The sequence below is a fragment of the Elephas maximus genome, chromosome 6 (genome assembly GCF_024166365.1).
Source record: "Elephas maximus indicus isolate mEleMax1 chromosome 6, mEleMax1 primary haplotype, whole genome shotgun sequence".
NCBI lineage: Eukaryota > Metazoa > Chordata > Mammalia > Proboscidea > Elephantidae > Elephas > Elephas maximus.
Window position 1 is genome coordinate 20108081 of NC_064824.1, and position 210810 is coordinate 20318890.

Genomic DNA, 210810 nt, shown 5'->3' on the forward strand with positions numbered 1-210810 from the left:
GTAGCAGCATCCACAGCCTCCCTTAGCCTGACCCAGCCCCTGGTGACAGAGAGAGACAGAGGCAAATAACTCATCTCAGATGAATGTCTGGAGAGGCAGGGAGTTTCCAGTGCCACCAGGGCATGGCAGGGACAGAGGGGGGGATGGGATGGGAGGGTGGGGCGCCAGTGTTCAAACCTGAAACAACAGAGGGGAGTGGTGGGCTCCAGGACAGCCCTAAGGAGGGTCTCACAGGGAAAGAAGGACCTGGCCCCCATCTCTCTCCTCCCCTACACCCCTCCTTATCACTCCATCCCCTTTCCTTGCAACTGTCCTGCCTCAACCCACTCTTGTGACTCCGACTCAGTGACCCTATAGGGCAGAGTAGAACTGCACCATAGGGTTTCCTAGGCTGGAATCTTTATGGGAACAGATCACCAGATCTTTTTTTCCTGTGGCGCTGCTGGTGGGTTTGAAGTGCTGACCTTTTGGTTAGCAACCAAGCACTTAACCATTGCGACACCAGGGTTCCTTCAACCCCTTCTAGACCTCATCTTTTCCAATCTGAATGCCCATATAATAGCCTGGCTTCCCTGCCACCACTCCCACCCCCTGTGCTTTCATGCAGCTTCCTATCTACACCCTTTGCCAAAGCCCATGAGGCTGGCGCAATCTGGCCTCTGCCCACACCTCTGCCCCCATCTCCTGCCATGCAGTTCCTCACCCCTCGGCTCCAGCTACACTTACCTGCTCTCTGGCCCTGAACAGAAAGCACCGCTGGGTGACAGGGCCTTTGTGCTCCTGTTCTGTCTGTGTGGCAGGCCTTCCCCTGAATGTTGGCAGGGCAGGGCTGTCATCTCTTCAGGGGCCTCCCTTGACTCCCCCGGGGGCAGTAGCATATGCCTGTGTGTGTGTGTCTGCACACACACGCCACTCTGCATTACCTTGGCATTTTTCACTAGTTGAACTTTGCTCGTTTGTCTGTTGCCTTGTTTCTCTGTCGCCCTCTCTAAAATACCTTTCACTGCTGTATGCCCAGCCCCTAGAGTAGTAGCTGGTCAATAAGTTTGTCAACTAACTGATTGACCAGGCTTCAAGTGCATTCTGGACATCACTTCTCTAAGCTTCAGTTTTCTCATCGTCAAATGGGAAACATCTACTTCCGGGTGTTGTGAGAACCACACCAGGCAGCGTGTGTAAGTGCCCAGCCGAGCCTGGCACATGTAGGAGCTCAGTACCTTCTGATAATCTCAATCACCATGGTCCCAGGGGTTCTAAGCCCTATGGGCCTGACCCCGGGAACTCTTAGTCAGTGGGGTGAGTCCATCTCTGTGCTTAGAGAACGTTAGTCTGAGGAAGGAGACCCCCGGGCTGGAGTTTTCTCCTTTGGGGAGTTGAGAGGTGAATGTCCTGCCCCACCACAAGGGCCCTAGGTCTGACAGGCAGGCGGGCAGGTGTATTCCTGAGACAGCAGGGAGCCTGGCGTGCGAGTCCACCGGGCAGTTTTAAAGCTGCTTGGTGCCAGGATGGCTAACTCTCCTTGCCACCCGCTGCCTTGTACTTCTGACCTCTCCAGTTCTCACCCTGCTTGTGGTCTTGGAGAGCAAGCGGCATACTGCTGCCCAGCTGCTTCTCTCCTCTCCACCTTCCTGGCTGCCCTGCCTCTGCTCAGCCAAGCCCTCCTCCTCTCCCAGCCCCCTTCTCCCTGACTCCAGGCCATTCCCTCCACACCAGGGCTCCTCATGCCCTTTGCCTCCTCTGCCTGGAGCTCCAGCCCCACATTCCACCTCCTTGCAGGCGTCTGATTGCAACACAGACCGTGTTTACTGCGTTCTAGTGGGGCTTTCCCCACCATGCTCTGTGGCTTTCCTCCCCAGTGCGTCCCTCCTCCGTGAGACTGAGACGAGGTCACAGGTGTAATGTTTACTCTGTGTCTGCAGAAAGGGCCTGCTCCAGGAAGCCCAGTCTATCTGTATCCCAGCTTCTCCCAGCTGCATGACAGCAGTAGGAGGGGAGGGAGGGTGGCTGGCTGTGTCCGAAGCCGTGACTGGATGAGGCCAGTGTGGAAAACAGCTTGGTATTTCCTCAAAAAGTTGAACATAGAACTACCATATGAGCAAGAATTCCAATCTGAGGTATAGACCCAAAAGAAAAAGCAGGAACACAGAAATCTGTACACCAAGTGTTTATTGGAGCACTTTTCACAACAGCCAAAAGGTGGAAACAACCGAATGTCCATCAACAAATGAATAGATAAACACAATGGGATATGTAAACACAATGGAGTACTGCTCAGCTAGTAAGAGAAATGAGGTCCTGATGCACACCACAACATGGGTGAGCCTGAGGGAAGTAAGTCAGTCACGAAAGGCCAAGTACTGTATGATCTCACTTATATGAAACAGGCAAATGTATAGAGACCAGAAGTTATCAGTGGTTACCAGGGATGGGGGCGGGGGTGTTTGCTAAGGGGGCAATGAGTTTATGTGAATGGTGGTGGGATGATTTGCAAATGGGTCACAAGAACCGTGGGACGACTTGAAGAATATAACCAATGTCACTGAACTGTACATGTAGAAATTATTGAGATGGTATATGTTTCATTATGCATATTTTCACCACAATTAAAAAAAAAAAAGTCCCCCCACGTTTGCTGTTTTTTGAAGGTGCAATATAGAGGTGGCGTCAGAGAGGTGGGGTGATGGGGGAGGTGATGTGATTGGGACCTCCGCTAGTGGCCTTTCTCTGAGATCCCCACTGTCTTAGTTACCTGGTGCTGCTGTAACAGAAATACCACAAGCTTTAACAAACAGAAATTTAGTTTCTAACAGTTTAGGAGGCTAGAAGTCTGAATTCAGGGTGCTGGCTCTAGGGGAAGGCTTTCTCTCTCTGTTGGCTCTGGAGGAAGGTCCTTGTCTCTTCTTCTTGGTGATCTTCACATAGCACAGCATTTGTCTTCCCCCATCTCTACTTCCTTAATCTTATCCTTTTATATCTTGTAAGAGATTACTCAAAACACACCCTACGCTAATCCTGCTCATTACCATAACAAAGACAGTCCACTTCCAAATGGGATTATAACCGCAGACATAGAGGTTTGGAATTACAACACAATTCCGAGGGAGACACAATTTAATCCATAATACCTACTTTCCAAAGTAAAGTCCTCTTTTGAGCTGGGAGCCCTCTAGAACCCTGGGACCTCGCAGATTTGCAGGCCAACCTTGTCACCCCATGGCTGAAACGTCTTCTTCTTTGCAGACTTGGAAACAGAATTTGTCGGCACACACTGAGACATCCAGTCTCTTGGGGACAGTCCCCCACTAACCAGACACACTCAGGGTGGCTGTATAGACCACGCTGTCAGTTCATCCCTTCCCCAAAATGGGTTGGTACCCTTTAATAATCAGGGCTTCCCTACTGGAGCCAAAGTGCCCAGGATTAAAAATTGTTGTTGTTGTTAGCTGTCATCTCAGCTCCAACTCATGGTGACCTTATATATGCCAGAAAGAAATATTGCCTGGTCCTGTGCCATCAGATTGCTGTTGTTGTTGTGTGCCGTGGAGTCAGAGTAGAGCTGGCCCGTAGGGTTTCCCAGGCTATAATCTTTACAGGAGCAGATTGCCAAGTCTTTTCTCCCTCTGAGCCCCGAGTGGGTTTGAACCACTGACCTTTCAGTTAACAGCCAAGCGCTTAACCACTGTGCCACCAGGGCTCCTTGCTATTAAATTAAATTAAAACAAAACAAACCCATTGCCATCAAGTCGATTCCAACTCATAGCTACCCTATAGGACAGAGTAGAACTGTCCCATAGGGTTTTCCAAGGAGCAGCTGGTATATTAAAACTGCCAACAGCTTGGTTAGCAGCCAAACTCTTAACCACTGTGCCACCAGAGCCCCTGCCATCCAATTAGGCACCAGGATTGTTTGGTGTATGTGGAATGATGACAAGGCAAGTTAAACCGTTTAAGGCTTTATGTAAATACCCCACGACTAGTTTCGAAGATTTGATGTTTGCAAGGGAAGCAGGCTGGATCAAACAAGATTACTGGAAGGCTCTAGGAGGAGTCATAAGGGGAATAGGCTCTCTAGGGAGTTCACTGGGGCAGGGAGCCAGCTTCCCGAGGCCAGTGGGTGGGCGCCCACGGCCCTTGGCCTGTGGGCATGTTTTGTCCACAACGTGTTTTTAATTAAAAGAAAAATAGTTGTCAATACTCAAAAATGGGGCAATTTTACACTAAATTCTGAATTTCTGGCTTCTTGGGACTTTTCTGCATGGGAGCAGCGGCCACAGCTCCACAGGACTGCCCTCTGGATGACTTTGAGCCCACAGTCCTATCCCTGGCTCACCTGCATCTGTGTCACCTGCCTGGCCCCCGTAGGGCTTGTAAACCCAGCTTTGCGTTTTGGTTAGCAGAGTAACCCAGCTATACTTGGTGTGTGCACACCTTTCCATCCTCCCACCATCTGGTGTCTTGTGGCCACAGCCTCTGCTCTTCAGACCTCTGGCCTGCCCACCACTCACCCCGGCCTCATCTGCCCAGACCCGGCCTCAAGGCCTCCTGCCTGCAGCAACCATCAAGCAACTGATCTCTTACTTCAAGTTCAGATTGCTGAGAGACTCTTTCCAGCCCAATAGAGACAGTGCAGTTCAAAGGTAGCCAGACAGCCTGAAGACTCGTTACTCTGGGCCTAGGGGCCCCTGGCCAAAGAAGCTGTGGCCAAGGGCTGAGGGCAGGGTCACATGGTATAAAACCTGGCCTCCCAGACAGCTGGGAGTAAACTTTCTTCTGCAAGGTTCTTACAGTGACTTAGGTCCACCTCTCCTCCTAGAAGTCGGTTATATACAGCGGTGAGGCGAACAGGCTTGGCCCACTAAGGCTTTGTTATGGACCCTACCCTGCTCTCTTCTTTCCTGCTTCCTGGTGGCTTTCTCCCCCTAGACCAGTGGTCCTCAGCTTTGGCTGCTCAATGAAGTCCCCTGGGCCCCACCCCAGAGATTTGCGTTTAATGGGTCTGGAATGGCCTTTTGAGAACTACTATCCTAGACCTTGGTATTGAGGCTGGGGCATACCCCACCCAGCATTCTCCAACTTCCTTTCCCCAACCCATGGATTAAAAAATTCCTCCTTCATTGACCTTGAACTCAATTAGGTGAGAGGAACTAATTAACATTAAGTTGTAAATGGTCAATCCTCTTCCCCACCACTGGAAATAAACTTTAAACGTGAAGATACTGGTTAATATTGATAGACCTTTAATCTGGCAGTAGAAGTAGAGAGAGGTTAAGCACCAGGCCCAGGGACACAGTCAGTAATGGCAGTTCAGAAATTTAAATCCAAGTGCTCTGCCTGCAGGGCCTGCACGCTGAGCCATGACTCGGCACCCACACCCTGGTCGGATCACTGGCACCTTGGATGCTCTGTAGATCCCTGTCTTTGTTTAAAGAGAGGCCCATACATACCACAGATATTTTCTAGACATCTTCCAAAATGCACAGCTGTCTTAGTGAGCGGAGAACCAGGGAATTCTCTCGACGTAGGACTGGGCTGGGTAGGAGAACTGTGTGTGGGTCTGCGTATCTACAGCCCTCAGCTTGCCTGCTCCATATTCCTAGGCTGGGCTGGTTGGTGCTCAGGCAGAGCTGGCCTCAAGGGAGAGGTACTCAGCCACAGGTACTGATCTGCCCCATGCCACTCACCCCAGGTCACAGGTCTAGTCTGTGGCAGAGGAAAGCAGTCTCTGTCCTCCCAGGGAGAAGGCACAGCTCTACCGTTGGGGTGCAGGGCCCCCCATGCCCCTTAGGAGAGATTCAACTTCACATGTTGGCAACACAACACATGATGTTGTCCACGAAAGGGTGAAGTCAGGGGAGCTGGCCTCTGCCTGAGATTACAATCAAGGAATCAATGCTTTATTGCCCACCGAAGCCTGGCACTCCACTGCCTCCCACGAGTACACACCTGGTAGACATATGTGGTTTTGTGCCCCGGCACCGCAGCTCCACTTCACCTGGTAAAAGTGCCAGTTCTTTGGGGGAGATTGGTCCCCTCCCACCGCTCATGTCACTCAGTCCCAGTGGAGCCACAGTCTTAGAAACCCATCCCGCCTGGCATGGCTGGACACATACCCAGGGGTGGCAACGCAGAAGGGTCTGGACCCCATCCCTCCTGGCATGGCTGGGTAAGTACCCAGGGTGGCAATGGAAGGGGGTCTGGGGTGGCACATAACCCAAACAGCAAAGTCCTGGAGTGTGATGTATGTCCCTGTGAAGTCCCCTCTTTCCTTTGGGGCCTCCCTGGGTGGGTGGTCATGGCCCTCCTCCCTCCTTCCACGCCAGGAAGCCCATCCACAGCAGGAGGGAATACCGCCAAAGCACAGAGAGATCCAAGGCAGAGAGTGCAGGAGTTCCTAGATGCGGTCCGGTGGGCTGACGCTGACCAGTTCTTTCCTTGAGGGCAGCTTTTGCTGTGGGAATGAAACTTCAGTGGAGGAGATGGTCCCAAAATCGGAAGCTGGGCGCTCCTGAGAGGCTTTACCACCTTCACAACCTACGATGTGAATCTGGCTGCAAAACCGACCAGGTGTAACTGAAATACTGTCTTAGTTATCGAGTGGTGCTGTGACAGAAATACCACAAATGGGTGGTTTTAACAACCAGAAATTAATTTTCTCACAGTCTGATTTCAGGGCACCAGCTCTGGGGGAAGGTTTCCTCTCTCTGCCGGCTCTGGAGGAAGGTCCTTGTCTCTTCAGCTTCTGTTTCCTGGTTCCTTGGAGATCTCCATGTGGCTTGGCATCAATCTTCCCCCACCTTTGCTTGCTTAATCTGCTCTTTTTATATCTTGTAAGAGATTGACTCAAGACCTGCTCTATACTAATCCTGCTTATTAACATAACAAGGACAATCCGTTCCCAAGTGGGATTATAACCACAGGGATCCAAAAAACCAAACCCTTTGCCTTTGAGATTCCAACTCATAGTGACCCTATAGGACAGAGTAGAACTGCTCCATATGGTTTCCAAGGAGTGCCTGGTGGATTCCAACTGCCCACTTTTTGGTTAGCAGCCATAGCTCTTAATCACTACGCCACCAGGATTTCCACCACAGAGATTAAAAAAGAAAAAAAAAACTTTGCCGTTGAGTCAATTCCTACTCATAGTGACCCTATAAGACAGAGGAGAACTGCCCCATAGATTTTGAAAGGACTGCCTGCACCACCAGAGTTCCCACCACAGGGATAGAGGTTAGGCTTTACAACACATATTTTGGGGGGATGTAATTCAATCCATGACAAATCCGCTTGTCAGCGTGCACAGTATTCGTTAGCATTAATTGAATTTGTGTTTTTCAGCCACTCTCTGTGTATGTTCTTTTGTCCCCCCCCAGATATTGAACACCCTCCCTCCTGAGCAGCAATGCTTAGCTTTTACCCAGTGGTCCTGTGTTTTCTAAATTGGAAACACTTCAGACCAAGCCTCAGTTTACCCAGTGATGCAGCTAGGGTTCCTGCGGCCCCTCCACATCTCCCACACAGTCACTGGTTGCGAACCTCAGGAAGCAGGACATCAGGACGTCTCTTTCCCTTAGTGGAGTAACCAAGGGATAAAGGAAAATTATCTCTGGGAATGCCGAGGCTGAGCCAGTGATAAGCCACCAAACTCCTGTGCAGAATCAGCCTTTTTTTTCCTAACGTTCTTTGAAGAGGTTAGAAGAAAGATTGTTGGGGCAGGACCCAACAGGGGAGTACCCAAATGGAACGCCCTATTGGTGGGCCCAAAAGTAGGCTGCCTCCATGGGTGTTAGATTTGTGCAGTCACACAGGGCTCTGCTTTGTTTAATGTTCTGCTGATGCCATCTTGAAATTCTTAATAGTTTCTGAACAAGAGGCCCCACAGCTTATGTCACCTGTCCTGCTGGGGCGCATAGTGTTATGATAAAAGGACAGAAGAGTAGTCTTTCCACCCCTCACTGTATAGATGAAGAAACCCAGGCCTCTGCTGGGAAGAGACCTAAGTGAGCTCATGAAGCTGGTTAGCGGCAAAATCAAGACTACTGTGAGGACTCCCTGGCATGGAAAGGACTGGTCATGCCTTATAAACTTGTTCCCTCCCACTGGGGACAAGCCACAGCGTCTAGAGCCCTGGATTGCTGCTGGACCCACAGCATTTGGGTGGGACTTTTGTCATATCATTGTGTGTGTGTGTGTGGGATGAGTATATAACAAAACATTTGCCATTTCAACATTTTTACACGTGTGATTCATCGATATTATGTTCATCATGTTGCGCAACCATCACCATGATCCTTTCCAGGTTTTCCCATCACCCTTAGCAGAAGCTCACTGCCCCCTTGGGTGGGACTTTTGGACTCTCAGTGTCTGGGTTGGGGGCCTCCACCTTGGGGCAGCCCCGTTACTGCACAATATGGTCTATTTGCTTGTCCACCCTTCCTACCAACACCTCACATCCAGCTGCAGTAGTCTGACAGCCAGGACAAAGGCACAGACATCACAGGAAAGGGCCCTAGAGGCTCCTTGCTGAGATGCCATTGACTCTTTGTGACTGGACCTTGGGGAGGCTTGAGGTTCTTCAGGGGTGGGGTTGCATTAGTGTACGAGGGGAATAGAGGAACCTCCCCTTTACCAGCTAGTCCCAAAAGCAGCTGACATATCTGAGTTCTTGGCACAGGTGGTGGCATACAGTGGCACTCCGCAAATGCTTGATGAGTGAGTAAATGGAGAACGTGAACCACTGCCTGCATTGTGGCTCCTGACGGGAGGAAAAGAAGCTTGAAAACAATGCCCTAAGGCTATGTTCTTGGTTTGATCTGTATTTCAAATGTTGTTGTTAGGAGACCTCAAGTTGGCTGAGACTCACAGCAACCCTATGTACCACAGAACCAAACACTGCCTGGTCCTGCACCATGCTCACAATCATTGTTATGCTTGAGCCCATTGTTGCAGCCACTGTGTCAATCCATCTCATTGAGGGTCTTCCTCTTTTCTGCTGACCCTCTACTTTACCAAGCATGATGTCCTTCTCCAGGGACTGATCCCTCCTGACAACATGTCCAAAGTAGGTAAGATGCGATTTCGCCATCCTTGCTTCTAAGGAGCATTCTGGTTGTACTTCTTCCAAGACAGATTAGTTTGTTCTTTTGGCAGTCCATGGTATGTTCAATATTCTTCTCCAACACCACAATTCAAAGGCGTCAATTCTTCTTTAGTCTTCCTTATTCATTGCCCAGCTTTCGCATGCATATGATGTGATTGAAAATATCACGGGTGGGTCAGCCATACCTTAGTCTTCAAGGTGACATCTCTGCTTTTCAAAACTTTAAAGAGGTTCTTTGCAGCAGATTTGCCCAATGCAATGCGTCTTTTGATTTCTTGACTGCACCGCCAATCCTGATGTCATATAGTCTACCTTCCTGGGTTATTTGCTCAGCATACAGATTGAATAGGAATGGTGAAAGGATATAACCCTAACACATACCTTTCCTGACTTTAAACCACAAAGTATTCCCTTGTTTTGTCCGGACAACTGCCTCTGGATCTATGTACAGATTTTTCAAGAGCACAGTTAAGTCTTCTGGAATTCCCATTCTTTGCAATGTTATCTATAATTTCTTATGATCCACACAGTCGAATGCCTTTGAACGCTCAATAAAACACAGGTAAACATCTATCCGGTATTCTCTGCTTTTAGCCAAGGTCCATCTGACATCAGCAATGATACCCTTTGTTCCACGTCCTCTTTGGAATCCGGCCTGAATTTCTGGCAGTTCCCTGTTGATGTGTTGCTGCAGCTGCTTTTGAATGATCTTCAGCAAAATTTTACTTGCTTATGATATTAATGATGTTGTTTGATAATTTCCATATTCAGATGGATCACCTTTCTTGGGAATAGGCATAAATATAGATCTCTTCCTGTCAGTTGGCCAGGTAGCTGTCTTCCAAATTTCTTGGCATAGATGAGTGAGCACTTCCAGTGCTGCATCCATTTATTGAAACATCTCAATTGGTATTCCGTCAGTTCCTGGAGGCTTGTTTATCACTAATGCCGTCAGTGTAGCTTGGACTTCTTCCTTCAGTACCATCGGTTCCTGATCATATGCTACCTCCTGAAATGGTTGAACATTGACCAGTTCTTTTTGGTATAATGACTCTGTGTATTCCTTCCATCTTCTTTCAATGCTTCCTGTGTCCTTTAATATTTTCCCTGTAGAATCCTTCAATATTGCTAGTGGAGGTTTGAAATTTTTCTTCAGTTCTTTCAGCTTGAGAAATGCCAAGCATGTTTTTCCCTTTTTGTTTTCTATTTCCAGCTCATGTCATTATAATACTTTACTTTGTCTTCTCGAGCCGCCCTTTGAAATCTTCCATTTGGCTCTTTGACTTCATCATTTCTTCCTTTTGCTTTGGCTACTCAACATTCAAGGGCCACTTTCAGAGTCCCTTCTGACATCCATTTTGATCTTTTCTTTCTTTCCTGTCTTCTTAATGACCTCTTGCTTTCTTCATGTATGATGTCCTTGATGTCATTCCACAACTTGTCTGGTCTTTGGTCATTAGTGTTCAATGCATCAAATCTCTTCTTGAGCTGGTCTCTAAATTCAGGTTGGGCATACTCAAGGTTGTACTTTTGCTCTCGTGGACTTGTAATTTTCTTCAGTTTCAACTTGAACCTGCATATGAGCAATTGATGGTCTATTCTACGGTCAGCCCCTGGCCTTGTTCTGACTGATGATATCAAGCTTTTCCATTGTCTCTTTCCACAGATGTAGTTAATTTGATTCCTGTGCATTCCATCTGGCGAGGTCCACGTGTATAGTCACCGTTTATGTTGGTGAAAAAAGATATTTACAATGAAGAAGTTGTTGGTCTTGCAAAATTCTATCATGCGATCTTCAGCATCATGCCTATCACCAAGGCCATATTTTCCAAGTACCGATCATTCTTCTTTTCCAACTTGTGCATTCCAATCACCAGTAATTATCAATGCATCCTGGTTGCATGTTTGACCAATTTCAGACTGCAGAACCTGGTAAAAATCTTTAATTTCTTCATCTTTGGCCTTCATGGTTGGTGCATGAATTTGAATAATAGTCATATTGACTGGTCTTCCTTGTAGGCATGTGGATATTATCCTATGACTGACAGTGTTGTACTTCAGGATAGATATCGAAATATTCCTTTTGACAATGAATGCAATGCCATTCCTCTTCAAGTTGTCATTTCCGGCATAGTATACCATATGATTGTCGGATTAGAAATGGCCAATACCAGTCCATTTCAGCTCACTAATGCCTAGGATATCAATGTTTATGTGTCCCATGGCATAGCTTCCAGCATCACGGCAACACACAAGCCCCCACAGTACAACAAACTGACAGATGTGTCGGGGTCTCACAGTTTAGGAGGCTAGAAGTCTGAAGGTGAAGGCTCAGGGCACCACTTATCCAGCTTTGCCCTGCACTATGGGGGTTTCTCAGGATGCAGAGCTTCCACTGGTAACATCAGGAAAGTCCTAGACAAATCAGGACAAGTGGGTCGCCCTACAGAAGCTACTTACTTCCTCCAAGCCTTTATGTCCTCATCCACTGAGTGGGGATAATTAGGATCCTTGTGAGCATTGAAGGAGCATAGTGCCAGGTGACAGGCAGATGCTCAGTAGTGGTCACTGGGCTTAACTAGGCCAACACAGCATAAGTCTGGTCTTTCTGATACTTAAGAATTATCAGTGTTTGGTGTAGTTAAGGAGTGGCTGGGTTAAGTGTTGCCTTGTCCCACATTTCTCCTTTTGAAAATCAAATATTCCTGTTGTTGTTAGGTGCCATAAAGTTGGTTCTGACTCATAGTGACCCTGTGCACAACAGAACAAAACACTGCCTGGTCTTGTGCCATGTTCACAATTGTTGCTATGTTTGAGCCCATTGTTGCAGCCACTGTGTCAATCCATCTCATAAATTCATCTCTTTTTCACTGACCCTGTACTTTACCAAGTATGATGTCCTTCTCCAGGGACTGGTCCCTCCTGATAACGTGTCCAAAGTATGTGAGATGAAGTCTCGCCATCCTTGCTTCTAAGGAGTATTCTGTCTGTACTTCTTCCAAGACAGACTTGTTCTTTCTTCTGGCAGTTTATTCAGTGTCCTTTATCAACACCCTAATTCAAAGGCTTCAATTCTTCAGTCTTCCTTATTCATTGTTCAGCTTTCACATGCATATGAGCTGACAGAAGATATTATGGCTTGGGTCAGGCACACCTTAGATCTCAAAGTGACATCTTTGCTTTTCAACAATTGAAAAAAATTTTTTGCAGCAGCAGCTGCAGATTTGCCCAATGCAATAGTAAATACATTGTATGATTTCTTGACTGCTGCTTCCATGGGTGTTGATTGTGGATCCAAGTAAAATGAAATCCTTGACAACTTCAATCTTCTCTCTGTTTATCATGATTTTGCTCATGCGTACAAGTGTGAGGATTTTTGTTTTCTTTATGTTGAGGTGTAATCCATACTGAAGGCCCTAGTCTTTGATCTTCATTAGTAAGTACTTCAAGTCCTTTTTTGCTTTCAGCAAGCAAGGTTGTGTCATCTGCATATCACAGGTTGTTAATGAGTCTTCCTATGATCTTGATGCCGTGTTCTTCATATATTCCAGCTTCTTGGATTGTTTGCTAGAAATATTCCTAACCCAAAACTAACCAAACCTATTGACATTGAGTCAATTCCAACTCATAGCAACGCTATAGGACATAGTAGAACTGCCCTACATGGTTTCCAAGGATCAGCTGGTGGATTCAAACTGCTGACCCTTTGGTTAGCAGCTGAGCGCTTAACCATTGTACCTCCAGGGCTCCAGAAATGTTCCTAGAAGACATTAAATCTGAAGCATTTTTTGGGAAAGGCCGAATGAAGGTTGTCTTAGTTATCTAGTCCTGCTATAACAGAAATACCACAAGGATGGCTTCAATGAACAGAAGTTTATTCTCTCACAGTCTAATAGGCTAGAAGCCCAAATTCAGGGTGTCAGCTCTAGGGAAAGACTTTCTGTCTCTATTGGCTCTGGAGGAAGGTCCTTGTCATCAGTCTTCCCCTGGACTAGGAGCTTCTCCACATAGGAACCCTGGGTCCAAAGAATGTGCTCTGCTCCTGGCACTGCTTTCTTGGTGTTATGAGGTCCCCTTGTCTCTCTGCTGGCTTCTCTCTTTTACATCTCAAAAGAGATTGGCTTAAGACACTATCTAATCTTGTAGATCTCATCACTATAACTGCCACTAATCCATCTCATTAACATCATAGTGATAGGATTTACAGCACATACGGAAATCACATCAGATGACAAAATGGTGGACAATCACACAATACTGGGAATCATGGCCCAGCCAAACTGATACACATATTTTTGGGGGACACAACTCAATCCATGACAAAGGGGAAGAACCCTAAAAATGGAGAATTGAGAGGAGTGCCAGAAGATGCAAACCCAGCTCTTTTTGAATGTCCGTAGGGGCCTGTTCTATTCCCATGCTGGAAGGAGCAGCTCACAGGTTAGCTCCAGAAATGAATGGGCACAGTCCCAAAATGTTCTGGTGAAGAGCCACAGCTTGGGGGGGCCGACCTTGGAGAGTCATTCTCAAACGGGTGTGTATGTGTGTGTGATGAGGGGGAGATATGAAAATCTCCAGATGGGGTGGGCATACGCATATTTAGAAATCACATTCAAATGATAACAACTTATTTGGAAAACTGAAAAAAACTCTACCTCGTTGCAACACAGCCTACAAAAGTCTGACACAAAACATTGAATAGTAAATCTGTGATAAGGTTTCAAGAATGCAATAGGCTTTCTGGGGCGGAATCGACTCGACGGCAGCGGGTTTGGTTTTTTATGAAAATACCAGGCTGGCTTGGCGATGCAAGGCGTCAGCGCGCCCTCTAGAGGCCAAGGGCCCACAGTACAGCGCAGGCCCTCGCCACGACACCACCTCGGCCCTGGCTCGGTCCCTCCTGGAACCGGGCAACCTCACAAAGTAGTCAGTTCTGAGAGGGGAGGCAAGGCTTATACAAGAGTAAAGCGATGGGGCGGAGACGGAGTCTCTCTTTCAAGCCCTGGCTTAAATGTCCTGCCCCAAGTCAGTCTTCCTCAGCCTCTATACTCCTTGTCAAGGGAGTCAGCACCTGGGTTGCCTTCTGGGCACGGGGCACACCTAGATCCTGTAGCTGCCCCAGGCCTGGCCCTCTACTCTCTTTGGCAGGGACGCTCCAGGCTTTTCCAAGATCCAACTGAGTGCCTGGAAAACCTAGGGGTGGCGGTGGAGGTAGAGGTGCCACCTGTTTTGATCTCCCACCCCAACCCACCTGAGGATTTTTGCCCTTGTGCGACTTGTCTTAGCCTATACCTCCCCCATGTTCCACCCTGAGGCGGGGTGGAGAGAAGACACTCAGGGCTCACCTGCTGTCCTCTCCCTCCCCTGCCAGCTTTTGCCTCCCCCTGCACACACACAAACCTATTAGGAAGGCTTCACTTTGTCCCATGAGAATACCCCTTAGGTGGGATTCCTATCCTCTTTATACTGTAATTTAGATTAACAGTCCATTCTCAGACCTCCGCGCTTCACTTTTCATGAGTAATGGGAAGGTTTTAGGATCAAGAAAGACCTTTTCTCTTTCAATAAAGTCGAGCGTTCAAGATTGTCTCTCTAGGATTAAAAACAGTCCATTTGAAAGCTGAGCAGTGACACGTTCAAACAACAACCCGTGCCATCAAGTCAGTTCTGACTTGTAGTGACCTTTCTCAGCTCTGTGACTTCAAAAATGACTCAGTCAACACACGGGCCCATTTCTAAGTGCCCAGGTTTCATACTCTATTTGAAGACATGACTCCATGTCCCGGGAATAGAAAAGGTCAGCATGGGCCTGGAATATCCCGCTGTTGCCCCAAATGAGAAGGTTTCAAAGATGTTGGGGGGTGGGGGCTGAAAGGGGGGGTGGGCAGGACAAGTAGTGCTAATAGGCTGAAAGAACCTCTTGGCCAAATGAACAATTAGCAACAAAATATCACCATTTGAACACCAGAATTGAATGATAATTGTAGTTATTAAGAACAAGTTTAGTTTAAAAAGATAGGGAATATAAAAATATCTGGAAAGGGAAATGTTTATATAGAGTATACAAGAAGACAGTATTTTACATAATTTCAATAGCGATTTATCTTAGTTTCTGGGTGCTGCTGTAACAGAAATACCACAAGTGGGTGGCTTTAAAAGCACATTAATTTATTTTCTCACAGTTTAGAAGGCTAGTAGTCCGAATTCAGGGCACCGGCTCTCCGGGAAGGCTCTCTTTCTGTTGGCTCTGGGGGCAGATCCTTGCCTATTTCAGCTTCTTTAGCCCCAGCGTCCCTCCGTTCCTTGGTGATCTTTACGCGGCTTCTATCTTCAACATCTGCTCTTTTTATAACTCGGAAGTGATTAGGTTTAGGACACACCTGACACTGATACAATCTCATTGACATAACAAAGAAAACCCTACTTCCAAATAAGATTACCCCCACAGGGATAGGGGTCAGGACTACGATGTGCATTTTGGGGGGACACAATTCAATCCATACCACAAGGAGAGTGTTGATATGCACAGGTCTCTTTTTCGTAAGAATCTGTCTGTGTATAAAGCTATTTACAACATGTTCTCTAACTTGGTAAGCGGGGACGGAAGAATACAGGAAGGGTGAACAAGCCAGGAAAAGCGGGTGCTATACCAAATGCAGGAGGGTCTATCAGCATTGATCGGCACAGAACATCACAAGTGGAAAGAGGCCCGAGAGTCTGCTGCAAGATGATGGATTAGAAAAGTCTCCAAAAGAAGAAAACTAACTTCCTCGACTGCAAAAGAGGCTACACAGCCAGATCACAATGGTAGTTCACTCAGTCATAGTTCTTCCCTTGGCCTCCAGAGGGAGCTCTAACGTTTCCTAGAAAGGTTCATTCTTTCCGTATACACTTAATGAGTGTCTATTGTGTGCCTGTCACACATCCAGCAGGCAGAGGAGGCAACAGACATGTAAACAGATAATTTAAATTCCATGCATGTGATTAGTCCACCAAGCATCTATATGTTAGGGTATGACAAGAGCTCAAAGGAGGGGTCTGCTATATTCCCATAATAGGTAGGTCCTTCTTGTCCTCACCTTCTGGAATTGGTACACCAAGTCCTCATCCCCCCTCCCCTCTGCACCCATACAATAAAAAAAAAGTTACCGTGGGGTCAGCTCAGATTCCTGAACCCCCCACGTGTGTTGGAGTAGAATTGCGCTCCACAGGGTTTTCATTGGCTGATTTTTCAGCAGTAGATCACCAGGCCTTTCTTGATAGGTGCCTCTGGGCAGACTCAAGGCTCCAGTCTTTCAGTTAGCAGCTGAGCATGTTAACCATCTGCACCAGGGACTCCTACAGTAAAAATAACCCCCATTTACTGAGGAGACGCTGGTGCCAGGTCTTGGTACATCTAAACAAATTTGATCTCATTCAATTCTCATGATAGCCCCCTTTACAGATAAGTAGACTGAGTCTAATCAATTGCCATCCAACTCATGATGACCCCATGTGTGTCAAAGTAGAACTGCACTCCATTGGGTTTTCAAGGCTGTGACCTTTTGGAAGTAGATTGCCTGGTTTTCTTCTGAGGTGCAGCTGGGTGTGTTCAATTGCCAACCCTTTAGTTAGTAGATGAACCCTTCAACATTTGTACCACCCAGGGACTCCAAACTGAGTCTGAGATGTTAAGTAGTAACTGGCAGAGCCAGGATTTGAACCCAAGCCTGCTGGCACTGAAAAAAACCCATGCTTTAAGCACTCTGCCCTAGGACCCCCTGAATGGGAGACACAGACTTTGATCACCATGCCCCAGGCCCTTCCTTTCTCCATTCCACCCTAGGAACAATTTCGCCATCTCTTTGAATGCTCTTCTGAGAACCTTGTGCTTGGCTCTCTGGATGTCTCCAGCCCCACCCTGCCTTTCTTAAGCCCTGGTGGTATGGTGCCACTCTCTTTCCAGGGCCACCAGGAGGTCACCACAGCCCCAGCCATCTCCTACTGCAGTCATTGTATGGCCATGACTATTTCCACAGCTTTGGGCTTGGGATTTCTCCCACCTCCCATGCCTTCCTCTGCCCCTCGTATAAATTGTACTGCATGTGCGAGGCCGGCCTCAAATTTTGCCTTCACCAGGATGAAACTTCCTGGCCCACAAGGACCTCTCACTTTGAATTATCATGTGTTACTCGAAGTTGTCTGTCTTCCATGCAATTAAAGTACAACTTTATTTTTATCTTTAACTATCCTTTCTTGCTTTTTATTTTGTAAAAATTCACTTTATTGAAGTATAATTTAACACAATAAAATGTACCCACTTAAAATGTACATTTTGATGAGTTTTGACAAATGGATGTAACTGCATTGCTGCTGTTAGGTGCTGTTTAGTCGGTCCCAACAACAGAACGAAACACTGCCTGGTCCTGCACCATCTTAACAATCATTATTATGCCTGAGCCCATGGTTGTAGCCACTGTGTCAATCCATCTCGTTAAGGGTCTTCCTTTTTTTCACTGACCTTCTACTTTACCAAGCATGATGTCCTTCTCCAGGGACTGGTCTCTCTAAGACAGAAAACAGAGGGCCCCCCAAATCTGCAAACAAAGTACAGGAAACGGGCCAGGGTGCCAAAACAAAGCAATTCCCCAGGACAATGGGGCGGGGTATCAGAAAATAGCCCGTAAACTTCTTTAAAGTTGTCTTTCAGAAGCAGCTGGAGAAAACCAGCTGCACGGACATGCGCAGAACATCCACCTGTGACCACTGTGTGACCTTCCACCAGGGGCAGTGAGGGGCTGCAGCAGCCGGGAGACTGCACAGGCACAACACCCCATAATAAATCCTGCTATGAATCCCAGAGGCCCCTGGGACAGTAGCCATCTTGGAGAGCTGCTGCACAGGCACTGAAGTTAACATATCCCTGCCTATCCCCACCTGTGCCTGTGAATAAATGTGAATCTTTTCCTGCCCAAGAACTTTAAAAAACCCAGGCCTGTCTATCGTTCTGTGAGATGGGGGTATGTGTTGCTCAGGTCCTACTTGTATCCGCTTGCAAGCCTGTTCAATAAAGCTTTGCTCATGTGGAAAATTCTGCATGCCTTACCTGTTCATTCTTGACCAGTGAGAGGCAAGAGCCTTATTCTGGTAACAATTCTGGTGAGCCAGCCAGGAGGATCCAGGAGGCACAAGGGATCCTTTGTGTCCTGTTCTCGGACCCAGGGCAGTGTGGAGGGGAGAATTGCCTGACCCCAGAGGATGAACAAAGCAGCTGCCAAGACTGATTTCTTCTCCTGTTTCTCTGCTGGCTAAGGACTCCTCCCCGTTACTCCTCGTGGCCTGACCTTAGTTTCATTTTCCTCCTGAGCAAGCTTTCTGTTTTTCTGTCTGTTTTTCCTTGGAAACATGAAGAGCAATGACAAGAACTCAATAGAAATCCAAGTGGCGGATGGGTCGCTTGCCCAGGTAAGGCCACCCAGGAGTACCTGACGGATGGGTGTTTCGTACTGTGGAAGGCAGAGTCACTAATGATGGGTGAAGGGTCCCCAGTGTGATGGGTCTTTCAGACCCTACGGACCAAGGGACATCTTCTGAAGGGTCCCCAGTGCAATGGGTCTTTCTGACCCTAGGGACCAAGAGACGCCTTTCACGTAGGGTTCCCAGTGTGACGGGTTTTAGCTGACCCTAGGGACCAAAGGGTGCCTTCTTTTTGACCCCAGGGAGTACAGAATTTCTGATCTGCTGGTTGTGCACTCTTTGGCGGGGGCTAAAGCCACCCCCTTTCCTCCCCTTTCTTTTCCTGTCAAGCTGGCCTTTTGCCCAGCCACTTGTTTCAGCCGTCATTTTTGTGTGTCTGGATATTGTCCGTCTCTAGATGGTGCACCATATTTCTGGGGAATGGATGTAGAGGCCTCTGTTTAGATTGAGAGATTGAAGGCCCTCCATTCGGTATTGGAGAAAAGAGGTATCTGGGAGATCGAAGTGGAGATTCACATATTCCTAGTAATGTGTTAGACCTCACTAAGCCCTTTCCGACTTGTCTGGTCTGAGTGCTCTCTGTTTATTTGTCTTAAGTGTGACCGGGGCTGTCTGGGAGGTTGAGACTGCGAGATTATCTCAGTCGCCTCTGTCTGTGTGTTATGTGTAATTTGTGTGTTGCATAGAAATTAATTGGTGAAAAGAAATTCAGGTTAAATTAGAACATACTTATAGAGACTCCTGAAAATTTATTGATTGGGCTGAAGAAAAGGAAATAATTTTGTCTTAAAGAAAAAGTAGCAGTTCCAGAACAGCGAAAGAGAAAGAAATTGTTTTCAAAATGTCTGAAATTGGGATGACTCCCTCCAGCCTCCAGTCTCCCTAGCTAAGAATTGAAAGATTCATTTACGAATTTGCTAAAGGGCTTTGGTATTTACTGGGTGGTTAGTCTTTCAAAATGCCTCTGTATGTAAATAAATCAGAATGAGCTAATTTTGTTTTCTACCCTGAGTTAAAAGGTAAGTAACGGTGGGGTCAAATAGAAATCAGCCGCAAAAGTCAAATAGAAATCACGATGGGACATGCCTGAAATGGACTGGAGAAATGTTAATCAGTTGAACAGAGACTTTGTGATTTCCAAAGCCAGTTGATAAAATTAGATTGGAAAAATATGAGAAATAGTAAAAGTTGAGTAAAACTTTGGAATATTTAAAGAAACTTTATTTCAATCAGTTATGTGTTATGGTATACAGCCTTAAAATAATTTCTAAGACCTTTTAGGTAACTTACTGATTTAAAATTGAGTTAATAGATATTCATCATGACTTAAGCTTATATACTTTTTGCTTTTTATACCACAAGAGAAAGGATACATATATGTGTACATTTGAGTCAACTGATGAGTGAGTTCATTTTTGCCATTTTAAAGGGATGTACTATAAAAGGTATGCAACGAAGAATGTTTAAGACGTTTATTAAAAAATATTTTTATTTGATATGGTCAAAAGTTTCATCTGTCTGACTGAAGTTTAATGGTTTAATTTGTTAGATTGTCACCTACGAAGTTATTTTTGTTGCTGTTCAGGTATTTGGAGACTTGATGGTCTTCGTATATTCTTAATATATCCTGACTATATGGTATTACGTCTCAAGATTATTATGTGTTACATCTGAAGTTCTTTAAAATTATGGTTAATGGTTATTACTGAAAATACTTTTACCTAAAATTTTTTAACTGATTTTATTTGGCCTTTATGCTTGTAACTAATTTCTATCAGGTCTTTATAAATTAATTATGGCCATATTAAATTTTGTCATCTGCAGACAAGTTTTTACTTTGCTGATTTTCTGAAAACATTTTACCAGAATATCTCAACGAAAGAAGATGGACTATATTGGACTTATGAAAGGGACTGTAGCTAGATGTAATCAAGATTTCCAGAACTCTTATGCAGTTGCTGGTGGGTTCACAGACTACAGTTGATCCAGCATCACATGGAAAAGAAGTTAACTACATAAGGCTGAGTAAACGAAATTATACTATGGGTTTTATGTGGGAATACTGCTGATGTTTTAAGGTTTTTCTTTCTGGAAATAAGAAATGCTTTAAGGTCCTACTTTCTGGAGATAAGAAACCATATTCTTCTTTTCTCCTAAATGATCTAACTAGTGGGTTTAGATATTATACCTCTTGAATTAGAATTTCCTCTTGACAAACTTAAAGTTATAAATATAACCACAAAAGTGCCTGAAATTTGAGCTATGATTTTACAAATTAGAATAACATTAGATTTCCTATTAGTTCTCTCAACAGTTTTGTGCCTTAATAGATAAATGTTGGAATCAGGTTGGGCAGCATGTAGCTGCTGCTGAGGCACGTGAAAAGCTGTTACTGACGCTGTGTGTGCGAAAACAAACACCTCATGAGACTTGTTTCCTTGGTTCAAAGACCTTAGGGTCATGGTTTCATTCCTTATTTCAGAAAATTGGCCTAATATTATTGTTAGTGTTTTTATTTTACCTCCTGGTTTGCTGTATGGTGCCTGAGACCTTAAAAACAGATAGTGATTGAGCATTTTTGGTCAAAGATGCTATAACAAGATCATGATCCCCAGGAGGGAACCACGAGAGAGTGTATGTAATTCTCCAGGAATCCAGATTCCTAGCTTTCGTAAAGGTTGGGGCCACCTACATAGGTCATCACCTCTGGGTGTCCTTTTGAAGCCTGAGCCTTGAGAAAAAAACTGGTTCCTGAAAGCCACTTTGAGGCAAACAATTGTTAAGCTAGCAAGACTATTTTGCTCTAGGCATTGTGCCTTTTTCTCTTTTTTAAAAAAAGAATTCAGTCTATTCTGAGAAACTGACTCCAAATATCAGTAAACAGAGATATATTTAGGGTAAATTAGTAATTGTTTTAATCAGTCTTTTAGACAATGTTGCACGACATACCTGTCTAATGTTTGTAATCAAACTCTCATGCTCTTACTATAAAGAAACCAGGTTCTCAGAGGAGATGGACCTCATGGATCAGACTCCATTTTGTCTTAGATTCCACTTCTGCTTCTGAGTAAGTGATCCATGACTGTTAATAGGTAAACTAAGAGGAACGGCTTGCCCTCAGACAGAACACTTAGTATGTTTTAGATAGATTAACTGGAGACCTCCAACAAGAGAAGTCCATCCTGCACTATCTTCCTAATTGTGTATTCTTTAATGGAAACTTATTTGTCACATGTAAGTTTTTCTATATTTTCTGTTTTCTCTAAACAAACTTTGTGTGTTATGTGATATATCCACCTATACTAATTTAGATAACCCCTTTCCAACTGATAGTGACTTTACTTGGACAACTTCTTGTTTAAATTCCTGATAAATGTGTAGACAGTGCACTTTGAGAACTTCAGGATTATGTTTAGATATTCTTAGTAAATTTTAGAAAACCCAGTGCCATCAAGTCGATTCCGACTCATAGCGACTATAGTGTTAAATTTGTTACCCACTGTAAAACAAGAGTCAGAAGAAAGCCCATTAATCCAACACTCAGGGTATGGTTGGTAACTTAAATTATGGTATAGTTAAATTAGAAAAATCTTTGAGAAATTTGTCAATCACTGTGGGACTGGAGGCACAACCCGGGTTCACGTGCCATTTTCAGTCTCAGGCTTAATTTAAGCCAGTACAAAGAAAGTTAGGGAGTGTGTCGGAGGACCCTGAGAGGTTTAAAGATGAGTTCATGAAACACAGCTTAAATTTTAACTTGACCTGGGGAGATGTGGTGGTCATTTTGACTCACTGTTGTGGCACAAATGAGAAGACTGAGATCCTAGCTAAGTCTAGGGAACAGGCAGACAATGATGCTAACCACCCACAACTAACACATGCTATTTTCAGACCGGGAGGGGAAGCAGTCTCCGATGCGGAGCTGAACTGGAATTACAACGAGGATGGTAAAGAAAGAGTCAAACATTTAGTTGCATGTGTCATAGGTGAGAGTCAGAAGAGTGTAGCCAAGCCTGTTAATTAGGATAAGGTAAAAAGAAATTACCCAGACAGCAGAGGAGAATCCAGCAGTCTTCCTCACCAGGCTGACTGAGGCTTTTAGAAATATACTAACACTGACTCTGAGAGCCCGGAAGGAAAGACTGCTAACTATGCATTTTCTTACCCAGTCTACAGCAAATATTTAAAAAAAAAAGGAAGCTGAAAAATATAGAGGCAGAACCCCAGACTCCACTCTCATATCTGGTTGAGGAAGCCTTTAAAGTCTTTAACAACAGAAACCTGGCAACAGAGAATTAAAAAAAAAAAAGCCCAATTGTTGGCAGTAGCACTTCAGGCCCACCTCGAGGTAGTCCTACAGGATTCAGAAGACCAAGGCCTCCATGAGAATTTCCTCACTGGCCGGTGAATATCCAGTTACGCCAGCACCATTTGTTAAAAAGGCTATCTTTTCCCCAATTAACCGACACTGGGCCTTTGTCAAATATCAGCTGCTCATATGTGGATGGATTTATATCTGGATTCTCAATTCTGTTCCATTGGTCTATGTGCCTGTTGTTGTACCAGTACCAGGCTGTTTTGACTACTGTGGCTGTATAATAGGTTCTAAAATCAGGTAGAGTGAGGCCTCTCACTTTCTTCTTCTTTTTCAGTAATGCTTTACTTATCCGGGGCTTCTTTCCCTTCCATATGAAGTTGGTGATTTGTTTCTCCATCTCATTAGAAAATGTGGTTGGAATTTGGATCGGAAGTGCGTTGTATATATAGATTGCTTTTGGTAGAATAGACGTTTTTACAATGTTAAGTCTTCTTATCCATGAGCAAGGTATGTTTTTCCACTTATGTAGGTCCCTTTTGGTTTCTTGCAGTAGTACCTTGTAATTTTCTTTGTATAGGTCTTTTACATCTTTCGTAAGATTTATTCCTAAGTATTTTATCTTCTTGGGGGCTACTGTGAATGGTATTGATTTGGTGATTCCCTCTTCGATGTTCTTCTTGTTGATGTAGAGGAATCCAACTGATTTTTGTATATCTATCTTGTAACCTGATACTCTGCTGAACTCTTCTACTAGTTCAAGTAGTTTTCTCAAGGATTCTTTAGGATTTTCTGTGTACAAGATCATGTCATCTGCAAATAGAGACAATTTTACTTCTTCCTTGCCAACCTGGATGCCCTTTATTTCTTTGTCTAGCCTAATTGCTCTGACTAGAACTTCTAACACAATGTTGAATAAAAGTGGTGATAAAGGGCATCCTTGTCTGGTTCGGTTTCTTTTGTTTTTATTGAGTTGCAAGAGCTGTTTATATATTTCAGATACAAGTTCTTTGTCAGCTATATGTACTGAAAATATTTTCTCCCAGTCCAGGATTGCCCTTTCATTTTCCTTCTTTCTTTTTATTTTATTGTGGTGAAAGTATATACAACATACACCATCTCAACAATTTCTGCATGTACAGTCATGCAACCATTCTTGCTATCTTTTCCAAATCATTCTATCACCATGAACTCAATGCTCCTTAAGCAAAAACTCCTTTCCCCCTCCCCAGTAACCACTAGTAATCTTTGGTGTCCATACATTTGCCTGATCATACAAAGTAGATCATACAGTATTTGTCCTTTTGCAACTGACTTGCTTTGCTCAGCGTAATGGTTTCAAGGGTCATTCATGTTGTGGCATGTATCAGGGCTTCATTTCTTTTTATGGCTGAGTAATATTCCATTTTGTATATATACCACATTTTCTTTGTTCATTCATCTGTTGATGGGCATTTAGGTTGTTTCCATCTTTTGGCTATTGTGAAAAGTGCTGCCATTGGTGTACAGGTTTCTGTTTGCACTCTTGCTTTCACTTCTTCTGAAACATACCTAGGGTTGGGATTGCTGGTCATATGGTAGTTCTACGTCCAACTTTTTGAGGAATTGCCAAACTGTTTTTCACAGTGGCTACACCATTTTACATGTCCTTTCTTTTTCTTAATAGTGTCTTTCAAAGGGTAAAGTATTTAATAAAATAAATCTGATAAAATCCAATTTATCAATTTTTTTTTTCTTTTATGATTTGTGCTTTTTGTGCCCTAGGAAATCTTTGCTTATCCCAGAGTTACAAACATTTTCTGCTACGTTTTCTTCTAGTAGTTTTAGAGTTTTACCTTTTATATTTGGGTCTATGATCCATTCCGAGTTAATGTGTGTATACGTAGGATGAAATAAGAGTCGGATTTAATTTTTTTCCATAGGGCTATCTGATTGTTTCAGCTTTATTTGTTGAAAAGACTATCTATCCCCATTAAATTATTTTGGAACTGTTGTAAAAAATCAATTGACCATGTATGTATGGTTCAATTTCTGGACTCTGTTCTGTTCCATTGATCTGTATGTCTGTCCTTATGCCAATGGTACACTGTCTTGATTACTGTAGCTTTATGATTAGTCTTGAATTTAGGTGCATACGTCCTCTTTCTTCTTCTTTTTCAATATACAAATTTCCATATAAATTTTAGAAGCAGTTTATAAATTTCTATCAAAAAGCCCTTTGATGTTCATTTGATAGATCAGTTTAGAGAGAACTGACATCTTAACAATACTGAGTTTTCTGATCCATTAATATTGTATACCTCCTTATTTATGTAGATTTTCTTCAGTTTCTCTCTGTGATGTTTTATTGCTTTCATTGTACAGGTCTAGCAAATATTTGGTTGAATTTAACCCTCAGTATCTCATGTTTATGGGTAGTATTGTAATTGGTATTTGTAAAGGGTATTTTTTAATTTTAATTTTCAGGAGCTCATTACTAGTCTATGGAAATATAATTGACATTTGTATTTTGACCTTGTATCCTATGATATTACTAAAGTCAATTATTAATTCTTACAGCTTTTTTGTAGATCCCTTAGGTTTTTCTATGAGCACAGTCATGTCATCTGTGAATAAAGACAGTTTTACTGCTTTTTTTCAAATCTAGATGACTTTTATTTATTTTTCTTGACTCATCACCTTGCTAGGACACTGTTGTAGGAATGATGAGAGTGGCCATCTATACCTTGTTCCTAATATTAGGGCAAAAACATTCAGTCATTCACCAGCAAGTACAATGTTAGCTATAGTTTTATTTAGGGGGCAGTGGTGGTTCAGTGTTAGAATTCTTACCTTCCATGTGGGATGCCCAGGTGTGATTCCTGGCCAATGCACCTTAAGCACAGCCTCCACTGGTCTGTCAATGGAGGCTTGCATGTTGCTGTGATGCTAAACAGGTTTCAGTGGAGCTTCCAGATGAAGATAGACTAGAAAGAAAGGCTTGGTGATCTACTTCTGACAAAATCAGCCATATAAAATGCTATGGATCACGATGGTGAATTGGGGGGTTGATGGCAAACACCGTTACCACCCTCACACCACCACAACATAGTTTTATTGTTCGTGTCCTTTATCAGGTTGTAGATACTTCCTTCTCATCTTAGTTTGTCGAGATTTGTTATCATGAATGGGGGCTGAATTTTCTCAAGTGCTTTTTCTGTGTCTATTTAGGTGATAATATTTTTTTCCTTGTCTTTTAATATGGTGAATTAAAGTGATTAATTTCTGAATGTTAAACCAACCTTGTATTCCTAGAATAAATCCTACTTTATACTGTTTATATATTGCTGGATTTGATTCACTAATATTTTGTTAAGGATTTTTGCATCTATGTTACCTGTGATGATTAATGTTCTGTGTCAGTTTGGCTATGCTATGATTCTCAGTGGTTTGGCATATGGTCTTCCATAATGTAATCACCTTCCATTTTGTGATCTGAAGTGGCCAGTCAGTTGAAAAAGGAGTTTCCTTGGGGGTGTGGCCTGCCTCCAGTGTATAAATGGATGTTCTGGCAAAGCTCGATTTCTCTCTTGATCCTGCACTCTTCTCATCTTCTGACCTCTGGTTCTTGTAACACGATCCTGCAGAAAGAAGCCTTCAGCCTGTTGCCCAACCTGCGGATTTTGGATTCACCAGCCCCTGCAACCCCGTGAGCCAGAAGAGGCCTCTAGTCTGACACCTGACCTGCAGATTTTGTGTTCATCAGCCCCTGGAACCATGTGAGCCAGCAGAAATCTTCAGCCTGCTGCCTGACCCATGGATTTGGGACTTACCAGCCCCCACAATTGCATGAGCCATTTCCTCGAAGCAAATTTCTCTCTCTATATTTATATATATGCTTTACTGGTTTTGTACCTCCAGAGAACCCAGACTAAGACATTAACTTCTGTCTTTTTTTTTTTTTTCACTCAACATACTATTTGTGAGATTCATCCGTATTGTCGCATGAGGTTGTGGTTCATCCATTCATTACTGTATATTATTTCATTTTGTGAATATTTCGTATTACTTATTTATTCTCTTTTGATGGACATCTGGGTTTTTTATGAATAGTGCTGTTACGAACATTTTTGTGTAAGTCTTTCCATGAACATGTGTATGCATTTCTGTTCAGTATATACCTAGGAGCTGAATTGCTGAGGCATAGGGTATACGTATATTTAGCTTTAGTAGATACTACCAAACCATTGTACAAACTATTTGTATCAAAATATTTGTGCTCACAATAACAAAAAGATGGAACCAAACTAGATGCCCATCAACAGATGAATGGATAAAAAACTGTGGTACCTACACACAATGGAGTATTATGCAACAATAAAGAACAACGATGAATCTGTGAAGCATGTTATAACATGGATAAATCTTGAGGGCATTATGCTGAGTGAAATAAGTCGATCAAAAAAGGACAAATACTGTATGAGAGCACTACTATAAAAACTCATGAAAATGTTTACATACAAAAAGAAACAATCTTTGATGATTACAAGGAGAGGAGGGGTAGGGATGGAAAAACACTTGATAGATAATAGATAAACGGAAACTTTGGTGAAGGGTAAGACAGTACACAATACTGGGGAAGCCAGCACAACCTGTACAAGGCAAGGTCATGGTAGCTCCATAGACACATCCAAACTCCCTGGGGGACTGAATTTCTGGGCTGGGGGCTGTGGGGACCATGATCTCGGGGAATATCTAGCTCAACTGGCATAACAGTTCCTAAAGAATGTGTTCTACATCCTATTTTGGTGAGTAGTGTCTGGGGTCTTAAAAGCCTGTGAGCGGCCATCTAGGATACTCCAGTGGTCTCATCTCCTTGAGAGTAAGGAAGAAAGAAGAAAACTAAAGATAGAAGGGAAAGATTAGTCCAAAGGACTAATGGACCACATCTACCACAGCCTCCACCAGACTGAGTCCAGTAAAACGAGATGGTGCCCGGCTACCACCACTGGCTGCTCTGACAGGGATCACAATAGAGTGTCTAGGACAGAGCTGGAGAAAAGTGTAAAACAAAATTCTAACTCAAAAAGAAAGAACAGGCTTCCTGGTCTGATAGAGACTGGAGAAACCCTGAGAGTATGGCCCCCGACACCCTTTCAGCTCAGTAATGAAGTCACTCCTGAGGTTCACTCTTCAGCCAAGGATTGAAGAGACCCATGGAACAAAACAAGATGAAAGGGGCACACCAGCTCTGGGACAGGGACTGGAAGGCAGTAGGGAACAGGAAAGCTGGTAATAGGGAACCCAGGGTTGAGAAGGGAGAGTGTTGACATGTCGTGGGGTTGTTCACCAATGTCATACAACAATGTCTGTACTAACTGTCTGAGGATAAACAAGTTTGTTCTGTAAACCTCCATCTAAAGTACAATAAAAAAAAATTGTTTTCACAGCAGAGGATCCCTAACGGAGCAGGAGAAAAGTGGGATGCAGAACTCAGATTCTAGTAAAAAGGCCAGACTTAATGGTCTGACTGAGACTGGAGGGACCCCAGAGGACCTGGCCTCTGGATTCTCTGTTAGCCCAAAACTGAAACCATTCCCAAAGTCAACTCTTCAGACAAAGATTACACTGGACTATACGACATAAAATGATTTTGGTGAAGAGTGTGCTTCTTAGCTCAAGTAGACACATGAGACTATGTGGGCAGCTCCTGTCTAGAGGCAAGATGAGAAGGCAGAGAGGGCAGGAGCTGGTTGAATGGACACGGGGAGTCCAGGGTGGAGAGGAGGAGTGTGTTGTCACATTGTAGGGAGAGCAAGTAGGGTCATGTAACAATGCGTGTATAAGTTTTTGTATGAGAAGCTGACTGGAATTGTAAACTTTTACTTAAAGCACAATAAAAAAAAATTGTGCTGATAGATAATTAGCAGCGTATGAGAGACCTGGCTGCCCTACATTCTTGTCACCTCCTGGTATTTACTGTCTTTTCCATTTTCACTGTTCTGGTAGTTCTCTCACATTGAGACTTTCCCTGATGAATAATAAGGTTGGGCACCTTTTCATTTACTTATTTGACATTTGGGTAGTCTCTTTTGAGAAGTTTGAGTCTTTTGCTCATTTTTCTACCGGGTTATCTTTTTCTTGTTAGGTTATAGGAGTTCTTTATTCTGGATACAAGTGTTTTGTAGGATAGAAGCATTGCAAGCATATTTTCCACTGTGTGGCTTGTCTTTTCAGTGTTTTAATGTTGTTCCCATTGATTTTTAAAATTCTGTTTAATGGGAAAAGTTTTTCCCTTGTCCCTGGATGAAAACTGGGTCTCCTGCAGGCCCTATAGTTTGCCAGTTTCCTTCTACATAATCAAGTGTCCCTAGCTAGAGTAAAAGAAGTCTTACACAGAAAAATATGAATAGGTGATTTCATCTATATAAAACACTAGAACAGACAAAACGGATCTATGGTAGAAAAAAATCAGGACAGTGGTTACCTCTGGGATAGTGGTGACAGAGATTGGCTGGGAAGGCCATGAAGGAATTTTCCAGGTTGATAGTAACATTCTATATTTTGATAGGAATTTGGATTGTACCGGTGTATGCATTGGAAGCCCTGGTGGCGTAGTGGTTAAGTGCTATGGCTGCTAACCAAAAGGTTGGCAGTTGGAATCCACCAGGCATTCCTTGGAAACTCTATGGGGCAGTTCTATTCTGTCCTATAGGGTCGCTATGAGTTGGAACCAACTCGATGGCAATGGGTTTGTTTTTTTGTTTGCTTTGCTTTAGGTGTACGCATTTGTTAAAACTCATCAGATGGTACATTAAGATTTGCGCATTTGATTATATGTAAATTTTACACCAAAGGAATAAAAGAACTGTAAAAAAATGTGAAACTCTAGTTAATAAAATACATGCTTAAGAATGCAGGGAGCAGCATATTAATGTCTGCAACTTGCTTTGAAATACAACAAAAAAATAAGTTGGATTGATGGGCAGATAGAGGAATGGACGGTGGAGAGATACATGATAAAGAAAAGAGAGCAAAATGGTAATAGTACAACCTCTCTAGTGGATACATGGGTGTTCACTGTAAAATTCTTCCAATTCTCCTTTGAAATTTTTCATAATAGAATGGACAAAGATAAATAAATAAACAAAATGTTAAAGTCCTTCAAGTTCTTTAAAGTTAACCAAAAAAAACACCCACCAAACCTGTTGCCGTCAAGCTGATTCCAACCCATGGCTACAGAAACTGTTCCATAGACTTTTCTTGGCTGTAATCTTCATGGGAGCAGATCACCAGGCCTTTCTTCTGCAGTGCTACTGGGTAAATTCAAACCACCTACCTTTAGTGAGTGGGCAAGCACAAACTGTGCAAGGGTATGGCTAAAAGAATGGTCTCTGTTCTGCCCAGGTCAGATTTTCTTATTCCTCGTCTCCTGGCTTCTACAGCTCCTTCAACCTACTGTCTGTGCTCCCTGAGTTCTAGCCCCATGGCCGTCTGGGCTGCTTCCGCACCTCCCCCTTGAACACCACTTCCAGATAACTCACCATCTCTGCAGATGCAACATCTCCAAGTTCCTTTATAAACATTTGAGTCTTGATCATCTGAGTTGTCAAGGAGATACTTCCTCAAACACTGCCCACAGTGACACCAGAAAAGACTTGGTGTTGTCTCCTGTGTTGTGCAATTGGCCAGCCCTGTTCTCTGACCCGCTCTGCAGAAGTGAGGGCACCCGGCTTGCCTGGTGGCTCAGATCCATTCAACACTTTTCCTGCTCCAGAGGGTTACTGGTTAACCATCTAACACACACAGCCGTGGTTAATGGAAAACGTCTGACTTCTCCCAGGCACAGTCAGACTTTGGAGCGCAGAGCTGGAACGGAAAAAGAAAAAAGCCTGCAAGAAGAGCTCCAAAGCCCACAGGAAGGAGGGCAAATAATCAGAAACGGTATAAGACTGCCAGAACAAGAAATGCCGCCTCTGGAGAAACAGAGGCCCCTGAAGACCACCCTGAAAGAGGCAACCCTCAAACCTTCTTCACTTTCAAGGGGGCCTGATGCGGCAAGATACCGTTTCTTACCTACCAAATTACAAAAACCAAACAATTTTTAAAAAGACAGTTTTCAGTGCTGGCAAGGATGTGATGAAGGGGCACTTTTATACATTACTAATAAGACTGTGCTATGGAAGTAATCTGACAATACGTGTAAAAGGCTACACATCAACAAGTTATATCCAAGGTCCTATCTATCCTGAGGGTAAAAAATTAAAGGTTTTCAATGATCCACATATAAATAACAAGTTATTACAATAAATAGCAAAAATTGGATATTGCGCATCAAGTTACTAATAAAAGTATGGCTCATCTCTGTGATGAGAATGTTACGCAGGCATTAAAAAAGTTTTAAAGACATTTTACTGATGAGGGACATTTTTCATGACATACTTTCAGAGGAGAAAAATCAGGTTGTAGAACTTTATACAGTGTGCTTCTCACATGCTGAAAGACTATGAGAGATTATTTGTTCTCTTTTTTATAATCTTGCATTGCCCAAGTTTTCTACAACGCATTCACATCACTAATACAGCAATCTCTACCTGTAAATGCAATGACATTGATTACATTCATCCTGCTGTCCAAGCATTAATGCTATCCCTTTCCAAACCATTCCACCACCATTGATGTAAATGCAGTGTTTCCCTAAACAAGGCTTCCCCTCTCACCCTCCTTTCTACCCCTGATAATCACTAATAATTTTTGGTTTCTACATATTTGCAAATTTCATATAAATGAGATCAGGCAGTGCCTTCCCTTTTGTGACTGACTTATTTTGCTCAGCATGATGTTTTCAAGTTTTATCCGTGTTGTGGCAGGCATCAGGGCTTTCTTTCTCTTGATGGCTGATTAATATTCCATTTGTCATGGATTGAATTATGTCCCCCTAAAAATGTGTGTATCAGTTTGGCTGGGCCATGATTCCCAGTATTATGTGGTTGTCCCCCATTCTGTGATTGTAATTTTATGTTAAAGAGGATTAGGGTGGGATTGTAACACCCTTACTAAGGTCAGATCACTGATCCAATGTAAAGGGAGTTTCCCTGGGGTGTGGCCTGCACCACCTTTTATCTTACAAGAGATAAAAGGAAAGAGAAGTAAGCAGAGAGTTGGGGACTTCATACCACCAAGAAAGCAGCACCAGGAGCAGAGTGCATCCTTTAGACCTGAGGTTCCTGCGCTGAGATGCTCCCAGACCAAGGGAAGACTGATGACAAGGACCTTCCTCCACAGCTGACAGAGAAAGTTTTCCCTTGGAGCCGGCACCCTGAATTTGGACTTCTAGCCTACTGGACTATGCGAGAATAAACTTCCTTTTGTTAAAGGCATCCACCTGTGGTATTTCTGTTATAGTAGCACTGGATAACTAAGGCAGCATTGTATTTATGCATCATGTTTTGTTTAGCCATTCATCCGTTGCTGGGCATTTTGGTCGTTTGCACCTTCTGGCTATTGTGAATAGTGTTGCAGTGAACGTTGGTGTTCAAGCCTCCGTTTGTGTTCTTACTTTCATGTCTTCTGGGTATATACCCAGGATTGGGATGGCTGGGTCATACGGTACGCACATTGTTTTTCATATTAGAAAAATATTTTAAAAATGCAGCAGTCTGGAAATGGAATATGAAGGAAATGTTTACCTGGGCATTGGGATATAATGTATTTTAAGAAACTGAATCTTTAAAGGCTTATTTAAGAACTCTTAAAGACCAATTTGCAAAACCTTTTGCTTATAATGTGAAGAGCGCCCAGGTCCCAGCTTCAGCTCCTGTTAATGGAAACGTTCAGTGAGTGGGTGGGGGATCAAAGGCCATTGCCAGAGTGGAACTCTGTGTGAATTGGGCTGGAGCAGATGTATTACAAAACTTGCCTGCAGGCTGGGGCAAGAACAGTCCAGAGTGGTAAAAATTGTTGCTACTGCTGTCTTGCAACACAAATGGAATTAGGTGCAAATTTACATCATCCACAGGGAAAGGGCACTGGATGAGAAGGACTAGGGGGAAGGGAACTACCACTTATGGAGCCCCTACTGTTTGCAGTTGTGTTGTGAATTTTACGTAGGTTATCACTTGTCTAATCATCAGAGCAGCCCTGTGAGCTGTGCGTGATCGTGTTGTTACAGCCAGGAAGTCACAGAAATCCACCTCAAACCAGCATAAACAGAAAAAGAGACATAGTTTTGATCTAGTTATTTGGTGCCAACCAGAAACAACCATAACGGGTTTAAACCAGCCCCTGATGTTCCCACTTAAAATTATAAACCTTACTTAACTGGGACTTTTCAAACCCACATTCTCTCGAGACTTTCTCATAGTAAAGCCAGGAACTTTGCACCAATTAGACACAAAAAAAGGACACGTGGCCTAATCAGAAACTTGCCCTCCACCCCCTTGAGAGGACCCACCTTTGCTTAAATGACAACTTTCCAGAACCTATCCCCCTTTTCTCCAACTAGCTTCCTCAAAGGATCTTATAAAAAGAGACGGCGTCTTTCTCAAATAAAAGTCCTTGGTATCTCCTCTTGCGTGCCAGGCTTCCTTGTTGCAGCAACCATACAAAATCTTTGTTAAAAATCTTATAACTCAATTCTAGAATCTGTCATTTAGCACTGGGAAGGACAGGGAGGGGACTCAGGTAGAGCTTGACTGAGGCTTCTTGTGATAATGTCATGAATCTCTGGGAAATTTTATTTCCCAAAAATGACAGCTGTGTCTCCCATCCCACAGGCCTTTCCTTCAATGCGACTCTGACACTCCTCCCAGCAAATGACGGGATTTGGATGGGTTTATGACTGTGGCAGGATTCCCTCAACGGTGCAGTTTCTGCGCTCAGCTGCTAACTGAGATCTTGGAGGTTCAGGTCTACCCTAAGGTGCCTTGGAAGAAAGGTCTAGTAATCTACTTCTGAAAAACCAGCCATAGAAAACCCCATAGACTGCAGTTCTACTCTGACACACATGGGGTCGTCATGAGTCAGAATCAACTCAAAGGCAACTACAGCAGAATTGATGCTACGTGACTTGTGAGGCTAGGTCATAAAAGGCAATAGGGATTCTGGCTGGGTCTCTGGGCACATTTACTCTTGGAACTCTGCCACCATGTTGTGAGGAAGCCCAAGCCACATGGAGAGACCATGTGTAGGTGCTCGGTTGCCAGCCCCAGCTGAGGTGTCAGCCCAAAGCCAGCATCAGGCATCTGAGTGAGGAAGGTCTGAGATGACTCCAGCCTCAGCCATCTCCTAACTGCCACCACAATCACAATCCTGAGTAAGACCCACCTAGCTGAACCCAGTCAACCCCAAAACCATGAGAGAGGACGATAACATTACCACTGTTATTTTCAGCCACTAATTTTTGGAGTGATTTGATATACTGCGATGGATAGCTGGAACAGCCTCTAGCTCTTACATCTTCCTCTCTTTGTTGGTGAACTCATTCTTTTCTACTGCCAAGAGGTAGAGGGCATGGGCAGTGGCCGCAGTAAAGCTCCAGGCTTGTATCAGTCCACTTAGCAACAACTCCGTGAGAAAGAAGGAGCTTCTTTCTTCCAACATCCAAATAAAACCTCGGCTAAGAGATGGTCTGTGGAGCCACATGCCCACTCCTGGAAAATCACTGTGGAAGGACGGGGATCTGTGACCAAGGCTGCCATCTTCCTACTCCAACATACACTCTCCTCTTTCCCTGGAAATGATACTCCAATTTGATTTGGCTTGACAGGGTGCCCAGTTTCTCTTGTAGGTAGACATTGCTACCTGGCTAAATTCTGGCCGTTGAGATGTAAGCAGAGCTGTAGGTGTCCCTTTATGAAAGGAAGGATCCTGTATTAGCTTCTTTTTGCTGCTGTAATGAATTACCACAATTTAGTGGCTTAAAACAATGCACATTCACTATCTTATTGTTGTGGAGGTCAGAAGTCTGACATGGGCCTCACTAGGCTAAAGTCAGGGTGTCCACAGGGCTGCATTCCTTGTGGAGGCTGTAGGGGAAAATCTGTTTCCTTTCCTTTTCCAGCTTTTAGAGGTCACCTGCATTCCCTGGCTCATGGCCCCTCTTCCATCTCGGACTAGTCGTTTTCATATTGCATCATTGACACTGTTCTGTCTCTGTCTTCCACATTCAAGGACCCTCGCAATTATATTGGGCCCACCCAGATACCTCAGGATAATCTCCCCACTTTCAGTTCAGCTGATTAGCAAACTTGAATTTATCTGCAACCATAATTCTTTATTACTAGGCAACATAACATATTCACAGCTTACAGAGAGTAAGCCACGGACATCTTTGGTGGTGGTGGGGCAGGGGAAGTGCATTTTCTGCCTCCCATTAAAAAACAAAAAACAAAAAAACACCATTGCCATTGAGTCGATTCTGATTGATAGTAACCTTATAGGACAGAGTACAACTGCCCCATAGGGCTTCCAAGAAGCGGCTGGTGGATTTGATCTGCTGACCTTTTGCTTAGCAGCCAAGCTCTAGATCCTCAAAAGGGGAGGGGTGCCCTTTTATCTTTTCTTTCTTCTTCCTGCTTCCTTATATTTGTTCATGGCATGTCCACTTCTGGGATAAGGTAGTGTAATTTTTGTAGTTTCCCAAAAGAAAGAGGAATAGTTATCAGTAGGATTTGAGAAGGGATGCCAGACAGACAAAAACATCAGCTGTCCGCCACAGGTGTCTGCTACATAATGCCACATGGCCAACAAGCCCAGGACACAGTGACTTACAACAATACTCACTCACCTATTTCTAGCTCACAGGCCTGCAATGACAAGTGGCTCTGCCAGGTAAGTCTGGGGTCAGCTGGACTTCAGCCTGTGGGTTAGCTTCAGGTGTGCTCTACCTGTCACTTATCCACCTGGGACAGCTGCTCCCAGGCAGTGGTGTCACTAGGGTTGGTGTCACCCAGTGCAGTGGGTCATCATCCCCATGCTAATTACCACAATATTAAATCTAAAACACCAGAAAATTTGACAAAATCATCCATAAAAACACTGGCAGCAATGGACACAACAGTACGTGCTTCTAGCGCGTGCAGACGAAACCCCATGATTCAAAGTGTCACTGTAATTGGGTAAAAATGACAGCTCTGACTGGAGTGCATTAAAAGGTTCAAAAAAGTAAATTACCATAGAGTTTTAGCCTTCTAGGTGTGCCGATACATGTAAGCTGGGCTTACGAAAAGTATTTTTGTTGTTATAACTAACTAAGGGATATTTTTAGAAAAAGAAAACAATTTCTGCTGAAACATTGCACAAAAATTTATTTATAGACAGTCATTTTGGTGTTACCCCCTCTGACGGTGTCACCTGATGTGGTCTGTACCCCCTGCACCCCCCTAGTGACGTCACTGCTCCCAGGGCATATTCTTCTCCCAGCAGATGACAGGAGTAAAAGAGGGAAGGCCAAGCCTAGTAAGCGCATTTAAAACTCTGGCTTGCATCATGCATGATCATGAATCGTTGGACAAAGCAAGTCACATGACCAAGCCTTGAGTCAATGGAGTGGGCAAGAGCACTCTACTATTCTCATTCCAGCCTATATCTCTTCCTCCTTCCTCCCAATTTGGCTGCACTGAGGAAGACCTGGGGGCTGGTGGAGACTTCAGTGTGCAGTTACTTCCAACCTCTGTTGAGGACACTGCTGGCCTCAAGCTCTGAGGAAGGCGTGAATTATAATTCTATTACAGGGATGGTGTGGAGGGTTGAGAACAATCATCAAGCCAAGCCACTTCCCTCCTAGTGGGGGGCCTCCTCTAGGGATCTTTCCTCCTGCTCACTTGGCCCTTGACCTAGAGGAGTACTAAAATGATTTTCTCCCTGCCCCCAACTATTTTACAAAGTACTTAAAAACATATATAAAATTATAGAGACTAATAGTACATGGAATTATGTGTATTCACAATCTAAATTTAAGAAATTTTTCTAACTCAGAATAATCCCCTAGATTCATATCCTGGAGCATCAACTTTTGAGGGCCTCAAAAAAACCAAACCCATTGTCATCGAGTCAATTCTGACTCATAGTGACCCTATATTGAACAGAGTAGAACTACCCCATAGAGCTTCCAAGGAGCAGCTGGTGGATTTAAGCTGCTGACCTTTTGGTTAGCAACCGTAGCACTTAACCACTAAGCCACTGTGGTTTCCTTGAGGGCCCCAGGTAACTATAAATGCAGTAGCTTCTATTCCAGAATCCTGGGTCTGATACACTAGGATTTTACCATATTTACCTTATATAGGAGGTGGCCCTGGTGGTACAGTGGTTAAGCACTTGGCTGGTGACTGAAAGGTCTGTGGTTCAAACTGACCAGCAGCTCTTCAGGAGAAGAGATCTGCTTCTGTAAAGATTACGGTGTAGGAAACTCTATGGGGAAGATCTACTCTGAATCAGCTAGATGGCAACAGGACCTTATACAGGTAGAGTCCTAACCAAGCACAGTACCTGTATCACTTAATAATTGCATTTGGCTGCAAGTAACAGTGCTTGGGAAACATGGTTTTAAACACACAAGGGTCTATTCTTTAACAGAAGGAAGCCTTCAGGTAAGGAGTTCAGGGATAATTGAACAGGTCTTCAGAGTCATCAGGAATCAGGATCCTTCTCTCTTTTTGCTCCCTTCCTCAAGGCTGCCTCATGGGCGAATACGGCTGCTGGAGCTCTATCTAATGTCTGCTTGTGTGTCCTATTTCTTTCTCATTACCCGTGTGTCTTCTTTCTGAAATTAGGGACTTGGTTGGAAAGCATGCTTTCATGAACCAAGGAGGATGACCTTTTGTCAAGAGCATCAGCGATGGAGCTACGTTTGTGACCTAGAACTTCTCAGCTCCCAAGCCTATTCTCTTCTGCATCATTGTTCCCAATTTAGGCCTTTTCTCCTGATAAAAGAATTACATGTCTATGCCCTTTACCATGTAACTGTCTACCTGCCATCACACTCCATACTCCCATTGGAGTAGGTAGAGTGGACATCCCTGCCCTGTTGACTTTGGGCTTGGCCATGGGGCTTATTTTGATCAGTACAATGTGCGTAGATAGGACTCTGCACTTTCAACGTGCTTGCGTGGCTTGGTCTTTTGGACTCCCTACAATCTTCCAGAAGATCACGCCCCAGATAGCTCGTGATCGAAGAATGAGGAGATACGTGAAGCAGACCTGAACACAAACCTCAACCTGGAGTCAAACTTAGCTGATCTCAGAGAAGTCCATAAGGGCCACAGCCAAACTGCAGACCAGTGAATGAGAAATATATGCTTATTTGGTTAAGGCGTTGAGTTTTGGGGGTTATTTGTTACAGAGCATTATAATAGCAAAACAAACAAACAAACAAAATGAAAAAGAAAAAGAAGGAAAGAAAAACCCTGGTCAACTCAGAAACAGGAACTAAGAACACTGTTTTATACTCTTTCTGTTGAAAGTGACAAGAGGCCAACTCCCACCAGCATGAAAAGGGACTGTGTTGGCTCACATTGTGGAAAACCAGGGGTAGGTCTGGCTTCTTGTCTCCCTGAATCCAGAACCCAGATGATGCTGCAGGGCTCAGTTTTTGACAAAGTTTTTCCACCCTGCTGGGAAAGATGGCGGCAGCCAGCTGTAGCTTAGAGTATCCTCACAATGGAGATTCCTGAGGATGGGTGGGATTTTCATCTAGGCCTGGCCAATTAAGGTGCTCCACGCCTCTAGTCATTATGCCTCTAGTCATGACATTTGTCAGAGATGGTTAGGTAGGCCAAGCAATCAGCCTTCCTTGGGGTTTTTGTGCTGGGACCTCAGGAAAAATACACCAATACTCTAGGTTTCTGATGGATTGACTCCCAAGGAATAGGGGTGGGGGGGTGTAGGGTAATGCTATTCAGCTGTATGCATCCCCACCCTAATGGAGTCAGCTTTGCTCTTTCCTGAAGCATGCTGGGAATGAATTAGGGATGGACTTGGACTAAGGTACAAGGCCAGGAGGGGCATGACTGGGCCAGTGGCAAAGGCCAAAGAATGGCTTAGCAACAAGAAGGTAAACATCTGGGCCTGGACGTGAAGTCCCTGGGAACGCTGATTGCCCAAGAACGTGGGAGAAAACAATAAGCCTTGGTCCCAGCTGGAATGGTATATAAGCTTGGGTCCCTTGCTAGGTGGTTGCAGAAAATTCTCCAGCCGGCCACCACTGGAGAGCAGCTGCCTGCCTGTGTCAGTTTTTCCTGAACGTATGAATTTGGAAAGGGCTATGTGTCAGTTCTTCGGATTATCTGCCAGGACGCACAGCGAGGGTCTTCCCTTGCTGGGGCTGTTTCCCGACAAGTGGCGTAGTCAGCAGGATCTGAAGGGCACACCATGCCTTCCCAGATTCACGGGAAAAAGTGGGCTCCGCTGGGGGAAATCCCAGGGTAGCCAGGGACGCATGCCCTGGGACCACCAGCCCAGGCTGTTGATGCCTGGGGTCCTGTGCGTGAGTACGGAGACACCCCGAAAATGCCACAGGGATCGTTGCAGTTACTAGAGTCTTTACATGTTGAGAAAGAAAAGAAGGCTGTTCGTGTTTTGGTTGCGGGAGTTGCATGGCCGCTGCTGTGGGCATGGCGATATTCATGGGAGGCCTCAAAGCAAAAGCCAGACTGCCCTGCTGAGGCGGCTTGTGTGGGGTGGCTTCCACTGGCAGCACTGAGAGGGGCGTCCGATCCCGAGCCAGCTGCTAGGGCCCTAATCAGGCAGCTGGAAGCAGAGCGGCAGCTGGAGGATTTGCGCGCAGCATATTCCTCCTCCACTGAAACATTACTGCCCCGTTTGCGGAAGCAAGAGGCATCTTTGGGGGAAATCCCGGGGTGGCCAGCGACCTCTATTTGGGGAGGTCTGGCCCGTATGCTTTTCTGTGGGAGAAATCCCAGGGTGGCCAGCGAAGCCCGGCTAGCTCAGTTGGTAGAGCATGGGACTGGGGCTAGTTGGACGGGATAAACAGGGCCCTGGTGCTAAGAACACCCTGTAACACCCAGTGCAAAGCAAGAGTCAAAACAGCAGGGGAAAAAGGAAAAAAAAAAAAAAAAGGAGTAAAAAGCCCTTCAAGATAGTTTGTGTTGAGTGACCTTGAAGAGATCTCAGAATTCTCTGAGAGCTGCCCTGCCAAGATAACTGAACAGCAACCTAGCTGGAGCTGCAATGGTAAGGGGAAAACTAAAAGAGGGGGGCCCACTTCCAGGTTACCAGGCAACTGGGCTGGACCCATGCTTGTGCTTGGTATGGTGGAGGTGCGGCCCCACAAATGAGTGAGGGCTCTGCCAACTTTTCCCAGGTCTTTCAGAAATAATTAAGATTGAGGATTAAGCCTAATTTCTCTGTCACCAGCGAGGAGCAAAGGGCCTGTGTTACAATTAAAGTCATTCAGGCACTTGCCCCAGCCTGACTATGGATCTTACTGTACGTGTTGATGAAGTTGATGTATTAATGCACACCTTTGTAAACTTTTGCCTCCAAGTCCTGATGGGAATTGCTGCAGTTAGGGCCATTTTTAGAGGGGCACAAGGAAACTGTGACGTGTACAGCTAGCAGCCTGGCCATTCAATCTGGCCACTGACAACCATTGGACTGACATATAATGCAAGCCCCTACAGAGATGAGCCCCATCCGAACAAAAAAAAACAAAAAACAAAAAACAAAATCAGCTCTGCTCCTGAGAAGTTTTGTTACTTGTGTGGATAGTCATCAGAAAAACCCCTGTGCTGAGAGCGGAAAACAGCCAACGAGCAGACCTGTCTTACCAGCTGACCGCAGAGGCTGAAGCATTATCTGCTCCAGGGCAAAGAGATGTACCATCGACCACCTTCTGGATTTAAGAGAGGACTGTCCATGGAGATTCACATACCATCCTAGACTGGGCCTACACCCGTGGACTGCCACTGGCATCAGAAAACACTGGGAAGCACAGGAGAGCTGACCCAACTATGAGACCCTGGCCAAGGCTAAAACCTGTGCAGGGACAGATTACTGAGCCAGCAGACCAGGGTATTCTCAGCAGGTAAATCATATGTGAGCTTTTTATCCTATATAGAGGCTTCCACTGGATCTTGAATGAACTCTTCACACTCTTTATCACCCCAAGACATAGGGGCAATTGAACACTTCAACGGACAGGTTTAAATGGCTAATGGGAGGGCACAAGACAACCCCAGCCTGGACCATGCATCTCAGACAAGCAGTCTGGGGTCTCAATGCAGCAGAGTTCCCTGCAAGGGCATTTCTTATTTGTGCCATATGTTTGCTCAAACTGTCTATTCTATAAAATGTGTTTCTGTGGTATAGAATTGTTCCTGACAAAAGATCTGGGTTCCACAAAGGCACTGACTGGAGCCCATGAGAGGAGGCCAAGCCTAAGGCTCCCCCTGCCGAGGGGTGGAAGTCTCCCTCCCCCCTCAACTAGAGGTGTGGCCAAGGTGCACTGCGGGTGCAGGAAGCCCTCCGCTGGGTGACAGGGGACCTGAGGCCACACACTGAAATGATCATACACTGGACCCCCACTAACAGCTATTGATGGGTACAGGGGTGGGGCTGTCAGGGTGTACCAAATCAAACTAGTGCGGCAGACTAGAAGGCTACCCCCAAAGACCTACCAAGTATACCTAGCCCTGATATCGGAATACATTCTGGGCAGAGATATCTTGTTGGGGCTGGAGCTGCAGACTCTGGTGAGTTCCACCTGCAAGTGAGAGCTGTAAAAACTGTAGTACAAGGTAATGCTAAATGGTCTCCCATGCAGTTGCACTCCCCAGCTCAGGTCGTGGCCCTTAAGCAGTACCGCTTCCCTGGTGGGCACCAAGAACTCACTGAGGCTGTGCAGGAGCTACACCCAGTGGGTATTTTGAGACCTGCCAAGAGCTCCTTCAATAGTCCTGTCTGGCCAATGCTCAAGCCGGACGGCTCCTGGAGAATGATGGTAGACTGCTGGGAATTGAATAAGGTGACTCCCCTTGTTTGCAACTGTACCCAACATCGTGCAGATGATGGGGCAAATGGGGGAGGCATTGGGTACTTACCGCTTTGCGCTCGACTTGGCTAATGCTTTCTTTAGCACCTCTCTACACTCAGACAGCCAGGACCAGTTTGCCTTCAGCTGGAAAGCGAGGCAGTGGACTTTCACCGTACTCCCACAAGGGTACCTGCATACCCCCACCATATGCCATGGCATGGTTGCCACTGACCTCAAGCGGTGGATTCCCCCTGCTGAGGTGGCCGTACTCCACTATATTGATGATGTCATGCTGACCTCTGACTCGTTTGCTTCTTTGCAGACTGCAGCTGGTGAGGTAGTCAACGCACCTCCAGTCACGGGGATGGGCAGTGAATGAGGGAAAAACGCAGGGGCCTGGTTTGTCGGTCAAATACTTGGGTGTTATCTGGTTGGGTAAGACGCAAGTGATGCCTGAAGCGGTGATAGGTAAAGTCCAAACCTACCCCCAGGCAGAAACCGTGAAGCAACTACAGGCAGTTGTCGGGTTCCTGGGGTACTAGCACCCCTTCACACCCCATTTAGCCCAAACCCTATGGCCCCTATATAAGTTAGTGGAAAAAGAGGTGAGACTGAAGGAGAGAGAAACAAAAAGATTGGATGAGAAAGTGATATGGGGGGATAGAGGGGAAGAGAATGAGTGAGTGAGAAAGAGACAGGTGAAACTGGGGGCAATTCTAGAGAGTGATGGGTTGGGCCCCTGACAACAGTGTGGGAGAACCCTGTTAATTGTTGCCAATAGTTGGTTAGGGAAGCAAAAGCAAAGCCTATGGGCAGGGGCATACCCATTGCCCAAAGGGTGGCTTTGGACATGTGGCTTGCACGGGTAGCCGTACCTACCCTACAACTGGGTGGGGTGCTGCACCTGGGGGCGGCTGTACATAGCTGCTATTATTTACACCACCCTCCCCAGTGTTCCTAGCAATTAGCAGACTGTAACAGTCCAGCACAGATACCACTGCACATCACGGTGGTTTTGCCCCTTGTCCCTGTTCTCGCCCCAGGCCACCACTACAGATGTTGAGTGGCAGGTAGAGGTGCTAGCCAGACACACCACAGCTGCACTTAACGACACCATGTAGCCTATCACCCTTCTGAATGTGGAGACTCAACAAATACAGAAATTCGTCCTTCAGAGTAGGATGGCCCTTGACATCCTGATCGCCACCCAGGGTGGCACCTGTGCCTTGATAAAAACTGAATGTTGCATGTATAGCCCTGATGCCTCTAAAAATGTGTCTTTGGCTCTGCAGGGCTTGCAGCAACACATCACTGCTATCAAACATGACGCCACTGACCCCGTCTCCAGCTGGCTGCAACCCTTCCCGTCCGCTTGGCAGACAGGCTTCTGCGTGATATTGAGACTCTTATTACTATGTCTTTTCCTGTGTTGCTGGTTATACTGAGTATGTGGTCTGGTTCTGCAATGCTCCTCTGCACACCAAGTCCAAGGGCTATTGCTGAAGAGAGGGCGGTAAGATTGTAAGGACATTAGGAGGGTGTGCAGGCGTGGACTGTAGGGTAATGCTATTCAGCTGTATGCATCCCCTCCCTAATGGAGTCAGCTTTGCTCTTCCCTGAAGCATGCTGGGGGTGAATTTGGGATGGACTTGGGCTAAGGTACAAGGCCAGGAGGGGCATGACTGGGCCAGCAGCCAAGGCCAAAGAATGCTTTAGCAATAAGAAGGAAAACATCTGGGCCTGGATATGAAGTCCCTGGGAACACTGACTGCCCAAGGACGTGGGAGAAAAGGATGAGCCTTGGTCCCAGCTGGAATGGTATATAAGCTTGGGTCCCTTGCTAGGTGGTTGCTGAAAATTCCCCAGCCGGCCACGACTGGAGAGCAGCTGCCTGCCTGTGTCAGTAATTTTCCCTGAACGTATGAATCTGGAAAAGGCTAGGTGCCAGTTCTTCGGATTATCTGCCAGGACGCACAGCGAAGGTCTTCCCTTGCTGGGGCTGTCCCCCGACAGGGGGATTATTCCTCAAAGAAGGGATACTGGCCCAAATCCATATGCGCACAAAAGACATAGTCTAAGACTAGGGGAGAGTCTGAGCTACCGTCAGATCTTAAAACTGTAAAAAGATTAATTCATTCTTTGTTCACTAAAAATTTTGTTGACTAACAATAATTATAAACAAAAACAAAAAACAGTTGCTGTCAAGTCGATTTCAAATCATGGCGGCCCCATCTGTGTCAGAATAGAGTTGTACTCTACAGAGTTTTCAATGGCTTATTTTTTGGAAGTAGATCACCAAGCCTTTCTTCCAAGGCACAACTGGTGTAATGGATTGAACTGTGTCCCCCAAAAATACGTGTCAAGTTGGGTTAAGCCATGTTGACAGAGATTATGATTTAAAATACACAGGAAAATCACAAAATGGAAGACAACCACACTCTTGTAGGCTTGGCAATCCACTTTGGAAAGATCACAGCCATCAAAAACCTATGGAACACAGTTAAACTCTGTAGACTCTTGTAGAAGCCATGGGTGCAAGGACATTCCCCTGAGGGTGCTGGGGACTAGCTCTCAGTACACCACCCAAACAACATTCTGAGAAGCCAGTGCCTCCACCTTACATGAACAGGGAGGGCCCCTCACAAATGTGGCTGAGCCCTGGGTCACTCGTAGTGCTTAACAAGCACAGCTCAGCTGGGCCCACTCCAGCTCTGGAGATGGGCTTGCATTTCCAATCACTCCTTAGTGGGGGCAGGGGAACTTGGAAGGGTAGGTTAGGGGTGTTATGTCACCACGTTACAGCAGCCCAGTGAGGCTGTGGTCACTCTCATCGTCTGACTCACAGCCTAGATGCAGAGCCGGGTCAGCCAGGGTCACAAGAGGCAATGTGGTGGAAAGGGATACGTGGGCCCTCCTGGCCAGAGTCCTGGGTTTGGATCCACTTACATCACCTCTGAGCCTCAATTTCCTCATTTGAATAATGGCCACATTAATCCCCATTACACAGCGACGAGGTATACTCCTCACCTCAGTGTCGTGGGATGAAATGACTTAACTGAAGCAAAGAACTGGAGTCGGGGTCTGCCACTAGGTGGTCCTCAGTAAGCCAAGGCCATTGATTTGAGGTCACTCCAGTAGTGGCACTGATGGGCCTCAAACCCAAGCCTTTCACTCTCCCTTCGTGGTTCACTCCCATGCGAGGGACCACAAATATCAAGTCGTTACAATACAATCTTCGCACAGTTTAGCTGCAGAGGAGCAAACTGAAATCCTTCTTAGGGTTCCCTTAGGCAGAGGCCCATTCTGTTTCTGGCCAGCAGTGAGCAGACACAGGGCCTGACCCACAGCCAAGGGTGTGTGCACGTTTGCCTCGCCCTGTTGCCTTTCACAAGCTAGAAATAGGTCATAAGACTGGGCAGGTGCTTCTCTACCCACACCCTCTCCAGTGCCATACAAAAAAACCTGTTGCCATAGAGTCAATTCCAACTCACTTGATCCCATAGGACAGAGTAGAGCTGCCCCATAGGGTTTCCAAGGAGTGGCTGGTGGATTCAAACTGCCAGCCTTTTGGTTAGCAGCCAAGCTCTTAACCACTGCACCACCAGGGCTCCAGCATCATCCAAGTTGAGACAATTTTCTCATGGACTAGGTCCTTGGCTCAGATACTGCAAGGGAGGTTGCTAGGGACTTGAGTTGGCTGGAAAGCTGGTTGGGGCAAAATTCCCAATAAAGAGACACTCAGTGGGCACCCCCTCGATGCCAGAGCGTCTCACAATCCCACTGCTACCCTCTGGGTAAGCGCGTGAGGCCCAACCCAGGAGTCTGGTCTGGTTGGACAGGAATTCCACCTCCAACTCCATGTAAGGTTGCTTCTGATTTTCTCCTGAAGCAGCCAATGCATGGGCAGAGGAGATGATCCAAAGATGGGTTCAAGTGAGTGGCTATGGCTGCCTACTGCCTCCCTTGTGTCTCGTGGGGGTGCCTCCCAGTTCGGGGGTGTTGGCAGCCTGGGTGGTGTGGAGCCAGGTGGGAGGAGAGAACTTTGTGCCCCCTGCCTCACACACCCTCAGCCACATCCAGAGAAACCAAACTAAACCAACTGCCATGGAGCCGATTCTCACTCATGGTGATCCCTTGTGTTTCAGAGTTTAACCGTGCTCTATAGGTTTTTGATGCCTGTGATATTTCCAAAGCAGATTACCAAGACTTTCTTCTCAGGCACACCAGCACCCCAAAAAAAACGAACTTCCCCATAAATGACACTGCTTCTCAGAAGTCACCTCATGTAGGCTGCAGGTCTGGGTTTTGGATCTTGACCCCTCTGCTTTGTTGGAGCAAGCTGTCTACACCTGAGCTTCTAAGCAGTTTTCCATGGCAGGCTGGGCCAGAACGGGAGGCATCGCCAGTCTTAATAGCTGTTAACGAATAGTCAGGTCATTCAAGCTAATGCCTTTTACCACATTGCTCCCCAGTGGCTGCTCACCAAACCGAAACCTATTGCTGTCAAGTCTATTCCATCTCAGAGTGACCCTACAGACAGAGCACAACTGCCCCATAGGGTTTCCAGGGCTGTGATCTTTATGGAAAGACTGCTACATCTTTCTCCCACAGAGCGGCTGGTGGGTTTGAACTGCCGACCTTTTGGTTAGGAGCCGAGTGCTTAACCACTGTGACCTGTGATCAAATTCTATACTATTCAACTTAATTGTCAAGACTTTCTACTCTCTAGTCCTTTTTTACACATTACTGAGAGTGTGCCAGGGTTCCAGACAGTTGCCCTGCCTGCTGTTCCCACTGCTATGCTGCAAGGCACCTCGGGTAGTACAGGAAGAAGGTACAGGCTTCTGAGCCAGGGAGACTTGCATTAAACACTAGCTCTTAACCCTCTTACCAGCTAAGTAATCTTGGGCAAGTTACCGTAACTCTTGGCCTCAACATTCTCCTGGTTGAGGGTGAACTATGTCTAAGATGAGAGCACGGGCTTTGGAAGGAAGACTGAGAGCTGCCCAGCCTCAGAGGGCTTCTCCTTAGTTCCTCTTAGCCTCAGCATCCTCATGGGAAATAAGAAACCATTTCCTCTCTTGCAGGACTGCAGAATGGCCTGAATGGGAACATCTGGTAAGCAGGGTCTTAATGGCTCTCTCTTCCTTCTCATCTTTCAACCTACATCTCCCAGGGTCACGCTCAGCCTTTTTCCTCTGCAGCCTTCATCCTTTGCTGCCCGCCCCACCCAATTGGTCCTGATCTCCCTCCTCCCTGCTGAGCCCCCACTTCCCCCACCCACTCTTCTCCTCCCAGCTGCTGTGGCCAAGCTTCACTGGGACTCTGGGCTTGCCCCATGTCAGACCATACTGTTCCTGACCGGACCTCAGACAAACCCAAAGGCTCATTCCACCCTGTCCTCTTCAGAGGCCAGTAGTGTCCTAACAGGGTTAGAAGTACCTGCAGACTGAGGTCTCAGCCAGCCCCTGATCTTCTTCAGCGTAGCCAGAATAAGAGGGAGGGGGAGGAGAGGAAGACCGCTTCTATAATCCTTTTCCTCCCCACCACCAGAGCTGAGCTCACGCTAGGCCTGCAGTCACAGTGGGGCAGCCTGCCTCATACTCAGGTCTGTAGAAAACCAAACCAAACCAAACCTGTTGTCTTTGAGCCGATTCTAACTCATGGCAGCCTCAAGTATGCAAAATAGAACTGCTCCACAGGGTTCTCATGGCTGTGACCGTTCAGAAACAGGTGGCAGGACTTTCTTCTGAGGCACCTCCGGGTGGACTCCGCCTGCCATCCTTTTGGCTAGGAGCCCAGGGCTTAACGATCTGCGCCAGACAGGGGCTCCTCAGGGTGAGCAGAGTGGACGGTAAGCTGCAACACTGTCAGATGGAATCTTTAGAAAAAGGAAGTGAGAAGGAGAGACTGGAGCAGAGTAAATTATTTCAAGAACCCAAATCACCAAAGACTTAAAAGTAATAAATGCACTTTTAATAGATCTACAAATAAAAACTACAAAGCGCAAGTCAGTAACCGTTTCTGCTTCCAATCTGTTGAACAGCTTAAGGAACTGGGGTAGCTGGTTCTTTTCATTCCTCCATGTCAAGTGCAGCATCAGAAAAAACAAGGCGTTACAGCGGTTTGGATCAAATGCTTGGCTGACGTCCACGTCCAGTCCCTTATATTCCGTATTTTTTCTTTAGCTCTTCTACTTTGTCCACGTAAGCTTTCATGGCATCTTCCTTGGAGGTCCCTGTAAGGAAACAACAGAACTGTGGTCAGGAGGCAGCATGGTGGAAAAGCAGGCTTTGGCGCTACAGACAGACTTGGCCAAATTCTCTGAGCCGGCTTCTCATCGGTAAATGTTGATTCTAGTACATAAACCTCAAAGACTTGGCCAGGAGCAGACTCAGAGCACTGAAGAGCTTGCCAGGAGTTAACCTGCCGTAAAGTTCTGAGAGTAGGATCCGCAGTGCGGCTGGCCTATGTGAGTCACACACGACCGTGGGGGAGTGGTCAGCGTGAGCCTCAGGAGAAAGGCACTCTAGACAGGAAGGAATGCCTAACGCAGGGGGTTGTGGTGGCTTTACTGGTCCTGGTGACTGTGGCCCATCCAGTACTTCTGTGCTGGGCTCTCATAACCCAAAGCTGCTAAACTAGTGACAAAGCAAAGCCAGGCACCCTCCTCCCCCTCGGAGAGAAGCTATGAGAAAAGCTTTGGGAACTCTGAGCAAAAGCAGCTGGTTCTTGAAGGGACACAAAGCTAATCTGTACGTATCATCTTCATGCCGCGGTACGAAGGGCACCGTCCATATATCTGAATAGAGACAGAAACGGCCAGTTCCTGAATTCTGTCAGGAAATACCTTGGGAGCCGGAGCTTGTTCTGCAGCAGGGGAGAGTACATGGGGCCTGCGGATGGTGGGGAAGTGCCCGCTGAAAACGGACGTTAGATAGGCATTCCTCTCCTGGGTACTTGCAAATCCTGGGAGTGCGTTTATTGTATTCTAGCCCTTTCTGAATTCAAGGGTTTCTCATTTGCAGGAAGACAGAAGGCTTATTCAGAGACTAGCTAGTGAGAACACAAAAGCTGGCTGGCGCTTTGGTGCCAACTTTTGGGTCTTGCTGCCACGGGTGGCACGTGATTAAGCAGAAGCCGGGCTACTTCTTGGCTGCGGTTACTTAGCATATAATGGTTCTTTCACACTGAGCCTTTGAATGTGCCAGCAGCTTCCCATGCATTAGCTCATTCCTTCTGTTACGTGCCCTGTGGCTGGGAGGGAACTGGGGAGGGCGCTGTGGTTAAAGGGTCACTGCCTGGCCTTATGGGAACCGCCAGGTGGGGGCAGGAAACCACCTCTTATTCTGAACACGTCTAAAGCCACGCTGTCCACATTGCTTCCCAACCTCCTTTTCAGTGGCCTGGTCCCTGGACCCTATCCCCTGCTCTCCAGGTGATACGACTGCTCAGGGAGGGTGCTTTTGGAAAAGGTATTGACAGTAGACGAAAAGTAGGTGGCCCAGTTTTTTTCCATTCCGGGCACAAGTCAATCCGGTTTCCAGCATACGCCTGTCCTCCCACTCTTGGCACTCCATAATGAAAAGTCTTTCATTACTGGGCTTCACAGGCAAGGGGAACAGATCAGAACAGACAATTACCTTTCAGCTCATTCCAGGCATCCCACTTGGCCTTGCCTTTGAAGTCCAACATCCCCGGCCGTTCTTAAACGAGGAAAGGGAAGGCATTAGACATGCTTCAGGTTCTAACATAGACCTTGATCAACTTTCTGGCCTTGAAAGACTTTTTTTTTTTAAGAAAACTTTATAATAAAAAATTTCAAAAACAAAAACAAAAAGAGAGAGAGAGAGAAGAATTAATCCCACGCAACTGTCAACCAGCTTCCACGATTATGAACTCAGAAACAGTCATCTCTGGGCTATATCCTCGCCCACTTCTATTTCAGTATGTTTATTAACTAACTCTTCACAAATACAACCATAATACCATTATCACACCCCAGAAAATCTAACAATTAAAATTTACAGTTGGTTAGTTAGCATCAGGATCTGATCTGGTTGATACCACATCTGTCCCCTGGTCCATCCCTTTATCCATCCATCTAGAGTCTCTAGTCCCTGCTCATCGCCTTTTTAAACCGAGTAATTGTTTTAAACTAGAGATTGTTCTGACATTTCCTCAGTTTACGTTAGAGCTGGTTCTCAGGGGGCAGGTGGCCTCTCACTAGCTTTGGCCTCTTCCTCCTCTCACTGCGGTTGGAAGGTCCTGGCCCTCAGCAGTCCTGGGGGGTGAGTGGCTGCAGAGACCACTGTGACCCCGTGTGACCAGGCTGGGGAGGGCTTGGTCAGTGCCCCTGGTCGGGTGGGCTAACCCAGGTCTCCAGACTGCAAAGCAGAAGGCAGTGGAGAGGCGAGCACTGCCTTCCAAATACGGAGTCTGGGGAGAGGGCTGGTGTCTCAGCAGTGGGTCCCTGAGACCTGGAGCCCTGAGAGAGGCTGGACATGAGTAGGGGCTGAGAGCGTGGTGAGGAAGGTAGCTGTCAGAGGCCTTCAAAACTAGGGTGAGGTGGGGAGCCTGGGTGACCACAAAGTGGCTGATGCCCTGAGGCCTCCTTTGGGTCTCTGCTGAGGGCAGGGTGGCTGGGCTGGGCTGTCAGCATCACACCCAAGTGCCCAGGGTTTGGCTCACTGTTTGTCAGAAAGAGAAAGACATCTTTAATTATACCTACTCCTCCAGGCTCTGTCAAGGAGTTAAACTGGTCTAGTACAGCAGGTTCCTCTTTAAGAAACCCTAAACAAGAGAAGGGAGAGTGTGGACATGTCCTCGGGTTGTTAACCAATGTCATAGAACAATGTGTGTACTAACTGTTTGATAAAAAACTAGTTTGTTCTGTAAACCTTCATCTAAACTACAATTAAAAAAAAAAAAACCGCAAACAAAACCAAACCAGTTGCCATCTAGTCAATCCCAACTCATCATGACCCCATGTGTGCAGAGCAGAACTGTGCTCTGTAGGGTTTTCATGGCTGTAACCTTTTGGAAGTAGATTGCCAGGGCTTTCTTCCGAGGTGCCACTAGGAGGGTGAACCACCAACCTTTCAGTTAGCAGTCATGCACTTAGCCATTTGTGCCACCTAAGGACCCCTTTAAGAAACTCAGACGGACAGAAATCTAGAGAAATTAGGAGGAAAACTGTTATCATTACAAGACGGTCCTTGTGTTACAAGTTAAATAACTCCAAAATTTCTCCAGTTAAAATTTTTTAATTTAGGGTGTGTCATAAGTTAATCTCTTTTGAGATATAAAAGTGCAGATTAAGCAAGCAAGCGCAGAGGGGGAGATACAAGTCACATGATTGCCAAGGAATCTGGGAATAGAAGCTGAAACGAGACAAAGACCTTGCCCAGAGAACGAGAGAGAGAGAAAGAGTCTTCCCCTAGAGCTTGCACCCTGAATTGGGACTTCCCGCAGTCTCAACTGTGAGTAAATAAATTTCTGTTGAGTAAAGCCACCCACATGTGGTGTTTCTGTAACAGCAGCACTACATAGCTAAGACGTGCAGTTAGATGTGTTCTGACACATGTGTACACCCGTGTCTCCAACACCTAAATCTCCAAGGAGTTGGAACAGTTCCACCACCCCTGGATATTTCCTCCCCTCTGCCTCCAGCAAATCTCCACAGGAAAAGACACTTTTTTGCTTTATATCACCAAAGGTTATTACTTTTTTTTTTACTTCATTTAAAGGGAATCATACCTTATCCACCCTTTTGTGTACTGGCATCTTTGGCTCAGTTTTTGGCATTCATTTGTGCTATTCTGTGTATCAAAGTGTGATATATCTTTCTTTGCTGAATAGTAATCTATTTGTGAGTAAATGACAATATGTTGCTGCAGTCTCCTGTTCATGGACTTGAAAGTTATTTCCAGTTTATGGCTGTTATCAATAAAGCTGCTACGCAACAGAGATCCCCTGAGGGAGCAGGAGAACAGTGGGATGCAGACCCCAAATTCTCATAAAAGACCAGACTTAATGGTCTGACTGAGACTAGAGGAATCCCGGCGGTCATGGTCCCCAGACCTTCTGTTGGCCCAGGACAGGAACCATTCCCGAAGACAACTCATCAGACATGGAAGGGACTGGACAATGGGTTGGAGAGAGATGCTGATGAAGAGTGAGCTACTTGTATCAGGTGGACACTTGAGACTGTGTTGGCATCTCTTGTCTGGAGGGGAGATAGGAGGGTAGAGAGGGTTAGAAACTGGCAAAATTGTCACGAAAGGAGAGACTGGAAGGGCTGACTCATTAGGGGGAGAGTAAGTGGGAGTATGGAGTAAGGTGTATATAAGCTTATATGTGACAGACTGACTTGATTTGTAAAGGTTCACTTAAAGCTCAATAAAAATCATTAAAAAAAAATAAAGCTGCTACAAATATTCTTGTAAAAAAAATTAAAAATTTTAATTTAATTGTTTAACAAACAATTGTTCACATGGCTCAAAACTCAATAGCTACAAAAGGGAGTATCATAAACTTTTCCTCCCACCCTTGCTCTCGCCAACAGTTTGTCTCCCTAGTACATTATTGCTACAACTCAGTGACCGCTTGCCGTATGTGGCGACTGAGCACCTGAAGTGTGGCTAGTGCGACTGAGGGCTCAACTTGTGATTTTATTTCACTTGAACTATTTTTCGTTTAAATTTCAACAGTCACATGTGGCTAGTGGCTACTGTATCAAATGGTGCAGCCCTTGAGAGGGTTGATACCCCCCTAATCGGGGACAGATTTCCAAGTCAGTCTATCTTCACTGATGCGAATGCAGATAGCCCTGGCATGGTCAGAGGCCTATCTCTGTGAAGACACTGTTTAATAGGAAAGCATCTCAGCCCCTTCTGCCAACCCCCCTCCAACGCCCTGTCCCCTCCCTGGGAGAACACTGAGTTTATAAACGAAGTGTTAAACTCATCTTTGCCACAAGATCTTTCTCAGTTAAGGCCTGCTTGTGATTCTTAGCTGTTTGCACCATCTCCTGCTTCCAGGTGGCCAGAAGCCAGCCCACCCGCTGCCCCAACTGCAGTGAGATTGGGGGCCATGCCTGCCATCCTCCTAAAGGGGGTGAGACTCCTTCTACCCTGATATGACTGACTGCTCTGAATTCCTCTAAGGAAGGCATTGCTGCTGTTGCCTCAGCTTACACCTGAGTTCTGGGGACTCAAGACAAAACAGAAACTGCCCAAGGCAGTGAAGACAGCAAATATAACGACCTCAATATCTGCACCCAGATTTTTCGATAGGCAACAAATGGTCTTCAGGAAGGTACAGACTGTTGTCAGCAAAAATGCTCTAACCCTCTCCAAGAAGCCAGGTGCTTCTCTGCTTCTTACCTAAGGCATGGCTGATGGCTCCCAAGGGCTCCAATGTTTATTCAGCTCAGATTGGGGCGGAAGCCATATGTTTAACAAAGCTACTGCTGAGCTGGGAGATGGAAGCAATCTCTCCAAAGTTGGGGCCGTAATGGATTGAATTGTGTCCCCCCAAAATATGTGTCAACTTGGTTAGCCCATGTGTTGTTGTCCTCCATTTTGTGATTTTCCTATGTGTTATAAATCATAATCTCATAATCTCTGCCTGTGGTTAAAAGGATTACTCAGGGCACCTCCCTGATCCAAAAGGGAGTTTCCCTGCATTGTGGCCTGTACCTCAAGAGATAAAAGGAAACGGAAGCAAGCAGAGAGTTGGAGACCTCATGCCAGTAAAAAAAAACAGCACCAGGAGCAGATAGATCAAGAGGCAGTTGTTTGGACAGAACAAGGAGATACTGATTGGTTTAAAGTCAGGAAAGGTGTGCGTCAGGGTTGTATTCTTTCACCAGACCTATTCAGTCTGTATGCTGAGCAAATAACACGAGAAGCTGGACTATATGAAGAAGAATAGGGCATCAGGATTGGAGGAAGATTCATTAACAACCTGCGTTATGCAGATGACATAACCTTGCTTGCTGAAAGTGAAGAGGACTTGAAACACTTACTAATGAAGATCAAAGACCACAGTCTTCAGTTTGGATTGCACCTCAACATAAAGAAAACAAAAATCCTCACAACTGGACCAATGAGCAATATCATGATAAATGGAGAAAAGACTGAAGTTGTCAAGGATTTCATTTTACTTGGATCCACAATCAAAAGCCATGGAAGCAGCAATCAAGAAATCAAAAGACGCATTACATTGGGCAAATCTGCTGCAAAGGACCTCTTCAAAGTGTTTAAGAGTAAAGATGTCACCCTGAAGACTAAGGTGCGCCTGACCCAAGCCATGGTATTTTTAATCGCATCATGTGCATGTGAAAGCTGGACAATGAATAAGGAAGATGGAAGAGTTGATGCCTCTGAATTGCAGCGTTGGCGAACAATATTGAATATACCATGAACTGCCAAAAGAGGGAAAAAATCTATCTTAGAAGTACAGCCAGAATGCTCCTTAGAGGCAAGGATGGCGAGACTGGGTCTTACATACTTTGGACATGTTGTCAGGAGGGATCAGTCCCTGGAGAAGGACATCATGCTTGGCAGAGTACAGGGTCAGTGGAAAAGAGGAAGACCCTTAACGAGGTGGATTGACACAGTGGCTACAACAATGAGCTCAAGCATAACAACGATTGTAAGGATGGCGCAGGACAGGGCAGTGTTTCGTTCTATCGTGCATAGGGTCGCTATGAGTCAGAACCAACTCGACGGCACCTAACAACAACAACAACAACAGGAGCAGCGTGCGTCCTTTGGATGCGGGGTCCCTGCGCCTGAGAAGCTCCTTGACCAGGACAAGGACCTTCCTCCAGAGCAGACAGAGAAAGAAACCCTTCCCCTGGAGCCGACGCCCTGAATTTGGACTTGTAACCTGCTGGACTGTGAGAGAATAAATTTCTCTTTGTTAAAGCCCTCCACTTGTGGTATTTCTGTTCCAGCAGTACTAGATGACCAAGCAGGACCTTTGCTTCCTCCACCATAAATTCCTAATAACCAGTTAAGTCCTTCCAAAACCAGAATTTGAATTCTTCCACCCGAGCACGAAGAAGCCAAGAACAGAGCAGGGTCTGGGAACATGGTCTTCAGACACCTCTCCTAGGTTAAACCCTAGGAACCCCATGGACAGGCACCATGCCCTGCCTGAAGAGTAGGGCTTTGGGTGGTTTTGGGACAAAGGTTCCCACAGATTAAGGGTTCCAGCTCCCTCTCAAGGCTGCTGAGCCATTTGGCAAGAGTTTGCTTTGATGAGCAGGGGCCCAGCGTACCTGTGTTTACATCGCCCACGGTGGCTTGTTTGTAGCGGCTGTAGATGAATAACATCTCATTGTCGTCTGGTTTGGTCTTGAGGTGTTTAACTTCTTCGGCAGCTTTGTCAAACTCGGCCTAAGTGGATGGGAGAGAAGAGGAATGAGGGCGTCCACAGGGACTTGGGGAGGCAGGAGTTGTTTCTGAAGGAGAAGTCAGAAGGCAAACCACTTCCCACAATGCAGGTCCCCAGTTAAGTGTGCCCTACCCTCCAACCCCTGTAGAGGGTACCTCAGCACAAGAAAGGGAAGTACATCATTCGCTCATTTAATCTAGACGACTATGTATCAGGCCCTGACTATCTGGGGGCCCTCACCACACAGAGCACCACATGCTAGAAGTGATGGAGGCAGGCTGAGACTTGGCCCTCAGTGGGTGTACACGCAGTGAGAAAGGCAGCACGGCCAACACTGGGCCACCACCAAGGAATGGCCAGGGTCCCAGTGAAGCCCTGATCTTTGACTGAGGGTGGCACACCATATTCGAAACAGCTGAGGAGGGGACAGCGCACGACTGCAGCGGCGTCAGGGGCTGGAGCCTGCTGGTCCCCTCCTCTAGGGTTCGGGGCGTCCAGGGCCGACTTCTGTCCCTGTGACCCGACTAGAGAGAAGCGGGAGGAACCAGAGGATGCCCCACACAGCGTGATCCTGAAGGAGCGAAGGGAAAAACCTCTGGGTCACCTCTCCCCGGGCCACGTACCTGCCCTCCCTGTGCGCCGGGCATCCGTCCCTACTTGTCCTGACCTCCAAGCGCCCCGCCACCGCCTCCCTGCTTCCCCCTCCAGCATGGCGCCCCGGTTGTGCCCTGTCTTCCTAAGTGGTGGATCTGGTCCCCTTACTCCTTCGATCCATGCAACCCCCCAACGCCCATCTTCTTCCTAGAACCCTCCCTGCGACCCCGATCCCCACGGGGAACTTTCCAGCAACTGTGGGGTGGGTAGCGGTGTTGAGAATCCAAAACGGGAAGTTTGGCTCACAAGGCTCTGCTCTCAGGGTCAGGGCTGGGCAGGAGTCCAGGAGGGACTGCGCGGTGAGGCAGGGAAAGCCTGCCTGGTTCTGCCTGCGAATCATCCCCAAACCGGCCTCCCGCTCCACCGCGCCTTCCCAGATCCGCTGGGCACTCGTAGTACCTGAGACATGCCGGCGGGATGGCAAGGATTCCCGAGAGCCCGCGGAGGAGACGAGAAGCAACCTACCGATCGAGACTCTCCACTGGCAGCGTGCTCAGCGGTGCAGCCCAGCTCTCCCCAAATCGGCTCGGGTGAGCGTCAGGCAGCCAATCAGGAGCTAGCTCTCCGCTGGGGGCGTGCCCAGGCCCGGCGGCTGGATTCTGCCCCACTCGGGCCACGTGGGCCAGCCGGCGCATGCGCAGGAGGAGCGGAAGGGGACGCCGAGAGCAGGTGGGGACCGCGGAAGTACGGTGCCTGTCATCGTCAGGGCGCTTTTGTCCGGAGCGGGGCGCAGTCTTGGAGCGCGGTGGAGGGGCGGGGGAACAGCCTGGGCAAAGTGGAGGAGGTGCAGTCCGAGGAACAGAGGCTTTTAAGTTTGTTTCATTAAATCTCGTGCCCAAGCGCGAAGGGGCCGGAAGGTGCGTTTATGGACAAGGAACGTCTCAGGCCTTGGGTGGCGAGTGCGCGCCCCCACATCTCGGCTGTGGCTTCTGAAAGAGCTGCGCGGTGGGTGGGAAGCTGGACTCGTCTTTAGAAAGGCGGAGGCCGAGATCTCGGACTCTTATGTAACCCTTGGCGGGGCGCAGTGGTTAAGAGCTTGGCTGCAACCAAGAGGTGGGCAGTTGGAATCCACACGCCGCTTCTTGTAAACTCTCTGGGGCAGTTCTCTGTCCTAGAGGGTCGCTGTGAGTCAGAATCTGGCCGACAACGGTTTCGGTTGTCGTATTTTTTTATGGCCTTGGTTTTCAGACCTGTATGGCATGTTCATGTGCTCACCACACATTTGTTAAATGGTGACTTTAATTTACAAATGTTTTTTGAACTTCGGCAGGTGACACACCCTGTTCTAGACTATGAGGATACAGCGGTGAACCAAAGGAGTAAAGCCCTACCTTCATGGGACTTAGACTGGGGATAAAAACCAAAAACCAAACCTGTTGCCGTGGAGTCGATTCCGACTCAGCGACCCTATAGGACAGAATAGAACTGCCCGGTAGGATTTCTAAGGAGCGGCTGGTGGATTTAAGCTGCCGAAGTTTTGATTAGCTGCCGAAGCTGGAACCACTGGGCGGCCAGGGCTCCCGAGGTAATGGATAATTAAAAAAAAAAAAAAAAAAGTTGTTGCGGGGGCGGGGAGGGAGATAGAGCGTTGGAAGTTTACAGTTTTCAGTGGGAGTGCCAGGAAGTAACTTTTGAGAAAGCCCCTCAAGGAAGGGAGGAAGAATTTGAGGCAGAGAACTAACTAGTGTAAAGGTGTGGGCAGGAAGTGTGAGAAGAGCTGAAAGAGTCATAAGAGGTGGCAGGCTGGCCAGATGATGCAGAACTTGTAGGCCTCTATAGGGAATTCCACTTTTAGTCTGAGACAGAATTCTGAGACTCTCATCGGAGGGTTTTGCCCAGAGAATGATGAGACTGGGGCCGGGGGTGGGGGGCGGTGGGTGGCGGGGGAGGTCTTTGCAAGGTTGTTACAGGGGCTGGTGTTCTCTTTGGCAAGGAAAGGAAGCAACACTGACGGATGGAAGAGTTTGAGGGCGCTTGCAAACAGACTAAAATTTCTGGTGGTAGTTACCAAGGAGTAAAGTAGAAAAAATACATTTTCTCTAGTGTTTTAATATTAAAGTAGAGAAAATAAGATTTTATAGTTTGTTTTAGTATAGCTATATAAAACCCAGTGCCATCGTAAACTGTGATTAATCTCTAGTCTTTAGAAAATGGCACAGGTTCTGTTCAAGATACGGCTGAACAGCCTGTTCCACTCTTAACATAGCAAACACCTTAATACCTTACAACATGTTTTCTCTTAGTCACAATGGGTGATGGAGAGCTTGACATAACTAATGCTGTAATGGTGCTCTAAGTAATCTCTAAACATTTTTTTTATTACACTAGCTGCACCGGTCTCTTCCAAAGGGGTGTGGAGCTCCCTCAGCTCCTGTGGCCTTGGTCTCTCTTCTCTTTTTGTTCTCTTGAGAAATGGCCTTCAGCCTACAAAGTGGCAGAAAGGCTGCCTGGCATTTTTAATCTGCAACTTTCCTTCCTACTCCCTATCTCAGCCAGAATAGACGTGATAGAACAGTTCCACTAGCCGAGAGATTCTTATGTGAGTTTTTTCCAGCCTGTTACAAACATACTGATTAGAGTCCACATGTCTGACATACATACTTTAGTTTAATAAAGAGTTTCTTATAGTTTTATTATATGTAAGACCATCTGTAGGCTATGTGCTTAAAAATATTAGGTAACCCTGACCTTCCCCCTATAAAACCCTCCCACTAGCTCTTTAGAATTAGAATTTAAGAGAAATTTAACCCCCTCTGTCTCTTGAATACCGGTGTTCAGTAAAGGCCGTCTTACTGCTTACCTCCTCCTGTTTCAGTATTGACTTCGCAACAGGTGGCTCAAATCTGCATTTTACAGTAACAGGAGCTGGGTGAAGGGAGGGAAGTGGTGGAAAATTCTCAGAAGATCGTTAAAAAAAGGTTAGTCACTCCTCTCCAATTCCTTATTTGTGACTAGAGGACTGGACTACAAATCTCTATCACCTCCCTAATTTAAAGCTGTAGGTGTTTAGAAAGAAAGGTCCGGCAAAAGTTTTCTAACTGTAGGTCAGGCTTTATGAAAAGTTTGGAAAGAAGTAGAGATGCAATGTTGTTAGGGCTGTCGAGTTGGTTCTAACTCACAGCAACCCTATGCACAACAGAACAAAACACTGCCTGGTCCTTCACCATCATCACAATTGTTGCTGTGTTTGAGCCCCTTCTTGCAGCCCCTGTGTCAGTCCATCTCATGAGGGTCTTCTCTTTGTTGCTGACCCTTAACTTTACCAAGCATGATGTACTTCTCCAGGCACTGGTCCCTCCTGATAACATGTCCACAGTATGAGAGACAAAGTCTCACCATCCTCACTTCTCAGGAGCTTTCTGGCTGTACTTTTTCCAAGACAGATTTGTTAGTTCTTCTGGCAGTCCATGGCATATTCAGTGTTCTTTGCCAGCACCATAATTCAAATGAACCAATTCTTTGGTCTTCCTTATTCATTGTCCAGTTTTCACATGCATACGAGGCAATTGAAAATACCATGGCTTGTATCAGGCGCATCTTATTCCGCAAAGTGACATATTTGCTTTTTAACACTTGAAGGAGGTCTTTTTCTGCACATTTTCCCAAAGCAATATGTCATTTGATTTCTTGACTGCTGCTTCTATAAGCGTTGATTGTGAATCCAAGTAAAATGAAATCCTTGACAACTTCAATATTCCATTTATCATGATACTGTTTATTGGTCCAGTCATGAGGATTTTTGTTTTATGGCTTGTTGCCATTTCTCTGTGTTAAAGGCTGGTTGCTATCCCAATTGCCTAAAGCAGAAATGGTGAGTGGAGGGCTTCAGGCAGCATTTCCACACGGGAGACTACAGAAAAGAGTCACTGGGAGGTGAGGGAAGGAAGGAGAAATCATGGCAAAGAGCAGGCCTTCGGCTATTTCAAAATTTGGCCGAGGGTCGGCCCTGTAGCAGAAAAAACACCCTTCTCTCTCCTCCTCATCAAAATCACTTGGCATTTGTTTCCTAAGGCCTGAAATCCTTGCTGGTTTCACATTTCAGTGGCTTTAATCAACTTTTGAAGACTCATCTGGGCACAAAGCCACTACATAGAAAATTATTTTGTTTTGTTTGTAAGAAAGTGGAGTGCATTCCAAACAAGCAACCAATAAATCAACTCCACTTAAAACTGGAGATGGTCCATGAATTTCAAACACTTTCTATAATGCTTTCAACAACTGCTTTCTACAGTGTTAACTGTCAAAGTCTAATCACACCAGCTGATGTTTGAGAAATGATAAGGGAAATTACATTATGACTGATCAAAGTAAACACAATAACTTAATAAAACTGGCTGATGGGGAGAGACATTTGACTGTAAATCAGACCCACAGAGGCAATCATCTGAGTCTCCATTAATGACGCTGTAAGCACCAAATGAAGGAGCAAAGACAAATCCAGGCTTCGCCTGGGCCTCACAGTGAGAAAAGAGCTCCAAACTGTCACTTTGGAGTAACTGGCTTTTCTTACATAGCAAATATAATTTCTCTAAATTGAATTTCAACACTTTTGATTATATGGCTTTGCTTTGTGTGGTGAAATGGGTGTCTTTAGGTGGCCTTTCACCTTGGCTCTTGGGAAAAAGATTGAGAGAATTTCCCCCTAAACCCTGAAGAGTTACCTTTGCCCTAGTGTTCCACTCCAGTGGGTTTGTTGCATTTCCTGGATAAGCTGTCAACAACTTGGTTTGATATTTTTCTCTGGGCTGGGCTGCAGCCTGCCCTGTGATCGGTTTGCACCTTCTAGGCATTGGTCAATACTGTATGCAAATGAATGACTATGCTGTTGTTGTTCTTAAGTGCTGTCTCCTGTACAACAGAACAACACACCGCCAGGTCCAGAGCCATCCCCACAATCACCGTTAAGTTTGAGCCCCCTGTTGCAGCCACTGTGTCAATCCATCTCTTTTTCACTGAGCCTCTACTTGACCAAGCCCATCATTCTCCAGAAACTGATACCTCCTGATAACACGTCCAAAGCGTGTGAGATGAAGTCTCATCATCCTCAATTCTAAGGAGCCTTCTGGCTGGACTTTCTGTCAAACAGATTTGCTGTTCCTCTGGCAGTCCATGGCATATTAGATGTTCTTCGCCAACACCATAATTCAAACACATCAATTCTCCTTCGGTCTTCCTTATTCATTGTCCAGCTTTCACATGCGTATGAGGCAACTGAAAATACCAGGGCTTCGGTCAGACACACCGTAGTCCTCAAAGTGACATCTTTGCTTTTTAACACTTGAAAGTGGTCTTTTGCAGCAGATTTACCCAACACAATACATAGTGTGATTTCCTGACTGGTGCTTCCGTGGGCACTGATGGGATCTAAGAAAAACTAAATTCTTGACAACTTCAGTATTTTCTCCATTTTTCATGATGTTGCTTATTGGTCCAGTCACAACGATTTTTGTTTTATGTTGAGGTGTAATCTACACTGAAAGGCTGTAGTCTTTGATCTTCATCAGTAAGTGCTTCAAGTCCTCTTTGCTTTCAGCAAGCAAGGTTGTGTCATCTGCCTATTGCAGGCTGTTAGTAAGTCTTCCACCTATCTTGATGCGTTGTTCTTCTTTATTCAGCCCTGCCCCTCGGTTTATTTGTTCAGCATACAGATTGAATAAGTATGATGAAAGGATACAACCCTGACACATACCTTTCCTGTTTTTTAAATCCTGCAGTATCCCTTCGTTCTGTTCAAATGACTGCCTCTTGGTCTGTGTACAGGTTCCACGTGAGCACAATTAAGTGTTCTGGAATTTCCATTCTTCACAATGTTATCCATAATTTGTTATGACCCACACAGTCAAATGCCTTTGCATGGTCAATTAAACACAGGTAAACATCTTTCCCATATTCTATGCTTTCTGCAATGGTCCATTTGACATCAGCAATGATATCCCTCATTCCATGTCCTCTTCTCAATCCAGCTGGAATTTCTGGCAGCTCTCTGTCGATGTACTGCTGCAACTGTGTTTTAATTATCTTCAGAAAAATTTTATTTGCTGATATTACTGATATTGTTCAATAATTTACACATTGTTTGGATGACCTTTCGTTGGAATGGGCACAAATACGGATCTCTTCCAGTCAGTTGACCAGATCTTCCAAATTTCTTGGTGTAGAAGAGTGAGAGCTTCCAGTGCTGCATAAGTTTGTTGAAGCATTTCAGTTGGTATTCAGTCAATTCCTGGAGCCTTGTTTTTCACCAGTGCCTTCAGTGCTGCTTGGACTTCTTGCTTCAGTACCATCAGTTCTTGGTCATACGCTGCCTCGTGAAATGGTTGAACATAAACCAGATGAAATACACAGAAATCAGTGACTATATCTGTGGAAAGAGATGGTGGAGAAGCTCAGCATCATCAGTCAGAATCGGGCCGGGGCCAACTGAAGAACAGACCATCGACTGCTCATGCACAAGTTCAAGTTGAAGCTGAGAAAAAACAAGTCCACGAGAGTCAAAATATGACCTTGAGTACATCCTACCTGAATTTAGGGTCCTTTTTTTCTCCAGAATAGATTTGACACACCAAACACTAGTAACTGAAGACCAGAGGAGTTGTGAAATGACATCAAGGACATCATACGTGAAGAAAGTGAAAGGTCATTAAAAAGACAAGAAAGAAAGAAAAGACCAAAGTGGATGTCAGTGAGACTCAGAAACTTGCTATTGAACGCGGAGTAGCTGAAATGAATGGAAGAAATCATAAAGTAAAAGAGCTGAACAGAAGATTTCAAGGGGTGGCTAGAGAAGACAGAGTAAAGTATTATAATGAAATGTGCAAAGACCTGGAGATAGAAACCAAAAGGGAAGAACACGCTCAGCATTTCTCAAGCTGAAAGAACTAAAGAAAAAATTCAAACCTTGATTGCAATTCTGTAGGATTCTATGGGCAAAATATTGAACAATGGAGGAAGCAGCAAAAGAAGATGAAAGGAATACACAGAGTCACTGTGCCGAAGAGAATTGGTTGATGTTCAGCCATTTCAGGAGGCAGCGTGTGATCAAGAAGTGATGGAATTGAAGAAGTCCAAACTGCACCGAAGGCATTGGTGAGAAACAGGACCCCAAGAATTGATGGAATACCAATTGAGATGTTTCAACAAATGGATGCAACTCTGGAAGTGCTCTCTTGTCTGTACCAAGAAATTTGGAAGACAGCTACCTGGCCACCTGACTGGAAGAGATCCAAAGAAAGGTCCTCTAAAATAATGTGGAAATTATTGAACAGTAGCGTTAATATCACATGTAAGTGAAATTTTGTTGAAGATAATTAAAAAACAGTTGCAGCAGTACATCGACAGGGAACTGCCAGAAATTCCAGCTGGATTCAGAAGAGAATGTGGGATTGTTGCAGGGTAAGGCTTCCCAGCTTGGGGCCAAGTCCTGCCTAGGTTCTTGCCTTCTGCTGACCAAGAATGACCAGGAGAGACTCAGAGTTTTCTCATGAACCAAGGTTTATTAGGGACAGAAAGAAAGCAGAGGCTCACGAGGGAGAGACGGAGAGGGGCTTCTGCCTATGCTAGCCTCCAGTCTCTCTCCAAGCAGAGGTTTTCCTGGAGTTTATAAAGGGTTTTAGGTGGGAAGGATCTCACGTTTTATTCATGGCGGAACTTTCTGGGAGATGGCCGGGTTAAAGAAATTAGGTGCCTGTGCTTCTGGGATCCAAGGTGGAGTCAGTTTGGACGTCAAGTCACCGCTGTGGAGTCTCAGTGGCCACCTGATAAGACTGTAAGGTTGCACCCATTCTCGCTGCGTGTTCCCCTGGGAATGGGCTGATTCTGTTCATCCTTGGAAAGCAGCTTGTAGGGAAGATATGTAGAACTCCTCCTGTGAGAGTCCAGGATGTGGGTTATCTTGTAACACCACCTGCTATGGTGGAAAAAAAAAAAAAAAACTAGTGCCATCGATGGTGGAGTCCTGAAAAACAACTTGGGAGAGAGATGTGAAACTTTGTGCCTCACAGGCTGCACATGTGGGTTATCTTGTAACATCACCCTGGGGATAGAATCCCAGATCAATGGGCTGGTTATTCCAGCCTTGAGGCTGTCCAGGCTTCTGTCCCAGTCTCTGGATGAGGGATATCACTGCTGATGTCAGACGAATCTTGACTTAAAGCAGAGAATACCAGAAAAATGTTTACCTGTGTTTAATTGACTATGCAAAGGCATTCGACTGTGTGGGTCATAACAAACTGTGGATAACATTGTGAAGGATGGGAATTCTAGAACATTGATTTGTGCTTATGAGGAACCTGTACATAGATCAAGAGACAGTTGTTCAGACAGAACAAGGGGACACTGAGTGGTTTAAAGTCAGGAAAGGTGTGCGTCAGGGTTGTATCCTTTCACCATATTTATTCAATCTGTGTGCTGAGCAAATAATCCGAGAAGCAGGACTGTGTATAAAGAAGGACGAGGCATCAGGATAGGCAGAAGACTCATTAGCAACTTGCAACAGGCAGATGACACAACCTTGCTTGCTGAAAGCAAAGAGGACTTGAAGCACTTACTGATGAAGATCAAAGACTACAGCCTTTCAGTGTAGATTACACCTCAACATAAAACAAAAATCGTTGTGACTGGACCAATAAGCAACATCATGAAAAATGGAGAAAATACTGAAGTTGTCAAGAATTTAGTTTTTCTTAGATCCCATCAGTGCCCACGGAAGCACCAGTCAGGAAATCACACTATGTATTGTGTTGGGTAAATCTGCTGCAAAAGACCACTTTCAAGTGTTAAAAAGCAAAGATGTCACTTTGAGGACTACGGTGTGTCTGACCGAAGCCCTGGTATTTTCAGTTGCCTCATACGCATGTGAAAGCTGGACAATGAATAAGGAAGACCGAAGGAGAATTGATGTGTTTGAATTATGGTGTTGGCGAAGAACATCTAATATGCCATGGACTGCCAGAGGAACAGCAAATCTGTTTGACAGAAAGTCCAGCCAGAAGGCTCCTTAGAATTGAGGATGATGAGACTTCATCTCACACGCTTTGGACGTGTTATCAGGAGGTATCAGTTTCTGGAGAATGATGGGCTTGGTCAAGTAGAGGCTCAGTGAAAAAGAGATGGATTGACACAGTGGCTGCAACAGGGGGCTCAAACTTAACGGTGATTGTGGGGATGGCTCTGGACCTGGCGGTGTGTTGTTCTGTTGTACAGGAGACAGCACTTAAGAACAACAACAGCATAGTCATTCATTTGCATACAGTATTGACCAATGCCTAGAAGGTGCAAACCGATCACAGGGCAGGCTGCAGCCCAGCCCAGAGAAAAATATCAAACCAAGTTGTTGACAGCTTATCCAGGAAATGCAACAAACCCACTGGAGTGGAACACTAGGGCAAAGGTAACTCTTCAGGGTTTAGGGGGAAATTCTCTCAATCTTTTTCCCAAGAGCCAAGGTGAAAGGCCACCTAAAGACACCCATTTCACCACACAAAGCAAAGCCATATAATCAAAAGTGTTGAAATTCAATTTAGAGAAATTATATTTGCTATGTAAGAAAAGCCAGTTACTCCAAAGTGACAGTTTGGAGCTCTTTTCTCACTGTGAGGCCCAGGCGAAGCCTGGATTTGTCTTTGCTCCTTCATTTGGTGCTTACAGCGTCATTAATGGAGACTCAGATGATTGCCTCTGTGGGTCTGATTTACAGTCAAATGTCTCTCCCCATCAGCCAGTTTTATTAAGTTATTGTGTTTACTTTGATCAGTCATAATGTAATTTCCCTTATCATTTCTCAAACATCAGCTGGTGTGATTAGACTTTGACAGTTAACACTGTAGAAAGCAGTTGTTGAAAGCATTATAGAAAGTGTTTGAAATTCATGGACCATCTCCAGTTTTAAGTGGAGTTGATTTATTGGTTGCTTGTTTGGAATGCACTCCACTTTCTTACAAACAAAACAAAATAATTTTCTATGTAGTGGCTTTGTGCCCAGATGAGTCTTCAAAAGTTGATTAAAGCCACTGAAATGTGAAACCAGCAAGGATTTCAGGCCTTAGGAAACAAATGCCAAGTGATTTTGATGAGGAGGAGAGAGAAGGGTGTTTTTTCTGCTACAGGGCCGACCCTCGGCCAAATTTTGAAATAGCCGAAGGCCTGCTCTTTGCCATGATTTCTCCTTCCTTCCCTCACCTCCCAGTGACTCTTTTCTGTAGTCTCCCGTGTGGAAATGCTGCCTGAAGCCCTCCACTCACCATTTCTGCTTTAGGCAATTGGGATAGCAACCAGCCTTTAACACAGAGAAATGGCAACAAGCCAGTATCTGGGATATAATTTTTAGAAATAAATTTTAGATTATATTTGAGGTCAGTAAACTGCATACATTTTTTATTCTTTATTTCTACAGTACTGGAAAGGATCTTTCTCTTCATTATTCTGAGAAAGTACATGATCCTCAGTGCTGTTTGTTTTTGTTAGCCACAATTACACTTTGCAGTTATTTTGATTTTATTTAAAATTATTTTAAACAATAACAAATAATTTTTTTAAATAATTTTTATTGTGCTTTAAGTGAAAGTTTACAAATCAAGTCAGCCTGTCACATAGAAGCTTATATACACCTTACTCCATACTCCCACTTACTCTCCCCCTAATGAGTCAGCCCACTCCCTCCTTCCAGTCTCTCCTTTCGTGAGGATTTTGCCAGTTTCTAACCCTCTCTACCCTCCTATCTCCCTTCCACACAGGAGATGCCAACACAGTCTCAAGTGTCCACCTGATACAAGTAGCTCACTCTTCATCAGCATCTCTCTCCAACCCATTGTCCAGTCCCTTCCATGTCTGATGAGTGGTCTTCGGGAATGGTTCCTGACCGCCGGGATTCTTCTAGTCTCAGTCAGACCATTAAGTCTAGTATTTTTATGAGAATTTGGGGTCTGCATCCCACTCTTCCCTGGCTCCCTCAGGAGTCCTCTGTTATGCCCCCTGTCAGGGCAGTCATCGGTTGTGGCCGGGCACCATCTAGTTCTTCTGGTCTCAGGATGATGTAAGTCTCTGGTTCATGTGGCCCTTTCTGTCTCTTGGGCTCGTAGTTATCGTGTGACCTTGGTGTTCTTCATTCTTCTTTGATCCAGGTGAGTTGAGGCCAATTGATGCATCTTAGATGGCCGCTTGTTAGCATTTAAGACCCCAGACGCCACATTTCAAAGTGGGATGCAGAATGTTTTCATAATAGAATTATTTTGCCAATTGACTTAGAAGTCCCCTTAAGCCATAGTCCCCAAACCCCTGCCCTTGCTCCGCTGACCTTTGAAGCATTCATTTTATCCCGGAAACTTCTTTGCTTTTGGTCCAGTCCAGTTGAGCTGACCTTCCGTGTATTGAGTATTGTCCTTCCCTTCACCTAAAGTAGTTCTTATCTACTAACTAATCAGTAAATAACCCTCTCCCACCCTCCCTCCCTTCCCCCCTCGTAACCACAAAAGTATGTGTTCTTCTCAGTTTATACAGTTTCTCAAGATCTTATAATAGTGGTCTTATACAATATTTGTCCTTTTGCCTCTGACTAATTTCACTCAGCATAATGCCTTCCAGGTTCCTCCATGTTATGAAATGTTTCACAGATTCGTCACTGTTCTTTATCGATGAGTAGTATTCCATTGTGTGAATATACCATAATTATTTAACCATTCATCCATTGATGGACACCTTGATTGCTTCCAGCTTTTTGCTGTTGTAAATAATTTGTTGTTTTTGTTAAAAAAAATAATTTGTTGTTTTTGTTAGGTGCCGTCAAGTCGGTTCCGACTCATATCTACCCCATGTACAGCAGAACGAAACATTGCCCGGTCCTGTGCCATTCTCGCACTTGTTGTTATGCTTAAGCCCATTATTGCAGCGACTGTAACAGTCCATCTCACTGAGGATCTTCCTCTTTTTCACTGGCCATGTACTTTACCAAGGATGATGTCCTTCTGCAGGGACTGCCCCCTTCTGATAACATGTCTAAAGTATGTGAGACGTAGTCTCGCCATCCTTGCTTCTAAGGAGCATTCTGGTTGTACTTCTTCCAAGACAGATTTGTTCACTCTTCTGGCAGTCCATGGTATACTCAAAATTCTTCATCACCACAATTCAAAGGCGTCAATTCTTCGATCTTCCTTATTCATTGTATGATAAATAATTTAACTATTATTAAATATTAATAGTAATCACTTATTAATTAAAATAATAATTTCATTTAATGCCTGAGCTATTCTCCCCCATATCAGCCAGGGTAGGTAGGGGTCACTGTTATTGGCTAATGCGCTATCTCCATGTGCCTGGTACTTCTCAGGCAGTCTAATAGATGGTGTTGAATGGATGAATGAATAGAATGCTTTTCTTTGTATGAAGGCTTCCGCTTGATTAGCTGAGAGCACAGAAACCAAATAAGTTTGTTAGAACTGAATGTGAAAATAGGGGCTTGAGTAAAGTAGATGAGCTTTGGTGCAAGGACCATGTAATCACTCAAATCACTCCACATTTTCAAGAACACCTGGCTTAAGGTAAGATGGGGAACTTGACCAGCCAACATGACAGCCAAGTAGACCCTGTCAGTCAGTAGAGGGGCCGTTGTCCTTGTCTCGGCTCATTCCCCCATCCTTGGAATACCTGTTTTGACTGCTCACAGGGCCTCACTTGCTGGCTGAAAGCCAGGCAGGCAAGACAAAAATAAACAGAAGTGGAAGCAGTCGCTTCCCAGCAAGTGTTGAGTTTCATTTAATATTAGATTTCTTGGTATAAACCTAATCTTTAGTTTTTAGAAATAACCTAATCTTCACAAACTGGACTACAGTTACAGAAGAGCTTTACTACAAGGTCAAGGTTAGAGCATTCACAAATGACTAATCTGTAATCATTTTCCAGGTTCTTGGACTGTGACTTCCGTGGCAGGGCTCCAGCAAAGGGAGGGAGGAGACTAGTGTGTTTTACAGGGAAGGAGGCACCTGAGAAATGCTTCTCGGATAGGAGCGGGGAGAGCTGGGCAGAGTCTAGGGGGTAGTTTTGTGAAGAATAAGGGAGGTAAGAGCTTGGGATAAGTAGACTATGGCTTTCCTCTTCCTTGCCCTGATTTCTTTCCCTTTCCTTTTTTTTTTTTTTTTCTTTCTTCCTTTCTGTCTGACTTTTTATGTTTTCTGAGTGTATAATTGTAGTGAGAGGAGGTCTTAGCCATCCCGTCCCATCTCCCCTTCTTCCCTTGGATGTTCATTCATTTTCAGAGGAACTGTAGCAAATTGGGCATGAGAGAAGAGTGAACACATGTGCCCACATATGGGCACATGCATGGGATTCCCTTCTTTCCCCCTCCTCTTGTTTCTTCCCCAGGATCGTAGCTGGATTCGGGCTAAGGTGAGTGTCCTAGCAGGCTGGGAAAGTAAGGAAGGGAAGACTTCCTTTAGAATTGCTTATACGTTAATTGGTCATATACTGGTCAGGTGCTGCATCACGGCGTTTGAAAATATTTATGATGTAGTATGGGATAACGGAATTTGGTACGGTGGTTCTTGTTCAGTTTCGTCGGAAGTATAAACTCTTTTAAACCTACACTGTCTTCCACATCTTTGCCTGTTCCCCTAGCTCCTCGTTGCACACCGCAAGCGTTTGGTAAATGCTTTGGAGCTAGGTTGTTAGAGATGCACCTTCTTGGTGAGCACTTCAATTGCCTGTCAATAAGAAAATTGGGAATATTGAAATCTGGTGTCAGATACCTTAACTGATAATTCCTTTGAAGGACAAAGCATTAAAAAATGTATTATTTTGAGATGACTGTAGATTCACGTGCAGCTGTAAGAAATAATACAGAGAGACCCTGTGTGCCCTTCACCCAGTTTCCCCCAAGGATAACGTCTTTCAAGCAAAGGGGGCAGCCGGTGCGAAGACAGGTAATAGCTTGTGTATTGGCGGAACTGAAAGAGGGCCAATGTGACTGTTGGGTGGTGATGGGGGGGAAGTTGGTGGGGCCAAATGAGGTGGCTAAGGAATTTGCATTTTACTTTAGGGGGTGTAGGGAGCCCTTGAGGAATTTTATGCAGGGGAGAGATATACTTGAATTTATATTTTAGAGTATCTTGCTAGGGGGCCCAGACCGGTAGTGGGAAGACCAATTGGGAGGCTTTTCCATTATTCCAGGGAAGAGACAGTGGTGACTTGGACTTTGTTGTTGTTGTATTCCATCGAGTCACTTCTGACTCAGAGTGACCCTATATGACAGAGTAGAACTGCCCTGTAAGGTTTCCTAAGCTGTATCTTTACAGAGCAGATCGCCAGATCTTTTCTGCCATGGAGATGCAGGGGGTTCAAATAGCCAGCCTTTCAGTTAGCAGCTGAGTGCTTGACCATTGTGCCACCAGGGCTCCTTTGACTTGGACTAGAGTGGCAGCAATGGGGATATAAATGATGAAAGTCAAGATACATTGTGGAGATAGAGTTGATAAGATTTGTCGATGGATTAGCTACAGGGTAAAGAAGAGGAGGAGTCTCTTGCTGATGGCCTCAATACTGAGTGAAAACCCAAACCCATTGCTGTCTAGTTGATTCTGACTGACGGCGATCCTCTAGGACAGGATAGAACTGCTCCATAGGGTTTCCAAGGCTGTAATCTTTTGTGTGTGTTTTAGGTAAAAGTTACAGAGCAAATTTGTTTCTCCATTCAACAAATTGTACACAAAGTATTCTAGACATTGGTTGCAGTCCCCAGACTGTGTCAGTACTCTCCACATTTCCACTCTGGGTTCCACATTTCCTTTTGTCTGCTTTTCCTACCCCTTCCTGCCTTCTCATCTTTACTTTGGGGCAAATGTTACCCTTTTAGTCTCGTGTAATTGTTCTACGGAGCACATTGTTTTCGGGCAATATTTTATAGGCCTGTATCGCTTGGCTGGAAGGTGGTTTCCAGGAATGGCTGGAGTTCCATGTCAGAGAGATGTCTTGGGGCCATAGTCTCAGCAGTTCCCCCAGGTTCTATCAGCCCAGTAAATCTGCCTGGCCTTTTTAAAATAAATTTAATTTTTCGTTCTATATTTTTCTCCTGCCCTATCTGGGACTCTATTATGATGCAGATCAGCGAGGTGTGTCTGGTTTTGGGGTCAGGCTGTAATCTTTATGGAAACAGACTGCCACATCTTTCTCCTGCAGAGTGGCTGGTGGGCCTGAACCACCAACCTTTTGGTTAGCAACTGAGCACTTAATCGCTGCACCACCAGGGCTCCATAGAAACTGAGTGAATTATAATTATTGAGGTGGAGAAATCTGAGTTGTAGGTAGGGGTCAGATTTAAACTACCCAGTTCAGTTCGGGACATGTTCAGCTTTAGATGCCTGTTCATAGTATAAGTAAAGAAGTAGGCAATGTGATATACGGGTTTTGACCACAGAGCCGGACATGTATTTCAGGGAGTGATCTGCTTACAGATGACAGTTAAAGCCGTGGATGGGAAAGAGATGCAAGAGACCATCTAGCAGTAGAGTGTAGGGACAGAAGAGAGAAGTGTTCATTATATTTGGCCACATGCTGTTATAATGGAGGAGTGGATGCAGAATCCAGTTTAGAATGGGTTAAAGAACGACCAGGAGATGAGGAATTGGAATAGGAATGCATAGACAGCTCTATCTTTATTTTTTCTGGACAGTAAAGAACTTTCTTTTTCTCTGCTCCGGAAGGAGGCGTTATCTCTATTTTCCAAGGCTGTTTGCTATGGAAACATCCTGACAGACAGTCCAGAGCAAAGGCCACCAGTGCCTCTGTTTATAACAGTTAAGAAACTCATGGACAGTTGCCTTCCAACAACATCTACTCCTTGTTTCTATACCATCTTGGCTTCTGGTGACTTTCCCATTGAGTATATCCCTCTGTCAGCCACTGTGGTTAATCTGACTAATAGAGGATGGGACTAAATCTGCTCAATTAGTTTCATTCAGGATTTAATTGGTTTTTTTTTTTTTTTTTTTTTTTACTGTCAACAGGATTCCAAGTAGCAGGAATAGGCCAGTCTGTAGTATTGACCTCAGTCATGCCTCCCAGGATCCTTAACCCAGCCAACTGAACAGATCTTGTAAACCATCAGAATCTGCCTTAGAAAACCAGGTGGTTTTCTCCTGTTTCTGTGTTGACCTTTGTTCTTGGCCCAAGGCATTCATCTAGGTGTAGCAGGATGTATTATAAATTTTTCATATTCCAACTAGGCCAACAAGGAAGAAGTCTAAGGCAATTCTTTTTTTTTTTTGAGCTTTAGGTGAAAGTTTGGAAACCCTGGTGGGGCAGTTGTTAAGAGTTGCAGCTGCTAACCGAGAGGTCAGTAGTTCAAATCCACCAGGCAATCCTTGGAAACCCTATGGGGCAGTTCTGCTCTGTCCTTTAGGGTCACTATGAGTCGGAATAGACTTGAGGCAACTGGTTTGGGATTAGGTGAAAGTTTACAGAGCAAATTAGTTTCTCACTAAATGGTTAATGCACAAATTGTTTTGTAACATTGGTTGCCAACCCCTTGATGTGTTAACATTCTCCCACTCTCCACCCCAGGTTTCCTGTTTCCTTTTGTCCAGTTTTCCTGTCCCTTCTTGTCTTTGCTGTTGGGCTGGTGTGCCCATTTAGTCTCATATAAATGATTGAACTATGAAGTACAGTCCTCACGTGTTACTGTTTGTCCTATAGAACTGTCTAATCTTTGGCTGAAGGGTGAACCTTGGGAGTGACTTCAGTACTGAGTAAAAGGGTATCCGGGGGCCATACTCTTGGGGTTTCTCCAGTCTCTGTCAGACCAGGAAGTTTGGTCTTTTTTTTGTGAATTGGAATTTGTTCTACATTTTTCTCCCACTCTGTCTGGGACCCTGTATTGTGATCCCTGTCATAGCAATCGGGGACGGTAGCCTGGCACAGTATAATTGTTCTCTGCTCAGGGTGGCAAAAGTTGTGGAAGTTGTGGTCCATCAGTCCTTTGGATTAACCTTTTCCTTGTGTCTTTGGTTTTCTTCATTTTCCTTTGCTGCAGCTGGAATGGGACCAGTAGATGTATCTTAGATGTCCACTTGCAGGCATTTAAGACCTCAGACGCTATTCACCATAGTTGGATGTAGAACATTTTCTTTATAAACTATGTTAGCTAAGTTGGAAAAAAAAGAAGAAGGTCTGATAATTGGAATATATGCCCTTGGTGGTAGAAACGACGCTGGAGATTGCATAATAGAATTTTGAAAGACCAATGGCTTCTTCATTGCAAGTACCTTTTTTCAGCCATACACATGGACCTTGTGAGATGGAATGCACACTGCCTGAGTTATCTAGTGCTGCTATAACAGAAATTCCACAAGTGGATGGCTTTAACAAAGAGAAGTTTATTCACTTGTAGTCTAGGAGGCTTGGAGTCCAAAGTCAGGGTGCCAGCTCCAGGGGAAGGCTTTCTCTCTCTGTCGGCTCTGGAGGAAGGTCCTTGTCATCAATCTATCCCTGGTCTAGGAGCTTCTCTTGCAGGAACCTCAGGTCCAAAGGATGTGCTCTGCTTCTGGCACTGCTTTCTTGGTGGTATGTCTCTCTGCTCACTTCTCTATATGTCAGAAGAGATTGGCTTAAGATGAAGCCTAAGCTTGTAGATTAAGTCCTGTCCCATTAACATAACTGCCACTAATCCCATCTCATTAACATCATAGAGATAGGATTTACAACACATAGGAAAATCACATCAGATGACAAAGTGGACAGTCACACAATACTGGGAATCATGGCCTAGCCACGTCGACAGATATTTTTGGGGGACACAGTTCAATCCATGACAAACCTGAACAAAATCAACTACATTTGTGGAAAGAGATGATAAAGAAGCTCAATATCATCAGTCAGAACAAGGCCAGGGGCTAACTATGGAACAGACTATCAATTGCTCATATGCAAGTTCAAGTTGAAGTTGAAGAAAATTAGAACAAGTCCATGAGAGCCAAAGTGCAACCTCCAGTATATCTAACCTGCGTTTGGAGACCATCTCAAGAATAGATTTGACACATTGAACACTAATGACTGAAGACCAGATGAGTTGTAGAAGGGCATCATACATGAAGAAAGCAAGAGATCATTAAAAAGACGGGAGAGAAAGAAAAGATCAAAATGGATGTCAGAAGAGATTCTGAAACTTGCTCTTGAACGTTGAGTAGCTAAAGCAAAAAGAAGAAATGATGGAATAAATGAGCCGTACAGAAGATTTCAAAGGGTGGCTTGAGAAGACAGTGTAAAGTATTATAATGAAATGTGCAAAGAGCTGGAGATAGAAAACCAAAAAGGAAGAACACCCTCAGCATTTCTCAAACTGAAAGAACTGAAGAAAAAATTCAAGCCTCGAGTTGGAATGTAGAAGGATTCTATGGGGAAAATACCAAATGACACAGGAAGCATGAAAGAAGATGGAAGAAATCCACAGTCACTATACCAAAAAGAATTAGTCGATGTTCAGCCATTTCAGGAGGTAGCATATGATAAAAAATCTATGGTACTGAAGGAAGAGGGCCAAGCTACACTGAAGACATTTTCAAAAAACAAGGCTCCAGGAATTGACTGAATACCAGTTGAAATGTTTCAACAAATGGATGCAGCGCTGGAAGTGCTCACTTGTCTATGCCAAGAAATTTGGAAGACAGCTACCTGGCCATCCAGCTGGAAGAGATCCATATTTGTGTCCATTCTAAAGACAGGTCATCCAAAACAATGTAGAAATTATTGAACAATATCATTAATATCACACACAAGTAAAATTTTACTGAGTATCATTCAAAAGTGCTGAGCAGTATATCAACAAGGAACTGCCAGAAATTCAAGCCAGATTCAGAAGAGGTCGTGGAGCCAGGGATATCATTGCTGATGTCAGGTGGGTCATGGCTGAAAGCAGAGAATACCCAAAAGATGTTTACCTGTGTTTTATTGACTGTGCACAGGCATTTGACTGTTTGGATCATAAAAAATTATGGATAACATTATAAAGAGTGGGAATTCCAGAACTTAATGGTGTGCATGAGGAAACTGTACTTAGACTAAGAGGCAGTCATTTGAATAGAACAAGGGAATACTGCGTGATTTAAAGTAAGAAATGGTGTGAGTCAGGGTTATATCCTTTCACCATACTTATTCAGTCTGTATGCTGAGCAGATAATCCAAGAAGCTGGAGTGTATGAAGAAGAACAGGGCATCAGGATTGGAGGAAGACTCATTAACCTGCGATATGCAGATGACACAACCTTACTTGTTGAAAGTGAAGAGGACTTGAAGCAATTATTGATGAAGATCAAAAACCACAACCTTCAGTATGGATTATACTTCAACATAAAAAAAAAGAAAACAAAAATCCTCACAACTGGACCAATGAGCAGCATCATGATAAACAGAGAAAAGATTGACGTTGTCAGGGATTTCATTTTACTTGGATCCACAATCAATGCCCATGAAAGCGGCAGTAAAGAAATGACGCATTGCATTGGGCAAATCTGATGCAAAAGATGCCTTTGAAGTGTTAAAAAGCAAAGATGTCACTTTAAGGCCTAAAGTGTGCCTAATCAAGCCATGGTGTTTTCAGTTGCCTCGTATGCATGTGAAAGCTGGATGATGAATAAAGAAGACCTAAGAAGACTTGATACTTTTGAATTATGATGCTGGCAAAGAATATTGAATATACCATGGACTGCCAGAAGAACGAACAAATCTGACTTGGAAGAAGTACAGCCAGAATGCTCATTAGAAGCGAGAATGGCAAGACTTCGTCTCACATACTTCGGATGTATTATCAGGAGGGACCAGTACTTGGAGAAGGATATCATACTTGGTAGAGTGGAGGGTCAGCAAAAAAGAAGAAGACCTTCAACGAGATGGATTGATACAGTGGCTGCAACAGTGGGCTCAAGCATAATGATTGTGAGGGTGGTGCAGGACTGGATAGTGTTTTGTTCTGCTGTGTATAGGGTCTCTATGAATCAGAACTGACTTGATGGAACCTAACAACAACAATCAAAAAAAACCAAACCAGACCCGCTGCCATTGAGCCAACTCCCACGCATAGCAACCCTGTAGAACAGAGAACTGCCCCATAGAGTTTCCAAGGAGCACCTGGCGGATTTGAACTGCTGACCTCTTGGTTAGCAGCCCTAGCATTTAACCACTACGCCACCGCAACAACAGCATCACGTAATTCTAACTCATAGCGGCCCCATGGGACAGAGTAGAACTGTCCTATAGGGTCTCCAGGGGTCGTTGTGAGTCAGAATCGACTTGACTGCAATGGGTTTTGGTTTAATCTTAAAGAAGCAGACTGCCACTTCTTTTTCCCGTGGAGCGGCTAGTGGATTCAAACACTGTGCAAGGGTTAATATTTTCTCAGATGACTGTGATTCGAGAAAAATGGAATTTATATTCAGTATGCCTTCTTTTGAGCCCTGGTGACGTAGTGGTTAAGAGCTCGGCTGCTAACCAAAAGGGAAAAGGGGGTGTTATTGCATAAGGGGCACTGAGATTCTGTTAAGGGCAATAAAAGATTTTGGAAACAGATAGTGGTGATGGTTGCAGAACGTGGTGGACATAATTGATGCCACTGAATTGTACATTAAAAATGGTTAAAATGGCAAATGTTTTGCTATATATATTTTACCACAATTAAATAAAAAGTGCTAAAGTAGCCCCAAATCCTGTATCCCCTGGCCTAGGGTCTGGGAGACCTTGGCACTATCAGTGTTCCATGGGAACAGTGACTGGGATAAGTAGATAAGGGCCTTTTTTTTTTTTTTTTAGTTTTACTGTTTTCTAACTCATTAATTTCTGTTTTTATTCCTTCTGCTTACTTTTAGTTTTTGTTCTTTTTTTTTTTTATTAACTTTTATTGAGGTTCAAGTGAACGTTTACAAATCAAGTCAAACTGTCACATATATGTTTATATACACCTTACTCCGTACTCCCACTTGCTCTCCCCCTAATGAGTCAGCCCTTCCAGTCTCTCCTTTCCTGACAATTATGCCAGCTTCCAACTCTCTCTATCCTTCCATCCCCCCTCCAGACGGGAGATGCCAGCACAGTCTCAAGTGTCCACCTGATATAATTAGCTCACTCTTCATCAGCGTCTCTCTCCTACCCACTGTTGCTTTGTTCTTTTCCCCTAGTTTTTAAAAGTGAAATAGTTAATTCATTTATTCTTTATTTTATTTTATTGTGTTTTAGGTGAAAATTTACAGGACAAATTAGTTTCTCAATAAAAAATTTATACACAAATTGTTTTGTGACACTGGTTGCAATCCCTACAATGTGTCAGCACTCTCCCCCTTTCCACCCCAGGTTCCCCATGGCCATTTGTCCAGTTTTCCTGTCTGTTTATACCTTCTTGTCTTTGCTTTTGGGCAGGTGTTGCCCATTTGGTTTTGCATACTTGATTGAACTAAGAAGCATGTTCCTCATGTGTGTTATTATTTGTTTTATAGGCCTGTCTAATCTTTGACTGAAAGGTGGACTTTGGGAGTGGCTTCAGTTCTGAGTTAGCAGGGTGTGGGGGGCCATAGTCTCAGGGGTTTCTCCAGCCTCTGTCAGACCAGTAATCTGGTCCTTTTTTATGAATTTAAATTTTTGTACATTTTTCTCCCACTCTCTCTGCGACCCTCTATTATGACCTCTAACAGAGTGGTTGGTGGTTATAGCGGGGCAGCATCTATTCTGGGCTCAAGCTGGTGGAGGCTGTGGTTCGTATGGTCCATTAGTCCTTTGGACTCATTTTCCTTGTGTCTTCGGCCTTCTTCATTACAAGGGCCTTTTAAAAATAAATAAATAAATCAACTGACCAACTGACCACCCACATTCTTGCCCTCAAGGGGCTTGGAGGCTAGATGTCTTAAACAGATGACTTCAATATGATTTGACCAGGTACTGTGGGCAGACAGCAGGGCCTTTAGCTTAGGCTGTGGGAGAGGAGCTTTCCTCGAAGGAGTCTTGGAAAAGATGACCTTTGGGCTGAGTCTAGAAGGATACCTATGGGGTTGGCAGAGAGGGTAAGGGGCAAAAGGGGATTTGGAGAAAAGGCAGGGGTGGGAAGCAGCTTGGAAACAGTATGGTGTGTGTAGGAGCTCTGAGCCGTCTTTGCTGGTGGAGTGATGGAGTGGTCGTGAAAGATGGTTGTGTTGGTAACAAGTATCAACAGAGAGGCAGGGAGGGGCAGAGTGTGGAAGGCCTTTGTGCACTCTTAGACAAGTTTAGACTCATTCTGGGGATGACGCCTGCTCCTGGTTCCTCAACTGCTAAATAATTTTTGACTAGTGTCTCTCAGTACATACCAAGCGTATAAATAATTTTGTACCCCCTCCTTGTGCTTTACAGTATTTGATAAATTCTGATAAATACTGTTTGCTTTTGTTCTGTTATCTCTTTTTTGTCTTAAAAGAAATGCAGACAGCTTAGTTTTAAAATAAGTTTTTATTGATACATAATGTACACATCAGAAAAGTGCATATATCCCTCTGGACACCTTTTCAGCTCAGTAATGAAGTCACTCCTACGTTCACCCTTCAGCCAAAGGCAAGAGCGGTCAGGAAAGCTGGTAATAGGGAACTCAAGGTCAAGAAGGGAGAGTGTTGACATGTCGTAGGGTTGGTGACCAGTGTCACAAAACAATATGTGGATTAATTGTTTAGTGCGAAACTTGTTTCCTCTGTAAACCTTTATGTAAAGTACTGTTACAAAAAAAAAGATAAAGAAATAAAAACAAGTGCATATATCATAACTATGTAGGGCAATAGCTTAATTTAGAAACACACAATCATTATGAAAACTTCAAACAATTAGAAAAATATATAGAACAAGTACAATTTCTTGAATTTCTACCATTCAGACACAGCCATTATCAACATTTTGGTAAACATTTTTCTGGACAGTTCTCTGTGTTCACACATAAAGTACGTACATTACAGAAATGAGATGTTATATACCCGTGATTGTCTAACTTGTTTTTCATTCACTAATATGTCTGTGTTGCAATAGTACTAGCATCAGAACTTGTCTAGATTCCTTAGGGATAAGAATTAGGATCAGCTTAAAGCTGATTCCTATGAGGTGGAGGTCAGACATACCTTCAGTCTCCAACCATTTTACCAACTCTTACACTGAAGTGGAGAGCACACCCCTCCCTTCTTTCTGTACAGGACAGCTCTCTTAGCTTCTCTTAGCTGTGCAGTCAAGCAGGCCCTTCTCTCTGCTATGCATGTCCCGTCTTGGCACCATCAGAACAGGTCTCTTGGCCCTGCGCACCTCCTCTTAGCTGTGCAGGCCTCCCTGCTGTTGGCCTTTCCACTGCTAAGTGGCTTAGCTCGTAGCCAGTGTTAGCAGCTTAGCAGCTTTGTTCAGCTCCCTGTTAGCTGCATTCCTAGTAGCAGGTTTCTGCCATCACCACCCTCTCTGCCTCAGGACCCCTTCTAGACCTGTGGCTGCTGGCTCTGCCACAGGGCCCCTTCCTTGTCTCTTCTGTCTTCAGTGTTACAGCCTTTGATCTGTGTTACAACTTTTTTAGGAAGTTCTACACCTCCTCTTTCTCTGCTTTTTCTCTCTTCTTGCCTCTCTTGGCTTTTTCTCTTTTTCATCTTCCTTTTGAAACCTCTGTGGGGTTAGCTGCTTATATGAGCAAGCTCTTTGTCAATTTCCAGACATGGCCCTCCCCACAGGGCCACAAACTGGCCAGTTCCTTTGGTGGACCATAGTCACTTCATGTGCGTGGTCTATAGTCATTTCATTTGCATAGTCTATCATATATTGACCAATCCCTGCAAGGTGTGTAAAACAGATGAATCATGGGGCAGGCTGCAGCCCAGGGCCAGACATATGTATCAGACCATCAAGTTGCTTACAGCTTACTCAGGAAATGTCAGTCAACCTGGACAAAAGTAACAACCTCTGGGTAGAAAATTAGAGTAAAGGCAATTCCTCAGGGCACAGGAGAAAAATCTCTCAAGCTGTTTTTCCAAAGAACCAAGGTAAAAGGCCACATAAAGGAACTAATTTCACTGCAGTGTCATAGCCATCTTTCAATTAGTATTTATAGATCTACATTACCCTTTAAAGGATGCAAGGGATTTTATGGTATGACATAATTTGCTTAACTGATCTTCATCAGTGGACATTTAGATGGTTTCTTACTTTTGCTATTAGAAACATCAAGGAAGAAATCTTTCTTGAATGTACATCTTTGTGTATTTATTATCATGTTTTAAAAATTTTTTTAATGAAAAAGTTAAAGCATATTGGAAAGTAAAATGGTATAATGAACCCAGTATACATCCAGTTTCAACAAATAACAATGTTTTATCTTTGTTCATCTATACTCCCATAATTGTTTTTCCTCAGTCACGTATACATCAGTCTTCCAACATAATGACTTAAAACTTAACCATAATATCGTATAAATGGAATTAACATTAATTTCTAATATCATTTTAATACCCTCTTCATGCTCGTTTTTCTAAGTTATGACCAGAGAAACTTTTTTTTACAGTTGGTTTATGCAAATCAGGATCCATACAAGGTGTAAACCTAAGAAGTTGATATATCTCTTTTAATTTATAACCTTCTTTCCTTTAATTTTCATGCTATTTGTTTATTGATGATTCCATATCATTTAACCAGTAGAATTTTATATATTCTGGACTTGACTGATAGCCTCCTAGGTGTTAGAACAGAAACACTAACCATGATATTAGGCCAGTTCACTGGGATAAAACCATGAGTCTAAACCTCCAAATCAAATTACATGAGGTATTTGGTTGTATGTAAGCAGCTTTAATACTGTCTTTAGTTTTTTTAGTTATCTAGTGCTACTATAACAAAAATACCACAAATGAATGGGTTTAACAAACAAATTTATTCTCTCACAGTTTTAAAATCCAGAGTCAGGGTGCCAGCTCCAAGTGAAGACCTTTTCTTTGTGTCAGCTCTTGGGGAAGGTCCTTGTCTCCTTTCAACATCTGTGGGTTCAGTGCCCGTTGGAGATATCCATGTGTCTTGGAATCAGTCTTCACCTAGGTCTAGGAGGTTCTCAGCACAGGGACCCTGGGTCCAAAGGACAAGTTCCACTCCTGGCTCTTCTTTATTGGTGGTAGGAGGTCCCCCCTCTCTGCTCGCTTCTCTCTCCTTTTATCTCTTATAAGATAAAAGGTGATGCAGGCAACACAGCACGGAAACCCCCCTTACATCAGATCATAAAATGGAGGACAGTCACTCAATACTAGGAATCATGGCTTCACTTCTATTCTACATTTCACAGATGGAGAGCAGGGTGCTGCTCTAACAGATACCTACACTGTGGAAGTAGTTTTGGAATTGAGTAATGATTAGGCAAGCCTAGATTGCCTTGAAGAGACTGTTGGTGGAATTATGGACATCAAAGACAATTCTGGTGAGGGTTCAGAAGGAAATGAGGATAGCTATAACACCGGAGACGGTACAGATGATAAGAAACAGTGGCAGGGAAATGGTGGAAGCAGAACCAGGAGACTGGTGAGAGATGGCACAGGAGCCGACCCATGGAGTGAGAGAGCTGAGTACCTTTGGGCAGGAGGCCTCCTGGTGGAATGGGGTGCCTCTGGTCACTTACCAGTGGAGCTAGGCTTACTGACCCATGGAGCGAGAGAGCTGAGTGACTTCATGCCGATGCTTACTGGTAGAGTAGGGTGTTTCTGGGCACTTATTGGTAGAACTAAAGAGCTTTATAGCATTTGACTGAGCAGGACAAAGGCCAGGCCAGCCTAACTGGCCCAAGGGGGCGAGAGGCTGAGGAACCAGGAAACAGAAGCTGAAAAGACAAAGAACATGGGAAGCAGAGCTGCCTCAGTCTCAGAGGGTGGGGCCACAATCTCTGGGGGCCTCAAAGAGTGGGGTCATGGCCTGCGTTTCAAAGAGTCAGATCTTCATTAGTTCAGTTCTGGAGTGTGGGGCTACCATTCATGAGTGCCAGAGAGATGGGGCTGGATCTGTTGCTCAAAGCTGAGGGGGCAGGGCTACCATGCCCAAGGGGCAGAAGAACAAGGCCTGCTGGGGTCAAGGGGGTAGGGTCGCTGCTCACGTGAACTAGGAGAATGGGGCCGCCCAAAGCTGAGGACACAGAGTTACTGTTCCAGTGGGCCTGGAAGGTGGAGCTGAAGCCCAGAACCAAGGGCCCTCTACCCAGAGTCCAGGGAGCATGACCAACACCCAGACCCTCGAGGGCAGGGCCATTGCCTGGATGGTATCAGAGGACAGAGATTATTTTCGAGCCTTGAGAGCTAATGAATGTGTTCTCCTGGGTTTTGGACTTGCTCGGTGCCTATTATCCCTTCTTTCCCTCCATTTTCTCCCATTTATAATGGAAATGTCTACCTTGTGCCTGCTCCAGTTGTACTTTGGAAGCAGATAACTTATATTCTAGATTTCACAGATGAAGAGGAATTTTGCCCCAGGATGGAATTTGTACTTGGAGTTGATTTATGACTTGGGGATGCTGTGGTGGGGTAAATGTGTTTTACATGTGGCAAGGATATGAATTTTTGGGGACCAAAGGGTGTAATGCTATGGATTGAATTGTGTCTCCCCAAAATATATGTCAACTTGGCTGGGCAGTGGTTCCCAATATTGTGTATTTGACCTCCATTTTGTGATCTGATATAATTATCTTATGTGTTGTAAATTCTAAGCTCTGTGTTAATGAAGCAGGATTAGAGGCAGTCATGTTAATGAGGCAGGACACAATCTACAGGATTAGGTTATGTCATGAGTAAGTCTTTTTTGAGATATAAAAGAGAAGAATGAGGAGAAGGACCTCCTACCACCTAGAAAGAAGAGCCAGGATCAGAGCAGGTCCTTTGGACCTGGGGTCCCTGTACTGAGAGATTCCTAGGGGAAGATTGATGACAAGGACCTTTCCCCAGAGCTGAGAGAGAGAGAGAGAAAGCCTTCCCTTGGAGCTGGTTCCCTGAATTCGTACTTCTAGCCTCCTAAACTGTGAGACACTACATTGCTGTTTGTTAAAGCCATCCACTTGTGGTACTTCTGTTACAGCAGTACTAGATAACTAAGACAGTAGCCTAACCAAGTTGACACATATTTTTGGGGGGACACAATTCAATCCATGACAAGTAGTATCTCCCTTTTTTTGTTGTTGTTATAAATGCATGTAAAAATCAGACAACATTTGCCAATTCAACTTTTTACATGTGTACATAGGGAAACTTGGTTTTCCAAATATGACATAGGCAAACCAAAATGAACCCATTAGAGTTCCCTAATTATCATATAGGAAAGCCATAATTATGCTTGCAAGCCTTATCTCACTGGAATAAAGGGAAAAAAAGGCAGAAGTTTACAAAACTAAGACATCCAGGAAGCATCACCTAATAGAATGTTCAGCCTACACAACGATGAGGCTTCAACTCCAGGAAGCTGATCTTCACATATTTCAAAGAGACTCACCTGGACACTAAATGCATTAGAACCTGAATAATCTCTTACCTCTGAGATCCAGGGGCATAAAAAGTATCTGACATACTCTTTAGGCCAATGGTAATCAAAGGGTTAAATGACCCACCTCCTAGCTCCACTGCAGGGAACCTTCTGAGGAGTTTGTGTAAATTCAGCACCTAACAGGTACCAGGTGAGAAGGGGCTGGAATGCTCCTAATGGACCCCCAGGGAGGTCTGTGTTGTTGCTTTCAGAGCCCCATTGGTAGTATGTTGGCTGTGAGTACAGGCTCCACTCAAGGTGCCCACTTCCTAAAACACGTCAGTCTCAGCCAGCATTCCTCAGTGTTGACTGGAAGAAGGGGCAGAGAGACCTGAACTGACCTTCACCAGGTTCTGTCCTGTTGATTTCTGTAGGCAGGCAGAATGCTGGCTGTAGGAGCAGGCTCACCTGCAGGGGGCCTTCTGTAGCAATTTGCAGCAGCCTGGCAGCCAACAGTTACTGGGTGAGGGAGGGGCTGTCATACTCTGAATTCATTCCCAGGGAGGTCTGCCTTCTTGATGTTAGTGAAGAAGTGTGGACTCTTGTCTCTTTGCACAGGCAGGGGATGTGGTGGTTATGGAAGTATGCTCTTTTGCTGGGGTCGCTTTCCCAGTCCACAGCAGCCTGTGGCTCATGTGGTTGGGGGAAGGGGCAGGGGCAGTTGGAGAAGCGATTTTCCTACTGTTTTGTGACTCCCCATTGACTCATTGATTCTTGTCTGTCTGCAGTTTCCCTCTGCAGTCCTCTGATTTCCAATTCGGAGTCTGTCAAGAATGAGCACCATTTTCTTGTGTTTTTTGGTGCATTTATGGGGAGGGGTCAGAATAACGATTTGTTTATACTGCCATCTTTCCAGAGTCCCTAAATTAGGAATTCTTTATTGATGGTGCTATGCACCTCTTACAGCCACACAGCAAACCAAAAACCAAACCCATTGCCGTTGGGTCAATTCCGACACACAGCGTCCCTATAGTACAGAGTAGAACTGCCCTATAGGGTTTCCAAGGAGTACCTGTTGGATTTTAACCGCGAACGTTTTGGTTAGCAGCCGAACTTTCAACCACTACGCCACCAGGATGGAGGCATGTAATGTCTGTTTGTATGTCTTGTAGTGATGTTAAGATTGATTAATTGGGCCAGGTGTTGTCAGCCCCTGAGGTATCCACTCTGCAGTTCCCCATCAATCTTTTATCTAATGGTTTTAGCAACCATTTAAGATTATTGCCTACATCCTTTATTTCATTCAGGTTTTCAAAATGGAGATTTTTAAAAGAATGTATCATTTTGAGATAATTATAGAGTCACATGCAGTTGTAAGAAATAATACAGAGAGACCCCAGTATACCCTTCATCTAGTCTTCCCCACTGGTAACAACTTGCTTGACTGTTGTACAATATAGTACATACATTGAATATTATACAAAACTTTAAATTTAGTGCATTGCCTATTAATTACCTTTACTCATGTTTTTATGAGGATATTATTTTTTGTTTTTTACATTTTTATGTGGTTATACTTACTAACCTTTTCCTTGATAGTTGCTGATTTTTGTTTAGAAAGGCTTTTCCTACCTTAAGATTACAAAAGTAAGTACCCATTTTCTACTACTTCTCCATGGTGTTACAGTTAAGTTTAAGCATCTGGTCCATGTGCAGTTTACTTTGGCCCAAGGAGTGAGGTAAGAATGCCACATTACTTTTTACCAAATGATTAGACACTTTTCCCAATAAAAAAAAAAAAATTTTTTTTTTAAATTCTTTTCCTCCACTGTATTGAAATACCACCGTTATCTTATACTAAATTCTCGTATAAACTTGAGTCTGATTCTGAATTTTCTGTTTTATGTCTCTCTGAGTTGCCTGTCTAATCCTGCTCCAGTATCACAGTTTGAATTGCTATGGCTTGATTTTCTTTTAAAATTTTTGTTTTTAGATTTTATGAAAATATGAAAATGATTTTAAAAATTGCTGTCAGGTCAATTCTGAATAATAGCAACCCCATAGGGTTTCCAAGACTAAATCTTTACAGAAGGAGACTGCCACATATTTCTCCCACCGAGCCGCTGGTGGTTTCGAACCACCAACCTTTTGGTTGGCAGTCGATCGCTTTAACCACTGTGCCACCAGGGCTACAAGCTTATTAATGTATAAGTTATTGCTTTATAATGTGTGTTAATAATGGATGTCACCACCAATCTGTATTTTTTTTGTGCTGTCTTAAGACTTTACTAAGCTTACATGTGTATTCTTCCAGATGGATTTCAGAAATATTTTGTTGTCATGCTCCCCAAAGAGCTCTTGTATTTTCACTAGGATTTTTTTTTTTTATAGATTAAGGAAAATTGATCTCTTTATAATTTTGAGCTTTTGTAGTTAAGAACATGGTCTGTGATTTCACTTAGTCAAAGCTTATTCTTTTATGTCCTTGAATATTTTTTATTAACTTATCTCTAGAGCAGACTCGACAGCAACAACTAACAACAAAGTTTATTGTTTTTGGTTTCTGTGTCCCTTCATTTGAGGAATGTCTTTTAAACTTGAATAGACTCATTCTTCTTTTTAAGTAAGTCAGACCTTCTTGGGATATGTCAAGTTTTATAATCTGTAATATTAGCTTTTTACCTGTCTATTTAGTATATCTTTCTCCCTAAACTAACAAGTTGTATTTCCCACCACCCTTAAAGGGAAATTAAATAATAGTTTTCTTCTGATATTTGCTAAATTAAAACAAATTTTGGAGGAAAATGACAATACATTGTTGACCAAAATGATATATTAACATAAAGTTGGAGTTTTAAGTCTAAAATTTTGACTATAAGCTTTTTATTAAGTGGGGGAAAAAAAAGTCCCCCGTTATAAAATGGTTTCATAAGGCACACGTGTACCAGCCTGCTGGCCTGATAGGTTGAACCATGTATGATTCATCTGATTGTAGTTGAGGGTCTGTTATCTTTATCTGCTGCCTGTATAAACCACCTTTACCCCAAACCTGTTTTATCCCAAGTGGAATAAGAATCAGAAAAGCAGCTAGTATTTATTGAGATTCTACTGTGTGCTAGGTGCTGTATTATTTAACGTACGTTGTTTTGTTAAATTCATAGAATAGCTTTCTGAGGAGTTACCATGATTTTACATGTAACACAGTTGTGGCTGAGAGGTGGAGTTGTTATTTAAATTAGATCCGTCCAGCTCTTTGGGGACTTGGACTGCATTGCATAGCTTCCATTTTTATATATGTGTGTGTGTTTTGGGGGGATTTTTTTTTTTTTTTTTTGGCAGAGTGTCTTACTTACATAGTGCTGCTGTGAAAGTGGGTGACTTTAAAGGACATAAATTAATTTTCTCACAGTTCTGAAAGCTTAAAGTCCAAATCAGGGTCTCTGCTGTGTCAGTTCCTTCCTCTTGGGTAGCCCCAGGTGTTCCTTGGTTTCTTGGCTTGTAGATGATCATCACATGACCTCTGTCTTCCTCTGTGCGCCCGTGTACTTCTGTATGCTGCTGTTTACATCACTCAGGAGAGTTTAGGTTTAGGATCCACCATACGCTGGTATGACCTCAGTTGGTTGATTTATTTTATATATATATATATATATAAACAAAAAATTGTTTTTTGTTGTTTATGTATTATTAGATTATGTTACATTAGAAGGTGATTATATTATGTTTTGCATTAGATATAAGGTAATTATATTAGATTACATCCACAGATATACCCAAATCCACTGCCATAGAGTTGACTCAAACTCATAGCGACCCTATAGGACAGGGTAGAACTGCCCCCTAGGGTTTCCAAGGCTGTAAATCTTCACGGACGCAAACTGCCACATCTTTCTCCTGGGAGTGGCTGGCAAGTTCAATCACTGACCTTCTCTGTTAATAGCAAAGCACCTAAACACTGAGCCACCAGGGCTCCCTATCCACAGGTACTTAAAAAGAAAAAAAAAAAAAAAACAAGTTCATTGCTATCGAGTCGACTCTGACTCATAGTGACCCTATAGGACATATAGTTTCCAAGGAGTGGCTGATGGATTTGAACTGCTGGGCCTTTTGGTTACTGCCCACACCTGTTAACCACTACTCCACCAGGACTTCATCTGCAGGTATAGGGGCCAAAATTTCACTACATATTTTTGGGTAACACAATTTAATCTATAACGGGGTGAGTGAAATGAGGAAGAGTGGTCATGATTTTAACAAACCTCTTAAAATTGGTTCTAAAATACAGAAGGCTTTTATAATATCCTTTTCTTCAGAGACATTCTTTACTAAGTACTTTTATGTATTTTAAATTGTAATATCATAGACGTCTTTTCAGCTGCTATTCTTCTATAGATTATAGGATCATGCTTTCTGGGGAGTATTATAAAGAAGATTTATCAAGAAAAAGTGTAGTAGCTAATATTAGAATTTTAGAAATATTTGTTAAGTTCATTAACCATTAAATAAGATTTTAAAGGGAATCCTCAAGCTATTTTAGGGGGAAAAATACATTTTGAGGTCCTTTAGAGCCACTCATTTAATTATAAATGGTATGATAATTACAGTTACAAATTATTTTTATTTATTAAAACAGTTTAAGTCTTTGCTTTCCCTATATTTTGTGCTTTATATTCTCTCGAACCAAGTAAAATATTTTTATAAGCTATCTGAAATTCAGAGATATTTTCCAGGCCAAATTAGCGTGGCTTATTTTTATGTATTTCAGATATCCTAAAAAGCATAAAGAATAGAATATGGATAGCCAACATCCATATGCTTAACACATTGCTTAAGATATAAAATGTAACCAGTATAAATGAGACTTCTCTGTACCTCTCCCTAATTGCATAATCCTTCCTCTGCCTCAAAGATAACAATTAATTATCTCCTTTTAAACATAACGGAAATTATGTTTTTAGACTGTGTATAAATTATAGTGTACGCCTTCTGTAACTTCTTTTTTTTCACTCAGTAATTTTGAGTTTCATTCATTTTGATGTGTATAGTTCTAGGCCTCATATTAACTGGACTTTCTTGTAGGCATATGGATATTATCCTATCACTGACAGCATTGTACTTCAGGATAGATCTTGAATTTTTTTTTTTTTTTTTATGATGAATGCAACACCACTCCTCTTCAAGTTGTCATTCCCAGCATAGTAGACTATATGATTGTCCGATTCAGAATGGCCAATGCCAGTCCATTTCAGCTCACTAATGCCTAGGATATCAGTGCTTATGCATTCCATTTAATTTTTGACAATTTCACATTTTCCTGGATTCATACTTCGTACATTCCAGGTTCTGATTATTAATGGATGTTTGCAGCTGTTTCTTCTCATTTTGAGTCGTGCCACATCAGCGAATGAAGGTCCCAAAAGCTTTACTCTATTCAAGCCATTAAGATCGACTCTACTTTGAGGAGGCAGCTCTTCCCCAGTCATCTTTTGAGTGCCTTCCAGCCTTAGGGGGCTCATCTTCCGGCACTATACCAGACACTGTTCCACTGCTATTCATAAGGTTTTCACTGGCTAATGCTTTTCAGAAGTAGACTGCCGGGTCCTTCTTCCTAGTCTGTCTTAGTCTGGAAGCTCAGCTGTAACCTGTCCTCCATGGATGACCCTGCTGATATCTGAATATCAGTGGCATAGCTTCCAGCATCACAGCAACATGGAAGCTCCCACAGTACGAAAAACTGACAGTCAGTGATAGGATAATATCCATACGCCTACAAGGAAGACCAGTTAATACGACTATTATTCAAATTTACGTACCAACCACTAAGGCCAAAGATGAAGAAATAGATTTTTATCAACTGCTGTAGTCTAAAATTGATTGAACATGCAATCAGGATGCATTGATAATTACTAGTGATTGGAATGTGAAAGGTGGAAACAAAGAAGGATCAGTAGTTGGAAAATATGGCCTTGGTGATAGAAACAATGTGAGAGATGGAATGATAGAATTTTGCAAGACCAACAACTTCTTTTTTTTTATTTATAATTTTTATTGTGCTTTAAGTGAAAGTTTACAAATCAAGTCAGTCTCTCACACAAAAACTTATATACACCTTGCTACATACTCCCAATTACTCTCCCCTTAATGAAACAGCGCACTCTCTCCCTCCACTCTCTCTTTTCGTGTCCATTTCGTCAGCTTCTCACTCCCTTTACCCTCTCATCTCCCCTCCAGGCAGGAGATGCCAACATAGTCTCAAGTGTCCACCTGATCCAAGAAGCTCACTCCTCACCAGCATCCCATTCCAACCCATTGTCCAGTCCAATCCATGCCTGAAGCGTTGGCTTCGGAAATGGTTCCTGTCCTGGGCCAACAGAAGGTCTGGGGGCTATGACCACTGGGGTCCTTCCAGTCTCAGACCATTAAGTCTGGTCTTTTTATGAGAATTTGGGGTCTGCATCCCACTGTTCTCCTGCTCCCTCAGGGGTTCTCTGTTGTGCTCCCTGTCAGGGCAGTCATCGGTTGTAGCCAGGCACCATCTGGTTCTTCTAAGACCAATGACTTCTTCATTGCAAATACCTTCTTTCGCCAACATAACTGGTGACTATACACATGGACCTCAGCAGATGGAACACACAGGAGTCGAACTGACTACATCTGTAGAAAGAGACGATGGAAAAAGTTCAATATCATCAGTCAGAACAAGGCCAGGGACCAACTGTGGAACAGACCATCAATTGCTCAAATGCAAGTTCAAGCTGAAACTGAACAAAGTCAGAGCAAGTCCACGAGAGCCAAAATATGACCTTGAGTATATCCCACCTGAATTTAGAGACCACCTGAAGAATAGATTTCACGTATTGAACACTAGTGACCGAAGACCAGACGAGTTGCGGAATGACATCAAGGCCATCATACATGAAGAAAGCGAGAGATCATTGAAAAGACAGGAAAGAAAGAAAAGGCCAAGATGGATGTCAGAGGAGACTCTGAAACTTGCCCTTGAATGCTGAGCAGCTAAAGCAAAAGGAAAAAATGATGAAGTAAAAGAACTGAACAGGAGGTTTCAAAGGGCCTCTCGAGAAGACAAAGTGAAGTATTATAATGACATGTGCAAAGAGCTGGAGATAGAAAACCAAAAGGGAAGAACACGCTTGGCATTTCTCAAGCTGAAAGAACTGAAGAAAAAATTCAAGCCTCGAGTTGCAATGGTAAAGGATTCTATGGGAAAAATATTAAACGAAGCAGGAAGCATCAAAAGAAGATGGAAGGAATACACAGAGTTATTATACCAAAAGGAATTAGTTGATGTTCAACCATTTCAAGAGGTAGCATATCATCAGGAACCAGTGGTAGGTACTGAAGGAAGAAGTCCAAGCTGCTCTGAAGGCATCGTCACAAAACAAGGCTCCAGGAATTGACGGAACATCAATTGAGATGTTTCAGCAAATGGATGCAGTGCTGGAGGTACTCACTCGTCTATGCCAAGAAATATGGAAGACAGCTTCCTGGCCAACCGACTGGAAGAGATCCATATTTATGCCTATTCCCAAGAAAGGTGATCCAACCGAATGTGGAAATCATAGATCAATATCAGTAATATCACATGCAAACAAAATTTTGCTGAAGATCATTCAAAAATGGCTGCAGCAGTATATCGACAGGAAACTGCCAGAAATTCAGGCTGGTTTCAGAAGAGGACATGGAACCAGGGATATCATTGCTGATGTCAGATGGATCCTGGCTGAAAGCAGAGAATACCAGAAGAATGTTTACCTGTGTTTGATTGACTGTGCAAAGGCATTCGACTGTGTGGATCATAACGAATTATGGGTGACATCGCAAGAGATGGGAATTCGGAACACTTAATTGTGCTCATGAGCAACCTGTACGTAGATCAAGAGGCACTTGTTTGGACAGAACAAGGGGATACTGAGTGGTTTCAGGTCAGGAAAGGTGTGCATCAGGGTTGTATCCTTTCACCATACCCATTCATTCTGTATGCTGAGCAAATAAGCCAAGAAGCTGGACTATATGAAGAAGAACAGGGCATCAGGACTGGCGAAAAACTCATTAACAACCTGTGTTATGCAGATGACACAACCTTGCTTGCTGAAAGTGAAAAGAACTTGAAGCACTTACTAATGAAGATCAAAGACCACAGCCTTCAGTATGGATTGCACCTCAACATAAAGAAAACAAAAATCCTCACAACTGGACCAATGAGCAACATCATGATAAACGGAGAAAAGATTGATGTTGTCAAGGATTTCATTTTACTTGGATCCACGATCAACAGCCATGGAAGCAGCAGTCAAGAAGTCAAGCAATACATTGCATTGGGTAAATCTGCTGCAAAGGACCTCTTTAAAGTGTTGAAGAGCAAAGATGTCACCTTGAATACTAAGGTGCGCCTGACCCAAGCCATGGTATTTTCAGTCACATCATATGCATGTGAAAGCTGGACAATGAATAAGGAAGACTGAGGAAGAATTGACACCTTTGAATTGGGGTGTTGGCAAAGAATATTGAATATACTATGGACTGCCAAAAGAATGAACAAATCTGCCATGGAAGAAGTACAACCAGAATGCTCCTTAGAAGCAAGGATGGCAAGACTGCATCTTACATATTTTGGCCATGTTGTCAGGGTGGATCAGTCCCTGGAGAAGGACATCACGCTTGGCAGAGTACAGGGTCAGCGGAAAAGAGGAAGACTCTCAACGAGGTGGACTGACACAGTGGCTGCAACAATGAGCTCAACGATAATGATTGCAAGGATGGCGCAGGACGGGGCAGCGTTTCATTCTGTTGTGCATAGGTTCACTATGAGTTGGAACTGACTCAATGGCATGTAACAACAACAGTTGTAGTCTATTCATTTTTACTGTTTGTAATAATATTCCATTCTGAGTATGCCATAATTTCTCTTTTTGATAGGCATTTAGTTTCAATTTTTCTTTCATTTTATAAAATAGTCTTTAAAAAAACAATTGGTGAAAATATACACAACAAAACATATACCTGTTCAACAATTTCTAATTGTAAAGCTCGATCAGTGCCTTTAGTTATGTTCTTCACATTTCAATTCTCACTATCTTTACCCATCTTGTTTCGCTACCATAAAGTTTCACTCTCTGTACCCCTTACTTTGTCTTTGGTTTTAGCGAGTGTGATTATGATATGCTTTGATGATTTTCTTTCGGGGTCTATCCTATATAGGGTTTGTTAAGCTTCTTGGATGGTCAGCTTTTCATCTTTCATGACATGAGGAAAGTTTTCTGTCAGCAGTTCTTCAGTGTTTCTCTCCGTGTTTTCCATTTTCTCCCCCTCTTCTGGAACTCTGATCACTCGCAGATTTTTGCTTTTGATTGTATCCCACATGGTTCTCAGGGTTTTTTCATTTTTCTTCATTCTTTTCTCTGATTTTTCCTCAAAGTGGTATCCAAGGATTTGTCTTCAGTTTTGCTGATCCTGTCTTCCATTGTTTCAAACTTGCTTCTTAAACCCTCTATGACACTGTCCATTTCTGAAATCTTATTGTTTAATCTTTTGGATTTCTGTTTGCTGTTTTTGTATAATTTTTAGTTGTTTTATTTTGACATTTTGTTCCTGTATTATTTTCCTGAATTCTTCCATTGTCTTACCTCTTTTCCATGATTTTGTCTATTTTTTCTCCATTTTTTTCTGCATTTTCCTTCATTTCTTGGAGAGTTCTGACTATTACTTTTGAATTCCCTATCAGGTAGCTCCAGTGCCTTTTTTTCTACCAGAAGGTCATCTGATGTTTTATTTTGAACATTTACTGGAGCCATTCTGTCCTGTTTTTTAATATGTTTTGATGTTATCCACTGTCTTCGGGACATTCAGTGTTATTTTCTTTGTTTATTGATTGTAGATGTGTTTGTTTTGTCCTGCTTTTTTTGTTTTATTTGGTTATATCTGGGCAGGCGGGCTGGGTGTTCTTTGCTCATCTGTGGGCGTGATATTTCACACTGCCTTGCCCAGGTGGGAAGGGCCGGTCACTCAGCATGGCAGGTCCAGTGGAGGGGGAGTGGTGGGGGGTGTGTCATTTGCAGCACATACTGGTGCCAACAGGGTGGGGCCAGGGGGCAGTGTAGGGTAGGGTCTGGAGGTCCACGTCTGTGCTGCTGGGGGTTCTATATTTTTCCTCCTTTTGATCAGGATCCATCTTTTGAGTCCTTGATCAAAATGTTCAGTAATGGTAGACCTGCACCAACCCATTTCTTCTGGTCTCACGGCAACCAAAAAGAAAAACCAAACCTGTTGCCACTGGGTTGATTCTGACTCATAGCAACCCTATAGGAAAGAGTAGAACTGCTTCCATAGGGTTTCCAAGGAGTGGCTGGTAGATTCAAACTGCTGACCTTTTATTCGCAGCCATAGTTATTTTTTTTTTAATTTTTTATTTATTGTGCTTTAGGTGAAAGTTTACAGCTCAAGTTAATCTCTCATACAAAAATTTATGCACATATTGTTACGTGGCATTAGTTGCAATCCCTGTAATGTGACAGCACTCTCCGCCTTTCCACCCTCGGTTTCTTGTGTCCATTCAACCAGTTCCTGTCACTCCTGCTTTCTCATCCTGCTTCTGGACAGGAGCCATGCACTTGGTCTAACGTATCTGATTGAACTAAGAAGTACAGTCTTTATGAGTATTATTTTATGTTTTATAGTCCAATCTAATCTTGGTCTGAAGAGTGGCTTTGGGGAATGATTTTAGTTCCGGGTTAACAGTGTGTCTAGGGGCCATGGCTTCGGGGGTTCCTCCAGTCTCAGTCAGACCATTAAGTCTGGTCTTTTTACGTGAATTTGAGTTTTGCTCCTTACTTTTCTTCTGCTCTGTCAGGGCCTTTCTGTTATGTTCGCTGTCAGGGTAATCACTGATGGTAGCTAGGCACCATCTAGTTCTTCTGGTCTCAGGCTGATGGAGTCTCTGATTTATGTGGCCCTTTTGCCTGTTGGGCTAATATTTCCCTTGTGTCTTTTGTGTTCTTCATTCTCCTTTGCCCCAAGTGGGTTGGGACCAATTGATGCATCTTAGATGGCCTCTCAAAAGCTTTTAAGACTCCAGACACCACTCTCCAAAGTGGGATGCAGAACTTTTTTTTAATAAACTGTGTTATGCCAATTGACCTAGATGTCTCCTGAAGCCACGATGTCTCTCTCTGTTCTTTAATTCTTATTGTTGAGCCGGGGTTCGAAGTTGCCAACAAAAGACATGGATCATACACAGGCAGTGTGTGGAACAACACTTTACTCACATAGAGAAGAGACAGCAGGGTCAGCTTTGCTAGCAGGCACTGGTCCCCATGGCCAGCAAGTTGCTGAAGCAGGGCAGGTATTACGTGTGCACCCCTGTCTTAGTTATCTAGTGCAGCCATAGCTCTTAACCACTACGCAACCAGGGTTTCCTCTCGTGGCAAAACCAAAAAAACCAAACCCACTGCTGTCGAGTCAATTCCGACTCATAGCGACCCTATAGGACAGAGTAGAACTGCCCCATAGAGTTTCCAAGGAGCACCTGGCAGATTTGAACTGCCGACCTTTTGGTTAACAGCCGTAGCATTTAACCACTACACCACCAGGGCTTCCTCTCATGGCAAAGGAGGTAGTAATTCATGAAGGCAAATAGACCTATCGTCCATTTCTCTCTCTAGTTTCTAGGTCTCTTTCTTCTGCTGTTCCAGGTTGATAGAGACTGACTGTTGTATCTTGGGTGGCTACTAGCAAGATATAAGACCCCAGGCACTACTCACCGAACTAAGAGGTAGAACAGAATTGTTTCAGTTTTTGTAGTTAATAAACAAGGCTGCTATTAATGTCCTTTTACAGTTCTCCTTGTACACATATGTGAGTGATTCCCCAGGGCACCTACCTGTGAATGAAATTGTCGGATCAAAACGTATGTGTAGCTTCAGCTTTGCTAGATGTATCAAATTATCTTCAAAAATAGTACCCATTTCATGCCTACCTTCTCATTGTTCTACACCCTTGCCAGCATTATCTGTTGTTAGACATTTTAATTTGTCAGTTTGATGAGTGTCATGGATTGAACTGTGTCCCCCCAAAATATCTGTCAACTTGGCTAGGTCATGATTCTCTTGTATGATTGTCTACCATTTTGTCATCTAACGTGACTTGTCTGTGTTGTAAATCCTGTTGCTATGATGTAATAAGATGGATTAGCAGCAGTTATATTGATGAGATCTACTAGATTAGATAGTGTCTTAAGTCAATCTCTTTTGAGATAAAGGAGAGAAGCAAGCAGAGAGACATGGGGGCCTCATACCACCAAGAAAGCAGTGCCGGGAGAGAGCACGTCCTTTGGACCTGAGGTTCCTGCTGCGCTGAGATGCTCCTGCACCAAGGGAAATCTGATGACAAGGACCTTTCTCCAGGGCCGACAGAGAAAGCCTTCCCCTGGATCTGACACCCTGAATTTGGACTTGTAGCCTACTAGACTGTGAGAGAATAAACTTCTCTTTGTTAAAGCCACCCACTTGTGGTATTCCTGTTATAGCAGCACTAAATGACCAAGACAATGAGTGATATATCTCATTGTTATTTCCCTAGTTACTGAGGGGGCATTGGTGGTTCACTGGTAGAATTCTCACCTTCCATGCAGGAAAATTGGTTTAATTCCTGATAAATGCACCTTATGTGCAGCCACTACCCATCTGTCAGTAGAGATCTGTGTGTTGTTATAATGCTGAACAGGTTTTGGCGGAGCTTCCAGACTAAGGTAGACTAGGAAGAAAAGCCTGGTGATCTGCTTCTGAAAAATTAGCCAGTGAAAATCCTGTGGATCACAGCAGGCCAGTCCTGTTGTACATGGGGTCGCCATGAGTTGTGTGCTAACTTGAGAGCAGCTAACAACAAAAATACTAATGAGGTTAAACATCTTATAATTATTAGTACTACAGGGATTTTTTTCTTAATACTTATTGCATATTATGGTTGAGAGTTGTATGTGAAGCTGAAAGTATTATGAAGTGGCTATTGGATATAAGTATACCCAAATGGAATCTTTAAACCATTGGCAACTTTGTGGATTTTTTGGGGGAAATAATTTGGGGTAGTTTTCAGGGTGTATATAAGAAAGAGCATGGACTTTAGAATTAAACCAGTACTTGAGTCCTGGTTTAATTATTTACCAGCTTTATGACCTTGGGCAATTTATGCAGTCTCTCTGAGTTTGTTTTCTCATATTTAAAATGAATACCTCCACAGGAAGACTACTGGAACTAATAGAACATTTCAGCAAAGTATCAGGATATAAGAATCAGTTGGATTCCTCTACACCAAAAAAGAGAACTTAGAAAAGGAAATTACCAAATTAATACCATCTACAATAGCCCCCAAGAAAATAAAGCATTTAGGAATAAATCCAACTAGAGATGTAAAAGACCTATACAAAGAAAACTACAAAACGCTACTGCAGGAAACCAAAAGAGACTTACATACCATGCTCATGGGTGGGCAGACTCAACATTGTGAAAATATCAGTTCTACCCAGAGCAATCTACAGATAAAACACAATCCTGATCCAAATTCCAATGGCATTTTTTTTTTTTTTTAATAAGATGGAGAAACAAACCACCAACTTCATATGGAAAGGAAAGAGGCCCTGGATAAGTCAAGCATTACCGAAGAAGAACAAAGTGGGAGGCCTCATACTACCTAATTTTAGAACCTATTGTACTGCCACGGTAGTCAAAACAGCCTGGTACTGATACAACAACAGATACATAGACCAGTGGAACAGAATTGAGAATCCAGACATAAATTCATCCACCTATGAGCAGCTGATACTTGACAAAGGCCCAAAGTCTGTTGAATGGGGAAAAGACAGTCTCTTTAACAAGTGGGGCTAGCATAACTGGATATCCATCTGCAAAAAAATGAAACAGGACCCATACCTCATACCGTGCACAAAAACTAACTCAAAATGGGTCAAAGACCTAAATATAAAATCTAAAACGATAGAGATCATGGAAGAAAAAATAGGGATTATGCTAGGAGCCCTAATAAAAAGGATATAAATAGTATATAAACTATAACTTACAATGCACAAATGCCAGAAAAGAAACTAGACAACTGGGAGTTCCTAAAAATCAAATACTTGTGCTCATCAAAAGACTACGCCAAGAGTAGCGTCTGGGGTCTTAAACGCCTGTGAGCAACCATCTAAGATACTCCACTCGTCTCAACCCATTGTGAGCAAGGAAGAATGAAGAAAACTTAACATACAAGGGAAAGATTAGTCCAAAGGACTAGTGGACCACATCTACTGTGGCCCTCACAAACTGAGTCCATTATAGCTAGATGGTACCTGGCTACCACCACTGACTACTCTGACATGGATCACAATAGTGGGTCCCAGACAGAGCTGGAGAAAAATGTAGAACAAATTCTAACTCACAGAAAAAGACCAGAATTACTGGCCTGACAGTGACTGGAGAAATCCTGAGTATGGCCCCCGGACACCCTTTTAGCTCAGTAATGAATTCACTCCTGAGGTTCACCCTTCAGCCAAAGATTAGACAGACCCATAAAACAAAATGAAGCTAAAGGGGCACAACAAACCTGGGGCAAGGACTAGAAGGCAGGAAGGGACAGGAAAACTGGTAATAGGGAACCCAAGTTCAAGAAGGGAGAGTACTGGCATGTCGTGGCATTGTTAACCAGTGTTATAAAAGAATATGTGTACTAACTGTTTAATGAGAAACTAGTTTTCTGTAAATCTTCATCTCAAGTACAATAGAAAAAAAAAAGACTTCACCAAAAGAGTAAAAAGAGAACCTACAGACTTGGAAAAAATTTTTGGCTATGACATATCCAATAAGGGTCTAATCTCTAAAATCTACATGATACTGCAAAACCTCAACAACAAAAAGACAAATAATCCAATTAAAAAGTGGGCAACGAATATGAACACTTCACCAGAGAAGATATTCAGGCAACTAACAGACACATGAGGAAATGCTCAGGATCATTAGCCACTAGAGAAATGCAAATCAAATTTACAACGAGATTCCATCTCACTCCAACAAGGCTGGCACTAATCCAAAAAACACAAACTAAATGTTGGAGAGGTTGTGGAGAGATTGGAATCCTTATGCATTGCTGGTGGGAATGTAAAAATAGTACAACCACTTCGGAAGATGATTTGAAGCTTCCTTAAAAAGCTAGAAATAGAAGTACCATACAATTCAGCAATCCCACTCCTTGGAATGTATCCTAGAAAAATAAGAGCCATCACACGAATAGACATATGCACACCCGTGTTCATGGCAGCATTGTTCACAATAGCAAAAAGATGGAAACAACGTAGGTGCCCATCAACAGATGAATAGATTAATTATGGTGCATACACACAGTGGAATACTATGCAATGATGAAGACCAGTGATAATCCACAAAACATCTCACAACATGGATGAATCTGGAGGACATTATGCTGAGTGAAATTAGTCACAAAAGGACAAATATTGTATGAGACCACTATTACAAGAACTCAAGAAAAGGTTTAAACACAGAAAAAAGCATTCTTTGATGGTTACGAGGGTAGGGAGGGAGAAGGAGGGGAATTCACTAAGTAGATAGTAGATAAGGATCAACTTCAGTGAAGGGAAGGACAACACACAATACAGGGGAAGTCAGCACCATTGAACCAAAGCAAAAGCTAAGAAGTTTCCTGGACACATCCAAACACTTTGATGGACAGAGTAGCTGGGGCTGGGGCCTGGGGACCATAGCTTTGGGAGACATCCAGGTCATTTGACATAACAAAGTTTATTAATAAAATGTTCTGGATCCCACTTTGGTGAGTGATGTCTGGGGTCTTAAAAGCTTGTGAGTGGCCATCTGAGATGTATCAACTGGTCCCATCCTACCTGGAAGAAAGGAGAATGAAGAAAACCAAAGACACAAGGAAAATACTAGACCAAGAGATTAAAGGACCACAGAACCCAGAGACTGTACCAGTCTGAGACCAGAAGAACTAGATGGTGCCTGGCTACCACCAGTCACTGACCTGACAGGGACCAGAACAGAGAGTCCTGGACGCAGCAAGAGAAAAGTATAGTGCAGAACTCAAATTCACATAAAAAGACCAGACTGAATTGTCTGACAAAACCTGAAGGAATCCCCAAAACTTTGGCCCCAGGATGCTCTGTTAACCCAGAGCTGATACCACTCCCAAAGCCCAGTCTTCAGACAAAGATTAGACAGGACTATAAAACAAGGAATAATACATGTGAGGACTGTGCTTATTAGTTCAGGCAGATACACGAGACCAAATGGGTGGCTCCTGTTTGGAGGCAGGATGAGAAGGCAAGAAGGGACAGGAACTGGTTGAGTGGACACAGGGAATCCAGGGTGGAAACGGGGAGTGTGCTGTAGTGTCGTGGGGATTGCACCTAGTGTCATAAAACAATATGTCTATAAATTTTTGTATGAGAAATTGTGCTGTAAACTTTCACCTAAAGCACAAGAAAAAAAATATATAATAATTTTAAAAAAGATGGATTTTAAATAAAAGGCAGTTGGCATCAATTCTAACTCATGGCGAACCCATGTGTGTCAGAGCGGAACTGTGCACCATGGGGTTTTCAATGGCTGATATTTGGAAGTGGATCACCAGACCTTTCTCCCAGGTTGCCTCTGGGTAGACTTGAACCTCTAACCTTTTGATTAGCAGCCAAGTACATTAACTGTTTGCACCATCCAAGGAGGAGCCCAACACTCAGAAACGTGGAGAAGGGCCTTTTGAGCAAAGAGACAACATGAAGGCTGGAAAGAGTGGAAGCTGCAGGCCGTCCAGTTTGCCTGGGGTGGTATGCAAAGGGGCAGAGAGGGAAATAAAGCCAAAGGCAAGCTAGAGCCAGAACATGGAGGACCTTGAATGCTACAGTGCAAGGGGGGACCCTGATTGCTAAGTGCCTTTCTGCTTTGTCTTCTCACCCTTCAGCGTGCGATTCAAGCCCAGTTGCTCCAGGAAGGCTTTGCTGATTCCTTCAGAAGGCTCTCTGCTGAATTCCTTCAGTCCTTATGGTCTGTCCTACTCTCAGGATATTTAAGACTTTCTTCCATATGCTGCTTGGAAGGAGCCCTGGTGGCACAGTGGTTAATTATTTGGCTGCTAACCCAGAGGTTGGCAGTTGGAACCCACCAGCCTCTCCATGGGAGAAAGATGTGGCAGTCTGCTTTCATAAAGATTACAGCCTTGCAAACCCTATGGGGCAGTTCTGCCTTGTCCTGCGGGGTCACTATGAGTCTGAATTGACTCGATGACAAATAAAAATAGAAATAAATAAGATGAGTACCTCATGATTTGGGAGAGAATTAAATATGGTAACATCTTGTGGCAAAGTGGTTAAGAGTTTGACTGCTAACCAAAAGTTCGACAGTTCAAATCCACCAGTCGCTCCTTGGAAACCCTCTGGGGCAGTTCTGCTCTGTCCTATAGGGTCGCTATGAGTTGAAATCAACTCGATGGCCTTGGATTTTTTTTTTTTTTTCTGGCACATAGGACTACTACATAGGTTAGGATGACGTATACAAATTCAAATTAAATAATGTGAAAGATGAGTAAAACCGTGCCATGTAATCAGCACCTGAAATTGGCAGCATTTATGAGCTTAAAAATGACATCTGTTGATAGTTGACTCCATAGAAGTGTAATTCCATTTCAGGTCCAATTGAGCCTAAAAAATCCAGGCAGTTATATGTAAGAGATGTATCTCTGCTGGCAACCCTGCTTCTCCACATTCATTTGCATATACCTACCTGTAGAGACACACACACCTATGTCATTTTTATTCATCTTCTGTGCCCCGTCCATTTTCAGCTTGTCACAGCATCAGTGACTGGTGACAGAGTTGTCCAGGATCAGTGTGGATAGGAGGGAGTGACCCTGGGACTCCTGGGTGCCCAGGAGTCTGGCCTGGGTTTAGAGGACTCTGTCTGTAAAGTTAGAGTATTGCAGAGATGGGGTTGGTGTCCTAGAGCCAGCGGTGCAGACACAGGCTAGTCGGTTGTACAGAATTGTCGGGTGATTTTATTCACTCTTCTTGTATCTCTCGCCACAGGAATTTCTTCACATGGCTCCTGAAAAAGTGACAGTTACAGTTCGCCTCATTCGTTCATTTGAGCACCGCAATTTCAGACCTGTAGTATATCACGGAGTGAATTTGGACCAAACCGTAAGGGAATTTATAGTATTTCTAAAGCAAGGTATGAGATTTTATCCTTATTATCTTTTCGTTTTATAAGTATTTTGAAAAAAAGTATTTAAAAAATTTATTGGTATTAAAAAAAATAATCAAATGTCACAGTTGACTGTTGTTGCATTAGTCGGTCCCTGAGTGGTGCAGACAGTTTGCTCTCAGCTACTAACCAAAAAGTTGGTGGTTCAAACCCACCCAGTGGCTCTGTGGAAAGACGCCCTGGTGATTTGCTTCCATAAAGATTACTGCTAAGAAGACCCTGTGGAGCTCAGCTGTCGTCTGTAACATGTGGACTCACCATAAGTCAGAATCAGCTTGATAGCAGCGGCTTTGGTTTTGATTTGTGTTTGTATTATATTAGTAATAAATGTCTTTTGAGAGAGATTAATCTAGGTTGTAAGCCAGGTCCTGCTCTAGACCTTGGCATCAGCAGAAGCATCTCCCCCGAGGTTTCTCAGTAGTGTGTGTACCTTTCAGGGATTGTTACCATCATTTTTGGCTTCTACTTTAAAAAAAAAAAAAATTAAGGTCTGGGTTTGCTTGTCACAAGTTTGTGTGTTTGGTGCTGGATTAGACAGGAGTGTAGCCAATTGCGTTCCTGAGCGGAGCACCCCGAGGCCCTCATGGGGGAGTGTGGCAGGAAGGTAGCAAAGGCCCACAGAGCCAGGAACCCTCAAGAGCCCTTAGTCACCGTGATCACAGACACGGTCATCAGGCCAACAGGGGCTGGTTCATTGTTTCGAATTTAAAATAAAGTAGGGATGGAGTTAGGCTTCATTTCGATCAGTCCTTGCTGAGTTTCTAACCTTTGTTTTCAATTGTTGACGTGTTCCATCATCAACATCTGGTACCCATCTAGATTGGGCTTTTATTTTTTTTAATTGAGGTGTAATTTGTATTCTGCGATGTACAGACCTGCAATGTACAGATTTATATAGTTCCATGAGCATTGACAAATTTAGATATAATTTCAGACTCACAGAAAAGTTGCAGGAAGAGAACCCAGATTCTCAAAATACTAACGTTTTGTCGCATTTGCTTTTTCCTTTTCCCCTGTCCTCCTCCGTGCCCGTCTCTCTGTATTTTTTCTTTCTGAGCCATTTAACGGTAAGTTACAGGTGTATTTAATAGTAGGTTACAAACGGAAATATTTAGAGGTAAAGGGCCCCTTGCACTTTACCTCTAAATATTTCAGTGTATAATTCCCCAAAACAAGGAATCCTCTTACATAACCACAGTACAGTTAGCAAAATGAGGAACTTAACATTGAAACAATATTATTGTGTAGTTTGCATACCTTACTGATACTTTGTTAATTGTCCCAGTAATGCCCAGGTAGCAAAAGAAAACCTGAAAGCATGTGTTAACATTCAATTCCTTTAATCACTTCTTGAGTCTTTCTTTGGACTTCATCACACTGACATTTTTGAGGAGTACAGGTCAGTTATTCTGTAGGATGCTCCTTGGGTTGTCTCTTTTTTTTTATGATTAGGAGTCGTAGACATAATACAGAGTTCTTCTCAGTGCATCGTACTGGGAGGCTCAAGCTGTCTTTTAGTCTCATTACTGGCAATGCTAACTTTGATCAGTGGGTTAGGTGCTCTCTGCTAGGTTTCTTCACTGTAAATCTTGGTTGTATCTTCTGTGGATTTACCTGAGAATGTGAATATCCTATTACTTCTCAAACTTCATCCATTAGTATAGCATTCATTGATGATTCTTGCCTGAATCAGTTATTATGGTGACGACTGGCAAATGGTGATTTTTCTAATTCTGTCGTTCCTTCTACATCTGTTAGCTTTCTACAGTGAGAAAGAGCTTTCATTCCTCCCCACCCCCATTTATTTAATAATTTTTTATATTACAGTGGACTTATGGAGTCTTCTTACTTTATTCAAAAGGTTGTAATCCATTACTATCCTTATTTAACTTGATGCTCAGATTGTCCCAGTCTTGGCTAGTGGGAGCCCCTTCCACCTAACTCCTGGTCGTCATGGATCACTTCCTTACTGCTTTGGCGCCAGATGTTCCAGGCTGCATCTTGTTCTTTCCCTGCCCTACCCCTGGAATCAGCCGTTTTCACTGAGGAGCCCTGATTCCATTAGTGGAGGACGGTATTTAGAAATCAAGATCCGGGTGCTCAGTGTATACAGCTAACTTGTTAAAACTTTGTGAATTCTTGACATTTCACTTGCTGGTTGTGTTTGTGAATTTCCCAAACCCTTATCCTTCACTTTTTTTTTTCACTGTCTAATTTTGGACAGTTTTACTGCCTAGTATTACTTGATGGAGGAGTAGGCAAAGCTATATAGGTCCGTAGATAAGATCAGGCTAGTCAGTCTACTTGGTAGCAACTATTTAAAAGATTTCATAAGACAGGCATAATTATCCCATAAAGGAGCTTTATTGCATTGAGTATACATTTTTATTGCTGTGTTCTTAATTATTAGGGAGAAATTGAGAATGTACTAAGAGATAATGCCAGTTACAGGGTGTCCTGCTTTTGAAAGGCTGTCACCTAAAGGATATCCGGGTCTTGGAAAAAAAAAAAAAAACTATTTTTATCTTAAAATCTTTGTGTGTATATTGTGTTTCTTCGTCCTCATACAGTAAGTACTATGATGTTCTTGGTACAGCGTAGAAGAGGTTCTTCAAGTCCTTGAGAATACGATGTAATTGTCCAGCTGCTACAGCAGCAGGGGAAGATGTTTTCTTCCCAGGGTCGCTGTGTTCTTCTCAAGTATCATAGAATGCCTTCCCCATCAAAGCCATGGTGTGGATCACGGCTAGATGCACGGACGAGCCTGGAAACATTTTTCACCCGTGTAAGTAATAATACAGCCAACTACTTGTTTCAGCTGTATATGTGGGGAAGCGTGTTCCATGGACTCAAAGGTGAACTTTTGGAATATAGACTTTTTTGAGTTGTGGGCCCCGGCCCGTGCCTATCTTTGTCACCTGATTTGACGTACTGTGGAACCCTGGAAGGTTTGTGGACCACGTATTTAAATTTTATGGATTGTGTATATGACAAAGACCAAATCGTTTGTAGCAAGGAATTTTTTAAATAATAATAGCTAACATTACTGTGTGTCAGATAGTATGCTAAGTACTTTACCTAAATGTGTAGTAAACGTGTTGTAAATCCTAACCCCGATACCTGTGGTTGGAGCCCTGGTGGCACAGTGGTTAAGTGTTCGGCCGCTAACCAAAAGATTGACAGTTTGACTTCACCAGCTGATCCTTGGAAACCCTATGGGGCAGTTCTGCTCTGTCCTGTAGAATCGCTATGAGTTGGAATTGACTCTACGGCAATGAGTTATAGTTTTTAGTTATACCTGTGATTATAATCCCATTTGGGAATGGATTGATGGAGCCCTGGTGGCTCAGTGGTTATGAGCTTGGCTGCTAACCAAAAGGTCGGCAGTTAGAATTCACCAGCTGCTCCTTGGAAATCCTATGGGCCAGTTCTGCTCTATTCTGTAGCGTTGCTATGAGTTGGAATTGACTCTATGGCAATGAATTTCAGGTTTTTTGTTATGATAATTAGACAGACTAGTGTAGGGTATGTCTTAAATCAACCTCTCTTGAGATGTAAGATAGCAGATAAGGCATAGAGAGGCAGAGTTGGGGGAAGACAGATGCCATACCACGTGAAGATCATCAAGGAGCCAAGGTACAAAGACGTTCGCCCAGAGTCGACAGAGAGAAAAACGCTTCCCTTAGAGCCAGCACCCTAAATTCAGACTTCCAGCTCCTGAACTGTGAGAAAATTAATTTCTGTTTGCTAAAGAAAGGCTCCTGTGTCCCGGTGACATACACCCATCACTTGTGGTATTTCTGTTAAAAACCAACAACAAAAAAACAAAACCCATTGCCTTTGGATAGATTCTGACTCATAGAGACCCTGTTGGGCAGAGTACAACTGCCCTATAGTGTTCCCAAGGAGCGGCTGGCAGATTTGAACTGCAGACCTTTTGGTTAGCAGCTGAGCTCTTAACCCCTGTGCCACCAGGGTCCCATTTCTGTTATAGCAGCAGTTGCTATCTAAGACACCAGGTTACCTCATTTCATCTTCACAGTATCCCTGTAAAGTAGGAACTCTTACTAGCCCCATTTTATAGGTGAAGAAACTAAGGAACAGGGAGGTTAAGAAACTTGTCTGAGGTTACCTGGCTAATAAAAGGCAAGGCTGCAATTCAAATCCAGTCAGTTGACTGCAAAGCATGTCCTCTTAAACATGGCACTAAATTGCCTCTTGATTCTTCTCTGCTGCCTCCACTGCCCTAAGCATGATCTCTGAAATACATGGATTTGCTCACTGTAATAAAGTCACTGAATGTAGTTCGTTTTGCTCCAGCGTTTTGAATGTCGAATGCTTAGAGGATGGTTTCACATCACAGCCTAGTGATCTTTGCACAAAAATGTGATGAATGCTCTTTTAGGTTATTTTAGAAGCCGTCTCGCCTTTCTAACCATCCTTCCTTATCGTAGTCATCCGTGGCTTCACCTAGTCACCTGTATTTTTCTCATCAGCGAAGAAGCTTTGGTTAAATTTGAGTCACTGTCCATTGAGAATCATTGGACCAGAGCATTGACACCTGAGGTCGTAGAATAAGCTCCTTATTGTTGGCTTACAGGAATGGAATGTCAATCAGGTGTTCTGATGGTAGAGACACAATATGTTACCTTATGTAGATGACTACTTTTTTAGATTCAGAGTAATATGAAAACCAATTATCTCTATATGACATTATAATTATTATTTTTTTATTTGGAAGCATCTCAGTACTTTGTAATACTTCAGATCTTGATTCTGAATATAAAAATGATACCACCTGTGAAAAAGAAGCCTCGGAGGTTTTCTCCAGCCTTCTAATTTGGCACTCCGTTTTTCCGTCCTGTTATTCCACGTGATGTGTTACTTGGTAAAACATTCTGTTCTATTGTGGGGTTACTAAACTAGTAAGAAAGATTTTCTTTGTATCAGCTTTGTGAGCTAGTGTAGCTTCTAATGCAGGTCCCTGAGTGGTACAGGTGGTTTGTGCTTGACTATTAACCTAAAAGTTGGCAGTCCAAACACCCAGCAGTGCAACAGAACAGAGGCCTGGTGACCTGCTTCCTTGTAGATTAGTCAAGAAAATCCTGTGGTGCAGTTCTACGCTGTAACACATGGCATCACCATGAGTTGGAACCAAGGCAACGGGCTTGTTTGTTGTTGTTGTTGTTTTACCTTCTAATGCGCTCCTGCTCTATTGAGCGATAGAAAAGTCTAATTCCCCTTCCTCCAGATGGCCCAGCATTTGTTGGAAAATAGCAGGCATTGCTTGTGTAAGTTTTTTCCTGGCTGTATTCTATTATTGTTGGGCTAAGTTTCTCCCAATTTCTACTTTTATGGTTGATATAAAAAATATGTATAACTGCTGTCCATTGTTTTTTGTTGTTGCTTTATTCAGTCATTTGTTTATATCCATATAGATACTTATTTTATACTTTGGTTTATAATCCAATTCTACTTTATTTATTTTATTACTCAGATTTTTTCCAGATTGGCCATTGGGAGCTCTTCTTGGTTGGTTCCTGTGTACCTTTGACATACACCCATCATTGTGGATTTTTATTTTTTAAGCGTTTTCTTTCTTTCTGGCACTACAAGATTCTCTAGGCTCATCTTGTTTGTTTCCTCCCCTAGTCCTAGAATCAGCCATTTCTACAAGGAACCCAGGTTCTGGTTCTGTTTATTGGAGAATGGAATTAGAAACCAAGATCTGAGTGTTAGGTGTGCTCGTTTCTTTTAGACCCTCTCAGCTGACAGAGCAAAGAAATATATGTGTGTGTTCTAACCTGCTTATAGACACATGTCTATAAATATTTCTATATGTAATCATTTATATCTATAGTAAGTTAAACGTGAGTTTTTACTGATGCCTCCAACTCTGATCTAGTGCATGGATCATTCTACTCTCCTCCCCTTATCTGTAAATTTCCTCTCCAACAATGAGAAACCTGGCTCCCACATCTGTCATCCGTTTAATTGTTCGATTCCAGTGTACATGTGTAGCAGTGTCAGCGTTGTTAACCCGTGCCCCCTAGGAACCAACTTGGTATCAACTAGAGTACAGTGCCTACGTGCAGTTCCTTGTGCTTTTAGTTTATTTAGGTCAACACCCCTTCAGTAAGATTATTCCATACATTTGTATAGAGCTAAATTCTCTTGTCACTATCTGCATTCTTTCCTGGCATTCACTGACCTCCTAAAGGACTTTTTTACTGTACATGCAGTGAGTCAGTCTTTGTGCTAAAAACTTCTATGAGTTTTTGACAAATGCATAATACCCTGTATCTGTCATTACAGCATCCTACAAAATAGTCTCACTGGCCTAAAAATCCTTGGTTCTTCACCTGTTCTTCCCTTCCCTCTGACCCATTGACCCCCTGGAAACTGCTGATCTTTTTACTGCATCTATAGTATTTTTTTTCTTTTCAAGAATGTCCTGTAATTGGAATCATATGATATGTAGCCTATTTGTCTTTCACTATAGTGATTTAAAAAAAAATCCAGGCCCATATCTTATAGTTAAAAAAACCCCAAAACCTGTTGCTGTCGAGTCAATTCCAACTCATAGCAATCCTGGCTGGCGGAGTAGAACTGCCCCATAGGGTTTCCAAGGAGCAGCTGGTGGATTTGGACTGCGAGTCTTTTGATTAACAGCCAAGCTCTTAACCACTGTGCCACCAGGGCTCCGTGTCTTGTGGTATACTCTATGTCTTGTAGAGTATCCCACAGTCTGGTTTCGTCTGGTTGTTTTCTCACGATTAGACTCAGGTAAAACATTTTTTAGTGCGATTACCATGTAGGTTAGGGACTGGCAAACTCCAGCCTGCTGACCAACCTGACCTGTTGCCTGTTTTTGTAGCTAAAGTTTAAATGGAGCACAGCCATAATAACTATTTGTCATATGCTGTCATATGCTTTTGCACTCAGTGGCAGAGTTGAATAGTTATGAGGAAGGTCAGATGGCTCAGAAGGCATAAGGTATTTGTTATCTGACCCGTAACAGAAATAGTTTGCTAACCCTTAATGTAGGTGATTTCCTTCCCATTGCACAATATCAAGAAGCACTTGACATAAGTTTGTCCTGTTATTGGTGATATGAATTTAAATTATTTGGTTAAGGTGCTATCCGTCAGATTTCTCCATTGTAAAAGTATCTTTTTTTCTTTTTAATTAAATATTCTGTGGAGTGATAAACTTCGAGACCATTTGAATATTTTGTTTCCAGTGGTTCTTACCTGAATCATTGCTAGTTACTAAGTGGTGATTTTTTTCTAACTCTATGATTCCCTCTGCAGCTGTTGTTTGGCACTCTTCTCTAAAGAAGCACACTGTCCTGGCCCTCCTTTTCTGAGAGGAACGGTGTGATTGTGCAGTAGCGAAGTCATAGCGCATTATCACCTTATCCCATGGGTCCTGTTCCTTCACACATTGTTGAGGCAGCGCTTTCTTCTTTGTACTACAAAACGGACTGTCTATTCTTCCCTTTAAATACTTAACTGTCAATTTTAAACACGTAAAAAAATGCTGTATTTTATCTGTGGCTGCGTAACTTATGGAATAAGAGTATCAAAACCAGGAGGGCATGCTAACTTAAGGCTGGTTAGTGGTTACTTCTAGGAAGGGAGGGGGAATGGGACTGGGGAAGGACAGAAAGAAAATTTCAACTCTTATCAATATTGCTTTGTTAATAAAAATAATAATAAAGTGTCTGAAGCATTTATGACAATATGTTAACATTTGTTAAATTTGGTGGAGTAAATGAATATTTTTGTTATATTCTCCATACTTTTTTATTTAAAAAAAAAAAGCAAAAAACCAAGCTCATGCCGTCGAGTTGATTCTGATTCATAGTGACCCCATAGGACAGAGTAGAGCTGCCCCATAGAGTTTCCAAGGAGTGCCTGGTAGATTTGAACTGCCGACCTTTTAATTAGCAGCCGTAGCTCTTAACCACTATGTCACCAGGGTTTCCTGCTTTCTGTAGCTCAGACATTTCATAACTAAAATAAAAAGCATCTTAACATAGTTTGACCTAGGAATCTTACCGTAATATCTAACAGGACGCATTATCAGTCTGGAATGCTGGCACATTGCTTTGATTAACATTAGGTCTTTGTCCACACAGATTAGCTGTTGACTTAGTCAATTTCATTTTCCCCTTAGTTGTTTGTGCTTTTCTAAAAGTCTTCAAATGTAGATTTGGCATCTAATAATAAGTTACAAATTGTACCATTTCTATTTTTAGAGCCTTTACTATAAGGTAAGAGTTACTGTATTGCTCATTAATATTTTATTAGTTTTTTTGTTGAAATGTGTCTATTTAATATTTCACACTTCTTTGTAGCATCCTAAATGCCAGCAGTATGTTTATTAAGTTGCTTTATTTTTCTAATAACTTATTTTTCTACTGATGACTTTTATACAGACCTAAGTGAATGAGTAAAGTTAGTGGTTAACTTCTTATGAACTTTCTAATAGTGAAATATGAAATTGATTTTTCAGCATCCCACAATCCTAGATTCATTTGTAAAAGTTTCATTGGGTTCCAAAGTTAAGTGCAAAGATGGGAAAACATAACATTAAAGAAACTGAAGAAAAACTCAGAAGTGGGAAACAATTTCCAGAATATAATTAAGTTTTTTATGCCAAAAACTTTTGCTTTCAGCCAAAATGGAGTTACAGGGACCAAATTCACTCTTGTACTTGAAACAACTAAAAGACTATACAAAATATGTGAAACAATGGATTTCGGATATTGGATATCAGACATTGCAGGAGAGTGGCCCCTGAGATGGGGGAAACAAACAAGGTAAGCCCTATGATGGTGCCAGGTTACTGCCTGGAGACAGTTACCAGGTCACAGCATAGGGAGGGAGAATCCAGGTAGAGCCTGGTAGTTCCCCTGAGTCTAGGAGACGGAGTGTAGTCTGAAGAGGAGAGTTCATAAGGCAGACTGGAGTAGAGCCTGGAGAGTTCACAGAGCAGCGTACTAAGAGGCGAGAACTGCATGAAGAGAGTGTTCTGGAGATGAGCCGGTGATCACCCTTGACTCTTTTTTTTAATAATTTGTTGTTGTTGAGAATATACACAGCACAGTGTATACCAATTCAACAATGTCTACATGTACAATTCAGTGACATTGATTACATTCTTCAAGTTGTACAACCATTCTCACTCTCCTTTTCCAAGTTATTCCTCCTGCATTAACATAAGCTCACTGTCCCCTAAGGTTCCTATCTAATCTTACCAGTTGCTGTTTTCCATTTGATCCCATTTAAATAGATCTTAAAAGAGCAAAATACTTAATGGCAGACATTAAGTATTTTATTAGTTAAGCTAAACTATCGTTTGGTTTAAAGGAAACTTTGGGGGATATTTTTGGTTTAAGGTTTAAAGATTATCTCAGGACACTAGTTTTAGGGGTTCATCCAACCTCCATGGCTCCAGAAATTCTGGATTCTATGAGAATTAGAAATTTTGTTCTGCATTTCCCCCCTTTGAACAGGATACTACTATAGAATCTTTGATCAAAATGTTCAATAATGGTAGCTGGGCACCATCCAGTTCTTCTGGTCTCAATGGAAAAGGAGGCAGTTTTTCATGGAGGCAGTTAGCCACACATTCCATTTCTTCCTCCTATTCCTGATTGTCCTTCTTCCTCTGCTGCTCCAGGTGAATAGAGGTCAACAGTTGTACCTTGGGTGGCTACTTGCAAGCTTTTAAAACCCCAGGCACTATGCAACAAACTAGGAGGCAGAACGGAAGCACTAAACACGATATTGGGCCAGTTAACTGGGATGTCCCATGAAACCATGACCTTAAACCTCCAAACAAAGGAACCACATCCCATGAGGTGTTTGGTTTTACATAAGCAGCCTCAGCAGCTACTGTTTTTTTGTGTAAATATATCTATCATACAACTTTTGCCAGTTCAACTTTTTGCGGTAGTACAACTTATTGACAGTGAATACATTAATCGGCTGTGCAACCCTACCCTTAATCAATGTGATTTTCCATCACCATAAACTGGAACTCCGTGCTTCATAAGTGATAACCACTCCTTTCACCGTCCCTCCTGTCCCTGGTAACCACTAATAAAATTTAGTCTCTATACATTTGCCTACTCTTGTCTTTTAATATAAGTGACTATTGCTGTGTAGTTGATTCCGACTCATAGCGACCCTATATGACAGAGTAGAACTGCTCCATGGGGTTTCCAAGGAGTGGCTGGTGGATTTGAACTGCTGACCTTTCATCCATTCATGAGCATTTAGGTTGTTTCTACCTTTTGGCTGTTGTGAATAATGCTGCAGTGAAAACTGATGTACAAGTCTCTTTTTGAGTCTCTGCTTTCAAGTCTTCTGGGTGTATTCCTAGCAGTGAAATTGCTGTGTCATATGATAGTTTTATTTTTAGTTTTTTGGGGAACTACCACATTGTTTTCCGTAAGGGTTGTACCATCTTGCATTCCCACCAGCAATGGATAAGTGTTCAGTTTCCTTATAGCCTCGCCAACATTTGTTATTTTCTGTTTTTTTAATCTTAGCCATTCTAGCGGGAGTGAAATGGTATCTCATCCTGGTTTTGGTTTGCGTCTCTCTGATGGCTACCCCCACAACTCTTAAGCTGAGTATTGATCAGCACAAACATGTATGGAAACTTCTGAGGCCGGGGAAGGAACCACGAAAAAGGAGCAGACAGAAAAATGTTCAGAGCTCATACAGGGCTGGCAATGGTTTTTGCTTCTACCAGCCAGAGTGTAAAACCTTGTAATTCACAGAGTATTGAATGGAGTGCCCAGAAAGGTATTGTAGGTAGTAAAAAGAAGAAATATTGTAGGTAGTAGTAGGACAGAATTAGCCCTAGACCAAACTCTATTCTGGCTCCACCTCACAAAGCTTAAAAGCAAATCTTAAAAGGATTAAACTGTTTTCAAGTAGTTAAGTTGTGTACCAAAACAAACCTCAAGGATATTTATAGTAATACAAAAATATCCCCACCAAGCGTCTGTCAGTTTGTTCTACTGTGGTGGCTTGTGTGCTGTGATACTGGAAGCTTTGCCACTGGTATTTCAGATGCCAGCAGGGTCACCCTTGGTGGACAGGTTTCAGTGGAACTTTTAGACTAAGACAGTCTAGAAATAAGGACCTACTTCTAAAAAAATTGGCCAGTGAAAACCTTATAAATAGCAACAGAACATCTTCTGATATAATGCCAAAAGATGAACCCCTCAAGTCAGAAGGCACTCAAGATATGACGACTGGGGAAGAGCTGCCTCCTCAAGGTAGAGTCCACCTCAATGATGTGGATGGAGTCAAGCTTTTGGAACCTTCATTTGGTGATGTGGCATGACTCAAAATGAGAAGAAACAGCTGCAAACATCCATTAATAATCGGAAGGTGGAATGTACGAAGTATGAATCTAGGAAAATTGGAAGTCGTCAAAAATGAAATGGAACACATAAAGATTGATATCCTAGGCATTAGTGAGCTAAAATGGACTGGTATTGGCCAGCTGAATGAGAGAATCATATGGTCTACTATGCTGAGAATCACAACTTCAAGAGGAATGGCATCACATTCATCATCAAAAAGAACGTTTCAAGATCTATCCTGAAGTATGATGCTGTCAGTGATAGGATAGTGACCTGCAAGGAGGACCAGTTAATATGACTATTATTCAAATTTACCCAAGGATCACTAATGCCAAAGGTGGTGAAATTGAAGATTTTTACCAACTTCTGCAGTCTGAAATTGAGCAAACATTTAAGATGCACTGCTAATTACTCGTGATTGGATTGCAAAAGTTGGAAACAAAGAAGGATCAGTCGTTGGAAAATATGGCCTTGGTGATAGAAGTGATGCTGGAGGTCTCATGATAGAATTTTGCAAGATCAGTGACTTAATCGTTGCAAATATCTTTTTTTTTCCAGCAACATAAATGGCGACTATACATGTGGACCTCACCAGATAGAAAACACAGGAAGCAAATTGACTACATCTGTGGAAAAAAACAATGAAAAAGTTCAATGTCATCTGTCAGAACAAGGCCAGAGGCCAGCTGCAGAACAGATGATCAATTGCTCATATGCAAGTTCATGTTGAAGCTGAAGAAAATAAAACCAAGTCCATGAGAGCCAAAATATGACCTTGAGTATCCCACCTGAATTTAGAGACCATCTCAAGAATAGATTTGAAGCACTGAACACTGATAATGGCAGAACAAACGAGTTGTGGGAAGACATCAAGGATATCATACGTGAAGAAAGCAAAAGGTCATTAAAAAGACAGAAAAGAAAGAAAAGACCAAAATGAATGTCAGAAGAGACTTTGAAACTTACTCTTGAATGTAAAGTAGCTAAACCAAATGGAAAAAATGATGTAAAAGAGCTGAACAGAAGATTTCAAAGGGCAGCTCAAAAAGACAAAATATTATAATGAAATGTGAAAAGATCTGGAGTTAGAAAACCAAAAGGGAAGAACATGTTGGCGTTTCTCAAGCTGAAAGAACTGAAGAAAAAATTCAAGCCTGAGTTGCAATTTTGAAGAATTCTGTGGGCAAAATTGAATGACACAGGAACCATCAAAAGCAGATGGAAGGAATACACAGAGTCACAGTACCAAAAAAACTGGTCGACGTTCAACCATTTCAGGAGGTAGCATATGATGAAGAACTGATGGTATTGAAAGAAGAAGTCCAAGCTGCACTGGAGGCATTGGCGAAAAACAACGCTCCAGGAATTGACGCAATACCAATTGAGATGTTTCAGCAAAAGGTTACAGCACAAGAGGTGCTCACTCATCTCTGCCAAGAAAATTTGGAAGACAGCTACCCGGCCAACTGACTGGAAGAGATGCATGTATTTGCTGATTCCAAAGAAAGGTGATCCTACAGTATGTGGAAATTACCAAACAATATCATTAATATCACGTGCAAGTAGAATTTTGCTGAAGATCACTCAAAAGCAGTTGCAGCAGTACATCATCAGAGAAATGCCAGAAATTCACTCTGGATTCAGAAGAGGACCCTGAACAAGGAATATCATTGCTGATGTCAGATGGATCTTGGCTGAAAGCAGAGAATACCAGAAAGATGTTTACCTGTGTTTTATTGACTATGCAAAGGGATTCAGCTGTGTGAATCATAACAAATTATGAATAACATTGCAAAGAATGCGAATGCCAAAACAATTGTGCTCGTGAGGAACCTGTACATAGACCGAGAGGAAGCCGTTAGGTTAGAACAAGGGGATATTGCATGGTTTAAAATCAAGGAAGGTGTGCGTCAAGGTTGTATCTTTTCACCACACTTATTCAATCTGTATGCTAAGCAAATAATCCAAGAAGCTGGACTGTGAACTATGAAGAAGAATGTGACATCAGAATTGGTGAAAGACTCATTAACAACCTTCGATATGCAGATAACACAACCTTGCTTGCTGAAAAGGAAGAGGACTTGAAGCACTTACTGATGAAGATCAAAGACTACAGCCTTCAGTATGGATTACACCTCACCATAAAGAAAACAGAAATTCTCACAGCTAGACCTATAACCAACATTGTAAAATGAAATCCTTGTCAAAGATTTCGTTTTACTTGGATCAACTATCAACGCCCATGAAAACCAAATGACATATTGCATTAGGCAGATCTGCTGCAAAAGACGTCTTTAATGTGTTCAAAGCAAAGATGTCACTTTGAGAACTCAGGTGTGCCTGACCCAAGCCATGATATTTTCAATCATCTCATATACATGGGAAAGCTGGACAACGAATAAGGAAGAGCAAAGAAGAATCGATGCCTTTGAATTATGGTGTTGGCGAAGAATATTGAATATACACTGCAAACTTCCAGAAGAACGAACAAGTCTGTCTTGGAAGAAATACTGCCAGAGTGCTCCTTGGAAGCAAGGATGGTGAGACTTCGTCTCTCATACCTTGGACATGTTATCAGGAGGGACCAGTCCCTGGTGATAGACATCATGCCTGGTAAAGTAGAGAGGAAGTGAAAAAGAGGACGACCCTCGATGAGATGGATTGATACCGTGTCTTCAACAATGGGCTCAGAGATAACAACGATAATGAGGATGGCGTTGGACCAGGCGGTGTTTCATTCTATTGTCCACGGGGTTGCTATGAGTCAGGACCAACTCGATGAAACCTAACAACAGCAACAAAAATATCCAGCACTCAACAAGATAAAATTCACAATGTCTTGCATCTAATCCAAATTTACCAGGGATGCAAAGAAGCAAGAAAATATGTCCTACAGTGAGATGAAAACTCAGTAAATTGAAACTAACTCAGAAGTAACACACATGATAAAATTAGTAGACAGGAAAATTAAAACCTTTATTATGACTCTATTGCATATGTTCAAGAAGGTAGAGGAAAGATTGTGCATGTTAAATAGAGATGGAAGATACTAAGAAGACCCAAATTGAACTTCTGGAGATGAAGAATACAGTTTCTGAGGTGGATATACAGTGGATTGGATTAACATTCAGATTAGATGCTACAGAAGAAAAGATTAGTCAACCTGAAAACATAATAACAAACTATTCAAAATGAAACACAGAGAAAAAAAGACTAAAAACAAACTCCCCAGAGCACTAGCGTGGTATGGAGCAATTTCAAAAGGCTCAGTATACATGTAATTGGAAGCCTTGAAAATAAAGAGCCCGGACAGGGAGACAGAAGACATATTTGAAGAAATAACTGTTGAAAATTTGCAAAATATGGTGAAAACTCTAAGCCTATATATCCGAATGAAGACACAAATTATCAGTATTAAGGAATGAGTGTTGTTACATCATTATAGATCTACTACAGATATTAAAAGAATGACAAGGAAATACTATGAACAAATTTATGGCACTAAATACACTATCACAGATGAAATGAACTAATGATTTATTTTTCTTCTTGTACTTTAGATGAAGCTTTACAGAACAAACTAGCGTCTCATTAAACAGCACACATATTGTTTTATGACATTGGTTAACAACCCCACGACATGTTAACACTCTCCCTTCTCTACCTTGGGTTCCCTGTTACCAACTTTCCTGTCCCCTTCTGCCTTCTAGTCCTTGCCCCATGTGCCCTTTTAGTCTCTTTTTTTTTTACGGGTCTGTCTAATCTTTGGCTAAAGGGTGAACCTTAGGAGTGCCTTCATTACGGAGCTAAAAGGGTTTCCAGGGGCAGTACTCTTAGGGTTTATCCAGTCTTTGTCAGGTCAGCAAGTCTGGTCTTTTTGGGGGGTGTTAGAATTTTGTTCTACTTTTTTCTTCAGCTCCGTCTGGGACCTTCTGTTGTGATCCCTGTCAGAGCAGTCAGTGGTGGTACCTGGGTACCATCTAGTTGTATTGAACTGAGTCTGGTGGAGGCCATGGTAGATGTGGTCCAGTAATCCTTTGGACTAATCTTTCCCTTGTGTCTTTAGTTTTCTTCATTATCCCTTGCTCTGGGAGGGGTGAGACCGGTGGAGTATCCTGGATGGCTGCTTACAGGCTTTTAAGGCCCCAGACACTAGTCACCAAAGTAGAATGTAGAACATTTTCTTTATAAACTATGTTATGCCAATTGAGCTAGATGTTCCCTGAGACCATGGTCTCCACAGCCCTCAGCCCAGTAGTTAGGTCCCTCAGGGAGCTGGGATGTGTCTATGGAGCTTCCATGACCTTGCCTTATACAAGTCATGCTGGCTTCCCCTTCAGGAAAGTTATCACTTACCTATTGTCTGAAGTGGACTAATTTCTTGAAGCACTCAAACTGCCAGGCTCACTCAAGAAAAATAGATTATCTAAATAGTTCTGTATTTTAAAATGAATTGTCGTTAAAATATCTACAATAATAATTTTTAGAAAACTCTTACAACTGAATAATAAGAAGACCTATAACCCAGTTAAAAAATCAACAGAAAATTTGAACAGGCACTTCATCAAAAAAGATACATGGATGGAAAACAAACACATTAAATAATACTCATCATCATTTGTCTTTAGGGAAATGCAAATTAAGGCCACAGTGAGATAACACACTCAGAGTCAACTCCAACTCATGACGACTCCATGTGTGTCACTGTAGAACTGTGCTCCACACGGTTCTCAATGGCTGATTTTTCAGAAGTACATCCCTAGACATTTCTTCTGAGGAGCCCGTGGGTGGACTCGAACCGCTGACGTTTTAGTTAGCAGTCAAACACTTGAACCACTTGCACCTCCCAGGGACTCGGAGATAGCCAACACACCCATTAAAGTAGAATTAAGAGGACTGACCACGTCAAGGTTTGGCTAGGATGTGGAAGAATTAGAATTCTTGTGTATTGCTAGTGGGAATGTAAAAAGGTATAGCCACTTTGGTAGATGAACTGGTAGTTTCTTAAAAAGTGAAACATACCATACGATCCAGCCATTCTACTTCTAGGTATTTACTTGTGAAAAATGAAAGTACAAGTCCACATATGAATGTTTATAGCTTTATTTGTAATTGTGCCAAACTGGAAACAACCCACTGTTCATCTGTTAGGCGTTGAATTGTGTCCCCCCAAAGAATATGTTGAAATCTTAACCCCCGTTACCTATGAATATGACCTTGTTTTGAAATAGGGTCTTTGAAGATGTTATTAGTTAACATGAGGTCATACTTGAGTAGGGTGAGCTCTAATCCAGTAAAGACTGGTGTCCTTATAAAAAAAGCATAAGAGATACACAGAGGGACAGAGGGAAGATGGCCATGTGAAGGTGGAGGCAGAGATTGGAGTGATGTATCTCTAAGTCTGGGAACACAAAGGATTGCCAGGAACCAACAGAAGCTGGTAAGAGGCAAGGGAAGGTCCTCCTCTAGAGCCTTCAGAGAGACCATGGCCCTGCTTATACCTTAATTTCAGACTTCTAGACTCCAGAACTGTGAAAGAATAAATTTCTATTGTTTAAGCCACTCAGTTTGTGGTACTTTATTATGGCAGCTGTAGGAAACTAATACACCATCAACAGATGAATAGGTAAGTTGTGGTATATCCATACAGTGGAATATTGCTCAACAACAAAATGGGGTAAATTGTTGATAAACACAATATGATTGAACCTCAAAATAATTATGCTGAGGGAGAGGATTCAGACTTTGGTATTGAAAGAGTGGGGTGCACTCTAACAAATATGTACAATGTGGAAGTGGTTTTGGAATTGGCTAATGGGTAGAGGCTGGATGAGTTTTAAGGTGTAAAGTGGGGCCTGGTGGCACGGTGATTAAGTATTCGGCTACTAACCAAAAGGTTGGCAGTTCAAATCCACCAGCCACTCCTTGGAAACTCCATGGGGCAGTTCTACTGTCCTGTAGGGTCGCTATGAGTCAGAATTGTCTCAGTGGCAAAGGGTTTGGCTTCATAGTAAAAGCCTAGATTACCTTGAAGAGACTGTTGGTGGAACTATGGACATCAAAGGCAATTTCAGTGAGGACTCAGAAGGAAGTGAGGAAAGCTGTAACACCAGAAGCAGAGGGCGAGAAGCAATGGCAGAGAAACAGTGACAGCAGAACCAGGAGACTGATGCAAGACTGTGCAGGAGCTAGGCCTGCCAATCCACGGAGCGAAAGAGCTGAGTGCCTTCAGCCCTGGAGGCCAAGGAATCAGGAAGCAGAAGCTGAAGAGACAAAGTGCATGGGAAGCAGAGCTGCCTCAGTCTCAGATGATAGGGCCACGACCTCTGGGGTCTGAAAGGGTGGGGCCATGGCCTCTAGGGTTTCAAAGGGTGGAGCCATAGCCTCCTGTGTTTCAAAGAGTCAGATCTTCACCAACTTGGTTTTAGAGTGTGGGGCTGCCATTCACGAGTGCCGTGGGGATGCGGCCACCACTCAAAGCTGAGGGGGCAGGGCTGCCATGTCCCAGGGGCAGAAGAACAGGGCTGCCAGGGCCGAGGGGGTGGGGTCGCCATTCAGTTGGACTAGAAGAATGGGGCCACCCAAAGCTGAGGGAGCAGAGTTGCCTTCCCAGTGGCCCCGAAAGGTGGAGATGAAGCCCAGGACCAAGGGGCCTCCACCCAGAATCCAGAAGGTGTCAGCAATACCCAGAGTCTGAAGGGCAGGGCCGTTGCCTAGATGGTCTCAGAGAGCAGAGGATTATTTTCGAGCGTTGAGAGCTAATGCAGATTTTCTGCTGAGTTTTTTAATTGCTTGGTGCCCATTGTTTCTTCTTCCCCCCAATTTCTCCCATTTGTAGTGGAAATGTCTACCTTGTGCCTGTTCCATCATTGTACTTTAGAAGCAGACAACTTGTATTCTAGATTTCACAGGTTCTCAGGTGAAGAGAAATTTTGTCCCAGTATGGAATTTGGACTTGGAGTTGATTTGGGATGATATGATGGGGTGAAAGTGTTTTACATGTGGCAAGAACATGAATTTTGCGGGGCCAAAGGATAGAATGTCATGGATGGAATTATGTCTCCCCCAAAATCTGTCAATTTGGCTAGGCCATGATTCCTAGTATTGTGTGGTTGTCCTCCATTTTGTGATCCGATGTAATTGACCTCTGTGTTGTAAATCCTAATATCTCCCTGTAGTTAATGAGGCAAGATTAGGTTATGTTAAAGAAGATTAGGCTGGGATGTGACACCCTTACTCACTTCACAGTCCTTATCAGATGTGAGGGGAGTTTCCCTTGGATGTGGCACATATCACCTTTTATCTTACAAGAGATAAAAGGAGAGAGAAGCTGGCAGAAAGGAAGGAATCTCATGCCACCAAGAAAGAAGAGCTGAGAGCAGAGCTTGTCCTTTGAACCGGGGATCCCTTCTCTGAGAACGTCATAGACCCAGGGGAGGATCGATGCCAAGACACATGGAGATCTCCAAGAGACGCCAGGCCCACAGATGTTGAAAGGAGACAAGGACCTTCCCCCAGAGCTGACAACGAGAGAAAGCCTTCCCCTAGATATGGTGCCCTTAATTCAGACTTAATTTAGCCTCCTGAACTGTGATAGAATAAATTTCTGTTTGTTAAAGACATCCACTTGTGGTATTTCTGTTAACAGCAGGACCAGATAACTAAGATCAAATCATTTTCTAGAAGGGTATAAACTTCTAGAAAATGCAAACTATAGCAACAGAAAGCAGATCAGTGTTAGCTTGGTGGGGGACCTCAGAGAGGTAGGGAAGGAAGATTACAAAGGGGCAGGAGAAAACCTGTGGATGATTGTCGTTGTTGGGTGCTGTCAGTCTGCTGGGACGCATGGTGAGCCTATGAACAACACAGCGGAACGCTGCCCAGTCCTGTGACATTCTCACAATGGCAGGTCTATTTTGAGCCCGTTGTTGCAGCTGCCGTGTCAGTCCATCTCATTGAGGCTCTCCCTCTTTTTCACTGACCCTCTACTTTACCTAGCATGATGTCTTTCTCCAAGGACTGGTCCCTGCCAATAACATGTCCGCCAAGGACTGGTCCCTGCCAATAACATGTCCGAAGTGTGTGAGGTGAAGTCTTGCCATTTTGGCTTCTAAGGAGCATTCTGGCCATACTTCCTCCAAGATTTGTTTGTTCTTTTGGCAGTCCATGGCATATTCAATATTCTTTGCGAATACCATAATTCAAATGTGTCAGTTCTGCTTCGGTCTTCCTTATTCATTGTCCAGCTTTCATGTGTATTTGAGGTGATTGAAAATACCATGGCTTTGGTCAGGTGCACCTTAGCCATCAAAGTGATATCTTTGCTTTTTAAAATCTTGAAGAGGTCTTTTGCAGGAGATTTGTCCAGTGTAATACATTGTTTGATTTCTTGACTGCTGTTTCCGTAAGCATTGATGGTTGAGCCAAGTAAAGTGAAATCCTTGACGACTTCATTATTTTTCCATTTATCATGATGTTGGTTATTGGTTCAGTGGTTAAGGTTTTTGTTTTCTTTATATTGAGGTGCAATCCATACTGAAGGCTGTAGTCTTTGATCTTCATTAGTAATTGCTTCAAGTCTTCTTCACTTTTCAGTAAGCAAGGTTGTGTCATCTGCATAATGCAGGTTGTTAATGAGTCTTCCTCCAATCCTGATGCTGCATTTTTCTTCATATAGTCCAGGTTCTCAGATTTTTTGCTCAGCGTAGAGTTTGAATAAGTATGGTGAAAAGATACAACCCTGACGCTCACTGTTCTTGACCTTAAATTACGTAGTATCCTCTGTTCTGTTCGAAGGACTGCCTCTTGATCTGTGTACAGGTTCTGCATGAGCACAATTAAGTGTTCTACAATTGCCATTCTTTTCAGTGTTATCCATAATTTGTTTGTGGATGATTAATGCGTTCATTATCTTGATATGGTGATGGTTTCATAAGTGCAGCCATATGTCCGATTCTGTATATGTGCAGTTTATTGTATGTCAAATACACCTTAATAAAGCTGTAAATAAAAAAGGTATCCCACTCACTTCAGTGTGGTTCTCTTCCCTAAGGAAGTTGTTTCCTCTGTTTTGCTCTCTCTTCAGTCGTTTTTATATGTATCTCCACTAAAGCATTTATCTCATCATAATGTGTTTATAGGCTGATCTATCTTCTCTCTGTCACCAGGGAAGACAACTAGGCTTCACTTGGAGCCCTTCTCAGTGCGGCAGAATGGGAGCCGGGCAGGATGGATTCTTGGCCTAGCTCTCTAAGTAAACAGTAGGAGAGCTTCTTAGGGTTTCAGTTTTCTTTACTGCCTGTTGGAGGGTTAATGTCTGTCTATCCCTTCATGAGTATTTTTGAACCCCTGCCACATGCCAGTCACTATCTTAGGCATTAGCATCACAATGAAGAAAAGAAGCTGTTGTCCTTGCCCTCATGGGACCTATTATTAAGTATGTATTAAGAACCTATTATGTGCTGGGCACTGTTGTAAGTTTGGCCTGTCTTCAGGCCAGTGTCTTAATCTCAAGGAATTTATGAACTGGTAGGGAAAAAAGGGAGTGCTTGGGGAGTGCAAACAGTTGATGTACTCTGCTGCTAACTGAAAGGTTGGTGGTTCAAGTCTATCAAGATGCACCTCAGAAGACCCAGTTGTCTCCCTTTGAAAAATCAGCCATTGCAAATTCATGGAGCCTGGTTGCACTCTGATACACGCGGGGTCACCAAGAGTTGGAATCAGCTGGATAGCAGCTGGTTTAGGGACTAAACAAAAAAAAGTAAAGAAACAAAACTATAGTTGTAAAGAAACAAAACTGTAGTTGTAAAAAAATGTTAGGAAGGAAATAAGTAAGACTGTCAGAGGAGAGTACCTTTAGGCAGGGTTGTTAGGGAGGCCTGTCTGTGGAGGTGAGACTTGAGCTGAGATGGAAAGGAAGGAAGGAAGGAAGGAAAAGGTGCCCTCCTCTGTCTCTGCTCAGCGTCTGTTCACGTGACCTGCTTTCTTCCATTGTAGGCACTCCCAGTGGTACCAGCTTCTTGGCGGCTGTCTCTTTGCCATCTCAGCCCTTTCTTCAGGTTATTTTACTGTCTAACTTAAAAAAAACCAAAACCAAAACCGTTGCTGTCAAGTTGATTCCAACTCATAGCGACACTATAAGACAGAGTAGAACTGCCCCATAGAGTTTCCAAGGAGTGCTTGGTGGATTCGAACTGCCGACTTTTTGGTTAGCAGCCGTAGCACTTAACCGCTACGCCACCAGGGTTTCCAGTCTCAGGGCATATAAATGGCAGTAAATTAAATGATAGCACAATGGCTTAGTGCTCAGCTGCTAACCACAATGTCAGCAGTTCAAACCTACCAATCTGCTCTGCGGGAGAAAATGGAAGGAAATACCTGGAGATCTGCACCTGTAAAGATTACAGTCTTGGAAACCCTATAGGGCGGTTCTACTCTGTCCTGTAGGATCACTACGAGTTGGAATCAACTTGATGGCATACAACACAACAACAAGAATAACAAGTCTCTTCTAATGATTTAATTAGTATTTCTTTGGCCCGAGATGCACAGGTGAGTGAGAAGCAAGCCGGAAAAAATGAAGCACGTGTGCTCGAGTTAGCCCAAGCCAGAGGCTGCACATTGGTGTTTGACGCGAATCCTCCTCCAGACAGGTGTCCTTTGACCTACAGTGTAGTAAAAGTCAGGCAGTTTCCCAGAAAACCCCAGACTCTTAGCATTTCCATTTAAATGTTTAGGTGTGGCCGTGCCGGAGCCCCACTTTGTAGGACCATAATCGAACTGAATGGCAATCCCCTTTTAATGGGATGGTGCTCCCTGGATCTCATGGCGCCCTCTTGTTTGACAGCATCACTCAGTGTTATCTGTTGGGCCTCTTTAGGCATGGGACTTCGGAGGACTAAGAGTCATTTCTGGGGGTTTTTGTATTGAAACACCTGTGCCTGGGAGCAGCCTGCAGGGGGCCCCATCCGCGTGCTCCGGGCTGGGTGATTGAGATGCACCACGAGGGTAGATGGAGAGCCACTCTCCTAAGACCATAGCTCTGACTTTAAACGTCCTTTACAGCGAATTCACCACTGGAGCAGGTAGTCTCCCGGGTGGGGACTTGTCCTGGTATCTGCTTCTTCCCCAGTTCCTGGAATTTCAGTAGTAAACATTCTAAAAGCTGTGGCATAAATGAATAAGTTATATTTTAATTTGGTATGTGTTTGACTTCTGAAAGGCAAATATACTTATGAAAAACACATTTCCTAATTCAGTTATGTGGGGTTTTTAGTCTTCTTTAATAAAATGTAAAAAGGAATATAGTGAAAGTTCCCCCTCCAAATCCTATTCCCTATCTGACCAGGGCGCTGTTCCCCCACCTCAACTTCCCTCCCCAGAGACACACATGTGACCACCGTCATTTGTTTTTTGGTATATTCCCAGAGTACCCTTACATATGTACGATCAAATACAAATATATATTCTTATTTTCCCCCTTTTTACTCGAAAAGTGGCTTGCTAAAAATAATATTCTGCCTTATGCTTTCTTTACCCTTAACACATCCTTGAGGATCTTACCATATTAGTAATTGGAGAGCCTTAGAAAGCACCACTCTTTTTTTTTTATTTATTTAAATACTTAACAAAAAATGTCTTTCATTGTTTGGGTGTATTGTAATTTATTTAACAAGTACCCTATCGATGGACACTCAAATTTTTCTAAGCATTTGCTATTAACGGTGCTGCATTTAGTATCCTTGTATGTATGTAATTTTATACACACACAAATGTGCGAAGTACATTGATAATTTCCCCAAGTGGAATTGAAGGGTATATGCATATGTAATTTTGATATATATTACCAGTTGTCCTCTGTAGGGGTTGTACCATCAGATGATACTAGTTAAAACTAATACTGGTATTTGGTATTTTTTAAATACCAAATTTTTAAAAAGAATATTCACTCTGCTTTTGGTTTTTGTTGTTCTTAGCTGAGTAATTACTCAGAGGAGTTATATTGTAGGTTATCTGAATTTAGGTAAGAGTACTAAAGTTGTTCTAGATCATTGGTTCCTACTACTGGTCAAAGACCCTCAAGGAGTTCTTAAATTCATATCTTAAACAAACATTAACTGCAGTAAAACCTGCGAAAGCTGGAACCTGTATAAGTTGGAAACCTACGAGAGAAGAAAAACTCAAATATTTTCCACTAATAGAGAATGGTAGAAAAGTGGTAGACTGCACCCTGCCAAAGGTGGAAAACTTGCAAAACCCGGAAAAACAAGATAGTCCCATCAAGTAGTTTTGGCTCTCACAGGTTTCACTGTATATACAAAATAAATACATCTCACATGTGTATACAGTATATTTCAAAAGTACATAGATGCTATTGTATTTAATAAAATGCCAGTGTATTTAATAGTGTTATTGAATTCCTAGTTCATCTGATCACAGCTAGTGACAGCTCAACGTCTTATAAACAGTTCCATTGACTTAGATGATCTTTGGATTTTGATGGTATGATAGTGTCATTTTGTGTTCTGTTAGTTTTTTTTTAAGTAATTTAGTTCATCAGTATAGGAGAGCAGAACCAAAAAGCTATATATATACTATGAGTATGTATTTGTGTATTTTATAATAAAAATAATGTTTCTGTTATAGATATCCCTTTAAGGACCAGCCTGCCATCACCATTCAGAAATTATAAATATGGTAACTAATTTTTCTTATTCTTTTAAAACATATATTAATGTAATTTTACGTTAGTTTTATGTTGATATGAATTGGAATTTGAATTTCAAAAGTGACTTTATACCTGAAAATAAAAACCAGTTTGGAAGTTTACTTAGAAATATAGTAATCCTAGTATATTGTTAAAGTAAGTTGGAATAGTGTAAGAAAGTGGCATTTTGTGAGGAATCATGTATTTGGCAAAACTATGTCTAAAATGAGGAGTCTTTGGCTGATACAAATGGTTAGTCTGCTTGGCTAATAACGGAAAGGTTGGTGGTTCAAGTTCACCCAGAGGCTTTTTGGAAGAAAGGCCTGGCGATCTATATCTGAAAAAGCAGCCCTGGAAAACAATATGGGGCACAGCTCTACTCTGTTGTACACGGGATCACCATGAGTCAGAATCGACTCAATGGCAGCCAGCCATTTTTTTTTTTAAATGTGTAAAACAAGTTTCTTTGCCAGATTATCAGAAAAGGAGAAACAAAGACTAAGAATTAAAAGAAGAGATTTAGCATTTTAAATGGCAAGAACTTGATCATTTTGTATGCTAGTTTTATATGTTGTAATTGGCAATTTGAAAGAGTAGGAGCAGGCATGGAACGGGGTTTCATCATTCAGTCTAAAGAAGGTATGGTTAACTAACGGCGGCATCCTGACACATCCTAAACTTTGAATTCGAAAGTTCACTTCAAAGTTATGATGCACCTAATAAATATTTCTGTTCATTGGTGCTGGCATTTAAAATATAAATATTTTATTACTTTAAATCACTTTTTTTGGACTGGCTTTTAATTCTGCTCTCATTTGGTAGAGCGACTCATGACCCAGAGTACTTTGAAATCACAGTCTTCACCGTGCGTGTGCATTTTAATATCCAAGCTAATCATGAGGTCACAGGGGATACTCAAGCAGAAGCTGAAGGCACTGAACGGAAAGTAGTTTGATTTATTGGACTTAAAGAATTTACATACTAAATATGGAATAAGAGAAAAGAGTAAAAAGCATGTAAGGTAAATATGAAACTGCTAAATTGTGGTTTTCATGGCTTTCTAAGTATAATGCTTTAAAATAGAATTTTAAACTTAAATCAACCCACAGATGCCATTTCAAATTAGGATTACATACAGTTTCCATTTCTGCATGGTGTATATGTGTGTGTAACATACAACCTATGTTCCATGTAGGTTTCCTTTGCCGTAGAGTCGATTCCAACTCATAGCGACCCTATAGGACAGAGTAGAGCTGCCCCATAGAATTTCCAAGGAGAAGTTCTTGGATTCAAACTGCTGACCTTTTGGTGAGCAGCTGAGCTCTTAACCACTACACCACCAGGGCTCCTCTCCATGTAGGTTACACACACACAAACTTGTGTCCATGTAGCTTAGTTCGAAAGATAAAGTTTAGGTAATGAAAGCAACAGAATATCTGAGTTGAGTCTCTAGGTGGCACAAACATTTGAGCACCTAACTACTGGCTGGAAGATTGGCAGTTTGAACCCACTCAGAGGTGCCTCCGAAGAATGGCCTGCCGATCTGCTTTGGAAAGGTCACAGACCTGAAAACCTACAAAGTGCAGCTCTACTCTGCACACACGGGGTTGCCATGGGTTGGCATCATCTCAGTGGCCATGCAGCTCTACTCTGCACACACGGGGTTGCCATGGGTTGGCATCATCTCAGTGGTCATGCAGCTCTACTCTGCACACACGGGGTTGCCATGGGTTGGCATCATCTCAGTGGCCATGCAGCTCTACTCTGCACACACGGGTTGCCATGGGTTGGAATCATCTCAGTGGCCATGCAGCTCTACTCTGCACACACGGGGTTGCCATGGGTTGGCATCATCTCAGTGGCCATGCAGCTCTACTCTGCACACATGGGTTGCCATGGGTTGGAATCATCTCAGTGGCCATTGGTTTGGTTTTTTGTTAAGCATCAAATATACCCTTTATATTCTTTCACTTTAACACCATTTTGTCCTAGTATTTCTGTACAATTCAAATAAAATGAGTACATTTATCTGTGAAGAAATTATAGAGCCACTAGAGTTTTGATAGACTTCAAATGGCTCTTTGTCTATGTTTGGCTTTTTAACTATCTGCTGCTTTGCACTGAACAAGACAGGCCAAATTGTTACTTTTTTCATCTGTCCTTGTTTAGTATTGCTACATGCTCTGTGGGAACAGGCCATTGCACTGGGTGATGGGAGTGGAAAGAACATAGAGTCAAATTTCAGGTTTGCACTTATTCTCCTTGGTAAAGGTCAGGATCTTTCTCGGCCACCAAGAGTCTGGGATTTTTCTCCTCCCATTTATTTGGCATCTACATCTATGTTTTAAAAAAAATTATTTATTTTGTTATTGAGAATGTATACAGCAAAATATATACTGATTCCACTGTTCCTATGTGTCCAGTTCAGTAACATTGATTATATTCTTCGAGGTGTGCAGTCATTCTCACCCTCCGTTTCTGAGTTGTTCTTCCCCCATTAACATAAACTCACAGCCCCCTAACTTTCCATGTTGTCCCTTTGATGCCATATAGATAGATCTTAAAAGGGCACAATGCTCAAGGCAGACACTCTTTACTAGTTAACCTAAACTGTGGTTTGTTTTGTTTTTAATTGTGCTTTAGGTAAAAGTCCACAGCTCAAGTTAATTTCTCATATAAAAATTTATACCCATATTGTCATGTGACATTAGTTGCAATCCCTATAATGTGACAGCACACTCCGTCTTTCCACCCCAGGTTTCCCGTGTCCATTCAACCAGCTCCTGCCCCTTCCTGCCTTCTCATCTCGCCTCCAGACAGGAGCCGCACATTTGGTCTCTTGTATCTGCTTGAACTAAGAAGCACACTCTTCACGAGTACTATTTTATGTCATACGGTCCAGTCTAATCTTTGTCTGAAGTGTTGACTTCAGGAATGGTTTTAGTTGTGGGTTAATAGAGGGTCTGGGGGCCATGGCTTTGAGGGTTCCCCCAGTGTCAGTGAGACCATTGAGTCTGGTCTTTTTACATGAATTTGAGTTCTGCTCTGCGCTTTTCTCCTGCTCCATCAAGAGCTCTCTTTTGTGTTCCCTGTCAGGGTGGTCACTGGTGGTAAGTTGTTTGATTTTAGGAAGACTTCAGGGGATATTTTTGCTGCAGAAAGCCTGGAGTGCATGAGAATTTGAAATTCCGTTCTGCATTTTCCCCTTTTTGATCAGGAGTCTTCTATAGAATCTTTGATCAAACCAGTAATGGTAGCGGGTACCATCCAGTTCTTCTGGTCTCATGGCAGAGGCGGCAGTTATTCATGGTGGCATACGTCTGTTACTGATTTACTACTCCTGATTGTTGGCTTCCCTGACTAGACTGTGAGTTCTGAAAGCACAAGAGACATGCCTCCCATTTAAATCCTTACTGTCTAGAGGTACATGTGTGCAATAAATGTTGGTTGGTTGCAAAGCACAGTTGCTAATCCCTGTGTTTCATAGGGTTGTGTGAGATTAGATTACACTTTGCCTGTGCAAGCATGTTAAGTGTCCCACAAGTATCATATATTGTTTTTTATTTTATTTTTTGATTTTATTGTGTTTTAGGTAAAACTTTATAGCACAAATTCGTTTCTCATTAAAAAATTTATACACAAATTATTTTGTGACGTTGGTTGCAATCCCCACAATGTGTCAGCACTCTCCCCCTTTCCACCCTGGGTTCTCCGTGTCCATTTGTACAGTTTTCCTGTCCCTTCTTGCCTTTTCATCTTTGCTTTTGGGGAAGAGTTACCCGCTTGGTCTCATATACTTGATTGCACTGGGAATCATGTTCCTCATGTATTTTATTGTTTGTTTTGTAGGCCTATCTAATCTTTGGCTGAAAGGTGGACTTCTAGAGTGGCTTCAGTTCTGAGTTAGAAGAGTATCTGGGGGCCACAGTCTCAGGGGTTCCTCCAGTCTCTGTCAGACCAGTAAGTCTGGTCTTTTTTGTGAATTTGAATATTGTGCCACATTTCTCTCCCTGTCGGGGACTCTCTATTGTAATCCCTGTCAGAGTAGCTGGTCGTTCTTTGGGCTCAGACCGGCAGAGGCTGTGGTTCATGTGGCCCATCAGTCCTTTGGATTAATATCTTCCTTGTGTCTTTGGGTTTCCTTATTGTGCTTTGTTCCAGACGGGGTGGCATCAGTAGATGTATCTTAGATGGCTGCTCACAATCTTTTAAGAGCCCAGACACTATTCCCCAAAGTAGGATGCAGAACATTTTCTTTATGAACTATGTTACACCAGTTGACCTAGATGTCCCCTGAGACCATGGTCCCCTGCCCTTGGTCCCAGTTACCCGGCCTCTCAATGTGTTTGGTTGTGTCCAGGGGGCTTCTCTCCTGGTAGTGTAGTGGTTAAGTGCTACGGCTGCTAACCAAGAGGCCGGCAGTTCAAATCCGCCAGGTGCTCCTTGGAAACTATGGGGCAGTTCTACTCTGTCCTATAGGGTTGCTAAGAGTCAGAATCGACTCGACGGCAGTGGGTTTAGGGGGCTTCTCTGACTTTGCTGTGGTCAATTTGTTCTACCTTCCCTTATATTGTGTGTTCTTTCCCTTCACTAAAGTGACACTCGTCTACTATCTAGTTAGTGATATCCCCTCCCCATCCCTCTACTCCCTTGAAACCATCAAAGTTTGTTTGTTTTAAACTTGTTAGAAGACACATTTTCTTTTCTTTTTTCGAGTTACAAAAATACGAGTGTGTTAAAAATACAGTAGAGTCCACATAAGAACAGTTCCTGCCAACCGAAGTTATACAAAATTGGGAAAAAGCATTCATATGCAAGTCTTTAAAGTGACACTGTTGGTTCATTTCAGTTATGGCTAGTTATATGCAGTTGCTGTTTGAGACTGTTCTCCTTCATGGGACGGGTAGTGTTTGGGCATTTAAGTTGTCGCTAAAGCTGTGGTTGTAAAAAGCCAGGTTCAAATACTAAACTCATTTTGAGCAGAAAGTAACGTGTAAGAAGGCATGGATAATCTCTAACCTTCAGCCCCAGCCCCTCATTTTATTAATGGAGCAGAAATGTAGTGTGCGGTCTGAGGCAAACGAATCACAGGTTTTAAAATTAAGTGAGGAGAAACATTAATTTTGAGTTGCAATGTAGAAACAAAACTGGCACACACGGCTCAAAAACATTTTTTAAAAAATTAAAAAAATGGAAAAGACATTTAAAGTTTAAACAGAAACCAAAGCTAGTTTTCTTTCTCTTTAGAAGTTGAAACATCAAATTAATCAATTTGTTGTTTTGAAGTTTGTGGGTTTATAAATATCTAATGTTCTTCATTTTCTCTTAAAAAAGTCAGAGTTAGCTACATAACAGAAACAGAATATTTTAAAACAGATCTTATTGTTTAGTGCCATATGGAAGAATAAATCATAAAAAAAACTTTCAATTTCAAATAATCCAAAAATGATGCAGTTGACAGTGTGAAATGCAGGGGTAAGATCACTTACCTTGTGGGGCGTTAATACGTAGTAGAGTCTTGGCCTGACGTTCACATGGAAGAGATGTGTCCCATTACCAAGGCAATGGCTTTGTTTCCACCTTTCCTGTTGACTCCAGCTGCCAGGATTAGGTTTATTGCTGACATTTTACCCTCCTAAGTTCTTGAATAAATTGAGACCTGTATTGGTGACAAGTATGAGGTAAACTGAAAAACTGTAAAAAATCATGTTTAGAACCTGTGTGACACTCATGACCATTTGGCAAGGATACCGATTACCTTAGTGATTTAAATCCTAAAAATGAGACTTAACACATTTTCAACAGGTAGAAAACAAGTACCCAAAATTTAGCATGTGGCCATCCCTCCTTCGTTTTGCCTCTAACCTTAGATCTTGACATTTCTAATTCTTCATTCTCACATTGGAAACCCTGGTGGTGCAGTGGTTAAGAGCTATGGCTACTAACCAAAAAGTCAGGAGTTTGAATCCACCAGGCACTCCTTGGAAACTCTATGGAGCAGTTCTACTCTGTCCTATAGGGTCGCTGTGAGTCAGAATTGACTCGACGGCAGTGGGTTTGGTGTTCTCACATTAAAGCTTTTAGGCCTGCTGCCACTCATCACCCAAAGTTACAGGCCTGGAAAACCAAACCAAAACCAAGCCCATTGCCTTCAAGTCAATTCTGACTCATAGCAACCCTATAGGACAGAAAAGAACTGCCCCATAGGGTTTCTAAGGAGCAGCTGGTGGATTCGAACTGCTGACCTTTTGGTTAGCAGTCGACCTTTTAACCACTGTGTCCCCAGGACTCCTGGAGCTGTCGAGAAAAATATTCCTAAGAAGCTTTGCTTTTACGCCACCAAATGTACCCAGTACTCAGGTATCAACTGAGAACATTATGTATCTGTCTAGTCTAGTAATTCATTTCATAAAAAAAAAAAATGCCAACGTAAAACACATTATTTAACATGTTTAAAAGACTATTGAACATCTCTACATGCAATTCCAGCATGTCAGAGTAGTTATGCAAAATGTAAATCAGTGATGTTTTTGTGGAGCTGATATAAAAAAGCCGTATATTAAAACTGCATTCCCAGCGTTTTCTGAAATAAGTGTATATTTTACTACAAAATCAAGCTAATAAGTGAAAAACCCCACTTCCTCCCAGAGAGCTATATTGTGCTGATAACCCACAGATAGTATTATGAAAGGATTTCGTTTTTGCAATGGGCTGAATTCACAGTGAATGTTAGTAGAGAGACCATTTGTTAATATTGCTATCAGAATGTCAGTAGTGGCATTCTCTATATAAGGCATGTAAGAAACTAGCATTAAAGCTCTTACGGGCAGCATTCCAAACTGGCAGCTGCTAGAAAAGGTGTTGCCAGGAATCAAAACAATGTTGAAGAAGTCTAGTTTTAGCACATACTTTTTTTTAGCTTGTAGTACTTCTAGAATGAAATGAATTAATTCACATAAATTTCTGTTGCTGGAATTAAGGGACTGAGGGAGAATGGACCTTCGCCCCCTCTCACTCGTAGCCCAGTCCTGAAAACGGAAGCAGTCACTTGCAGCCTTCCACATGGTATTGTTAGGAGCAGACTGAGCAGTCAGCAGGAAGCTGGGGCTGAAGCAGTGCTGTTTGTCCCCATCACACTTCCCGTACTGGTCACAACAGGAACTGTGGTCTGGGACAGGGTAGCTTGCTCATGAGCTGGTTGGCAATCTAACAGATTGATCTGGAACTCACTAGAAGGCTACATTTCAAAAAAATGAGGGTATCCAGCCCAGTGGCAACATTCCCATTCTATATTAAAGTGGCCTTGTCCACATCTAGCCTGGTTAGTGCCCGCCTCCTGTTGTCCCTTGTCTCACAGTAAATGTTGACAGATTCCTCAGCGGCTCTACATGCCTGGTCTACTTAAGTCTTAATTAAAATGCATGAACAGATTCCAATGCCTGTCTCTGGCTAGCCACCTCCACAGGCCAAAGTTTGTGTTTTTCTGTGTGTAAACCTTTTCTTGGGATTTTATAATGGTGGTCTTGTACAGTATTCATCCTTTTGTGATTGACTTATTTCTCTCAGCGTGATGCCCTCCAGATTCATCCATGTTGTGAGATCTTTCATAGATTCCTCATTATGCTTTATCGTTGCATACTGTTCCGTTGTGTGTATGTACCATACTTTGTTTATCTGTCCATCTAGTGATGGACTGTTGTTTTTATTTTTATGAGGGTGGTTTCCTCAAGAAATTTGCTCTGAGGAAACGATACCAACAAATGTTGTTTCTGTTCATTATGAAGTTTTTTTTTTTTTTTAAATAAGAACCAGTGAAGGAAATTATTCAAAACAAGAAGGAACAGTAATACAACATCTTTCGTTAGCTCGTCATTTCTTTTTTCTTACCCTCTTCCCAGATCTCACTGATTGCTGTTGGAAGGAAAAGCCTGCTGAAAATTTCTGTTCACAGACTTTTTTTTTTTCTGCTAAAAAAAATGTGGCCTTCTTATTGTGGTATTGGAGAACATATTAGAGCAAAGATGTTTCATTTCCAATTTAAAGGCTCATTAGCAAAATATACAAAACATGATTCATATTTAGTAAGGCCAAACTACAGTTTTACAGGTTAATTCTAACAGATTTAAACTTTTTATTAAAAAATTGCTCTTGGCTTCTCTAACTTGGCTCGAATGATAAGTTGATATATATTTCTAGTAAGAAAAAGTGTAATAGGTAATTCAGAATAATAGGTAATCCAAAAGTCATATTTGTTTACTCTCTTGCATATATTGTAAGCTTACTTTTTAGCAATTATGGTATATTTACATCATTCCTGATATACATATTTTACTTAGGTTTGATTTATCTTTATTTCTTAAGGATACAGAGTTATAGTTTTAGGATTATGCTGACCTTGTAATACAAATTGCAGTAGATAATTGAAAGTTGACAATTTAAAATAATGAATATCTCTGAGTGCTGTTTCTTAACTGGTTAAGTACTCTGTTCTTCAGTCTTGTTTGAAATTGGTTAAATCAAGATCAGTTTTCTAAATAGACCCTTTCATCGCATATCACTGTTCGAATTCCTGCTACAGCGTGATTAATAAAAATGAATTTTGGTTTAAGATTTTATTCAGATATAATGCTAAAGACATTGTAATCAAAATATGTTAGTTAAATGGTTAAATAAGATTGAGTGAAGATATGGAAACTTTCTGAATTGAAGCCTGTTGAATGCTTTGTTATATAATTAAACGCCCACTGTTGCAGAGTTACAGTTTTTCACAAGTGTGGAGAAATTACTTACCGGAAAAGCACAATGTAGCCTGACTTCGTGATAAACAGATTAAGGAACGAAGGAGGGATTGAATAAAGCAGATTAGATTTTGTGAGTCTGTAACATGTGAAAACCAGGAGGTAGATACTGGTATTTGGGCATTACCACTTTTTTACCCAGATCACCAATGGCCCCTGATAGTGTTTGAATTCCAAGAGTGGTAAACCTGTTTTAGAATGATCATTTGGCTTCCTGTCACTGTATCTATTCTGAGTGGTTAGCAGATTTTTTAAAACTGCTTTTGTTAATGTCCGTATTAAGACAAGCATTTTTTGTTATTTGCTAATCCTGGCCTTTAGTGACCCCCCCCCCCAAAAAAAAAAACCCCAAATAGAGTAATATGGTTCGCTTGGCTTCTATTCAAAGGGAAAATGTGCTCAATTGATTTAAGATTATGGCAGTTGTGAGTGTGTCAAAGTCGAAGGCTTTAAAATACCTTTGTACTGTAATCTTTAATTTTAATGTTTTGCAAAAGTAATTTTTCTTTTACTGTATTCTAGGCAAGGATGCAAATTTCTCAATTTTATAGCCTCCCCTCCCCACCAAAAAAAGACGAAAAAATTCACTTAAGGATTTGAAATGAAGCTTCAGAATAACTGTTAAAAGACAACTTGTTTTTCCTTTTCAGATAAACTGAAGATAATTCATCAAGCCCACAAATCAAAGGTACGTTTAATATGCACTTTATTTGACACGTGGCAAGTAATCAAGCTGGTTGAATTTGTGAATAAGTGAATGAATACATATATGTCTAAAATGTTTTCTGATATGACAGCATTTTTTTTTTTTAATTTTGCAGGTGCCCTTTTTACAACTTTAGTTTTCCACTGAAGAAAAAAAAACTAAGTCATTCTGTATTAATAGTAGATTCTTTTAAAAAAAGCTTTATGATTTTTTAAATGCGTGCAATATGTTACATATCAAGGAAATATTTAACATAAAATAAACATAAAACCTGCTGTAGAAAATGTAAGCTTACATATAAAGGAAGTGTTTATTAATGTCCACTCAGTCTATTTGGTTGTCCTCATCCTGTGTGAGAAAAAGGACAGAAGCAGATAAAAAATAATATGCTTGTTCTGACTTGAATCTTGCTGTGTGCTGCTGGATTCCTTGTGAGACTAGACCTAGGGCTGTGCCTTTTTTTTTTTTTCCCCCCTTCACAATTGTCTTAGTCATCTAGTGTTGGTGTAACAGAAATACCACAAGTGGATGGTTTTGTAGAAGAGAAATTTATTCTCTCACAGTTTACTAGGCCACAAGTCCAAATTCAGGGCATCAGCTCCAGGGAAAGTCTTTCTCTTCCGGCTCTGGAGGAAGGTACTTGTTATCAGTCTTCCCTGGTCGAGGAGCTCCTCAGCGCAAGGACCCCAGGTCCAAAGGACACGCTATGCTCCCTGTGCTTCTTTCTTGGTGGTATGAAGTCCCCATGTCTCTCTGTTCGATTCTCTCTCTTATATCTCAAAGCAGATTGGCTCAAGACACAATCTAATCTTGTAGATTAAGTCCCGCCTCATTAATAGAACTGCTGCTAATCCCACCTCATCAACATCATAGAGATAGGATTTATAAGACATAGGAAAATCACATCAGATGACAAAATGGTGGACAAACACACAATACTGGGAATCATGGCCTAGCCACATTGATACACATATTTTGGGGGGACACAATTCAATCCATGACAATAATTTATTCTGTTTTTTGTCATTGTTGAGAATATACGCAGCAGAACCGAAACCAAAACCAAACCCAGTGCTGTCGAGTCGATTCTGACTCATAGCGACCCTACAGGACAGAGTAGAACTGCCCCGTAGAGTTTCCAAGGAGCACCTGGCGGATTCCAACTGCCAACCTCTCGGTTAACAGCCGTAGCACTTAACCACTATGCCACCAGGGTAGCATATGCCAATTCCACAATTTCTACATGACAATTCAGTGACATTGATTGCATTCTTAAAGGTGTGCAACCCTTCTCACCCTCCTTTTCTGAGTTGTTCCTCCCCTGTTCTCATAAACTCACTGCCCTCTAAGGTTTCTATCTAATCTCTAGAGTTGCTGTTGTCCACTTGATCCCATATAGATAGACGTTAAAAGAGCACAATGCTTAAGGCAGACATTCTTTACTAGTTAAGATAAACTTCTCTTTGGCTTTAAGAAGACTTCGGGGGTTATTTTTGATTTAAAGTTTGAAGATTATCTCAGGGCAGTAGTTTCAGGGGTTCATCCAGCCTCCATGGCTCCAGAAATTCTGGTTTCTATGATAATTTGAAATTCTGTTGCACATTTCCCCCTTTTTGATTAGAATTCTTCTATAGAATCTTTGATCAAAATGTTCAGTAATGGTAGCCGGGCACCATCCAATTCTTTCTGTCTCATGGCAAAGGAAGTAGTTGTTCATGGAGGCAATTAGCCACACATTGCATGTCTTCCACTTATTCCTGACTCTCCTTCCTCTGTTGCTCTAGGCGAATAGAGACCAACTGTTATACCTTGGATGGCTGCTTGCAAACTTTTAAGACCCTAGGCACTATGCACTGAATGAGGAGAACAAAAAAGCACTAAACACAATATTAGGCGAATTAACTGGAATGGGCCGTGAAACCATGACCCTAAACCTCCAAACCAAGAAACCAAAACCCATAAGGTGTTTGGGTATACATAAGCAGCCACAGCAACTACTCTTTTTGTTTGTTTGTTTTGCTGTAAATATATCACACAACTTTTGCCAATTCAAGGACTGTGACTTTAAAAAAAAAATTTTTTTTTTTATTGTGCTTTAGGTGGAAGTTTACAGCTCAAGTTAGTTTCTCATACAAAAATTTATACACGTATTATTATGGGACTCTAGTTTTTTCTAGTTGCAATCCCTATAATGTGACAGCACACTCCCCCTTTCCACCCCGGGTTTCCCCTGTCTGTTCAACCACCTTGTATCCCTTTCTGCTTTCTCATCCCACCTCTGGACAGGAGCTTCCCATTTAGTCTCAAAGCACAAAGCACACTCTTCATGAGTATTATTTTATGTTTTATACTGCAGTCTAATCTTTATCTGAAGAGTGGGCTTTGGGAATGGTTTTAGTTCTGGATTAACAGAGAGTCTGGGGGGGCATGTCTTCTGGGGCTCCTCTAGTCTCAGTCAGGCCATTAAGTCTGGTCTTTTTACTAGAATTTGCATTCTGCACTGCACTTTTCTCCTGCTCCATCAAGGACTCTCTATTGTGTTCCCTGTCAGGGCAGTCATTGGTGAAAGCTGGGCACCATCTACTTCTTTTGATCTCAGGCTGATGGAGTCTCTGGTTACGTGGCCGTTTTGTTTCTTGGGCTAATGTTTTCCTTGAGTCTGGTGTTCTTCATGCTCCTTTCCTCCAGGTGTGTTGGGACCAACTGATGAATCTTATAAGGCCACTTGCAAGCTTTTAAGACCCCAGACTCTATCACCAAAGTGGGATGTAGTACATTTTCTTAATAAACTTTGTTATGCCACTTGACCTAGATGTCCCTTTAAACCATTGTCCCCAGACACCGCCCCCCGCCGCTACTCTGTCCCTCGAAGTGTTTGGTTATGATCAGGAAACTCCTTAGCTTTTGGTCCAGTTGTGCTGACTTCCCCTGTATTGTGTGTTGTCCTTCCCTTCACCTAAGATAATTCTTGTCTACTGTCTAATTAGTGAATCCCCCTCTCCCCACCCCCATAAGCATCAAAGAATGCTTTCTTCTGTGTTTAAACCTTTTCTTGAGTTCTTGTAATAGTGGTCTCATACAATATTTGTCCATTTGCGACTAATTTCACTCAGCATAATACCTTCCAGATTCATCCATTTTGTGAGATGTTTCTAAGATTTATCATTGTTCTTTATTGTTCTGTAGTGTTCTACTGTTTGAATATACCATAATATGTTTATCCATTTGTCCACTGACGGGCACCTAGGTTGTTTCCATTTTTTGCTATTATGAACAGTGTGCAGTGGACATGGGTGTGCATATATCTATTTGTGTGAAAGCTCTTCTTTCTCTAGGATATATTCCAAGGAGTGGGATTGCTGGATTGTATGGTACTTAATGTTTCTAGCTTTTTAAGGAAGCATCAAATCAATTGCTAAAGTGGTTGTACCATTCTACATTCCCACTATCAGTGTAAAAGTGTTCCAGTCTCTCCACAGCCTCTCCAACATTTATTATTTTGTGTTTTTTGGATTAATGCTAGTCTTCTTGGAGTGAGATGGTATCTCATTGTAGTTTTGATTTGCATTTCTCTAATAGCCAATGATTGTGAGCATTTCCCCATGCATCTGGTAGCCGCCTGAATGTCTTCTTTGGTGAAGTGCCTGTTCATACCCTTTGCCCATTTTTTAATTGGGTTGTCTTTCTGTCATTGAGGATTTGCAGTATCTTGTAGATTTTAGAGATTAGACTCTGATTGGATATGTCATAGCCAAAAATTTTTACCAGTCTGTAGGTTGTCTTTTTACTCTTCTAATGAAGTCTGTAGATGAGCGTAAGTGTTTGATTTTTAGGAGCTTGTCCTTCTGTGATTGACTTATTTCACTCAGCATAATGTCCTCCAGATTCATCTACGTTGTGAGATGCTTCACAGATTCATCATTGTTATTTATTGTTGAGTAATACTCCATGGTATGTATGTACCACAGTTTGTTTACACATTCATCTGTTGATGGGCATCTAGGTTGTTTCCATCTTTTTGCTATCATAAACGATGCTGCAGTGAACATGGGTGTGCATATGTTTGTCCGTGTGATGACTCTGATTTCTCTGGGATATATTCCTAGGAGTGGGATTGCTGGATCGTATGGTATGTAGGTCTCCTTTGGTTTCTTGCAGTAGTGTCTTCTAGTTTTCTTTGTATAGGTCTTTTATGTCTCTGGTTATATATTTTTCTAAGTATTTTATTTCCTTGGTGGCTGTTGTAAATGATGTTGATTTGGTGATTTCCTCTTTGAAATTCCGTTTTTTGGCATAGAGGAGTTCAACTGACTTTTGTGTGTTTATCTTGTATCCTGATACTCTGCTGAATTCTTCTATTAGTTCCAGTAGTTTTCTTCTGGATTCTTCGGGGTTTTCTGTGTATAAGATCATATCATCTGCAAATAGGGATACTTTTACTTCTTCCTTACCAATCTGGATGCCCTTTATGTCTTTTTCTTGCCTAATTGCTGTGGCTAGAACCTCCAGCACAGTGTTGAATAAGAGTGGCGATAAAGGGAATCCTTGTCTGATTCAAGGGGAATGCTTTCAGACTCTTTTCATTTAGGATGATGTTGGCTGTTGGCTTTATATAAATGCCCCTTATTATGTTGAGGAATTTCCATTCTGTTCCTGTTTTGCTGAGAGTTTTATCATGAATGGGCGTTGGACTTTGTCAAATGCCTTTTCTGCATCAATTGATAAGATCATGTGGTTCTTGTCTTTTGTTTTATTTATGTGATGGATTACATTGTTTTTCTAATGTTGAACCATTGCTGCATAACTGGTATGAATCGCCCTTGGTCATGGTGAATTATTTTTTTGATATGTCATTGAATTCTATTGGTTAGAATTTTGTTGAGGATTTTTCTGTCTATGTTCATGAGGGATATTGATATGTAATTTTCTTTTTTGTGTTGTCTTTACCTGGCTTTGGTGTCAGGACTATGCTGGCTTCATAGAATAAGTTTGGGAGTATTCCATTCTTTTCTATGCTCTAAAGTACCTTTAATAGTGGTGGTGGTAACTCTTCTCTGAAAGTTTGGTAGAAGTCTCCAGTGAAGCCATTAGGTACAGGTCTTTTTTTTTTGGGGGGGGGGTGTTAATTACCCTTCCAGTCTCTTCTTTTGTTATAGGTTTATCTAGTTGTTCTACCTCTTTTTGTGTTAGTTTAGATAGGTAGTATGTTTCTAGAAATTTGTTCATTTCCTCTAGGCTTTCAAATTTGTTGGAGTACAATTTTTCACAGTATCCTGTTTTGATTCTTTTAATTTCAGTTGGGTCTGTTGTGATATCACCCATTTCATTTCTTATTCAGGTTATTTGCTTCCTCTCCTGTTTTTCTTTTGACAGTTCAGCCAATGGTTTATCAATGTTGTTGATCTTTTCAAAGAGCCAGTTTTTAGTCTTGTTAACTCTTTCAGTTGTTTTTCTATTCTCTTTCATTTAATTCTGCTCTAATATTTATTATCTGCTTTCTTCTGGTGCCCGAGGGCTTCTTTTGCTACTCTCTATTTGTTCAAGTTGTAGGGTTAATGTTTGATTTTAGTCCTCTCTTCTTTCTGGATATGTGCATTTATTGGTATAAATTGATCCCTGAGCACTGCTTTTGCTGTGTCCCAGAGGTTCTGATAGGATATGTTTTCATTCTCATTTGATTCTGTAAATTTCTTTATTCCATTGTTAATTTCTTCTATAACCTAGTAGTTTTTGAGGAAGGTGTTGTTCAGTTTCCATGTATTTGAATTTTTTTCCTTGATTTTTCTTTTATTGAATTCTACTTTCATGGCTTTATGGTCAGAGAAGGTGCTTTGTAATATTTTGATGTTTTGGATTCTGTTAAGGTTTGCTTTGTGGCCTAATATGTGGCCTATTCTGGAGAATGTTCCATGTACCTAGGAAAAGAAAGTATACTTGGCTGCCGTTGGATGGGGTGTTCTGTATATGTCTATGAGATCAAGTTGGTTGGTTGTGGCATTTACATTTTTCCTGTCTTTATTGAGCATCTTTCTAAATGTTCTGTCCTTCACTGAAAGTGGTGTGTTGAAGTTTCTGTTTTCAATGCCGTTAGAGTTTGTTTTATGTATTTTGGAGCCCTGTTGCTGGGCGCATAAATATTTGTTATGGCTGTGTCCTCCTAGTGTTTTGACCCTTTAATCATTCTATAGTGTCCTTCCTTATCCTTTGTGGAGAATTTTGCTTTAATGTCTACTTTGTCAGAGATTATTACTGCCACTCCTGCTCTTCTTTGATTGCTGTTTGCTTGATACATTTTTTTTCCATCCTTTGAGTTTCAGTTTGTTTTTGTCTTTGATTCCAATGTGTGTCTCTTGTAGGCAGTGTATAGACTGATCCTTTTTTTTTTAAAATCCATTCTGCCACTCTCTGTCTCTTTATTGGTGCATTTAGTCCATTTATATTCGGTGTAATTATTGATAGGTATGAGTTTTTTTTTTTTATGAGTTTAGTTTAGTGCTGTCATTTTGATTTTGTGTGTGTGTGTGTTGTTGACAGTTTCTTTGTTCCACTTAATTTTCTGCATTGAGTCGTTTTTCTTTATATATTTTCTTTTCATCGTTTTCATTGTTGTTCATTGTTTATTTGCTGAGTCTTTATGCTTTTCTTGTTTTTTATTTTAATGTGTAGGATTGTTAGTTTCCTTTGTGATTACCTTAAAATTTACATCTGTTTTTCTAAGTTTAAACCGATCTTTTATTTCTTGATATTGCCTTGACTTCCTTTCCATATGAAAGTTCTATGACTACATTATTTAGTCCCTCTTTTTTGTTTTAATGTTGTCTTCTTTTACATATTGACATCTCCGGTTCCCTAGTTTCAATGTTTTAGCTTTGACTTATTTTTGTGGCTTCCCTATCTGAATTGATACCTGGTTGTTCTGTCCTGTATGCTAGTCTTGCGTTGTTACCTGTTACCTGATGCTATTAATTTTCTAACTGGAGGACTCCCTTTAGTATTGTAATTTTGGTTTGGATTTTACAAATTTCCTTAACTTGTATTTATCTGGAAATGCCCTAAATTCACCATCATATTTGAGAGACAGTTTTACTGGATATGTAATTCTTGGCTGGGAATTTTTTCCTTCAAGGCTTTATATTTTTCATCCTATTGCCTTCTTGTCTGCATGGTTTCTGCTGAGTAGTCTGAGCTTATCTTATTGACTCTCATTTGTAGGTAAGTTGCATTTATCCCTAGCTGCTCTTAAAACTCTCTGTTTTGGGTTTTGGCAAGCTTGATTATAGTATGTCTTGGTGACTTTCTTTTGGGATCTACCTGTGTGGGGTTTGATGAGCATCTTGGATAGATACCTTCTCATCTTTTATGATATCAGAGAGGTTTTCTGCCAACAAATCTTCAACAATGCTCTCTGTATTTTCCGTTATCCCCCTACTGTTCTGGTACTCCTATCACACGTAGGTTATTCCTCTTGATAGAGTCCCACATAATTCTTAGATCTTCTTCATTTCTTTAAATTCTTTTATCTGATTTTTCCTCAAATGAATTGGCATCATGTGCTTTATCTTCAGTCTCACTAATTATGACTTCCATTGCCTCAATTCTGCTCTTATGACTTTCTATTGAGTTGTCTAATTCTGAAATTTTATTGTTAATCTTTTGGATTTCTGTTTGCTGTCTCTCTATAGATTCTTCTAACCTGTTAAAATTGTCATTATGCTCTTGTGTAGCCTTCTTAAGTTCCTCTATTGCTTTGTCTGTGTTTTCCTTGGCTTGTTCTGGGTTTCGCCTGATCTCCTTCCTGATTTCTTGAAAAGCTCTGTATATTAATCTTTCGAATTCTACCTTCAGTAATTCCAAGAAATTCCCTTCCTCTGGGAGGTTTCTTGGTTCTTCATTTTGGTTGCTTGCTGAAACCATTGTATTCTTCCTCTTTATGTGATTTGATATTGACTGTTGTCTCCCAGCCATCAATAAGTTATTATATTTATTTATGTTTGCTTACCATGTCCTAGCTTCTTGTTTTGTTTTCATGTGCCCAGATAGGTTGGTTGTGTGAGCTACTTTGAGTATTGGCATTTTTGGAGCTCTCCCGTCCTGTCACCAGGTGTTTAGAGCTGTTACTAAGTATTTAAATCCAGAAGTCCATTCACTTTTCTTGTGTGGATTCAGCTCAGGTGTCTAGGTCGTCGGTCACCTGTATGTGGTGCAGACCCTCACCTGCAGAACTAGACGGGCAGGAGTGATTGGAGTAGGCACAGGCTGCAGTAGGAGGTCACGTGCTGAGCAAATCAGGGGGCTGATGACTACCCCTGAGTGTCTGGGTGGAAGGCATGTCCCTGTTCCCTACAGCTCATAGGTGGGTGTGTTTTGCATCCAGACTTTGGGCATTAATGCTGTTTGCTATACAACTGGGTGGCACCACTTTTTCTTAGACCTCTGTCTTGGGTGGCTAGGTGGAGTGGGTGGAGCCACCAGATCTCAGGCCCCTGATGAGGGTAGGTGAGGACCCTGCTTAATGGGCAGGGCGTAGTCAAATGTCACAAATCTGCCACTCCCCCTTAGCCATTGCAGTTGAAAATAGGCTTCAGGTACTCACCCTGTTGTACTGTGCCAATGAGGGCCTATTCTGTTGAAATGGACCCCCACAGGTCTAGGCAGGGCTGAAAGGCATTCGAAGTCCATGGATCTTTTATGCCTGTGCGTAGGCAAAGGGGCTGTGCGTGTCCTGAGTTCCCAGCTTAGGGGAGCTGGCAGATTTTTTTTTCCTGTTTGTTAATTTATTCCCTCTCCAAAGCTGGGAGAATGGCTTGGGGCACGCAGTGGTCCTACTTCAAGCCCATGGGGCACAGCAATTGGTGAAGCCATGCCGGGACCCAGACCAGAGCAGGGAGGGGGCAGGTAAATGACAGAGAGGTACTTCCCAAAGGGGGGCAGGGTTTTTTTGATCCCACTTGGTAGGTTAAGTGCTTGTACTTAACTTTTGCTGATGCAACCCAGCTTCTCCCTGGTTCCAGAGGCTTGAGCAGACTCTCCTCTCCTTGGTTTCTCTGGATGTGGAAAACGTGTCCCGAGCACTACTGCTTGCCTCACCCCGCCTGCACCAGCTGATCCAGCCTGTGGGGCGCTGGCCAGGTGAGGTCTGGCAAATCCTCGCTGCTTCTGAACTGTCTCTCCCTCTCCCTGCCGCCCAGTCTAACCTCCTCAACTTTGTCTTTGATGTTCAGTGCTCCTAGATTGTCATATATAATCAATTCACTTGTTTTTTTGGGTCTTTGTTGTAAGAGGGACCACAGGAAGCATCTGACTACTCTGCTGTCTTTGCCCCGCCTCCCAAGGACTGTGCTTGTGAGAACGAGCTTTCTACTTCTGAAGTTGCCTTACCTGTCCCAAAGACATACCTGTTTGTTGATGTGTTTTTTGTGTGCTTACATTTCTGTGTCTTTACTTTTTTAGAATAATGTTTTTATGAAACCAGAATCAGAGGTTTGCCTCTCATATAGACAAACTAGAGTTATGTTTTCTCTTTGATCACAATGACCTTGTATGTTGTTAGCAAATGCTGTGGAGTTGGCCCCTGACTTATGGTGACCCCATGCATTATAGTTTTGGATTATTGTGATCCGTAGGGTTTTTATTGGCTGAATTTTTGGAAGTATATCACCAGGCCTTTCTTCCCTAGACTGTCTTAGTCTGGAAGCTCTCCTGAAACCTGTTCAGCATCATAGCAACACACAGCCTCCACTGACGGAAGGTTGTGCCTGATGTACATTGATTGGGAACCAAAGCTGGGTCTCCCTTACGGAAGGTGAGAATTCTACCATTGAACCACCGCTGTCCCACATAGTGTTATTGTTGTTAGTTGCTGTTGAGTTGTTTCTGACTCATGGTGACCCTATGATTGCAGACTAGAACTGCTCCATGGGGTTTTCAAAGTGGTGAGCTTTTAGAAGCAGGTCACTGGGACTGCCTTCTGAGGTGCCTCTGGGTGGGTTTGAACTGCCAGCTTTTCAGGCTAGTAGTTGAGTGCTTAACCATGTGTGCCACTCAGACACCTCCCCTATGCATAGACTCCCCACCCATTAAAGCAGTAGTCTTACTTATTATATGAACTACTCAAGGACAAGGGACCATATCGTATTCTTTATATCTCTAATACTTAGCACTCTGCCTGACTCACAGGAGTTTTTCCATAACAATTTGTGAAGGAAATATTTTTAAGTTCATTTAGTTTCATTCTCTCTTCTAGTTATAGACACACCCGGTAAACTCAACCAGCTGTCAAACAAATGTATGCCACCGTCCACAGAGAAAATGATAGGAGTATGTCTGCTAACTATGGGTTAGTAACTTTAAAATTTTTTATACCAAAGATTATACATGCAAATAGATTCAAGCCTGCACTGTTTAGTGCCTCAGAACGTGGTGCTCACATGAATCTGGGCTGTGGGGTGGAGCCTGTTCTTTTATGGTGCTAGGATGCATCTCCACTCTGTCTAGCCACAGACTTTGTCCATTTTGTCTTCTGTGGGCTGGCAGTATCTTAACCTTCTTCCTAAAATTTGGAGAATAGGAAGCTTGTTTCTATTTTTGAAGGGAAAATATATATAAACATATAAAATATATAAACAAAGTGAAAATGAAACAATGTGTTTTTTTTAAAAAAAAGATTGTGAAACAAACTGTGTCATGTCATCTCAATTCTGTGTTGCGTCTTTGCATTGTTGGACTTGTTCATATGCCCGTGTGTCCTAAAAGGATTAGTTAGCAAATTATCCCTTTATCCTAATGCAAAACCAAACTCATTGCCGTCGAGTTGATTCAGACTCATGGCAACCCCAAGTCTTAGGAGTAGAACTGCTCCGTAGGGTTTAGTTGGCTGTAATCTTTATGTAAGCAGATTGCCAGGCCTTTCATCCATGGTGCGGCTGAGTGGGTTAAAACCACTTAGTAGTTGGACCCAAACCGTTTGTACCACCCAGGACCTTTTATCTTAATGAAGACCTACTTAATCATATTCAAATAATCAATATTTTGACATTAAAACTCATGAAAATTTCCTCCTGAGGTTGGAAGAAAAATTCTTAGAATTGTTTCTTACATTTAAAACACATGTTCCACAAAATTCAAATTCACAAAAAAAGACCAGACTTGCTGGTCTGACAGAGACTGCAGAAACCCTGAGAGTATGGCCCCTGGACACCCTTTTAACTCAGTACTGAAGTACTCAGCCAAAGATGAGACAAGTCTCTAGGGCCAACAATAACACATGTGTGGAACGTGCTTCATAGTTCAATCATGTGTAGAGACTAATGGGCACACCAGCCCCAAAGCAAAGATGAGGAGGCAGGAGGAGACAGAAAAACTGGACAAATGGAAACAGGGAATCTGAAGCAGAGAACAGGAGAGTGTTGCCACATTGCAGGGTTGGCAACCAATATCACAACACAATTTGTGTATTAACTGTCTAACGAGAAACTAATTTTCTGTGTAAACTTTCACCTAAAGCACACACACACACACAAAAGAATTGCTCTAGACTTCTTTCTTGTGGACCAAGTTTGAATCTATGCAGTTAATAATCCATCCTGCTATACCTAGATGAATGCATTGGGCCAAGGGGAAAAGTCACTATAGAAACAGGAGAAAGCCACCTGGGTTCCCAAGGCAGGCTCTGATGGTTTATGGAAGTTTTTCAACTGGCTGGGTCAGGGACCCTGGGAGGCATTTTGGCCTTCCGCTGTGTGTCTCTGTGCCTATTCTGGTCTTTTTATAACTCAGAAGTGATTAGGTTTAGGATCCACCCTATGCCAATATGGCCTTATTAACAAAAAGAAAAACCCTATTTCCAAAAAGGATTACATTTACAGGTACAGGGGTTAGGATTTCAATATCGATTTTAAGGGGACACAGTTCAATCCATAACACCTCCTAGGGATTTTCCAAGTTTTGTCTCCAACTTTTATAAGGAAAGGGTTCAGTATAATATGTTTTACAGATACAATTTAAAACTTCAGAAAAACATCATCCATATGTCCTCATCCATGCCTTAGCCAGCTCTCAGACATGGGTCTCATTTCCTATCCATCGTTGTTCTTTTATCATCTACTCCCTATGTGCAGGGCCTGTAGCATCACTGGCTTAGCTTGTCAGTTTAGCTGTCATTTTAGTCCCCTTCAGGTTTTTTGGGTCTTCAGCCAAAGGGAAAGTCTTCCAAATAATCCCTACATCTTTAACCAACTCATCACAGAAGCCGCTTCCCCAACTTTCTGGGTTTAGAGACTTTCTTAATTGACCTCATTTAGCCTCAGAAAGTAGTCCCTGGGTGGCACACAGTTAATTACTTGACTACTAACCGAAAGGTTAACAGTTGAAACCCACCCAGAGGCACCTCGAAAGATGGGACTGGTAGTCTGCTTCCAAAAGATCACAGCCATGAAAACCCTATGAAGTTGTTCCACTCTGCACACATGGGGTCGCCATGAGTCAGAATCAACTTGACGGCAACAACAGCAATCTTCAGAAGTTTCTTCTCATCTGTACAATAAAAAGGCTGCCTTAATACCTTCCCACCAGAACCCACCTCTTATTCTGGACTATGAATTAAATGTTTATCGAATGAATGAATCAATAATACAATGCAGATAATCACCATAACATGACTTGTGGTCACCAAGAAAGTTCATGGGTGATAGATTATAATCGGTAGGTTATTTGCAAGTCAGAATAACTTCTTTTGAAAAGATTTGAAACAAAAAATTTATTCATTTTTTAATGTCTAGTATATATCTTGTGAGTTTGGAAACCAGGTAACTATGCATGTTAGAAGTATATGAAAGTCATACCTTGGAATAAACTTTATAAGGAATGTTGAAGATCTTTAAGAAGAAAACTTTAAAATCTTACTGACGGTATTCAGTTGTCCAAACTCATGGAACTGAACTCTTCAGATCTGTGCATTTTATTGTGTGAAGTTATACCTCAATTTAAAAATGTAAAACACAGTATGAGGGATCCAAAAAAAAAAAAAAGATATAAATGGAAATGCATAGAACATTTTGGATAGGAAGATACAACAAATGAAGTTGTTAGTTCTCCCTTAGTTTACAGATTTAATGCCACTCTGATAAAATACTAACAGTAGTTGTGTATGTATATGAACTAAAGAGGCTGATTATAAAATTTACATGCAAAAATACATGACCAAGAATAATCAAGACAATTCTGAAAAATAATAGAAATGAGAATGACCAACTCTAACACATATTAAGACATAAAGCTGTAGTAATTAAAACAGTGTGGTGCTGTCACATGAACAATGTCACAGAATTGAAAGTCTAAAAATAGAACTAAATCTGTATGGGCATTTAGTGTATAATAAATGTGGCATTTCAAAACTGTGGGGAAAAAATGGAGGATTCAATAACTGGTCTTGGGACAGTTGGGTAGACATTTAGAAAACAGTTAAGTTGAATCCATAGCCTATTCTTTATGTCAAAATAAATACTGAACAGATTAATGACTTAAATGTAAAAAAATTAAACCCATGGGTGGGGGTAGAGATGAAAAAAATGGAACATGAGTTCATAATTTGTTGAAGCTGGCTGATGAGTACATGGAGGGCTCCTTATTGTCTTAGTTTGGGTTCTCTAGGAGGAACAAAACCAGTGAAGCGTATATATAAATATAAAGAAAGAGATTGGCTTTGAGGGAATGGCCCATGTAGTTGTGAGGCAATAGTTCATGCAATTGTGGGGACTGGCAAGACCCAAATCCATGGGTCACATGGATTCAGGGGCTGATGAACCTGAAACCTGCCAGTCAGGTGGCAGGCGGGAAACTTCTGCAGACTTACCTCCCAAGATGTACTCTGAAACTTGCTCTTAAACTTAGAGCAGCTAAAGCTAAATGAAGAATGGCGAAGTAAAAGAGCCAAACAGAAGATTTCAGAGGGTGGCTAGAGAAAACACAGTATTATAATGACATGCGCAAAGACCTGGAGATAGAAAACGAAATGGGAAGAACACACTTAGCATTTCCAAGCTGAAAGAACTGAAGAAAAAAGTTCAACCCTCAAGTTGCAATACTGAAGGATTCTATGGGGAAAATATTAAGCTATGCAGGAAGCATCAAAAGAAGATGGAAGGAATACACAGAATCACTGTAAAAAAAAAAAATTGGTCAATGTTCAACCGTTTCAGGAGGTAGCATATGATCAGGAACCGATGGTACTGAAGGAAGAAGTCCAAGCTGCACTGAAGGCATTGGCGAAAAACAAGGCTCCAGGAGCTGATGGAATACCAAATGAGATATTTTAACAAACGGATGCAGTGCTGGAAGTGCTCACTCGTCTATGCCAAGAAATTTGGAAGACAGCTACCTGGCCAGCCAGATGGAAGAGATCATATTTATGCCTATTCCCAAGAATGGTGATTCCACTGAATGCAGAAATTATCGAACAATATTATTAATATCACACACAAGTAAAATTTTCCTGAAGATCATTCAAAAATGGCTGCAGCAGTATATCGACAGGGAACTGCTAGAAATTCAGGCCGGATTCAGAAGAGGATGTGGAACCATGGATATCATTGCTGATGTCAGTTGGATCCTGACTGAAAGCAGAGAATACCAGAAAGATGTTTACCTCTGTTTTATTGACTGTGTAAAGGCATTTGACTGTGTGGATCATAACAAATTACGGATAACGTTGTGAAGAATGGGAGTCCCAGAGCACTTAGTTGTGCTCGTAAGGAACCTGTACGTAGATCAAGAGGCAGACGTTCGAACAGAACAAGGGGATACTGAGTGGTTTAAAGTCAGGAAAGGTGTGCGTCAGGGTTGTGTTCTTTCACCATACCTCGTCAGTCTGTATGCTGAACAAATATCTCAAGAATCTGGACTATATGAAGAAGAACAGGGCATCAGGATTGGAGGAAGACTCATTAACAACCTGTGATATGCAGATGACACAACCTTCCTTGCTAAAAGTGGAGAGAACTAAGCACTTACTGATGAAGATCAAAGATTACAGCCTTCAGTATGGATTACACCTCAACAAAAAGAAAACAAATATCCTCACATCTGGACCCATAAGCAGCATCATGTTAAACAGAGAAAAGATTGATGTCATCAAGGATTTCATCTTACTTAGATCCACAGTCAACAACCATGGAAGCAGCAGTCAAGAAATCAGAAGACATATTGCATTGGGCAAATCTGCTGCAAAAGACCTCTGTAAAGTGTTGAAAAGCAGAGTCACCTTGAAGACTAAGGTGTGCCTGACCCAAGCCGTGATGTTTTCAGTCACCTCATATGCACATGAAAGCCAGACAATGAATAATGAAGACCAAAGAAGAGCCGATGCCTCTGAATTGCGGTATTCGCGAAGAATATTGAATATACCATGGACTGCCAAAAAAAGAACAAACAAATCTGTCTTAGAAGTAGTACAACCAGAGTGCTCCTTAAAAGCAAGGATGAGGAGACTTTGTCTCACATACTTTGGACATGTTATCAGGAAGGATCAGCCCCTGGAGAAGGACATCATGCTTGGTAGAGTAGAGGGTCAGCCAAAAAGAGGAAATGGATTGACACATTGGCTGCAATAGTGGGTTCAAGCATAACAACAATTGTGAGGATGGTGCAGGACTGGGCACTGTTTAGTTGTGTTGTTCATAGGGTTGCTGTGAGTTGGAGCCAACTCAATGGCATCTAACAACAAGAGCATGTCTCAAGAACCAGAGGTCAGGCGATGAAAAAAGTACAGGGTCAAGAGAGAAATCGAGCTTTGGCAGAACATCCATTTATATGCTGGAGGTAGGCCACACCTCCACAGAAGCTCCCCTTTCGACTGATTGACTACTTAGATCACAAAATGGAAGGTGATCACATTATGGAAGAGTACAGGCCAAACCACTGAGACTCATAACCTGGCCAAGTTGGCACATAACATTCACCATCACAATTATACTGTTCTGTATACGGTGTGTGTTTGACATTCTCCACAGAAAAAGTTTTAAAAACTGAAATGTATGCTTTAATCCATTATTGTGGCTATTGTGTCAATCCATCTCATTGAGGGTTTTCCTTGTAGTCTCTGATCTTCTACCAAACACGATATCCTTTTCTAGCAATTGTCTTTCCTCATGACGTGTCCAAAAATAGACAAGCCAGAGTCTCACCATCCTCACTTATTTCCTATCCTAAAATATTCATTTTTAAAAATACAGTTGCTTTTTAAAAGTCTGTGTGCTCTGTAGTTTGAGCCCCTGGGCATTCTAGCAAATGAAGCTTGTGAATAGAGGAGCCTGGCTTTTGGGGCTTCTGTTTTAGCTGCTGAGAGGCATTTCTGTTGACTCTCAGCCATGTTCTATAAATAGAACACGGTGCTGACCAGCTGCACCCTAGTTGACGAATGGTGCTGTGTGTCTAGCTAAGGGTCAATTCTCTGTGCTACTTAGGCACAGACATCAAGTCATAAGTGTCTCCCGTGTGATGTTTTACTGGATTTGTAAATATCATGGGAGAGCAAACTCACCCACCTCCACCCTAAATCACATAGAGAAATATTACAGCTACAGTGACATGGGACCAAATGTTTATTAACTTGGGAAAGATTTTTAAATATGTGGACCCTTGGCCTTTTGAAATCAACTTGCTTCTCTTAGAAGTCAGACTGGCCAGCTCCATCGCTGGCTAGTCTTGTAACCTTGGGCCTGTACCTCAGACCTTTCTGATTCCTCCTAGACGATTGTGAAGATGAGATGCAAAGATGATGACAGTGACAACAGCAAAAACAACAGCATAAACCTATTGCCGTCAGGTTGACCCTGACCCATGGCGGCCCCTGTGTGTCAGAGTAGAACTGTGCCCCGTAGGGGTTTCCATGGCTGATTTCTCAGTAGTAGATTGCCAGGCCTTTCTCCCAGAGCCCCTCAGAGTGGGCTTACACCTCTAACCTTTTACTTAGCAGCCGAGCGCATAAACCAGTTGCACTACCCAACAACTCCAAACAGCTAACATAAGGAGCACTCGTTGTGTGGGAGACACTGTGCTGAGGGTTTTGTATGTGTCATCTCCTTTCATCCTTACCACAAGGGAGTGAGGTAAGGAAGGCAATGAGCAAGATATATTATTTCCCCTTTTTGTTGTTGTGTGCCATCAAGTTGATTTCAACTTATAGTGACCCTATATGACAGAGTAGGACCATAGGGTTTCCTAGGCTGTAATCTTTATGGTAGCAGATCTCCAGGTCTTCTCTTCCTTGGAGTGGCTGATGGGTTCGAACTTCTGGCCCTTTGGTTAGTAGCCGTGTCCATAAACATTGCGCCACCAGGAAGCTGAGTCTTAGAGAAACTATCTGGTTTGTTGAGAACACACAGCTGGTTGTTTGGTGGAGCCTGAGTTTGAGCCCAGACCTAACTCCAAAGACCGTGCTATAGCAGTCTCCCCAGTGCGTTCAGCGTGTGGACTCAGTAGAGACTCAATATGTATCTGTTGACTTCTCCTGTTACAGTAATGGCAGTAGGATGGGAATTGGATGATTGGTGTGACCCAAGTAATCATCGTTATGTTTCATACCAAATATGAAACACGTGTAAGTACTGATAAAATGCTATTTTTGTTTCTTTTTAGACAAACGAACTTGTGTTGGGTTTGGAAGATGATGACAGACTCCTGTTAAAAGAAGACAGCACTATGAAAGCTGCTGGAATTGGTGAGAGAGGGTGCCTTTACATTGCTAGAGGGGCGCGCATTCTCCCGGCTACCAGTTTTGTTTGCATAGCTCACCACAAAGTAAATGCTACCCTGGGTGCTCTTTCTAATACCTGGTAATTACTCAGAGAAGGAGGAAAATAGTGTACATTCGGATCGTTTGACTGAGGGCCACAGGTACCTGCTCTTCAGATGTTCAGAATGCGAACAGTTCTTTTCAGAAGGCATGCTCAGAATTCTGCCGAGGCTTATTTTAAGTGATTGACAGGTTATTAGTACCGTTTCTACTTATCAGCATTGTTTGAACTGGTGGTTTGAGAGAAATGGATGTTATGGAAGTAATGTGGACAAATGAAAGGAGATGTTGTTTGTATGACATTCAGGGTGGTTTCTTGTAGTCATTCAGGGCTGACCAAATTGGTGAATTTAAAGGAAGAGCCTAGTGCGTTTGGCTGAAGACTCAGTTTAGCCTTTCAACCTGGACTATGCTGACCGTTCTCTTAGAAAGAAGTGCTGTGTGACATGCTTTGTGACCATTAGATGTCACTCTGGTTCTACTTACGTGTACACCTAAGGCTTTTTTTGTCAATAGAAGGAGTGAAGATTTTTGAGAGGTCTGAGCAGTTGAAGGTTTTTTGCTGACACACTTTGTGGTCAGTGAATATGGTGAAACCTCGGAAATCACGCCTACTTCTTCATGGTTTCTGTGCTTTGGCTCGTGAACACTCTAAGCGGGGTTTACGTCAGGCAATCTCAGACCTTCTTGACAGGTGTTATATTGAGTTATTTTAGTCACATATCAGGGGTTCACTTCTGAATGGCACATGTGACCAGAGGGAATTCCTGACGTGTCTTACAACTTAACAGGTACTTAAATAACATGTTATGAAACCTTAGACTTGTTGTCTGTGTTTTAGTCTACGCTATTTGTTAGAATTAGACTCTTCCCATATTATGAACCCATAGGATTGATTCTTTTATTTGAAAAACAATTAATTTGGCATTAATTTCTTTAAATGATCTTATATTATTATAGTAGGTGGCACCTGTGTTTGAGGCATGTGGCACCTAGAACATAACCCTACTTGTTGTCAAAGCACATAATAAAGTTATAATAAAAATAACAGACTGGTTTTGATGCAGGAATTAACCAGTGCATTCATGAAACAGACTAGGAAATCCAAAAGAAAAAGTTAAATTTCAGGATACGATAAACTTGACTTCTCAGATAAGTGGAGAAAAAAAGAATTAGTCAGCAAATGATATTGAGCCCATTGCCAAACCATTTGGGGAAAAAAAGTTAAATCCTTATCTCAGTCTCTTTTCCAAAATAAATTGTAGGTAGATTAAATGCTCTAATGTAAGAAATAAAGAAAAAGAAAATGTAGCTCCATAATTTTATAATCTTGGGAATGGAAAGAGCTTTTTAAGCATGACCTCAAAGGCAGAAACCATGAAAGGAGAGAAATAACAGATTTGAACACATGAAAATTAAAAAATGCAAACAGTCTAAGGGGAAGCAGCAAACTATGAAAAAATATTTCCAGTGTACAAGTAAAAAGTTATTAGCCTTATTTTATAAAAAGCTCCTGTAATTAATATGAAAAAGATGAACAAGAAAGTCTATTGATAGAAGAAATAGTTAACATATAAAAAAAAGTCCAAATTTATTAGGAATGAGAGAAAACACACATTAAAATAGATACTATTTTATGTAGTATGTATAGTGATTAAGGATTAGAGTTTGGAGCCAGAATGCATGGGTTCAAAACCCAACTCTGCCACTTACCTACCTGTTGACCTTGGGCAAGGTAACTGTAAGAACAGCAGACATGAAAAAATATGGCGATATCTAGGAAGGGTCAAGGTATGGGGAAATGGATACTCCTGTACCTCTGTTGGGAAGGTATATTACCTCTAACTTTCTGTTGGTTAATTTGACCAATAAGACTTTCTTAAGTTTAACTTTCTGTCATTTCTGTTCCTAAGCCAATGGAGTATATGTCCCCAAATTATGACTCCCCTGAGATTTTGTGATATGCCTTCAAAGGTGTGGTGGGTTTAACTCTTACCTCCCGCATTTGTAAATCACTGAATGGAAATAGAATATATTGTATGATATCATTATTATTTAAAAATGTATATATTTACATGTTTGTATGTGTATGTGGAAGAAAGATCATTTACCAAAATTATAGAAATGGTTTCTCTGGCTGGTGGCTTTGCCAGTAGTTGATATTTTCCCTTCTTATCTGTGCTTTCTAATTGTTCTTACTGTAATTTTTTAAAGTTTCTAGTTTATATATATAAACTATACATTAGGGAACTAATTTTAAAAAAGAATAAACCCTTAAAGATGGGGAAATTGGTTTGAACAAGGGCTCTGCATTTTACTTGGTGTGTGAACTTCTGTAAGCCACGCAGCCTCCTTGAACTTCTATTTTGTTTTCGGTTGACGTGTGAATAATTAAAGCTTTCTCAGAAGGTTGTCAATAAGAGTTGAGTAAACTAATGTAAAAAAAAAAAATTTTTTTTTTTAAACTAATGTGTTTGAAAGTTATGGAACTCCGCATGCAAAAGGCCCTTAAAAAACATTGGCTATTTTATTATTTGGAAACCCTGTTTTGAGAAGAGAATTGGCAAATGTTTTGAATATTTTAAAACATTGAGTTGTTGGCTTAATTGTCGTTAGTTTCAGGACTTACTTATGTAATCAACCACCTATCAAGATGAGAATCAAATCCCTATTTTTGTGATTCTTATTTTAAGGCCCTGTGTCTTTGCTCAGAATCAGCTCCTTTTCCCAAGTTCTCCAGTGGTTTCAGGACAACGTGAGAACTCCCAGCTGCCCTCCTGCCCTGCTGAGCTCAGCAACCCTGGTCAAGGGCAACCTCGCTCCCTGAAGGAACCATTTCCTTCCCGAAGGCTGCCTCCTCCTTGCCTAGACCAGGGTTGCTGTGCTCCAGAGAAAAGCCAGCAGTTACACATGGGAAGATGATGGTCCCTGGGAGCAACAAAAAAAAACCTAAACGAGAGTGGAGTAGTAGGAAGTGTGATTTTCCTAGGGAATTTCTCCTCCCTAGGTGTGTGTCGGGTTAGGTTTTTAAGAGGTTTAAGAGAGAAACTCTAAGTCAGCGCTCTGCCCCTTTTTACCGTTTGATCTTGCGTAGAGCTGTCACGCTGATATCACAGCCAGTTGCCATGGGAATAATGCCAGTGTGATGAATTTATCATTGTGACTTTTCCGCAGGAGCCATGAGAGGAAAAGAAAGACTGGGAGGGAGGAAATTAGGGGGAAAAACTTCTTTGAAGCTTTCTTTTCTCACGGAGAAAGTCTCCAGTTCATAGGATGGCCTTTTATCTGCACTGCGGGTCCCAACTGCATATTCTGTACCTGACGCCAGTGAAAGTTTTTTGCTTGTGGATTTTGTGCTAAAACAAGTAAGTCAAAAAGACTTACTTTGTGGAAGGAAGAAGAGGGCTTTATCTAGAATTGTTATGTAAAGTTTAAAGATTTTTACATTGAGATTTTTGGTTATTAACAATTGTAGTTTTATGGACTAATTTACCCTAAATAAATTTGCTTGTAATGTAGGGTTTTATTTTATTAAGTGACATTTTATCTATATTATTTTGTTTCATTTTATGAAGTATTATCTTTTGAATCCTTTGCAGTTTGGGAAATAAATGTGGCAGGTGACCCTTCTAAAGCCAGTTGCGTTTTATTGGAACGGTTTTAAAACAAGAAACAGTAGGCCAAACCTTAAATGATTATCTGAGCGAGTAGTTCACATCAAGCCAGATCTTGTAATAATTCCCAAGCCCCCTGTGGTGTGTTTTCATTCTGAGTGTCACTCCCATCATCTGGCCATAATCACAACCCCTTTTGTGTGCCTGGCACCTTTTGGTTATTTTGTACATCGAGTTGATATTGTAGGATCCTCTGGCTCCCACTTCTTTCTCACGATCATGTTCGATTTGTGTTTCTTTAAGGTTTGGGTCCCTTTCCCATGCCTTTTTGGGCAGTAATATCTCAGGGCATACCTGTTTTACACATCTGACAGGACGTGAAGATGCTGATGGTCACGTTAACATCGTAACATTAACAGTGGTATAGCCAGGGACTCAGTAAAGTAGGTGTGGGCCTGGGGAATTTGAGGATTCCAGAACAAGGGGTCGGAATGAAGCCCCATAGATTGTTCTTCCCCTCCTACCTCCGTCTCACTGTTGTGGAAGTTACTGGCATGTCTTCAGTCTATCAAAGGTCAGATTTGGCTATTAGTTTTCTTCAGACTGTGCTTTGAAATCCCTGCCAGATGATCTAAAACAGATATCTGAAGCAAGTGTGAAATCAAAAGCATAGGAATTTGGACTTTTTTACTGAATTGCTGACCTCCTCGCTGTGAGCAGTTTTGAATGATTTGTAGATTAGGATTTTGTGAAACTTGGAAGGATAGGATAGGATATATTTCTGGAACAGGAGAGAGTTGACACTTTGCCTTTTTGGTCTTAAATTGCCACATAAACCACATCTCTCCATTCATATATATGTATATAAAATGATAGGTATTTGCATAAAAAATATGCGTATAATATATGCATTATATGGTATCATGAGTTATCTGTACCACAGTCAGTGTACATGCCTCAGTCTGTGCTGAAGACAGCACTTGCTGTGCAGCCTAACGTGAGGCCAGGGACTCGAAAGGACACAGTCAACACTTGTCGACAGGCGAGTTCGTCAAGATAAGTTCGCTGAGAGGTTTAAATGCCTCGCGTTGAATTTCTAGTGCGCTTTTACACTTAAAATTGGTTTTTCTTATATTTTATTCTTTTAAAGTCATTATTATTATTTTTCTGTTAAAGATGTGTGTGTGTGTGTGTCCTGTTTGGAAGCGTTATACATTTACTAATTTTATATCCAAAATTTCAATGTCTTAGCTTGTGTTCATTCCATTAAACTTGAAAGTCAGTATGAGAATGATTTACAAATGTATTGGGAGAATTCTGACTTGATTTCATTTGATAGTAAGACAGGGGGTGAACTGGCCCTGTGTTTATTGAATTTTAGATTACACAGTCACTTCCGATTCCAGTGCCAAGGCACTCTGCACCTGAGTGCACGCCGCCTGCAGCACATTTAATTTAAAATCGGGGGGACGGCACACGGGAGGCTTCCTGGGGGTTCTTCCGGAGCCATTTTTAAAGGAGTCATTTGAAAATGAATTTGGAAAGCAAGCATTTACGGAATAATGGTGGAAAGGGTGATGATGTAGAGGTCTTAAAAATCTTCTGTAATTGGCTTTCACTTAAATTGGCAAATAAATTTGCGGTATTAAGTACATGAACTCATGATGTTAAACATTTTCCAAAGAGTTTTATAGATTCTCTTAAACATTATATTCTATTTCTCATTGAGGAGCACGTTATTAAAATTTAAAATCCATTTTATATTTTACATTTGAATGTTCAGAGTGATTTTTCATTTGTGTGTTCTCCAGTTTGCTAAGGGTGAAAAAAAAAAAGTGATCAGCCTGAAGTATTTCCATTTAACTTATTTGGCAGTCCAGTTTGTCTGAAAAAAAAAATGCAGTTGTCTGAAGAGAAAGTCTTTACCCTAGATTATGTCATTTTGAGCCTGTATTATGAGAGATGGCATAAATACTTTATATGAATAATGGATTGGTCTATAAGGTAATTAGACCCCAGAGAACCGGTGTGTCCAAACAAAATGCCTTGTCAGCCCTTTCTTTACATCAGCTTGTTCTGACCTATTATTACCGTATTGAGAGCTGAGCTACCTATTAGTTTCTCAAAAGGGGCACAAGTAAATGTCAACTGCGGTGAGTGAAAATTGTAATTACAGTTAGCATATGCGAAGCCAAGTGCTGTGTGGGCAACGCACTATGTAAAGTTCTGTATGTAAATAAAACCTCCCAGAAAAACCCTTGCTTGTGGTTATTAAGAGCAGGGGTGCTTCTGCTCATCTTCCATTAGAAGGATGATTAGAATCACTTGCCAATTATAGAGCACCCCGCTCTGGGCATGCTCTCCTTCAAAAAGAAAATCTCTGGAGCTCTTTATAAAAAAAAGATCTCCAATGTCATTAAATATTGCATTTTTTGAATCCCCTCCTTTAAGCATTTTACTGATTCCAAGCGTGGAGCCTCTTAGTCTTTAAGTGCGATCTTGTAAAATTTAACTGTACATTAATTTCATGCTTTGCCCAGGGTCCATCTGTTTCCAGCACCTCCTCATTGATTCCAGTTTCTCTCTGCCGTGTCTCCCTCACAGACACTTTGTGACAAGAGTTTGCCGTCTAATTTTCATCTCCCCTTATTTAGTCTTCAAGATGTTGTAAGACTGGAATGAGAATGTGAGACTCTGGTTGATTCGTCCTTTCCTGCATTTCAGTATGTTCAGTATTTCAGTGTAGACTATTTCAGTATATTCGGTATTTCAGTGTAGACTATTTCAGTATATTCGGTATTTCAGTGTAGACTATTTCAGTGTATTCGGTATTTCAGTGTAGACTATTTCAGTGTATTCCGTATTTCAGTGTAGACTATTTCAGTATGTTCGGTATTTCAGTGTAGACTATTTCAGTATATTCGGTATTTCAGTGTAGGATATTTCAGTATATTCGGTATTTCAGTGTAGACTATTTCAGTATATTCGGTATTTCAGTGTAGACTATTTCAGTATATTCGGTATTTCAGTGTAGACTATTTCAGTATGTTCGGTATTTCAGTGTAGACTATTTCAGTATGTTCGGTATTTCAGTGTAGACTATTTCAGTATGTTCGGTATTTCAGTGTAGACTATTTCAGTATGTTCGGTATTTCAGCGTAGGATATTTCAGTATATTCCGTATTTCAGCGTAGACTATTTCAGTATATTCCGTATTTCAGCGTAGACTATTTCAGTATATTCGGTATTTCAGCGTAGACTACTTGAGTATATTCGGTATTTCAGTGTAGACTACTTCAGTATATTCGGTATTTCAGTGTAGACTATTTCAGTATATTCGGTATTTCAGTGTAGACTATTTCAGTATATTCGGTATTTCAGTGTAGACTATTTCAGTGTATTCGGTATTTCAGTGTAGACTATTTCAGTGTATTCGGTATTTCAGTGTAGACTATTTCAGTGTATTCGGTATTTCAGTGTAGGATATTTCAGTGTATTCGGTATTTCAGTGTAGACTATTTCAGTGTATTCGGTATTTCAGTGCAGACTATTTCAGTGTATTCGGTATTTCAGTGTAGACTATTTCAGTGTATTCGGTATTTCAGTGTAGGATATTTCAGTGTATTCGGTATTTCAGTGTAGACTATTTCAGTGTATTCGGTATTTCAGTGCAGACTATTTCAGTATATTCGGTATTTCAGTGTAGACTATTTCAGTGTATTCGGTATTTCAGTGTAGACTATTTCAGTGTATTCGGTATTTCAGTGTAGGATATTTCAGTGTATTCGGTATTTCAGTGTAGACTATTTCAGTGTATTCGGTATTTCAGTGCAGACTATTTCAGTGTATTCGGTATTTCAGTGTAGGATATTTCAGTGTATTCGGTATTTCAGTGTAGACTATTTCAGTGTATTCGGTATTTCAGTGTAGACTATTTCAGTGTATTCGGTATTTCAGTGTAGACTATTTCAGTGTATTCGGTATTTCAGTGTAGGATATTTCAGTGTATTCGGTATTTCAGTGTAGACTATTTCAGTGTATTCGGTATTTCAGTGCAGACTATTTCAGTATATTCGGTATTTCAGTGTAGACTATTTCAGTGTATTCGGTATTTCAGTGCAGACTATTTCAGTGTATTCGGTATTTCAGTGCAGACTATTTCAGTATATTCGGTATTTCAGCGTAGACTACTTGAGTATATTCGGTATTTCAGTGTAGACTACTTCAGTATATTCGGTATTTCAGTGTAGACTATTTCAGTATATTCGGTATTTCAGTGTAGACTATTTCAGTATATTCGGTATTTCAGTGTAGACTATTTCAGTATGTTCGGTATTTCAGTGTAGACTATTTCAGTATATTCGGTATTTCAGTGTAGACTATTTCAGTATGTTCGGTATTTCAGTGTAGGATATTTCAGTATATTCCGTATTTCAGTGTAGACTATTTCAGTATATTCGGTATTTCAGTGTAGACTATTTCAGTATATTCGGTATTTCAGTGTAGACTACTTCAATATATTCGGTATTTCAGTGTAGACTATTTCAGTATATTCGGTATTTCAGTGTAGGATATTTCAGTATATTCGGTATTTCAGTGTAGACTATTTCAGTGTATTCGGTATTTCAGTGTAGACTATTTCAGTGTATTCGGTATTTCAGTGTAGACTATTTCAGTGTATTCGGTATTTCAGTGTAGACTATTTCAGTGTATTCGGTATTTCAGTGTAGACTATTTCAGTGTATTCGGTATTTCAGTGTAGACTATTTCAGTGTATTCGGTATTTCAGTGTAGACTATTTCAGTGTATTCGGTATTTCAGTGTAGACTATTTCAGTGTATTCGGTATTTCAGTGTAGACTATTTCAGTGTATTCGGTATTTCAGTGTAGACTATTTCAGTGTATTCGGTATTTCAGTGTAGACTATTTCAGTGTATTCGGTATTTCAGTGTAGACTATTTCAGTATATTCGGTATTTCAGTGTAGACTATTTCAGTATATTCGGTATTTCAGTGTAGACTATTTCAGTATATTCGGTATTTCAGTGTAGACTATTTCAGTATGTTCGGTATTTCAGTGTAGGCTATTTCAGTATGTTCGGTATTTCAGTGTAGACTATTTCAGTATGTTCCGTATTTCAGTGTAGACTATTTCAGTATGTTCGGTATTTCAGTGTAGGATATTTCAGTATGTTCGGTATTTCAGTGTAGGATATTTCAGTATATTCGGTATTTCAGTGTAGGATATTTCAGTATATTCGGTATTTCAGTGTAGACTATTTCAGTTTATTCGGTATTTCAGTGTAGACTATTTCAGTATGTTCGGTATTTCAGTGTAGACTATTTCAGTATGTTCGGTATTTCAGTGTAGGATATTTCAGTATGTTCGGTATTTCAGTGTAGGATATTTCAGTATATTTGGTATTTCAGTGTAGACTATTTCAGTTTATTTGGTATTTCAGTGTAGACTATTTCAGTATATTCGGTATTTCAGTGTAGACTATTTCAGTATATTTGGTATTTCAGTGTAGACTATTTCAGTATATTCGGTATTTCAGTGTAGACTATTTCAGTATGTTCGGTATTTCAGTGTAGACTATTTCAGTATGTTCGGTATTTCAGTGTAGGATATTTCAGTATGTTCGGTATTTCAGTGTAGGATATTTCAGTATATTCGGTATTTCAGTGTAGACTATTTCAGTGTATTCGGTATTTCAGTGTAGACTATTTCAGTGTATTCGGTATTTCAGTGTAGACTATTTCAGTGTATTCGGTATTTCAGTGTAGACTATTTCAGTGTATTCGGTATTTCAGTGTAGACTATTTCAGTGTATTCGGTATTTCAGTGTAGACTATTTCAGTGTATTCGGTATTTCAGTGTAGACTATTTCAGTGTATTCGGTATTTCAGTGTAGACTATTTCAGTGTATTCGGTATTTCAGTGTAGACTATTTCAGTGTATTCGGTATTTCAGTGTAGACTATTTCAGTGTATTCGGTATTTCAGTGTAGACTATTTCAGTGTATTCGGTATTTCAGTGTAGACTATTTCAGTGTATTCGGTATTTCAGTGTAGACTATTTCAGTGTATTCGGTATTTCAGTGTAGACTATTTCAGTGTATTCGGTATTTCAGTGTAGACTATTTCAGTGTATTCGGTATTTCAGTGTAGACTATTTCAGTGTATTCGGTATTTCAGTGTAGACTATTTCAGTGTATTCGGTATTTCAGTGTAGACTATTTCAGTGTATTCGGTATTTCAGTGTAGACTATTTCAGTGTATTCGGTATTTCAGTGTAGACTATTTCAGTGTATTCGGTATTTCAGTGTAGACTATTTCAGTGTATTCGGTATTTCAGTGTAGACTATTTCAGTGTATTCGGTATTTCAGTGTAGACTATTTCAGTGTATTCGGTATTTCAGTGTAGACTATTTCAGTATATTCGGTATTTCAGTGTAGGATATTTCAGTATATTCGGTATTTCAGTGTAGGATATTTCAGTATATTCGGTATTTCAGTGTAGACTATTTCAGTTTATTCGGTATTTCAGTGTAGACTATTTCTGTATGTTCGGTATTTCAGTGTAGACTATTTCAGTATGTTCCGTATTTCAGTGTAGACTATTTCAGTATGTTCGGTATTTCAGTGTAGACTATTTCAGTTTATTCGGTATTTCAGTGTAGACTATTTCAGTATGTTCGGTATTTCAGTGTAGACTATTTCAGTATGTTCCGTATTTCAGTGTAGACTATTTCAGTATATTCGGTATTTCAGTGTAGGATATTTCAGTATATTCGGTATTTCAGTGTAGGATATTTCAGTATATTCGGTATTTCAGTGTAGGATATTTCAGTATATTCGGTATTTCAGTGTAGACTATTTCAGTATGTTCGGTATTTCAGTGTAGACTATTTCAGTATGTTCGGTATTTCAGTGTAGGATATTTCAGTATGTTCGGTATTTCAGTGTAGGATATTTCAGTATATTCGGTATTTCAGTGTAGACTATTTCAGTATGTTCGGTATTTCAGTGTAGACTATTTCAGTATGTTCGGTATTTCAGTGTAGACTATTTCAGTATATTCGGTATTTCAGTGTAGGATATTTCAGTATATTCGGTATTTCAGTGTAGGATATTTCAGTATATTCGGTATTTCAGTGTAGACTATTTCAGTTTATTCGGTATTTCAGTGTAGACTATTTCAGTATGTTCGGTATTTCAGTGTAGACTATTTCAGTATGTTCGGTATTTCAGTGTAGACTATTTCAGTATATTCGGTATTTCAGTGTAGGATATTTCAGTATATTCGGTATTTCAGTGTAGGATATTTCAGTATATTCGGTATTTCAGTGTAGGATATTTCAGTATATTCGGTATTTCAGTGTAGGATATTTCAGTATATTCGGTATTTCAGTGTAGACTATTTCAGTATGTTCGGTATTTCAGTGTAGACTATTTCAGTATGTTCGGTATTTCAGTGTAGGATATTTCAGTATATTCGGTATTTCAGTGTAGGATATTTCAGTATATTCGGTATTTCAGTGTAGACTATTTCAGTTTATTCGGTATTTCAGTGTAGACTATTTCAGTATATTCGGTATTTCAGTGTAGGATATTTCAGTATATTCGGTATTTCAGTGTAGGATATTTCAGTATATTTGGTATTTCAGTGTAGACTATTTCAGTTTATTCGGTATTTCAGTGTAGACTATTTCAGTATGTTCCGTATTTCAGTGTAGACTATTTCAGTATGTTCGGTATTTCAGTGTAGGATATTTCAGTATATTCGGTATTTCAGTGTAGGATATTTCAGTATATTCGGTATTTCAGTGTAGGATATTTCAGTATATTCAGTATTTCAGTGTAGACTATTTCAGTATATTCGGTATTTCAGTGTAGACTATTTCAGTTTATTCGGTATTTCAGTGTAGACTATTTCAGTTTATTCGGTATTTCAGTGTAGACTATTTCAGTATGTTCGGTATTTCAGTGTAGACTATTTCAGTATGTTCGGTATTTCAGTGTAGGATATTTCAGTATATTCGGTATTTCAGTGTAGACTATTTCAGTTTATTCGGTATTTCAGTGTAGACTATTTCAGTATATTCGGTATTTCAGTTTAGACTATTTCAGTATATTTGGTATTTCAGTGTAGACTATTTCAGTATATTCGGTATTTCAGTGTAGACTATTTCAGTATGTTCGGTATTTCAGTGTAGACTATTTCAGTATGTTCGGTATTTCAGTGTAGACTATTTCAGTATTTTCGGTATTTCAGTGTAGGATATTTCAGTATATTCGGTATTTCAGTGTAGAATATTTCAGTATATTCGGTATTTCAGTGTAGAATATTTCAGTATATTCGGTATTTCAGTGTAGACTATTTCAGTATTTTCGGTATTTCAGTGTAGACTATTTCAGTATATTCGGTATTTCAGTGTAGACTATTTCAGTTTATTCGGTATTTCAGTGTAGACTATTTCAGTATGTTCGGTATTTCAGTGTAGACTATTTCAGTATGTTCGGTATTTCAGTGTAGGATATTTCAGTATATTCGGTATTTCAGTGTAGACTATTTCAGTATATTCGGTATTTCAGTGTAGACTATTTCAGTATATTCGGTATTTCAGTGTAGACTATTTCAGTATGTTCAGTATTTCAGTGTAGGCTATTTCAGTATGTTCGGTATTTCAGTGTAGACTATTTCAGTATTTTCGGTATTTCAGTGTAGGATATTTCAGTATATTCGGTATTTCAGTGTAGACTATTTCAGTATATTCGGTATTTCAGTGTAGACTATTTCAGTATATTCGGTATTTCAGTGTAGGATATTTCAGTATATTCGGTATTTCAGTGTAGACTATTTCAGTATATTTGGTATTTCAGTGTAGACTATTTCAGTATTTTCGGTATTTCAGTGTAGGATATTTCAGTATGTTCGGTATTTCAGTGTAGGATATTTCAGTATATTCGGTATTTCAGTGTAGACTATTTCAGTTTATTCGGTATTTCAGTGTAGACTATTTCAGTTTATTCGGTATTTCAGTGTAGACTATTTCAGTATATTCGGTATTTCAGTGTAGACTATTTCAGTATTTTCGGTATTTCAGTGTAGGATATTTCAGTATATTCGGTATTTCAGTGTAGAACATTTCAGTTTATTCGGTATTTCGGTGTAGAATATTTCAGTATATTCGGTATTTCAGTGTAGACTATTTCAGTATATTCGGTATCTCAGTATAGGATATTTCAGTATATTCTGCAGGGAACATGAGTAACTTATGATGGAGGAACATTACATTTGATATTCTTAAAAACAGCAAAAAGATTTTTAATGAAAGGATGTGCTCAGCTCCTTTATTTCATTCTTCTTGCAGTAAGTTCTAGTGAGGAGATGAGAGGTGTAGAGGAGGACAGTGGTGACCCTCCGCACTGTTTATTTTTGTCCCGTTTATTCGGCATGAAGACTTCTGCTTGTCTGTTTCCGGAGTACTAAAAAAAAACTTTTTTTTTTTTGAGTACAGTGTATGTTAATTGAGTGCTCAGTATTCATTACAAATAATCTTATCTGTTTTTATGTCGAGACTCTGAAGGCCTTTTGATCTTTCTGTAAAAGCCAAGCAGACTGTATTAACTTCTGGTTTAATTTAAAAACGAACGTGGAAGTTGTTGGCACACACCTTAAAGAGCTGCATGTTTAATAATCGGAAGGCTCTCCATCAGATTTGTCTCCTGCCTGAATTACTAATGTGGCTGACTTACTGCTTCAGAAGACGAAGTCCTTGACCTGCTCGGTTGAAAGAATTGTGACTGCTCTGAACCCTTGTGGGTCCTTTAGCTGTGCTATATCCCCTGTGAATAATTAGAGGTGTTTGAAGGTATTGTGATAGAAGCCAATTTGTGTCTTTCACTTTGCATATTGTTGAAGCCTCATGAATTAATCACAAGCAGGGCAAAAAATTAACTTCTCCAGACACATATTTTGATGGGTCATGAGGGAGAATGTAAAGTGATCTGTAAAATATTCTACTGATCCTCTAAGTCATAAATTATTATACCTACAGGCTAATTTCAGAAAAAAAAAAAAGAGTTTTTTCCCCTCTTCTTTAGTAACTCAGTAGCAAATTTGAAAAAAAAAAAAAATCAAGATTTGTTGTTTTCTGGGACTGACTGTAAAGGAGACGATAGATGGGCAATTTTCTGATTGCCTAAAAACCAGCATCTTGTGGTAGCTCTTGTTTTCATGTCTTAGAATTTTTTTTGTTTTTAATGACTTGAGTTTTAAAGTCTTACAGCTATGCCACCTCTTCAGACAGGGATTGGACTGGAGTATAAGATAGAAAATGATACTGGTGAGGAGTGAGCTTCTTGGGTCAAGGAGACACATGAGACTATGTGGGCAGCTCCTGTCTGGAGGGGAGATGAGAGGGCAGAGGGGGCCAGGAGCTGGCTGAATGGACACAGGAATACAGGATGGAGAGGAGGAGTGTGCTTACTCATTAGGGGGAGAGCAGCTAGGGTTATACAGCAAGGTGTGTATAAGTTTTTGTATGACAGACCGACTTGATTTGTAAACTTTCACTTAAAGCACAATAAAAAAAATTCTTACAACTGCAGCTTAAACTTCTTACTTGATTTGGTAAAATGTATTGTGTAGACAAATAACTCATCCTTCTCACTTCAGGTATCTAAAGCTATTCTAAAGTATTGAATCATTGTAATAATCCCATACTTGTTTAAAATTTAGGTTTACATTAATTTTTTTTCTTTGTTTTTCCCAGCCCATGAAACTGAAATTGCCTTCTTCTGTGAAGAAGATTACAAGAACTACAAAGCTAATCCCATTTCATCCTGGTGAAGACCTCGCCTGGCCTCCTTTTTGCGTACCTATAGTAAGCTCCTTGTTCCACTAGTGAGTTTTTTTAAACTGACAAATAAATCTTAAAAATGAATCCCCAGCTCTGCTGTTGGAGTGACAGTCTGTGGTGATTTTTCTCTCTGCAGGGCTCATGTTGCCTTCTTTTCTTGTTGTAAAATAATATATTCATTTAGGAGGAAAGAAGTGAAAAATAGTTATTCAGAAATCATAATGGACTATTAGTACTTTTGTCATAATTTGTTTTCTAAAATTAGAGATTTTTTGGTGACTTGCATGTTGGATTCTTTAAAAAGATCATAAGCTTAAATCATCTGTTTATTTCATGTGTTCCTCTGTAGTTACTGATCAGAGCAGCTGTTAATGTCGTCAGTACCAGAGACTGGGAGAGTCTGTGACAGCTGTACTGTCTTCTGGGTCGGGAATGTGTGATACACACCACCGTACATCAAACTGAATTGTGTCTGTTAGCCAGGTTTTCATGATGTAAGATGGTTACTTCTTTCTTTTTAGTATCTCAGCCTATACAAGTCACCTTGCTGCACTGTTTTTCTCTGAACTGTGTTTCCTGACTTCAGGAGCAAACTATAATTGAACCAAACTCATTTACTTGGAAAGAGGAGGTAGCAGGATGTGTGTACTTCTCAGAGAAAATTGTTGACTGAGAGCAAGTCCCAGTGCTGGAAGATGTGTTCTTTCGAGACAATACAATACCTTGGGTTCCTGAGAATGGCTGACTCCTGTGCAGGAAACCGAGAGAGCAGTAGTTTCAAAAGGGCCTCTCAGCCGCCATGGACCTAATCAGAACTCGCAGAGAGGTTGGTCAGCTCTAGAATTGCTCTGTGAGCCCTCTCAGGTGTCAGTAGGGCAGGTGGTTTCAGTGTGGTAGTGTCTCACTTAAGAAAATCTACTTTTTAAAAAAGACAACCTTGAAAGTCTGATTGAAATGATCAGAAGGTGCTTTACTTTGTTGAAAGATGTAATAGAACCTTCTTTAAAACAAATTCTATTTTATTCATTAAACAAAGTACTGAATGCACGAATGTGCTAATAGTAAAAATAAAGGTATATAAAGAATAATAAAGGTAATAAAGAATAAAATAAGACACGGTTTTTGCCTCGGTGAGTGGGGCAAGATACATAAGCAAGTAATTTTAATATCATAACAGTAAAAACTGCGGTGGTGGCACTTTAAAGAAGTGCCAACTGAGCTGTATTTTAAAGGTTGAACGGGAGTTTGTGCTTAGAAGAGAAGAAGGGAAAGGCTTTCAGGAAGAGGGAGTAGCATGTGCCAAAGAAGAGCACTGTGAAAAGCTTAGGATTTTCTGGCAAGAGTATGAATTTCAGTGTACTGGAATATGAATATAAAGTCCATGGAATAAAGTGGAGGAAGATGAGACAGGAAAGGTAGGTTGAGCTAGATTATAAAGGGCCTTAGAAGTGCTGCTAAAAAATTAGAACTCTTACCTAGGAGGTAGTTGGAAGCCAGTGCATTGCATGGGCAAATTTATGTCTTAGAAAGTGAGCTGTGGTAGCAGTGGCCAGATGGCAGAAAGACTAGAAGACAGTGGCTGTATACGAGGTAAGACTGGAAGGCCTGACCTAAGGCCATGGCAGAGGGGAAGGAGAAAATAGATATTCTTGAGATAGTATTAACGTTTGTTCATGCATTAGATGGTAAGTGTTTGATTAGGGTCTTTACATTTATTATTTCATTTAATTTTTACCACAACTCCTCAGACTTGCTAATACCATGTCTATTTTATAGATGAGGAAATTTGGGCTCAGAGAGGTAAGTTTACCCCAGGCAATGCAGTAGCATGCAACAGGGATTGGAGCCAAATCTGTGTTAAAATCCTGATCTGGCCTGTTCCAGCCCCTGGCCCCCCAGTAGAGGCATGAGGCAGATTGCCTGGCGGAATCTTTGGGACACGGTGAATGACTGCGTGTGGAGGAGCGGAGACTTCAGGGATTCTTGCTTCAGTGACTAGATTGATGGTGACAGCATTAACCCAAATAAGGAATTCGGTAAACAGAAGAACAGGTTAAAACATATTTCCTTTGTTCCTTTCGTAGACTTTTAGTTTTTAAATAATAAGTTTTTCTTTTTCATGCAAAATTAAGTATACTTTTACCTGTACATTTTCTATTTAACAATGCAAAAATATGTATATATATATAATCCCTCATTTGGTGTATGTGTATTTTCCTTATTATAGAAGTTACAAGCTATTTACTGAGATGTAAAAATAAAAAATAAAAATGTTATGATGTAAGAGGGACAAGCCTGTTAGATATGAACAGGACAAGGATGATCACTGTTACCGGTACCGTTCAGTATTGTTCTGCGGGTCTTACTGTAACCAATTACTGTAACCAATACAATAATAAAAGGAACGAGAACAAATATTGGAAGTATTGGAAAGGAAGAGATAAAATGTTCATTTATAGATAATAATATTTCAGAAGAACCAACTGAAAAGTTATTAGAACTGATAAGAGATTTCAGGAGTGTTTGAAAATGAACCTAAAATGAAATGCGTATAGAAATCTTTAATTGTTAACGTAAAAGACCCCACTAAAGGAAGAGGAGCACCACTCCATTCTCACAGATGGCAGATTGATTGCTGCAGAGACCTTGATGTGTACCTGTCTTAGTTATCTAGTGGTGCTAGAACAGAAAATAATACAAGTGGGTGGCTTTAACAAACAAATTACTTTTCTTACAGTTTAGAGGCTGGAAATCCAAATTCAGAGCACTGGTTTCTAGGGGAGGCTGCCTCTCTCTGTTGGCTCTGGGGGAAGGTCCTTGTCCCTTTTCAGCTTTCGTTTTTTGGTTCCTTGGAGATCCCATGTCGCGTGGCATCTATCGTCCCTCAAGTCTGCTTGCTTCATCTGCTCTTTTATAGCTCAGAAGAGATTGACTTAAAACACACCCTACGCTAATATTGCCTCATTAACCTAACAAAGAAAACCCACTCCCAAATGGGATTACAACTACAGGTATAAGGGTTAGGATTTACAGCATATTTTGGAGGGATACAATTCAACCCATAACAATACCAAATCTGTAATTTAGTACAATCTCAATAAAAATCCCAAAGGTTTTATCATGGAACTTGACAAACATTTTAAAAACTCATTTGGAAAAGTAAGTGTACAAGAAGAGCCAAGATCAATTTGGGAAAACAGAAAGGCGGGGGGGGGGGGGGCTGGGTATTGGTAACTAGATATGAAACTATATTTTAAAACTGTAGTAATCAAAACAGTTTGGCATTGATAAAGAAATAGAAATATCAGCTGACTAGAATATAGAAGCTGATTTGTGTATATGGAAATATTATATGATAAAGATAGTATCTGTAATCAGTGGAAAAAAGAAGAGCTATTTGCTAGTGTGATGAAATGGCTTCACTTATGTGGCCTTTTTTGCTGTGGGTTTGTGGAAAGAAACAACTTGGGAGGGGATTGCCCAAGTTGATTGACATTTCCTAGGTAAACTGTAAACAACTTGATGGTTTGTTACTTTTGTCTGCCAGGCCCAGTAATTGACAAGGCCTGAACTGATTGACATTTCCTGGGTGATCAAGAATCGGTTGGGCTCCAATCCAGCTAGGAGGATTGGTTGGCCCCTAATCCAGCTAGGAGGATTGGTTGGCCCCTAATCCAGCTAGGAGGATTGGTTGTGCTCAGTCCAGGCTAGGGAGGTCAGAACAGAAGTTGACAAAGCCCCGTAAAAAGAGCTGGGAAACAGAGGCTTGGGGCCTCCTGGATAACAGAGCTGCAGGGGTAGGTGCATCCTTTGGGACACAGAGGTTCTGTCTGCGCTGAGGACTTCTTCCAGACCCAGCAAGGAAGCTGGACCCGGGTAAAGAGCTGGACCCAGTAGAAAGCAGAGCAGTCTGCAGTGACTGGGAGAAATGGCAGTGGCCAGGAGAAGTTGGCAGGCTCGGCAGAGGAGTGGCAGCAGACAAAACGCAGAGGTTTTTGGGGGCTTCTTGGCTGAGAGCTGAGAAGGTGGTGCATCGATTAGGACACAGAGGCCCCTGGACCAGACTCGGGAAAACGAACTGTAATACAGTTAGAGTTGGGGGCGGTGGCAGTGATGGTGCCGGAAGTGGCAGAGACAGCAGGCCTGGAGAGTGGAGCAGAGCAGAGCAGAGATGAAGAGCTGTACCAGCAGGGGGCGTGTTGGCCCCAAGTGCTGCCCCAAGCAGGGGACACCTGACAACAGAGCCTGTTGGGAAGAAGTGATTGACAGCTCAGCCAGCAGAGAGAGCTGTATAGGACCTGATGAGAGCATTTCCTGGTTGAAAAGTTTCCTGATGGGTGAGAATAACATTGGTTTCCCGCAAAGATGAACGAGTCTCCTTTGAGACATAACCGGGTCCCCTTTGAGACATTGAGGCTCCCTCCGTGCTGGGACCCCTCCTGAACTTCGCCTTTTGCATTTCTTCACTTACTGTTCCGTGTTTTTTAATCTTTCTTTGTTTTTAAAGTTGTTATAGCACATACAGGGTTTCTGTGAGTTTTGTGGATTATTACAACGAACTGTTGAACCTAGTAGAGAGAGTGCCATGAGGTGGCTGGTGTGAGAAATGGTGAAGCTGGTGAGTGGGGGGATATATGACTTCTGCCTTGTAGGAACCAGCTGTAACCGACCGCCACTCGAGTTCTTGTCCTGTCTTATTAGCGGATTGAAATAAGTCGGACACTGATTGCAACGGAATCAGAAAGCGGCAAGTTTATTGTTTGCACATACAAGGAGCGCGGGGTCTAGTGACCTTAAGGCCACGTGTTCGCTAAGGGGGCTGGGGAGCTTTTTGTTTCCAATGGCGTCAGGGATTTGCGTTTAGTACCTGGAATTTTCTGCCTTTAGCCCTCCCATGCCTATATTTGGGGGTTGGGGGGGGGGGTCAGTTGAAGGATGTGATCTCAATCTGTGCATGATTCAAGGTGTAACTAGGGCTAGTCAGTGGACGGAGCCACTACCTGCTGCGACTTCCTGCTCAAAACAAGCTTGTGGTTAGCAAGACGAAGAGAGGGGGGAAGGGGTGTCGATCGGGGTGTTCAATATGGCTGAGCAGCCTGTTTCAGTTTCAGTCTTGATTCTTTTAGTAGATTCAGCTAGGCATTAAAAAAATGGTTAAGGGCTCGACTTCATATCACTTACTAAAATTTGAGATGGATTAAATAACTGAACATGAAAAACAAAATGATGAACCTTTTAGAAGAATATAGGGACTATGCTTATGAGACATGGTAGAGAAGGCCTTATTAAAACACAAAATGCAAATGACATAATTTGCTAAATTTGACAATATGAAAAAGCTAGATTAAAAAAATCATAAGCAAAGATTGAAAGACGTAAAGATTGGGAAAACTGCTTGCGCTCATAAAGTAGGCAAAGGATAGGTGTTCAGAATATATATAAAAAAAAACTTACAAATCAATGAGAAAAGGACAAGGATGCAACCAAACAAGGGACACATTTGACAAAGGGAAATTTTATAGAAAAGGAGCATATACGGCTTATCCACATGTGAAAAGATGCACACCCTGTTATTCAAGGAAATTCAGATGAAATCAACAGGGGACCATTTTCATTCACCAAATTGGCAAAAAGAAAAGGGTTTGCTGATAAATATTGGCAGTGGTGTGCACCTGTACTGCCAGTGGGAGTGTAAAACCGGGTACAGCCACTTAGGCAAGCAATTTGGTTTGATGTCTATTAAAATAACAAGTATGCTTATCCTACTGACCCAGCAGTTCCCCTTCTTGGAGTCTGTCCCAGAGAAACCCTCTCATGCCTGCAGGAGGCATTTGCAAAGGCATTTATTTGCTGCAGTGTTACTTAGACTGGAAAGAGCCTAAATGATGGCAGTAGGGGAGTAGCTGAGTAAACTATGGTGTATCTGTTTTCTGGTTTGCTTCTCAACAATCTAAAACAGTGAGGGACATCCATATTATTTATTGACATGGGATGGATGAAATTGCATTAGGACTCATACGATGTGATGTGATTTGGTAAAAAACACACAAAATTATATATGTATATATAGTGTGCATCTACCACCCATCTGTCATTTTGTTGTACTGTGGTGGCTTGTGTATTGCAGTGATGCTGGAAACTGTGCCACTGGCATTTCAAATACCAGTAGGGTCACCCATGGTAGACAGGTTCCACCGGAGCCTCCAGACTAAGACGGACTAAGAAGGGTGGTCTGGCGTCCCACTTCTTCTGCAAGCCAGCCAGTGAAAACCCTATGGATCACAATGGCCCACTCTCCAACCAGTCAAGACTAGCAGTGTTTCATTCCATGTGCATGGGTCAGGGCCCACCTGTACAGTAGCTAACAACAATGACAGCACAAAGTAAACGCTCATTAAATGTTCCGTAATGCTTATTGTGAGCAGTGTAGCAGCATCAGCTTCATTTGGGAGCCAAGGACCCCAAATCTCACAGAAATAATGCAATTTGCCCAACACCTGGAATCTGGTAAATCAAAGAGCAAGTGTCTTCTGGTTTCAAATCCCATATCATGCCACTCTTTGAAACCAAGGCCATTCCGGACACTTGGAGAAATATGGTAGGAAGGTTATCCACTGTGGGCCAAGAGATGGTTCTTGTTTTTGTTGTTTGAAACCTCCTCTACATGCATTTTCTTGTTATTCTCAGTTGAAGGGAACTGACTTCTCTTCTTGTGCCAAAGAAACACACAGCCCCTAGTCCACGAAATAGCCAGGTCAAGTTTTATGTGAGTCCGAGGAACTTCTTGCCATAGCAAAAGTTTTTTTCTTTGCCTTTCTTTTCTGACTGTTCAGACACAGGAGAGGTAATGATCCTTCTCCTATTTGGGACGCCCAGGGTGGTGGCCTGGCCTGGGCCCCTTTGGAAAACTGCTGCTGACTGTTGAGGGGAGGAGGGGAGCCAAGAGCCGGGCGTTTCACCATCTCCTGCTCGTGTGTGTGTGTGTGTGTGTTTGTGTGTGTGCGTCATCTGAGACTGCTGAACCACTCCTCTAGCGGGCAGACCAAGCATGACAGAGTCAGAGGGACGGGACTCTTGCTGTCTTTTTTCCATTGGTGTGTATGTATGTGCACGCACACATGCATGCCTGTGCATTTATGTGCATGTGTGTGAAGGGCTCTGATTATCAGTTACTGGCAGTTTCACCTCATTTTATTCTGAGAAACACGATTAATCAGCAAAGGTAATTGAAGTTAAGTAGAATCTTAGGTTTGATTTTAGCATTTTAGTTCCCCCCCCCCAGGCTGTGACCTTTCAGAAGTAGATCTCCAGGCCTTTCTTCTGAGGTACCGCTAGGTGTATTCAAAGAGCCAGCCTTTCAGGTATTTTGAACTCTGCCATCAAAGCAATGGGTCTTGGGTCCCTACAGGCCTGACAGTCCCCTTCTTTCCAGTTTACACATGGCTGTCACGTTGAACCCACAGCATGAAGCCCACTGCCACTCTGTGCCTTTCACTCTGCACTTCTAGCATGTGTGGGTGGTGAGGACGTGGGGGAGGAAGGCCCAACTTTTGTCATTTCTTTCTATTGGAGGAGACATATTCAGTGAATCAGACCTGAGACCAGCTCCCTACCCGCAAATGTGCATTTTAGATTATAATACATAGAGTTTAGATAAGGCCTTCAGAGGCTCATTTTTTCGATCATCGATCAAAGGGTCATATAACGTGTAATGATTTAAAAGAAGCACTGTGTGTCAAGCTGCTCTGCAGTGTGGTCTTTCTGAGAGCAATGACCTGTTCAGTACTTCTGGTTCTTCATGGGGGTATTCAGTAAATAATGTCACTCATAGACACCGAGAGACTTAAGGTGGAGAAAACCCATTTCAGGTCCCAGATGATGTCATGTAACTTTTGAAATAAGTAAAGGCAGATGGTTTGGGGGCTGTTGTCCTAGAGAGTCGAGTTTTTTGTTTCAGCCTCATTCCTGTTAAGCCCAATACGTAGGGGAAACGCCTCCACCAATAGCAATATTCTTGTGGTCAATCGCAGCAGTGGCCGGAGCCCTCTAAGGCTTTCACTCTTAAACGAGAGAAAGGCAAGTGGTGAGTGAGGATTGTGAGGGCTTCTTCCTCCGTTTCTGACTTGATGGGGGCTGAGCTGGAAAGATCAAGAGCTGTAACTGTAGATCCTTTCAGTGTTAAATTCTACTTAGCAAAAAACAAAAATCTCATTTAAATTCCTGATCCTTGCTCTTCCACCCTCCCAGAAGTCCCTGGTTTTGAGCCTTATCTCACCAGACTATACACTGCCTACCCTCCACCCCTTTGTTGCAGACACCTAAGACCCCTATACAGCTCCCCCTTATTCCTCGATGATTGGAGCTCCTAGCTCACTGTCAGTCTCTGCAGCAGTACTCCCACCATGGTCACTGTAGATATAGACAAGCCATCCAATGTCGTGAGGCCTCTCGGTTGACCAACTCACCTGCAGTTGTCTTATCACCTGCTCTGTCTCAGCCACTTAGTCCCACACTCACACCTTAGCTGTCCCACCACACACCACTAGTTGACCTTCCAGAAGTAGATCACCAGGCGTTCTTCCAGGGAGCCTCTGGGTGCACTCAAACCTCCAACCTTTTGGTTAGTAGCCAAGCACTGAACCCTTTGCACCACCCAGGGACTCCACCTTAGCCATAGTCATCAGCAATAACTGATTCTGACTCTTGGTAACCCCAAGTGTTACAGAGTAGAACTCCTCCATGGGGTTTCCTTGGTTGTAGTCTTTAAGGAAGCAGATCACCAGGCCTTTGTTGTGCACCACTGGGTGGATTTGAACCACCAACCTTTAGTGGTCTAGTGGAAACTGTGCCACCCAGGGACCTAACCACACCCTAGTCCACAACATCATCTCAGTGCCATACATCCCATTCTCTGACCAGTGCTTCCCGGCTCTCTCTGGTGCCCTGCCTCCCACAGCTTTTCAGCCCCACCAGACCTACAGCCCTTTGATCCTACCATCTTTTCACTGCCCCTCCCCCACCCTAATTTAATTATCTGGCCCTTCATCCCCTATAGGGCAGTTCTACTCTGTCTTATAGGGTCGCTATGAGTCAGAATCGACTGGACGACAATGGTTTTGTCCTTCATCATCATCCCTCACTTCTTCCACACACTTGCTTAGTTAGCCGCCTCCCAGGTTTCATTTGCTCTCTATGTTGTCCACACCTGCACTGCAACAGCTGCCTATGGCTGAGAAAATCATGCTGACTGATGAAGCTTTAATTCAGGACTCCTACACTCAGGTAGGGGAGCCCTGGTGGCGCAGTGGTTAAGAGCTCAGCTGCTAACCAGAAGGTCGGCAGTTTGAATCCACCAGTTCCTCCTAGGAAACCCATGGGGCAGTTCTACTCTATCCTTTAGGGTCGCTATGAATTAGGATTGACTTGACAGTGACTAAAGTAGGAGCCCTGGTGGCGCAGTGCTTAAATAAGCTCAGGCTGCCAACCAAAAGGTCAGTTCGAATCCACCAGCCACTCCTTGGAAACTCTACGGGGCGGTTCTACCCTGTCCTATAGGATTGGTGTGAGTCAGAATTGACAGCAATGGGTTTGGTTTTTGGTTTTTTAAATTCAAGTAAATGAGCCCTGGTGGCACAATGTTTAAGTGCTTGGCTGCTCACCGAAAGGTTGGTAGTTTGAATCCACCTGCATCTTCATGGCATAAGACCTAGTGATCTGCTTCCAAAATCTTCCAAAAGATTACAGCCTACAAAACCCTATGGGGCAGTTCTACTCTGTCACATGGGGTCACTAGGAGTCAAAAATCGACTCCGCGGCCCCTAACAGCAAGCTCAAGTAAACTGCTAATGAATCCTGCAGTTTTTCTGTACTTCCCTAGTTCATTCACTCCCAGGTTCTCCCTGCCCCTCGGTCCTTACGCCTTCTCTCCTTCTTTCTTAAGCTGCTACCCTTGCTTCCTGTTTCTCCAAGAGAATCTGGGCAGTCAGAAGATAACACACGCACTCCACCACCGCACCCCCCCACCCCCCGCTGTACCTTCAACCCCCCTTGGAACTGCACCTGCGCACTTTACCTTCCTTCCCATGACCGTGGATGTACTGATAGTGAGACAGATAGGGTTAACTGCTAGCGGAACAAAAGAGCTGTTAAAAGATTAGCGTCTAGAAGTTGGGTAAACAGGAACCACAGCCTGTCAACAAGAGATAAGGATGAAACAACTCATAAATTACTATCTCCTTCTAAGTGTTTTTTCTAGTCACTTCCCCCTTTATAGGCTCTCACATGGCAGGAGAACAAAGTGTGAAACTATTTAACCTTCCTTAGCTCTCCAAATGGAAACCCTGGTGGCTTAGTGGTTAAGTGCTACGGCTGCTAGCCAAAGGGTTGGCAGTTTGAATCCACCAGGTGCTTCTTGGAAACTCCATGGGGCAGTTCTACTCTGTCCTATAGGGTCGCTATGAGTCGGAATCCACTCTACGGCACTCGGTTTGGTTTGTTTTGGCTTAGCTCTCCAAAGATGGTGATATAGTGCCAAAGATCAGTGCGCTTGTGCTATATCCCATAATAAGTGGTGCCAAGGGCTGCCAAGAGGACTCCATCTTGAATATCAGCGGGTTCCATCTTGGAACCTAATTAACATACACCACACTTTTGAGAAGTACCCACTTCTTGAAAGAAGCCCACTAAATAAATATTTCTTACTCTGTTGTCTCCACCCAACCCATATAAGCCCTAGCCTTGCTTCCCTTTTTGAGTCAGTCTTTTGGAGAGGCTTCGATCCCAGCTAACCCCTTTTGCTTGACTCAAGCAAAATAAAGCTTGCTGAAGGTAAAGTTTGTCTTTCGCGTGTATTTTCACTCGGGAAAAGACAAGGACCCTTTGTGTCAGATTGGCAATTGGTCACAGCAGTGCTGATTTCTAACTCTGCCCTCTGCTTGTTCGTGATCCCGTGGACGAGACTGAAAACCCATGGGCATCAGCAATTGCCCTCTGTCTCCTGCTTCATCAGATTTTTTCCTCCATTGGATCCCTCCCGTCTGCACGTAAACATGTTCGTAATGACTCCGGTCTTAACACCTCTTACAGCAGTTCCCGTTTTCCCCCTTTTCTATATAGCAGAATCCTTTAACAGAGTCATCCATACCCTCGTTTCCACTTTCTTTCCTCTCATTTTCTCTTGATCTCCAGGTTTCAGTCCCCATCACTCTACTGAAGCAGCTTTTGCCAAGGTCAGCACCATTCCCTGTTGCCAAAGGAATATGGTTCTTTGTCTTCCTATTACCCTGTCAGCAGTATTTGACACACAGGATCAGTTGCCACCCTCCTTGCAAACACTTTCTTTACTTGGCTTCCTGGGCATCTCTGGCATTCCTCCTTTTTTTCCTTTGTTGCCTTTCTCTTATCGCCTGTAAAGTTGTAATGCTCCAGGGCTCAGCCTTCTGATGGCTCTAATTACATTTATTCCCTAGTTGATGTCATGAATTCTCACAGCTTTAAATAACAGCTAGATGGCCCTGACTCCCAATTTTGTACCAACAGCCCAGCTCTTGCCCTGGAGCCCCACGCTGGAACGTCCAACTGGCCACTCTGCATCTCCATTAAGGAATGTTGGCTGTTAGCTGCCCTGGAGTCGGAGCCCTGCCCAGTCCTGCACCATCCCCATGATCGGTTGCACATTGGACCGTTGTGATTCCTAGAGTTGTCATTGGCTGATTTTTGGGAGTAGATTACCAGGCTATTCTTAGTCAGCCTTAGTCTGTAACTCCACTGAAACCTGTTCAGCATCATAATAACACACAAGCCTCCATTGGCAACGGGTGGTGGCTACACATGAGGTGCACTGGCCAGGAACTAAGCCCAGGTATCCTGCAGGGATGGCGAGAATTTTACCACTGAACCACCAGAGCTCCCAGTCCTTATTCCATGTGGGCTAGGTATCTACTGATAGGTATCTCAGACTTTAACATGCCAAAACCTGAGCTTCTGAGCCGTCTCCCTAACCCTCGATCTTCTCCAACAAAGGAAATGAGCTCCGGCTGTCCATACGTTCAGGCCAAAAAGCTTGGAGTCATTTCTCTGATTTCTCTGGCACCCCACAGCCGGCCCAGCAGCCAGTTCTGCTTGCTTCACCTTCAGAGTCAAGAACCCAGGCTCTTGTGATCTTTCTCACTACTACCACCTGGTCGGAGGCAACCACTCTCCCTTACCTGGATTACTGCAATAGTGTCTGACTGGCTGCCTCCTCCCACTCCTGCCCCACTACATTTCTCCACCCAGCAGTCACAGCGATTCTTCCAGAACATAGTCAGATACTGTCATGCCTCAGCTTGGGACCCTAACTCACAGAAAAAGCCAATTTCCTGCATGATTGGCCCCTACCACTTCTCTGACCTCATCGTGACCTCATCTGGCATCTCTCTTGGTCCAAACACACTCCCACCTCAGGGCCTTTGCACTTGCTGATCCCTCCGTTTGCAATGCCTTTTTCCCAGATACTTTCGTAAGCTGCCTCTTTGTTTTTGCCGGGGGTCTGCTCAGATACCAGCAAAGAGGCCTCCCTCTGCTCCCCCTGCATGACATACGATCCCCCACCCCCTGCAGCTCTCCCCGTCCCTCAAACTCTGCTTTCCTTTTTTTTTTTTTTTACCCCCCTCCTCTTATTCTTTTTCTTGTCTCTCTCCTTTTAGAAAGCTCCTGGTGTCTAGAAAAGTGCCTGGTGCTTAATAAACCAAACCCACCACCATCCAGTCAATTCCAACTCATAGCGACCCTGTAGGTCAGAGTAGAGCTGCCCCATCCAGTTTCCAAAGCTGTAATCTTCACCGAAGCAGACTGCCACATCTTTCTTCTGCAAAGCGGATGGTAGGTTTGAACCACCAACCTTTTGGTTAGCAGCCTCGCCTTTAACCACTGCGCCACCAGGGCTCCTGGCTGGTACTTAATAGGCCATCGTAAATGTTTCCTGAATGAATGAATGGCTTTGAGAACGCATCTGAATTTTAAGGCAAAACTTTACAAATTCTAAAAGCCCATCTCACAGGAAACTAGCTCAGAGGTATAACGAGGGTTGAGGGCCAGAGAGGGGCACTTGCCCCTGGCCCAAGTCCAAGGGGGCACCAGACGAGGCGCAGAATGACATCCCGAGGCGCCACAAATATGAAAGGCGCCTGGCGGAGGCAGCCACACAAGAAGGGGGAAGGCGTTTCTGCTGATGCATTCTAGTTACCAAGGTCTGTTCATCTTGAAACAGGAGGGGGTGCAATTTAGAGATTGCCCCGGGCACTCCTTACCCTCATTTAGCCTCTGAACTAGATCCATGTAGATTGGATAAACCCTCTAGAAGTTTCTTTAGTTGAAGAATCCACATCTATATCTCTGGAACAATTGGCCGGCAGTCCCAGAGGCATATGACTTTCAAATGGAATTGATAAAATGAGACTAAAAATCTTGTTAAAAGTGTGTTTGATTTTATTGGGTTGCATCTGCCCCCCGCCCCCATACACACATTTTCAGGCAGCCGACAGTTCTTTCCGCCCCTGTGTTCCTGGGTATGCCTGGAGGCGATCCTGGGCCTCTCACAAGGGCTTTTTACTGCTGGGGTGGTTATTCACAATAGGCAAGATAAGTGTCCTAGATTGTCATTTGTTTCTGTTTGATCTGTCCCTGGAAAGCTGAATAGAAAATTGAGCAGTGGATTCTACAACTGTACAAATTACAGCAGGGTTTTTCTCCCCCGCTTGCCTTAAGCAAAGTTGCTTGTTTTAAAAGTGACCTAGAAGTGAACTTGCAGTGACATTTAGAATTATACAAATTGAAAAAGGCAAATGGTGCACTTTTGCACGTATTGGAATATTTATCTTTCTGTGTTTGCTTTAGGCAAGCGTGAGGAGGAGGAAAGAACGTTGGCTCTAAAATCAGAGCCCTGGGCTGGGAGAATGCACGCATTGTGACCAGCTTAGCAGTGCGACCTTCAGCAAACTACTCAGACTCTCCAGGTCTCAGTTTCTGCGTCTCTTAAATGGGAGTAATAACACCCACCTCATAGAATTGCTCTGAGGCTTCAGTAAGGTGACCTAGCTCTGGGCCTGGCACTTACAATGCCTATTCTGTCACCTTGCTATTTCACTATGAAAGAAAACCCCATTACACACATGGAGTCATCCCTGTGTGATACAGACAGTTAACACCTTCAGCTGCTGTCATGGATTCAATTGTGTCACCCCAAAATTTGTGTCAACTTGGCTAGGCCATGATTCCCAGTATTGTGTGGTTGTCCACCACTTTGTGATCTGATGTAATTATCCTGTGTGTTGTAAATCCTAACCTCTGTGATGTCACTGAGGCAGGGTTAGAGGCAGTTATGTTCATGAGGCAGGACTCAATCTACAGGATTAGGCTGTGTTTTGAGTCAAACTCTTCTGAGATAAAAAAGAATCAAGCAGAGAGGAGAGGGACCTTTTACCACCAAGAATGAAGAGCCAGAAGTGGAGCACATCCTTTGGGTCTGGGGTCCCTGTGCTGAGAAGCTCCTAGGCCAGGGGAAGATTGATGACAAGGAATTTCCCTCTGAGCCAACAGAGAGAGAAAGCCGTCCCTTGGAGCTGGCACCCTGAATTTGGACTTCTAGCCACCCAATAAATTTGTTAGAGCCATCCACTGGTGGCATTTCCATTATAGCAGCACTAGATAACTAAGATAGCTGCTAACCAAGAGGTTAGAGGTTCCAGTCCACCCAGAGGTGCCTTGGAAGAAAAGCTTGGCAATCTCCTTCTGGAAAATCTGTCATGGAAAACCCTGTCGAGCGCAGTTCTACTCTGACACACATGGGGTCGCCGTGAGTCGGAATTGACTCAACTGCAACTATACTGGTACTTACACAGAGGGACAGTTCAGACACAGAATGAGAGGTTGCCCCACATCAAACGCTGGGCGGTAGACTCAGGTCTTTCCCTACAAGTTAAGTTTGCCGTGCTTCTTGTCGACTCTCTGCCTGTCAGCTCCAGCAACACGGCCTAGCACAGTTCTTGGGAAAGAATCCTTCCATCCCATTCCCTTTCCTGAAGCACCTTGCCCTTGGATGCAGTTAACCCTGCCAAATGTTCCTTGAAATGCCCCCTTCTTCTGGTTGAAGTTTTCCACTATTTGGACCAATAATTTAGCGTTTCTTTTGTTTTTTTGTTAAGACTAAAGCTATTTTTGGATATAATTTGCTTAAAGTGAGGGGGTAGAATGAATGGATTCAGAGTTCATTCAAATAAATATAATCTTTTGGAAGAAAAATCTCAGAGGCCAATTTTGCAGGGTAAATTTTCTAGATACCTGCCCAGGCTTCTTCTATAGGTGCCAGTTAATGCCCGGCCACTAATCTGTAGGTCTGTGGAGCAGCTCTTCCTCCAGTCTAACACTTTGCCTGCTGTTTTAGCTCACGTTCATTGCACAGAAAAGAAGTCCAGGCAGCAGGTCAGCTCGCAAGAAATCTGTGAATGGGGACAGCTGCTCTGCTCTGGTCCTCGCCTGTGTGTATCAGCCACCAGGTGTCAGCAGAGCCTGCCAGAGACTTGAAAGAGGAAGGACGGGGCAATCACAGTCATTTGTAAATGACTGTGGTTAGTGGGCAGGTATGTCCACCTGTCAGGTCAGCTGTGGCATACTTTAGCTGGGAAGTCAAAGCTTTCAGCTTCTAAATTGTATGGGATGTTGGACTAGATTCCAAAAGTAGCCATGTGATTGCCACTGCCTAAAATTTTGACTTATTTAAAAAGTCAGTGTCTAAGAATTTCAAGGGGGCAGTGTTGGTTCAGCGGTAGAATTCTCGCCTTCTATGTGGGAGACCCAGGTTTGATTCCCAGCCAGTGCACTCATGTGCAGCCACCGCCCGTCTGTCAGTGGACTCTGCATGCTTCTGTGATGCTGAGCAGGTTCCGTGGAGCTTCCAGATAAGACAGCCTAGAAAGAAATATCTGGTGATATACTTCTGAAAAGCAGTCAGTGAAAACCCTTTGGATCACAATGGTCCAATCCACAACCAGTCCTGGGGATGGCGCAGGACTGGGCATCGCTTCCTTCTGTTGTGTTTGGGGTCGCCGTGAGTCAGGGGCCCACTCGATGGCATCTAACAACAAGTCATTTCCAAGCCGATTCCTAGCTTTAGTCAGTTGTACCTCTGTAGTCTTATGGACTGTGGTAAGGAATGCCAGAAACACCATTTGGAAAATGCCCCTACTTTTTTGTTGAGGATCGTTTTTTAACGCTGAGGATTGAAAGGCGACTAGCGGTTTGTTTTGTTTGTTTTTAATGGTAAAATGTATCTAACAAAACCTTTGCCCTTTCAGCCATTTGTAAGTGTAAAACGCAGTGATGTTAATGACATTCACCATCACCATCTCCTTTTCCCAGGATTTCATCACTCCAAACAGAAGCCCATTAGCCCTTAGCATGACAACTGCTTTTAATAGATCCTTTATTAAAGGTATATGCAGCTGTCCTTGTTTGGCCAAGGTGAGATGCTCAAATCCCTTCCCTAACCAATTGCATTGTAGACTCTGTTCTGCTCTGTGAAGGGACTTGGAAGCTATTCTTTTGCGAGAGAAAAGGCAAGCCTTAAAGCCTTGCTCAGGAAGGGCGACTCCCACCACAGGGACACGGGAATTACTTTGCACGGGGCAGTATCCTCCTTCCGTTCTGCACGCTGGATGTTCTCACACGATTGGGCAATGCTGTGACTCCAAATAGTTTACCAAACCCTGTGCTTGCTTCTAGATTATCTTAAAAATTAATATGTTTTCTAACATTAAGCCAAAAATATCCCCTGAAGTCTTCTTAAAATCAAACAATAGCTTAGTTTAACTAGTAAAAAATGCCTCTGTGAGTATTACTTTCTTTTAAGAATTGTCTATATGAGAACAGAGCCCTGGTGGTACAGTGGTTAAAGCTCTTGATTGCTAACCGAAAGGCTGGTGGTTCGAAACCACCAGCAGCTGAGAAAGATGTGACAGTGCTTCCATAAAGATTTACAGCCTTGGGAACCCTGTGGGGTCCCTATGAGTCAGAATCAACTTAGTGGCAGTGGGTTTGGTTTTTGGTTGTTGGGATATGGGATCAAATTGACAACAGCTACTTGAAAGATTAGATAGGAACCTTAGGGGGCAGTAAATTTATGTTTATGGGGAAGGAACAACTCAGAAAAGGAGGGTGAGAATGGTTGCCCAACTCAAATGTAATCAATGTCACTAAATGGGACATGTGGAAACTGTTGAGTTGGTGTATGTTTTGCTGTGTATATTCTCAACAACAACAACAACACAATAAATAAAAACTTTAAAAAGGAAAACAAAACATTGATATTTTCGAAACAACTAGAACAAAAATAAGGAGAAGTTGACACAATGTGAAGAACGTAACCAGTGTCACTGATCCTAATGTCTAGAAGCGATGGAGTGGGAGTGGGCTTTGCTGTGTACATTTTCACCAAAAGTTAACTTTAAAAAAATAATAAGTTTTAGCTTAAGGTAGTGAACAGAATAAAAACCAATCTGCTATGGTACAGAACTGCCTTCGTGGGTTCTCCTCATGGCTTAGCCTGGGTCTGGTGACAGCAGAAAGCCATTAGGTGCAGAGGGCTGGGTTGGGGCTGGGAGTGGGGCTAAAGAGTAGATCTGCGGTGGCAGGTCTCTTTAGATCTTCGAGGACTCCTTGGTGCCTCATTTCAGTCACCAGTCTTGTAAATGCCACATAGCTCTTGAATGTACATAGCCCAGCTGGTTGACACTTCCAGACTAAGAAACTCAGGAGTCTTAGTTAAGTGAAAAATGAAACATGGAAGGCAGAAAAGAGAAGGGAGAACCGTAAGAAAGCTTGTTTGGGGCAGCAGCCTACCTGCCAGTTGCTGTTGACTCTCCTCCAATTCGTGGTGACCCCACGTAGGTCACAGTAGAACCGTGCTCCACAGGGTTTTCAGTGACTGATTTTTTGAAAGTAGATCACCAGGCCTTTCTTCCAAGATGCCTCTGAGTGTACTCAACACCCAGCCTTTCATTCAGGGGCTGGGCACATCGACTGTTTGCAGGGGCAGGAGACAACACTATCCCACCCCTTCTCCAGCTCTCTCGTTTCCAGACTCTTACAGCCCTCTCTGAATGGTTCTCCCCCGACCTAGTGGTCTTGGGTGGTCTTATGTCTCTCATGTTTGAAATATGTTGGGCCCTGCTGTGCAAAGGGCCTGGTAATTGGCCTTCCGCGGCACCTCTAGATGGAGGTGACAGAATTGCTTATTGAGACAGCAATTTGTGATGGTTCTGTGTTGTCCCCTCCTCTCATTTTAAGGCTGTTGGGCTCTTTGGTTTCCTAGCCCGGGGGTGCTTCTAGGGGCGAAAGCAGAAGCAGCTTGCAGGCAAATCCTTTCCATATTTGGTGAAAGCCTCAGTTGGTTAGGGAGGTTTTTCTAGATGACTTGGGCGGGGGAGGGGTGGAGAGGTTAAGGCTGGGGGGCTGAAGTGATTGGCCAAGGTCAGGAGGGGATAGATGTTTGTAGGTTCCATCACCAGCAGATGTCTGCATTCCGGAGCAGTGGCCTGACCTCAGAGGGAAATAGCTGCCCTGGAAACCCTGGTGGCATAGTGGTTAAGTGCTACGGCTGCTAACCAAAGGGTCAGCAATTCAAATCCACCAGGCACTCCTTGGAAACTCTATGGGGCAGTTCTACTCTGTCCTATAAGGTCGACTATGAGTCGGAATTGACTTGATGGCACTGGGTTTGGTTTTTTTTTTTGAAGCAGGCAAAAAGCAGTTGCAGCAATGTATCGGCAGGGGACTGCCAGAGCGGTGTCTCCTTTGTTCTTTGCTGAGTACAGTGCATAGCATACTGGACCCATGTGTATGTTTAACAAATGAATAAAGTTTTAAAATGTGTATGTTTAGAAAACAACAAAAAAAGGTTGGAAGAAAACATCAGAATATTAAGAGCTTATCTTTGGAACCAGGGATATCATTGCTGATTTCAGATGGGTCCTGGCTGAAAACAAAGAATATCAGAAAGATGTTTACCTGTGTTTTATTGACTATGCAAAGGCATTCAACTGTGTGGCTCATAACGAATTATTGATAACATTGGGAAGAATGGGAATTTCAGAACATATAATTGTGCTCATGTGGAACCTGGACATAGACCTATCAAACAGAACAAGGGACTATTGTCTGGTTTAAAATCAGGAAAGGTGTGTGTCAGGGTTGTATCCTTTAACATATTACTCAATCTGTATGCTGAGCAAATAATCCGAGGAGCTGGACTATATGAAGAGGAACGCAGCATCAGGATTTGAGGAAGACTTGTTAACAACCTGTGATATGCTGATGACACAACCATGGTTGCTGAAAGTGAAGAGGACTTGAAGCACTTATTGATGAAGATCAAAGACCACAGCCTTCAGTATGGATTACACCTCAACATAAAGAAAACAAAAATCCTCACAACTGGACCAATAAGCAACATCATGATAAACGGAGAAAAGATTGATGTTGTCAAGGGTTTCATTTCACTTGGATCCACAATCAACGCCCATGGAAGCAGTAGTCAAGAAATCAAATGGTGCATTGCATTGGGTGAATCTGCTGCAAAAGACCTCGGTAAAGTGTTAAAAAGCAAAGATATCACTTTAAGGACTAAGGTACACCTGACCCAAGCCATGGTGTTTTCAGTCGTCTCATATGCATGCGAAAGCTGGGCAATGAGTAAGGAAGACTGAAGAAAAATTGATACCTCTGAGTTATGGTGTTGACGAAGAATATTGATTGTACCATGGGCTGCCAGAAAATGAACAAGTCTGTCTCGGAAGAAGTACAGCGAGAATGCTCCTTAGAAGCAAGGATGGTGAAGCTTTGTCTCACATACTTTGAACATGTTATCAGGAGGGACCAGTGTCTGGAAAAGGACATGATGCTTGGAAGAGGATCAGCAAAAAGGAGGGAGACCCTCAACGAGATAGATTCACACTGTAGCTGCAACAATGGGCTCAAGGGTAACGGTTGTGAGAATGATGCAGGACCAGGTAGTGTTTGGGAGGAGAGATGGGCAATAAGCAAGTAAACAAATGGTTTTTTTTTAGGGAGTGATAAATGCTTTGAAAAAAATAAAATGACCTTATATAGAGTGACCCTGGTGGAGTAAGGAGGAGAGAAGAAGGAGAGGGCAGCTTCAGATGGGCTGTCTAGGAAGACTCTTTGGGCAGGTGAACAGTATTACAGGCAGAGGGCCTAGGTGAGGCACTAATTCGGCCTGTCTGAGGGATAGACACAGGACAGTGTGGCAGAGCTTAGTGAGTGGAATACAGTACGAGGTCCAAGAGGTAGGCAGAGGCTAGATTATGCACGGCCTTAGAAGGCAGGCCATTGTAAGGAAGGGCCAGATTTAATTTCAGTCATCTATTGCTGTATAACAAACTACCTGAAACCTTAGTGCTTTACAACAATAAGCGTTTTGTTATCTCAATTGATTCTGTGAATTGACTGAGCTCAGCTGGGTTGTTTTTCTGCTTCAGTTGATGTTGGCTGGCACTGCAGTCACCAGAGAGCTCAACTAGGCTAGGACAGTCAAGACGGCTCACTCACTCATCTGGAGCTTTGGCAAAGATAACTAGACAGCTGGACTCAACTGGATTAGGTGGCTGGGTTTCTCTCTTTCCATGTGGTTTCAGGGTCTCTTCCACGTCGGCCTCTCCAGCAGAATAGGTGAATCTCTTACGTGACATTTCAGGGCTACCAAAATTACTTCTTAAAGCTCAGCCCAGAATTGCCACAGTATCACTTCTGCTGCATTCCATTGGTCGAGATAAGTTAGCAAGTTTATTCTTGCCATTGTCCAGGGATTAGACACAAAATTCTAAGCCATGATGATAACAGGTAAAATAGAAAGGATGAGAAGCGACAGATGTGAGAGACATCATGAAGGAAGAGTTAAGACGGCTTAGTGACTGCTTTGCTATGGGGACTAGGAAAAAGAAGGAATCAATGATGGGTCGGAACTTACTCGACCGCCCCTAACAACAACAAGAAGCAGTCAAGGGCCCACTTAGCACAAGACCCTAGGCCTCTGCTCAGCATGGGAACAGCCAGGTTGCTTGACCTCACTTGAGACAACAGGCATCTCTGGGAAAGCCAGTGTGAACTGAAGACTGTAAGAGTCTCCTGGAATAGTTTGCCCCAGGACCTTTGCACAACCCTGAAGTGGGGGAATAGAGAACCCCGATAATGACTGAGATTGAATTTCAAGGGAGATGGGAGCTCGGAATCAGACTTAAGAAGAAAATAATGAAATGTCTTTCACGTGTCTGTAACTGCAAATCCATACATATTATACCAGGTTGGCCCAATCTAGTATTTAAGGAAGAACAGTATAGTCTCCTGGTTTTAGTTACCAACAACCAAAAAAAAAAAAACCAAACCTGTTGCCATTGAGTCAATTCCCACTCATAGTGACCCCATAGGACAGAGTAGAACTGCCCCATATGGTTTCCAAGGAGCGCCTGGTGGATTTGAACTGCTGACCCTTTGGTTAGCAGCTGTAACACTTAACCACTACGCCACCAGGGCTTAGAAAGGGTAATTTAATACAAGTGGAGAACAGAATGAAATTCTCCAAAATTATCAAACAAACCTACCCCTACCCATTTTTGGAGAACAGAAAAGATATATTTATATAGTTATCTATTCCTAATAAATTTTTTAAAAAATCCAATAGCACTAAAAATTTATACAGTAGTTTCCTGACCTAACTCCTCTCACTAATGTGCTCTTCCTAACCCCAGAAGCAACTCTTTTTTTTTTTTTTTTTGTAGCATTCCTTCTGCTGTCTCTGTCCATATTTCATATCACTTGCTTCTATTGCTTTCCTTGCTTTGTCCGTTTCAGGCAGGATCTACTGACTTCCTATTATGGTAAATGAGATTTCATTCTTTCACACTATTTTCACTGTTCTCCCACTATATGTAAACAGCTTTTACTTAAATCAATGTTCAGAACAGTGGTTGTTGGGGGTGGAGGGGCAAGGAGGAATTGATTTAAAGGGGCATGAAGGAACTCTCCATTGATGGGAATGATTAGGATAAAGGTTGATTAGGATATAGGTTGCACATCTTTTTTTTTTTTAATTGTACTTTAGATGAAGATTTACAGAACGAACTAGTTTCTTATTAAACAGTCAGTAAACACATTGTTCTATGACATCAGTTAACAAACCCATGACATGTCAACACTCTCCCTTTTCAACCTTAGGTTCCCTGTTATCTGCTTTCCTGTCCCCTCCTGCCTCCTAGTCACTCCTCCCAGGCTGATGTGCCCCTTTAGTCTTGTTTTGTTCCATTGGCCTGTCCAATCTTTGGCTAAAGGGTGAACCTCAGGAGTGAGTTAATTATTGAGCTGAAAGGGCATCCGGGGCTATATTCTCAGGGTTTCTCCAGTCTCTGTCAAGCCAGCAAGTCTGCTTTTTCTTTTTGAGTTAAAATTTTGTTCTACATTTTTCTCCAGCTCTGTCTGGGACCCTCTATCATGATCCTTGTCAGAACACTCAGTGGTGGTAGCCAGGCACCATCTAGTTGTACTGGACTCAGTCTGGTGGAGGCCGTGGTAGATGTGGTCTGTTAATCCTTTGGACTAATCTTTCCCTTATAGCTTTAGTTTCCTTCATACCTTGCTCCTGAAGGGGTGAGACCAGTGGAGTATCCTAGATGGCTGCTCACAGGCTTCTAAGACCCCAGACACTACTCACCAAAGTAGAATGGAAAACATTTTCTTTATAAACTATGTTACGCCAGTTGAGCTAGGTGTTCCCTGAGACCATGTTCCCTGCAGCCCTCAGCCCAGCAATTCAGTCCCTTGGGGAAGTTTGGATGTGTCTATGGAGCTACATGGCCTTGCCTTGTACACATTGTGCTGGCTTCCCCAGTGTGGTGTACTGTCTTACCCATCACCAAAATTACCGCTTATCTATTGTCTATTAAGTGTTTTTCCAGCCCCACCCTCCCCTCCCTTGTAACCATCAAATATTATTTCTTTTTGTATGTAAACCTTTTCATGAGTTTTTACAGTAGTGGTCTCATATAATATTTGTCCTTTTTGTGACTGACTTATTTCACTCAGCATAACGTCCTCCAGATGCATCCATGTTATGAGATGCTTCACAGATTCATCGTTGTTCTTTAGTGTTGTGTAATACTCCACTGCGTGTATGTACCATAGTTTGTTTATCCACTCATCTGTTGATGGGCATCTAGGTTGTTTCCATCTCTTTGCTATTGTGAGCAATGCTGCAGTAAACATGAGTGTACATATATCTATTGGTGTGATGACTCTTATTTCTCTAGGACATATTCCTAGGAGTGCGATTGCTGGATCATATGGTATTTCTATGTCTATCTTTCTAAGGGAGCACCATATCGTTTTCGAAAATGGCAGCATCATTTTGCATTCAGTTTTATTGAGTCGTGCCAGGAATGCCGGGGTGAGATGGTATCTCATGGTTTTGATTTGCATTTCTCTGATGGCTAGAGATTGTCAGCATTCCTCATGTGTCGGTTGGCCGCTTGAATATCTTCTTTGGTGAAGTGTCTGTTTATTTTCTTTGCCCATTTTTTAACTGGATTATTTGTCTCTTTGTTGTAGAGGTGTTGGATTTTCTCATAGATTTTAGAGATTAGACCTTTGTCTGATTCGTAATAGCCAATTTTTTTTCCCAGTCTGTAGGTTCTCTTTCTATTCTTTTGGTGAAGTCTTTTGATGAGCATAAGTATTTAATTTTTAGAAGATCCCAGTTTTCCAGCTTATCCTTTGGAGCTTGTGTTGTTGTTTGTGATTTGTATCCTGTTAATGCTGTGCATTAGAGACTCTGGCATTGATCCTATCTTTTCTTCTATACAGTTCATAGTTTTTGGCTTTATATTTAGGTCTTTGATCCATTTTGAGTTAGTTTTTTCTATGGTGTGAAGTATGGGTCCTGTTTCTTTTTTTTGCAGATGGACATCCACTTTTGCCAACACCATTTGTTAAAAGACTATCTTTTCCCCATTTGATGGACTTTGAGTCCTTGTCGAAGATCAGGTGACTCTAGGTGGATGGATTTACATCTGGGTTCTCAATTCTGTTCCATTGGTCAATATATTTGTCGTCGTACCAGTACCAAGCTGTTTTGACTACTGTAGTTGTACTGGTTCTGAGGTCAGGTATTGGAAGTCCTCCTACCTTATTCTTCTTCTTCAATAGTGCTTTACTTATCTGGGGCTTCTTCCCTTTCCATACAAAGTTAATGATAAGTTTTTCCATCTCTTTAAAGAATGTTGTTGGTGTTTGGGTCGGTATTGCATTGTATTTATAAATTGTGTTGGAAAAGAAAGTGTACTTTGCAGCTGTTGGGTGGAGTGTTCTATACATGTCTGTGAGGTCAAGTTGGCTGATTGTGCCCTTTAGCTCTTCTGTATCTTTGTTGAGTTTCTTTCTAGATGTTCTGACCTTTACCAAGAGTGGTGTGTTGAAGTCTCCCATTATCCTTGTGGAACTGTCAATTTCTCTTTTCAGTGCTGTTAGAGTTTGTTTTATGTGTTTTAGAGCCTTGTCATTGGGTGCGTAGATGTTTATTATGGTTAAGTCGTAATGATGCATCATCCCTTTAATCATTATATAGTACCCTTCTTTGTCTTTTATGGTGGATTTTGTTTTAAAGTCTATATTATCTGAGATTAGTATTGCCACTTTTGCTCTTTTGTGGTAGTTATTTGCTTGAAGTATTTTTTCTTCCTTTGATTTTTAATAAATTTACATTTTTGCTTCTAAAGTATGTCTCTTGTAGACAGCATATTGATGGATCCTGTTTTTTTAATCCATTCTGTCACTCTATGTCTCTTTATGGGTGCATTTAGGCCTTTTACATTCAGTGTAATTATTGATAATTATTGATAGGTATGAGTTTATTGCTGTCATTTTGTAGGTTTTTTTTTTGGTGCTGACATTTTCTTTGTTCCTCTTACTCTCCTCTGCTGAATTCCTTTTGATTGTGGATTTCTTTCTCATTTCTTTTGTTTTTGTAGATTTTGTTTTTATTTAGACTTTATGTTTTTCTTCTTATTTTGATGAGTAGGCTTGTTAACTTTCTTTGTGGTTACCTTGAAATTTATTCGTATATTCTTAGGTTTGAACTAGTCTATTATTGCTTGGTATTGCCTTACCTTCCTCTCTATTAGGAAGTTGTCTACCTATACCGTTTATTCCGTTTTACTGTTCTGACGTTGTTGTCGTTTACAGATTAACATCTCTGGTTCCCTGTTGTAATTCTTTTGGTTTTGGATAGTCCTTGAGAGTCCATTTCCTAGGTTGGTATCTGGCTGGTACAATCTTGCATCCTAGATTCAGGCTGTGGTCTGATGTTGTTTGTTCTCAGACTGAAGGACTCCCTTTAATAATTCTTGTAAGTTTGGTTTGGTTTTTACATATTCCCTTAATTTCTGTTTACCTGGAAGTGTCCTACTTTCATCATCATATTTGAATGAGAGTTTTGCGGGATATATTATTCTTAGTTGGCAACTTTTTTCTTTCAAGGTTTTATATATGTCATCCCATTGCCTTCTTGCCTGCATGTTTTCTGCCAAATAATCAGAGTCTAGTCTTATTGTTCCTCCTCTGTATGTGACTTTTTGTTTTCCTTGAGCTGCTCTCAGGATTTTTTCTTTGTCTTTGGTGTTAGTGAGTGTGATTATGATATACTTTGGTGATTTTCTTTTGGGGTCTGTCCTGTATGAGGTTCATTGAGCTTCTTGGGTGGTTAGCTGTTCATCTTTCATGATATTAGGGAAGTTTTCTGTCAGCAATTCTTCAGTGATCATCTATCTGTTTTCCGTTTTCTGCCCCTGTTCTGGAACTCAGTCACTCACAAGTGTTTGCTTTTGATTGTATTCCACATAATCCTCAGTGTTTCTTCATTTTTCTTTATTCTGATTTTTCCTCAGAGTTGTATCCAAGTGTTTGTCTTCAGTTTCACTGATCCCGTCTTCCATCATTTCAGACCTGCCCCTCAGCCCTTCTATGACACTGTCCATTTCTGAAATCTTGTTTATCTTTTGGATTTCCAATTTTTGTTTTTGTATGATTTCTAGTTGTGAATTTGTTTTGGCATTTTGTTCCTGTATTATTTTCCTGAATTCTGCTATTTTTTTTTGCCTGTATTTTCCATGAATTTGTCTAGTTTTTCCTCATTTTGTCTGCTTTTTGCTTCTTGGATAGCTCTGAATACTAAAAATTTTGATTCCCTGTTGGGTAGTTCTAGTGCCTTTTCTTTACTGGAATGTCATCTGGTGTTTCATTTTGGATGTCTACTGGAACCATCTTTTTTTTTTTGTATGTTTTGATATTGTGTGCTGTCTTCAGGACATTCAGGAGTTATCTTATTTGTTTATTGATTATAGACCTGTTTATTTTGTCCTGCTTTTTTGTTTTATTTGGTTATGTCTGAGCAGGTGGGCTGCGTGTTCTTTGTTGTTTACTTGTCTGTGGTCACGATACTTTTCACCTCCTTGTTCAATGGGCAAGGCCAATCCCTCAGCTATGGAGTAGTACAGCAGGTCCACCTGAAGGGGAGGGGCTGGGATGTGTTGTTTGTGGCATGTACTAGGACCAACAGGGCTGGCCAGGAATCAGTGCTGGGTAGGTTCCAGTAGGCCATGCTTGTGCTTCCAGGGATGTGATGTTCAGTGCATAGTGCAGGTAGGCAGGAAGGAGGGGAGAGATTGTGATGTGCGGCCTAATATGAGTATGAGGAAGAGGAGAGAGAAACAGGAGGCAAAAATGAACAAAGAAACAAACAACAAAAAAAGAGTGCTAAGGAAGCCTGCCATTGGACTGGAGAGATGAAAAACTGAGAAATGGAGGAAAAAAAAAAAAGGGAGAAAAAGAAAAAAAAATTTGATAAAAATTTGGAAGGAAAAAAAGAAAAGCACCCAAGGGTCCCACCAGTGTGGCTGCAAAAACGGAAGAAGTGGCTCCCAGGCTGAGTAATATAGCCTGGCTGGGGGGGTGTAAATGTCACACAGCACCAGGTATTCAGTAGACAGGAAAGAAGGTAAGTATAGAAAGACAAGAACTGAAAAATGAAGAAACAAATGAAAAAAAAAAGGAAGAAAAAAGAAATGCCCACAGGGATCCCACCTATGTGGCTGCACAGATTGGGGGAGTAGCTTCTAAGCCGTGGAGCACAGCCCAGCTAGCAGGGGCTCCAAAGCTGTGAAAAGAAAAATAAAGCAAAATAATGATAATAATAAAGTTTTGGGATCCCACCAACATGGTGTCACAAGCTGGGGGAATGGTTCCACAGTCCAGCATTTGGTTCACAGACTTTCAAGAGGAAGCAAAGATGGCATACAGAGCCAGGTGTTCAAGAGAAAGGAGGGGGAGGTGGTGGGAGGCACGGAAGAAACCAAAAGAAATGGAAAAAAGCAATGTCAGCAACAGACAAATGGCACTCAGTGTGGGTGGGGTGAACCCAGGCGACCCAGGGCCAAAGCAGTTGCCTCCAGGCCATGAGACTATGGCTGGAGGAAAGCAGAGGAGGCTGGGTGGGGGAGAAAGAAGTGTGAGAGTTAGGAAAGCATATATATCACTGGTTATCAGGTGCATTGTCTCCTGCTGGGAACTTTGTGAAGCCACTTTCCCATACTCCTTATCTGCCGATCTCCGGTGTGGGTGGGGTGAATCCAAGCGGAGCCGGCCAAGTCACTGCTGCCAGCCAGGAAGCACAGAGGTAGAGCAGCAGGGAGAGGATGGGGTGGGGGGGTGGGAAAGCATGTATTGCTGGTTACTGGGTGCTCTCTCTCTTGCTGGGAGCTCCATGAAGCTGCTTTCCTCTGCTCCCTGTCTGCCAGTATCTAACAGGAGTCCAAGATGGTGAATCCATGCTACATTAGCTGATAGGGGACTCTGCATGTATCTTTCCTCACTCTCTGTCCTCTGTCAGTTTCTTACTCCATTCAGCGCTTGGCTGAGTTCTTTATCTCTTCGTTTGATATTTCGGGTTCCAAGACTGACGTTTGTCTCTGTTTTGCTTAGTTTTTTTGGCCTTTGCTGTGGAGGGACGGCATGGTGCTTCTGTCTATGGCGCCATGTTGGTGGAAGTCTGAGTGGCACATCTTGATTAGGATATGGGTTGCACATCTGTCAAAACTCCCTTAAGATCTTTGCATTTTAAACCAGTTGTGATCAAGTAGACTTTGACTCATGGTGATCCCATGTATGTCAGAGTAGAACAACCTGTGAAGGCCATCAGAAGAGAGTGAGTGTGGAGTGAGCGTGGAGTAAAACAGCTCACATTTACATGCTCACCAGGTGCCTGGCCTCACTCAAGCATTTACGTGTATTTACTCACTTAATGCTTCGACCACCCTGTGAGATGGGTAATATGATACACTATCTCCAGTTTACAGATGCAGCAGGGAGGCACTGCAAGTGAAGTGACCTGCCAGTTTATGCAGCTAGTAAGTGATAAAGCTGAGGGTAAAGCCTGCTCATAACCAATGGCCACATTGCCTTTGTACAGAAGGCAGGAGGGGCTATAAGGGGCAGAGGAAAGTTCTTTACACTCACCAGGGAGCACAAGAAAATAATTTTTAGTTTAGCAGGTGTGAGCGATGTTCTTCTTCTTTGCCTTGCATGACTTTCTGACGCCTCCTCAAGATGAGTCGTCTTGGAATTCCTGGAATTAAGATCTCCAAGGATGCCATCCCCTTCTCTTCTCACTGCTGCTGCCCTGGCCTAGGCCCTGGTCATTTCTCATCTTGACCATTGTGCCACTCTCCTTCCCTCTGGACTCTCATTCATCAAGTCCATCTTTCAAGTTTGCTGCCAGAGTAATCTTTTTAAAATGCAAGTCTATGTTGTTTTTGTTAGCTGCCGTTGATTCTGACTCATGGTCCCCCACGTGTTACAGAGTAGAACTGTAGGATTTTCTTGGCTGTAATCTTAAAGGAAGCAGATTGCCAAGCCTTTTCTTCTGCGGTATACTGGGTGGGTTTGAACCTCCAACCTTTAGGTTGGTAGTCAAGCACAAACGATTTGCACCACCTGGGGACCTTTTTCTGACTATGTTGTCATTGTTGGGTGATGTCTAGTCAATTTCCAATCCTGTGGTGCAATGGATTGCTTTTATCTGGGCTTTCTTGCTGTGGTCTTTTAAGTCCCACCAAAAGATTGGGTAGGACTAGGCAAATAAGGAGCTTGTGGCCCACCAAGGGAATTGGACAGCTTACTAAAAATACAGGTAATACACTTTGTGGGGGTAGAACCATGCAAATAAGGTGTGTAGAACTCTAATGAGGGGATTGGTCAGTTTTGCCATCCCACAAGGCTTAAAGGGAGACATGGGGAGAGACAGCGGAGCTGTAACACGGAAAACAGAGAGAGGCAGCTGAACCAGGACAGAGAGGGAGAGCTGTAATACCAGAGACAGCAAGAAGCAGCGGCAGAGAAATGGGGCAGCAGAGGCAGCAAGACCAGGAGGCTGGCAGGGGCCGGTGTGGTGGACTTCCTGGCCCACGGAGCGAGAAAGCCTGTGAGCACGGCTGAGAAGAAGCTGTCCTGATAGAAGAACTGGATCCTGAGCATTCCTGAACCTGCACCATAACCTGTTACTTCCCTTCCCTAATAAACCCCATAATCATGAGTATTGTCTATGAGTTCCGTGTTGCCATTGCAAAGAATTATCAAACCAAGCAGAGAAGTAGAGAGTGCTGTGTGAGGGATGGTTGGTGTCAGAACTGGTAAAAAGTTTGGGGGGTGGAGGCACCTCTGATCTCTGCCTCACAGTCAGCTTTGAGCTGTTGGTGCTGGTAATGATTCTTCTTCCCCTTCGTGAGGTTAGAAGAGGTCAGACACCCCACCAAGCCATTTTTACAAACTCACAGTGACCCCATGTGACAGAGTAGACCTGCCCCATAGGGTTTTCTAGGCTGCAGTCTTTACAGGAGCAGATCATGAGGCCTTTCTCCCACAGAGCCACTGGGTGGATTTGAACTACCAGCCTTTTGGTTAGCAACAGAGCCCTTAAGGTTGCACCACCAGCAGTCCTTCTGACTGTGTCACTCCTCTTTAAAACCATCTAATGGATCCCCCTTTCAGTACACATCTACCATGGTGTCGGGATGGCCTTGGTTTAATTTCTAGCCTCATCAGCCTTTGTTCTTGTTGGGTGATTTGTACCTCTCCCCCTAATCTTTCCCCAGCACGTATTCTCTCTGAACACACTGTACCGCCACATATTTCCGCTTTCTTGCTCTGTCCTCTGGAATGTTCTTTCCCCAGTCCACCAGATGGGCATTATCTTGGGAGACACCATCCAGGATCACCTCTTCTGTAATATCTTTTTACCCCACCCCTCTCATCCCATTGGCCAGTAGAATCGACCATGTTCTCCTTTGTGTCCCCACCATCTGGCTGGTCTTCTATCATAAAAAAAAATAAATAAATAACAAGCTGCAGCCTGGTGTTTCTGTATGTTCATATTCCCCACAAGATGGTGCTGTTCCCAAGGCTGGAGATCAGAATATGCCTGGCACATATTGGGATTTAATAAAGGTATGGATCTATTTATTTATATATGGGCGAATGGATTCACTCTCCTTATTGCATCATATTCTCTTCTAAAAGTTCCTGGGCTTTCTGGAACTTACATGAGGAAATTCAGGTACCAGCAATAATATCCAGATAACTCCGCTTCTGCCCAAATTGCCTGATGAGATTATCTGTGCCTTGCAGCTAGGACCCAAGTTTCTGCTGATTACGTATTCTCTCCACGCCCTAACGCGGTGCTCGCTGTGCGCTATCTGTTTAACGTTTATTTGTTGATTTGAGTTGGCCAGGTGTTGGGATACAAAAGACAGAGAACATATCATCCCAGCTATTGAGAGGCTGACACATAAAAGGGAGACAGAGCAAGTCCTATGAGAAAGAAGAACCACTAAAACCAATTACCAAGGCTTTCCACCAGAGTCCCTCCAGATGCCTGTAGTGATCCCCAAAGAAGCCCTTCTGAGTTGCATGACCCTGACGAAGGTCTCCCTTCACCTTAGGATTTGTTGCAGGAAAAATAAGGGATTTTGAAGCAGTCAGGTCCCTTTGTACTGAGGCTGTAACACTATATCACACTAACTAAAATGTCAGTTGATAGTTATTGTGTCATTCCTTTCAAATGGTTTTATGCATGGTAGGTAACTTTATTATACAGATATATATGTAGGCAGTCAATATTTGATGAATTGTTGCTTTTTAAGAGTTCACTAAGAACGTGCAGACATGTGTATTGTGTGTTGCTCATTTAAGGAAACTTGAGATGGAAATAACAATAGTAATAATGTTTGCTTCAGATCATGGTGGGCTTTTTGTACATGAGTGACCTTCTCTGTTCTTTAGCACAACCCTGAAACATAGATGTTACATCTTCCTCTTACAGATGAGAGAACTGAAGCTCAGAGAGGGTAATTTGCCTGAGGTCTCTACAGCCACTATCTGAGAGTAGGGATTCAGATTTCAGAGTTTTTTTCATACTATGTGACCTGTAGATATGCAAATCTAAGTTCATGCACATGAAATTACGGATTAAATTCTCTATAAAAGTGTTCACCATAAGATTCTGTTGGCAAATAACCTATGTATTTTTTTTATCCATCTATACATATTTAAGTTTTAAACACGAAAAATATTTTAGCTGTTAGATTGCAAAATAAATAAATAAAGATGGACTGTATATGAAATGAATGTGGGCTGAACATGGGCTGATGCGCGTCAGCATTGCCTACAGGAACCGCTTGAGGAAACCCTGCATGGTATTTTTATGGTGGGGGTCATCTGACGAACCAGAAAAACCAAACCTGTTGTTGTCGAGTTGATTCCAACCCTATAGGACAGAGTAGAACTGCCCCATAGGGTTTCCAAGGAGTAGCTGGTGGATTAGAACTGCCGATCTTTTGGCGAGCAGCTGAGCTCTTAACCACTGCACCATTAGGGCTCCAATTTGACAATATATACCTAAATCAAATTGGTGACCCATCCGGGCCTCTTCTGTGACTCTGTGGGCACAGCAACACAGTGGTTAAGAGTAGGCTTTGGGGTCCCACAGACCTGGCTGTGGAAACATCTTCTGCCCCTTATTAGGTGTAGGACTCTGGGCAGTTTACTTGGAGCTCCGTTTTCCTCACCTGTAAAATTAGACTAATAGTGCCTACCTCATGGGGTGTTGTCAGCATGAAATGATGGGGTGCATATCAAGCACTTAGCCTGGTTCCTGTCCACAGTCCAGGCTCAGCAAGTGGGAGCTCTTTTATTCATGGGGATCCATACTCCTCACATCAGTTCTATGGGACACGGGCTCTTGAACATGGAGGTTGAGGGAACCTAGAGAGACTGAGGTTGGTGCTGGTTAATCATGGAAGGCTTTCTGGAACCCCAGTGTTCAGAGGGAGGAAAGGACACGGCTTAGAGGAGTAAGCATGCCACCTGGAACCATGTCATAGCATGAGTGAGCACGATGAAAAGCCAGAGTCTACCAAGTCTACCAACAAGCTAACATTGCCATTTTAGCTGTGCTCTTAAATGTCTGGTCACTTTATTGTGTAGTCAAATAGACTGTGTTGTATTCCGGATGTTCTGGGAAGGCCCAGTTTCCAAGATTCAGCCCCATCATCAAAGCCCAATTTCTGACTTTTGGCTTTGATTATATGGCACCTACAAGTGGAAAAATTCTCCTCTGAGCCTTTAAACATTGTAAAATAGGAATGGGACTCAGTGGAGCAGGGGCAAAAAAGGGGAGAAAAAGGAGCAGGAGGGAGGAGTGTAAGAGGAGGAAGGAGAAAGGGGGATAAGTTCAGACCCTGGGTGGAGACATCCCAGAATGTTGGGAGCAGAGGCAGCTGCACTGGCTGCAAACTTGAAGCTTGGAGTGCCAAGAATGTTACATGAGGTGAGAAAACATCTGATGTCTAAAAGATTGGGAGATTGCTGAGTGCTAGACCCTGGCTCATCCCCTCCCCTCCCCCACCTGACCAAGCAGCCCTTGGTGCCACCACCAACGTCTAGCCCAAAGCCTGGGGAGAGATGGTCACCAGCATTTCTCAGAAGCCCCGTAGACAGCGTCCCTGGGCTGGGAGGAGGGCCAAGTATCTGTGACACTCTCCTAAGATCATGTGGCTTTCCCAGCTTCTGGGCTCATCACAAGGTGTCTTGGTTATCTAGTGCTGCTGTAACAAAAATACAAATGGATGGTTATAACAAAGAGATTTATTCTCTCATAGTCTAGCAGGCTACAAGTCCAAATTCAGGGCATCTGCTCCAGGGGAAGGCTTTCTCTCTCTGTCGGCCTTCTCACCAATCTTCCCCTGGATAGGAGCTTCTCCACGCAGGGGCCCCGGGTCCAAAGGACATGCACTGCTCCTGGCATTGCTTTCTTGGTGGTATGAGGTCCCCATGTCTCTCTGCTCACCTCTTTTACATCTCAAAAGAGATTGACTCTGCTCACCTCTTTTACATCTCAAAAGAGATTGACTTAAGACACTATCTAATCTTGTAGACCTCGTCAGTATAACAGCTGCTAATCCATTTTATCACATCATAGTGAAAGGATTTACAACACATAGGGAAATCACATAAAATGGTGGACAATCACACAATACTGGGACTCGGCTAAGTTGACAGATGTTTTGGGGGGACACAATTCAATCCATGACACAAGGAGAACCTCAGGAGTGGACACTGGGGAAGGACTTAAAGTTTTCCCAGGGCAAGCATATTTCCCACCTGAGCCTTGAGAGCTTAAAAGAGTGAATTGAGGGTGTTTTTTGATTCTAGACTTACTGCTTTCACCCTCTTCCCCATTTCATCACACCCCTCAGTGCTGTGAAATTTGGATTATTTTTTAATCTTCCCTTCCCATTTCTGTTCTGGTGTTGACCTGATGATGCAGAAATGTGTGTTGACGTCTCCGTGGCACCTTCCCTCCAGGGATGGAACTCTGCTTTCCAGACATCTCCCTTAATCCTCTTGTGGAGAGAAGATGTAACACAGCGCTCACCCCATCCGTCAGGGCCAGAGGAGACTGACATTCTACAGTGTCCTGTAACCTGGACCCCGTGAAACAGGAGGTTTGGAGGAACAAGATCCCGGATTTATCACCCACCCATGTAGCCATCCATCTCGGATCACACCGGTGGTGAATACAGTAAATAGATTAAAATGAAGAGCCAGCTCTGACTGTGAAAGGGAAGGGAAGGGAGGCTGGCTGTAGGCTGTCACCTGGAATCACCTAGCTGTGAAGTGCTGAATCACCCCAGGATCAAGGACAGAGAGGAGGCTTGGTGAGTGACAGTCCCACTGGGACAGCTCCGCGTACATGAACCTTCAATTCAAAGTGAAAACATCCCCGGCGCCAGCCGACATGGCAGTGTGAGATATTTCACTCTTAGCTCAGAGATGTTTGTGATAAATAGAGCTACAGGGGGATGCCTGGTTTCATTTTTCATTTCCATGTGATACTTGTGACACCTCTCACTTGCCAAACTTTTTACATCTTAATGGCCTTTTCAGAACTTTGCAGAGCATGAACACCACACTGGTGGGGCTGGGAGTGATTCCGGTGCTAGTGTGGCAGGTAAGTTACTCATTCAGTTATCTTCAGCTCTGCTGCTTCAGTCGGGGGCACACCACATTTTGGGGTTTTTTTATGTCTTTTTTTTTTTTGATAATCCCACTGCTCTGTTTTTTGTTTTTAATGGTCTCTACTAAGTACGTTAGCAGGTAGCTAGCTAGCTATAATAACACCATTTTCAAAGTTTATTTTAAGGTATTTATTTGTTTTTAAGATTTTATGGCAAGTAATACCAGCTTTGCATTTATGTAGGAAATGCTTATTTAATAAACACTTATCTAGCACTTGCTCTTATACAGCACTTATATGGCAAGGCTCTGTTTTAAACACTTTGCAAATAGAAACTCCCGTATTTCTCAAAACGTAATAACAAGCCTACAGCCCCAGTGGCTCAGTGGTTAAGTGCTTGACTGCTAACCGAAAGGCCAGGAGCTTGAACCCACCAGCTGCTCCGCAGGAGAAAGATGTGGCAGTCTGCTTCCGTAAAGATTTACAGCCTTAGAAACCCCAACCCCATGGGGCAGTTATATTCTGTCCTATAGGGTCGCTATGAATCGGAATCCACTTGACGGCAACAGATTAATAACCCTCGGACACAGCCCACTCCCCAAAAAGGATGCCTGGAGCTTCTGATAAAACTTCCTGCAGGTTGATTCTCTAAGAGCTATCATGCAGGAGTAGACATATTTGGAACAAACACACATATACATGTATACACATCCAGCCCAGCCCAGCGCCGTCGAGTCGATTCCGACTCATAGCGACCCTATAGGACAGAGTACAACCGCCCCACAGAGTTTCCAAGGAGCGCCTGGCAGATTCGAACTGCCTACCCTTCGGTTAGCAGCCATAGCACTTAACTACTATGCCACCAGGGTTTCCTGTATACACATACATGCATGTATATATACACACATACACGCACAGCTGCTTTTACTGTTATCTGTACCAGGCATGAGCCAGACAGTTGGTGTGGATTATCTCCTTTAATGCTCATGACAGTCTACGGGGTAGTTATCATCCCCATCGATATGTGAGGAAGCCGAACCCCAGAAAGGCCCGAGACAGGACTGGTCCAGGGCCATACTGCCAGTTAGTTGGTATTGAAAAGTGAGCTCAGCTTTCCTACCTGCTCTCTCAAAAAAGCGTTGGGCCCAACATGCCCATCGGGCCATGATTCTCAGATTTGGGATTGAAATAGTAAGTAATTGAAATCTCAGGGATTGATGCAAGCTTCCCAGCTCTTTATTTAACCAAGTAAGACCGCTGAAAACAAAAGGACACTTCCCTAAACAGTAGCAAAGTCCAACAACTGTCTGTCATCATCGTCAATGCAGAAATGAAAGGAGATCCTAAGACAAATGTAGGAAGGACAGGAACTTGGGATAATCAGTGTGTGAATGTGTGCATGTGTGAATATGTGTGTATGTATGCCTGTGTGAATGTGTGTGTATCTATGCCTGTGTGAATATGTGTGTGTAGGTATGACCTGTCTGAGTGTGTGTGTATGTAGGTGGCTGTGTATGTGTTTGTGAATGTGTGTGCATGCATGTGTGTACATGTGTGAATGTGTGTGTGGGTGTGAATGCGTGTATGTATGCATGTGTGAATGTATGTGTGCATGTATGCATGTGTGAATGTGTGTGCATGTACAAATGGGTGTGTATTATGCATGTGCGTGTATCATAAGACAAAACTTCCATGGACCCAAGTTGGCAGAGTTTGGGAACCCCTGTCCTGGACAGACAGTCTGCTCTCTCTTGCTGACTCCCCTAGTTACCTTATTTAAAAAATTAACTCCTTTAAGTGATGCCAAGAAGGGATTTGAAGGTAACTTCAGTTGTCCTGAAACTGATTGTTCTCTTTATGGATTGTTCTGGCCCTTATTTTCTGCAGATTTTTAAAAAGCCACTTCATACTGGCACCATCTCCAGCAGCGTAGTAAGTCCTCTTCTTCACTAAACCCAAGATTCATCTCTTCTAGAACCCAGCACTGTGCCTGGCACATAGTAGGCACACAATAACTATTTGTCGAGTGACTGAATGAATGGCTGATGAAAGGGAGGATTAAAATCTCAACCATTCCTTTTTATTCTTTGTGTACAGATCTGATATACTCCTAAGACACATTTGTAAATTATGACACAATAATAAAATGTATACTGTTAATATACCACTCAACTAGAGACCAAAACTTCTTTCCACCTCCCCTATCTTACCCTCCTTGCTTCCCTAGAGATAAAAACTACCCTGAATTTTCAGCTTACCATTCTCTTGATTTTTCATAGTTTTTTTTTTAATAATTTTTATTGGGCTTTAAGTGAAAGTTTATAAATCAAGTCAGTCTCTCACATATAAACTTACATACACCTTACTACATACTCCCATTTACTCTCCCCCTAATGAGTCAGCCCGCTCCCTCCTTCCAGTCTCTCCTTTCGTGACTGTTTTGCCAGTTTTTAACCCTCTCTACCCTCCCATCTCCCCTCTAGACAGGAGATGCCAACACTGTCTCGTGTGCACCTGATACAAGTAGCTCACTCCTCAGCATCTCTCTCCAACCCATTGTCCAGTCCAATCCATGTCTGATGAGTTGTCTTTGGGAATGGTTCCTGTCCTGGGCCAACAGAAGGTTTGGGGACCATGACCGCCAGGATTCCTCTAGTCTCAGACCACTTTTCAGTTCTGTTAAAGTTAGTTTTACGTAGCTTGCAGCCCAGTCATTGGGTGCATAAATATTTAATATGGTTATATCTTCCTGGTAAATTGTCCCTTTAATCATTATGTAGTGTCCTTCTTTATTCTTTGTGGTGGAATTAACTTTAAAGTCTATTTCGTCAGAAATTAATATTGCCACTCCTGCTTTTTTGATTGTTGTTTGCTTGATATATTTTTTTTCCCATCCTTTGAATTTGGTTTTTGTCTCTAAGTCTAAGATGTGTCTCTTGTAGGCAGCATATAGATGGATCGTGTTTTTTTATCCAGTCTGAGATTCTCTCTATTGGTGCATTTAGTCCATTTACATCCAGCGTAATTATAGATAAGTATGAGTTTAGTGCTGTTATTTTGATGCCTTTTTGTGTGTGTTGTTGACAATTTCATTTTTCCATTTATTTTTTTGTGCTGAGACGGTTTTCATTGTAAATTGTGTATTCCTCATTTTCATAGTAGTTGAATTTATGTTTGCTGAGTTGTTATGTTTTCCTTGGTTTTTATTTTGAATTATGGAATTGTTAGACCTCTTTGTGGTTACCTTAATATTTACCCCTATTTTTCTAAGTAAAAACCTAACTTGTATCATCCTATATCGCCTTGTTTTCCTCTCTATATGGAAGATCTGTGCCTCCTGTATTTAGTCCCTTTTTTTGATTATTGTGATCTTTTACATAACAACTTCAATGATTCCCTGTTTTGAGCATTTTTTTCTTTTTAAAATTAATCTTATTTTGTTTTTGTGATTTCCCTATTTGAGTTGATATCAGGATGTTCTGTTCTGTGACCTTGTGTTGTGCTGGTATCTGACATTATTGATTTTCTGACCAAACAATTTCCTTTAGTAATTCTTGTAGCTTTGGTTTGGTTTTTGCAAATTCTCTAAGCTTGTGCTTATCTGTAAATGTTTTAATTTCACCTTCATATTTGAGAGAGAGTTTTGCTGGATATATGATCCTTGGCTGGCAGTTTTTCTCCTTCAGTGCTCTATATATGTCATCCCATTGCCTTCTTGCCTGCATGGTTTCTGCTGAGTACTCTGAACTTATTCTTATTGATTCTCCCTTGTAGGTGACTTTTCTTTTATCCCTGGCTGCTTTTAAAATTTTCTCTTTATCTTTGGTTTTGGCAAGTTTGATGATAATATGCCTTGGTGATTTTCTTTTTGGATCAATCTTACATGGGGTTTGATGAGCATCTTGGATAGATATCCTTTCAGCTTTCATGCTGCCAGGGAAGTTTTTAGCCAACAGATCTTCAAATATTCTCTGTATTTTCTGTTACCCTTCCCTGTTCTGGAACTCCAATCACATGCAAGTTATTATTCTTGATAGAGTCCCACATGGTTCTTAGGGTTTCTTCATTTTTTAAAATTCTTTCATCTGATTTTTCTTCAACTATATTAGTGTCAATTGCCTTATCCTCCAGCTCCCCCACTCTGCACTCCAATTGCTCTATTCTTCTCGTCGGACTTCCTATTGAGTTGTCTAATTCTGTAATTTTACTGTTAATCTTTTGGATTTCTGAATGCTGTCTCTGGATTCTTGCAGCTTATTAATTTTTCCACTATGTTCTTGAATAATCTTTTTGATTTCTTCAACTGTTTTATCAGTGTGTTCCTTGGCTTTTTCTGTCGATTGCCTTATTTCATTTCTGAGGTCATCCATGATGTCTTGAAGCATTCTGCATATTAGTTTTTTATATTCTGCATCTGGCCATTCCAGGATTGTATCTTCATTTGGGAAAGATTTTGATTCTTTGATTTGGGGAGTTGTAGAATCAATCATGGTCTGCCGACCCTTTGGTTAGAAGCTGTAGCATGTAACCATTATGCCACCAGGGTTTCCACTGGGACAATAGGTCATTTATTTTCATTAGTGAATAAAGACCATCACCTGAACAGTGCAGTTTATTTATTCATTTCCTGTCATTAGAATTTGAGTTGGTTCTGGCTTGGGGACAATTATGAACAATGGTGCTCTGAGCTTTTAAACAACTTTTTAGTTGTTCAAGTAAAATTTTACATATAACATGAAACAAAATGAAAGCTTAATGAAATAAAAAGTGAACACCTTTGAACACCCCCCTGAAAAGGAGACAGAATCTGACCCCATAAGCCTGGCACGCTCCCCTCCCCAGACACGCTGCCCCATCTTCCACGAGCAAGGTGTGTTTCTATTCCTAAAGCACTTTGGTGGGTGGGCTCTGCAGCTGTACCTTAGGCATCCAATGCTGTTCTCACTTTGGCCAGCTGGGATTTACAGTGACTAACTGTTGGCTGTTTTGAAGTTCTTAGGTCTGTGAGATGCTCCATAGCTTCCTTCTGCTTTCTCTTCCACAGATGCTATGCCATGCAGGTCTTGTAGGTTTGTCTCCACCAGCTGCTCCTTGGAAACCCTGTGGAGCAGTTCTACTCTGTCCCAAGGGGCACTGAGTCGGAAAAAAACAGGTTTGGTTTTGGTTTTCATTGGTATTGTAGGGCTCATAGGGATACCATGTCATCTAATTTGCTGTAGATGTTGTCCATGAGTTTTTGGTTTTGCAATCCTAGTTGTTCTGTGTGTCTTTGTGGGGAGAGCTGGAGAGATTAAAAAATTATACCACCAACCTTGTTGTCTTACCAAAATCTCCATGAGTATTTTATATGCATTTACTACTGCACAGATACAAGAATTTTTCTAAACATACCCAGGAGAGAAATTACATGGTCCAAGGGTATGCAAGAAACCCTGGTAGTGTAGTGGTTCAGTGCTATGGCTGTTCAAATCCACCAGGAGCTCCTTGGAAACTCTATGGGGCAGTTCTACTATGTCCTATAGGGTCACTATGAGTTGGAATCAACTTGACAGCAATGGTTTTTTTTTTTTTTTTTTTAGGGTATGCAAGGGTTCACCATAACAAAATTGTTTTCTAAAGTGGTTGTACCAATTTATGCTCTAATACTTGGTATTGTCAGAGTTATTAATCTTCCTAATCTGTTGGATGGAAATGGTTCTTTTCATTTACATATTTCTGATTACCAATGAGGTCAAACGTCTTTTCAGATGTTTATTTTCTCTACATGTTTCCTTACCTGTGAATTACCTGTTCATGTCTTTTACCCAGTTTTTTATTGGGTTGTTTGTCGTCTTAAAAATTGATTTATTACCTCTTTTACATGCTTTTTTTTGTTTGTTTGTTTTCCAGGACATTTGTGCATTCAGCACTTTGCTTAAAGAATGCAAAAATGAATAAAGTAATTTGTTTGAAAGAAGTTCTATCAAATCTTTCAACAAAGTAAGGCATCTTCTGGTCATTTAAATCAGACTTTCAAAGTTGACTTTTTTTAAATAATAGGTTTGCTTAAGTGAAACACTACCACTAATAGTGCAAATAGAGAGTTTTGCTTCCTCATTTCCAATCTGGGTGCCTTTTATTTCTTCTCTAGCCCAAGTGCCCTGGTTACAACCTCCAGGACAATGTTGAGAAGTGGTGAGAGCAGACGTCTTTGTTATGTCCCTGATTTAGGGAGAGCAACCAGTCTTTCATCATTATCATGTTGTTGTTAGGTGCCATAGAGTTTGCCTCATAGCGTCCCCATATGACAAAGTAGGACTGCCCCTCAGGGTTTTCTAAGCTGTAATCTTTATCGATCCAGATCGCTAGGGCTTTCTCCTGTGGGGCAGCTGGGTGGGTTCAAACCACCAACTTTCCATTAATAGCTGAGTGCTCAACTGTTGCACCACGAGCTGCAGGTTTTTCAAAGATGTCCTTTATCAGGTTGAGCAAGTTCTCTTCTGTTGTTAGTTTGTTGAGTGCTTTTGTCATGAAAGGGCATTGACTTTTGTCAGATGTTTTTTCTGGGTCTATTGAGATGACCATGTGCTTCTTTTATTCTGTTAATATGATGTATTACACTGATTGGTCCTTCACTTGGCCAGGATGCTTAATCATTTTTATATGTTGCAGGATTCAGTTTGCTAATGTTTTATTGAGAATTTTGTGTATATAAGGAATATTGGTCTGTAGTTTTCTTGTGATGTCTATGTCTGGTTTTGGATTCAGAGTGATACTGGCCTCAGAATGAGTTGAGAAGTGTTTCCTTCTTTTTTACGTTTTGGAAGAGTTTGTGGCAGATTGGTGCTAATTCTTCAATAAATGTTTGGTAGAATTCACCAGTGTAGCTCTCTTTGTGGAAAGTTTTTGGATCACTAATTCAATCTTTTTACTTGCTGTATAGGTCTATTCAGATTCTTTTTCTTCTGGACTCAATGTCTGTAGTTTGTGTGTTTCTAGGAATTTGTTCAGTTAGCCTAGGGTAACCTGTTTGTTGGCATATTATTGTTCATAGTACTCCTTTGTAATACTTTTTATTTCTGTAAGGCTACTAGTAATGTCCCTCTTTCGTTCCTGGTTTTAGTAATTGGAGGCTTTTCTCTTTTTTAATTGGTCAGCCTAGCCAAAGGTTTGCCAATTTTGTTGATCTTTTTAAAGAACCAACTTTTGGTTTTGTTGATTCTATTTTTCTATTCATTTATTTCCACTCTAATCTTTATTATTTCCTTCCTTATGCTTTCTTTGGGTTTTGTTTGCTCTTGTTTTTCTAATGAGAAGGTAGAAGATTAGGTTACTGATTGGAGATTTTTCTTCTTTTTTAATATAGGTATGTACAGCTATAAATTTCCCTCTAAAGCACTGCTTCAGCTGTATTCCATAAGCTTTGGTATGTTGTGTTTTCATTATCTCAAAATATTTTCTAATGTCCCTATAGTTATTTATTCTTTGGCCCAGTGGTTATTTAGGAGTGTTGTTTCCTTTCCAAATTTTTTGTTATTTTTTAATTTCTTTTTTAAATTTATGGAGTATCATTTTTGACCTAACATATAGCCTATCCTGGAGAATGTTCCATGTTTACCTGAGAAGAATTCTGCTGTTGTTGGTTCTATAAATGTCTATTAGGTCTGGTTGGTTTATAGTGTTGTTTACATATTCTGTTTCCTTGTTGATCTTTTGCCCAGTTGTTCTATCCATTATTGACATTTATGCTGTTTTCTTCTTGAGTCAGTTTGGTAAGTTATATTTTTGTCCATTCTGTCTAAATATTCGAATTTATTTGCATAAACATATATATAACCCCACTGCCGTGCAGTCGATTCCAACTCATAGTGACCCTACAGGACAGGGTAGAAGAGCCCCACAGGTTTCCAAGGAGTACCTGGTGGATTCAAACTGCTGACCTTTTGGTTAGCAGCCGTAGCTCTTATCCGCTGTGCCACTAGCATATCCTAAGCTTGTGTATAGTATTCTTATTATCTTTTAAATTAGTTTTATCTGTATTGTGTCTCCTTTTTCATGCCTAAAATTATTTGAGGCTTTTCTTTTTCTCATGATCAGCCTCATCAAAGATTTGACAAGTCATATCAAAAAACAACTTTTGACCCTGTCTATTCTCTCTATATCTTTATTTTCTATTTCTTTAATATCTGCTCTAACATTTATTATATCTTTCTTTTAAGAATATTTTTGTTGCATCCCCAAATTTTTGATAGTGATATTTAATTACCATTCAGTATAAATTTTGGAAAAGTGTCTGTCATGGATTGAATTATGTCCCCCCAAAAATGTATGTACCAGTTTGGCTGGACCATGATTCCCCATATTGTGTGATTTTCCTGTATGTTGTAAATCCCGCCTCTATGACGTCAATGAGGGAGAATGGATGGCAGTTGTGTTAGTGAGGCAGGACTCAGTCTACAAGATTGGATTCTGTCTTGAGGCAGTTTCTTGAGATAAAAAAGAAAGAAGCGATCAGAGAGACAGGGGGACCTCATACCACCAAGAAAGCAGTGCTAGGAGCAGATCGCATCCTTCGGACCTAGGGTCCCTGCATAGAGAAGCTCCTATCTGGGGGAAGATTGCTGAGAAGGCTGAAAGAGAAAGAAGGCCAATTTGGACTTTTAGCCTACTTTACTGTGAGGA

General features: G+C 42.3%; 2 protein-coding genes, 1 long non-coding RNA gene and 1 pseudogene across 10 annotated transcripts; 2 read left to right on the top strand and 2 right to left on the bottom strand.

Annotated features, from left to right (window-relative positions):
* The first annotated feature begins 18444 nt into the window (after positions 1-18444).
* On the top strand, positions 18445-28803 carry LOC126078550 (uncharacterized). 2 transcript variants are annotated; one of them, XR_007518079.1, is made up of 4 exons: positions 18445-18541; positions 20378-20578; positions 21547-21620; positions 26495-28803. It is a non-coding gene; the product is annotated as an uncharacterized LOC126078550 (long non-coding RNA). The 2 variants fall into 2 exon arrangements; XR_007518080.1 differs by lacking the exon at positions 21547-21620.
* An 18989-nt stretch (positions 28804-47792) lies between these two features.
* DBI (diazepam binding inhibitor, acyl-CoA binding protein) lies at positions 47793-56408 on the bottom strand. Its single transcript, XM_049889168.1, has 4 exons — positions 56299-56408; positions 55130-55247; positions 49482-49544; positions 47793-48076 (listed from the first exon to the last, which is right to left on the bottom strand). Exons 1-4 carry the CDS (start codon positions 56305-56307, stop codon positions 48003-48005), a joined length of 264 nt encoding a protein of 87 aa, XP_049745125.1. The 5' UTR covers positions 56308-56408; the 3' UTR covers positions 47793-48002.
* Positions 56409-56502: 94 nt separating this feature from the next.
* C6H2orf76 (chromosome 6 C2orf76 homolog) lies at positions 56503-170689 on the top strand. Of its 7 annotated transcripts, none has more exons than XM_049889176.1 (7): positions 56540-56568; positions 57170-57424; positions 101438-101582; positions 125653-125703; positions 135162-135199; positions 152849-152930; positions 167400-170687. In XM_049889176.1, exons 3-7 carry the CDS (start codon positions 101450-101452, stop codon positions 167474-167476), a joined length of 381 nt encoding a protein of 126 aa, XP_049745133.1. In that variant the 5' UTR covers positions 56540-56568; positions 57170-57424; positions 101438-101449; the 3' UTR covers positions 167477-170687. The 7 variants fall into 7 exon arrangements, with proteins under 7 accessions (XP_049745132.1, XP_049745133.1, XP_049745135.1 ...); XM_049889177.1 differs by lacking the exon at positions 56540-56568 and adding an exon at positions 56640-56756; XM_049889175.1 differs by lacking the exon at positions 57170-57424 and having other exon boundaries at positions 56503-56568.
* Positions 127225-133376, bottom strand: LOC126077876 (NTF2-related export protein 2-like; annotated as a pseudogene).
* Positions 170690-210810: the final 40121 nt, after the last annotated feature.

Bases quoted from the DNA above. Each gene is read 5' to 3' on its own strand.
- DBI (XM_049889168.1), bottom strand. The intron at 49,545-55,129 runs GTACGCTGGGCC...TCCTCGTTTAAG, and splicing joins CGTGGGCGATGTAAACACAG to AACGGCCGGGGATGTTGGAC. The intron at 48,077-49,481 runs GTAATTGTCTGT...GTTTCCTTACAG, and splicing joins TGCCTGGAATGAGCTGAAAG to GGACCTCCAAGGAAGATGCC.
- C6H2orf76 (XM_049889172.1), top strand. From the start codon at position 69,184: ATGTGCCCACATATGGGCACATGCATGGGATTCCCTTCTTTCCCCCTC. The intron at 125,704-135,161 runs GTAACTAATTTT...TTTCCTTTTCAG, and splicing joins ATTCAGAAATTATAAATATG to ATAAACTGAAGATAATTCAT. The intron at 135,200-152,848 runs GTACGTTTAATA...GTTTCTTTTTAG, and splicing joins ATCAAGCCCACAAATCAAAG to ACAAACGAACTTGTGTTGGG.